The sequence below is a fragment of the Bombina bombina genome, chromosome 3, assembly GCF_027579735.1.
Source record: "Bombina bombina isolate aBomBom1 chromosome 3, aBomBom1.pri, whole genome shotgun sequence".
NCBI classification, from domain to species: Eukaryota; Metazoa; Chordata; class Amphibia; order Anura; family Bombinatoridae; genus Bombina; species Bombina bombina.
Window position 1 is genome coordinate 477,244,110 of NC_069501.1, and position 288,358 is coordinate 477,532,467.

At 40.4% G+C, this 288,358-nt stretch overlaps 2 protein-coding genes across 9 annotated transcripts in view; both read right to left on the bottom strand.

Moving 5' to 3' along the window:
• Nucleotides 1-20,645: 20,645 nt before the first annotated feature.
• SMPD2 (sphingomyelin phosphodiesterase 2) lies at nucleotides 20,646-141,353 on the bottom strand. Its single transcript, XM_053706796.1, has 11 exons — nucleotides 141,282-141,353; nucleotides 84,200-84,272; nucleotides 82,280-82,376; nucleotides 82,121-82,197; nucleotides 81,864-81,957; nucleotides 51,875-51,964; nucleotides 50,746-50,828; nucleotides 48,178-48,310; nucleotides 47,963-48,067; nucleotides 47,628-47,778; nucleotides 20,646-22,275 (listed from the first exon to the last, which is right to left on the bottom strand). The coding sequence occupies exons 2-11, from the start codon at nucleotides 84,247-84,249 to the stop codon at nucleotides 21,959-21,961; spliced, it is 1,197 nt and encodes a 398-aa protein (XP_053562771.1). The 5' UTR covers nucleotides 84,250-84,272; nucleotides 141,282-141,353; the 3' UTR covers nucleotides 20,646-21,958.
• A 105,529-nt stretch (nucleotides 141,354-246,882) lies between these two features.
• Nucleotides 246,883-288,358, bottom strand: part of TEAD3 (TEA domain transcription factor 3) — a 159,401-nt gene continuing 117,925 nt past the window's right edge. For 4 of the 8 annotated variants that reach the window (XM_053706799.1, XM_053706800.1, XM_053706797.1 and 1 more), the window contains 12 exons: nucleotides 284,175-284,239; nucleotides 282,841-282,903; nucleotides 282,230-282,292; nucleotides 276,008-276,019; nucleotides 270,469-270,612; nucleotides 266,573-266,601; nucleotides 265,496-265,557; nucleotides 265,241-265,374; nucleotides 264,932-265,105; nucleotides 262,984-263,124; nucleotides 260,700-260,852; nucleotides 246,883-247,965 (listed from right to left, as the gene is read on the bottom strand). In XM_053706799.1, the coding sequence (XP_053562774.1) occupies nucleotides 247,852-247,965; nucleotides 260,700-260,852; nucleotides 262,984-263,124; nucleotides 264,932-265,105; nucleotides 265,241-265,374; nucleotides 265,496-265,557; nucleotides 266,573-266,601; nucleotides 270,469-270,612; nucleotides 276,008-276,019; nucleotides 282,230-282,292; nucleotides 282,841-282,903; nucleotides 284,175-284,239 (1,154 nt within the window). In that variant the 3' untranslated portion in view covers nucleotides 246,883-247,851. The remainder of the gene's footprint in view (nucleotides 247,966-260,699; nucleotides 260,853-262,983; nucleotides 263,125-264,931; nucleotides 265,106-265,240; nucleotides 265,375-265,495; nucleotides 265,558-266,572; nucleotides 266,602-270,468; nucleotides 270,613-276,007; nucleotides 276,020-282,229; nucleotides 282,293-282,840; nucleotides 282,904-284,174; nucleotides 284,240-288,358) is intronic. The other 4 variants (XM_053706802.1, XM_053706801.1, XM_053706804.1 and 1 more) reach the window with 4 other exon arrangements.

Here is a 288,358-nt window from a genome sequence, read left to right on the forward strand (position 1 = left end):
GGGCATTGCCCTAAGTTAAACAGCTCTTTTGCTACAAAAAAATCAACACCCCCTAACAGTATACAAACCCCCACCCCCCCCCCCAAACTACCAAGGGCCCTTAAAATGGCCTTTTGGGGGGGCTTAAAGGGGCCTTTTGTAGGGCATTGCCCTAAGCTAAACAGCTCTTTTGCTACAAAAAACAACCCCCCTAACAGTATACAACCCCCCTCCCAAACAAACTACCAAGGGCCCTTAAAACACCCCCTGAAAAAAATACATTACACAAAATAACAATCAAATTATCAAAAATAATAAAAATTATTCCTATTCTAATACCCATTAAAAAAAACACCCCAAAATAAAAAAACCTAATCTAGAATAAACTACCAATGGCCCTTAAAAGGGCCTTTTGTAGGGCATTGCTCTAAAGATATCAGCTCTTTTGGTGAAAAAAAAATACAAATACCCACTAACATTACAAATAGAATGAGAGCTGCTAAAATCCTATTGGCTGTTCAAATCAGCCAAGAGGATTTAAGCAGCTCTAATTCTATTGGATGATTCAAATCTTTCAGTCAATAGGAATGCAAGGGACGCCATTTTGAATCGCGTACCTTGCATTAAAGATTTAGTATACGGCGGCGACCGTATGAAGAGGATGCTCCGCGCCGGATGTCTTCAGGATGGATCTGCTCTGCGCAGCCGGGATCAAGATAGAAGATGCCGCCTGGATGAAGATTGAAGAGGCCGTCTGGATGAAGACTTCTCACCGCTTGGATGAGGACTTCTCCACCAGGATGAAGATTGAAGAGGCCGCTTGGATGAAGCCTTCTCCACCGGGATGAAGATCGTTCAAGCGGGACTTCAAAAACTGTAAGTGGATTGTCTTGGGGTTAGTGTTAGTTTTTTTAAGGTTTTTTTTGTGTTGGTTTTATTTTTAGATTAGGGTTTGGGCAGTAAAAAAGCTAAATACCCTTTTAAGGGCAATGCCCATACAAATGCCCTTTTCAGGGCAATGGGTAGCTTAGGTTTTTTAGATTTAGGGTTTTTATTTTGGAGGGATGGTTGGGTGGTGGGTTTTACTGTTGGGGAGTCTTTGTATTTTTTATTACAGGTAAAAGAGCTATTATCTTTGGGGCAATGCCCCACAAAAGGCCCTTTTAAGGACAATTGCTAGTTTATTGTATGCTAGGTTTTTTTTTCATTTTGGGTGGGCTTTTTTATTTTGAAAGGGCTATTAGATTAGGTGTAATTCTTTTTTATTTTTGATAATTTTGTTTGTTATTTTCCGTAATTTAGGGTTTGTTATTTTTTGTAATTTAGTCTTTTTTATTTTGATACTTTGTAACTTGTTCACACAGCCTATTTTCCATGATCACATTTAGCATACGCTATTAATTGTGCAATTTAAAGGTCTTTCATATATATCACATTGACCATAGATCCTCAATATACCAGTTGACACCCATCTTACAAACTATCGTATACACTATTAGTGTTCAAGACATTTTAAAGCGCAACTATAGATGCACTTTTTGCAACCAGTTTGCAACTATATCTCCTCCAATTAAGTAACAGTTACTTTATTCGGCACATAGAACAGAGTAATATCCAAGTTAAAACATATATGGATTTCAGATCATTAACTCTTAGGATTTCATACTTCATATTTTACCTACTCTCCTGCTCTTTTGCACAAATATATTGTTTTATTATTTTATGAATACCTTCTAAGTATCATTAGGTTGGCCAACCTAACAATTAAATAATGTTTCAAAGACACTTAGGAATATATATTTTTCATTGGTTTATTCTGCACTTGCACAATTCTCTTTTAAATTATAAATACTATATTGTTTCTAGTCAAATTAAAGATCTATTTATTTTTACTTATTTTGAATTGTACTAGCTCTTTTTTATGGGGTATTTGCTTTGAGCGCTAGGAAGTCTAATCCTTATCACACATGTATAATCCAGCCTGCAGCGCCTGGAGCCCAGGAAGACACGCCTCCGTCAAAGGCGTACACTCAATCCACAAAAAGCAAAAGCACTCCCGGGCGTCACAGGTATGTTAGCTTAAAGGGACAGTTTACTCAAAAAAATTCTCCCCTTTAATGTGTTCCCAATGATCCACTTTACCTGCTGGAGTGTATTACATTGTTTACAAGTAGCTCCTTTACCCTTATATTGGCATTTGAAATTGTTAATTTAGCATGTGGTATCCCCACCTATTCTGAAAGTTTGTGGCCACGCGTACCAGCTATAGATAAGCTTTGTAAACACAGCCAGCAGAAGAAATTACACTCCCAGAAACTGCCTTCCACGTAAAAGGATTACTCACAAAGCCACCATCAACTTAGGGGTTTAAAATAGCGCTCTTTATTGGGATACAATAAAAATAAAAAGGAGCCTCAGCCCCATATATGCACGGAAGGGGTCACAGCAAAAAGACTGCAGACATGTTTCGCGTGGTACTCCACGCTTGATAACTGCTATCCGAATTGTTGTTACTCTGTTTAAAGGGACAGTATGCTGTAAAATAGTTTTTCCTTTAACCCCTTCACTACCGAGGCTTTCAGAGAAAAATTTTGCCAAAATACTGGAGAATTTTTAGCATTTTTGCTATCACTCAATTTAACCCCTTGAGTGCCAACGACGGCTCTGTGCCATCACAGAGTTTCCCATTGGTGCTAACGACGGCTCAGAGCCATCACTAGCACTCTCCCATCTTGAGGGAGATCTGGGGGCTCCCACCCACTGCTGCCCCGGCGATCGGGCCTGCATAGTGACAGGCATTGCCGGGGCTTCACGTTATGCACAGTGACGTCAGGCGCAATGACGTGATGACGTCACAGTGCAATTTTATTTAACATTCACAATGTTAAGCATAGGAGCAGGGGGCATGCTGCTTAGAAGCCTGTATCTCAGGCATCTAAGCAGCTACAGACCCCCAAGACCCACCGTTGGAAAGGTAATCACCTAACCGTGTGGGATCTGAAAGAAAAAAAAAAAGTTACAATAAAAATATTAAAAAAAAAAATTAAAACAGCTTAGCACCCAGGTGGGAAAGTGCTTAGCACCCAAAGGGTTAAACAAAAATAGAGCCTTGTTTTTTTTTATTTACCTGTCAAAACTATATATATTTTTAAAGTAGACATCCCAAGGTATTGATCTAGGCTCATTTTAGTATATTTCATGCCATAATTTCACCACAAAATGTGATCAAATAAATAAAATCGTTAATGTTTTTCACAAACTTTTTGGGTTTCTCACTGAAGCTTCTCTGGGATCCCCTTTCTTCAGAAATAGCAGCCATACATGGCTTTGCCATTGTTTTTTGGTAATTAGATGGCCTCTAATTGCAGCTGCGCACCCCACTTCACGCAGTGAAGGGGTTAATTAGGTAGCTTGTAAGGTTAATTTTAGCTTTAGTGTAGAGATTACCCTCCCACCTGACACTTTCCAACCCCTGATCCGTCCCAAACAGCTCTCTTCCCTCCCTCATCCCCCACTGGTCACCCCCTTCTTGAGTACTGGCAGACAGTCTGCCAATATAAAAAATTAAGGCTTTTTTTCTGCAGGGTAGGATCCCCCCTAACCCTCCAACCTCCATGATCCCCCCAAAAAGCTTTCTAACCCTCTCCCCTCTAACTATTGCTGTATAGCTGTCTGCCAGTACCTATAAAACGTTTTTTGTTTTTTTCACCATGTAATGCTGCTAAACTTTAAGCCTTTTGTTGTCCCCCTCACAGATGGAACATGCTCCAGACACACCTTCCTTCTTGGTTTTACACTCTTCTCTTGGTCACAATGCTCATCACATCCTGCATCCTCCTAAGTCGTACACTTACACTAACTAATGTAGTCTCGGCATCTGATAGCTAGTGAGACAAACATGGCCGCTACCCTCCCCCAACCTGTTTTTTGCTGCTTTGAACATATCGATCTTGTGTCAATGTGTCTGAAGCAAAGTGCAGGCTACTCCCACTAGCACGCCCAGTGCTTGATCACGTATTCCTCCATAGAAGTCAGTGGAGAAAAAAATTTGTAAAAAACCCTAACACCCCACTCTCGCGCAAACCTGATCACATATTCTTATCTGTGCTAATCCAATGTTCTTCACATACAAGAATACGTTCTATTTATTCATAAATACATATTTCTACATATATCTTTGAGCCTTTATAACTTTTGTTTGCAATATTTTTTTTAAATAATTTTTATTAGTTAGTTTTACTATACTTTTTAGTGTATTTTTGATGTGTTTTGTGCAACTTTTTAGTTTCGTGAAACAGTTCACCAGAAGTTCTCTGAAGTTGCGGTAATCATTCTAGCGTTTACTTTCAACTCGTAATACTAGCGGTAAACCCCTTATTGCTCACATGCAAACATTTGCAATTCACTCGTAATCTGGCCCTAAGTCTAACATATTTGCACTCCCCTGTACCATCTGGTTTGTATTTAGTGCATTCTTATGTTACAATCTAAATAATAATGTAAAAAAGGTAGTAAAAAATTTCCATGAAAGATAAATAAATGAAAAAAAGAAAATGTAAAAAAAAAAGAATAAAAAAAGCTACCAAATTCTTGTTAACCGTATAAGTTGTTAGCTATTTACATATACATGCTTTGGTGCTGGTATACAGGCCACTGTATACCAGCACCAAAGCATTGAAACTCTCTACAAACACACGCACGATTGTTTAGGTCCCAGAGTTTGGCAAATAAATAATTGGGGACATTTTCACCTAATCTCAGTATGCATTTGGTATGTAGTGAATGAGTAACTGTATCACTTATGTAAATAGGACCCTGAAAACATAAATTATGCTTACCTAATAATTTCATTTCCTTCTGTATGAGGAGAGTCCACGGCATCATTCCTGTTGGGAAATACTGAACCTGGCCACAAGGAGGAGGCAACGACACCCCACCCAAAGGCTTAAATACTCCCCCTACTTCCCTCATATCCCAGTCATTCTGCCAAGGGAACAAGGAACAGTAGGAGAAATATCAGAGTATAAATGGTGCCGGAAGAGAAAAACAAAATTTTGGTCCGCCCATTGGAATATACGGGCGAGGGCCGTGGACTCTCCTCATACAGAAGGAAATGAAATTATCAGGTAAGCATAATTTATGTTTTCCTTCTTAATATGAGGAGAGTCCACGTCATCATTCCTTACTGTTGGGAAAACTATTCCCAAGCTCTAGAGGATACTGAATGATAACTGGAGGGGTAAAAGAAAAGGCGGACCCTAATCTGAGGGCACCACAGCCTGCAAAACCTCTCTCTCAAAAGCTGCTTCAGCAGAAGCAAAAACGTCAAATTTGTAGAATTTTGAAAAAGTATGTAAGGAGTACTAGCCGCCTTACAAATCTGATCCATAGATGCCTTGTTCTTAAAGGCCCAAGAGGAAGCCACCGCTCTAGTGGAATGAGCCGTAATCCCCTGAGGAGGTCTAAGTCCCGCTGACTCGTAAGCTAAGCGTATAATACTCCTCAACCAAAAAGATAAGGAAGTCGAAGAGGCCTTCAGACCCTTACGCTTCAAAGAGTAGATAACAAACAAGGAAGACTCGTAAGCTAAGTGTATAATACTCCTCAACCAAACAGATAAGGAAGTCGAAGAGGCCTTCAGACCCTTACGCTTCCCAGAGTAGATAACAAACAAGGAAGAAGGATTAGGACACAAGAAAGGAACCACATCCTCCTGATTGATGCTACGATCAGAGACCACCTTAGGAAGAAAACCCAAGCGGCTACGTAGGACAGCCTTATCAGTGTGGAACACTAGATAGGGAGGCTCACATTGCAAGGCAGCCATTTCAGAAACTTGGCGTGCCGACGCAATAGCCAACAGAGAAAGAACCTTCCAGGACAACAATTTAATGTCAACCGAATGCATAGGCTCACACGGAGCCTGTTGCAAAAAGTTAAGAACAATATTTAAACTCCAAGGTGGAGCGTTAGATCTAAACACAGGTCTGATCCTGATCGGAGCCTTAATGAAGGATTGCACGTCAGGAAGCTCTGCAAGCCTCTTGTGCAGCAAAACAGAAAGGGCCAAAATCTGTCCCCTCAGGGAAATGGCAGAAAGGCCCTTCTCCAAACCCTCCTGGAAAAATTAAAGAATCCTGGCAGCCTTGACCTTATGCCAGGCGAAACCATGCTCTTCACACCAGAACAAGTAAGCTCTCCACACCGATGAGTAACAGGCTTACAAGCCTGAATGAGAGTGTCAATAACCCTCTCAGAGAAACCTCTCTTGGCTAAGACTAAGCCTTCAATCTCCACGCAGTCAGCTTCAGAGAATCTAGATTTTGATGAACAAAAGGACCCTGTTCCAGCAGATCCCTGCGACAAGGTAACCTCCATGGAAGAGATGAGGACATCCCGACCAGGTTCGCGAACCACATCCTTCGCGGCCACAATGGAGCAATCAGTATCACTGATGCTTGCTCCTGCTTGATGCGGCCACTACATAGGGGAGAAGTGGTAACGGTGGAAAAATGTAAATTGGATTGAACCTCCAAGGCACTGCTAATGCATCTATTAGCTCCGTCTGAGGATCCCTGGACCGCGACCCATATCTGGGTAAGCTTGGAATTGAGCCGAGACGCCATGAGATCTATCTCTGGCGTCCCCATCTGTTGCAAATCTCCGCAAACACCTCGGGATGGAGAGACCATTCCACTGGATGAAAGGAGTCTGCTGAGGAAATCCGCTTCCCAGTTGTCCACACCCGGAATGTGGATCCCTGACAGCGAGCAGTTGTGGGCCTCCGCCCATTCCAGAATCTGAGATACTTCCCTTATTGCTATGGAGCTCCTCTTTTCCTCCTGATGGTTAATGTAAGCCACTGAGGTTATGTTGTCTGATTGGAATCTGATAAACTGGGACAAACCCAGAAGAGGACAAGCCTTCAGAGCATTAGAAATCGCGGGAAGTTCCAAAATGTTGATTGGGAGGAGGAATTACTCTTGAGTTCACAGGCCATGTGCCTTCCTAGCACCCCAAACAGCTCCCCACAATCTCCCAGGATGGTCTAAAGAAGGGTGTCCCTTGGGACAGGTAATCTGGACAGAGCTACCAAGAGAGAGATTGTCTCGACCGGTTGTTTAGAGAAATCTGTTGAGACAGATCCGAATGATCGCTGTTCCACTGTCTCAGCATGCACAGCTGAAGTGGTCTGAGATCCAATCTGGCAAAAGGAATGATGTCCATGCTGGACACCATGAGACCAATCCCCTCCATACACTGAGCCACAGAGGGCCTTAAGGGCAAGACAAGCGGAAGTTAGCTTGTAACGTCTCTGGTCTGTAAGGAATATCCTCATATCATATGGAGTCTATTATAGTACCCAGGAATTCCACCTTGGTACTGGGAATAAGAGAACTCTTTTCTAAATGTATCTTCCATCCATGAGCTCGAAGAAGAAATAGAAGATCTTTTGAATGATCTTCTGCCAGATGACAGGATGGTGCTTGAACCAGAATATCGTCCAAGTATGGCGCTACTGCTATACCTCTGGTTCTGGCCACTGCAAGTAGAGCCCCTAGAACCTTCGTAAAAACTCTTGGAGCAGTAGCTAGACCAAATGGAAGTGCAATAAACTGGAAGTGCTGGTCCAGGAACGCAAACCTTAGGAACTTGTTCCTTGTGTATTGGAACGTGAAGGTAAGCATCCTTCAGATCTATCGTGGTCATGAACTGTCCTTCCTGAACTAAGGGAAGGATGGACCTTATAGTCTCCATCTTGAACGAGGGGACAGATAGGAATTTGTTTAAGCACTTTAGGTCTAGAATCGGGCAGAAAGTTCCCTCCTTCTTTGGGACCACAAAAAGGTTTGAGTAGTATCCCAGACCTCTTTCTGCAAGAGGTACCGGTACAATGAATCCCAGGGAGTTAAGGAGATTTTGTCACTTGAAGAATTAACTAAACAAAAACAGAAAATGTATAACTTAACGCGCAATGAAAGGGCTGCAGTAATGTATTTAACATGGAGGTACGTGTTATTGATAGGGTTTTCCACCCAGTTAGAGGGGTGACAGACTCAAATTGTTGTTGAAACAAGAACTGTATTGGATATACAGATTAAAAACACTATCACCCTTAGGTTTGAATCGTGAATCGGGATTTATCTGAACGAAAATTAGGACCTTGTCCCTTAGGTTTGTTCTTCTTATCCTGCGGTAAAAAGGCACCTTTGCCTCCAGTAACCGTGGATATAATTGAGTCCAGGCCTGGACCAAATAAAATCTTTCCCTTAAAGGGACAGTAAACACCAGATTTTTTGTTGTTTAAAAAGGTAGATAATCCCTTTATTACCCATTCCCCAATTTTGCATAACCAACACAGTTATAATAATATACTTTTTACCTCTGTGATTACCTTGTATCTATGCCTCTGCAAACTGCCCCCTTATTTCAGTTCTTTTGACAGACAGACTTGCATTTTTAGCCAATCAGTGCTGACTTCTAGGAGCTTCACGTGCCTTAACTCAATGTTATCTATATGAAACACATGAACTAACGCCCTCTAGTGGTGAAAAACTGTCAAATGCTTTCAGATTAGAGGCAGTCTTCAAGGTCTAAGAAATTAGCACATGAACCTCCTAGATTTAGCTTTCAACTAAGAATACCAAAAGAACAAAGCAAAATTGGTAATAAAAGTAAATTGGAAAGTTGTTTAAAATTACATGCCCTATTTAAATCATGAAAGATTTTGTTTTACTTTACTGTCCCTTTAAATGGGAGGGAAGTCTTGACTTCGAAGTCATGTCCAAAGACAAGGACTTCAGCCAGAGTGCCCTATGGGCTTGAACAAAAAAAGCTTGCAGCCTTAGCATTCAGGCAAATAATTTGCTTATTTGCATCACAAATAAAAGAATTAGCCACCCTTAATTCTTTCCTGGATCACATTGAGGGGACCCTCCACCTCGATCAACTCAGATAAGGAGTCACACCAGTAGGTAGCTGCTCCAGCAACCACAGCAACAGCCGCTGCTGGTTGAAACAAATATCCGTATGTTGAAACATCTTTCTTAACAGAGTTTCTATCTTCTTATCCATGGGCTCTTTAAACAACGAACTATTCTCAAGTGGGATAGTAGTGTGATTAGCAAGCATGGAGAATCAAAGGTTCCTCAGGCAATTTAGGTTCTGGAGCCTCTAAAGTAGCCAAAACTTCCTTTAGCAGAAAGCGTAATGTTCAGTTCTAAATCTAAACTCTGGTTCTCCCCGCAGCTGGAGGCTTAGAGGCAGCAGATTCCGACCCAGAAAGAGCACCCTTTGAAGTATCAGGGGCGTCTTCATCATCGGATAATCTTGTATCAGATAAATCCAATAAGCTAGTAGATGACCCCTGGGAAGGTTAGCAATATTTGACCTTTCGCTTGCGCTTAGCAGGGCGAGGTAAAGCACTAAAGGCCGCAGACACTGCCGTTTGTAACTGCTCAGTAAAGTCTGGCGGTAAAAGGGCCCCTCCAGATGGAGGATTAGGATTGCTACGGGAAGCTGTATGTATATTGGGAGATGACTGTAGGGTGCGCACCTCACGGAACGGAGACTCCTCAGAGGTGGACGGCTCAGTGGTACTAAACATATTAACTTTCTTTGACATGATTAATTTATCAAGGCATGTGGAACATAATTGAGCAGGCGGGTATACCGCGGCCTCCTCACAATATAGGCAGGTATTAGACTAAGGTAAAGAGGGAGTACCCTCTAACGCATCAGAATCCTCCATAACTTGCGCTTATAAAGCAGACTATTGAATAATGAGATAAAACTGCACACTGTGACCCTGTCTTCTTGCGTTATCATATGTGTATAAAAAATTAAACAATCTTACCGGAATCTATGCTGTGGAACAGCATCACTCCTGACATGGACTTGAGTGATGGAAGCATGCAGTGAAACTCGTCAACACTGATTGCTTATGAGCTGTTAATACAAGTCTGGACGGATTCGCAAAAAGACTCTCCCTGCATCTCTAGACTCTAACATTCGTCAATGCTCTCACTGAGAGGCTGACAAGACTACTTAAAACTCCAGTCCTGTTTAGAAGGTTAGATAACCTCTATAAGAAACTACTCTGTATCTTCTGACACTTCTCTGCCAACCTCCTGTGACGAAAGGCAAAAGATGACTGGGATATGAGGGAAGTAGGGGGAGTATTTAAGCCTTTGGCTGGGGTGTCTTTGCCTCCTCCTGGTGTCCAGGTTCAGTATTTCCCAACAGTAAAGAATGATGCCGTGGACTCTCCTCATATTAAGAAGGAAATTCAGTTTTTTATCTTTAATATGGTAAAATGATCACATTCTTATTTTAATGTTTCTCGCTGTCTGCAGACTTCATTTCCCTCTTCACTTTTCATTTATCCTGTTCATCTCACTCAGTTTATCATACTCTCTCTTCTTTACTTTACATTCTTGAACTTTGTCAGATCTTGCGCCTCACTGCCCACCCCTTTCCTGATGCCAAAGAGTTAGGCACAATCTCATATTAAAAACCTCAGCACCATTAACCTTCTATCAGTCCCCTATTTAAAACCTTAAAGGATCCTCTTTTCTCCTGATGACCTTGCAAATCTCCATACATATCTTAATCACCTCAACTACTTCACCAGATTACTTTTCTAACCTTTTAATGCAAAATGTTTGCTTGACTCCTAGATGCCTATTTCCTAGTAGTTTGTAACAAACTTCTCAATAATGGTGTGATCCTGGCTTCCATGTCTACTAACTTGAACCTAAAATCCTAGATAAGATTCCTCTTGCAAATATTATCAACCAATTGTTTTGATAAATACTGAACTCAAGATCTTAACCATGATGCTTAAAAAAAATCCCTTTACATCAAGTGATTTCACTTAAGGAAAATATTAATAGGATTATAGACAATTAATCAAGAGAACAATTAAAATGGCTCTTTTTGCTTTTATGATTGGCTTTGAAGAGGACATTTGGCTTGATTATTTGGAGCTGTGCAGTCTGCAGGATTTATATTTTCCTTTCCTTCATGTAATTTTCCCTCCAACCATTCAATTGCCTGTTCAACAGCTCAAATATTCACCCTATTATAATTGTCAAGGGCGCTTTATTTTTTCACCCACAGCTGGGAGCTGTGAACACGTTAGCATTTTTCACTGACATTACACTTATCATCACCAACTTAGCCTAGTTTCCATTGAGGTGGTAAAGCTTGGGAACTGGAGATAAAACAATTTGTCTCCATTAAAGTCTATGGAGAATTCTTATGTTAGCACCAGCTCCCAAACTAACTGCCACCTCAATGGAAACTAGGACTTGGTTGCTTTACTTCTAACTCTGCTCCTGGTTATTCATTGTAATGTTATTTTCAGCATTAAACTACTCAAAATTCTTAACCCTTAATATTACCAAGTCCAGCTCCTTATTACAGTTTACCTGTAAGAGAACATTCTCTGAGCTTCATATTTACTTCAAACACTTCCAATACTATTGCTGCTTCCTATTTTGGTTGATAATATGCTATTTTATCTTATGTTTCTTTGTCCTATATTGACGAGGCTGCTCCTAATATATATACTGTATATAAATTTAAAAAAAATACAATTTTGTGTATCTTTTTTGTCAGTTAACCAGACAATACTTCCTCACACAGATAGTGAAAGTGCTTGGTTTTACCTTAAAGGGACATGAAACCCAATTGTATTCTTTCATGATTCAGACAAAGCATACATTTTAAAACAATTTTCAAATTTACTTCTGTTGTCTATTATTTTTTTTTTCTTCGTATCTTTTATTGAAATAGCAGAAATGCACTACTGGGAACTAGCTGAACTCATCAGTAAGCCAATGACAAGAGGTTTATATGTGCAGCTACCAATCAGCAGCTAGCAACCATATCCTGAGCCTACCTAGTTATTCTTTTCAACAAAGGATACAAAAAGAACAAAGAAAATTAGATAATAGAAGTAAATTGGATAGTTGTATAAAATTGCATGCTCTATCTTAAGCATGAAAAAAAAAATTTGGTTTCATGTTTCTTTATTTTTTAAAACCCCTCATTGACAGGTTAATAAGTAAACTGGTGGTACTTTTCCCTCAAGGCCTCATATTACATAACATAAGCGCCATACAAGAAACAATTAGACATATTTTATCTAATATATAAACTTACTCTCATATTTTCTATTGATTTTCTTATTACTTTTTCAGTTTGAAAAGCACAGGCTTTCCCTTTGTTTGACATTTACAACATTATTTAACCCCTTAATGACCACAGCACTTTTCCATTTTCTGACCGTTTGGGACCAAGGCTATTTTTACATTTATGCTGTGTTTGTGTTTAGCTGTAATTTTCCTCTTACTCATTTACTGTACCCACACAAATTATATACAGTTTTTCCCGCCATTGAATGGACTTTCTAAAGATACCATTATTTTCATCATATCTTATAATTTACTATAACATTTTTTATAAAATATGATGAAAAAAAGGAAATTTATGCTTACCTGATAAATGTATTTCTTTTACGATATGACGAATCCACAGATTTCATCCTTACTTATGGGATTACGCCTCCTGGTCAGCAGGAGGAGGCAAAGAGCACCACAGCAGAGCTATAGGAAGAGAAAGGAAAAGCCAAAGGGGCAGAGGTGACTGAAGTTTAACAAAAATAAGTAAATACCTGTCTTAGAAATAATAGGGTGGGCTGTGGACTTGTCATATCGTAAAAGAAATACATTTATCAGGTAAGCATAAATTTCCTTTTCTTTTACAAGATATGACTGGTCCACGGATTTCATCCTTACTTATGTGATACAATACCAAAGCTATATGACACGGATGAAAGGGAGGGACAAGACAGGAACCTAAACGGAAGGCACCACTGCTTGAAGAACCTTTCTCCCAAAACCAGCCTCAGATGAAGCAAAAGTATCAAATTTGTAAAATTTGTAAAAAGTGTGAAGAGACGACCAAGTTGCAGCCTTGCATATCTGTTCAACACAAGCATCGTTTTTAAATGCCCATGAAGAAGCCACAGCCCTAGTGGAATGAGCCGTAATTCTTTCAGGAGGCAGCAGTCTCATATGCCAGACGGATGATACTCTTCAGCCAAAAAGAAAGAGAGGTAGCCATAGCTTTCTGGCCCCTACGCTTTCCAGAAAAAACAATAAACAATGAAGATGATTGACGAAATTCTTTAGTCGCCTGCAAGTAAAACTTCAGGGCACGGACCACGTCCAAGTTATGCAACAGACGCTCCTTCTTAGAAGTAGGATTAGGACACAATGAAGGAACAACAATTTCCTGATTAATATTCTTATTAGAAACAACCTTAGGAAGGAAACCAGGTTTGGTACGTAAAACCACCTTATCAGAATGGAAAATAAGATAAGGCGAGTCACAATGTAACGCTGAAAGCTCAGAAACTCTACGAGCAGAAGAAATAGCAACCAAAAATAAAACCTTCCAAGATAACAACTTAATATCTATGGAATGCATGGGTTCAAACGGAACCCCTTGAAGAACATTAAGAACTAAATTCAAACTCCAGGGTGGAGCAATTGGTCTAAACACAGGCTTGATTCTAGTCAGAGCCTGACAAAAAGACTGAACGTCTGGAACATCTGCCAAACGCTTGTGTAGTAAAATCGAGAAAGCAGAGATTTGTCCCTTTAAGAAACTTGCTGACAACCCTTTCTCCAATCCTTCTTGGAGAAAAGATAAAATCCTGGGAACCCTAACTCTACTCCATGAGTAGCCCTTGGATTCGCACCAATAAAGATATTTACACAATATCTAATGGTAGATCTTTCTAGTGACAGGCTTACGTGCCTGAATCAAAGTATCAATGACCGAATCAGAGAACCCCCGCTTAGATAACATCAAGCGTTCAATCTCCAAGCAGTCAGTTGCAGAGAAACTAGATTCGGATGATGGAAGGGTCCCTGAATAAGAAGGTCCTGCCTCAATGGAAGCTTCCACGGGGCAGAGAGGACATGTCCACCAGATCGGCATACCAAGTCCTGCGAGGCCACGCAGGAGCGATTAGAATTACCGAAGCCCTCTCCTGTTTGATCCGTGCAATCACCCGGGGAAGGAGAGCAAACGGTGGAAACACATAAGCTAGGTTGAACGACCAAGGCACTGCCAAGGAATCTATCAGTTTGGCCTGAGGATCCCTGGACCTGGATCCATATCTTGGGAGCTTGGCATTCTGACGAGACGCCATCAGATCCAATTCTGGTCTGCCCCATCTGAGAATCAGGGTGGCAAAGACCTCCGGATGGAGTTCCCACTCCCCCGGATGAAACGTCTGTCTGCTTAAAAAGTCTGCTTCCCAGTTGTCCACTCCTGGTATGTAGATTGCCGACAGATAACAAGAGTGAGTTTCCGCCCACCGAATTATCTTGGATACTTCTGTCATCGCTAAGGAACTCCTTGTTCCTCCCTGATGATTGATGTAAGTCACAGTCGTGATGTTGTCCGACTGAAATCGGATGAATTTGGCCGAAGCCAACTGAGGCCAAGCCTGAAGCGCATGGAATATTGCTCTCAATTCCAGAATATTGATTGGAAGTAGAGACTCCGACCGAGTCCACACCCCCTGAGCCTTCAAGGAATTCCAGACCGCACCCCAGCCTAGTAGACTGGCGTCCGTTGTCACTATTACCCAAGAGGGTCTGCGGAAGCACGTCCCTTGGGACAGATGATACGGCGACAACCACCAAAGAAGAGAGTCTCTGTCTCCTGATCCAGATTTATCTGAGGAGACAAATTTGCATAATCTCCATTCCACTGCCTGAGCATGCACAGTTGTAGTGGTCTGAGATGAAAGCGAGCAAAAGGAATGATGTCCATTGCCGCCACCATGAATCCAATCACCTCCATGCACTGAGCCACTGATGGTCGAGGGTTGGACTGAAGGGCTCGGGATGTATTCAGAATCTTTAACTTTCTGACTTCCGTCAGGAAAATTTTCATGGATATAGAATCTATTAGAGTTCCCAAGAAGGGAACCCTTGTCTGTGGAATTAGTGAACTCTTTTCTAGATTCACCTTCCACCTGTGAGTCCTCAGAAAGGACAGAACCATGTCTGTATGAGATTTTGTCAGTTGGTAAGACGACGCCTGGATCAGAATATCGTCCAGATAAGGCGCCACTGCAATGCCCCGCGGCCTGAGAACCGCCAGAAGAGACCCTAGAACCTTTGTGAAGATCCTGGGTGCTGTGGCCAACCCGAAGGGAAGAGCCACGAATTGAAAATGTTTGTCCAGGAAGGCAAACCTTAGGAACTGGTGATGATCCTTTTGGATAGGAATATGAAGATATGCATCCTTCAAGTCCACGGTAGTCATATATTGACCCTCCTGGATCAATGGCAGAATTGTTCGAATAGTCTCCATCTTGAAGGATGGGACTCTGAGAAACTTGCTTAGACTTTTGAGATCTAAAATGGGTCGAAACGTGCCCTCTTTTTTGGGGACCACGAAAAGATTTGAGTAAAACCCGTGCCCCTGTTCCAGTATTGGAACGGGACAAATTACTCCCATAGTAGAGAGGTCTCTTACACAACGTAAGAACGCCTCTCTTTTTATCTCGCCTACAGACAATCGTTAAAGAAGAAACCTCCCCCTTGGGAGAGAATTTTTTAATTCCAGTTGATACTCTTGGGACACGATCTCCAATGTCCAGGGGTCCTGAACGTCTCTTATCCAAGCCTGGGTGAAGAAAGTAAGTCTGCCCCCTACTAGATCCGGTCCCGGATCGGGGGCCGCCCCTTCATGCTGTCTTGGGAGCAGCAGCGGGCTTCTTGGGTTGTTTACCTTTGTTTCAAGCCTGGTTGGGTCTCCAGACGGACTTGGCTTGAGCAAAATTCCCTTCCTGTTTAGCGGAAGGAGAGGGGACTCCCTTGAAGTTCCGAAAGGAACGAAAATTATTCTGTTTACCCCTCAGTTTAGCTGCTTTATCCTGAGGTAGGAGATGACCCTTACCTCCCGTAATGTCAGAAATTATTTCTTTCAAGTCCGGCCCGAATAGGGTCTTTCCTTTGAAAGGAATAGCCAAAAGCTTTGACTTAGAGGACACATCAGCAGACCAAGATTTTAACCATAACGCCCTACGCGCTAAAATGGCAAATCCCGCATTCATTGCCGCCAATTTGGCAATCTGAAAGGTGGCATCCGTAATAAAAGAATTAGCCAGCTTAAGAGCCTTAATCCTATCTAGAATTTCCTCTAAAGGAGTCTCAGTCTTAAGAGACTCTTCTAAGGCGTCAAGCCAAAAGGCCGCCGCAGTTGTAACTGGTACAATACAGGCCGTCGGTTGTAAAAGAAAACCCTGATAAATAAATAACTTTTTCAGAAGACCCTCCAACTTTTTATCCATAGGATCTTTGAAAGCACAACTGTCTTCAATAGGAATAGTTGTACGCTTAGCCAGGGTAGATACAGCTCCCTCCACCTTAGGGACTGTTTGCCAGGAATTCCGAAAAGTGACAGTTATGGGATACATTTTCTTAAAATTAGGGGAAGGTGAGAACGGGATACCCGGTCTTTCCCATTCCCGCGTAATAATTTCCGAGATTCTCTTAGGAACCGGAAAAACATCAGAGTAAGCAGGAACCTCTAAGTATTTGTCCATCTTACACAATTTCTCTGGTGGCACCATAATAGAGTCACAGTCATCCAGAGTCGCTAAAACCTCCCGAAGTAACAGGCGGAGGTGTTCAAGCTTAAATCGGAAGGACATGATGTCCGAGTCTGTCTGAAGTAACACATTTCCCGAGTCGGAAAGTTCCCCCTCAGACAGAAGTTCCCTACCCCCCAAATCAGATCCCTGAGAGGGTACATTGGAAATAGCCATCAAAGCATCAGAAGTCGCAGGAATCAGAGTGGCTTCTGTCCTGCAAAACTGGCAACTTAGATAAAACCTCTGTAAGGGTAGCTGACATAACTGCAGCCATATCCTGCAGAGTAAATGAAGTGGACGAAGTTGAGGAACACAGCGTCGCTTGGGTGGGCGTTAAAGGTTGTGACGCTTGGGGAGAAAGTAGCGGCATACCCTGATTCTCATCAGTCTGAGAAGCATCCTTAGACATACTTGCATTAAAGAAAATCTGTTCTTTACATTGTAAGGCCCTTTCAGTACACGAGGGACAAAAAGTAAGAGGGGGTTCCACATTGGCATCTAAACACATAGAACAGGTACTTTCCTGCAGTTCAGACATGTTAAACAGACTAGCAATAGCAATAATAGTCGTCCTTTACTTGATATATTTAACCTTGAAAGTCAAATCTTATAGACAAATATTTGAAATAAAATTGCCTACTGCGCCTTTAAAAAATAAAAGCGCAACAATTTTTCTGCTTGCATTATAATAACTTCTGCAGCGATAAACAAAGTGTCCTTATATGCACCAAATAACTTAACAAATACTGTTCCGTTTGTTCAGATATACTATTTACAAATTTTTATCACACTCCAGGCACTGCACCTCACCACAGCACTGCTGTGGCACCTACCTGCCCCCAGACAACACTGATCTGTGGTGAGTAGCGCTCCCAAGTCTCTTTGCACCTCTGTGTGTACAAACTGACTTAGGCCACACCGGAGCCCAGTAATCTGCTGCCGATCCGGATGATAACTGCGCGACTGAGCGCGTGAAACTAGTCCCCGCCCGAGTCGTACTGAGACCCGCATGGGAAGCAAAAACATGTTGGATTTCTAGATCACTAACGAAAACGCCATGTGCCCCTCTACACACTCCCATAGCCAGTTATACTCAATACAAATAACGACAGCCCTTAGGAATAAACCGCATCTCCCAGCGTCAGCCCACACACAGCATAAGTGAACACAATGGTCACTGCACGAACACACTGATAAGCAATAAAATAAAAGGGAATTCTAGGTACACCATTTCCATTTTGCATACCGTTACCTCTCCCCAGTACAGGGAATAATGTCAGTCCGTTCTGATGTATCAAGTCTCCCCAGAATCAAATGACTGAACATACCTCAATGCTGATTGTAGCATGACACGGTTCTCCACACTGAAGATGTTTCTTTACACTACCTTCAACCGCTCTGTGGGAACCAACAGGATCTTAGAGAATGTTTTGCTAAGATCATCAACAATCAGGGCAGAAAAAAAATGTCTCCACTCCTCTTGGGAAGTTATTAACTGACGATTTCTCCCTGAGAAAAATAGTACTCACTGGCACCATTTTAAAACAAAAAAACTTGATTGAAGAATCTAAATTAACACCTCACTTTACCTCTTCCTATCACTAACACAGGCAAAGAGAATGACTGGGGTGGGAGGGAAGGAAGGAGCTATATATACAGCTCTGCTGTGGTGCTCTTTGCCTCCTCCTGCTGACCAGGAGGCGTAATCCCATAAGTAAGGATGAAATCCGTGGACTCGTCATATCTTGTAAAGAAATGGAAAAAAACACACTTTTTCAAACTTTGACCCCCAAAATTTGTTGCACATCTAAAACCACCAAAAAACACCCATGCTAAATAGTTTCTAAATTTTGTCCTGAGTTTAGAAATACCCAATGTTTACATGTTCTTTGCTTTTTTTTGCAAGTTATAGGGCAATAAATACAAGTAGCACTTTGCTATTTCAAAACCACTTTAGCGATAGTTACATTGGAACACTGATATCTGTCAGGAATCCCTGAATATCCCTTGACATGTATATATTTTTTTTAAGAAGACAACCCAAAGTATTGATTTAGGCCCATTTTGGTATATTTCAAGCTACCATTTCACCGTCAAATGCGATCAAATAAAAAAAATTGTTCACTTTTTCACAAACGTTAGGTTTCTAACTGAAATTATTTACAAACAAACAACTTGTGCAATTATGGCACAAATGTTTGTAAATGCTTCTCTAGGATCCCCTTTGTTCAGAAATAGCAGACATTTATGGCTGTAACATTACTTTTTGGTAATTAGAAGGCCGCTAAATGCTGCTGCGCACCACACGTGTATTATGCCCAGCAGTGAAGGGGTTAATTAGGTAGCTTGTAGGGAGCATGTAGGGTTAATTTTAGCTTTAGTGTAGTAGACAACCCAACGTATTGATCTAGGCCCATTTTGATATATTTCATGCCACCATTTCACCGCCAAATTCGATCAAATAAAAAAAATTGTTAACTTTTTCACTAACTTTGGGTTTCTCACTGAAATTATTTACAAACAGCTTGTGCAGATATTGTACAAATAGTTGTAAATGCTTCTCTGGGATCCCCTTTGTTCAGAAATAGCAGACATATATGGCTTTGGCGTTGCTTTTTGGTAATTAGAAGGCCGCTAAATGCCGCTGCGCACCACACTTGTAATATGCCCAGCAGAGACGGGGTTAATTAGGTAGCTTGTAGGGTTAATTTTAGCTTTAGTGTAGAGATCAGCCTCCCATCTGACACATCCCACCCCATGATCCCTCTCAAACAGCTCTCATCCCTCCCCCACCCCACAATTGTCCCTGCCATCTTAAGTAATGGCAGAAAGTCTGCCAGTACTAAAATAAAAGCTATCATTGTTTTTTTTTTTTTTTTTAAAGCATATTTACATATGCTGCTCTGTAGGATCCCCCCTTAGCCCCCAACCTCCCTGATCCCCCCCAAACAGCTCTCTAACCCTCCCCCCACTAACTATTTCCCACCATTTTAGGTACTGGCAGCTGTCTGCCAGTACCCACTTTGCACTTGAATGTGCTTTTTTTTTTTTTTAAATAACCACTTTTTTTCTGTAGTGTAGCTGCCCCCCCCTGCATACCCTCCCCCCTCCCCCTCCTAGATCTATTTTATAGAATTATTTCCCCCACAACTGCCACCCACCACCCTGTCCCACCACTTTGAATTTTTATAGCCCAGATCGCGGGAGCGCATGCGCAATCTTTTCTGACTGCTTGCTGGAATATTGCCAGCGATGGGCCACCCACCCGCCTCGCTGTAGCTGCTCTCACCCACCAACGATCGGCACCATCGTGTGCTAAAAAAGGTATTGCAGTGATGCCTCAATATTGAGGCATCACTGCAATACCTTAGAAGCTGCTGGAAGCGATCAGGATCGCTTCCAGAGCTTCAAATCCCAGAGGACGTGCCAGGCACGTCCTTGGTCGTTAAGTGACCTCCAATGGAGGACGTGCCTGGCACGTCCTTGGTTGTTAAGGGGTTAAAGGGACATGAAACCCAAATTAGTTTTTTCATGATTCAAATAGATTATACATTTTTAGACAACTTTCCAATTTTCTTATGTTGTAAATTTTGCTTCATTCTCTTGGTATATTTTATTAAAGAAGCAGCAATGCAATCCTGGGAACTTGCTGAACACATTTGTAAGCCAATGAAAATGGGCATGCAAGTTCAGCCACCAATCAGCAGCTAGCTTCAAGCTACTGGGCCTATCTAGATATGCTTTTCAGCAAAGGATACCAAGAGAATTACGCAAATTAGATAATAGAAATACATTGGGAAGTTGTTTAAAATTGTATGTTCTATCTGAACCATGAAAGAAAAGTTTTGGGTTTCCTGTCCCTTTATTCTCACTTAGCTTTAGAACTGATCTCCCTCTAGGACTTTTGATGATTTGCTTTATCGGTGCATGAGGTATCTCATATGATCTATGAGGATTTCAAAACGCCACGCAAATATGGTTAACGGTTAGAGTATCAAGTTTTATTTATAAAGTCAACAAATAAGAGTTAATAATTAGAAAATAACCTGATTTTTTTTTAAGATTCTGATTTATTGTAGATGTTTTCTGGCAGTTATGAATTTCCTTTTTATAAAATAATTAATTATTAGCTGGAATTATTATTTATATATCATAATGAGGTAAAATGATGATTTAAATAACAGTAAAATAATTTAAAGTTCATTTCTGGGAAAGGGAAGAAAGGCAGCTCAATAGAAATGGGTAGTAGAGGAGGGTCATAAAATGTTAAAGGGACATTGTAAAACTTGTTTCCCCTTAATGTGTTCCAAATGCCATGTTATACCAGCTGCAGGGTAAATGTATGAGAAATTGCTTCTTGATGATTATTTTTATAAATTAAATAGCTGGATTTGCTCTTTGAAACACAACCCATAAAAATAGACTAAGCTTGAAGAGACATCAGACATCCCTATCTTGTAACTCAAATTATTCCATATCTTATCTCTGTCTCTATACAATACTTAGAAAACAACAACAGAAAATTTAACATTTTATACTTTTTTCTTTCTTACACCGCCCTGGGAGTGTAATATTCTCCTGCTGTCTGTGTTTACATAGCTTGTCAATAGCCTATACTTAAAGGGACAGTATACACCAATTTTCATTTAACTGCATGTAATAGACACTACTATAAATAATATTATGCACAGATACTGATCTAAAAATCCAGTATAAAACTGTTTAAAAACTTACTTAGAAGCTCCTAGTTTAGCTTTGTTGAATAGGTTAGCTGGAAAGCCCACTGCAAGTGGTTCTATAGTAAAAAGAGAAGACCCTCCCCCTTCCTCTGCATATGAAAAGACCCTTACAACCAGGAGCAAGCTGGAGTAGGTATACATCAGTATTCTCCTAAAACTTTGGGGCTTGGTTAGTAGTCTGAAAAACAGCGCAATGTTATTTAAAAATAACCAAAACTATATATTTTTGAAAAAATAAACCTGTATGGGCTATATAAATGGATTATCTACAAAACATTTATGCACGGAAAAATCTAGTGTATAATGTCCCTTTAAGTATAGAAACTCTCAGTATAGTTAGAGATACAACAGGCAAAATCAGCTATTTAGAATGCTGATATAAAGACAAAGGAACTATTTGTAAACAATTTAATACACTCCATCAGGTAAAATGGATCATTGGGAACAAATTAAAGAGGAGGACAATTTAGGGTAAACTGTCCCTTTAAGTGGAGTATAGATACTTAGAAGTGGAATATTCAATGCCCTGCAATCAGTCTTTTGAAGATAATTCTCAATTCTCTTGAAGTCCACTTTCTACTAAGCTCATCTGCTCCATGACACTCTGCAGTTGATGTCGTTCTTCTGAATGAAGCACAAGGGAAGTGAAGGAAATCAGAAGGAAGAGTATGGTTAAAAATGTGGAGGGAAAGAAGCTGAAGGTCGACCCTAAAAGAAAGAGGAGGTTGGAAGAGCACTGCAGAATTAGGAATGCTATGAGGAGTAGAGTAACATAACCAAAAGCTGTGCGCCACCGCTCTGCTGTGTGTAAACCGGCGCGGAGTTCAGTATAACAAGCAGTAAAAAGGGGAGATACCACTGAGGCAGGAGCTGCACAGAAAAACAAAAATGTAATTAGCAGAATATTAAAGAGAAATATATAAATATGAAGTTTGTCTGCAATTACTGAAAACTTACTACTACATTACTTTTTTTCTAATGTCATATACAGTACTGTGCACAAGTCTTAGGCTACCATTAGATTTGTTGTTTTAGCAATAGTATAATGACCATATATAATTATTTCTCAGTCTCTTTATTTGAATACAATTAGAAAAACACACGATATTTGTATGCAGCATAAACCCCCCCCCCCCCCGAAAAAAAACAAAAAAAAATGCTTTTATAGGCTAAAGTGGCAAGTATTTAGTGTGACCTCCCCTTATACTTGACCAGTAGCAGGAACCTGGCTCTCGTAAACCTAAATGGAATGGAACCCTAATTAATGTCATTGCTAACACTGTATTTCTCCTACTATTTCATGTCAAAATCACTGCTGTGAAAAGGTCTATTACACCAGGTTTGTACAAGACATGCTTGAGCATTACATACACATTTGGTATGAGTTTAATACATTGTAAGCTTGCTAATAAGACCAACTTTCAATCACATCATTCCATTCAAAATGCCAAAGATCACAGAATGTGACAGACATAAAGTCATACTTTTGCATCAGCAAGGCCACTCTCAAAGACAAATCTGCAAACAAACTGGATACTCAAGATGTGGTATTCAAGCTATAAATAAATGTCAAGAATCAGGAGAGGTAAAGGACCAAAAAAGGACTGGAAAACTTTCAAAATCTGATGAGAAGTTTGTCAGAGTTTCTTCTTTGAGAGACCAGAAGAAGTCCAGCAAGGACCTGGCTCAGCATCTGGCAGCCTCATAGGGATGCCAAGTTTACCATTCTACAGTCTGAAGAAGCTTGATCAGGAATGGTCTTTGTGGAAGGGTAGCAGCCAAGAAACCACTTTTTTGGAACGGGAACAGGGTGAAAAGACTAAGATATGCTAAAGATCACAAAGATTGGAATCGAGTGAGGAATCCAAGTTTGACATTTTTGGGTCCAATCGTCGACAATATGTTAGAAGAAGAGAGGGAGAGAGATGGAAGAATGAGTGCTTGCAGCCTTCAGTGAAACATGGTGGAGGGTCTTGTCTTGGTTTGGGGCTGCATTTGATGAAGTACAAACAAGGAGAAAAAGACGAGTACCGGAGCCAGGGTGCCAGTGCAATGGTAGGTTTTAGTCAAGCTGTTAACAGTAGGTCTAGGAAGCACCTATAGCTGACGCATTTCGCACATGAACACATGCGCTTCATCAGAGATAGGTACCTGGTACTCCAGGTGTGTAATAATACAGGTAAGCAACCAATCGGTAACTTGATTCCTCCCTCTAGGGGAGTGTACCTCTGGAGAACACAGGTGGGGGTTAATTCTAATAGATGATATAATAGAAAACAATGCTTATGACATTCAACAGTGCATTGGCTATTACAATGGATAGATAAGTAAAAATAAAAATACAAATGAATAAAAATACATAATGGACGTACTTTCAATTGGAAATGTAGAGATGTTACATTAGGTTACATAAATGTTATGTTAAATTCCAATTGGGTGCAAACTGTGTTCAGAAAAATATATATTTACAGGACTATGCATACTCCTTTTAAACATCTGCATTTTCTTTTTTTATAAATGTTTAGGCAAATGTATAAACATCCTGTAAAGTATACTTAATAATATGTACTTTTATTTTAAAAAAAATGTGTGCACAAACAATCCTACAAATATAAATCTAAAACGATCAGTGAATGTTCCCATACTAATGGCTAATGATGGTAGCAGATAGCATAATGTTACTATTGTCCCTATTCCTATGTGTACAGATGGTAGCTACTTCTATAATAAGAATGATTCTATTGTGGGACCAACCTGGGGAAGAGAAGGGACATTTTGGGTGTCAGCTTCCTCCCTTTCTCAAAATAAAAATGTTCTGCAACCAAAAATGCTCATTACTATGTGTACAAGAGTATGGGGAATGCAAAAAGTACAGACAGGTATTAATTCATCATGCCATTCCTTCTAGAAAAAGCCATATTGGGATGGTTTTATTTTTCAGAATGATAACAATCCCAAGCACACTGCTAATGCAGTGAAATCATATTTGAGAGAAAAACAGCTGATAAAACACTGACAGTCATGGAGTGGCCTCCTCAGAGTCCAGACCTGAATATTATAAAGACAGTATGGGATCACTTGGACAAAGAAAGAATTAAAAGACAACCTAAATCTAAAGAAGAACTCTGGGAAGTGCTGAAAGAAGCCTGGTATAATATACCTGAAGATTATTTCAGAAAACGTCAGAACAGTCTCCCCAAAAGAGTTCAAAATGTGCTTAGTGCCAAAGGAGGTCACACTAAATATTGACTTTGCCTGAAGAAGCCATTTTCTTATGAAAAGTGTTTTTTTAAATATATTTTGTATACATATTTCCTGCATTTTCTGTTTGTATCCTAATAAAGAGATCAAAAAAACATAATGTATGCTTACCTGATAAATTTATTTATTTCCGGATATGGTGAGTCCATGGAATCATCAATTACTAGTGGGAATATCACTCCTGGCCAGCAGGAGGAGGCAAAGAGCACTACAGCAAAGCTGCTATATATGTCACTTCCCTTACCCATAACCTCCATTCATTCGGCCGAAGGAAAAATGGAAAAAGAAGATAATACAAAAGTGTAGAGGTGCCTGAGATTTTAGAAAAAATAACTGTCTTAAAGAAAGGGTGGGCCGTGGACTCACTATATCCGGAAATAAATACATTTATCAGGTAAGCATAAAACAAAATTTATGCTTACATGATAAACGTATTTCTTTCTTGACACAGTGAGTCCACGGATCATCAGTAATTACTATTGGGAATATCACTCCTGGCCAGCAGGGGGAGGCAAAGAGCACCACAGCAAAGCTGTTAAAGGGACATGAAACCCAGATTTTTTCTTTCATGGTTTAGAAAGAGCATGCAATTTTTAACAACTTTCTAATTTACTTCTGTTATCTAATTTGCTTCATTCTCTTGATATTCTTTGCTGCAAAACATATCTAGATAGGCTCAGTAGTTGCTGATTGGTGGCTGCACATAGATGCCGCGTGTGATTGGCTCACCCATGTGCATTGCTATTTCTTCATCAAAGGATATCTAGAAAATTAAGCAAATTAGACTATAGAAGTAAATTGGAATGTTGTTTAAAATTGTATTCTCGATCTGAATCATGAAAGAAAAATGTTGGGTTTAGTGTCACTTTAAGTATCACTTCCCTTCCCACAACCCCCAGTCATTCGACCGAAGGAAAAGGAGAGAAAGGAAGCAACACAAGTTACAGAGGTGCCTGAGGATTATATGACAAAAAAAAACCTGTCTGAAAATACAGGGCGGGCCGTGGACTCACCGTGTCAAGAAAGAAAGAAATTTATCAGGTAAGCATAAATTTAGTATTCTTTCTAATGACACGGTGAGTCCACGGATCATCAGTAATTACTATTGGGAATCAATACCCAAGCTAGAGGACACAGATGATAAGGGAGGGACAAGACAGGAATCCTAAACAGAAGGTACCACTGCTTGAAGAACCTTTCTCCCAAAAGAAGCCTCAGCAGAGAAAACGACAAACAAAGCAGAAGACTGGCGAAAATCCTTAGTCGCCTGTAAATAGTATTTCAACGCACGCACCACATCTAGATTGTGCAGGAAATGCTCTTTATGAGAAGAAGGGTTAGGACACAAAGAAGGAACAACGATTTCTTGATTAATGTTCCTATCCGAAACCACTTTAGGAAGGAAACCTAACTTAGTACGCAGAACTACCTTATCCAAATGAAAAATAAGGTAAGGGGATTCATACTGCAACGCCAAGAGTTCAGAGACTCTACGAGCAGAAGAAATTGCAACAAGAAACAAAACTTTCCAAGATAACATCTTAATATCTAAGGCATGCATAGGCTCAAACGGAGCCTGCTGAAGAACTTTAAGAACAAGGTTAAGACTACAGGGAGGAGTAACAGGTTTGAACACAGGCCTGATTCTAACTAAGGCCTGACAGAAGGATTGCGCATCTGGCACATCCGCCAGACATTTATGCAACAAAATAAATAAAGCCGATATTTGACCCTTCAAAGTACTCGCAGACAAACCCTTCTCCAGAACTAACAAAGTAATTGTAAAGGATTTACAAAAATAGAAAACTCAAATCTGTGTATGTTAAATTATAACTGAGCCCAAAATGCAATCATACCAAAAAGAAATTGTTTTATATTAAACATTCATACATTCATTTTTATTGAATTATACCACATACAATAGCATAGGCAGGAAAAATTAAAAACACATCACCCCCGGTGGCATTATCAATCCATTTAGGTAATAAGGATTAATATTTAAGTACTAGTCTAAAAAGCAGCATATATAGTGCAAAGAATATATGGCTAAGCCCTTACAATCTGAGGGCTAGTTAAAATTAGTTGTACAATTATAAATATGCTGCTGGAAATATTAAGTAAATGTAACTTTCGGAGCAACGAGGGTGAGCAGTTAAAATAACGGGAAAGACAAAGCTTATCCCTGAGGACCCCTAGTTATTAGAATTATATAATAACTAAATCCTTTTGATAATGGTGTAATGACATTGACATCCGGCTTATAGTGTACTCAGCCTTCTTTTTCCCTCACTCTCATTATTATCAAACCCTTCTCCAGGCCTTCCTGGAGAAAGGACAAAATTCTAGGAATTCTGACTCTACTCCACGAGAACCCCTTGGATTCACACCAGAACAGATATCTGCGCCATATCTTGTGGTAAATCTTTCTAGTCACAGGCTTACGAGCCTGAATCAAGGTCTCAATGACCGACTCCGAAAACCCGCGCTTAGATAGAATTAAGTGTTCAATCTCCAAGCAGTCAGCTTCAGAGAAACAAAATTTGGATGAAGGAAGGGCCCTTGAAGTAGAAGGTCCTTCCTCAGTGGAAGTCTCCAAGGTGGAAAAGAAGACATCTCCACTAGGTCTACATACCAGATCCTGCGTGGCCACGCTGGTGCAATGAGGATCACTGACGCCTTCTCCTGTTTAATTCGAGCAATGACCCGTGGAAGGAGAGCGAATAGAGGAAATAGGTATGCTAGACTGAAATTCCAAGGGACCGCCAAAGCATCTATCAGTACAGCCTGAGGATCCCTTGACCTCGATCCATACTTCGGGAGCTTGGCATTCTGTCGAGATGCCATGAGATCCAGCTCCGGCTGTCCCCATTTGAGAATCAAGTTGGAAAACATCTCCAGATGGAGTTCCCACTCACCCGGGTGAAAGGTCTGTCTGCTCAAAAAATCTGCTTCCCAGTTGTCCACTCCTGGAATGTGGATTGCAGATAGACAGCAGTTGGGGGTCTCCGCCCAATGAATAATCTTGGTTACCTCTGTCATGGCCAAGGAACTCCGAGTTCCTCCCTGATGATTGATGTAAGCCACTGAAGTTATGTTGTCCGACTGGAACCTGATAAACCGGGCTGAAGCTAACTGAGGCCAGGCCAGAAGAGCATTGAAGATTGCCCTCAGCTCTAGGATGTTTATGGGGAGAACTAACTCCTCCCGAGTCCATATCCCCTGAGCCTTTGGCGAGCCCCAGACTGCTCCCCATTCAAGCAGGCTGGCATCCGTGGTCACAATCACCCAGGTAGGTCTGCGGAAGCAGGTTCCCTGGAAGAGATGTTCCTGAGACAACCACCAAGGAAGAGAATCTCTTGTAGCCTGATCCAGTTCTAATCTTGGAGACAGGTCTGCATAATCCCCGTTCTATTGTTTGAGCATGCATAACTGCAGAGGCCTGAGATGGAACCGAGGAAACGGAATGATGTCCATGGCAGCTACCATCAGACCAATTACCTCCACACATTGGGCCACTGACGGCTGAGCAGAGGACTGAAGGGCAAGGCAAGTGTTGAAGAGCTTTGTTCTTCTGACCTCTGTCAGAAATATTTTCATTGATAAGGAATCTATTATGGTTCCCAAGATCACTACCCTTGTAGCTGGAATCAAGAAACTCTTTCCCAAATTCATCTTCCATCAGTGAGAGAGCAGAAAAGATAACAACTTCTCTGTGTGGGAGTTTGCTTGTTGAAAAGATGGCGCCTGAACAAGAATGTCATCCAGATAAGGCGCCACTGCAATGCCCCGCTACCGGAGCACTGCCAACAGTGCTCCCAGGACCTTTGAGAAAATTCTGGGAGCTGTGGCAAGGCCAAATTGAAGAGTCACAAACTGAAAGTGTCTCTAGAAACGCGAACCTCAGAAACTTGTGATGATCCCTGTGGATGGGAACATGCAGGTACACATCCTTTAAATCTACTGTTGTCATGAATTGACCCTATTGAACCATGGGGAGAATGGAACAAATAGTTTCCCTCTTGAATGACGGTACTCTGAGGAACTTGTTTAGACTCTTGAGGTCTAAAAATCGGTCTGAAAGTTCCCTCTTTTTTGGGAACCATGAACAAATTGGAGTAGAATCCCAGACCCTGTTCCTGCACTGGAACAGGAACTATCACTCTCAGGTTGGAAAGGTCCCAGACATAGTTTAAGAACGCCTCTCTCTTTATCTGGTCAAAAGATAATTTTGAGAGTAGAAACCTGCCTCTGGGAGGAAAGGTCTTGAACTCTAGTTTGTATCCCTGGGACACGATGTCCACCGCCCAGGGATCCCGAACCCAGGTCTGAGCGAAGAAGGAAAGTCTGCCCCCACAAGATCCGCTCCCGGATCGGGGACAGACCCTTCATGCTGACTTTGAGTCATTAACGGGCTTCTTAGATTGCTTCCCCTTGTTCCAAGACTGATTAGACTTCCAGGAAGGCTCGGACTGTTCCTGCATGGAAGAGGGAGAGGAAGGCTTACCTTTAAAGTTTATAAAGGAACGAAAATTACTCTGACGCCCTTTCTGCTTATTCCTCTTATCCTGAGGGAGGAAATAACCCTTTCTTCCCGTAATGTCTGAAATAATTTCAGCCAAGCCCGGCCCAAACAAGGTCTTAGCCTTGTAGGGAATCGCCAACAGCTTAGACTTAGATGACACATCCGCAGACCAGGACTTCAACCATAAAGCTCTGCTGGCCAGTATGGCAAAGCCAGAAATATTTGCTCACAACTAAATAACTAATAGGGAAGCATCCGTAATAAAGGAATTGGCCAATTTAAGAGCCTTGATCCTATCCTGGATCTCTTCAAGGGGAGTATCAGTCTGAATCCAATCAGACAACGCATCAAACCAGTATGCTGCCATGCTGGTGACGGTAGCAGAACACACCGCAGGTTGCCATTGTAAACCCTGGTGTACATATACCCTTTTAAGTAAACCCTCCAACTTCTTATCCATAGGATCTTTAAAAGAACAGCTATCCTCTATGGGGATATTGGTTCTCTTAGCCAACGTAGATATTGCCCCTTCCACCTTGGGGACTGTCTGCCAAGACTCCTTTATAGAGTCAGCTATTAGAAACATCTTCTTAAAAATTGGGGATGGAGAAAAAGGGATACCAGGTCTCTCCCTTTCCCGAGCAATAATCTCTGTAGCCCGGTCTGGTACAGGAAAAACTTCCACCGCGGAAGGTACATTAAAGTATTTGTTTAGCTTATTAGACTTCTTAGGATTGACCATGACAGTCATGTCGGAGTCGTCCAAGGTAGTCAAAACCTCCTTAAAGGGACAGTCTAGTATAAATTAAACTTTCATTATTCAGATAGGACTTGTAATTTTAATCAACTTTCCAATTTACTTTTATCATCAAATTAGCTTTTTTCTCTTGGTATTCTTAGTTTAAACTAAACATAGGTAGGCTTATATGCTAATTTCTAAGCCTTTGAGGGCTGCCTCTTATCACATACTTTTTAAATCTATTTTCAACACAAAGAGACAGAAAGTACACGTGTGCAAAAATAGATAATACTGTGTTCAGACACAGGGGATTATTTAAGATTTAGCACAAAACAATGCTAAATTTAAGACAATAGATAATAAACAGTCACAGTCATGTGATCAGGAGGCTGGAAGAAGGTTCCTAGATACAAGGTAATCACAGAGGTAAAAAGTACATTAATATAACTGTGTTGGTTATGCAAAACTGGGGAATGGGTAATAAACAGATTATCTATCTTTTAAAATGATAACAATTCTATGGCAGACTGTCCCTTTAAGTAACAAACGGAGGTGTTCCAGCTTAAACCTGAAGGATACAACTTCAGCATCAGAAGAAGGAATTACACTGTCTGAGTCTGAGATGTCACCCTAAGATGCTACCGAAGTATCTTCCTCCTCAGACTTCTGGGAGGGAACATTGGGAATAGCCACAACTGTGTCAGAAGCCTTACTCACTGATTCCTTAGATTTCCTCTTGCGCTTTCCTTACAGCATGGGAAAAGCAGACAGCGTATCAGTTACCGCAGAAGATATGTGGGTAGCAATGTCTTGCAAAGTAACTCCAACCGGAGTGTGAGAGGAAGTGCAGGGCACTGCATGTGTGGACGAGGTTTGGGACACTTGAGGAGAAAGCTGCGGCATCTTTCGAACAGGAGACCCCTGAACAGAATCCGTTTTAGTTAATGGTGGCTCAGAATCAAAAAGTCTATCCCTGTAATGTAATGTTCTTTCAATACAAGAGGGACAAAAAGGGATTGGTGGTTCCACATTGGAATCAAAACACAATCTACATGTAACGTTCTGCAGGGCCTCTTGGTCCATCTTACCCAATAACCCAACAAATTAAAGGAAAAACTGCTTTAATTTACTTCAAAATCTTTTCTTAAAAAAATTTACTGTCACTTTAAATTTTAAACGTAATCGTTATTTTTAAATGCAGCAACAGCACAATAAAAAACCTCAGGCAGACTCTTAACCTCAGCACTCTTTGCTGAGGTGCCTACCTGTCCTGCCGGCAACCGGATTAAGGATCTATACACGATCCGGACTTCCTAGAGCCGCAATCACAAACATACAGGCGATCTCAGCGGCGCTGCAATGTTACTCCGATCCGGAACTCCCAAAGAAGAGAAACCGGAAGGCGCGCAAACTAACTTTCAGCCTCAGAAAAGTCCGCCTTCCTAATAGTGGGCGTACCCAGGCAGGAACCCGGCCACCATTACTGTAAAGCCGGGGACAGACTTCTCACACTGGAGAGCTATTGACATATCATGTTCTCCATAATGTAAAACACATGCTTACTTGTATGTTTATAAAACTGTACACACATTTACCCGGAATAAAAAAACATAATTTATGCTTACCTGATAAATTTATTTCTCTTGTGGTGTATCCAGTCCACGGATCATCCATTACTTGTGGGATATTCTCCTTCCCAACAGGAAGTTGCAAGAGGATCACCCACAGCAGAGCTGCTATATAGCTCCTCCCCTAACTGCCATATCCAGTCATTCGACCGAAACAAGCCGAGAAAGGAGAAACCATAGGGTGTAGTGGAGACTGTAGTTTAAATTAAAACTTAGACCTGCCTTAAAAGGACAGGGCGGGCCGTGGACTGGATACACCACAAGAGAAATAAATTTATCAGGTAAGCATAAATTATGTTTTCTCTTGTAAGGTGTATCCAGTCCACGGATCATCCATTACTTGTGGGATACCAATACCAAAGCTAAAGTACACGGATGAAGGGAGGGACAAGGCTGGCTTAAATGGAAAGAACCACTGCCTGTAGAACCTTTCTCCCAAAAATAGCCTCCGAGGAAGCAAAAGTATCAAATTTGTAAAATTTTGAAAAGGTATGAAGCGAAGACCAAGTCGCCGCCTTGCAAATCTGTTCAACAGAAGCCTCATTCTTAAAGGCCCAGGTGGAAGCCACAGATCTAGTAGAATGAGCTGTAATTCTTTCAGGGGGCTGCTGTCCAGCAGTCTCATAGGCTAAGCGTATTACGCTCCGAAGCCAAAAAGAAAGAGAGGTTGCCGAAGCTTTTTGACCTCTCCTCTGTCCAGAGTAAACAACAAACAGTGTAGATGTTTGGCGAAAATCTTTAGTAGCTTGTAAGTAAAACTTCAAAGCACGGACCACGTCCAGATTATGTAAAAGACGTTCCTTCTTTGAAGAAGGATTAGGACACAATGATGGAACAACAATCTCTTGATTGATATTCTTGTTAGAAACTACCTTAGGTAAAAACCCAGGTTTTGTACGCAGAACTACTTTATCTGAATGGAAAATCAGATAAGGAGAATCACATTGTAAGGCAGATAACTCAGAGACTCTCCGAGCCGAGGAAATAGCCATCAAAAACAGAACTTTCCAAGATAAAAGTTTAATATCAATGGAATGAAGGGGTTCAAACGGAACCCCTTGAAGAACTTTAAGAACCAAGTTTAAGCTCCATGGGGGAGCAACAGGTTTAAACACAGGCTTAATTCTAACCAAAGCCTGACAAAAAGCTTGAACGTCTGGAACTTCTGCCAGACGCTTGTGAAAAAGAATAGACAGAGCAGAAATCTGTCCCTTTAAAGAACTAGCTGATAATCCTTTTTCCAAACCCTCTTGGAGAAAGGACAATATCCTAGGAATCCTAAATTTACTACATGAGTAATTCTTGGATTCACACCAATAAAGGTATTTACGCCATATCTTATGGTAGATTTTCCTGGTAACAGGCTTTCGTGCCTGTATAAGGGTATCAATGACTGACTCGGAGAAGCCACGCTTTGATAAAATCAAGCGTTCAATCTCCATGCAGTCAGTCTCAGAGAAATTAGATTCGGATGATTGAAAGGACCTTGTAGTAGAAGGTCTTGTCTCAGAGGCAGGGTCCATGGTGGAAAGGATGACATGTCCACTAGGTCTGCATACCAGGTCCTGCGTGGCCACGCAGGCGCTATCAAGATCACTGATGCTCTCTCCTGTTTGATTTTGGCAATCAGTCGAGGGAGCAGAGGGAACGGTGGAAACACATAAGCCAGGTTGAAGAACCAAGGCGCTGCTAGAGCATCTATCAGTGCCGCTTCTGGGTCCCTGGACCTGGATCCGTAACAAGGAAGCTTGGCGTTCTGGCGAGACGCCATGAGATCCAGTTCTGGTTTGCCCCAACGATGAACCAATTGAGCAAACACCTCCGGATGGAGTTCCCACTCCCCCGGATGAAAAGTCTGACGACTTAGAAAATCCGCCTCCCAGTTCTCTACACCTGGGATATGGATTGCTGATAGGTGGCAAGAGTGAGTCTCTGCCCAGCGAATTATCTTGGAGACTTCTAACATCGCTAGGGAACTCCTGGTTCCCCCTTGATGGTTGATGTAAGCTACAGTCGTGATGTTGTCCGACTGAAATCTGATGAACCTCAGGGTTGCTAACTGAGGCCAAGCTAGAAGAGCATTGAATATTGCTCTTAACTCCAGAATATTTATTGGGAGGAGTTTCTCCTCCTGAGTCCTCGATCCCTGAGCCTTCAGGGAATTCCAGACTGCACCCCAACCTAGAAGGCTGGCATCTGTTGTTACAATTGTCCAATCTGGCCTGCGAAAGGTCATACCTTTGGACAGATGGACCCGAGATAGCCACCAGAGAAGAGAATCTCTGGTCTCTTGATCCAGATTTAGCAGAGGGGACAAATCTGTGTAATCCCCATTCCACTGTCTGAGCATGCATAGTTGCAGCGGTCTGAGATGTAGGCGCGCAAATGGCACTATGTCCATCAAGCCGATTACTTCCATACACTGAGCCACCGAAGGGCGCGGAATAGAATGAAGAACACGGCAAAATTTTAGAAGCTTTGATAACCTGGATTCTGTCAGGTAAATCTTCATTTCTACAGAATCTATCAGAGTCCCTAGGAAGGAGACTCTTGTGAGTGGGGATAGAGAACTCTTTTCCTCGTTCACCTTCCACCCATGTGACCTGAGAAATGCCAGAACTATGTCCGTATGTGACTTGGCAATCTGAAAGCTTGACGCCTGTATCAGGATGTCGTCCAGATAAGGGGCCACTGATATACCTCGCGGTCTTAGGACCGCCAGAAGCGATCCCAGAACCTTTGTAAAGATTCTTGGAGCTGTAGCTAACCCGAAGGGAAAAGCCACAAATTGGTAATGCCTGTCCAGAAAGGCAAACCTTAGGAACCGATGATGATCCTTGTGAATCGGTATGCGAAGGTAAGCATCCTTCAAATCCACTGTGGTCATGTACTGACCCTCCTGGATCATAGGTAGGATGGTCCGAATAGTTTCCATTTTGAATGATGGAACTCTGAGGAATTTGTTTAAGATCTTTAGATCCAAAATGGGTCTGAAGGTTCCCTCTTTTTTGGGAACCACAAACAGATTTGAATAAAAGCCCTGTCCCTGTTCTGTCTGTGGAACTGGACAGATCACTCCCATAACTAGGAGGTCTTGCACACAGCGTAAGAATGCCTCTTTCTTTATCTGGTTTACAGATAATCTCGAAAGGTGAAATCTCCCTTGAGGAGGGGAAGCTTTGAAGTCCAGAATATATCCCTGAGATATGATCTCCAATGCCCAGGGATCCTGAACATCTCTTGCCCACGCCTGGGCGAAGAGAGAAAGTCTGCCCCCTACTAGATCCGTTACCGGTTAGGGGGCCGTTCTTTCATGCTGTCTTAGAGGCAGCAGCAGGCTTTCTGGCCTGCTTGCTTTGTTCCAGGACTGGTTAGGTTTCCAGCCCGGCTTGGATTGAGCAAAAGTTCCCTCTTGTTTTGTAGCAGAGGAAGTTGATGCTGCACCTGCCTTGAAATTTCGAAAGGCACGAAAATTAGACTGTTTGGCCCTTGATTTGGCCCTGTCCTGAGGAAGGGTATGACCCTTACCTCCAGTAATGTCAGCAATAATTTCCTTCAAACCAGGCCCGAATAGGGTCTGCCCCTTGAAGGGAATGTTAAGTAATTTAGACTTTGAAGTCACGTCAGCTGACCAAGATTTAAGCCATAGCGCCCTACGCGCCTGGATGGCGAATCCAGAATTCTTAGCCGTTAGTTTAGTCAAATGAACAATGGCATCAGAAACAAAAGAATTAGCTAGCTTAAGTGTTCTAAGCTTGTCAAGTATTTCAGTCAATGGAGTAGCTGTCTGAAAGGCCTCTTCCAGAGACTCAAACCAGAACGCCGCAGCAGCAGCAGTGACAGGCGCAATGCATGCAAGGGGCTGCAGGATAAAACCTTGTTGAATAAACATTTTCTTAAGGTAACCTTCTAATTTTTTATCCATTGGATCTGAAAAAGCACAACTGTCCTCGACAGGGATAGTGGTACGCTTTGCTAAAGTAGAAACTGCTCCCTCCACCTTAGGAACCGTCTGCCATAAGTCCCGTGTGGTGGCGTCTATTGGAAACATTTTTCTAAAAATAGGAGGGGGGGAAAACGGCACACCGGGTCTATCCCACTCCTTATTAATAATTTCTGTAAACCTTTTAGGAATTGGAAAAACATCAGTACACACCGGCACTGCATAGTATTTATCCAGTCTACACAATTTCTCTGGCACTGCAATTGTGTCACAGTCATTCAGAGCAGCTAATACCTCCCCAAGCAATACACGGAGGTTCTCAAGCTTAAATTTAAAAGTAGAAATATCTGAATCAGGTTTCCCCGAATCAGAAATGTCACCCACAGACTGAAGCTCTCCTTCCTCAGCTTCTGCATATTGTGACGCAGTATCAGACATGGGCCTTAAAGCATCTGCGCGCTCTGTATTACGTCTAACCCCAGAGCTATCGCGCTTTCCTCTGAATTCAGGCAGTCTGGCTAATACCGCTGACAGGGTATTATCCATGATTGCCGCCATGTCCTGCAAAGTAATCGCTATGGGCGTCTTTGATGTACTTGACGCCATTTTAGCGTGAGTCCCTTGAGCGGGAGTCAAAGGGTCCGACACGTGGGGAGAGTTAGTCGGCATAACTTCCCCCTCGTCAGAATCCTCTGGTGATAATTCTTTTAAAGATAACAGCTGATCTTTATTGTTTAAAGTGAAATCAATACATTTAGTACACATTCTCCTATGGGGTTCCACCATGGCTTTTAAACATAATGAACAAGGGGGGCGGAGCCAGCTATTGAGGAGACCAGACGTGTATGCTGAGGGCTCCTGTATCTTATATGCTATAACTAATACCTATCAATACCTAAAGCAAACTTTATTGCATCAAAAGGGGACCCTGTCGAGGGTAGCACTATTGGTGGCGTTGGGAGCTCTTGAATAACTACTTTTGACTATCCAGAAGCTAAGATACAATGGAGGCCTGGGATAACTGGTGGCCAGCTGTGACGCAGCTCCTACAAAATCACTTCGACAATCTGGACCGGGCTCTGCTTAAGTGCTGTGTTCACACAGGAGTGGAGGAGATCAATCCCAAACGGCCAGCTAATCCCCCTGTTGCTCATACTATGAACACTAATATCTCAACTATCTATCAAAGTAGTTGCGCTACAATGTCGACCCCTGAAAGTTGTGGCAGCCATGTTTATCTTCTACAGCAAGAGGTTGCGTATACTTACCGCTGCAGTGACGAACTGATTTGCGGTGTTAGTCAAGGGGATTGCCCAGCTGTAGAGCATGCTTCCAGATCGGCAGTGGATCCGACATGCCTCAAGAGGGTCCTGACCTCGCCACCGAACTCACCTTTGGGCGCAACCTGCGCAGTTTCCGTAAGTGGCAGCCATGTTTGAGATGGTTCTCCCCAGCCTGGTGATGGTGGTGCTGGGCGAACTCTGACAGCTACACTCGCATGGGATAAGTTTGTTCTGCGTTGGGGTTCCAGCGCTCTGATACTAGAGGGCTTTGAAGTAAGGTACCTACAAAGTGAAGATATATTATCTGGTCGCAAGCTCTCTTTGAACTATTTTGAAGCAGGCTAAATAAAAAAGATGATTAACAAATTTCGTCAAGATTGACTGCCCTTTAACTGGTTCTGCTTCAAGCTACCTGACTATAAATATCAGAGTCCGTTATGATGACAATACTTTCTGATGTTTGGTTTACAGGCTATGAGACTGTTATATATCTGTAGCCACTGGTGTGGGGTAACTTTAATGAATATTACTTTGGAACTGTTTATTACTCCTCTTCTCTTCACTATTTTAAGTGCTTATATCTTTATATTTATATACAATATGTTAACCCTTACTTTACAGTATACTCTGAAATCCCCCATATGTTATTTCTAGGGCCACCTTCCCACTGAGGTGTGATAATTATATCTATGCTGATACCATTTCATTTAAAGCTGCTTCTTACATGCTATGCGCCATTCTATTTCTTTGTTTCTAGATATCATATACTATAGTAACATCACCTACCCATAACAGAAGTTAAGCTCATTGTTGTATCAGTCCATTTGTAGGATTCTAATCCAGTACTGTCCATCAAAGTTGAATTATCTCATTGCAAAGCAGCAGCTCACTACAAGTTGAATATATTACTCAGGTGTTGCCTAATGTGCTATAAAGACAGCTGGATTGTGTATGAACAACAGCGAGTTCCACAGTAAAAGCCCCAAGTGTGGAGCTACAATATTCTATGCTTGAATGGGGCTAGCTTATTATCATCCCTCTAAGTACTTATTTTATTACATTACATGTACAGACTCCTCATTGTTTGCATATATGGTGAGATTCCCAGAATTTAAACATTTCATCACATAATTCTTCTAAGTTTACAGATCCCCATGCTTCATGTATGGGCATTGTGCTTGGAGGAAGATTGTGTGCATGTCTTCTCGCTGCCAGCGGCTGGGGCGGTGTGATGATTGTGCCCATCTAATATACGGTTCTATAGATTAGTCTTAGATATATCCTCTCGCCACAATGCCTGTTATTGTACATAAATAATGTTCTAACTGTTTACTCTGTGCTAAAGTTATAGATTTGGTCTCGATTACCTATCTGCATATGTTGTGCAACCATGACATACTCCTGTGCTATCATTACTATTTATATTTGTATATATATACAGGAGAGCTGTATCCGTACTACTAACTAATACCTATCCTATGCTGTGATCTCAGTCTCTTCGGGATGTCCTTTTTTCTGACGATACTTTGGGCATAGCTATCCTGTGAGGCATAATTTTACTTCAAGACCTGTGATACGCTTCTGACGCAGGCTGGCCCTGCATTAACATTACCATTATTTCAGGCCTACTCACTTGTAATATCCTTAATGCAATATTATTCTAGGTTAGAGTTAATTTATCTCTACTTTCCACATAGCCATTTACATGCTTATAAGGCCTTACACAGAGACATAATGGGCCCTCATCTATCTCGGTCAAGCAACCAACTACAGGAGCTGACCCAATTGCAATCTCTTATAGATGTAATTGATTGACATATCTAGAAATTACTCAGATGTTTTATCGGCTTCTCCTGTATATTTTACCACCTCCTACCCCCCACCCCACATAATAAACCTCCTTTTTTAGGAGGGTTTAATACGCGGTTTCTCTAGCACATACCGCACCCTATTTCCCTTCTTTAATAGCAAAATCTTGCAGTTTGTCAAGATATTTAGAATGTTCTGAAACATAACAAAGTTCGAAGACGTAGCTTGAATATTCCTAAATGTTTCAGAAGCTTATATCAGTTGAAAATTTCTATTCTAATTTGCCATAGGTTCATGAGAGACAATCTTTATCACTCTATTTCCTCTATACATCACTTTAGATGACAGGAGTCCAAAAGTGACTTTTTTTATTAGGAGAGGAAAATACTATAAAGTAGAAAATGAGGTTTCAGTTTTGCCTGTTACAGATGAATATAGAGATGGTGCTTTCGGTTTTCTCATGACAAATGTGATTATAGCATAGTTTTGCACTCCTAAGTAATGTCATAGTTTGAAAGAATGTTTCTGAACACCTATGTAACTTGTTTATTTGCTGATGTTGTGTCAATAACCTCAATAAAAAAACATGTTTAAATAAAATAAACATAATGAACAAGGAGTTTCCTCTATGTCAGACATGTTTATACAGACTAGCAATGAGACTAGCAAGCTTGGAAAACACTTTAAATCAAGTTAACAAGCAATATAAAAAACAAAACAAAAAAACAAAACGTTACTGTGCCTTTAAGAGAAACAAATTTTGCCAAAATTTGAAATAACAGTGAAAAAAGGCAGTTAAACTAACGAAATTTTTACAGTGTATGTAACAAGTTAGCAGAGCATTGCACCCACTTGCAAATGGATGATTAACCCCTTTATACAAAAAACAGATTAACAAAACGAAAAATACGTTTTTTTAAACAGTCATAACAACTGCCACAGCTCCACTGTGGCTTTACCTTCCTCAATACACGACTTTTGAAGCCTTTTGAGCCCTTCAGAGATGTCCTATAGCATGCAGGGGACTGCTGAGGGAAGCTGAATGTCTCTGTCTGTAATTTTAACTGTGCAAAAAAGCGCTAAAATAGGCCCCTCCCACTCATATTACAACAGTGGAAAGCCTCAGGAAACTGTTTCTAGGCAAAAATCAAGCCAGCCATGTGGAAAAAACTAGGCCCCAATAAGTTTTATCACCAAAGCATGTATAAAAACGATTAAACATGCCAGCAAACGTTTTATATTGCACATTAATCAGAGTATATACCTCTGATAGCAAGCGTGATACTAGTCGCTATTAAATCACTGTATTTAGGCTTAACTTACATTAATCCGGTATCAGCAGCATTTTCTAGCAATTCCATCCCTAGAAAAACTTAAAACTGCACATACCTTATTGCAGGATACCCTGCACGCTAATCTCCCTCTGAAGTTACCTCACTCCTCATACATATGTGAGAACAGCAGTGGATCTTAGTTACTTCTGCTAAGATCATAGAAAACGCAGGCAGATTCTTCTTCTAAATGCTGCCTGAGATAAAATAGTACAACTCCGGTACCATTTAAAAACAATAAACTCTTGATTGAAGAAAAAACTAACTATATTACACCACTTTCCTCTTACTACCTCCAGCTATGTTGAGAGTTGCAAGAGAATGACTGGATATGGCAGTTAGGGGAGGAGCTATATAGCAGCTTTGCTGTGGGTGATCCTCTTGCAACTTCCTGTTGGGAAGGAGAATATCCCACAAGTAATGGATGATCCGTGGACTGGATACACCTTACAAGAGAAATGAGCCACAATAAAAGAAATTAGTCCCCAGTGCCTGCATCCACTGCCTACCTCAATCATATTAACCCTAAATAGGATTACTAGTATTCCTTGTCCCACTTAACTGTTAAAGTGCCATGTATTCCTGAGTCCCCAGAAATTAAAATACCTGAATTTACATCTGCCCGGCAGCAGGGCAGCTCACCTGGTTTGAGAGGGCCTCTTCCCTCACATGGACCTGTAGAAAAAAGGAAGACTGAATAATCCTAATCAGGCTTCCAAGATAGGGCAGCAACAACAGTTTGGGAGGCGCAGTGAGGATTATACCCCACAAGTTCCCAGATGCTTAAAAGCCACCACTGCTCTACTGAAGAGACTGACGTGGACTGCGGCTAAAAACTCCCAGGAAGACAGAGCAAACCTGCTCTGCTTCAAAATAATAAAAACAGAAAATAAAACACAAGCGCTTCCCTATGCAATACACAAGGTATCGTGATAAATAAAAATGTAAAATGACCTCAATAATTCAGCCTGGTAGAATGAAAAAAGTATACCCAGTCCACATAAGGTATAAAAGATATACACAAAAAATTGAGTCACAGATCTTGTAGCCCGCGTCCGAAAGGCCGGCTAAGTCTCAAGGTATGAAAGTGTAATCACCGACCTTTAAAAGCAATATATATTGCAGATTGTAACCACAAATGGTTGGAGCGTAGGACGAGGGCTGTGTAATTTCCACCAATCTGAATGATCCTGTCGCCAATGCCGTAATGTATACAGACGTGTAAGGTTGCAGCTCTCTGTAGATGAAGGGTCTCTGTTGACTCCTTCCTTCAAGAGGAAAAAGTCTGGTGGATACCAGAAGAAACGCGTTGAGGTTAAAACGTGTTTCTCCTCACTTGCAAACCCACAATCAGCTGTTTGGCGGGCGGTGAAATCTGGAAGCAGTTACAGCTTCTTGGAACCTGCAAAGACTGATATCGTGTTTGTTTGGGGAGAAACTCACGGTGATATAATCACACACTGTTTATTTGATTTTAAATTGTGTACGTGTATTTTTATATTTGCGCTGAAACATTTGCTCAGTAAATACTTTTACTCTTAGAGAGGCTCCTTTGCGCTCTTGTCTTCTTTTATCTTTCAAAATAATAAACTCTTGATTGAAGAAACTTCTTTCAGACACCTCAACTTTACCACCTCCTTGCAACGCAGGCAAAGAGAATGACTGGGGGTTGTGGGAAGAGAAGTGATACACAGCTTTGCTGTGGTGCACTTTGCCTCCTCCTGCTGGCCAGGAGTGATATTCTTAATAGTAATTACTGATGATCTGTGGACTCACTGTGTCATTAGAAAGAAATTATAATGGTGAGTCCACGAAATCATCAATTACTAGTGGGAATCAATACCCAAGCTAGAGGACACAGATGATAAGGGAGGGACAAGACAGGTAGACCTAAACAGAAGGCACCACCGCTTGAAGAACCCTTCTCCCAAAAGAAGCCTCAGCTGAGGCAAAAGTGTAAAATGTATAAAACTTCACCTCCTCCTTGCACCGAAGGCAAAGAGAATGACTGGAGGTTATGGGTAAGGGAAATTACATATATAGCAGCTTTGCTGTAGTGCTCTTTGCCTCCTCCTGCTGGCCAAGAGTGATATTCCCACTAGTAATTGATGATTCCGTGGACTCACCATATCTTAAGAAAGAAAGAAATATGGATGATCACTAAAACTTTGCTAAAACAACAAATCTAATAATGGTATTGTTGCATCCCGTGACAGAAGCAGTGTTTTTTCATGTCAGCGATGTTGCCAGACTTTTGATAGCCTCACCTTGCACACATTTTAGCAGTGAATTTACAGTTTACAAGTTACATAACACATAAATATATATATATATAAAAATATATTATATATACATATATATATATATATATATATATATATATATATATATATATATATATGCATCCAGAAAGAATCTGGTTTCCCCCATCACCCTTATGGAGACTTCTCCAGGGTTATAATTCAAATGCATACAGAAAGAGAAACGCTCTGCTAAGAACAAACAACAGCTCAGTAGCTTGTTCCATGGCGATTCCAACAGCAGATTACTGTTCAGCACTCTGTTTTTGAGGTTATTTATCCGTGCAAACTGCAAGGGTCCATACCAAAAAACCCAAAAATAAGTAGAAAGTTCAAGCTGCAGCAGCACTGAATAAAAAGATTTTTATTTATGCCAATAAAAAGTTACAACGTTTCGGACCAACTGTCCTTAATCATGTATAAAATCACACTGACACATACAGGCTTAAAATACCCTTAACCCCTCCCATTCAATTATAATACACACCTGTGATAATCTATCTACATCAGTTAACTCCACCTAGTGTTCACACACCTCTTTTCTTAAAGATTCTCATATAACTTCACAGTTGTTTTATCATTGTGTGTACACAACATAGACATTCTAAATCAGATACCTATATTTTTTGTTAACCCTCAGAATTTTTTAGACCTTTTTTAAGCCTTTACCTCTTATAAAAAGGGACAGTAATCAGAAAATACTCCAATCCATTTCTCTATTCATACCTCCTGGCCACATAGTACCTAATGTATAGATCCAAAACAATTCTTTTTGCTGAAGTTTTTTCTCTCTGTTGTCCCCCCTCCTGGGTTTCTCTACATGATCTATAATCTGAAATCTAATTTGACTCAGACTATGCCCAGCTGTCAAAAAATGGTGAGCCACAGGTGCATCTACATCCCCTGTTCTTATGCTACTCTTGTGCTGGTTCAACCTCTCGCGCACCTTACGGGTGGTCTCTCCTACATAACCCCACCCACATGGGCATTTGATTAGATACACAGAATATTCTGTGTTACAGGTGAAATAACCTCTAATCAAAAATTTCTTGCCAGTACGTGGGTGGCAAAATGTGGAGCCCCGCACCATATTGTTACAGTTAGTACAATTTAGGCAGGGAAAGCAACCATTGTTTTTTTTGTCAATATATCTCTGCATTTTCGTTTTACCGGGTCCTATATCTGCCCTAACAAGGGTATCCTTAAGATTTTTACCCCTCCTGTATGCAGGCATTGGCGGTACTTGAAATTCCTTCACTTTAGGGTTACATTCACTTAGTACACTCCAGTGCTTTCTTATAATCCCTTGTATTTTATCACTAAGGGGAGAAAAATTACTCACAAATACCATTCTATCTGTTTGGTCTTTTTCTTTATTATTTTGTTGTTCTAACAACTTAGCTCTCGGAATGTCTAGAGCACTATTTATGCCCTCCTGTATCATTTTAGATGGATAGCCTCTCTTTGTGAATGCACTCCCTATCTCACTAAGTCTCTCCAGTGCCAGACTCTCGTCCGATACTATGCGTCTTACACGCAGAAACTGGCTCTTTGGTAGAGATCTAGTGAGAGTGGGATGATGTGCACTACTGTAGTGTAATAGATTGTTACAATCTGTTTCCTTTCTATACAGATCTACTGACAATAAAGTCCCAGACTTTTAAACTTTGGTATCTAGAAAGTTAATGCTTTCTTCACTATGGACAAGTTTAAATTTAATATTAAGGGTAGCGCTATTCAAATCCTTAAAGAACTGTTCCAGGGTCCCAATGTCGCCCAACCACACACCGAACACATCATCTATATAGCGCCACCATGTGGCGCCATATAGAATAAATAAAGGGTGGCTATACACCACATGCTCTTCAAACACATTCATGAAAATGTTCGCGTATGTGGGAGCGACATTGGAACCCATGGCTGTGCCCTGAAGTTGCAGAAAATAGTCATCTTGGAAAAGGAAGTAATTACACTGCAGTACAATGCCTAGCAGTTCAACAATAAAATTTCTCTGCATCTCACTTAGAGATGCAGAGAAATTTTATTGTTGAACTGCTAGGCATTGTACTGTGGTGTAATTACTTCCTTTTCCAAGATGACTATTTTCTGCAACTTCAGGGCACAGCCATGGGTTCCAATGTCGCTCCCACATACGCGAACATTTTCATGAATGTGTTTGAAGAGCATGTGGTGTATAGCCACCCTTTATTTATTCTATATGGCGCCACATGGTGGCGCTATATAGATGATGTGTTCGGTGTGTGGTTGGGCGACATTGGGACCCTGGAACAGTTCTTTAAGGATTTGAATAGCGCTACCCTTAATATTAAATTTAAACTTGTCCATAGTGAAGAAAGCATTAACTTTCTAGATACCAAAGTTTACAAGTCTGGGACTTTATTGTCAGTAGATCTGTATAGAAAGGAAACAGATTGTAACAATCTATTACACTACAGTAGTGCACATCCTCCCACTCTCACTAGATCTCTACCAAAGAGCCAGTTTCTGCGTGTAAGACGCATAGTATCGGACGAGAGTCTGGCACTGGAGAGACTTAGTGAGATAGGGAGTGCATTCACAAAGAGAGGATATCCATCTAAAATGATACAGGAGGGCATAAATAGTGCTCTAGACATTCCGAGAGCTAAGTTGTTAGAACAACAAAATAATAAAGAAAAAGACCAAACAGATAGAATGGTATTTGTGAGTAATTTTTCTCCCCTTAGTGATAAAATACAAGGGATTATAAGAAAGCACTGGAGTGTACTAAGTGAATGTAACCCTAAAGTGAAGGAATTTCAAGTACCGCCAATGCCTGCATACAGGAGGGGTAAAAATCTTAAGGATACCCTTGTTAGGGCAGATATAGGACCCGGTAAAACGAAAATGCAGAGATATATTGACAAAAAAAACAATGGTTGCTTTCCCTGCCTAAATTGTACTAACTGTAACAATATGGTGCGGGGCTCCACATTTTGCCACCCACGTACTGGCAAGAAATTTTTGATTAGAGGTTATTTCACCTGTAACACAGAATATGCTGTGTATCTAATCAAATGCCTATGTGGGTGGGGTTATGTAGGAGAGACCACCCGTAAGGTGCGCGAGAGGTTGAACCAGCACAAGAGTAGCATAAGAACAGGGGATGTAGATGCACCTGTGGCTCACCATTTTTTGACAGCTGGGCATAGTCTGAGTCAAATTAGATTTCAGATTATAGATCATGTAGAGAAACCCAGGAGGGGGGGGGCAACAGAGAGAAAAAACTTCAGCAAAAAGAATTGTTTTGGATCTATACATTAGGTACTATGTGGCCAGGAGGTATGAATAGAGAAATGGATTGGAGTATTTTCTGATTACTGTCCCTTTTTATAAGAGGTAAAGGCTTAAAAAAGGTCTAAAAAATTCTGAGGGTTAACAAAAAATATAGGTATCTGATTTAGAATGTCTATGTTGTGTACACACAATGATAAAACAACGGTGAAGTTATATGAGAATCTTTAAGAAAAGAGGTGTGTGAACACTAGGTGGAGTTAACTGATGTAGATAGATTATCACAGGTGTGTATTATAATTGAATGGGAGGGGTTAAGGGTATTTTAAGCCTGTATGTGTCAGTGTGATTTTATACATGATTAAGGACAGTTGGTCCGAAACGTTGTAACTTTTTATTGGCATAAATAAAAATCTTTTTATTCAGTGCTGCTGCAGCTTGAACTTTCTACTTGTTCCATGGCAAGCTACCACCTAGGAGCACCCTCTTTTACCCCAATTGTGCTTTTCACAGATAATAACTTACCATATTCCCAATACAATACAATACCATATTCCCCTAAGCACATTGGGCAAGGAGTCAAAGAGGCTGCTCCTATGTGGTAACTCACCATAGAACAAGCTACTGAGCTGTTGTTCGTTCCTGGTACAGCAACTCTCTTTATGTATGCTAATTATATATATACTATATATATATATATATATATATATATATATATATATATATATAAAAAAAACCCTCAGAAATAATATAGAGCAAGTAAGCAATTCTTTATTGTGCAAGCTGAACTGAAGTGAACAACATGGCTAGCCAAGAACACAACAATATCGCTGATCTGTGAATGAGCACTGCTTCTGTCATGGGGTGCAAGAATTTTTAAAACCAAAATGGCAGTGCCCAGTTTAAAGATGCAGAGATTTACTAACCAGCAGTTATAAAGGATTAAAATAAAATAATGTCATTGAAGAGAGATCCAGGTACAAGAGGAATAATAATAGCTTGGTGAGTAGTAGCTATGCTGCTGTAGTTGTACCTAGCAGTTTAATGCCTCTTTAAACTGAATAAATGGATTCAGATACATGCTGGAGGGGCCACAATGAAAGAGAGTTCCATATATAAAGAAGCTGCCCACATGATGACATTATGTGACAGAAATAAAGTATATCTTTTTGCTTATATCAGTGTTTCACAACTCCAGTCTTCAGGATTCTCAACAGACCAGATATTCATTACATCTTAACTAGTGAACAGGTGAAATAGTCAGCTGATGAGTGAGCTGATTATTTCATCTGTGCTCTAGTTAATATACATAAATGCTTTCAGCTTCTACTTTATTAAGTCCCTTCATATATTTGAAGGATTCTATCATGTCACCTCTTTTCCTTATATCCTCTAAACTATACATATTTAGATCATAGAGTCTTTCTTTGTACGTTTTATATTTTAGTAGCCCTCTTTAGGACAGCTTCTAGTTTATTTATATCTTTCTGACAATATGGTCTCCAGAATACTGTGTACAGTTCTGGAGACCAGATCTTCAGAAAGATATAAATAAACTAGAAGCTGTCCTAAAGAGGGCTACTAAAATGGTACATGGTCTAAAATATAAAACGTACAAAGAAAGACTCTATGATCAAAATATGTATAGTTTAGAGGATAGAAGGAAGAGAGGTGACAAATCCACCCGATCTTGTACGATCGGGCTGATTGACACCCCCTGCTAGCGGTCGATTGGCCGCAAATCTGCAGGGGGCGGTATTGCACCAGCAGTTCACAAGAACTGCTGGTGCAATGATAAATGCCGACAGCGTATGCTGTCGGCATTTATCGATGTGCGGCGGACATGGTTCGCTATAGCGGATAATGTCTGTCCGCACATATATAAATAGACCCCAAAGACTGTAAATTAATTCAAAAATGCCTGGGACATGCATAAGGCTATCCTAAGAAAAAAGTAACATGTAATATGGGTAGACTTGATGGGCCTTTTTGGTTCTTATCTACCGTCAAATTCTATGTTTCTATAATGAATATCTGGCTTGTTAAGAGTCCTGAGGGCTAGGTTTCGGAAACACTGCCTTATATTGTCAACTGTAGACTAACTAGACAAAATTGAAGCACTTAGGTACTCACGATTTTCTCTACACTGATTTTTGACACCTGATAGCCTCTGAAGACACAAGGTAGCAGTAACAATCTCATGGTCGGAGTAGTGCATATCTGCTAAAGGAATCCCAGAGCCTGTGTTGACTCGACGACAAGTCACAGAAACATTTGGATTCGACTGGAGGAGAAAGCACATGATTTCAACTGTCAACTATGCATATAACATAAATGTATTAGACAATGTTAGATACCAAATTAGAGTATGTATTTTCTTTATCAGGGTGATTATCTTTACACATAACATTATATGTACTGTGCTTGCTATATAACTATATCTGCAAATCACTGGTCTAGGGTGTCACCTGGTACATAATGTAATCAATTCTGATGCCTTGAGGAAAATTTTTCAGCTCCTGTTGGTTTGTGTATGGGTTACTTGGAAGCAATGTACAGCCATTTGGTGGACCCTAAAAATAAATTTTCACAGTTTAACAATTGACAAAAGAGTAATAAAGTTAAATAATAAAGGTGGAAAGAGATAACCTAGGAGGTGTGCTGAATATATTTGTATGCTTACTTCATAATCAGAACATTCTGTGTATGCATCTTTAAGCTCCGTCCATTCACGAATAAGGCGGAGCCCAAGGTCCCCTGGATGCATGTTTAGGTCTCCAGCTAATATCACAACCTCTGATCCCCTAGAGGTGTGCCTAAGATCAGAGGTAAACCAGTTATTTCCGCATTGCTCTTTCATTAGACTTGTCCTAACTTCATTAGACTTGTCCTAACATTCATATTTTTTTTCATTTACTTCATCCATTACACTCCTCCTTACACATAACCTTATACACCTCACTTCATCCATTGCACTCCTCCTTACACATAACCCTTACACACCTCACTTCATCCATTACACTCCTCCTTACACATAACCTTACACACCTCACTTCATCCATTACACTCCTCCTTACACATAACCCTTACACACCTCACTTCATCCATTACACTCCTCCTTACACATAACATTACACACCTCACTTCATCCATTACACTCCTCCTTACACATAACCCTTACACACCTCACTTCATCCATTACACTCCTCCTTACACATAACCTTACACATCTCACTTCATCCATTACAATCCTCCTCACACATAACCCTTACTCGAAGGGTTCCAATCAGCCAATAGAATGTAAGCTCAATCCTATTGGCTAAGTGGATCAGCCAATAGGATGAAAGATCAATCCTATTGGCTGATTGCAACAGCCAATAGGATTTTCCCCCCTTAATTCCTATTGGCTGATAGAATTCTATCAGCCAATCGGAATGTAAGGGACGCCATCTTGGATGACGTCATTTAAAGGGAAACTTCATTCTTCAACAGCCATCGGAAGAAGAGGATTCTCCGCGCCGGATGTCTTGAAGATGGACCCGCGCCGGATGGATGAAGATAGAAGATGCCGTCTGGATGAAAACTTCTGCCCGCTTGGATGAAGACTTCTGCCGGCTTCGAGGAGGACTTCTGCCCGCTTGGATGAAGACTTCTGCCGCCTGGATGAGGATGGATGTCCAGTCTTCCAAAATTGTAAGTGGATCGTCGGGGGTTAGTGTTTGGTTTTTTTAAGGGTTTATTGGGTGGGTTTAATTTTTAACTTAGGGTTTTGGGCAATGGGGAGCATAGGTTTATTTAGATAGGATTTTATTTGGGGGGTTTGGTTGTGTGGGTGGTTGTTTGCATTTTTTTTTTTACAGGTAAAAAAGCTGATTTCTTTTGGGCAATGCCTTTTAAGGGCCATTGGCAGTTTAGTGTAGGCTAGGGTTTTTTTTTATTTTTGGGAGAAGGGGGTTATTTTGATAGGGCTATTAGATTAGGAGTAATTCGCTTTTATTTTTGATAACTTCTTTTTTTATTTTGTGTAATTTAGTGTTTATTTTTTTTGTAATTTAGATAAATGTATTTTGTTAATTTAATTTATTTAATTTTATTGTAATGTTAGGTGTTAGTGTAACTCAGGTTAGGTTTTATTTTACAGGTAACTTTGTATTTATTTTAACTAGGTAGCTAGTAAATAGTTAATAACTATTTACTAACTAGTCTACCTAGTTAAAATAAATACAAACTTAGCTGTGAAATAAAAATAAAACCTAAGATAGATACAATGTAACTATTAGTTATATTGTAGCTAGCTTAGAGTTTATTTTACAGGTAAGCAATTATTTACTTTTAAATAGGAATTAGTTAGTTATTAATAGTAGGTTTTATTTAGATTTATTTTAATTATATTTAAGTTAGGGGGTGTTAGGGTTACGTTAGGGTTAGGTTTAGGGGTTAATAGGTTTATTATAGCGGCGGAGTGAGCGGACGGCAGATTAGGGGTTAATAATATTTAAATAGTGTTTGCGATGTGGGAGGGCAGCGGTTTAGGGGCTAGTCATTTAATTATAGTGGCGACGATGTCGGGGAGCAGCGGAATAGGGGTTAATACATTTTTTAAGTGGCGGCGATGTCCGGAGCGTCACATTAGGGGTTAATAATTTTATTTTAATATTTGCGATGCGGGAGGGCCTCGGTTTAGGGGTTAATAGGTAGTTTATGGGTGTTAGTGTACTTTTTAACACTTTAGTTATGAGTTTTATGGTACAGCTTTGTAACGTAAATTTCATAACTACTGACTTTAGATGGCGGTACGAACCTGGTCAATATAGGGTGTACCGCTCACTTTTTGGCCTCCCAGGCAAAAGTCGTAATTCGGGCGCTATGAAAGTCCCATTGAAAAAGGACTTTTTTAAAAGTGCGGTACTAACGTTGCGTGATGGCCAAAAACGTGTGCGGTACACCTATACCTACAAGACTCGTAATAGCAGCGTTAGGGAAAAAGATTACGCAAAACTCGTAATCTGGCTGAAATTTATTTAAGTCAGGAAAATGCATTATTCTCAGAACAAGAACTATATTTTAAAATGTTCTTTTTATACAAAACAAACAAAAAAGACAACAAACTCCCTTTATATTATTCCTTTTATTCATAAAATACTCTCTTCCTCACGGCAAACTATATTACACTACACCCTACCGCTTGGATTCTTTCACACCTTTCCACACGCTCTTACTCTGCTCTTCCATATATCCTCCCACCGCTCACCGTATAAACTGTGCCAATTCCCAACTCTGAAGGATGCGATGGGATTGATAACAGTCTTTCTCTCGACAATACTCTGCATGAAGCTACAAAACATAGAACAAACGCTAAATGCATGGACTGTCAAGTCTTTAAAAAAGGGACATAATATTCATATGCTAAATCACTTGAAAGTGATGCAGCATAGCTGTAAAAAGCTGACAAGAAAATATGACCTAAACATCTCTATGTAAAAAGTGAAGTTATTACTCACAAAAGTAAGAGCTCTGTGAACATTTATACTTCAGCTACTATCCAGCTGCAAGTTGGGAAAAAAGTCAATCAGCATCAAAGTGCTGAGGTCATGCTTTGCTTTGTTGTGATCTCATGAGATTTCATAGTAAACATCCTTAAACTCAATAAGAAAATAACATGACTGTGCCTGTACATGCCAGATGCAAACTCCCTTGAAAGTCCAGGGACTAGCATCCTGATTGGCTGCTTAAAGGGACAATCAAGTCAAAATTAAACTTTTATGATTCAGATAGGGCATGCAGTTTTAAATAACTTTCCAATGTACTTTTATCATCAAATTTGCTTTATTCTGTTAGTATTCTTTGTTAAAAGCTAAATCTAAGTTAGCTCATATACTAATTTTTTAAGTGTTGGAGGCCGTCTCTTATCTTAGTGCATTTTGACAGTTTTTAACAGTTAGGCAGTGCTAGTTCATGTGTGTCACATAGATTACATTGTGCTCACTCCAATGGAGTTACTTATAAGTCAGCACTGATTGGTTAAAATGCAAGTTTGTCAAAAGAACTGAGGTAAGGGGGTAGTCTGCAGAGGCTTAGATACAAGGTAATCACAGAGGAAAAAGGTATATTAATATGACTGTGTTGGTTATGTAAAACTGGGGAATGGATAATAAAATGATTACCTATCTTTTTAAACAATAAAAAATGTGGTGTAGACTGTCCCGTTAAAGTCTCTTTACAGTGGGGTGTAAATACTTAGGAACTTTGAGGTACAATTTCTTCCTTTTTTTACATAGAGATGTTCAGGTGATATTTTCTAGTCAGCTTTTTCAAGTGCTTCAACATTTGGGTAAATAGTGATGTTTTTAGAGTCTTGAAACAAGTTATTAGTTACTCACATGGGTGATGTAGACGTGGCACAGGAATCCGTGCACTCTGATTTTGACCAGCCCTACTGCTTTCCCACAAAACCAGTCACCGTGATTAATCTTCCATGTACATAGAGAAAAAATATCACACATAGATTTAGAAAAGGATATTTGTGGGAGAAGACCCAGATAAAAATTGTGAAAAGCATAAAGCAAACATGAAAAAAAAACATTTAAAGGGACTTGTAATATAAAATGTTCAATTATGCTTTGTAAAAAAACCTTTACATTATAATTCCATTATTTATTTTGCCTCCTTTTTCTGTATTTTAAATATGAATATTATGGAGCTTCCAATTCTGAGAATTGGAAGTGAACACTGCAGACTTCCCAAGCCTAACCCTGCTGCATATCTGTTCCTAATGGTCTCAGTAGAGGTGATAAGATACTGTAAAACAATGCATGTTTTGCTAACAAAATGTGAGTGGCTAGCATTGTGTACTCCAATAACAAGTTTAAAGCGGCTCCTCCAAATAAGGCAAGTGGTGGTAGATTTTGGCCACTGAAAAACAATTGCAGCAAACAAAATGTTAATGTATTAAGAAAGGTTTCACACTTAACTGGTATGTTTACTTGATTGCTAGACTACATAAATGTTATGCAATTACAAGGTGGTTTAAGTCTTTTTAAGGACATTCAAAGTACATATTATACGCCTGCAGAATCTTGGGAGTTGAGAAACCTGTTACAAAAATCAACTGATTGAAGAAAATCAACTGTTCCAAATAAATCAATTGTAGTTGAAGAGAATGCACAAATGTTTGTGAAACTAGAACACGGCAGAAATTAAACAAATAACTTATTTTTGTAAAAAAATATTTTAAATAACAGTAAATTTAAAACTCTCTGAGTATTAAAAGAAAAAAAAAATGGTATTTCATTTTTTTAATCAAGATTAAAGAGACAGTAAAGACATATTTAGACATTCATGATTTAGACAGAGCATACAGTTTTAAACAACTTTTCAATTTACTTCTATTACTTAATTTGCTTCCATCTCTTGTTATCCTTTGCTGAAAGGTTTATCTAGGTAACCTCAGTAGCAGCAAAAAACCTAGGTTCTAGCTGCTGATTGGTGGCTGCATATAGTATATACCGATTGTCATTGGCTCACCCATCTGTTCAGTTAGAAACCAGTAGTGCATTTCTGCTCCTTCAACAAATGATACCAAAATGAAGCAAATTTGATAATAGAAGTAAACTGGAAAGTTGTTTAAAATGACATGCTCTACCTAAATCATGAAATAAAAATGTTGGGTTTCATGTCCCTTTAAGGGCCGAAATGTCATCCTGTTTCAGACCCCAATGGGCAAGTTCTGTTTTATATGAATATTTGTGGCTGGATTGGCTTATGTATATATAGTTTATTTTTATATTTGTATCCTTGTTTTACTTGAACTCTGTAACACTTATTGCTCCTAACATCTCTTCAGTTAAAAGTCTGATTTCATTAAGAAATTGCAATTCTGTTTTTCATATATTTAAAGGGACATTAAACTGCTAGGTATAACTACAGAAGCATAGTTACTACTCACTATGCTATTGTTTTTTACCTGGTTCCTGCAGCTTTATTTTCGTATTTTAACCCTTTACAAGTGCTGGTTAGTGAGGCTCTAAATCTTCACACTGGGCGCCACCATCTTGGATTTTAAGTAGACTCACACACTGTGACAGAAGTGGTGGGCACTCACAAATCAGTTATATTGTTATCTTCTTGACAAGCCTTATTATCTTCAGTTAAAAGTGCACAATACTGAGCGAGAGCTGTACATTTTCGCAGTGAGCACATTGCTCTTTATTATTCCTGAGGCCTTTTTATATATTTGATATGTAACGTTTAAAAAGAGTAAAAAAAACCTACAAATATGTAAAGCTTCTGTTTCCTGTTGTGTAAGCTAAGCTAAAGTGCAGCTACAGCTGTCCAAAGGCAGTAGCATCACTGATCTGTGAAAGTGCACTTCCTCTATAACAGGATGCAATAATACATGTGTTACAAGATGGCGGCGCCCAGTGTAGCTTTACCAACAGGCTTCTGTAATGGGTTAAAATAAAAGAATGGCTTTAAAGAGGGAGGAAAAACAATGGCATGGTGAGTAGTAACCATCCTAATAGCTGTTACTGTCCCTTTAATAAATTGAATATGTATTACTTGAGATTGGTCTATTTAAATCTTTATTTCTATCGAATGATGACACAGGCAAACTTACTGGTTATCCAATATTTCTTGACTTTTATTTACTTGACCCTGATCAAAGGAGACCTCCTTATAAAGAACATCTGTCTTTCAAGTTTATGAAACAAAATATAAATTAGTTAGTATAAGATCTCTTTTCTTAAATTCATGGTTCTACGTTTAGGACACAGCCATCTTCTATAGTTCCTCTAATCTACAAGTCAATTAAACTATTTGAAACCCTTTAATTCAGTTTACAAATATGGCAGCATTCTGGAGCCAACTTGAGCGTGGCCTGGAAATTAACCAGCCGCACCGGGCTAAATTTAGCTGTGGCTGGTAACAGCTAATAGTGGTCGGTGGGGCAACTGGGAGGACACTTTGGGGGATCAAAATCTGGGCACCAGGGGTTAATTTCAAGGTGCCAGTGGTGCCTAGGCGCCTGGATTTGTCGGGCCTTGTGTTACTGTCATAATCAACAACAAAAAAGATACAGGACAAAGGTAAGACAAATGTAGAACTCTGTCTACATAAATAAGACTCAACACAGACAATCATTTTTAAGACATCTTTGACCTGATTCTTTAAAGGGACATAATATCCATATCCCAAATCACTTGAAAATGATGCAGCAAAACTAAAAAGCTAACAAGAAAATATCACCTGATCATATCTATGTAAAAATGGAAGATATTTTACCTAAAAAATTATTCAACTCTCAATAGTAAGTGCTGTGTGAACAATTATTCTTCAGCTGCTGTCCAGCTGTAAGTTGGAGAAAAACTAAACAATAGCCAATTAACATCAGCAGTGTTGATGTTACACTTTGATTTACTGTAATCTCCTGAGATTTCACTAAAATCTTGAAAAATGTCATAGTAAACTTCCTTAAAGGGACAGTATAGACCCAATACTTTATAACTTATTGTTACATACCAGACAAGCATCTTGCAACCGGTTCCACACCTATAAGCTTGTAATAATCGTTTCTTAGCAACCGAAAATGGCCACAAAGTTCTGCCCATAGCTTTCGTCTTGTTCAGTTAGCTGTTTTCTCCAATGAAAGTTTAGCAATGCACGTTTAATATTTTTCAGTTAGCTATTTCAAATTGCCCGTGCACAAATCAGCATGTGTGAATAGGAAAACTTATTTAAGAGCTGATCGTGATTGGAGAAACGTAACATACTAAAATATACATACAATAGGTAAGCAGAGCTTGGCGGACATTTTCAACTCCTGACAAACTATGAATATTTAAATGTTTTTATGTTCTTATTAAAAACTCATAGATGTGTGTCCAGTTGCAGGATGCTTCTCTAGTATTTAACAATAAGTAATCAAAATTATGTATTGGGTCTAGACTGTCCCTTTAAACTGAGGAGGGAAATAACATGACTGTGCCTGCACATGCCAGATGCACACTTCCTTTCAGGTCCCAGGACTAGCATCCTGATTGGCTGATTAAAGTCCCTTTACAAATAGTATTTGGCTACTGAGGACATTTTTACGTCAAATATCTTCTTTTTTTTACAGAGATGTTTGTTCAGGTGAAACTTTCTTGTCAGCTTTTTACAATTATGCTGTATCAATTTCAAGTGGTTATCATATCCCTTTAAGGCCAGTGGTTTTAGAATTCCCTTTTATAGCGTGTTAATCACATAACTCAAAATAGAACAAAATTATAGCTTGTAAATTCCCACCAGAATAGGGTAATTAATTCCTCCTATATTTGCTTGATAAATTGTGTTGTGTCTCTTAAAAATATTGTATCGTTGTACTTTTATCTTTCGTACTCATGGACAGCGTTGCGGAACTTGTTGGCGCTTTATAAATAAAGAATAATATTATAAACGTGTATACTTAGCTCATATTCTCAAATAATAATGTGCAAATGTAAAAAATCTTAAAAGAAAACAAAACAACAAAAGTGAATGAAATAAATTCTCAATAGCACTACAAATGTAACAAGAATACAGATGGTAAAAATGAATAAATGCTTTTATGTTTCTCTACAAATCGAACAAGTGAAAAAAGAGAACATTTTGATATCTCTAGAAATATATTCCAATACATTAGAAAAATATTGGAAGAGTTTTAGTGTGTTTCAAGTTTATGAAACAATATATAAATTATAAGATCTCTTTTTTTTTTTTTTTTTTTTTTTTTTTAATTTTTATTGAGGTTCAGTTGGTGGCACAATAACAGCAATATATTTCAGTACAGTTTACATGGAAGAAAACCGATCAAACAACAGTTAAACATGTTTTGTACAACATAAATAGAAAACAGAGATTAAAACTAAATAGTAAGTATCTTGCGTGCCAAATGGACTGTAGGTCTTCTAACTAAAATAAGAGGCCACTTTTGGACCTCATAATGTTATAAGATACACAAAGCTATAGAAGACTATCCTACATGTTAGGGGACCACTCATGGATCCCTGTAGTGAGCCTCATTTTTCTTATTAGAATTTTATTGGCAAGCTATGGGAGCCTCCTGTAAGATGTTAGGCCACTTTTTGGGCCTTAAACTTATTAAGCTAATGCATGGAGGGTTATAATAAGAGGCTGGATACAGACTCATGCCAATTGCTAAAGAATTGTGCTACAATTAAGCAATATATTTCTAGAAGCGCTGAATATATGTGGGATAAGTACATACATGGAGCCTGCGGAGACAATAGAAATCTAAAGTAGCTGCAAATGGGAAATATGTTCCAAAGCCAATGCTCCAAAAGGTCTTAGGGAGACTTTATATAATATTTATAAAACTTTTTTTAACAGGAAGCCTTATATACCAATATGTGAGTGGATGGCAAATGAACTTTGTAGCTATGAGTTTGCATGAATTTTCAGGAATCCTTGAAAGGGGGGTAGTTTTAGATGAGACATGTCTAAGTCGAAACAAAGAAAATTAAAGGAAACAAGCATAAAGGGACCAAGCTAGACAAGTGCAATATGATCAAGGGTCTCACACACACAACTCAATGAAAAGGGAACCTATTGTGAGTACCGACTAACATATTATACTAAGGTAGGTGATGTTGCCGAAGCAATTAGAGAACTAAATATAAGTCCTACTGTCCCGGCCGCAGACAGCAGGATCAAGGTTTAATTATAGAGTGGCACTACCCAGAATGAAGTTAAGAAACTCGAAGTCCCTATCTAGTTATGTAATGTCAGCATAGCTAAGTGGTGTGGTTACTTGGCTACTGTGTTGGCATATTACAAATAATAAAGGAACTGCCCCATTTACAAATCACCTCTTTCCTAAAGGAATACAGCAAACAGCTATAAATTTGCAGTCTTTCATGTCTAGAAGGAGTATGCTGACAGATATACACAGTTAAAACATCCACAAGACATTGGTATAACAGTAGATAAAATGGAAAGTAATATTAAACAACTTATACATTTAAAATTAGGCAACAGTAATCAAAGCTTACTGGCAAAGAGAGTTCAGACTAGTTTGTCGTCATGCAAGATGAGAAATCTTTAACTAAAGTAAATAGACATTTTGAGAAATGTCGGTGTAGTGGCCAGTGCTTAGAAAATAGTGGGCCATTAAACTTGCTGTCTTACCCTATACCCAGTCTGTTCACAAAGTTGACCCAACTGCTCCAGTCTCCAAAAAAGCCACACCAAATGGGCGTCAGGGAACCAAGACTTAGCTCTGTGCTACTACTCCAGAAGGATTGAGCTGAAAATTTCAGCGAGTCTGAAGGAGTAATGGTAGGAGTCTTCGCCATTTCAAAGTCTGTGAGGGCATGTCGGCTGCGACGCCGAACAGCTACTTCTACTTGCGAACGGTGCTCCAGGAGAAGGCCCCGAAGGTGCGGCAAGCAAGAGGGTAAGATAAGAGACTGACATCGTGAGGTGCCTGTTGAATTCAGTAGCGTTGCTTCTGCGTTAATGTACTCCCCCGGCATATTAAAGGCTGTCACATAGGGGTCCACAAGGGGAGTTGTTAGGCTTACAGGCGCTCCGATGTGGCTATCCAAGGACTCCGGTAACAAACTTTGCTTAATCTGGGTGTTGGTGTCATTGTCATAGGCAGCTTCCTCCTTGTCAGCAGGGGTTAACGATGGCCTCAAGTTCTCAGTCCTATGCTCTCCATATTGTGCATCCTGTAGCGTGGGGCAGCAGTTTTGCGACAGGATCTTAGTGAATGCAGCATGATGCGAGATCAGTAAATTGTTAATCTCCCTTAATATCTTATGTACCATCTCCGCAGGCAATTTGAGCGCATCGGGCATTGTACAATAAAGCACACTCAGTGCCTCTTGGTGATAGCAATCAGTACTTTTATTACAGTGACTTGCGAGGTAGCACTGAAATAAACGACAGGTCTACAGAGAGAACCCGCCGGGGGGGTCTAAAAGATGGTAAAAGTCCTCGGCATAGCTTGGTAATCCGGGTAGAATTATAAAAATCCTCAGCCACGAGGGTGGAAAGATGGCCGCCACTGATAGAGATTCAAAAGAGAGCTCTGATCCTAATTTTAAAAAAAAAGGATTTAAAAAAAAATAACATCCAAGTTTAGATTACGCCAACTGTTAGATAAGAGTCCAGGATGTGTTGGGCAAATTTTCCCAAGATCAAACTCTATTAAAAAAGGTAAATATAGGTATATATTGTATAATGAGGATCAGAGCAGCAAGGATATGCGACTGCTCTCATGGGCTCCGGACTCCGCCCCCCAGATCTCTTTTTTTTAAATTCATGGTTCTACGTTTAGGACACAGCCATCTTCTATAGTTCCTCTAATCTACAAGTCAATGAATCTATTAAAAATCCCTTTAATTCAGTTTACAAATATGGTAGCATTCTGGGGCCTGTAGTCAACTTGAGCGTGGCCTGGAAATTAACCAGCCGCACCGGGCTAAATTTAGCTGTGGCTGGTAACGGCTAATAGTGGTTGGTGGGGCAACTGGGAGGACACTTTGGGGGATCAAAATCTGGGCACCAGGGGTTAATTTAAAGGTGCCAGTGGTGTCTAGGCGCCTAGATTTGTCGGGCCTTGTGTTACTGTCATAATCAACAACAAAAACGATACAGGACAAAGGTAAGACAAATGTAGAACTCCGCCTACATAAATAAGACTCAACACAGACAATCATTTTTAAGACATCTTTGACCTGATTCTTTAAAGGGACATAATATCCATATCCTAAATCACTTGAAAATGATGCAGCAAAACTAAAAAGCTGACAAGAAAATATCACCTGATCATCTCTATGTAAAAATGGAAGACATTTTACCTCAAAAATTATTCAGCTCTCAATAGTAAGTGCTGTGTAAACAATTATTCTTCAGCTGCTGTCCAGCTGTAAATTGGAGAAAAACTAAACAATAGCCAATTAACATCAGCAGTGTTGATGTTACACTTTGCTTTACTGTAATCTACTGAGATTTCACTAAAATCTTGAAAAATGTCATAGTAAACTTCCTTAAAGGGACAGTATAGACCCAATTATTGTTACATACCAGACAAGCATCTTGCAACCGGTTCCACATCTATAAGCTTGTAATAATCGTTTCTTAGCAGCCGAAAATGGCCACCAAGCTCTGCCCACAGCTTTCTTCTTGTTCAGTTAGCTGTTTTCTCCAATGAAAGTTTAGCAGTGCACGTTTAATATTTTTCAGTTAGCTATTTCAAATTGCCCGTGCACAAATCAGCATGTGTGAATAGGAAAACTTATTTAAGAGCTGATCGTGATTGGAGAAACGTAACATACAAAATATACATACAATAGGTAAGCAGAGCTTGGCGGACATTTTCACCTTCTAACAAACTATGAATATTTAAATAAATGTTTTTATGTACTTATTACAAGCTTATAGATGTGTGTCCAGTTGCAGGATGCTTCTCTAGTATGTAACAATAAGTAATCAAAATTATGTATTGGGTCTAGACTGTCCCTTTAAACTGAGGAGGGAAATAACATGACTGTGCCTGCACATGCCAGATGCACGCTTCCTTTCAGGTCCCAGGACTAGCATCCTGATTGGCTCCTTAAAGTCCCTCTACAATAGTATTTGGCTACTGAGGAGATTTTTACGTCAAATATCTTCTTTTTTTTTTTTTACAGAGATGTTTGTTCAGGAGAAAATTTCTTGTCAGCTTTTTACAATTATGCTGCATCAATTTAAAGTGGTTATCATGTCCCTTTAAGGCCAGTGGTTTTAGAATTCCCTTTAATAGCGTGTTAATCACATAACCCAAAATAGAACAAAATTATAGCTTGAGCTAGAGAAAATTTTGATATCGGTTGAAATATATTCCAATCCATTAGAAAAATATTGGAAGAGTTTTAGTGTGTTTTTCAAATTCAATGCATTATTATTGGTGGGTTTGATAACATAGCCTCAAATTAATAAAAAAAAAAATCTAAAATATGTTTTTTCATTCATCTTGAGTACATGCAATTCATCAAAAACAGAATTTATGCTTACCTGATAAATTACTTTCTCTTGCGGTGTATCCAGTCCACGGATTCATCCTTTACTTGTGGGATATTCTCATTCCCTACAGGAAGTGGCAAAGAGAGCACACAGCAAAGCTGTCCATATAGCTCCCCCCTTAGCTCCACCCCCCAGTAATTCGACCAAAGGTTAGGAAGAAAAAGGAGAAACCATAGGGTGCAGTGGTGACTGTAGTTTAAACAAAAAAAATTTACCTGACGTAAATGCCAGGGCGGGCCGTGGACTGGATACACCACAAGAGAAAGTAATTTATCAGGTAAGCATAAATTCTGTTTTCTCTTGCAAGGTGTATCCAGTCCACGGATTCATCCTTTACTTGTGGGATACCAATACCAAAGCTTTAGGACACGGATGAAGGGAGGGAACAAGACAGGTACCTTAAACGGAAGGCACCACTGCTTGCAAAACCTTTCTCCCAAAAATAGCCTCCGAAGAAGCAAAAGTATCAAATATGTAAAATTTGGCAAAAGTATGCAGTGAAGACTAAGTCGCTGCCTTACAAATCTGTTCAACAGAAGCCTCATTTTTGAAAGCCCATGTGGAAGCCACTGCTCTGGTAGAATGAGCAGTAATACGTTCAGGAGGCTGCTGGCCCGCAGTCTCATAGGCCAAACGGATGATGCTTTTCAGCCAAAAAGAAAGAGAGGTAGCAGTCGCTTTCTGACCTCTCCTCTTACCAGAATAGATAACAAACAAGGAAGGTGTTTGTCTGAAATCCTTAGTTGCTTGTAAATAGAACTTTAAAGCACGAACAACATCAAGATTGTGTAGTAGACGTTCCTTCTTTGAAGATGGATTAGGACACAGAGAAGGAACAACTATTTCCTGGTTAATATTCTTGTTAGAAACAACTTTAGGAAGAAAACCAGGCTTGGTACGCAAAACTATCTTATCTGCGTGGAACACCAGGTAAGGTGAATCACACTGTAAGGCAGATAATTCTGAAACTCTTCGAGCAGAAGAGATAGCTACTAAAAACAAAACTTTCCAAGATAACAACTTAATATCTATGGAATGTAAGGGTTCAAACGGAACCCCTTGAAGAACTGAAAGAACTAGATTTAGACTCCATGGCGGAGCCACAGGTTTATAGACAGGCTTGATTCTGACTAAAGCCTGAGCAAACGCTTGAACGTCTGGTACCTCTGCCAGACGCTTGTGTAACAGGATAGACAAAGCAGATATTTGTCCTTTTAAGGAACTAGCTGACAAACCTTTCTCCAATCCTTCTTGGAGAAAAGCCAATATCCTGGGAATCATAATCTTACTCCATGAGTAACCCTTGGATTCACACCAACAGAGATATTTCCGCCATATCTTATGGTAGATTTTCCTGGTGACAGGCTTTCTAGCCTGAATCAGAGTATCTATAACTGACTCAGAGAAACCACACTTTGATAGAATTAAGTGTTCAATCTCCAAGCAGTCAGACGTAGAGAAACTAGATTTGGATGCTTGAACGGACCCTGTATTAGAAGATCCTGCCTCAATGGCAGTGTCCATGGTGGGACAGATGACATGTCCACTAGGTCTGCATACCAAGTCCTGCGTGGCCACGCAGGCGCTATCAGAATCACTGAAGCCTTCTCCTGCTTGATTCTGGCGACCAGACGAGGAAGGAGAGGAAACGGTGGAAAAACATAAGCCAGATTGAAGGACCAAGGCGCTGCTAGAGCATCTATCAATACCGCCTTGGGGTCCCGGGACCTGGACCCGTAGAGAGAAAGTTTGGCGTTCTGACGGGACTCCATCAGATCCAACTCTGGAGTGCCCCATAGCTGAGTCAGCTGGGCAAATACCTCCGGGTGGAGATCCCACTCCCCCGGGTGAAAAGTCTGATGACTTAGAAAATCCGCCTCCCAGTTGTCTACTCCTGGGATGTGAATTGTTGAGAGATGGCAGGAGTGATCCTCCGCCCACCTGATTATTTTGGTTACCTCCATCATCGCTAGAGAACTCTGTGTTCCTCCTTGATGATTGATATAGGCTATAGTCGTGATGTTGTCCGACTGAAATCTGATGAATTTGGCCGCAGCTAGCTGAGGCCACGCCTGAAGCGCATTGAATATCGCTCTCAGCTCTAGAATGTTTATCGGGAGGAGAGATTCCTCCCGAGACCATAAGCCCTGTGCTTTCAGGGATTTCCAGACTGCACCCCAGCCTAGGGAACTCTTTTTCCCCCCCTGATGATTGACGTAAGCTACAGTCGTGATGTTGTCCGATTGAAATCTGATAAATTTGTCCGCCTCTAGTTGAGGCCATGCCTGAAGAGCGTTGAATATCGCCCTCAGTTCCAGAATGTTTATCGGGAGAAGAGTTTCTTCCCGAGACCATAAGCCCTGAGCTTTCCGGAAGTCCCAGACCGCTCCCCAGCCTAACAGACTGGCATCGGTCGTTACAATGATCCACTCTGGTCTGCGGAAACATATTCCCTGAGACAGGTGGTCCTGAGGCAACCACCAGAGAAGAATTGGAACTGGGTGGATCACTCGCATTGTAAGTAGATCTTCTACACAGCGTAAAAACGCCTTTTTCTTTGTCTGGTCTGTAGACAGATGAGAAATGTGGAACCTTCCCCTTGGAGGAGAGTCCTTGAAATCTAGAAGATATCCCTGGGTAACAATCTCTAATACCCAGGGATCGTGAACATCTCTTGCCCAGGCCTGAGCGAAGAGAGAGAGTCTGCCCCCTACTAGATCCGGTCCCGGATCGGGGGCTACCCCTTCATGCTGTCTTGGTAGCAGCTGCAGGCTTTTTGGCCTGTTTACCCTTGTTCCAGCCCTGGTAAGGCTTCCAGGTTGCCTTGGGCTGTGAAGCGTTACCCTCTTGCTTTGCCGCTGTAGAGGCTGAAGCGGGACCGCCCCTGAAGTTACGAAAGGAACGAAAGTTAGCTTTGTTTCTAGCCTTAAAGGGCTTGTCCTGGGGGAGAGCATGGCCCTTTCCCCCTGTGATATCTGAAATAATCTCTTTCAATTCTGGGCCGAAAAGGGTCTTTCCCTTGAAAGGGATATTTAATAATTTGGATTTTGACGACACATCGGCCGACCATGACTTGAGCCAAAGTGCTCTGCGCGCCATAATGGCGAAACCTGAATTTTTTGCCGCTAACTTAGCTAACTGGAAAGCGCCATCTGTGATAAAAGAATTAGCCAGCTTTAGAGCCTTAATTCTATCCATAATCTCGTCATATGAGGTCTCCGTCTGGAGCGATTCCTCCAGCGCCTCAAACCAGAAAGCCGCTGCAGTAGTTACCGGAATAATGCAGGCAATAGGTTGGAGAAGGAAACCTTGTTGAACAAAAATTTTCTTAAGTAAACCTTCTAACTTTTTATCCATAGGATCTTTAAAAGCACAACTGTCTTAAATTGGTATAGTTGTGCGCTTAGCAAGTGAAGAAACAGCCCCCTCTACCTTAGGGACCGTCTGCCATGAGTCCCGCCTGGGGTCAGTTATGGGGAACATTTTCTTAAAAATAGGGGGGGGGGAACAAAAGGGACACCTGGTCTATCCCCCTCCCTAGTAACAATATTCGCAACCCTTTTGGGGATCGGAAACGCATCAGTGTATACAGGGACCTCTAAGTACTTGTCCATTTTACACAATTTCTCTGGGACCACCATAGGGTCACAATCATCCAGAGTGGCTAATACCTCCCTGAGTAATACGCGGAGGTGTTCCAGTTTAAATTTAAATGCTAATGAATCTGACTCTGCCTGGCGAGCAATCTTTCCTGAGTCGGAAATTTCGCCCTCAGACATCAAATCCTTCACCCCCACATTGGAGTGTTGTGAGGGTACATCAGATAAGGCTACCAAAGCTTCAGAAAGCTCATCATCTGTTCTTAACACAGAGCTGTCGCGCTTTGTAGGGAAAACTGGCAGTTTGGATAGAAAGGCCGCAAGGGAATTATTCATGACTGTCGCTAGTTGTTGCAAAGTAATAGGGGCAGACGCACTAGAGGTACTAGGCATCGCATGAGCGGGCGTAACTGGTTGTGACACATGGGGAGAGGTAGACGGACTATCCTCATTCTCCTCAGTCAGAGAATCATCTAGGGCCACACTTTTAAGTGCAACAATATGATCTTTAAAGTGTATAGAGTATTAGTGCAATTGGGACACATTCTGAGAGGGGGTTCCACCATGGCTTCTAAACACATTGAACAAGGATTTTCCTTAGTGTCAGACATGTTTAACAGATTAGTAGTATACACAAGCAAGCTTGGAAAACACTTTAATCAAATAAAAAACACAATTTGAAAAAACGTTACTGTGCCTTTAAGGAATAAAAAGAGCACACAATTTTACAAAACAGTGAAAAATGCACCAATCTTTTTGAAATTTTTACAGTATGTACCCAAGGCTTAAATATGATCGCACCCCAAGTTTCAGAACGATTAACCCCTTAATGCCCAAACCGGAGCAGCCTAAAGCCAACAACCGGTTAATGAACTACAGCACCTTGCCGTAGCTTACAGCCGTGGCCCTACCTGCCCTTAGGGATCAGATTTGGGGGAATAAAACTTCTTTTAGGCCCTCAATCAGCAGCTGGACCCTCCATGTGAAGCAGCATGAACAGACTTTCAATTCTAAATGCGCATCTGAGGTGCGAAATTAGGCCCCTCCCACTCCACTCCGGAGTTATGAGGCCTACAAAAATCACTTCTAAGTGACTAAATTTATGCCATGTGGATAATACCCCAGTAAAAACACCAAAGTGCTTAAGAAAAGTGTCACCAATGAATATTTCTTAAATAAATAATTGATTGCCCTGTATTAGTGTCAACAAGCCTATTTAGCCCTGTTATGTAAGCATGCAATTCTATACTAAGTCTCAGAACATAGCTTACCCTCCCCACATGGGGATCCTGTCAGTCTTCTAGCATTATCTCAGTCTTGTCTAGAAAAAATTGACAGAACATACCTCATTGCAGTCAAGCCTGCAAACTGTTCCCCCCAACTGAAGTTTTCTGGTACTCCTCAGTCCTGTGTGGGAACAGCAGTGGATTTTAGTTACAACATGCTAAAATCATTTTCCTCTCGGCAGAATTCTTCATCACTTTTCTGCTAGAGAGTAAATAGTACGAACCGGTACCATTTAAAAACAACAAACTCTTGATTGAAGATATAAAACTACAATTCTAACACCACATTCACTTTACCCTCCCGTAGAGAGACCCTAGTACTTAGAGACGGCAAAGAGAATGACTGGGGGGTGGAGCTAAGGGGGGAGCTATATGGACAGCTTTGCTGTGTGCTCTCTTTGCCACTTCCTGTAGGGAATGAGAATATCCCACAAGTAAAGGATGAATCCGTGGACTGGATACACCTTGCAAGAGAAATGATCCACCTTGATACTTCCCTAGTAAGGGAGACCGCATACTACCTCCCCTAATAGCACTTCTAAACCAGTTCCAATCTCAAGCACTAAATATTTTATCCATTCAGTTTAATATGCATGATAAACATAGCTACAGGACTGATCACCAAAAAAAAGTAACTCATATTTCATCACATACAATTCCTCTAAGGTCACTGATACGGGTTTGGATGAGACATCCATAATATGCTAATGTCAAGATAAACAAAAAAAATGGTACAGGACAAAGGTAAAAACTAATTTAGAACTCCATCTACTTAAATAATACTCAACACAAACAAACCTTTTTTGGACATCCTTGATCTCTTTTTTTTATGGTCAGTTATGTTAGAATTGTGGGACAGAAACTCACCCCTCCAAAAAAAAAACAGCAAAAAAAGATATATTGAGGAGGGAGCAAAAGTGTATAAAGTGATTTATCTTAATACAATTGCATTGTATAAAAAAAGGTAAATGTGACTTAATTAGACATTGATGATTTAGACAGAACATCAAATTTTAAACAACTTTCTAATTTACGTCTATTATTTAATTTGCTTCCTTCTCTTATCCTTTTCTGAAAGGTTTATCTAGGCAAGCTCAGAAGCAGCAAAGGTTCTAGCTGCTGATTGGTGGCTGCATATATATACACCGATTGTCAATGGCTCATTGACTCACCCAAGTGTTCAGTTAGAAACCAGTAGTGCATTGCTGCTCCTTCAACAAATGATACAAACAGAATGAAGGAAATTAAATAATAGAAGTAAATTGGAAAGTTGTTTAAAATTGTATGTTCTACCTAAATCAAAATCAAAAAATGTTTGGGTTTCATGTGTCTTTAAAGTGATATTTTTTATCTTACTCGAATAATATGATGAGCAAATGTGAAAAACAAATTATGCTTACCTGATAATTTCATTTCCATCTGTACGAGGAGAGTCCACGGCTTCATTCATTAATTGTGGGAATACAGAACCTGGCCACCTGGAGGAGGCAAAGACACCCCAGCCAAAGGCTTAAATACCTCCCCCACTCCCCTCATCCCCCAGTCATTCTGCCGAGGGAACAAGGAACAGTAGGAGACATATCAGGCTATAAATGGTGCCAGAAGAAAACCAAAGAAATTTAGGTCCGTCTAACAGAGAACCGGGCAGGAGCCATGGACTCTCCTCGTACAGATGGAAATGAAATTATCAGGTAAGCATAATTTATGTTTTCCATCTTAATATGAGGAGAGTCCACAGCTTCATTCATTACTTGTGGGAAACAAATACCCAAGCTCTAGAGGACACTGAATGAAAACGGGAGGGTAAAAAAAAAAGAGGCGGACCCTAATCTGAGGGCACCGCAGCCTGTAAAACCTTTCTCCCAAAAGCTGCTTCAGCCGAAGCAAAAACGTCAAATTTGTAAAACTTTGAAAAAGTATGTAAGGAGGACCAGGTAACCGCCTTACAAATCTGCTCCATAGAGGCCTCATTTTTGAAGGCCCAAGAAGAAGCCACAGCTCTAGTTGAATGAGCCGTAATCCTCTGAGGAGGCTTATGTCCACTGTCTCATAAGCTAAGTAAATCATGCTCCTCAACCAGAAAGATAGGGAAGTGGAAGAAGCCTTCTGCCCTTTGCGCTTCCCTGAATAGACAACAAACAATGCTGAAGTCTGTCTGAAATCCTCTGTAGTCTGAAGAAAAAATTTCAAACCTCAAACCACATCCAAGTTATGAAGTAACCGTTCCTTTGAAGAAGAAGGGTTAGGACACAAGGAAGGAACTACAATCTCGTGATTAATGTTGCGATCAGATGCAACCTTGGGGAGAAATCCCAACCCAGTTCGAAGGACAGGCTTATCGGCATTAAAAACCAGGTAAGGAGGCTCACATTGCAAGGCTGCGATTTCAGAGACTCTGCGTGCCGAAGCAATAGCCAGTAGAAAAAGAACCTTCCAAGACAGAATCTTAATGTCAATAGAATGCATAGGGGCATATGTATCAAGCTCCGAATGGAGCTTGATGCCCCGTGTTTCTGGCGAGCCTGCAGGCTCGCCAGAAACAGCAGTTATGAAGCAGCGGTCACAAAGACCGCTGCTCCATAACCTGTCCGCCTGCTCTGAGCAGGCGGACAGACATCGCCGGAAATCAACCCGATCGAGTACGACCGGGTTGATTGGCACCCCCCTGCTGGCGGCCGATTGGCCGCGAGTCTGCAGGGGGCGGCGTTGCACCAGCAGCTCCTGTGAGCTGCTGATGCAATGTTGAATACGGCGAGCGTATTGGTCGCCGTATTCAGCGAGGTCTGTCGGACCTGATCCGCACTGTCGGATCAGTCCGACAGACCTTGATAACTAGAGGCCATAGGCTCAAACGGAGCCTTCTGCAAAACCTTAAGAACCAAATTCAGACTACAAGGAGGATTAGAATGTCTAAATACAGGCCTGATCCTGGATAGGGCCTGAACAAACGACTGTATATCAGGAAGCTCAGGGAGCTTCTTGTGTAACAACACAGATAGAGCCAAAATCTGTCCCCTTAAGGAACTGTCGGCAAGTCCCTTCTCCAAACCGTCCTGGAGGAAGGAAAGTATCCTGGATACTCTGACCTTATACCAGGAGTATCCACGAGACTCACACCAGAGTAAGTAGGTCCTCCACACCTTATGCTAGATGCGTCGGGTGTCCGGCTTCCTGGCTTGAATGAAAGTATCAATCACACTCTCAGAAAACCCTCTCCTGGCTAAGAAGCGTTCAATCTCCACACAATCAGCCTCAGAGAATCTAGATTTTGATGCACAAAGGGGCCCTGAACCACAGGGTAACCGCCATGGAGGAGACTATGACATCCCCACCAGATCCACAAACCACATCCTCCGCGACCATGACGGAGCAATCAGAATAGTTGATGCTTGCTCCTGCTTGATGCGGGCCACTACTCGAGGTAGAAGTGGTAACGGTGGAAATATGTAGACTAGGCTGAATCCTCAAGGCACTGCTAAGGCATCTATCAGCTCTGCCTGGGGATCCCTGGACCGCGACCTGTATCTGGGTAGATTGAAGATCCCCCGGATGAAACGATTGTCTGCTGAGAAAATCCGCTTCCCAGTTTTCTACATCCTGGATGTGGATCGCTGACAGCGAGCAGTTGTGGGTCTCTGCCCATTCCAGAATCCGAGATACTTCCCTCATGGCTAGGGAGCTTCTCGTTGCCCCCTGGTGGTGGAATCTGATTAACTGAGACGGACCCAGAAGGGTTCAAGCCATCAGAGCGCTGACGATCGTTCGAAGTTCCAGGATGTTGATCGGAAGAAGCGACTCCTCCCAACTCCACCTGCCCTTTGCCTTCCTGGTACCCCAAACAGCTCCCCATCCTGAGAGGCTCGTGTCCATAGTCACAATCTCCCAGGATGGTCTCAGGAAGGATGTCCCTTGGGACAACTGATACGGACGAAGCCACCAAGAAAGGGAGTCCCTTGCCCGGTTGTCCAGAGAGATCTGTTGGGATAGATCCGAGTGATTGCAGTTCCATTGCCTCAGCATGCACAACTGAAGAGGTCGGAGATGGAACCTGGCGAATGGAATGACATCTATGCTGGATACCATGAGCCCAATCACCTTGATACACCGGGCCATAATGGCCTTGAGGTGGTTTGAAGGGCCAGACAGCTGGAGGCAATTTTGCAATGTCTCTGGTCTGTCAGGAATATCTTCATGGATATGGCCCAGTAACTCCACTCTGGTACTAGGAACCAGAGAACACTTTCCTGAGTTTATCTTCCATCCATGAGATCGCAGAAGAAGAAGAGCTCTCGAATGGTCCTCTGCCAGCCGGCAGGATGGGGCCTAGACCAGGATATCGCCCAGATAAGGTGCTACTGTGATACCTCTGGATCTCTCCACCGAGAGCAGAGCTCCCAGAACCTTGGTAAAGACTCTTGGAGCAGTAGCCAGACGGAAGGGAAGAGCTACAAACTGGAAGTTCTGATCCAGAAAAGCGAATCTTAGGAACTTGAAGTGATCCTTGTGTATTGGCACATGAAGGGAAGCATCCTTCAAGTCTATAGTAGTCATGAACTGACCCTCTTGAACTAAGGACAGAATAGACCTTATCGTCTCCATCTTGAACGATGGGACCGACAGAAACTTGTTTAAGCACTTTAGGTCTATAATCAGGCGAAACGTGCCCTCCTTCTTTGGGACCATGAAGAGGTTTGAATAGTACCCTAGACCTCTTTCTGCTAGAGGTACGGGTACAATTACTCCTAGAGAGAAGAGATCCCTCACGCACTCCAGAAAGGCATCTCGTTTCTCTGGTTTTAACGATAGATTTGACTAGGAATCTGCCCCTGGGAGGGTGAGTTTTGAAACCTATTCTGTAACCCTGGGCAATAACCTCCAGAACACAAGGATCCTGCACGTCTCTCATCCAAGCCTCCATGAAAAGAGATAGTCTGCCCCCTACGAGATCCAGAGAGGGATCGGGGGCCACCCCTTCATGCCAATTTTGTCTCGGCGGGCTTCTTGCTCTGCTTGGTCTTATTCCAAAACTGAGATGGTTTCCAAGACCCCTTGGACTGCTCAGGCTTTGCGGCAGGCTGCTGTCGTTGGGACTTGTCCGAACAACAGGGACGAAAATTAGGACCCTTAGGTTTATTCTTTTTATCCTGAGGAAGAAAGGCACCCTTGCCCCCTGTGACCGTGGATATGATAGAGTCCAAGCCTCCTGGACCAAAAAGAACCATTCCCTTAAACGGAAGGGAAAGTAATCTAGATTTGGACGTCATGTCAGCAGACCACAACTTCAACCATAGGGCCCTCCGGGCCAGAACAGAAAAGCCTGATGTCTTGGCATTCAAGCGAATAATCTGCATATTTGCATCACAGATAAACGAATTAGCTACCCTCAAGGCCTTAATTCTTTCCTGTATCTCATCGAGGGTAGTCTCCACCTCGATCATCTCTGACAGTGAGTCACACCAATAGGTGGCAGCTCCCGCCACTGCAGCAACCACCGCTGCAGGCTGAAATACGAACCCCGTGTGCTGAAACTTCTTTCTTAACAGGGTCTCTAATTTCTTATCCATGGGTTCCTTAAACGACGAGCTATCCTCGAGTGGGATAGTGGTGCGCTTAGCGAGCGTGGAGATAGCTCCATCCACCTTAGGGACAGATCCCCACAACTCTAGCTGAGAATCAGGAACCGGGAACAATTTCTTAAATGAAGAAGGGGAGTAAGAGGAACCCAGTCTCTCCCATTTATTCTTTATAATATTTGCCATCTTTACAGGAACCGGGAAAGTCTGGGGCACCACCCTGTCCTCATAAACTTTATCAAGCTTAGGAATAGAAGGTTTATTCGGTAACTTCGGTTCCGGAACCTCTAGAGTAGCCAACACCTCTTTTAATAAAAAGCATAAGTGCTCCATCCTAAACCTAAAGTCTGGTTCCTCCGCAGTCGAGGCTTGGAGGCCGCAGATTCCAACCCAGAGAAAAAGTCCTCCGAAGTATCGGAGTCCTCTGCATCAACGGATAATCTAGTCTCAGATACCTCCAGCAGAGTAGATGACCCCTGGGAAAGATAGCGATGTTTAACCTTTCGCTTGCGCTTAGCAGGGCGAGGTAAAGCACTGAAGGCTGCAGACACCGCCGTTTGCAACTGATCAGCAAAATCTGGCGGCCACTGGGCCCCTCCCACAGGAGGATTAGTAGTGCACTGGGGAGCTGTATGTGTAAACGGAGATGATTGTAGGGAACGCACCTCGCGGGACGGAGACCCCTCAGGGGTGGTCGGCTCAGTGGTACTAAACATCTTGTTCTTTTTAGATATCACTATTTTATCAAGGCATGTGGAACATAGTTGAGCAGGCGGATATACCGAAGCCTCCTCATAATAAATCTAGGCAAAGAGTGAGTACCCACTAACGCATCAGAGTCCTCCATAGCTTGCCCTTTTAATATGGACTATAGAAAAATATAAATGGCACCTTTATATTCCCAATGGCCGGGGCACTCACCACCTCCTATGACCCAGGCCCACAGAGAAAACGTTTCTTCTCCTGCAACTGACGGTCAGGAAAGGAAGAGAATGAGACCACACCCAGTCACATGGAGTGCCATGCAGGACCGCCCCCGCAGCTGAGAAAAAGCGCGCCAGACTAAACAGGGTGCGCAGTAATCAAAATATAGGAAGAACCTGACTGTTCACACATTGCCCGGGCCACATCTCACACATGTTGCAACAAAAAAAACACAATAAAGCAATCATGTATACATCCCCCCCTGTTCAATAATCACCTTCCGGAGTCCCTTGATTCTATACAGATAAAAGGAGTCACACTGTGATCCTGTCTTCTTGCATTATCATTACAGGTATAAAAAAATTAAACGATCTTACCAGAATCTACGCTGTGGAACAGGAACACGGCCTCTCAAGTTTGACAGTGCTGTAGCATCACTCCTGACATGGACTTGAGTAATAGAAAGCAGGCAGTGAAACACTGATTGCTTAAGAAGCTGCTAATACAAGTCTGGATGGTTTCGCAGAAAGACTCTCCCTGCATCTGCAGACCCTAACATTTGTCAATGCTCTCACTGAGAGGCTGACAAGACTACTTAAAACTCCAGTCCCATTCTGAAGAGTACTACCCTCCATAAGAGACTACTCCGAAAAACTTCCGACACTTCTCTGCCATCCTCCTGTGACGAAAGGCAAAAAATGACTGGGGGATGAGGGGAGTGGGGGAGATAATTAAGCATTTGGCTGGGGTGTCTTTGCCTCCTCCTGGTGGCCAGGTTCTGTATTCCCACAAGTAATAAATGAAGCCGTGGACTCTCCTCGTATTAAGATGGAAAAAGGGAAGGTGTATTGAAGTGTATTTGTATATTGCTAGAAATATAGGAGTTGATTCCAGTCCATTAAAAAAGACATACAAACTGTCTTGCAATTGTGATGTTTTCCAATTTAAGCTCATTCCAAGTTATAAAAAGAATAGACAACCTAGGTCCCGATTCTCTAAAGCTTTCTGGTCTGGCAAGATTCTAAAAGATGCTTTGTCAGTGGTATGAGCCCCTCAGGGATTGTTTAAAGGCATCTACCATGGGAACTGTGTAGCTACCATGCTTTATGTGAAGGAGAGAAACTTACAATATAATGCTCAGTAAAATAGGCTGGTGATTTCCCTCCATGCTGGCAAGTTTTTATAAAAAGGGGTACTTAAAGGGACTCTCAATTCAAAATAGTTTATGATTCAGATAGAGCATGCAGTTTTAAGAAACCTTCCAATTAACTTCCATTATCAAATTTTGCACAGTCTTTTTATATTCACACTTTTCTAGCAGCTTTTCACATGAATTTTAGACTTCCCTAATTCAACAAGTGTGATCTCTTGAAAATTCATATAGGCCTTTTCCAAACTGTTCCCACTTTTTTAAGAATGTTATAGTTCTTTTGCATGCTTAGTTCATATATTAACAAACCCAATTATGTTCTTGTATAATAAAAAAACATAATTTATGCTTACCTGATAAATTTATTTCTCTTGTGGTGTATCCAGTCCACGGATCATCCATTACTTGTGGGATATTCTCCTTCCCAACAGGAAGTTGCAAGAGGACACCCACAGCAGAGCTGTCTATATAGCTCCTCCCCTAACTGCCATATCCAGTCATTCGACTGAAGACAAGCAAGAGAAAGGAGAAACCATAGGGTGCAGTGGTGACTGTAGTTTAAAGTTAAAAAATACCTGCCTTAAAATGACAGGGCGGGCCGCGGACTGGATACACCACAAGAGAAATAAATTTATCAGGTAAGCATAAATTATGTTTTCTCTTGTAAGATGTATCCAGTCCACGGATCATCCATTACTTGTGGGATACCAATACCAAAGCTAAAGTACACGGATGAAGGGAGGGACAAGGCAGGTACTTAAACGGAAGGTACCACTGCCTGTAAAACCTTTCTCCCAAAAATAGCCTCTGAAGAAGCAAACGTATCAAATTTATTTTTGAAGGCCCATGTGGAAGCCACAGCTCTATTAGAATGAGCTGTAATCCTTTCAGGAGGCTGCCGGCCAGCAGTCTCATAAGCTAAGCGTATTATACTCCTTAAGCCAAAAAGAAAGAGAAGTTGCCGAAGCCTTTTGGCCTCTCCTCTGTCCAGAGTAGACAACAAACAAAGCAGATGTTTGACGAAAATCTTTAGTAGCTTGTAAATAATACTTTAAAGCACGAACCACATCAAGATTGTGTAATAGACGTTCCTTCTTTGAAGAAGGATTAGGACACAATGACGGAACAACAATCTCCTGATTGATATTCTTATTAGATACCACCTTAGGTAAAAACCCAGGTTTGGTACGCAAAACTACCTTATCTGCATGGAAGATCAGATAAGGGGAATCACATTGTAAGGCAGATAACTCGGAAACTCTACGAGCCGAGGAAATAGCTACCAAAAATAGAACTTTCCGAGATAAAAGTTTGATATCTATGGAATGAAGAGGTTCAAACGGAACCCCTTGAAGAACTTTAAGGACCAAATTTAAACTCCATGGCGGAGCAACAGGTTTAAACACAGGCTTGATTCGAACTAAAGCCTGACAAAATGCCTGAACGTCTGGAATATCCGCCAGACGCTTGTGCAAAAGAATAAACAGAGCCGAAATCTGTCCCTTTAAGGAACTAGCTGACAAACCTTTTCCAATCCTTCTTGGAGAAAAGATAATATCCTGGGAATCCTGACTTTACTCCATGAGTAACCCTTGGATTCACACCAATAAAGATATGTACGCCATATCTTATGATAGATTTTCCTGGTGACAGGCTTTCGTGCCTGAATTAAGGTATCAATGACTGACTCGGAGAAGCCACGCTTTGATAAAATCAAGCGTTCAATCTCCAGGCACTCAGTCTCAGAGAAATTAGATTTGGATGGTTGAAAGGACCATGAAGTAGAAGGTCCTGTCTCAGCGGCAGAGTCCATGGTGGAAAGGATGACATGTCCACCAGATCTGCATACCAAGTCCTGCGTGGCCACGCAGGCGCTATCAAGATCACCGATGCTCTCTCCTGCTTGATTTTGGCAATCAGATGAGGGAGCAGAGGAAACGGTGGAAACACATAAGCCAGGTTGAAGGACCAAGGTGCTGCTAGAGCATCTATCAGCGTCGCCTTGGGATCCCTGGACCTGGATCCGTAACAAGGAAGTTTGGCGTTCTGGCGAGACGCCATGAGATCCAGTTCTGGTTTGCCCCAACGATGAATCAATTGTGCAAACACCACCGGATGGAGTTCCCACTCCCCCGGATGAAAAGTCTGACGACGTAGAAAATCCGCCTCCCAGTTCTCCACACCTGGGATATGGATAGCTGATAGGTGGCAAGAGTGAATCTCTGCCCAGTGAATTATCTTTGAAACTTCTAACATCGCTAGGGAACTCCTTGTTCCCCCTTGATGGTTGATGTAAGCCACAGTCGTGATGTTGTCCAACTGAAATCTGATGAACCTCATTGTCGCTAGCTGAGGCCAAGCCTGAAGAGCATTGAATATCGCTCTTAGTTCCAGAATGTTTATTGGAAGGAGTGTCTCCTCCTGAGTCCAAGATCCCTGAGCCTTCAGGGAGTTCCAGACTGCCCCCCCAGCCTAGAAGGCTGGCATCTGTCGTTACAATTGTCCAATCTGGCCTGCGAAAGGTCATACCTTTGGACAGATGGACCCGAGATAGCCACCAGAGGAGAGAATCCCTGGTCTCTTGATCCAAATTTAGTAGAGGGGACAAATCTGTGTAATCCCTATTCCACTGACTGAGCATGCAGAGTTGCAGCGGTCTGAGATGTAGGCGTGCAAACGGCACTATGTCCATTGCCGCTACCATTAAGCCGATTACTTCCATACACTGAGCCACCGAAGGGCGAGAAGTGGGAAAAAAGAACACGGCAGGAATTTAGAAGTTTTGATAACCTGGACTCTGTCAGGTAAATCCTCATTTCTACAGAATCTATTAGAGTTCCCAGAAAGGAGACTCTTGTGAGAGGGGATAGAGAACTTTTTTCTTCGTTCACCTTCCACCCATGCGACCTCAGAAATGCCAGGACTATATCCGTATGAGACTTGGCAATTTGGAAATTTGACGCCTGTATCAGAATGTCGTCTAAATAAGGGGCCACTGATATGCCCCGCGGCCTTAGGACCGCCAGAAGTGACCCCAGAACCTTCGTAAAGATTCTTGGGGCTGTAGCTAACCCAAAGGGAAGAGCTACAAACTGGTAATGCCTGTTCAGGAAGGCAAACCTGAGAAACCGATGATGATCTTTGTGTATTGGAATGTGAAGATAAGCATCCTTTAAATCCACTGTAGTCATGTATTGACCCTCCTGGATCATAGGTAGGATGGTACGAATAGTCTCCATCTTGAATGATGGGACTCTGAGGAATTTGTTTAAGATCTTGAGATCTAAAATTGGTCTGAAGGTTCCCTCTTTTTTGGGAACCACAAACAGATTTGAGTAAAATCCCTGTCCCCGTTCCTCCTTTGGAACTGGATGGATCACTCCCATAACTAGAAGGTCTTGAACACAGTGTAAGAATGCCTCTCTCTTCATCTGGTTTGCAGATAATTGTGAAAGGTGAAATCTCCCTTTTGGAGGAGAAGCTCTGAAGTCCAGAAGATATCCCTGGGATACAATTTCCAACGCCCAGGGATCCTGGACATCTCTTGCCCAAGCCTGGGCGAAGAACGAAAGTCTGCCCCCTACTAGATCCATTACCGGATAGGGGGCCGATCATTCATGCTGTCTTAGAGGCAGCAGCAGGCTTTTTGGCCTGCTTACCTTTGTTCCAGGTCTGGTTAGGTCTCCAGACCGACTTGGACTGGGCAAAAGTTCCCTCTTGTTTTGCATTAGAGGAAGTTGATGCCGCACTAGCCTTGAAGTTTTCGAAAGGCACGAAAATTAGTCTGTTTGGCCCTTGATTTGGACCTATCCTGAGGAAGGGCATGACCTTTTCCTCCAGTAATATCAGAAATGATCTCCTTCAAACCAGGCCCGAATAGGGTTTGCCCCTTGAAGGGAATGTTAAGCAGCTTAAACTTTGAAGTAACGTCAGCTGACCATGATGGAGTCTCTACCTGTAAAGCCTCTTCCAGAGACTCAACCCAGAAAGCCGCAGCAGCAGTGACTGGGGCAATGCATGCACGGGGCTGTAGAATAAAACCTTGTTGAATAAACATTTTCTTAAGGTAATCCTCTAACTTTTTATCCATTGGATCTGAGAAAGCACAACTGTCCTCGACAGGGATAGTAGTTCGCTTAGCTAGGGTAGAAACAGCTCCCTCCACCTTAGGGACTGTCTGCCATAAGTCCCGTATGGTGGCATCTATCGGAAACATTTTCTTAAAAATAGGGGAGGGGGAGAGAACGGCACACCTGGTCTATCCCATTCCTTATTAATAATTTCTGTAAACCTTTTAGGTATTGGAAAAACATCAGTGCACACCGGCACTGCATAGTATTTGTCCAATCTACACAATTTTTTTGGCACTGCAATTGTATCACAGTCATTCAGAGCAGCTAAAACCTCCCTGAGCAATACGCGGATTTGTTCAAGCTTAAATTTAAATGTTGACATATCAGAATCAGGTTGAATCCTCTTCCCTGAGTCAGAAACATCACCCACAGAAAGAAGCTCTCCTTCCTCAGCTTCTGCATATTGTGAGGGAGTATCAGACATAGCTACAAAAGCGTCAGTATGCTCTGTATTTCTTCTAACACCAGAGCTATCTCGCTTTCCTCGAAACCCAGGTAGTCTGGATAATACCGCTGACAGTGTATTATCCATGACTGCCGCCATGTAAATTTTTTAAAGACAGAATATGATCTTTATTACTTAAAGTGAAATCAGTACATTTGGTACACATTCTAAGAGGGGGTTTACCATGGCTTCTAAACATAATGAACAAGGAGTTTCCTCTATGTCAGACATGTTTAAACAGACTAGCAATGAGACCAGCAAGCTTGGAAAACACTTTAAATCAAGTTAACAAGCAAAAAATAAAAACGGTACTGTGCCTTTAAGAGAAACAATTTTTGTCAGAAATTGAAAAACAGTGAAAAAAAGCAGTAAATCAAACAAAATGTTTTACAGTGTGTATAATAGGCTAACAGAGCATTGCACCCACTTGCAAATGGATGATTAACCCCTTAGATCAAAAAACGGATCAAAAAAACGATATAGACGTTTTTTAACAGTCACAACAAACTGCCACAGCACTTCTGTGGCCCTACCTTCCCAAACAAACGACTTTGGAAAGCCTAAGAGCCCTTTAGAGATGTCCTATAGCATTCAGGGTACTCCTGGAGGAAAGCTGGATGTCTCAGTCTGCAAAAGTTACTGCGCAATAAAGCGCTAAATTAGGCCCCTCCCACTCATGTCTAAACAGTCAAAAGCATAAGGAAACTGTTTCTGGGCAAATTTAAGCCAGCCATGTGGAAAAAAACTAGGCCCCAATAAAGTTTTATCACCAAAGCATATATAAAAACATTTAAACATTTCCAGCCAACGTTTTATATTGAAAATCTATAAGAGTATTACCTCTGAAAGTAAGCATGATACCAGTCACTATTAAATCACTGTATTCAGGCTTACCTTACATAAATCTGGTAACAGCAGCATTTTCTAGCATTTACATCTCTAGAATTTTTTTTTAACTGCACATACCTCATAGCAGGATAACCTGCATGCCATTCCCCAGCTGAAGTTACCTCTCTCTTCAGTTATGTGTGAGAACAGCAATGGATCTTAGTTACAACCTGCTAAGATCATAGAGATCACAGGCAGATTCTTCTTCTATTTTCTGCCTGGGACAAAAATAGTACAACTCCGGTACCATTTAAAAATAACAAACTTTTGATTGAAGAAAAAAACAACTTTGTTTCACCACTTCTCTCTTACTACTTCCATGCTTGTCGAGAGTTGCAAGAGAATGACTGGGTATGGCAGTTAGGGGAGGAGCTATATAGACAGCTCTGCTGTGGGTGTCCTCTTGCAACTTCCTGTTGGGAAGGAGAATATCCCACAAGTAATGGATGATCCGTGGACTGGATACACCTTACAAGAGAAACCTAAATATAGCTAAAATGACACTTCTAAACCATGAAATTTATAGAAAACTAAAAGATGAAGATGATCATCAGATTGCTGATTAATGATTGCATTTAAATATTTAAATGTGTATGGTGGACATTAAAAAAAATATGAATGATAAAAATTAATTATAAAATTACTAAAATGATAGTCGTCATTAGGTCAAAAACATCGCTGAATCAATTAGTTGATTTCTGGGCAGGGGTATTGGTGGTGCACATAAAGAAAGGACAGAACTCACAAACTTGGAAATAATCTTTTTAAGACAATCTTTTTTAGTTTTTCTGGAAGATATTATTTTAATGTTTTATAGCGATTCATGTTAAAAAAAACAGCCACAGGCTATAAAGTCCACCAAGCACAAGTTTCAGAACTGTAGCAAAGAAAAAAATGCTACTCAATGGGGTTGATTTATCAACCCATCAAGCTGCTAATTCCGTGCGAGCCTTCAGGCTCGCCAGAATTAGGAGTTAAGAAGCAGCTAGCTGTGCAGGGGGAGTACTGCACAAGCATTTCACGAGAAATACTTGTGAAATGTTAAATGCCGACAGCGTATGCTGTCAGCGTTTATCGATGTCCGCCTGCACAATGATAAATCAGCCCCATATGAGCTTTCAAGAGGAATCTTGAAGAAACTTAGCTTCAAACTCAATGGAGACTTTGGCTAAAAAGAAGATACTAGACAATAAATGTGTCTTAAAAGAATAACTATTTGAAAGAGGGAGAGCTGCCACCACTTAAGGGTAGAGTTAGCGGATGTGAAAGGAGATATCTCCACACCCATCAGACACGTTTTCACTAAATAGGAAATATTTATTACCACGTTACTATACCACTTTAATGCCAAATAATTATGCCATTTTCCTCTTCAGAATTTATCTTAGAAGAGATGCTTTGTGGAAAATGGGCAGCCTTACAGAGGCAGGAGACCATTGAGAGGGAGGTATAGAGTTCTAAGCTTCTTACAAGCAATTAGGCCTGACACACCTTACTCGCTCAGCTTGCTTTTGGGGAAGACATGACACAATAGTTTTGGATATTTTGTAAGTTGTTAATGTTATTTTGTGTATCGCATGTTACTTTAGTTAAAAGTGAAACCCTGAAGCTGTTGGACTTACATATTGTCATTGCATCTAGAACCTTCTTGATGGACAATGTTTCTTTATTTTAACTTGCTTACCATTACTGCATTGCTTTGATATCAAGTACTGTAAATGTACAACTCATATTTATATGTAACAGTCCTATGCTTCTTATCTAAATAAAGTTATAAAAAAAAACAAGAATAAATATTGTTATCCTTATATAAATTCCAATTTTTCAATGGATCCTCTTCTCCATTCTTCAGCTCAGAAAATCTCAACTATGGCTGAAATATTTTCCAAACTTGCAACAAAGACGTGTGCCCCACACTTCAGCCCAGGATCTCGCTTCTAAGTTGACTTTACTTTACCAGGGACTTTTCAGCAATTTTTTCAAAATACAAGCCTGGCTTCCTTTCATCTCAAATAGAATGTTGTGCGTCTGGAGACCATTGGCACTCAGTTACCATTCACTTTTCTCTCTCCAGCTCTCAGTTCAGATCTCTATAGTCAATGAGTCAACTTCTGCTTGAGGTAAGGAGATGAGAAAGCAAAGTAGGGTAGCTTAAACCTAGAGCTATTCATTGTTAATGTGGCAAGTTGGAATTTGCATGGGTTTCGGTAATCAAAAGAGCTTTGAGTTTAATGCTCAGCTCAGTGCAGCTGTGTTGCCCTTTGTGGACACTGAGGCTGCATACATAACCCTAGAGTGACATTAGTTGCCCTTCACTGATTTACAGAAAATCCATTAATATGTGAAACAACAGCTTTAGCAGACTGGTCAGAGGCTGCTCAGTTAATGATTTCTTCCCATGGAGATAAGCAAACAAATTAGTTTCCAGACCAATGATCTGTATAAATGATCAGTTAAATCTAACACATTACTGAGTTAATTAGTTTAAGTACTGAGCTGTCAGGAGTTCACACTAGAGTATTATTGTTATTATGATGACTCAATTTTTAATACAGTTACTCGCAGTCCCTTTACAACTTATACACTGACTGCATGTGGCCTAATTTTGTTTATTTCACATGAAGAGACGGGTTCTTTTTTATCCATTTCTAATTTATACAAAACACCCAGGCACTATATCAGGACACCTGTATAAGTCAACTTGTTTTAGATGTTTACATCACATAAAAATAAATATAACACAGACAAACACTATATATATATATATATATATATATATATATATATATATATATATATATATATATGTGTGTGTGTAAGTATTATATTTATTATATTTAATACATATTTACAACTTGATCCTGTAGTTTAAAGAATTCATTTGCAAAGACATAAAGATACTTCTAGAATCAAGACAACTAGTCTTTTAAAGCATACCATGATGTTAATACAAAATTCTGTAAGAAAAAAAAAACAGTCTAACAAACTATCTAGGAATTTTGCCCTGATTGCAAAGTTGCGGCTGTTAAAATAATTGCCACAGTATAACCATGGACAGAATGCAGCAATAGTAGTGGAGTAGGAAGGTCACTGCACTCTTTTGCAACCATGGGGTTACCTCTAATATCAACCCTTCCCCTTGCACATAAGCTTTACCTGCACATCAGTCAAGATTGTCTAGTACAACACTGTGGCAGTAGGACATCACAGGTGGATTTTGCCAAGCATAAGATCAATGCCAAAGAGATTCTAGCCGCATCATTGTGATTGGAGATCTCATGGCTGTTGCATAGCAACCAGATTCTATTGAAGTGCTTTCTTACCATGTATGGGAATCCGTTGAGAGAGAACTGATGCTGAAGACAGTCCATGATTGGAAACCGAGAAAAGACACAAAGGCCACTTCCAATAACTCCACTAAAAAAAAATATAATAAGATAAAGAGTTAAGAGGAAAACAAAAGAAAGTGTAAACATATAAATAAATTATATGTAAAAAGAGGGAAAGAGAAAAAGATGGAGAATTTCCTCAAGCTAGAAAATGATTTGGGCTCTATTAGTCTTATGGGCTACTCACACACCTCTTGAAGTGGTGAGTATATGGGAATTCCACAGAAAGGCGTTGTTTTAGCTCTGAATAGTCAATGTCACTCCAGATCTACAAAGAAAAGAAAAGTATAAGACTGCAGAGTTAAAAAAACAAAAACAAATTTGAAGTCCAATCGTATTTGTTCACTCACCTCTTGAAGTAGAACCAGGTCATATTGCCCCTCTATGACTAGATAACCAATCTTAGCAAGGCGCTCCTTGCGCTTCTTACTAAGGATGCGAAGGGCCCTGAAAAGGGGAGAAAATAAATACATATATATAGTAACACAATGGAAGCACTCTCTGGTCCTTTTTTAATCCTGTGATATTTATTAATGTGACGTTTTGGGGACAAACTCACCTTCCTTAGACAAGCCAACACAGCAAACAAATGTGTTTAAATACCATAAGCCCCACTCCCAGTGAGTAAAAATTTTGCCATAATAGTTGCCATGGTGATCCTTATAGTGTATATACAAAGTATCCCTTTATAGTATAAGTGGCATATAGTTGCTATTATTCAAATACATTGGTTAAAAAAAAAAATCAATATTTAGAGAGTACTCATATATTAATGTGTGTTTGAAAAAAAAAATACATACTGTGTATTGAATCGTTAGTGTATTACCAGTGTCTTTATCAGATAACCAGCATATTATGTACCAAACATGACCGGACAATGTAGATAGGATAACGCCAAGATTTATGTACACTCGAGATCATTAGGACAGTAGATGATTACCCCAAGAGTGGGTAACAAACATAGACGTCGCACCGGTAACTATAGCAACCGCCTGTCAACACAAACAGAGTGTCTGTGGATGATGACGTAGGAGATGCACCAGGAGTTGGCCTTACACGCTCCTGCCATAGATCATCGTGCTGGTTCCGAAAATAAATTTAATGGACTGTTTTGTGTAAGACCTGTGAGTGCCTTTCTCCTATATTGATCATATATATATATATATATATATATATAGACACACTCTAGTGTTAAAGCCTGTGTATACCTATATATACCTATCCCTCTATCTCTATTTCTATCCCTATCCATCTATCCCTCTATTTCTATCCCTTTATCCCTCTATCCCTCCATCTATCTATACCTATCCTTATATCTCTATCCGTCTATCTCTAACCCTATATCCCTATCCCTCTATCTCTATCCATATCCCTCTATCTCTATCCATATCCCTCTATCTCTATCCATATCCCTCTATCTCTATCCCTATATACCTATCCCTCTATCTCTATCCATATCCCTCTATCTCTATCCATATCCCTCTATCTCTATCCCTATATACCTATCCCTCTATCTCTATCCATATCCCTCTATCCCTATCCCTCTATCTCTATCCCTATTTCTCTTTATTTTTCTCCAGTGTAGGATCCCCCTAACCATCCAATCTCCTTGATCCCCCCTCAAACAGCTCTCTAACCCTCCCCCCTATTGCCACCATCTTAAGTACTGGCTGCTGTCTGCCAGTACCTATAAAATCTTTTTTTTATTATTATTAATTTTAAAAAAAATTCTGTAGTGTACTGGTCCCACCACCTCCCCCCTCCCTCGATCGCCATTAAGTACCGCACCCCAAACCCTTTTCTGTAGTGTAGCTGCCCCATCCCTCCCAGTTCCTTTAAGAAAATAATTTCTGTAGCATAAGGCCCTACCACTACCTTTCCTTTTCTCCCCCCTCCGCTGCTGAGCCCCCCACCTGCCACCCGCCTCCAGCCCACACCTCCCGCCGTCACCATCCGGCCCACAGTGTCACCAATAGCGCTCTGGCTCCATATGCGGCAGATGCCTGGAGCTTCAGGAGCTCCAGCTCTCGGCTGTAACTTAACAGCTGAGGGTGCTAGAGCTTCCTGAAGTTATCTTGCGCCTGCGGTTAAGGCCAGGTTTGTTTGTCCTTGTGCAGTCTCTACTGCTCATGACTGCATCGGACAAACATACTTGGCCTTTTATAATATAGGATGTATGGAAAGTAGGTCAGGAGTGCATGAATATTCAAGTGAAAATTGAAAGCGAAAAAATTAAAATCATCTAAAGATAATATCCTTTTAAAACTCACCAGCAATTCAGGTCAAAAATTTTGAGCTCTACAGAGTTCTGTGGCTGCATCCTGAGACTGGCTCTTAGACTTTCTATAAAGAAAACAGAGAATGGTAAGCTATAAATATGATTTCAAATTTCTGTATAAAAAGAGTCATAATTTAGTACCTTGTACGTAGTCTTTTATCACGTTATTAATCTATCTGAAGAAATTTTGAATACTTAAAGGTACATTGAACTGTACATTTGGTTTCCTCTAAATATGTTTCCAATTACTTGTTATACCAGCTGCAGGGTATAAAAATATGGGATATTGCTCCTTTAGGTTTAGAGCTTGTAATTTTTGCACTACAAAGTCCCTTTAAAGGGGCAGTAAACACCTTGAAAATATTTTAAATAAAATAATTATGCATAATGAGATAACTTTACATTATGATTATTTATTTATCCCCTTATGTCATTTAGCTCTGAAAAACAGAATTTATGCTTACCTGATAAATTTCTTTCTCTTGTGATGTATCGAGTTCACGGATTCATCCATACTTGTGGGATATTCTCCTTCCCAACAGGAAGTGGCAGAGAGAGCACCCACAGCAGAGCTGTCTATATAGCTCCTCCCTTAGCTCCGACCCCCAGTCATTCGACCGAAGGCTAGGAAGAAAAAGGAGAAACTATAAGGTGCAGTGGTGACTGAAGTTTTTAAAATAAAAATATACTACCTGTCTTAAACAGACAGGGTGGGCCGTGGACTCGATACATCACAAGAGAAAGAAATTTATCAGGTAAGCATGAATTCTGTTTTCTCTTGTGAGATGGATCGAGTCCACGGATTCCTCCATACTTGTGGAATACCAATACCAAAGCTTTAAGACACGGATGAAGGGAGGGACAAGACAGGTACCTTAAACGGAAGGCACCACTGCTTGTAGAACCTTTTTTCCAAAAATAGCCTCCGAAGAAGCAAAAGTATCGAATTTGTAAAATTTGGAAAAAGTATGAAGCGAAGACCAAGTCGCCGCCTTACAAATCTGTTCCACATAAGCCTCATTTTTAAAAGCACATGTGGAAGCCACTGCTCTAGTAGAATGAGCAGTAATTCTTTCAGGAGGCTGCTGGCCAGCAGTCTCATAAGCCATACGGATGATGCTTTTCAGCCAAAAAGAAAGAGAGGTAGCCGTAGCCTTTTGACCTCTCCGCTTACCAGAATAGACAACAAACAATGAAGATGTTTGACGGAAATCTTTGGTTGCTTGTAAGTAGAACTTTAAAGCACGAACCACATCAAGATTGTGCAACAGACGTTCCTTCTTTGAAGAAGGATTAGGACACAGCGAAGGAACAACAATTTCCTGATTGATATTCCTATTAGAAACAACCTTAGGAAGGAACCCAGGTTTGGTACGTAAAACCACCTTATCTGCATGGAAAACAAGATAAGGGGAATCACACTGTAAAGCAGATAACTCAGAAACTCTTCGAGCCGAAGAGATAGCTACTAAAACAAAACTTTCCAAGATAGAAGCTTAATATCTATGGAATGCATAGGTTCAAACAAAAACCCTTGAAGAACATTAAGAACCAAGTTTAGGCTCCATGGCGGAGCAACAGGTTTAAATACAGGCTTGATCCTGACCAATGCCTGACTAGATGATTGAATGTCTGGAACATCTGCCAGACGTTTGTGTAAAAGAATAGACAAAGCAGATATTTGTCCCTTTAAGGAACTAGCTGATAATCCCTTCTCCAATCCTTCTTGGAGAAAGGACAAAATTCTAGGAATCCTAATCTTACTCCATGAGTAACCCTTGGATTCACACCAATAAAAATATTTGCACCAAATCTTATGATAGATTTTCCTGGTGACAGGCTTTCTAGCCTGAATCAGGGTATCAATGACCGACTCAGAGAAATCACGCTTTGATAGAATCAGGCGTTCAATCTCCAAGCAGTCAGACGCAGAGAAATTAGATTTGGATGCTTGAACGGACCTTGGATTAGAAGGTCCTGCCTCATTGGCAGAGTCCACGGTGGAACAGATGACATGTCCACCAGGTCTTCATACCAAGTCCTGCGTGGTCACGCAGGTGCTATCAGAATCACCAAAGCTCTCTCCTGCTTGATTCTGGCCACCAGACGTGGGAGGAGAGGAAACGGTGGAAATACATAAGCCAGATTGAAGGACCAGGGCACTGCTAGAGCATCTATCAGTACCGCCTGGGGATCCCGGGACCTGGACCTGTAACGAGGAAGTTTGACGTTCTGTCGGGACGCCATCAGATCCTATTCTGGTGTGCCTCATAGCTGAGTCAGCTGGGCAAATACCTCCGGATGGAGCTCCCACTCCCCCGGATGAAAAGTCTGACGACTTAGGAAATCCGCCTCCCAGTTCTCTACCCCTGGGATATGGATTGCTGAGAGATGGCAAGAGTGATCCTCCGCCCATCGTATTATTTTGGTTACCTCCATCATCGCTAGAGAACTCTGTGTTCCTCCTTGATGATTGATATAGGCTATAGTCGTGATGTTGTCCGACTGAAATCTGATGAATTTGGCCGCAGCTAGCTGAGGCCACGCCTGAAGCGCATTGAATATCGCTCTCAGCTCTAGAATGTTTATCGGGAGGAGAGATTCCTCCCGAGACCATAAGCCCTGTGCTTTCAGGGATTTCCAGACTGCACCCCAGCCTAGCAGGCTGGCATCTGTCGTTACTATGAGCCACTCTGGCCTGCGGAAACACATTCCCTCAGACAGGTGGTCCTGAGACAACCACCAGAGAAGAGAATCTCTGGTCTCTGGGTCCAGATGCAGTTGAGGAGATAAATCTGCATAATCCCCATTCCACTGTTTGAGCATGCATAGTTGCAGTAGTCTGAGGTGTAGGCGGGCATAAGGAACTATGTCCATTGCCGCTACCATGAGTCCGATTACCTCCATACACTGAGCCACTGATGGCCGAGGAATGGAATGAAGAGCTCGGCAAGTGATTAAAAGTTTTGATTTTCTGACCTCCGTCAGAAATATTTTCATTTCTACCGAGTCTATCAGAGTCCCTAGGAAGGAAACTCTTGTGAGAGGGACGAGAGAACTCTTTTTTATGTTCACCTTCCACCCGTGAGATCTCAGAAAAGCCAACACGATGTCCGTGTGAGACTTGGCTAGCTGGAAAGTCGACGCATGAATTAAGATGTCGTCTAGATAAGGCGCCACTGCTATACCCTGCGGTCTTAGAACCACCAAAAGAGACCCTAGCACCTTTGTGAAAATTCTGGGAGCCGTGGCCAACCCGAAAGGAAGGGCCACAAACTGGTAATGCCTGTCCAGAAAGGGGAATATGAGAAATTGATGATGATCTCTGTGAATAGGGATGTGTAGATACGCATCCTTTAAATCCACGGTAGTCATATATTGACCCTCCTGGATCAGAGGAAGAATAGTCCGAATAGTCTCCATCTTGAAAGATGGTACTCTGAGGAATTTGTTTAGAATTTTGAGATCCAAGATCGGTCTGAAAGTTCCCTCTTTTTTGGGAATCACAAACAGGTTGGAGTAAAAACCTAGCCCTTGTTCCGCTCTTGGAACTGGGCGGATTACTCCAATGGTATGTAGGTCTTCTACACAGCGTAAGAACGCCTCTCTCTTTGTCTGGTTTGCAGACAATTGAGAAATGTGAAATCTCCCCCTTAGGGGGGGGGGGGGAGTCTTTGAAGTCCAGAAGATATCCTTGGGACACAATTTCTAAAGCCCAGGAATCGTGAACATCTCTTGCCCAAGCCTGAATGAAGAGAGAGAGAGTCTGCCCCCTACTAGATCCGGTCCCGGATCGGGGGCTACCCCTTCATGCTGTCTTAGAGGCAGCAGCAGGCTTCTTGGCCTGTTTACCTTTGTTCCAAGCCTGGTTAGGTCTCCAGACTGACTTGGATTGGACAGAATTCCCCTCTTGCTATGCTGCAGGGGAAGCTGAAGCGGGACCACCCTTGAAGTTCCAAAAGGAACGAAAATTATTTTGTTTGGTCCTCATCTTATTTTTTTTATCCTGAGGGAGGGCATGGCCTTTCCCTCCAGTAATGAAATAATTTCTTTCAGTGCAGGCCCGAATAGGGTCTTTCCTTTGAAAGGGATGTTCAACAATTTAGATTTTGATGACACATCAGCAGACCAGGACTTAAGCCATAACGCCCTGCATGCTAAAATGGCAAAACCTGAATTCTTTGCCGCTAATTTAGCCATTTGGAAAGCGGCATCTGTAATGAAAGAATTAGCCAACTTAAGGGCCTTAATTCTATCCATAATATCCTCTAATGGAGTCTCCACTTGGAGAGCCTCTTCCAGAGCCTCAAACCAGAAAGCAGCTACAGTAGTTACAGGAACAATGCATGCAATAGGTTGGAGAAGAAAACCTTGATGAACAAAAATTTTCTTTAGGAGACCCTCTAATTTTTTATCCATAGGATCTTTGAAAGCACAACTGTCTTCAATAGGTATAGTTGTACGCTTAGCAAGAGTAGAAATTGCTCCCTCCACCTTAGGAACAGTCTGCCACGAGTCCTGTATGGTGTCAGATATGTTAAACATTTTCTTAAAAACAGGAGGGGGAGCGAACGGAATACCTGGTCTATCCCACTCCTTAGTAACAATAGTCACAATCCTCTTAGGGACTGGAAAAACATCAGTGTAAACAGGAACCTCTAAGTATCTGTCCATTTTACACAATTGCTCTGGGACCACTATAGGGTCACAATCGTCTAGAGTAGCTAATACCTCCTTGAGCAATAAGCGGAGGTGTTCAAGCTTAAATTTAAAGGCCGTCATATCAGAATCTGTCTGAGGGAGCATCTTTCCTGAATCAGAAATCTCTCCCTCAGATAACAAATCCCTTACCCCTACTTCAGAACATTGTGAGGGTATATCGGATATGGCTACTAAAGCGTCAGACGGCTCAGCATTGGTTCTTAACCCAGAGCTGTCACACTTTCCTTGTAAACCAGGCAGTTTAGAGAAAACCTCTGTGAGGGTTTTATTCATAACTGTGGCCATGTCTTGTAAAGTAAATGAATTAGACGCACTAGAGGTACTTGGCGTCACTTGTGCGGGCGTTACTGGTTGTGACACTTGGGGAGAGCTAGATGCTAAACCCTCATTTCCTTCTAACTGAGAATCATCTATTGCAGTATTTTTAAGTGCTAAAATATGCTCTTTATAATATATATACATATTAGTGCAAGTGGGACACATTCTAAGTGGGGGTTCCACAATGGCTTCTAAACACATAGAACAAGGATTTTCCTTGGTGTCAGACATGTTAAACAGGCTAGTAATGTAACAAGCAAGCTTGGAAAACACTTTAATCAAAGTAAATAACACTTTAAACAAAAACGGTACCTTTAAGAGAAAAAAAGCTGCACAAACTCTGCAAAACAGTGTAAAAAAGCAGTAAACAAAACGAAATTTTTACAGTAGCATCATAAAGCCTTAGTAACTTTGCACCACTAAGCAAATAAACAACCCCTTAATGTAAAAACCGGATTGAAAAAACTTCAAAACCGGTAAAATAACGTTCAGCACCTTGCCACAGCTCTGCTGTGGCGCCTACCTGCCCTTTAGGAACGATTTGTGGGGGAAAAAACCTCTTTACAGCCCTCAAATACAGCAGGAACCTCTGGAGAAGTAGCTGGATGCTTCTGAGGTAAAGTTAACTAGGCCCCTCCCACCTCACTCGATGTTATGGGGCCTAAAAGAAACTCCACAGTGTGTTTCTTAAACTAGCCATGTGGGTAAATAACCCTTAAACAAGCCACAAAGACCCCTTAAAGTCCCTCAAAAAAGGTTATATTTGTAATTAAACCAAAACGTTTTTTCATATCAGTGTCACCAGTAACTATGAGCCCTTTATGCAAGCTTGGATTCCTCTTTTACTGAATACAGCTTACCTTTCCCTCATGGGGATATTTCCAGCCTTTTCTAGAAATAACACAGTCTGTCTAGAAAAAAATAGACTGAACATACCTTAATGCAGTTTAGCCTGCAAACTGTTCCCCCAACTGAAGTTTTCCTGTACTCTTCAGCCCTTGTGAGAACAGCAGTGGATTTTAGTTACAAAATGCTAAGATCATCATCCATTTTCTGCCAGAGAGTAAATAGTACACACCGGTACCATTTAAAGTAACAAACTTTTGCTTGAGAAAATAAAAACTAACATTTTTGTCACCACACTCACTTTGCCCTTCCCAGCAGTTAAGCAGGCCGAGAGAATGACTGGGGGGGGCGGAGCTAAGGGAGGAGCTATATAGACAGCTCTGCTGTGGGTGCTCTCTCTGCCACTTCCTGTTGCGAAGGAGAATATCCCACAAGTACGGATGAATCTGTGGACTCGATACATCTTACAAGAGAAATTGAGGATTTTTTAATGCTCAGAATTTAAATTGCACCCGTCAGATTAATCAAAGGATAACACTGCTACATATATGTCCCTAATAGGCTTTAGCTGATAACAACTGCAAAACAATGCACTTTATACTAATATTATGACCACGGCTGGCTAACCGTGTTGTCTGCAAACTAAAGCCCAAATTAGCTACTTCAAATAAGGCAATTGGTGGGTGGGGCTTGGCTATTGAAAGACATATAAAGCAAACAAGATGTTAATCTACCCTTCAAAGAAACATACAGGTGTAAAAACAAAAACAAAATTTATACATACCTGATAAATTTCTTTCTTTCCAGACATGGAGAGTCCACAACATTATTCCAATTACTAGTGGGATATTCAACTCCTGGCCAGCAGGAGGAGGCAAAGAGCACTCCAGCAAAGCTGTTAAGTGTAACTTCCATTACCCATAAACCCCAGTCATTGAGCCAAAGGAAAATGGAAAAAGAAGAAACACAAGGGTGAAAAGGTGCCTGAGGTTTACTCAAAAAAACTGCTGAATTATAATTAAAAAGAGGGCGGGGTCGTGGACTCTCCATGTCTGAAAAGAAAGAAATTTATCAGGTAAGCATACATTTTGTTTTCTTTCCTATGACATGGAGAGTCCACAACGTCATTCCAATTACTAGAGGGAACCAATACTCAAGCTAGAGGACATGGAATGAACAGGGAGGTTGAAAAAGCCAGGACCTAAACAGAAGGCACCACCGCTTGAAGAACCTGTCTCCCAAAGGAAGCCTCGAAGGTAGCCTTGTAGAATTTGGAAAAAGTATGCAGAGAGGACCATGTTTCCGCCTTGCAAATCTGTTCCACAAAAGCTTCATTTTTGAAAGCCCAAGAAGAGGAGACAGCCCTAGTGGAATGAGCCGTAATTCTCTCAGGAGGCTGCTGTCCAGCAGTCTCATAAGTCAAACAAATTAAACTTCTCAACCAGAGAGACAGAGTAGTAGAAGTGGCCTTCTGACCCTTACGCTTTCCAGAGAAAACAAGAAACAGGGCAGAAGATAGACGAAAATCTTTAGTAGCTTGTAAGTAAAAGTTTAGAGTCTACACAACATTTAAGTTATGCAAAAGAAATTCCTTATGAGAAGAATGATCAGGACAAAAGGAAGGAACAACAATTTCCTGATTAATGTTTTGATCCGACACCACCTTAGGGAGAAACTCCAATTTAGTCAGAAGGACCGCCTTATCAGCATGAAAAACAAGGTACGGGGAATCAAACTGCAGCGCTGAAAGCTCAGACACTCTGCGAGCTGAAAAAATAGCAACAAGAAACAAAACCTTCCAAGATAACAATTTTATATCAACAACATGCATGAGCTCAAACGGGTTGCTGCAAAACTTTAAGAACTAAATTAAGGCTCCACAGGGGAGCAACAGGTTTAAACAAAAGCCTGATTCTAACCAGGGCCTGAACAAAGGCTTGAACATCTGGTAAGTCTGCCAGACGTTTGTGCAAAAGGATAGATAATGCAGAAATCTGACCCTTTAGAGTACTGACCGATAAACCCTTCTCCAGGCCTTCCTGAAGAAAAGACAAAATCCGGGGAATTCTCACTCTGCTCCAGGAGAGCCCTTTAGATTCGCACCAATAAAGATATTTACGCCATATCTTATGGTAAATCTTGCGAAAAACAGAAAAAAAACATGTCTAGACAGAACTAGGTGTTCAATCTCAGAGCAGTCAGCTTCAGAGAATCTAGGTTTGGATGGAGGAAAGGATCCTGAATTAGAAGGTCCTTCCTTTGAGGTAACCTCCAAGGAGGTAGAGATGACATCCTTACCAGATCCGTGAACCAGATCCTGTGAAGCCATGCAGAAGCTATTAGGATCACTGATGCTCTCTCCTGTTTGATACGAGCAATGACTCGTGGAAGGAGAGCAAACGGAGCAAAAAGATATGCCAGAGAGAACATCCAAGGAACTGCCAGAGCATCTATCAGAATGGCCTGAGTATCTCTTGACCTTGAACCGTACTTTGGAACGTTGGCGTTTTGGCTGGACGCCATCAGGTCCAACTCTGGAACCCCCCACCTGACGGTTATTTGAGAGAACCCTTCCGAATGGAGAGCCCACTCCCCGGGATGAAAGGTCTGTCTGCTCAGAAAATCTGCCTCCCAGTTGTCCACTCCTGGAATGTGGATGGCAGATAGGAAACAATTGTGAGCTTCCGCCCAGTGCAGAATGCGAGTCACCTCCTTCATGGCTAAGAAACTCCGAATCCCTCCCTGGTGGTTGATCTGATGAAAAAGACAGTTGAGGCCATGCTGATAGAGCATTGAAGATGGCTCTCAACTCCAAAATGTTTATGGGAAGAGAGGACTCTTCCTGAGACCACAGGCCCTGAGCCTTCAGAGAACCCCAAACAGCTCCCCAGCCTGACAGGCTGGCATCCGTAGTCACAATTTCCCAGGAAGGTCTCAGAAAACAAGTGCTCCAAAACAGATGCTCCTGTGACACCCACCATGAGAGAATCTCTTGATAGGGAGTCCAGATTTCTCCTTTGTGATAAATCCGAATGGTCTCCATTCCATTGACGGAGCATGCAAAGCTGCAGCGGTTGCAAATGGAACCGAGCAAAAGGGATGATGTCCATGAATGCCACCATCAAACCAATCACCTACATACATTGAGCCACTGATGGACAAAATGCAGACTGGAGAGAAACACAGGAAGCAAGAAGTTTGTTATTTCTGACATCCGTCAGGAAAATCTTCATAGACAGGGAATCTATTATAGTCTCTAGGAAACACACTTTGGTAGATGGAACTAGAGAACTTTTTTCCAAATTCACTTTCCACCCGTGGGAACGTAGAAAAGACAACAGCATCTCTGTAGGAGATTGGGCTAGTTGAAAAGATGATGCCTGCACCAAGATGTCATCTAGATAAGGTTCCACAGCAATTCCCTGGGATCTGATCACTGCCAATAGTGCCCCCAAAACCTTTGTGAATATTCTGGGAGCCGTGGCCAGATCAAACGGAAGTGCAACAAATTGGAAGTGCTTGTCCAGAAAGGCAAACCTCAGATACTGGTGGTGTTCCCTGTGAATGGGAACATAAAGGTATGCGTCCTTCAGGTCTATGGTCGTCATAAACTGACCTTCCTGAACCAAAGGAAGAATGGAACGAATAGTTTCTCTTTTGAAGGACGGAACCCTGAGGAATTTGTTGAGACACGAGGTCTAGAATGGGCCAAAAAATTCCTTCCTTTTTGGGAACCACAAAGAGATTTAAATAAAATCCGAGACCCTGTTCTCTTAGAGGAACTGGAACAATAACTCCCAGGGAGGATAGGTCCTTTACACAGTTTATTTGGTTTGAGGATAGTCTTGACAGGAGAAATCTGCCCCTTAGAGGGCAAGACTTGAATCCCATTCTGTAAAGCTGGGATAATATGTCCACTGCCCAAGGATCTGGGACATCGCGTATCCAGGCTTGACGAAAAAGAGAAAGCCTGCCCCCCACGTGATCCACACTGGAATCGGGGGCCGGCACCTTCATACTGATTTAGAGTCAGCAGAAGGCTTCTTGTTCTGTTTTCCCTTGTTCCAGGGCTGGTTGGATTTCCAAGTGGATCTGGATTGGTCAGGTTTGGAAGAGGAGGACTTTTGTCCCTTAAAGTTACGAAAGGAACAAAAATTAGAAGTCTGACGACCTCTAGGTCTTTTTTTCTTGTCCTGAGGTAGAAAAGATCCCTTTCCGCCCGTAATCTCTGAAATGATCTCCGCCAGACCAGGTCCAAACAGAGTCTTTCTCTTATAAGGTAAAGCCAAAAGCTTGGCCATAGAAGAAACGTCGGTCGATCAAGATTTTAACCACAGAGCCCTGCAGGCTAGTACTGTGGAGCTAGACATTTTAGCTCCCAGACAAATTATCTGCATGTTGGCATCACAGATAACGGTATTGGCCAATTTGAGAGCTTTGATCCTATCTTTGATCTCCTCTACTGTAGTTTCATCTGCAATAAGATCAGACAATGAATCGCACCAATAAGATGCTGTTCCCGCAACCGTAGCAATACTCGCTGCAGGTTGCCACTGTAATCCTTGAAGGATGTACATCTTTTTTAAGTAAGCCTCTAGCTTCTTATCCATTGGATCCTTTTAAAGAGCAACTGTCCTCTATAGGAATGGTAGTTCTCTTGGCAAGAGTAGAAATAGCTCCTTCTACTTTAGGAACAGTGCGCCATGAGTCATGAATAGAGTCAGCAACAGGAAACATCTTCTTAAAAACAGGGGAAGGGGAAAAAGGAACCTCTGGCTTATCCCATTCCTGAGCAATAATTTCAGACATCTTCCTAGGGACAGGAAAAACCTCCTCAGAAGATGGGGAATCATAAACTCTATCCAATTTAGAAGACTTTGTGGGGTTGACAGCAACCGAAGGTTCAGAGTCGTCTAAAGTAGCTAGAACCTCTTTCAGTAGTAACCGGAGGTGTTCAAGCTTAAATCTAAAATTAACCTCTTCAGTTTCTGAAGATGTTTCCGCTAAAGTGTCAGAGTCGGAGATCTCACCTTCAAAAGCTACTGAAGTATTCTCCTCATCAGACACCTGAGAAAAATTGGCTAACACAGACCTAGAGTCAGAAGCCTTTACCATCAGGCAGATGTTTAGATTTCCTCTTACGCTTACCCGAGAAAGGGAAAGCTGACAAAGAAGAAATCTGAGCGGCAAAATCCCCAGGTAAATAAACACCCCCAGGTGGATGTCACGCACAGCATTATCCTGAGAGACAGTAGGCTCAGAAGGGAGTAATTTGTCTTTAAATTTTAAAGTCTTAGACAAGAGGAGCAAAATTGAATTGGCAATTTGGGCCTCTAAACATAGTAAACATTTATCCATAGAAATTGACTGATCCTGTTCTGAGTCCATGGCTGTAATGTAACAGGTTCCACAAGTAAACGTATAAGCAAATAAGCCCTAATAGTCCCTATAATCCTCAATTGCCTTAGAAATAATTATAAAGACCCAGGTTACATAATAAAGGATATCCTTTACTGTTAACCTCTTACATCCCTTAGCCAAATGTCAGATCTAATACTATGTGCCAAATATATTGCCCCCATATAAATCCTTTAAATGATAAGGATTATTATGTCCCAGAAAAAAGGATCTGAAAAACAGAATTTATGTTTACCTGATAAATTTCTCTCTCCTACGGTGTATCCGGTCCACGGCTTCATCCTTACTTGTGGGATATTCTCAATCCCTACAGGAAGTGGCAAAGAGAGCACACAGCAGAGCTGTCCATATAGCTCCCCTCAGGCTCCGCCCCCCCCAGTCATTCGACCGACGGTTAAGAGAAAAAGGAGAACCATAGGGTGCAGTGGTGACTGTAGTTTACAAAAAATAAATTTAAACCTGACCAAAATGCCAGGGCAGGCCGTGGACCGGATACACCGTAGGAGAAAGAAATTTATCAGGTAAACAAAAATTCTGTTTTCTCCTACATTGGTGTATCCGGTCCACGGCTTCATCCTTACTTGTGGGAACCAATACCAAAGCTTTAGGACACGGATGAAGGGAGGGAACAAGTCAGGTAACCTAAACGGAAGGCACCACTGCTTGCAAAACCTTTCTCCCAAAAATAGCCTCCGAAGAAGCAAAAGTATTGAATTTGTAAAATTTGGCAAACGTATGCAGTGAAGACCAAGTCGCTGCCTTACAAATCTGTTCAACAGAAGCCTCATTCTTGAAAGCCCATGTGGAAGCCACAGCTCTAGTAGAGTGAGCTGTAATTCGTTCAGGAGGCTGCCTTCCAGCAGTCTCATAAGCCAACCGGATGATGCTTTTCAGCCAGAAAGACAGAGAGGTCGCAGTCGCCTTTTGACCTCTCCTCTTGCCAGAATAGACGACAAACAAGGACGATGTTTGTCTGAAGTCTTTAGTTGCTTTTAGATAAAATTTTAAATAACGAACCACATCAAGATTGTGTAACAGATGTTCCTTGTTAGAAACTGGATTAGGACACAGAGAAGGAACAACTATTTCCTGGTTGATATTCTTATTGGAAACCACTTTTGGAAGAAAACCAGGTTTGGTACGTAAAACGACCTTATCTGTATGAAACACCAGATAGGGTGAATTACACTGCAAAGCAGACAATTCAGAAACTCTTCTAGCAGAAGAAATAGCTACTAAAAACAAAACTTTCCAAGATAGTAACTTAATATCTATGGAATGTAGAGGTTCAAACGGAACCCCTTGAAGAACTGAAAGAACTAAATTTAGACTCCATGGAGGAGCCACAGGTCTGTAGACAGGCTTGATTCTGACTAAAGCCTGTACAAACGCCTGAATATCTGGCATGGCTGCCAGACGCTTGTGTAACAAAACAGACAGAGCAGATATCTGTCCCTTTAAAGAACTGGCTGACAGACCTTTCTCCAATCCTTCTTGGAGAAAAGATAGTATCCTTGGAATCCTAATCTTACTCCATGAGTAACCCTTGGATTCGCACCAGCAAAGATATTTCCGCCATATCTTATGGTAAATTTTCCTGGTGACAGGCTTTCTAGCCTGGATCAGAGTATCTATAACTGATTCCGAAAACCCACGCTTAGCTAGAATCAAGCGTTCAATCTCCAAGCAGTCAGTTGCAGAGAAACTAGGTTTGGATGTTCGAATGGACCTTGAATTAGAAGGTCCTGCCTCAAAGGCAGCTTCCATGGTGGAACCGATGACATATTCAACAGGTCTGCATACCAAGTCCTGCGTGGCCACGAAGGAGCTATCAGAATTACCAAAGCCTTCTCCTGTTTGATCGTGGCTACTAGCCGGGGGAGAAGGGGAAACGGTGGAAAGACATAAGCTAGATTGAACGACCAAGGCGCTACTAAGGCATCTACCAATGTCGCCTTGGGATCCCTGGACCTGGACCCGTAACGTGGAAAGTCTGACGACTCAGATAATCCGCTTCCCAGTTGTCCACTCCTGGGATGTGAATTGCTGATAGATGGCAGGAGTGATCCTCTGCCCATTTGATGATCTTGGATACCTCTCTCATCGCCAGGGAACTCTTTGTTCCCATCTGATGATTGATGTACGCTACAGTCGTCATGTTGTCCGACTGAAATCTGATGAATTTGGCCTCCGCTAGTTGAGGCCATGCCTGGAGCGCATTGAATATCACTCTCAATTCCAAAATGTTTATCGGGAGAAGAGATTCTTCCTGAGACCATAGACCCTGAGCCTTCAGGGACTCCCAGACCGCGCCCCAGCCTAAGAGGCTGGCGTCGGTCGTGACAATGATCCACTCCGGTCTTCGGAAACTCATTCCCTGAGACAGGTGATCCTGAGACAACCACCAGAGGAGTGAGTCTCTGGTTTGCTGGTCCATCTGAATCTGAGGAGACAAATCTGCATAATCCCCATTCCATTGTTTGAGCATGCACAGTTGCAATGGTCTTAAATGAATTCGAGCAAAGGGAACCACGTCCATTGCCGCAACTATTAGTCCTATTACCTCCATGCACTGAGCTATGGAGGGTTGAGGAATGGATTGAAGAACTCGACAAGTGTTCAAACGTTTTAATTTCCTGACCTCTGTCAGAAAGATTTTCATTTCTACCGAGTCTATTATTGTTCCCAGGAAGGGAACCCTTGTGAACGGGGACAGAGAACTTTTTTCTATGTTCACCTTCCACCCGTGAGACCTTAGAAAGGCTAGAACAATGTCCGTATGAGCCCTTGCTTTGTGAAAGGACGACGCCTGTATTAAAATGTCGTCTAGGTAAGGTGCTACAGCAATGCCCCTTGGCCTTAGCACCGCTAGAAGGGACCCTAGCACCTTTGTGAAAATTCTGGGAGCAGTGGCCAATCCGAAGGGAAGAGCCACGAACTGGTAATGCTTATCCAGAAAGGCGAACCTCAGAAACTGATGGTGATCTTTGTGGATAGGAATATGCAGGTACGCATCCTTTAAGTCCACGGTAGTCATATATTGACCCTCCTGGATCATTGGTAAAATTGCCCGAATGGTTTCCATTCTGAATGATGGAACTCTGAGGAATTTGTTTAGGATCTTTAAGTCCAGGATTGGCCTGAAAGTTCCTTACTTTTTGGGAACTACAAACAGGTTTGAGTAAAATCCCAGTCCTTGTTCTGCTGTTGGAACTGGGTGTATCACTCCCATTTTTAAAAGGTCTTCTACGCAATGTAAGAATTCCTGTCTCTTTATCTGGTCTAAAGATAAGCGAGACATGTGGAACCTTCCCCTTGGAGGAAGGACCTTGAATTCTAGAAAATACCCCTGAGAGACAATTTCTAGTGCCCAGGGGTCCGGAACATCTCTTGCCCAGGCCTGAGCAAAGAGAGAAAGTCTGCCCCCTACTAGATCCGGTCCCGGATCGGGGGCTACCCCTTCATGCTGTCTTGGTAGCAGGCTTTTTGGCCTGTTTACCCTTGTTCCAGCCTTGCAATGGTTTCCATGCTGGTTTGGGCTGGGGTGTGTTATCCTCTTGCCTAGTGGCTGAAGAGGTAGAAGCCGGTCCGTTCCTGAAATTGCGAAAGAAACGAAAATTAGACTTACTTTTAGCTTTGAACGACACATCCGCCGACCACGATTTTAGCCAAAGCGCTCTACGCGCCACTATTGCGAAACCAGAATTTTTCGCCGCTAATTTAGCTAACTGAAAAGCGGCATCTGTAATGAAAGAATTAGCCAACTTCAGGGCGTGAATTCTATCCATGACTTCATCATAAGAAGTCTCCTTCTGGAGCGAGTTTTCTAATTCCTCAAACCAAAAAGCAGCTGCAGTGGTTACAGGAATAATGCAAGAAATTGGTTGAAGAAGAAAACCTTGTTGAAAAAAATTTTTCTTAAGTAAACCTTCTAATTTTTTATCCATAGGATCTTTGAAAGCGCAACTGTCTTCTATTGGTATAGTTGTGCGCTTAGCTAGCGTTGAAACTGCCCCCTCTACCTTAGGGACTGTCTGCCACACGTCCCTTCTGGGGTCAACAATGGGGAACATTTTCTTAAATATAGGAGGGGGAACAAAAGGTACACCTGGCTTCTCCCACTCCTTATTCACTATATCCGCCACCCTCTTAGGTATCGGAAACGCATCAGTGTGTACTGGGACCTCTAAGAATTTATCCATTTTACACAATTTTTCTGGGACCACCAAAGGGTCACAATCATCAAGAGTAGCTAGGACCTCCTTAAGTAGAGCGTGGAGGTGTTCTAGCTTAAATTTAAATGCTATGGTATCAGGCTCTGCCTGCTGAGAAACTTTTCCTGTGTCAGAAATTTCTCCCTCAGACAGGCCCTCCCTCACCGCCAAGTCAGATTGATGTGAGGGCACTACATTGAAATTATCCTCTGCGTCTGCTTGCTCATTTTCTGTATTTAAAACTGAGCAATCACGCTTCCTAGGAAAAGCTGGCAGTTTGGATAGAAATGCTGCGAGAGAATTATCCATTACTGCTGCTAACTGTTGCATAGTAATAGCAATTGGCGCGCTAGATGTACTGGGCATCGCTTGCGCGGGCATAGCTGGTGTTGACACAGAAGGAGAGGATAGTGAGCAATCCTCACTACCTTCAGCTAAAGAATCATCTTGGGCTATATCTTTAAGTGTGATTGTACGGTCCTTAAGCTGTTTGGACGCTATGGCACACTTCACACATAAATTTAATGGGGGAACCACCTTGGCCTTTGAACATACAGAACATAGGTTATCTGAAGGGTCAGACATGTTTGACAGACTTAAACAGATCTTCAATGCAATAAAAATTATTTTTGACAAAAACGTTACTGTGTCTTTAAATAATAAAAGTGCACACTTTATTACTAAAACATCAAAAAAACATCAAATAAACATCCGATTTTAATGAAATTTTCACCACAGTGTCTTAATGCTTTGAAAGGATTGCTCACAAATTTTCAGACCAATTAACCCCTTAATGCCCAAACCGGAGCTAATAACAGCAATTAACCGGTTAAAAACACTACAGTACTATGCCACAGCTTCCACTGTGACCCTTACCTTCCATAGGCCTAGATTTGGAGTTCGGCGGTAGCCGTCAAAACCAGCGTTAGAGGCTCCTAACGCTGGTTTTGGCCGCCCGCTGGTATTTGGAGTCAGTGATTAAAGGGTCTAACGCTCACTTTACAGCCGCGACTTTTCCATACCGCAGATCCCCCTACGCCATTTGCGTAGCCTATCTTTTCAATGGGATCTTTCTAACGCTGGTATTTAGAGTCGTTTCTGCAGTGAGCGTTAGAGCTCTAACGACAAAATTCCAGCCGCCTGAAAATAGCAGGAGTTAAGAGCTTTCTGGCTAACGCCGGTTTATAAAGCTCTTAACTACTGTACCCTAAAGTACACTAACACCCATAAACTACCTATGTACCCCTAAACCGAGCTCCCCCCACATCGCCGCCACTCGATTAAAATTTTTAACCCCTAATCTGCCGACCGCCACCTACGTTATCCCTATGTACCCCTAATCTGCTACCCCTAACCCCGCCGACCCCTATATTATATTTATTAACCCCTAATCTGCCCCCCACAACATCGCCGCCAGCTACTTAAAATAATTAACCCCTAATCTTCCGACCGCAAAGCGCCGCCACCTACGTTATCCCTATGTACCCCTAATCTGCTACCCCTAACACCGCCGACCCCTATATTATATTTATTAACCCCTAATCTGCCCCCCTCAACGTCGCCGACACCTGCCTACACTTATTAACCCCTAATCTGCCGAGCGGACCTGAGCGCTACTATAATAAAGTTATTAACCCCTAATCCGCCTCACTAACCCTATCATAAATAGTATTAACCCCTAATCTGCCCTCCCTAACATCGCCGACACCTACCTTCAATTATTAACCCCTAAACTTCCGATCGGAGCTCACCGCTATTCTAATAAATGTATTAACCCCTAAAGCTAAGTCTAACCCTAACACTAACACCCCCCTAACTTAAATATAATTTACATCTAACGAAATAAATTAACTCTTATTAAATAAATTATTCCTATTTAAAGCTAAATACTTACCTGTAAAATAAATCCTAATATAGCTACAATATAAATTATAATTACATTGTAGCTATTTTAGGATTTATATTTATTTTACAGGCAACTTTGTATTTATTTTAACCAGGTACAATAGCTATTAAATAGTTAAGAACTATTTAATAGCTACCTAGTTAAAATAATAACAAATTTACCTGTAAAATAAATCCTAACCTAAGTTACAAATAAACCTAACACTACCCTATCAATAAAATAATTAAATAAACTACCTACAATTACCTACAATTAACCTAACACTACACTATCAATAAATTAATTAAACACAATTGCTACAAATAAATACAATTAAATAAACTATCTAAAGTACAAAAAATAAAAAAGAAATAAGTTACAAAAAATAAAAAAATATTTACAAACATAAGAAAAATATTACAACAATTTTAAACTAATTACACCTACTCTAAGCCCCCTAATAAAATAACAAAGCCCCCCAAAATAAAAAATTCCCTACCCTATTCTAAATTAAAAAAGTTACAAGCTCTTTTACCTTACCAGCCCTGAACAGGGCCCTTTGCGGGGCATGCCCCAAGAAGTTCAGCTCTTTTGCCTGTAAAAAAAAACATACAATACCCCCCCCCAACATTACAACCCACCACCCACATACCCCTAATCTAACCCAAACCCCCCTTAAATAAACCTAACACTAAGCCCCTGAAGATCTTCCTACCTTGTCTTCACCATCCAGGTATCACCGATCCGTCCTGGCTCCAAGATCTTCATCCAACCCAAGCGGGGGTTGGCGATCCATAATCCGGTGCTGAAGAGGTCCAGAAGAGGCTCCAAAGTCTTCCTCCTATCCGGCAAGAAGAGGACATCCGGACCGGCAAACATCTTCTCCAAGCGGCATCTTCGATCTTCTTCCATCCGGTGCGGAGCGGGTCCATCATGAAGCAGGCGACGCGGATCCATCCTCTTCTTCCGATGTCTCCCGACTAATGACGGTTCCTTTAAGGGACGTCATCCAAGATGGCGTCCCTCGAATTCCGATTGGCTGATAGGATTCTATCAGCCAATCGGAATTAAGGTAGGAATTTTCTGATTGGCTGATGGAATCAGCCAATCAGAATCTAGTTCAATCCGATTGGCCGATCCAATCAGCCAATCAGATTGAGCTCGCATTCTATTGGCTGTTCCGATCAGCCAATAGAATGCGAGCTCAATCTGATTGGCTGATTGGATCAGCCAATCGGATTGAACTTGATTCTGATTGGCTGATTCCATCAGCCAATCAGAAAATTCCTACCTTAATTCCTATTGGCTGATAGAATCCTATCAGCCAATCGGAATTCGAGGGACGCCATCTTGGATGACGTCCCTTAAAGGAACCGTCATTAGTCGGGAGACATCGGAAGAAGAGGATGGATCCGCGTCGCCTGCTTCAAGATGGACCCGCTCCGCACCGGATGGAAGATGATCGAAGATGCCGCTTGGAGAAGATGTTTGCCGGTCCGGATGTCCTCTTCTTGCCGGATAGGAGGAAGACTTTGGAGCCTCTTCTGGACCTCTTCAGCACCGGATTATGGATCGCCAACCCCCGCTTGGGTTGGATGAAGATCTTGGAGCCAGGATGGATCGGTGATACCTGGATGGTGAAGACAAGGTAGGAAGATCTTCAGGGGCTTAGTGTTAGGTTTATTTAAGGGGGGTTTGGGTTAGATTAGGGGTATGTGGGTGGTGGGTTGTAATGTTGGGGGGGGTATTGTATGTTTCTTTTTACAGGCAAAAGAGCTGAACTTCTTGGGGCATGCCCCGCAAAGGGCCCTGTTCAGGGCTGGTAAGGTAAAAGAGCTTGTAACTTTTTTAATTTAGAATAGGGTAGGGAATTTTTTATTTTGGGGGGCTTTGTTATTTTATTAGGGGGCTTAGAGTAGGTGTAATTAGTTTAAAATTGTTGTAATATTTTTCTTATGTTTGTAAATATTTTTTTATTTTTTGTAACTTAGTTCTTTTTTATTTTTTGTACTTTAGATAGTTTATTTAATTGTATTTATTTGTAGCAATTGTGTTTAATTAATTTATTGATAGTGTAGTGTTAGGTTAATTGTAGGTAATTGTAGGTAGTTTATTTAATTATTTTATTGATAGGGTAGTGTTAGGTTTATTTGTAACTTAGGTTAGGATTTATTCTACAGGTAAATTTGTTATTATTTTAACTAGGTAGCTATTAAATAGTTCTTAACTATTTAATAGCTATTGTACCTGGTTAAAATAAATACAAAGTTGCCTGTAAAATAAATATAAATCCTAAAATAGCTATAATATAATTATAATTTATATTGTAGCTATATTAGGGTTTATTTTACAGGTAAGTATTTAGCTTTAAATAGGAATAATTTATTTAATAAGAGTTAATTTATTTCGTTAGATGTAAATTATATTTAAGTTAGGGGGGTGTTAGTGTTAGGGTTAGACTTAGCTTTAGGGGTTAATACATTTATTAGAATAGCGGTGAGCTCCGATCGGAAGTTTAGGGGTTAATAATTGAAGGTAGGTGTCGGCGATGTTAGAGAGGGCAGATTAGGGGTTAATACTATTTATGATAGGGTTAGTGAGGCGGATTAGGGGTTAATAACTTTATTATAGTAGCGCTCAGGTCCGCTCGGCAGATTAGGGGTTAATAAGTGTAGGCAGGTGGAGGCGACGTTGTGGGGGGCAGATTAGGGGTTAATAAATATAACATAGGGGTCGGCGATGTTAGGGCAGCAGATTAGGGGTACATAGGGATAACGTAGGTTGCGGCGGTTTACGGAGCGGCAGATTAGGGGTTAAAAGTGTAATGCAGGGGTCAGCGATAGCGGGGGCGGCAGATTAGGGGTTAATAAGTGTAAGGGTAGGGGTGTTTAGACTCGGGGTACATGTTAGGGTGTTAGGTGCAGACGTAGGAAGTGTTTCCCCATAGGAAACAATGGGGCTGCGTTAGGAGCTGAACGCGGCTTTTTTGCAGGTGTTAGGTTTTTTTTCAGCTCAAACAGCCCCATTGTTTCCTATGGGAGAATCGTGCACGAGCACGTTTTTGAGGCCGGCCGCGTCCGTAAGCAACTCTGGTATCGAGAGTTGCATTTGCGGTAAATATGCTCTACGCTCCTTTTTTGGAGCCTAACGCAGCATTTGTTTTAACTCTCGATACCAGAGTTAAATTTATGGTGCGGCCAGAAAAAAGCCTGCGGAGCGTTAACAGCCCTTTTACCGCCAAACTCCAAATCTAGGCCTTAGGGATTATTTTAGTAGGAAATAAGCCTCTCTGGAGTCTTTTCTGATGCCTCTGGACTCCCCAAGTGAAGCTGCATGAACTGCCTAAGCAAAACAACTGCGCAATTGAGGCTTGAAAATGAGGCCTCCTCCCTCTTCATTCCAGAGTGGAGGGGCCTTTCTGACTAGAATAGGTGTCCAAATAGGTGCCAGGCACAAAATAAAACCCCAAAAGTGTTTTAAAGTCTGAAAAAACACCTTATTTATAGTGAAAACATGCTAAAAAGCAATCGATTTAGCCCACAATAGTGTCAACCAGCATAGAGCCCTTAATATAAGCCATAATTTTATACAGAGTCTAAGAAAAATGGCTTACCTATCCCAGAGGGGATTGCTGACAGTCTTCTAGCATTACTAGGTCTTGTTAGAAAAATGACTGATCATACCTGAAGCAGTTAAGCCTGCAAACTGTTCCCCCCAACTGAAGTTCTCTGGTTTCAACAGTCCTGCGTGGGAACAGCAATGGATTTTATTTACTGGTGCTAAAATCATATTCCTCTCGGCAGAAATCTTCATCACTTTCTGCTGCAGAGTAAATAGTACAAGCCAGCACTATTTTAAAATAACAAACTCTTGATAGAAGAATAAAAAACTACAACTAAACACCACATACTCTTTACCACCCCCGTGGAGATGCTACTAGTTAGAGCGGCAAAGAGAATGACTGGGGGGGCGGAGCCTGAGGGGAGCTATATGGACAGCTCTGCTGTGTACTCTCTTTGCCACTTCCTGTAGGGATTGAGAATATCCCACAAGTAAGGATGAAGCCGTGGACCGGATACACCAATGTAGGAGAAAAGAGGGTTAACCTCTTAAGTGCTGCTGTCCTTCTGTACCTAGAAGGCAAAGGCACTTACCTTAGATCCAATTGCATGATAGATGCTAATCCTTAGGTGTGGCAGGCGCTTCACTACCCGTCATGGACCTGTAGGAAAAGAAAGAACAGAGTAACTAACTCTGGCTTTCTACAAACGGGTAGCAAAGTGTTAAAAGTAAAGCAAAGACTTCATCGGCACCTTTTAACCGCTAAAAGCCACCACTACTCTTACTCAAGAGATTGACATGGACATAGCTAGACCCCAATCCTTGCTTGCAAGGAAAAGTACCCATAAAAGGATTAAAATCTTCAGGCACCAACATCGCACCAACCTCCATTGACAGAGGCAAAGAGAATGACTGTGGTTTATGGGTAAGGGAAGTTACACTTAACAGGGTGCTCTTTGCCTCCTCCTGCTACCAGGAGTTGAATATCCCACTAGTAATTGGAATGACGTTGTGGACTCTCCATGTCATAGGAAAGAAAACATAATTTATGCTTATCTGATAAATTTATTTCTCTTGTAGTGTATCCAGTCCACGGATCATCCATTACTTGTGGGATATTCTCCTTCCCAACAGGAAGTTGCAAGAGGATCACCCAAAGCAGAGCTGCTATATAGCTCCTCCCCTCACTGCCATATCCAGTCATTCGACCGAAACAAGACGAGAAAGGAGAAACCATAGGGTGCAGTGGTGACTGTAGTTTAATTAAAATTTAGACCTGCCTTAAAAGGACAGGGCGGGCCGTGGACTGGATACACTACAAGAGAAATAAATTTATCAGGTAAGCATAAATTATGTTTTCTCTTGTTAAGTGTATCCAGTCCACGGATCATCCATTACTTGGGGGATACCAATACCAAAGCTAAAGTACACGGATGATGGGAGGGACAAGGCAGGAACTTAAACGGAAGGAACCACTGCCTGTAGAACCTTTCTCCCAAAAACAGCCTCCGAAGAAGCAAAAGTGTCAAATTTGTAAAATTTTGAAAAGGTGTGAAGCGAAGACCAAGTCGCAGCCTTGCAAATCTGTTCAACAGAGGCCTCATTTTTAAAGGCCCAGGTGGAAGCCACAGCTCTAGTAGAATGAGCTGTAATCCTTTCAGGGGGCTGCTGTCCAGCAGTCTCATAGGCTAAGCTTATTATGCTCCGAAGCAAAAGGAGAGAGAGGTTGCCAAAGCTTTTTGACCTCTCCTCTGTCCAGAGTAAACGACAAACAGGGCAGATGTTTGACGAAAATCTTTAGTAGCCTGTAAGTAAAACTTCAAGGCACGGACTACGTCCAGATTATGCAAAAGACGTTCCTTCTTTGAAGAAGGATTAGGACACAATGATGGAACAACAATCTCTTGATTGATATTCCTGTTAGAAACCACCTTAGGTAAAAACCCAGGTTTGGTACGCAGAACTACCTTGTCTGAATGAAAAATCAGATAAGGAGAATCACAATGTAAGGCAGATAACTCAGAGACTCTTCGAGCCGAGGAAATAGCCATCAAAAACAGAACTTTCCAAGATAAAAGTTTAATATCAATGGAATGAAGGAGTTCAAACGGAACTCCCTGAAGAACTTTAAGAACCAAGTTTAAGCTCCACGGGGGAGCAACAGTTTTAAACACAGGCTTAATCCTAACCAAAGCCTGACAAAATGCCTGGACGTCTGGAACTTCTGCCAGACGCTTGTGCAAAAGAATAGACAGAGCAGAGATCTGTCCTTTTAAAGAACTAGCTGATAAGCCTTTGTCCAACCCTTTTGGAGAAAGGAGAATATCTGAGGAATCCTAACCTTACTCCATGAGTAACTCTTGGATTCACACCAATAAAGATATTTACGCCATATCTTATGGTAGATTTTCCTGGTAACAGGCTTCCGAGCCTGTATTAAGGTATCAATGACTGACTCGGAGAAGCCACGCCTTCATAGAATCAAGCGTTCAATCTCCATGCAGTCTCAGAGAAAGTAGATTTGGATGATTGAAAGGACCTTGTATTAGAAGGTCCTGCCTCAGAGGCAGAGTCCATGGTGGAAGAGATGACATGTCCACTAGGTCTGCATACCAGGTCCTGCGTGGCCACGCAGGCGCTATCAGAATCACTGATGCTCTCTCCTGTTTGATTTTGGCAATCAGTCGAGGGAGCAGAGGAAACGGTGGAAACACATAGGCCAGGTTGAAGAACCAAGGAGCTGCTAGAACATCTATCAGCGTTGCTCCCGGGTCCCTGGATCCGTAACAAGGAAGCTTGGCGTTCTGGCGAGACGCAATGAGATCCAGTTCTGGTTGGCCCCAACGATGGACCAGTTGAACAAACACCTCCGGATGGAGTTCCCACTCCCCCGGATGAAAAGTCTGACGACTTAGAAAATCCGCCTCCCAGTTCTCTACGCCTGGGATGTGGATCGCTGACAGGTGGCAAGAGTGAGACTCTGCCCAGCGAATTATCTTTGAGACTTCTAACATCGCTAGGGAACTCCTGGTTCCCCCTTGATGGTTGATGTAAGCCACAGTCGTGATGTTGTCCGACTGAAATCTGATGAACCTCAGTGTTGCTAACTGAGGCCAAGCTAGAAGAGCATTGAATATTGCTCTTAACTCCAGAATATTTATTGGGAGGAGTTTCTCCACCTGAGTCCACGATCCCTGAGCCTTCAGGGAGTTCCAGACTGCGCCCCAACCTAGAAGGCTGGCATCTGTTGTTACAATCGTCCAATCTGGCCTGCGAAAGGTCATACCCTTGGACAGATGGACCCGAGAAAGCCACCAGAGAAGAGAATCTCTGGTCTCTTGATCCAGATTTAGTAGAGGGGACAAATCTGAGTAATCCCCATTCCACTGACTTAGCATGCATAATTGCAGCGGTCTGAGATGCAGGCGCGCAAATGGCACTATGTCCATTTTCCGCTACCATTAAGCCGATTACTTCCATGCACTGAGCCACTGACGGGCGTGGAATGGAATGAAGGACACGGCAAGCATTTAGAAGTTTTGATAACCTGGACTCCGTCAGGTAAATTTTCATCTCTACAGAATCTATAAGAGTCCCTAGGAAGGAGACTCTTGTGAGTGGTGATAGAGAACTCTTTTCCACGTTCACTTTCCACCCATGCGACCTCAGAAATGCCAGAACTATCTCTGTATGAGACTTGGCAATTTGAAAGCTTGACGCCTGTATCAGGATGTCGTCTAGATACAGAGCCACCGCTATGCCTCGCGGTCTTAGAACCGCCAGAAGTGAGCCCAGAACCTTTGTAAAAATTCTCGGGGCAGTGGCCAACCCGAAGGGAAGAGCTACAAATTGGTAATGCCTGTCTAGAAAGGCAAACCTTAGGAACCGATGATGATCTTTGTGAATCGGTATGTGAAGGTAGGCATCCTTTAAGTTGAATGTTTGGTAGGTTTAGACTGTCTAGCTGGTGGGGAATCTAGCACACCTGAAGTAAACTTTATCCCAAAGTTTAAAGAGTTATAGTTAGTTGTAGTAGGTGGCGCAAAACAAGTTGCTATTCCCAATGTGTCTTACTGTAAATATTTGTGATAATATGTGGGCTCAATATATGTTAATGTTTTGATGAGTCCTAATTTTATATTCTCTTTTGGAAAAAAATGGATGTCGAAACTATTTAAGAAATAAATATGATCCTTTATTTGATTATGGTAAATTTACCCAATAGTAGTGATGCTAAAAGTACAGTTAAACAAAAATTATTACAATTCCTTCAAAGTTTAAAAAATGACACCGGTGTCTCTATGTATAAAAATGTACATAATATATAAAAAATAAATTAAATTAAAATAATAACGTTGAAATCTTATAATTTATACAGTTTTGGGTTTATCACAAGTTGTAATTTCTAACAGAATGTTTGTAGATACAATTTTATAGTGGATAAAACAATAGTTGCTGTATAGTTCATATAGGATACTTTGTTTCAAGTTCATCTATGCAATTGTGATCTTATCTTAGGCAACTATATATCAAATGTAGAGGTATGTTGGTGCGATTTTTATCACACTATAATATAAATATACAAATTAGTACCTTGAAGTGTATCTGTTTGATATCACTTTTGTGAGATAATTGCGGTTAAATAAACGCCGCTATGCCAGTGTTTTGATTAAGTTTCAAGATCAAGCTGGTGGCAGTTCTATATGAGCTGCTGGCGGTTAAATAAATGCCGCTTTGGTTTCCTCTTATTAGGTGGGCTTATCTGTTTGCTGCGAGAAAATTCACTTTTATATAAGTGTTTGGGTAGTTGTCGTGGCCGCTCAGTTACCTTATCCTTTGTCGGTCAGTGACCGATCGCGCTCTTAAGGGTTTCTTGGTGGCATCTTCGTTGCGGTTAAGTGCTAACCATTTGCTGATGTTTTTTAAGTATCTCCGGTTTTTCTATTCTGTGGCTTGTCTGTCGGTCAGTGACCGATCACGATGGTATGGTTGTTGGATAACCTCCTGATGTGGAATTTTTGCGTGCCTTTCCGGTCTGTTGTTCCCAGGTTTCTTAGATGTCGGTCAGTGACCGATCTGGGTGCTGAAATGTGGTTGTTGGGATAAGTAGAAAGTTTGTAGGATAAGTAGAAAAAGGATTTCTAGTTATCAATGTGATCTTTGCGGTTAAATTTATGCCGCTCAGTGGGAACTTGAATATTTCAACTGGGTATAGCTAGTATTCACTTTGTCTTCTCAAATCCTGTGCAGGTGTGCTCTGGTATCAACATGTTTCGGCTGGACAGCCTTTTTCAAGATACCAGATGTGGGGATTCAAAGGCTATTAAAATGCAAATCATGCAAATCATGCAAATTTAGCACCAAAACCAAAAAGGTAAAATCTAATGTAACCCAGAAAGAACTGAAGATTAATGACACCATAAGATGCACTGACACCAACATAATCTATTTAATTCAGTGCTCATGTAAACTACAGTACCTAGGTCAAACGGGAAGGAAACTGAAAGAAAGAATAAGAGAACACATCAGATGCATAGAAAAAGAAAAAGATGCCCACTTTAAAGAATTCCACAAAGGTAACCCAAATGACATGAAATTTTGGGGCATTAAGAAAATAAAGACAGATGGTAGAGGCGGAAATATGGAAAAAAAAACAATATACCATGAAGCAGAATTGATTTTCAAAATGAAAACTCTACACCCAAAAGGCCTCAATAGCGAACTAGACCTCAATGCAATTCTATAAGATAAATATCACGAAAACACGCAAACACACCATTAAAACATATTTACTAAACATAATAAAACTACTCAAGAAAATATATATATATATATATATATATATATATCATAAAAAATAAAAAAAAAATAAAAAATATATATATATAGTTTTACAGTCTAAGGACACACCACTTGAAATTTAAACTAACACATAGGCCATTTTTATAAAGATTAAGATCATAAAAACCAAGCCATCACACTAACAAACCAAGTTGATTAAATACAATAGAATTCTAAAATAAAATATATATATATTTGACAAAATTACCACTTAGTTTTACAGTCTAAGGACAAACAACTTGAAATTTTAAAATTCCTACAATAATTATAAAAATTCATACAAGAAGGCTAATCTCTCATCCGATAATACTAATATCCACAAAAACTAGAAAAGTATTGGTACAACACACTCATTGGATCATACAGCTCTTTACTATATTTTTACAATACCCACTATCTGGTTATTGTAGCCCACAGATAACAAATAGAAACATTCAAACTAGAGTCAAAAGATTTACTTAAATTTATATTCTCTTTTGGCCCATCTAACTTTTATTTCACTAAATTCTAATTTCACCATTGGCCCCGTTTTAACTATATTTTATGGTTAAAATATCCATACATACAAGTAAAGACAAATTATTTCACTCTAATATTACGCTCTAATTACAGAAACCTTTTAAAAATATCCATGGTTTCATAAAGTGACTAAAATATACACTCTAAAAGTAATTGACATTAAGATATATAATATCTTTCTCTATTTTAAAAGTAATCATATAAAATGTTTATCGCTACATAAAAACACCCAACTATATTATAATTAAGACCCAAGGATACCTATGTTATATAATAAAACAGCATTTTATATTTGTTCCTGATTTTTTTGATTTTATGTATATCATCAATTAGTGATTTATTGCTAAATTAGAGAGGCTTTAAATAGCCTTTGAATCCCCACATCTGGTATCTTGAAAAAGGCTGTCCAGCCGAAACATGTTGATACCAGAGCACACCTGCACAGGATTTGAGAAGACAAAGTGAATACCAGCTATACCCAGTTGAAATATTCAAGTTCCCACTGAGCGGCATATATTTAACCGCAAAGATCACATTGATAACTAGAAATCCTTTTTCTACTTATCCTACAAACTTTCTACTTATCCCAACAACCACATTTCAGCACCCAGATCGGTCACTGACCGACATCTAAGAAACCTGGGAACAACAGACCGGAAAGGCACGCAAAAATTCCACATCAGGAGGTTATCCAACAACCATACCATCGTGATCGGTCACTGACCGACAGACAAGCCACAGAATAGAAAAACCGGAGATACTTAAAAAACATCAGCAAACGGTTAGCACTTAACCGCAACGAAGATCCCACCAAGAAACCCTTAAGAGCGCGATCGGTCACTGACCGACAAAGGATAAGGTAACTGAGCTGCCACGACAACTACCCAAACACTTATATAAAAGTGAATTTTCTCGCAGCAAACAGATAAGCCCACCTAATAAGAGGAAACCAAAGCGGCATTTATTTAACCGCCAGCAGCTCATATAGAACTGCCACCAGCTTGATCTTGAAACTTAATCAAAACACTGGCATAGCGGCGTTTATTTAACCGCAATTATCTCACAAAAGTGATATCAAACAGATACACTTCAAGGTATTAATTTGTATACTTATATTATAGTGTGATAAAAATCGCACCAACATACCTCTACATTTGATATATAGTTGCCTAAGATAAGATCACAATTGCATAGATGAACTTGAAACAAAGTATCCTATATGAACTATACAGCAACTATTGTTTTATCCACTATAAAATTGTATCTACAAACATTCTGTTAGAAATTACAACTTGTGATAAACCCAAAACTGTATAAATTATAAGATTTCAACGTTATTATTTTAATTTAATTTATTTTTTATATATTATGTACATTTTTATACATAGACACACCGGTGTCATTTTTTAAACTTTGAAGGAATTGTAATAATTTTTGTTTAACTGTACTTTTAGCATCACTACTATTGGGTAAATTTACCATAATCAAATAAAGGATCATATTTATTTCTTAAATAGTTTCGACATCCATTTTTTTCCAAAAGAGAATATAAAATTAGGACTCATCAAAACATTAACATATATTGAGCCCACATATTATCACAAATATTTACAGTAGGCATCCTTTAAGTCCACTGTGGTCATGTACTGACCCTCTTGGATCATGGGTAGGATGGTCCGAATAGTTTCCATTTTGAATGATGGAACTCTGAGGAATTTGTTTAAGATCTTTAGATCCAAGATTGGTCTGAAGGTTCCCTCTTTCTTGGGAACCACAGATTTGAATAAAATCCCTGTCCTTGTTCCGTCCGCGGAACTGGATGGATCACTCCCATTACTAGGAGGTCTTGCACACAGCTTAGGAATGCCTCTTTCTTTATCTGGTTTGATGATAACCTTGAAAGATGAAATATCCCTTGTGGAGGAGAAGCTTTGAAGTCCAGAAGATATCCCTGAGATATGATCTCCAACGCCCAGGGATCCTGAACATCTCTTGCCCACGCCTGGGCGAAGAGAGAAAGTCTGCCCCCCACTAGATCCGTTTCCGGATAGGGGGCCGTTCCTTCATGCTGTCTTGGGGGCAGCAGCAGGCTTCCTGGCCTGCTTGCCCTTGTTCCAGGACTGGTTAGGTTTCCAGGCCTGTCTGGAATGAGCAACAGTTCCCTCTTGTTTTGAAGCGGAGGAAGTTGATGCTGCTCCTGCCTTGAAATTTCGAAAGGCACGAAAATTAGACTGTTTGGCCCTGATTGATTTGATTTGATTTGGCCCTGTCCTGAGGAAGGGTATGACCCTTGCCTCCAGTAATGTCAGCAATAATTTCCTTCAAGCCAGACCCGAATAAGGTCTGCCCCTTGAAAGGAATGTTGAGTAATTTAGACTTTGAAGTCACATCAGCTGACCAGGATTTAAGCCATAGCGCCCTACGCGCCTGGATGGCGAATCCGGAATTCTTAGCCGTTAGTTTAGTCAAATGAACAATGGCATCAGAAACAAATGAGTTAGCTAGCTTAAGCGTTCTAAGCTTGTCAATAATCTCATTCAATGGAGCTGTCTGGATGGCCTCTTCCAGGGCCTCAAACCAGAATGCCGCCGCAGCAGTGACATGCGCAATGCATGCAAGGGGCTGTAAAATAAAATCTTGTTGAATAAACATTTTCTTATGGTAACCCTCCAATTTTTTATCCATTGGATCTGAAAAAGCACAACTGTCCTCAACCGGGATAGTGGTACGCTTTGCTAAAGTAGAAACTGCTCCCTCCACCTTAGGGACCGTCTGCCATAAGTCCCGTGTAGTGGCGTCTATTGGAAACATTTTTCTAAATATAGGAGGTGGGGAAAAGGGCACACCGGGTCTATCCCACTCCTTGCTAATAATTTCTGTAAGCCTTTTAGGTATAGGAAAAACCTCAGTACACACCGGCACCGCATAGTATCTATCCAGCCTACACAATTTCTCTGGAATTGCAACTGTGTTACAGTCATTCAGAGCAGCTAATACCTCCCCAAGCAATACACGGAGGTTCTCAAGCTTAAATTTAAAATTAGAAATCTCTGAATCAGGTTTCCCCGAGTCAGAGATGCCACCCACAGACTGAAGCTCTCCGTCCTCATGTTCTGCATACTGTGACGCAGTATCAGACATGGCTCTAACAGCATTTGCGCGCTCTGTATCTCTCCTAACCCCAGAGCTATCGCGCTTGCCTCTTAATTCAGGCAATCTAGATAATACCTCTGACAGGGTATTATTCATTATTGCAGCCATGTCCTGCAAGGTAATCGCTATGGGCGTCCCTGATGTAATTGGCGCCATATTAGCGTGCGTCCCCTGAGCGGGAGGCGAAGGGTCTGACATGTGGGGAGAGTTAGTCGGCATAACTTCCCCCTCGACAGAACCCTCTGGTGATAATTTTTTTATAGATAAAGACTGATCTTTACTGTTTAAGGTGAAATCAATACATTAAGTACACATTCTCCTATGGGGCTCCACCATGGCTTTCAAACATAATGAACAAGTAGGTTCCTCTGTGTCAGACATGTTTAAACAGACAGCAATGAGACTAGCAAGCTTGGAAAACACTTTAAAACAAGTTTACAAGCAATATAAAAAACGTTACTGCGCCTTTAACAAACACAAATTTTGAAATAACAGTGAAAAAATGCAGTTACACTAACAAAATGTTTACAGTGTATGTAATAAGTTAGCAGAGCATTGCACCCACTTGCAAATGGATGATTAACCCCTTAATACCAAAAACGGAATAACAAATGACAAAAACGTTTTTTAAACAGTCACAACAACTGCCACAGCTCTACTGTGGCTTTTTACCTCCCTCAATACGAATTTTGAAGCCTTTTGAGCCCTCCAGAGAAGTCCTGGATCATGCAGGAAGAAGCTGGATGTCTGTGTCTGTAATTTTTGCTGTGCAAACAAAACGCAAAAATAGGCCCCTCCCACTCATATTACAACAGTGGGAAGCCTCAGGGAACTGTTTCTAGGCAAAATTCAAGCCAGCCATGTGGAAAAAACTAGGCCCCAATAAGTTTTATCACCAAACATATGTAAAAAATGATTAAACATGCCAGCAAACGTTTTAAAATACACTTTTATAAGAGTATGTATCTCTATTAATAAGCCTGATACCAGTCGCTATCACTGCATTTAAGGCTTTACTTACATTACTTCGGTATCAGCAGCATTTTCTAGCAAATTCCATCCCTAGAAAAATATTTTAACTGCACATACCTTATTGCAGGAAAACCTGCACGCTATTCCCCCTCTGAAGTTACCTCACTCCTCAGAATATGTGAGAACAGCAAAGGATCTTAGTTACTTCTGCTAAGATCATAGAAAACGCAGGCAGATTCTTCTTCTAAATACTGCCTGAGATAAACAGTACACTCCGGTACCATTTAAAAATAACAAACTTTTGATTGAAGAAATAAACTAAGTATAAAACACCACAGTCCTCTTACGACCTCCATCTTAGTTGAGAGTTGAAAGAGAATGACTGGATATGGCAGTGAGGGGAGGAGCTATATAGCAGCTCTGCTGTGGGTGATCCTCTTGCAACTTCCTGTTGGGAAGGAGAATATCCCACAAGTAATGGATGATCCATGGACTGTATACACTTAACAAGAGAAATACTCTACATTAATCTTTCATGATTCAGTTAGAGCACAGAATTGTAAACAGCCTTCCATTTCACTTCCATTATCAAAATGTGCAGTTTTTTTATATTCACACTTTCTGAGGGACCAGCTTCTACTGAGCATGTGCAAGAATTCACAGAATATACATATATGCATTTTGTGATTGGCTGATGGCTGTCACATGATGCAGGTGAAGGAAGATTAAAATAACTTTGAGTTTTGTAAGAAAAAAAATCTACTACTCATTTGAAATTCAGACTAAGACCCCGATATTCAAAACATCAATATTTTTTAAAAAAAAGGGACATGGCCAAGCAGTGCCGGCGAGCAGCGTTGTCCATCCCAAAGAAGTCAATGGAAGCGTGACATCCCCACCTGCATCACCAATATCTCTGCTCATCTGCCACGGAGGGCCCTATTTGAAGTGAGCCTACACGGCACAGACAGTGCTCTTACTGAAACTAAAAATGGTCACGCACAGCATTATCCTGAGAGACAGTAGGCTCAGAAGGGAGTAATTTGTCTTTAAATTTTAAAGTCTTAGTTAGACAAGAGGAGAAAAATTGCATAGGCAATTTGAGCCTCTAAACTAATAAACATTTAGCCATAGAAATTGACTGATCCTGTTCTGACTCCATGGCTGTAATGTAATAGGTCCCACTCCAAATATTGCCTGCGTGACCTAAGTTTTACTACACCTACTTTAACTACCTCAGGCGATGTAGTCTCGCCAGCTGATAGCTGATGAGACAAACATCGCTACTACCCTCCTCGCAACCTGCACTTCGTTGATTCCAATCAAAGTGCAGCCTACTACCACTAGCACGCCCCACTAACTCCCCTGAACGCCTATAGCTACGTCAAGCCCAACCTACACTCCTCCTGCTCCGCCTAGCTACCTCCCACAGACCACCTACACCTACGTCAAAGCTAACTTACACTCCCCCTGCACAGCCTAGCTTACTCCACCTGAGCACCTACACCTACGTCACGCCTAACCTACACTCCCCTGGAATGCCCCAGCTAACTCCCACTATCAGAAAAATACAGCACTATAATGAACTATACCAAATAGGAAACCTCTCCATTATAACTATGAAGCTATGTTGCTAAAATTATAATCAATGTTTAAATAATGTGTCACAGAGATGCGCTAAAATGCCGGCGGCCGACCACTACCTTCTGGGAGGAATGGAGGACCTAAATTGAAGTGTTATAAAAGACAGTTACATTATACTTATAGTATTACATAACTGCAAGCCCTGTTATGTAATAATACAATTGTAATACTAATGCCTTTTGTAACATAAATATACATTTTAAAATATATATTTATGTTTACAGTAAAAAAAAAAAAAAAAAAAAAAAAAGAAATACATATTAATTAGTATACAATAGTTAAAAGAATATGCATCATACATAAGAATGCATAATATTTTAAACATTGTAGATAAATGCACTAAATTAACCCATAAGCTGCCCTAACCTAATACAGGTATGGGGGGGGTGAAGATTAAGGTCTAGGAAATGCTAAATATTATTATTATAATCATCATTTATTTGTAGAGCGCCAAAAGATTCTGCAGCGCTATAAACATAGTTGTTATACAATGTAACATTTATAGAGGTCAAATGGGTAGAGGGCCCTGCCGAGAGTTGCACTTTTGTAGTCAGCTCTTATGAAAGTGATCTGCAAACAGCTGGGCTCATAGGCTTACATGCTAAGGGGGTTCAAAGGTATAACAAATAAGGAGAGAAACTAGGGTTAAGAAAGGTTAGTGTAGGTTGTATGCATCTCTGAACTGTAGAGTCTTTAGGGAGCGCTTGAAAGTTTCAAAACTAAGGGAGAGTCTTGTGGAGCGAGGCAGAAAGTTACACAAGATAGGGGCCAGTCTGGAGAAGTCCTGTAGACGGGAATGTGAGGAGGTAACAAGAGAGGAGGAGGTTGTGAGCAGAGTATAGGGGATGGGAGGGAGAGTTTCTGGAGACAAGGTCTTAAATATAGGAGGAATAGTGCAGCTGAGGGCTTAGTATGTCAGAGTCCGGATTTTATTGTTTAATCCTGGAGGCAAAAGGAAGGGAAGCCAGTGAAGGGATTGGCAGAGAGGTGCAGCAGATGAAGAGCGACGTGTAAGGAAGATGAGCCTGGCAGAGGCATTCATTATGGATTGTAAAGGAGCTAGGCGGCAGCTAGGGAGACCAGAGAGGATGGAGTTGCAGTAGTCAAGGCGGGAAAGTATGAGAGAGTGGATTAAAATCTTAGTTGTATCTTGTGTAAGGAAATGTTGAATTTTAGAGATGATTTTAAGGTGGAATTGACCAAAGACTGAATGTGAGGAGTGAAAGAAAAATATGAGCTACGCGCGACACCAAGACATCGGATGTGTGAGGTAAGGGTAATGAGGGGGTTATCGACCGTTATAGAAAAATGGGGGGTGGAAATTTTGGACGAAGAGGGGAAAATAAGGAGCTCAGTTTTGGAGAGATTTAGCTTAAGGTGAGAGGACATCCATGAGGAGATATGAGAAAGACAGTTAGTGATACACGTTAGCATGGAAGGAGATAGGTCTGGTGCAAAGAGTTAGATTTGGGTGTCATCTGCACACAAAATGATATTGAAAACCGTGGGACTTTATTAAGGAACCTAATGATGATGTGTAGATTGAGAAGAGATGGGGACCAAGGACAGAGCCTTGCGGTACCCCAACAGAAAGTGGTTAAGGGGAAGAGGATGCACTAGAGAAGGCTACACTAAAGGTACGGTTAGACAGGTAGGTAGAGAACCATGAAAGGGCTGTGTCACAAATGCAAAATGAGTGGAGGGTTTGGAGCAAAAGAGGGTGGTCAACAGTATTAAAGGCTGCAGACAGGAGGATTAGCAAAGAGAAGTGGCCTTTTGATTTTGCTGTAAGTAGGTCATTGGTAACCTTAACGATTGCTGTCTCTGTGGAGTGTTGGGGCGAAATCCAGATTGCAGTGGGTCAAGAAGGGTGTTTGATGAAAGGAAAAGAGATAAAGGGACATATACTAACTTTTTCAAGAAACTTTGAGACAAGGGGGAGTAGGGAAATATGGCGGTAGTTAAATGGGGAGGTTGAATTGAGAGAGGGTTTTTTGAGGATAGGTGTGACCAGTGCATGTTTTAGAGATGAGGGAAATATATCAGTGCTGAGTGAGAGGTTGAAAATGTGTGTGAGTATAGGGGTAAGGGTAGAAGAGAGGCAGGGGTGTAACTAGAAACCATAGGGCCCAGGTGCAAGAATCCAAGCAGGGTTTTCTGGTTTTTGGATCAGAGATTGGTGAGAGTTAATAACCTGTGTTTGTGCACAGTCAGTCATATTTACACAGCAGATGGTAAGCTGTAAACCAGTTCCTTCTGCAGTACTTTCACAAACATGCAGTCTGCACCAAGACAAAGGGGCCTATTTACTATGGTACGAGTGTACATAATCCGATATAGCGGATCATGTCCACTGCACATTGATAAATGCCGGCAGCATACACTGTCTGCATTTATCATTGCATCAGCAGTTCTTGTGAACTGCTGGTGCAATGCCGCCCCTTGCAGTTTGGCGGCCCGCTATCAGGGGGTGTCAATCAACTCGCTGTTGCATAACTTCTGTTTCCGGTGAGCCTGAAGGCTCGCCGGAAACATTGGGCATCAAGCTCTGTACGGAGATTGATAAGTATGCCCCAAAGTACTCTGTTCTGGAAAATGGTACCGCCGCTGCAACGCATTGCAATGTACGCTGTGGGAGGGAAGAAGTGGTGCTGTTGCGCAAACAAGTCTGCACACCGTGGGAGAGGGGAGATGTAAGATGGCTTAATATAAACTATGTGGCTGATCAAATGTTCATGAGTCACTAATTAATAGTGGTGGTGAATAAAAATAAATATTAAAAAAAAATGTAAAAAATGTGGTTGATATTATATATAACAGGGTAAAGTTTAAATGGTTTTTTAATATAATTAATCAGATTTAAAATTCATATAAAATACACAAATGTTGCATTCTAAATAAAAAACATACTTCACAAAAAACAAATCATATATGACATATTAAAAACACTTAACATAAGAAAACTTCATATAAAGGACTTCATAAAAAGCACTTGAAGTAAAGCAATATAAATAGAACACAATACACATGCAGAGTAGGTCTCCTAATGGAGATATCCCTTTGGATGTGCTTAAGTAAAGTGCAGTAAACCAAAATATTAATTCAAAAATACAGATGCACAGTCTATGCACATTATTTCAACAGAAAGTCTTTTTTGAATATTGAGTCTTTTGTTTAAAACTTAAGTCTTGCACAGCAAGAGAAGATACTTCCTGTTGAAGAGAGAAAGAGACAAAAAATCCTTGTCCCAATCCTTGTCTCTTTAGTTATATTTAGCGCCACAGATTGTAGTCTGCACAAGTTTTCTTTGAAGTGTTGCTATAAGGTGTTTTTGGAGAAATCACCTGTATCTGTTGGCATTATAAACTAGATTATTTGCTACGCAGATCTTTCTTTGTTTTTAGATGTAAGATGCAGCAGTGCCGTACAGGCTCAGAGAACAACAACTAATCGATAACCAACTAATTGATAATGAAAATTGTTGACAACAATTTTCATTATCGATAGTTATCGATTAGTTGTTTCAGCCCTAGATAAATCAATGCTGATGCCTATCAATATAGATAAAGATGATATCCAATACCTTTCCTTCCATGCAAACATAATTCACCATAGTCAATTCAATCAGATACCTGGGAACCCATATACCTGAAAACCCACTAGATATTTACAATAGGAATTTCGCACAACTGTATTTGAAACACGACAACTCTTAGGAACGTGGCACAAACAAGGTCACCTCTCCTGGCTAGGTCGCATAAACGCAGTGAAAATGATGATCATACCTAAATACCTATATCTCTTTCAAACCCTACCCATATATATCCCTAACCACTTCTTTATCACACAACAAAAATTACTAGAGTCCTTTATCTGGTCCCACAATAGACCTAGGATAGCTAAAAAAAACTTTATACCTCAAAAAAAGGATGGTGGACTTGGCATTCCTATTCTTAAGAACTACTACTACGCAGCCAACTTGGCCCGGGATAGTGTCATGGAACCATAATTGTCCCTCTAAACCATGGGTACAACAGGTGTCTGAAATCCCAAATTTACCTCACCTCCGCTGGCTACCAAAGAAATATAGACCACCCCAAACTAACAATAATAAACTTGCCACAAGTTCTCTTGATGCATGGGATAGAGTACTTAAGGAGCATAAAGAGCTCTCTACTGCTATATCTCTACTCACTCCATTATTCAACAACCCACTCTACTTTGCTCAAGAATCCTGTGGCCTTCCTAACTTCGCCGATATACACACAAATATCCTGATTTACTTACTGTTACACAATGGTCTCTTTAAAAAGGTGGATTTACAAAGTGAAATTGGACCCCCTTTTGGTCACTGGTTCTTCTATTTCTAGTCTTGACATGTTGTTTTAAATAGCAAGCACAAATCTGACCTCCTCAGGTCCCTTACACCCTTTGAGAGACTTTGCACAACACCAAGCATCTCCAAATTTCACATCTCACACATTCATAAAATACTGAGTAACAAATTTCCCAAGGACAAACCATCTTACATACAGCAATGGGAAAGAGCTTCATTGCGAGCCTACACACTCACAATGGAAACAAACATTTATCACAACTAAAAAGTCATCCATCTCCCCAAACCTACTAGAACTACAAGATCCTCTCCAGGTGGTACCTCACTCCCCATAGGCTTCATAAGATCTATCCCAGGGCCTCTCCCCTATGCTGGAGAAACTGTGGTGAAACAGGCACTATGACGCACATCTGGTGGTCGTGCCCCAAACTAAGACCACTATGGGATCAGATCTCCATGTATATTAATAGCAAATTAGGATCCAGTTTTAATCTAAACCCCTCTACCATCCTTTTAAATCAACCCCCTAAAATCAACTGAGCATACAGGAAAAATCTATTTATAAGTATGATAACTTGCTCTAAAACAGGGGTCGCCAACCTTTCGGACCTCAGGGACCAGTAAACTCACAATTTTGAATCCCGCGGACCACTAACATGATTTGTTTTTTAAAAGGTAATGTGTGTGTGTGTGTGTGTATATGTGTGTGTGTGTGTGTATGTATGTATGTATATTATACACACACACACACATACTGTACATAACTAGTATAACCATAGCTACGTTTACATTATGTATATATTTTCACATTTTTAAGAATTATTTTTTGGAATTAACTAACTGAATGACAGAACTGAGAGAATACTTCCAAATGACAGAAGAAGGGTGAGTGACAACTTTTGATCTGGAAACAGAGAGGCAGAAAGTGGGGAAAAAAATAATTGTTATTATGTTTTAAAAGGACCACAAGACTTCCCAGATACCTCCCCATTTACGGATTATTCAAAACTACTTATGATCATGGACAGACATTGGAGTCATAAATTAAGTTTATAACAGATTGGCACACTAATTATAAGGACAAAATATGGGTTAAGATAGAACACCAAATAGGCTGCCATCATCATTTATGCTCTTTGTGTTGGACGGAGCAATCTGAAAGAAGGACAAAGATAATGGACAACTATATAATTGTAGAAACTTTTAAAATGTGGGATAGACTGATGATTGTGTACCCATTACTTTCTTCCAAGCCTTCACCTCTAACACCGCTTCTAGGGAATCCAGAATTCCTTCCAGGTCTAGAAATGAATAAACTAAACCCTTTAGATAGGCTAAGTAATTTACCTTTTTATACTCTTACTGAGGCTGGGTCATTGCAACCTAGATCGAAGCTCATAGAAAATAACCTACATGTTTTTCGTAACTGGTACTTCTACTTGCAAGCTCACTCATTTCTCTAATGTCATAAAGGGAAAAATAATTTGATACGTTCCCCAACAAACTTTGAAAAATTATGCATCTCAAAATCCCCTACTAGACACACCCTATCCATAATTTACAACATACTGCAACAGGTCCCGATAGGCACAGAATATCACTATATGAAACGTTGGGAAAAAGAACTTAAAATCAATATACCCCCTAGAGATTCATGTAAAATATTTAAAAGAACTATGAAAGCCTCTACATCGGCCAAGATATTAGAAATCAATTTTAAGATTCTGCACCGCTGGTATTACACCCCTGCACGCTTAAAGACCTTATACCCACAAAGATCTGACTTATGCTGGCGATGCAAAAAAGAGGTCGGGAACATGGGACATATTTGGTGGAGTTGCAGCAAAATCACCCTCTTTTGGAGAGATGTAGTAACCCATACAGAAAAGACACTGGGACCAAACATCCCATTAGACCCTTTACTGTGGCTTTTAAATAAACCTCCCAAACAATTACCTGCATCACGCCTAGCTTTATTTCAAATAATTTCTAACAGTGCCAAAGTACTAATTGCACAACATTGGAAGCAAGAGCAAATCCCCTCTATAGCTCTATGGGTAGACACTATACATAAAACTCTACAGCTGGAGGAGTACCATTATATGAAAATAATGAAACAAGACTTCTTTCATAAGATGCTTTTTATTTGGGAAGAGTACATATATAGCAAGTACAATAAATGATGTACAACATGGGAAACATATCTTGGATGTAAACGTGAACGAGCTATTTAAAACAGGTTCTGCGCTTTAGCGAATAGCCATAAACCTTTTCTTTCTATATTTCTTTTCTTTTTCTTTCTGTATTCAAAAAAAAAAAAAAAAAAAAAAAAAGAGGAGGTTAAAGTAACCATTTTTAGTCATGTCATCATTAACTGTTATAATATGTAATATTGTCTATAAACAAGCTATGATGTAACGTGTCCACACAATGTAACTGCATCAATGTTTAATGTTACCTCAATAAAAAAAATTAAAAAAAAAAAAAAAAAATTAATTAAGTTTATAACAGAAAGCTCTCAATATGGATGTGAGCTGACCACGACTATTGTTACTGTCAATTACCATAATACTGGTTGGATATGGCTTATCTGCTGGCTGTCAATTACTTGAATTCAGGTGGAATGGCTTTGTGTGCGGGAAACTTATTAGAATTAGGCACTGTAGGGAGTTGCAGCGCGACGGGGGTGACACCATCAGAGATTAATTCCTGCTTGATGGTGTCAAGGACCACCAACATCTTCTCATGGACCACCAGTGGTCCACGGACCACTGGTTGGCGACCGCTGCTCTAAAAGACATCCCTAGATTTTGAAAAAAGCAGGAAGTGCCCACCTACTCTCTATGGCTATCGGAAGTTGACTTGGTCCTTAAAATTCACTATAGTTTCATGGGAAAACAAAACTTCATACTAGATGTCAATTTTATTTGGGAACAAAATACAAAGAATATAATAACTTAAAGTCCCCTTATTGCCTACTTTCAATTTACTAACCAAAAGAAACATCACCTATTCTTCTCAAATATACGAAACCCCACACAATATAATACAGAAGTTTATTAGTCCCGTAAACGCTATACAAGGTAAATTATCTATATCAACATTTGTTAAAAAACGTTACTAAATGCAGAACCTAAAATCTACAGCGATTATTCACTTATGTTGTCAATACACATTGTATAACTACCCGCAAATTGTATAATCTGTTGACATGATATCATCAATTGGTGATGTTGTTGTAATACTTCTACTTTCTTGTACTACAAAAATTATTTAATAATAATAATATATATATATATATATATATATATAATACCTCTGAACTATAATAAATCCGTATATAACAGTATTCTTGTCTGTTTGTTTGTTTACTGCACAACAAGTTCCACCTCACATAAGGTTTAAGTTACTTAAAAGCACATTTGTTGGAGTTGATATCTATCTGCTAATATGCCCCTATACCCGGCTGACCGGTATGAGACGCAACCCCATTAAATCTCTATAGGGTTCCTACTACTGTTACTTTATATTAAACCCCCTATGAATACGCATTGATCTCTGTTATGCAATGTTATTCTATGTTTAGGTTTACCTTTTGCACCAGCTAAAACATGTCATGCTGTATTACCTAAATGATTCTACATTTATGTAAAGTGTACTATGCAGCCCTCTACTTGTTAGCCTGTTATATACACAGTGACGATTTACCTCAAAGGGTCTTATATTGAAACTTAATAGCATTTACTGTAAATACAATCTTAAAGTTATAACACCTTAGAATCAGTTGAAATAAGTTTTAAAGTCTCACACAGTTCCGATAAGGAAAAGGATAATGGTTACCTCCAAATCACTTGATCCTCTTATATGCAGTCTCTGCACGTTTGCTCATACCTGGGCTCCTGTGCCACTTATAGATTATGAAGGTAAGTTTGTCAGCTTGGTTAGATTTTTCACAACCGTGAAGTTCACCCCACGTGACCAATGGCGTCTGATGTCACGGGTGACACTTGCACATTTTTTTATTGCTTCTGAATTCGGTAGCCTTATTGGATGGTTAACTTTAAGTAGAAAGTTCTGGTAACACACCTTATTTATTGTAATGATAGAAGCCTCTCCTGCACTTAGTGCTCTGCACACAGGACATATAAGTAAAAATTGCTGTTCTGATGTTAAAAAGACAATTAACCCAGGTTAAAAAGTTCATCAAATGAATAAAAACAATATTGTGGTGACACACAATAACATTAGCCACTGCTTTCGACGCGTTTCACCCTTTCCAGGGTTTTATCAAACGTGAAACGCGTTTCCTTTGTTTTTATCCCTTTGATGAACTTTTTAACCTGGGTTAATTGACTTTTTAACATCAGAAACATTTTTTACTTAAAACCCTCTAATCCATATATACTCAAGCTTCCTCTACAATCAAATTATAAACATGACATCTCCCTCATGCTTATTAACACATTTTATTTAAGTATTCCACCTTGGTACCTCCGAAGGGTGTATAAGAAGGGAGAGAGGAGGGGAGAGAAAAGAAAGGAAGAAAAAAAAAAAAGGGGGGGGGAAATCCTACCTAATTCTCTGTGCCCACTGTGCTGGAAATCTGCCTCTTTTGATATTATAATACATAGTTTCAGAAGGGTAATACCAGTTGTATTTGTATCTCTTGTGTATATAACAGAATCACATACTGCCATTTATCACAAAATCTCTCAATTTGCTTTTCAATATAATGTTTAACAGCAAATTGTTCTAACACTATCTGTTGCTGCATCAATGTTGTAAAAACACTAAAAATTAGGGATGCACCGAAATTTCGGCCGCAGAAACGTTTCGGACGAAAATGGCATTTTTGGCTTTTTGGGTATTCGGTTTTTTTGCCTGTTATTTTCAGTAAAATTATTGTGTAGCATATTTCAAATTTGATGCTAGCCTAATTAATTTATACTCAAAGGGAAATGGTGGGAAGGATGCGAATGAATTGTTAATAATAACGGAATATTTTACTCTACCCCAATATAGGGGACATTGGGCCTTCTCCAGATAGAGTTTTTCCTTAAATAATATATGTAATCTCATCTGACTCCATAGTGTTATCCCTTTGCACCCACTGAGGGACAAGCCACATTGTAATTTGTAAATTGTTACCATTTGATAGTGTTGAACCTATACATTGTAGCAAGTCTTTCACAACGGAGTTGTGTTTTTAATTATTTTTCTGGCAAGCCACAGTAGTTTAATCTTACTCAATTATTGTAGCTGTCATTTTATTTGTATTATCAGTAAAAGTTATATTTTAAACTCCTACCACTATTTAGTGCCAAAAGAGCATTCTTTTGTTCCCTATTTCTTCAATAGGGTTCCTTTTTCTAATGTATTAGTTGATATATGCTCACAGCACACTCCAGACTATACCTCTGAAAATAATAATACATAACAAGGTTGTTTTGGAGCATACCTCTCTTTGTTTTCTGAGACCTTCTTTTTGTTTAAACACTAGCGGCTAGATTTAGAGTTTTGTTGGTAACGACCCACGTAGCTAACGCTGGCTTTTTTCTGGCCGCACCTTTAAAATAACTCTGGTATTGAGAGTCCACAGAAAGGCTGCGTTAGGCTCCAAAAAAGGAGCGTAGAGCATATTTAACGCAACTGCAACTCTCGATACCAGAGTTGCTTACGGACACGGCCAGCCTCAAAAACGTGCTCGTGCACAATTCCCCCATAGGAAACAATGGGGCTGTTTGAGCTGAAAAAAAACCCTAACACCTGCAAAAAAGCCGCGTTCAGCTCCTAACGCAGCCCCATTGTTTGCTATGGGGAAACACTTCCTACATCTGCACCTAACACTCTAACATGTACCCCGAGTCTAAACACCCCTAACCTTACACTTATTAACCCCTAATCTGCCGCCCCCGCTATCGCTGACCCCTGCATATTATTATTAACCCCTAATCTGCCGCTCCGTAAACCGCCGCTACTTACATTATCCCTATGTACCCCTAATCTGCTGCCCCTAACACCGCCGACCCCTATATTATATTTATTAACCCCTAATCTGCCCCCCACAACGTCGCCTCCACCTGCCTACACTTATTAACCCCTAATCTGCCGAGCGGACCGCACCGCTATTATTATAAAGTTATTAACCCCTAATCCGCCTCACTAACCCTATAATAAATAGTATTAACCCCTAATCTGCCCTCCCTAACATCGCCGACACCTAACTTCAATTATTAACCCCTAATCTGCCGACCGGAGCTCACCGCTATTCTAATAAATGTATTAACCCCTAAAGCTAAGTCTAACCCTAACACCCCCCTAAGTTAAATATAATTTTAATCTAACGAAATTAATTAACTCTTCTTAAATAAATTATTCCTATTTAAAGCTAAATACTTAGATTATATATATATATATATATATATACACACACCCAATTTAAGGGTATATGTAATACAATATTATATAAGATAGGGGCGCTATCTAAATATGCCAAGTAACTAGATATACAAGGATGATGATAAACACAGTTCTTAGTATATTAATTATAATCAGAAGGTAGTATCACATTTGTATAGGCATACAAGCATATAAAGCAAATAAAAGGTTACAGAAAAACATAATTTATGCTTACCTGATAAATTCCTTTCTCCTGTAGTGTAGTCAGTCCACGGGTCATCATTACTTATGGGATATTAACTCCTCCCCAACAGGAAGTGCAAGAGGATTCCATCAGCTAATCAGAATATTCCTACCTTAATTCCGATTGGCTGATAGAATCCTATCAGCCAATCGGAATTCGAGGGACGCCATCTTGGATGACGTCATTTAAAGGACCCGTCATTCGGCTAGTAGACGCCGGGAGAAGAGGATGTTCCGCGTCGGATGGAAGATGATGGCTCCCGAAGAAAGAAGATTGAAGATGCCGTTGATAGAAGACTTCATCCGGATCATGGACCTCTTCAGCTCCCGCTTGGATGAAGACTTCAGCCGGATCATGGACCTCTTCAGCTCCCGCTTGGATGATTACTTCAGCCGGATCATGGACCTCTTCAGCCCCCCGCTTGGGCTTGGATCAGGACATCGGAGGAGCTCTTCTGGATCGATCGGTGAACCTGGTATGGTGAAGATAAGGTAGGAAGATCTTCAGGGGCTTAGTGTTAGGTTTATTTAAGGGGGGTTTGGGTTAGATTAGGGGTATGTGGGTGGTGGGTTGTAATGTTGGGGGGGGTATTGTATGTTTTTTTTAGAGGCAAAAGAGCTGAACTTCTTGGGGCATGCCCCGCAAAGGGCCCTGTTCAGGGCTGGTAAGGTAAAAGAGCTTTGAACTTTAGTAATTTAGAATAGGGTAGGGCATTTTTTTATTTTGGGGGGCTTTGTTATTTTATTAGGGGGCTTAGAGTAGGTGTAATTAGTTTAAAATTGTTGTAATATTTTTCTTATGTTTGTAAAAAAAAAATTATTTTTTGTAACTTAGTTCTTTTTTATTTTTTGTACTTTAGTTAGTTTATTTCATTGTAGTTATTTGTAGGTATTGTATTTAATTAATGTATTTATAGTGTAGTGTTAGGTTTAATTGTAGGTAATTGTAGGTATTTTATTTAATTTATTTATTGATAGTGTAGTGTTAGGTTTAATTGTAACTTAGGTTAGGATTTATTTTACAGGTAAATTTTGTAATTATTTTAACTAGGTAGCTATTAAATAGTTCTTAACTATTTAATATCTATTGTACCTGGTACAAAGTTACCTGTAAAATAAATATAAATCCTAAAATAGCTATAATATAATTATAATTTATATTGTAGCTATATTAGGATTTATTTTACAGGTAAGTATTTAGCTTTAAATAGAAATAATTTATTTAATAAGAGTTAATTCATTTCGTTAGATTTAAATTATATTTAACTTAGGGGGGTGTTAGTGTTAGGGTTAGACTTAGCTTTAGGGGTTAATACATTTATTAGAATAGCGGTGAGCTCCGGTCGGCAGATTAGGGGTTAATGTTTGAAGTTAGGTGTCGGCGATGTTAGGGAGGGCAGATTAGGGGTTAATACTATTTATTATAGGGTTAGTGAGGCGGATTAGGGGTTAATAACTTTATTATAATAGCGGTGCGGTCCGGTCGGCAGATTAGGGGTTAATAAGTGTAGGCAGATGGAGGCGACGTTGAGGGCGGCAGATTAGGGGTTAATAAATATAATATAGGGGTCGGCGGTGTTAGGGGCAGCAGATTAGGGGTACATAGCTATAATGTAGGTGGCGGCGCTTTGCGGTCGGCAGATTAGGGGTTAATTACTGTAGGTAGCTGGCGGCGACGTTGTGGGGGGCAGGTTAGGGGTTAATAAATATAATACAGGGGTCGGCGGTGTTAGGGGCAGCAGATTAGGGGTACATAAGTATAACGTAGGTGGTGGTCGGCAGATTAGGGGTTAAAAAATTTAATCGAGTGGCGGCGATGTGGGGGGACCTCGGTTTAGGGGTACATAGGTAGTTTATGGGTGTTAGTGTACTTTAGAGCACAGTAGTTAAGAGCTTTATGAACCGGCGTTAGCCCAGAAAGCTCTTAACTACTGACTTTTTTCTGCGGCTGGAGTTTTGTCGTTAGATTTCTAACGCTCACTTCAGACACGACTCTAAATACCGGAGTTAGAAAGATCCCATTGAAAAGATAGGATACGCAAATGACGTAAGGGGATCTGCGGTATGGAAAATTTGCGGCTGAAAAGTGAGCGTTAGACCCTTTTTTGAGTGACTCCAAATACCGGCGGTAGCCTAAAACCAGCGTTAGGAGCCTCTAACGCTGGTTTTCACGGCTACCGCCAAACTCCAAATCTAGGCCTAGGTTTCTCTCTCCTAATTGTATCCCTTCTAGCTTGTCACCGTAACAAGATTGCCAAAGGTTCAAGGGACAGTCAACCCAAATAGCGTTTTCATTTATACATATAAACTTGCCCTGGATCATCATTTCTCAATGTAGCCCATTTTTCAAATATATAGAGTTTGTCAGTAAAATCACTTACTTTTCGCGCTGCAGCCGTTTCAAAATGTCCGTTAAGCCCCTCCCCTTTTACGTCATCAGTGACATCAGCAGGTTCTTGTAACTTGTGTACGTGTTCTATCTTGCTCGTAACCTGATTTTTGCGCATGCGCAGTGCGCCTCTGGTATTGGTATTGAAGGGGAACGTTTGAACACAGGCTCATTATCTGTGCGGTTTACAGTGGAAGCGTACCAGTGTCCTGTTTCTTCAACCCTCCGGCCGGCAGAAGTTATCAGCATTTAGCAGCTTGTATTCTTCTTAGTAGCATTGCAACTTATATGGTATGTCACTGGTGTTTTGGCGTATACATTTAATGCTGGTATTTAGCAAAAATGACTTTCATTTCAGGTCCTTTTTTTCCAGGTATTACAGTGTGTGTGAGCTTACACATGTATGTGTTATGTATACTATATATGCTGTTTAACATCTATGTCTGGAATGTCTGTATATCAGGGGACTGGCTATTATAAAAGAGCTACAAAATAGATTCCAAATAGAAAGATACCAAAAAAGTAAACAAAGCGATATTAGTATAGACCAGTGTTTCCCAACTGCTGTCCTCAAGTACCCCCAACAGTCCTGGTTTTCATTATAGCTGAACTAGAGCACAGGTGAAATAATCAGCTGATCGATGAGAGCAGGTTGGTTACTGATCAGCTCATTACTTCACCTGTACACTGGTTCAGCTATAATGAAAACCAGACCTGTTGGGGGTACTTGAGGACCGCTGTTGGGAAACACTGGTCTATACTAATATCGCTTTGTTTACTTTTTTGGTATCTTTCTGTTTAGGCAGCATTGTGGGTGAATGTGACTTAGCGTGAGTTATAAATCTTTCCATGTGCCACTTAAAAGTGTACTTGTTACTTCAAACGTGTGAGAAAAAATAAAACAAACTAACAAACAAACCAGAAAGCAAAAAATAAAGAAATATATAAATTAGTGTATTCCGTATAACCTTACATAAACAGTTAACTAGTTAATACCACTAGTGAGATTGACTCGTGTATAGTGCAATTAAATTAAACCCACCGTCTCTTATTTTCTACAAATAAGCACTACGACTTATTTAGATTTTTTGTAGATATATTATCCGGTTACAAGCATCAGTAAGCCATCCAATCCCCACATTTTATATTTAGATGTGTATTATACAAACTGTAATATTCTCTAATCACCTTACTAAATATATTTTGGCTTACAATACTCTTTATGTAGCTTCTTTAATTTGCCCCAGAATACATAGATATCCAGAACTGGTATTGTGTTCCACATTAACAAATTCTCTTTTGCTTAAAAAATCTGCTGATGAGAAACAAACAAGCAATCATTACACTTTAAGTCTTATTTAGCAACTTTTAAATACCAAGCCTAGATCAGTAAGTTAAAGAAGGATATATCTATATTTGCAGTGAAAATCTCAGCTTCTATCGAGAAACATAAACCTGTATTATTGAACCCCTCATAATGCTGATTATTTGCTCTCAGCTAGATCTTCTCAGCGTATATGGTTCAATTAATCAGGGAAAATATGCAGTTCTCCAGTTAACCTACTGTTATTAGCCTCATATAATATATGATTTGGCTTTCAGGTTTTCCAGGTTTCTTCACTGGAGTCACATAAAGTAAAGTCAGGTAAATAGTACTACCCTTTTGCTACAGGTATATCAGGCAATACCCAGAAATCCTGTTCTAGGCTCTTTGTACTTATTCCAAGTTCTGCAGTTGTTTTACTCTGATAAAGTCAGGTAAATTGTACCACCCTTTTGCTACAAATATATCAAGCACCCTTGTACTTATTCCAAGTTCTGCAGCTCTTTTACTCCAAATTTAGGAACATATTATGGACCATTCTTCAGCTCTTTTAACAGATGTGTCCCATTATATATACAATAGTTAAAAGTTAACCTGAGCTGATAGCCCTCTTTGAGGGACTGCAAGGGATATCCCAAACATTATATCAAATATTCAAAGACAAAGACCCAAAGACAGGTCACAGTCTTTCCAATAAGCTCCCAATATACAATACAATAATTTTTATACTTGCGATTAGCAGATACTTTTCTCTTTGGTCTCTCATATACTATTCTCCATAGCCTTGCTTAGAAGTGACCAGAAAAACATTAGGGTATTCTCCATACAGCCTTGACTCTCAGCCGGGCTCAGAGATACCCATTGGTAGGCTCTGTTCTCACAAGTCACACCATTACTGTGCTTCCAAGCGGTTTCTCCTGCTTTGTATCCGCGCCATTAATATCAGGATGATGCTTCTTCCACAACCACGCCAACTTGAGCCCACAACTTGCAGTAGGTCGACAGTCGTCCTCTCTATGTGTTCCTTCGTGACAGGATGGAAGTGGCTCTGCTTACTGAGCTGCTTGGCTTTGACGGCCTTTCAAGTGCTCAGACCTGTTCAGGTCCAGCGTCCAGGCGCGTGATAACGTCACCGCTTACGGACTCGAGCTACAGGTGTGAGAAGTTAGCGCCCTTCTTGATCAAGACGCATCGCCAGCACACACACGCTGACTCCACCCTTACCGGAAGCCGTCGGAATTGACTCATTCACTAACAAGTCAGCCAATAAATTCAGAGAATTTATTTACTAGTTTCAGCTCTTTGACGTGTGGCCAACCCTTTCACCCTATGTCAAGTGATTTCTCTTACTTTTCTCTAACGCACCAATCATACTCACCTATACTCAGACTATTTTTTGTAGACTCCTGGACCTTGAATGAGGTAATGGCAGCAAAGATCTCTCCCTGCGCCTGGTCAGATCACGATGCAGTTTCTGTGACCATCCCAGGATACATGGCATGCTCAACTAAACCAACCTGGAAATTCCTCCATTATCTCTGATCAGATGTATTGTTCTCTAGCTCTTTTAAGGAAATATTAGACTATTTTCAAAATAATCCTGAGGGTTCGACTTCCCAACAAGTAAGATGGGCAGCCCTCAAAGCATGTGTCCGTGGTTTCTGTATCGGGAAGGTAGCGAAATTACGAAAAGAGGGGCACCCCTTGGTAAACTAGCTTGCGACTTAAGACTGGCAGATAGGATCAACAAAGATAACCCTATTCCATCGGCCGGGATAGCCCGGATAAAGGACACGTGAACTGTAGAGAATACAGGAAGCAACATTGAGATTCAAACAATTAATGTACTCCAAGAGCAACAAAGCTGACACTATTCTAGCAAGTTAAGTCAAGAAGGCAGGAATAGCTAGAATCTGATCCCTCACCTACAGTGGGCACACAGCTTACGCGCCTGTTGATATAGGCGAATTATTCGCCTCATTCTATGCAAGACTTTATGATATAGCTAATAGTGAACAGCCAATAGAAGCCCCACAATTGGAGATTTCCAATTTTCTTCGGCAGCTTAAGCTACCGAATCTGAAGAACAAAAGGATAGTTTAATCCAACCCTTTATCCCAGAAGAAATAGCTTTAGTTTTGAAACAGCGAAACAGCGAAACAACGAAAACCAAAATAGCCTAAAATGCCATTTTCTGCAAAAACGTTTCTGCGGCCGAAATTTCGGTGCATCCCTACACTAAAGCTCCAGGGCCTGATGGCTTTACCGGCACTTTCTATAAAAAAATTAACACAATATTCATTTCACACCTGTTCTACGAAACCTTTACAATTAAATTTTGGAGGGAGGTAACATTCTTCCATAATACCAATTCCTAAACCAGGTAAACATAATTCTGAATGCGGAAATTACAGACAAATCTCTCTTATTAATTTTGATATAAAACTTTACTCTAACCTCATAGCCAACCGGATCGTCCATCTTTTACCCTCTTTAATCCACTACGATCAAGAAAGTTTCACAGAAGTGCAGACAAGGACCGGAAAACATCAGGATATTGATAACAGTTCTAACAGAGAAAAGGCATTTGACAGAGTCAGATGGGATTACCTTTGGGAAGTTCTACGCTACGTTCTACGCTCCTTTGGCTTTCCGGACCCTTTCATTTAAACTAGCAAGGCACTATACTCTAATCCCTTCCCAAGAGTCCGTGGCCTCGGTATGCTCTTCAGAATTCCCAATACGCAACAGAACGAGACAGGGCTGTCCTCTGTCGCTGCTAATCTTTGAGCTGGTGATTGAACCCTTTGCCCAAGCTCTCCGCTACTCCCCATCAATCACTGGAGTTCAGATCAGACTCAAACTGAGAAAATTGTACTATTTGCCGATGATGTTACCCTACTTCTCACCAATCCATTATCTTCTATGCCTGCTATATTCCATCTGATAGAATATTTTGGTACAATCAGTTACTATGAAATAAGTCATAAAAAAACAGAAGCATACACCATTACTACAGCAGAACCTCTACTAGAGGAACTTCAATCTCTTTAACCTTTCACATGGTCTCCATATCATCTTAAACATTTAGGGATCTTTTTAAGCACAGACCCAGAATACATTATTCAATACAATTTTGATCTCCTTCTCACTGAATTCAAATCATTGCTCCAGAAATGGGACTTTAAAGAAATTTCTTGGCTGGGAAGAGTAGCATTGGTTAAGATCTCCTTGCTACCTAAAGCACTATACCTATTTCGAAGCATTCCGCTCATTATTCCACACTCTAACTTACACCAAATCTACAAACTTTTCAATAATTATATTTGGCAAAACAAAAAACCAAGAGTGGCACACAGCACACTTCAAAGAGGGTATTCCAGAGGAGACATTGCACTCCCTAATATCTTCATCCATTATAAGGCAGCTATACTATCTCATATATCGTAATGGAGCCTTAAAGGAAATAAATCGGGCTGGTATCACTTAGAAGCAGCAGTTATACCCAAGAACTTGAAGCTGGCTGATATTATATAGATCCCTAAATTCAAGAAGCTGTTCCTCATCGTTCCCAATATCATCATAAAACACAACTTTATAATCTGGCACAACTTAAGGTCTCGCTCCCTAATTGCTCCACAACCATAACCGGTACATAACTTGCAAGGATTGTTCTGGGACCTCACTAATATTCATACAAGTGACTGGAAAGATAGAGACCTCCTGCTCATAGCCCACCTATACGACCAAACCTCAATGGTCACCACTAACACCCTTACCATGAGATATGAGTCGGTTCCCTCTTGGTTCAAATTTGAAAGTCTCAGTGTCCTTAGCTTTATAAAGGCTTAGAGGTTTCCCAAAAGCTCTCTCAGACAACCTACAGCATGGGAAAACAAATAGAAAAAGGCCCCAAACTTTACAAGCCCCTCACAATTCATTACAACTTCTTGCTACCAGATCTCACTCCTGGACTCCTTTGGCAGCTCCGAGCATGGAGCAAAGAAATAGGTAAAACACTCACTGACCAAGACTTCAATAAGGACATTTCACTAACTAGGAAAGCGTTACATTGTGTCACGACTCTAGAAGTCTACATTAAGCTATTATTAAAATGGCATAGAACTCCTGCGAGGCTGGCTAAAATGTTTTCGGCAACCTCACCTTTATGTTGGCAACCCTGCGATGCCACAGGAACTGATCTGCATATATGGTGGGACGGCCCAAAAATAGCCCCTTTATAGCAAGATATAAAATCACTGATAGACTCCATACATTGTTCTATCCCCCTCTAGCGCTCTGCTAAATGTTCTAGAAGATGGGATACCAAGCACATCAAAATAAAGGTATCTATTCATCAGTTTTCTTTAAACCGATGAATGAAGGTCCCCTTTATTTTTAGTGATGGTAAATCCTAGCTTTTTTTAAACTATAGAATTTACCATCATTTTAAAGGGACACTAAACCTACATTTCTTCTTTCATGATTCAGATAGAGCATGCAATTTTAAGCAACTTTCTAATTTACTCCTATTATCATTTTTCTTCATTCTCTCGCTATCTTTTTTTGAAAAGCAAGAATGTAAGTTTAGGAGCTGGCACATTTTTGGTTCATAACCTGGGTTGTTCTTGTTGAATGGTGGTTAATATTTCAGCCACCAATAAACAAGTGCTGTCCAGGGTTCTAAACCAAAAATGGGCTGGCTCCTTAGCTTAGATACCTTCTTTTTCAAATAAAGATAGCAAGAGAACGAAGAAAAATTGATAATAGGAGTAAATTTGAAAGTTGCTTTAAATTTCATGCTCTATCTGAATCATGAAAGAAAAAATGTGGGTTTAGTATCCCTTTAAGCAAATTCAGGATTTAGTCTGCAGACAACAAGGCAGTTCTATATCCCTTTAAGGAGGGCAGCACATTTTTAGAGGCAGTTCCATGACATCCACTCCCAATGCTATGCTCTCCACATTTATGTATTCATTTTATTACAAATCAATAATCCCTGCTTGTCTAGTGGGGTGGTTAACCTGCTTATGCATCCCTGGCCTCTGGATGTACAAGATATATGAGGCAAATATTAGAGATAATTGTTGGGGTTTGTTTGGGGGGGAGCAGAAAATGCCCCACAGTTCCTAAGATTAAAGGGATGTTAAACTCTGTTTCATTGTAATAACAAAAAGCACTAAGCAGTTGCGTATACTGAATAGAAATCATTGCAGTATGTTATTATTCAAAAAGATAGTGAACCACAATACAAGACAAGACAAAATATTGTGTGAGAGGTGCGCTATAGAAATCACCCCCAATGAGGCGAAAATTAAAACAAATAAATAAAACAAATCAAATAAATTTGACAAAGAATACAAACTATAAACACTGCACATATATTAACTAATGTTCATATGAGCAAAAAATAAATAAATGTGTCGGTGAGAAAGTCCACAAGTCGTCCTTCGACAGCGGAACAATATGTGACAGGCGGGCAGCTCTCTCGACAAGGGTGGATCAAAAAATATATCGAGTCCTATAAGACAAAAATGGAAGAGGCGCCCTTGGTGCAATAACTCAAAAATAAAGTGATGTAATTAACGTGTGGTAGCAGTAGATACAGTACTTACAAACGGAGATGCACATCCAGTGCAATACAACACGGACCGAGGCTTTAGAGCCGCTCAGCTGACTCAAACAATCCGATAGAGCAGCTGGGCCGGGAAGGGGCTCGTCTCCAGTGATGTCACAGCTTCCGGCACCAGCTGTGCAACATTTTTATTATATTTTAATAAATCTACTTCCTATTTGAACCTTGCTCTTCTTTTATTATTGGATATACACTTGGGAGCCCGCATTACCTAGACTTATCGTAAGTGCTACTATACCACTGGCCGTGTTCCTTTTGCTGGTACCGGAAGCTCTGACATCACTGGAGACGAGCCCCTTCACGACCCAGCTGCACTATCGGATTGTTTGAGTCAGCCAAGCGGCTCTGAAGCCTCGGTCCGTGTTGTATTGCACTGGATGTGCATCTCCGTTTGTGAGTACTTTATCTACTGCTTCCACACGTTATTACATTACTATATTTTTGAGTTATTGCACCAAGGGCACCTCTTCCATTTTTGTCTTATAGGACTCGATATATATGTTATTATTCATCTGTTTAAAGTGAAGGTCCATTTTGATGAATTAGTGCCCGGTTTTTAATAAACCTATTAAAAACAAGGGCACTTTAATTCATCAAAATTGACATTTCACTGTTTTCTTCAAAAACTTACCTTTTAATCCTGAATGCCGCTCCAGCAATTCCCACGGCCGTCGGAAGCCTCTGCAGACGTCAGAAATGACGAATCAGGCTTCCTCCAATCACAGCTTCCCCCCACCCCCGGGGGAATCTTGGCCTGATGCAACGCTGTGATTGGAGGAAGCCGGATTCGTTATTTTGGACCAGCGAAGACGGCTTGCGACAGGCGGAGGAAGTGCTGGAGCGGCTGCCAGGATTAAAAGGTAAGTTTTTGAAAAAAACTGTGAAATGTCAATTTTGATGAATTGAAGCGCCCTTGTTTTTAATAGGTTTATTAAAAACCAGGCACTAATTAATCAAAATGGACCTTCACTTTAACTCCTTGCCGGGACTTATTTGTCTACATCAGAACAAAGTTCTGATGTAAACAAATAAGAAAAAATTTAAATCACGATCGTGTGATGCAATCACGTGACGCTAGGCACGCCCCCCAGCCCGCGGTCCTATTTAGCAAGCAGCTATGGCTTCAGGACAGCCAAACAGCGCAGACGTTTCATGCCGTCCTAACAGCGTTAAAGGCCAGTGTAGTTAGGACAGCATAGAACGTCCTATCGGTGGGAAGGGGTTAAATGGGTTTTACCTTTTATTTATTGTTTTACACTACATTTGTGCTTCCTGTCACAGCCCTACATGATGGAGGAGGAGGACTTTGCAGGAAGTTTTATCTTAGCCTGATGTCATATAACTTCTAGGCTAGTGAATAGACTAGATAACAGGGAGTCAGATTTCCTCATGCCTAGAACTGACAGAATAAAAATTTATGTTTTGAAAATCCTCTGCTCGTATCACACTGGGGTAACACTGAGAATTTCTAAGTGCTGATTTTGCAAGAAAACAAGTAAGTTCATTTTACACAATCTCTTTTTATATTCACTTTGATTTAACATATTTGTTTTTACCAAATGAGCACTATTTAATATCCCTTAATATACACCACAACATATACATCACTGAAGGCAAGATCACATGATGTCTGTTGTAAAAGAGTTTCTCCTGGCATGTGATATAGTGCTGAGTCTTTATGCAGGTTCACCAGAATTCTATTGTGCAATGACAGGGACATTGACTGCTCAGCACTTCACAGACTATTCTGCATGTTTTTTCAGTCCCAAATGTAACTCATAACTTCAGGCAACCTATAGCTTTAGAAAATGTATCATATTCAAAACAGCTTTACCATTCCCCACCAACTCTACCATCTTCCAGGTGAGGTATTAAAGGGACACTAAACCCAGAAAAAAAGTCATCTTAAATTGAAATATCGATATATTTTCTATATTTTTGTAATTTGCATTGCGTTTATAATATTTACCCTTTCTTAGCAATCCGATTGCGAAAATACAAGGTTTTCCAAACCCACCGACGGCGATTCATTACCATCATCCAATTCTGAACGATAACCCAGGTTATGAAAATGGCGTCGGTTTGATGATATGCGCATGCGCGATATACCGTCCACGTCATTCTTGACGTAACTCACAGCAAACCAGCAGACCTGCTGTGTTGATATCAGACAGAGCTGCTGAATAGAGCAGGTAAGTGTGGATCGCTGCAAGAATCTCCCTAGTAATAACGAGCATTAATTCTATATGTATAGAAAAACGGACAAAATTATCAATGAAACCCATATTAATTTTATTTAACTGTATGCTCAATACACTGAATAGAGCAGGTAAGTGAGGATTGCTGCGAGAATCTCCCTAACAATAACGAGCATTAATTCTATATGTGTATAAAAACGGACAAACTTATGAATAAAACACATTAATTTTATTTCACTTTATGCTGAATTTGATGAATAGAGTTTGTAAGAGCACAGCATATGCTTATTTACAATACCACTGTATGGCTAAGTGTGGTATCATGGATCAGATATGCACATGCGCGGGTCAACGGATCGTAATGCGCATGCGCCGGGTGACGACATTGTCACTTAATGATATGCAGAAAATTGCAATACGATTGGAAATTGAAGTTTGGTGTGCACGGCCCATATTAGAGGGTTGGCTGTAATGATGTCATCTTAGGAAAATACATTTTAATTTTATAGTGTTCAGAAAGATCGTTGTACTGTAAAAGTAGGTAAGTGATGAAATATACACGTTAGTGATTTGAAATTGATGGTCAGGTTATGGACAAAAAACTTAAGTTTTGGAATCCTTTAAATATGACGATTTAAGGGTGTCTAACAATGCACCATAAACTATATTATCTCTCCTAATCATTCTCTGTCAATCTCATTGACCTTATCTAGGCAGTCGGTGTTTTAATAGTCTGTTACATAATTAGAAAGCTACTGGTCATTATAGGACATACCCGTGCACTGTACACACAGGATAAATAACGTTACATATATAGCTATTTACACAGTGTTTGCTACTGAGCGAATGTACAGCAATACCTGCTCAGTGACCAGCAGTAGCCCTTGGCTTGCAGCCTGATGCTCATTATGTGACCGCAAAGCCAGGTGTGCCAGGAGAATACCCTTCCCTAGTCACTGGCACTTCTGGGGTTAAAGTGTCACCCGGGGTGGACTGTTAGTGTCTTGCTACCATGGCAACTGCATGTCCCATAGTGATTTGTACCTCACATGCTGCCGACCCTCACACTGGCCACACATCTATGACTGACGTCACCCACTTCTGCGTTATTCAGCTTCACAGTGCCACTGACTGTAAACAAAGTTTGTCAGGCAGTCAGTAAGGCACATGGACAGAATGGACCCAAAAATGTCTGTTTTTATAAAAGACAGCAAACAGAAATACCGGACTGTCCGGTCAAATACCAGACACAAGGCAAACTGGGACAGATAAAATATTGAGTGGGAACCTTGAAACTTCAATCTATCACTGAGTAAACTAAATGACTTGATAATGGATAGAGTAAATGTATTTCTGCTCTATAATAACTGCTTGCTATACCGATACTGTACGCTAAGTAAGTTACACAAGCGAACTAAATAAGCAGCGTTCATTCAAATAATAGACATCCTACTTACTTTAATAGGTAAATTGTTCCCCAGCGATCCGCTGAATTCAACCAAAGAGAAGTCCCTACCAGTACCTTCCGCATTTTTTTAGCGCAAAGCATTTTGGGTATTGTAGTTTTTCCTTCGACATACTGTTTACATTAAATGGTGTACCAGTATGTATCAATACTACATATCCCAAAATGCATTGTGCTGAAGAAAGCCTGTCAATTTGTCAAATGTACCTTTTCCGTGTATTCAAATTTGTGTCTGTCCAGTGCATGAGCCTGTAGTATTTTTCGAGGTGTGTGTTATAAAAAAAAAAAAGGAAAAAAAGTATTTCGATTAGGACATAAAACGTAATGTTCCTGGTTCTTACATAAAGTAAAGATTTAATAGGAGTGAATGGTATAAGATTCACACAGAGCGATATATGTATAGGTTACCTCACAACATTAGAAAGTGCCACCGTGCACGAAGAATACCTTTTCCCTCCGCTAACAGAGCAACACACACACACACACATATATATATATATATATATATATATATATATATATATATATATATATATATATATATATATATATATATATATTGTGTACATATTTCATGTATTTTCTGTTTATCTTAAAGGGACAGTACATTGTAAAATTGTTTTTCCATAAATGTATTTTAAATGACTTGTTATACCAACTGCAGAGTATAAAATATTTGAGAAATTGCATTTTCGGGTTTATTTGTGTATCTGAAGTAGCTGGTTTTGTGCTTTGAAACCACAGCCTATTACAATGGGTTGAGCTTCAGGTAATATCAGATCTCATTATGTTATCACTTTTATGTACACAGACTTGCTTCCTTATCTTATATTTGTCTGGAACACCAAAGCTCAATACATAGAGAGAACAATGGAAAATTATCATTTTATTACTTAACTATCATGCCCCCCACTGAGGGTGTAATCTATTCTGCTGGCTGTGTTTACTTAGGCTTGTCAATAGCGTATACGCCAGTATCAAAACTTTCGGTATAGGTTGGGAAACCACAAGCTAAATCAGCTATTTCAAATGCTGAAATATAAGTAAAGGAGCTACTTGCAACCAATTTAATACACTCTAGCAGGTAAAAAGGATCATTGGGAATAATTTAAAGGGGAGAAAGTTTTTGGGTGAACTGTCCCTTTAATAAAGAGACCAAGAAAAATAAATATGGATGCTCATTTTATATATCTTTTTTATTTAAAGATATTATTAAGATAAACAGAAAATACATGAAATATGTACACAAAATATAACAAAAATAAACAAAATGGCTTCTTCAGGCAAAAGTCAATATTTAGTGTGACCTTTATATATATTGAAAGCATAAAATATCTTAGCATCTGTATTTTTTTAAGAATATTTGTGGACCTAAAAAGAAATGATTAATAACACTTGTTTTTATTTCAGATGGACCATATACGAGATTCATGCATGCAAAATTTGTTGGAGATGTAGAACATGTTGTATTTGAGTGAATACATATATAACAGATATATAAATACCATTAATTTCAGAATAATTAACAGTATTAATTTGCTTTAATATAATATAATGTTAGACACATGATGTTTCATATTAAAATGATCAGAGAGGTGATGTGATACTACCCCATCTGTGATTGATATTGTGAGTGATTTATGCAGGAAGTTATGGTCTAATGAATAACCATTTCATAGAAATAATCATTGTATGGGATAACTGTTAGAAATTAGTAAATGTATTGCTGTGTTGTGTGTCACGCTGCCCCCGGTGTTATGATGCGAGAATTGCAGCCAAGAGATGATTGGTTGTTGCAAGGATGCATCTCCTTGACAACATACATTCACAAGGTGAACCAATCAGAAGGGAAAAGCGTAAGGGCCAATAACAGAGCAGGTTTTCAAAAAAGGGCCTCCCATATCCTCACCCACGATGGAAACTTATATAAGCTAATGCAAGATAGGAAAAGGACAGATTCTGCTGAGCTGACTTGTAACTGGTTTGGGCGTGAAGTACCATTACTCTAGCAAAGCTGGTCTACCTTTTCTCATTGATTGCAAAATATACTTATTGGTATTTCTGAGGTGAGATTAAAACCTGCTGAGAGATATTGGATATCGATTGGTGTTCATCCTGGTAAAGTATTAAAAGATTGTGGATGGATTGAAGAGAGCAATTTGTGTTTTAAACTGTATTTCATAGTCTTGAATAGCTCTTAGTTTGCCTTTTGTATACAAAACATTTAAAGCAAAACATTCATTGTTGATGTATGTAGCAGATTTAAAGAAATAAATTGTATTTTAAAACTGGTATCCATAGCCCTATATAGTGTCAAATTTGTATGTTGTCGGCTAAGTAATTTATCTGTGCAATTTTTGAAGTTTTAAATTAGAATTGTGTTAGAATAAAGCGTGGGTAAATAGCTGAGTATTTTACTTAGAATCTCATTGTGTTAATTGAAGAAAGGCTATTGTAAATAGGCTAGTTTTAAAGGTAAACTTTTATGAGCTTTGTAAGAAGTATAGCATATATTAATAGTCTTTAAACTTGTTTATTTTTAAAGGATAATTATTAAATATATTGTGTTATAACCCTGCCATAGATTAACATATTATTTGGAGAGCACTACTGAGATTCTTATAAATATACTGACAACATCTTGAGTATCCAGTTTATTTACTAATTTCCCTTTGAGAGTGGCCTTGCTGATGCAAAAGTATGACTTTATGTCTGTCGAATTCTGTGATCTTTGGCATTTTTAATGGAATGATGTGATTGAAAGTTGGTGTTATTAGCAAGCTTCCAATGAATTAAACTCATACCAAATGTTTATGTAATGCTCAAGCATGTCTTGCACAAACCTGATGTAATAGACCTTTTTCACAGCAGTCATATTGACAGGAAATAGTAGGAAAAATACAGGTGTTTGCAATGACATTAATTAGGGTTCCATTCCATTTAGGTTTACGAGAGCCAAGTTCCTGCTATTGCTAAAGTGTAAGGGGAGGTCATACTAAATACTTGCCACTTTAGCCTATAGAAGCAGTTTTTCTGATTTTCTTTTCTGTTTTTTTTATACTGCATACACAACCTGTATTTTCTTGTTGTATTCTAATAAAGAGACTGAGAAATAATTATATATGGTCATTACACCATTGTTAAAACAACAAATCGAATGGTGGCCTTAGACATTTGCACAGTACTGTATATTTCCTGGTTGTTTATGAGTAATACAGTGTTTGAGAGTTTATTCCTGTTCGTAGAGCCTTGCCCTTGGTCATGCATGTTTTTGTTGGGGGGGGTTTCAAAGCCCCTCTCAGCCTAGCTAATGTGGGTGTGATAAACTGGAGGTACTGTGTGCTGCCAGAGATGAGGCCGCATTAAGAGGTATCAGGTTAACGCGCTGTACTCACCAGCACGCTAACCTGATGCCTCCAAGTTGGCCTGGGATCTGGCAGCATACAGTACCTCCAGCTTAGCTTAAGAGATTCATCAGAGCTGGTTGAGCGTAAATGATGCAGTGAAGATCATCATGCAGAATTCTCACAGCCTCTAAAGACATAGACTAAAGGATATTCAGGGATTTAGCTTAGCTCACTCACATTGGGAGGATAGAAGAATACAGACAGAAAAAAGGAGGGCAGGGAATAAGTCCAGATCAGCTGCCGCCTCTGTAGCTGCTAGGAAGTGTGTAATAACGCACATCTCCAGAGTCCCTGCCATTAGAGAGGCTAGAGTCCCAACGCTGAAAGACCCGCCCGCCTCTGATTAGTATTAAGGAACTCACTGTCTGGGGTTCTAAGTCTACTAGTGTGTGCTGTCCCTCCACGTTTTATTGCGCTGTCTACTCCACCTTCTACTCCTACAGTAACTGTGCTGGCACTAAGCCCATAAAAATAAAAATATTTTTTTTTTAAAAATGTGCTGTGCACAACCACTTGTGTGTTAGTGGTGGGGCGCAATGCAGGACTGAAGGCTGTTTCAACCACTAAATTTGAGATTGCCCTGCACAAACCAGGACAGTTGGAAGGTATGGTTACACTTGCATTTGGTGAACAAAACAATTTTTTTTTTTTTTTTTTTTTTGTTTTTAATTATTGTTAACGTCAATCTTCATTGCTTATCAATCATACTTGCAATTTTAAGCAACTTTCTAATTTTCTCCTATTATCAAATTTTCTTCATTTTCTTGCTATCTTTATATGAAAAAGCAGGAATGTAAGCTTAAGAGCCGGCCAATTTTTGGTTTAGCACCCTGGGTAGGGCTTGCTGATTGGTGGCAACATTTAGCCACCAATCAAAATTTGGGTTTAGTATTCCTTTCAACTTTCTTAATTCAGATAGGGCACGCAATTTTAAACAAATTTCCAATTTACCTTTATCATCCAATTTGCTTTGTTCTCTTGGTATTCTTTGTTGAAAGCTAAACCTAGGTAGGCTCAAATGCTAATTTCTAAGACCTTGAAGGCAGCTCTTGCATTTTTACAGTTTTTTACAGATAGACAGCGCAAGTTCATGTGTGCCATATAGATAAGATTGTGCTGGCTCCCATGGAGTTACCTAGGAGTCAGCATTGATTGGCTAAAATGCAAGTCTGTCAAAAGAACTGAGATAAGGGTCAGTCTGCAGAGGCTTAGATACAAGGTAAAAAAAGTGTATCAATATACCAGTGTTGGTTATGTAAAACTGGGGAATGGGCTATAAAGGGATTATTTATCTTTTTAAACAATAACAATTCAGGAGTAGACTGTCCCTTTAAGGACTGCGGATATTGCAATAATATATATATGTGTTCTTTTCATTTTTAAATATACATATATACAGTATATTAAATGAAAAGAACATTGTTTAATCTATATATAGAATATAGGAATTTAAAGTAGTTAAAGAATTTCTATTCAAAACACATTAAAATTGAATACAAATATTGCATGTTTCATGGTATTTGAAAGGGAAGGGCTCAAATGCGTATATACAGTATATATATTTCTACTGTATATATGTGTATGCATGTGTATATATGTGTTTATATGCATATGTGCACATACATATTTACACAATAAACACATAAATACACATGTAAGTGTGTGTAAGTATATATATATATATATATGTGTACATATATATATATATATACATATACACACATACACATATTTAGACATATATACATATATATTTTTATTTTTATATATATATATATATATATCAGGGCTCAAAATTTCCACTCTTTACTAGCCATTGGCTAGTGGAAATTTAATAGTGGCGAGTGAAAGTTAGTGAGTGAATGTTGAGCGATAAGGGAGAGGGTAAAAAGAGATTGAAGAGAGGAGGGATGGGAGAAAGATAGTAAAGAGAGAGAAGGGAGAGACGATAATTATTAAAGGAAAATCTCCAGGACTACAAAGACCTTCCATGAATGCCAGTACTCTCTTTCCCAACTCTCTCACTTCAACAACTTCCTATTTCTATCCAGCTATTGTCTTACCCAGAACCACCAAGCTGATGTTGCTAACTGCTATGCACTTTTTTTTGTTGTTAATCTATTACTGTATGTAGTATTATTTAATTTCTTCAGGTATAAAATAAAGAATATTAAAAATGTCTGTACAATAATGTATTTCACCTTGGCTAAACATATACAAAAGAGGGCATGCAGTAGTGGGTTTGATGTGAGCAGGTAGTGGGTTGGATCAGAAGTGGCGAGTAACATTTTGGCCTGGCTAGAAGTTAATAACCTGAAATTTTGAGCCCTGTATATATATATATACAGTCATGGCCAATACATTTGGCACCCCTGCATTTCTGTCATATAATGTACCACTTCACCCAGAAAATTGTTGCAATTACAAATGTTTAGGCATTATCATGTTTATTTCTTTTGTTTGTATTAGTATGACACAAAAAAGTGGAGAAAAAAAAGCCAAATCTGACACATTCCACGCAAAACTCCAAAAATAGACTGGACAAAATTATTGGCACCCTCAATTTAATATTTGGTAGCACAGCCTGTGGAAAAAATAACTGAAATCAATCGCTTCCTGTAACATTCAATGAGTGTCTTACACCTCTCTACTGGATTTTTGGACCACTCTTCTTTTGCCAACTGCTCCAGGTCTCTCAGATTGGAAGGGTTCCTTTTGCCAACTGCTGTCTCTCCACAGGTGCTCTATGGGATTGATATCTGGACTCATTGCTGGCCATTTCATTACTCTCCAGCGCTTTGTCTTAAACCATTTCTGGGAGCTTTTTGACATGTGCTTTGGGTCATTGTCCTGCTGTAAGACCCATGACCTCTGATGGAGACCCAACTTTCTGACACTGGGCCCTACATTGCACCACAAAATTCTTTGGTAGTCTTTAGATTTCATAATGCCATGCACAGAGTCAAGATATCCAGTGTCTGAAGCAGCAAAGCAACCCCAAAACTTTAGTGAACCTCCACCACGATTGACTGTAGGGACTGTATTCCTTTCTTTAAAAACCTAATTTATTTTTCTGAAAACAGTAGAATTATGGGCCTTACCAAAAAGCTGTAATTTTGTTTTGTCTGTCCACAACACATTCTCCCAAAAGGAAATATCCTTCCTCAGATAAGTTTTGGCAAACTCCAATCTGGCTTTCTATGTTTCTGTGCCAGCAGTGGGGTCCTCCTGGGTCTCCTACCATAGCGTCCCTTTTCATTCAGATGGTGACGTATAGTGCAAGCTGACACATTTGTACCCTGTGCCTGAAGGTCAGCTTCAATTTGTCTGAAAGTTGATTCAGGTTCTTTATCCAACATTCGAACAATCCTTCGTTGCAATCTGATCAAGTTTTCTTTTTTGTCCACGTCCAGGGAGATTAGCTACAGTGCCATGGGCTGTAAACTTCTTGGCAATGTTGCGCACAGTGGACACAGGAACATTAAGATCTCTGGAGATGGACTTGCAACCTTGAGATTGTCCATGCTTTTCCACAATTTTTATTTTCAAATCCTCAGACAATTCTTTGCTGTTCTTTTTTTTCTCCATGCTCAGTGTGGCACACAGAGACACACAACAGAAAGGTTGAGTCAATTTTTCACCATTTTAACTGGTTGCCATTGTGATTTCTATATTGTCAGCACCTGTTAATTGATACAGGTGAGTTTAATTACAAATAACAGGAGCATCACAAAGTTGGAATGCAATTATTTCTTAAAATTTTGAGACGGTGCCAATAATTTTGTGCGGTCCGAGTTTTGCGTGGAATATGTCAGATTTTTTTCTCCACTTTTTTGTGTCATACCAATACAAAAAAAAACAAACATGAGAATGCCTTAACATTTGTAATTGCAACAATTTTCTGGGCAAAGTGGTGCATTATCTAACAGGAATGCAGGGTTGCCAATATTTTTTACCATGACTGTGTGTATATATATATATATATATATATATATTCACATATATACATTCAGCCCTATCCAGTCAAACACCTTGTCATGTACCATATGCCTTTTCACCATTTTAAAACCTTTTTAAGATTTTTTTTATTTAAAAAGTGTATATGTGAGTGTAAGAGTTTAAGTTAAATATGTTTTTTGGTGTGTTTTGTGAACTTTTTTTTTACTCTTACACTTTACTTCAGGTCTCAAGTCATGCCAAATATTCTAGCGCAGTTTCAGCTTTCGCTCGAGCGCAAACTATAACTTTCAACTTCACAATAATTAGTGCTGTCATGATAACCATTGAAAGTATAGGTTGCGCTAGAGCGATGTGACTCGTTAGTGTTACAAGGTCTCAGGTGTGAATGGGGAGCAGGTGTGTTAAATTTGGTGTTATCGCTCTCACACTCTCTCATACTGGTGTAATGCTTGTGGGATATTCCACTATCAGACAAACTTGGCCAGTAATCTTCTTATCCCGGCATCAAGTGAAATGATAGGAAATATCCCAGAGCAGAGAGAGTTTGTAAAATGAGGTAAGCAGTACTCACAGTAGGCAGGGTAGTCCTTGGCGGCTACAGGAAGACAATCCAGCAGTATAGCAGTTCAGGGGTAAACCAATAGAAGGACCAGGAACAGGCAGGAGTCAGCAACAAAAGGAAATCCAGCAGTATAAAAGTTCAGGGGTAAACCAATAGAAGGACCAGACAGGCAGAGTTCAGTAACAGTATAGCAATCCAACAGTTCAGAGGGTTAAGCAGGCAGAGTGGTCAGGCAGGCAGAGTTCAGCAACAGTATAGCAATTCAGGGGTTAAGCAGGCAAAGCTCTTCTATCTGGAGACAGCTGAATGTAACTGAGAGCGAATACGTTGCCAATGAGTAGTGAGGTTAGTAATGTGTCGGTCTGCAGCAGGAACCCCTGTGGACTGAGCAGAAAGAGGAAAGACACGAGGTTGGTAACCTGCTGCGACTTGAAAAGGAGAACATCATAGAGAAGAGTGCCAATGAGTGTTCTTTGCCAGCTCAGCTAAGGGTAACAATTAAGACCAGTTGGTATGGAGAGTATTAACAAAAGTTCTGTGATAGGCTTCGAGATCTTGATTCACTCTCTCAGTTAGCCCATTAGTCTGAAAATGGTAGCCAGAAGACAAGGAATCAGTGGTTCCAATCAATTTGCAAAAGGCTTTCCAAAAATTAGAGATGAATTGTGGACCTCTGTCGGAAACAATATTCACGGGAATGCCATGTAATCATACCACATGTAACATAAAAAGAGATGATAATTCTTGGGCAGATGGCAGTTTCTTTAGGGGTACAAAATGAGCCAATCTGGAAAATCGATCCACCACAACCCAGCTAATCGTATGATGGTCAGAAGGAGGGAGGTCCACAATTAAATACATCGTTATGTGCGTCCAAGGTTGTTTGGGAATGGACAACGTTTGGAGTAAGCCAGGAGGCAAGGATCAGGGAGTCTTATTGGCAGCACAAGTCGTGCAGGCTTTCACATAATCCTGAGTGTCATACTTCATGGTAGGCCACCATACATGTTGGGAAAGAAGCTTAAAAGTTCTTGTCAAACCAGGATGCCCTAAAAGTTTACTATCATGAGCCAAGGATAACACAGGGGTGCGTAGGTTCAGAGGTGCAAAAAAGAAATCTGGAGCCGCAGGGGCTTAAGGAGGCTTTCTAGACTGGGCACATTGCAGTCTTTGAAGAAGAGAGGTGTTAAGTTGAGCAACCACACAGGAGGGGGGTATGATGTGTTCAATAGGAGCTTCAGAGGAATCACTAGACTAAGGAAACTGATGGGAAAGGGTGTCAGCCTTTTTATTTTTGGTCCCAGGGAGATAAGAGACCACAAAGTTAAAACGGGAAAAGAACAAGGCCCACCTGGCCTGTCAAGGATTGAGTCGAAGAGCAGTCTCTAGGTACGTCAGTTTCTTGTGGTCAGTGAGAATTTTAATGGGGTTGGCAGTATCCTCTAGCCAATGACACCATTCAGTCAAGCCATCTTTTTTTTATTTATTTTTTTATTTAATTTTTTTTTATGAATCTTTAAATAACAAACAGAAAAAATACATATAATCAATGTGTCAGATATTAACTTTACATCTGATGAACCAAATAAAATCAGTTGAGTCCCTATTCATAGGGAACAAACTGTGGAAAAACATATATGTAAATTGTTTGGAGACACAGCTCCTCTCAGGTTATAAACATGCGATTGTACTAGGTTTAAATTTGAACAGAATAACAGAGCTATATTCATATAATGCATTCCAAACCAGATAAAACCTACTACAAGATATATTTCCTCAGCAGTCTATCCATATCATACATTCCAAACCAAATAATACCTGCTGTAAGGTATCTTACCTCTCACAAAATGGTGTCGGGAGTAAATCATTGCTCTATTTATATATATCCAACAGATAAAGGAAGGGGGAATTTTCTTTTCTTATGTGTCTTTATACATATATACACATATATACCAGGGGTCATATCCCCCTTGGATCTCTGCTGTCGCCTGTTCTTCTAAGAACCATATTTCAGGTAATGCCCCTACCTCTATCTGCTGTCTCACCCACAAAGAAGTTTTAAAATATGACACTACCTGTTGTTGTAGTCGTAATGGGAGTGAGTCAACAAACGGCTTCCACTTACTAAAATAGTCTTGATAAAGGTCTAGCATAGACCGAAACGCGTCGACTGGTGAGTTCTTTTTTAATTGTTATATGATTAGGAAAACTATCTGCACTATTGTGTTTTTATGATTTTAGGTACCGTTGAAGCCTGAGAAGACCAGGACTTTCGTTTCTTAATCCCACTCCTGCTTCGGCTGCAGGATCATTGCAGGAACGCTATCATTTTCAAAGGGTTTTAGGATTACACTTTCGCTTGGTGGATTGACTGTTCACTTATGACTCTCTTTTTTCACAGTGGCCACTGATTTCTAATTTTTTATTCTAATTGTTTGTTTCTAATTTTTTTTAATCTGATTTTTGAATCCGGTTTTAAGTATTGAGTATTGTGATGTTTTATCACCGTTGAATAATTCACACTGTAAATTTGGATGATTTGTATTTTTGTTTTTGTTATTTCACGTCACTTGATTTATCACATCTTATTTTTGATTGGCTATTATTATTTGAGGTCTAAGTTCATTTCTTGGTCACGCACTGGATTTGACATTAACGGACCACCACCCAGTTAACACATTAATGGACATCACCTACCCACTTATTGTACAACACTATTTTTGTGCTTAATCTACACACACAGCTAGATCCAACTGTACTGTGAGGTCGTTTATCTCTAACGACACACATTGTAGCTCACAGACGCAGCTGTAACTAGCAGATCCCATTCACTCTCACCCAATTCATTTTGGGTAATTTCTTCAATCTTATTAACCATTTAAGTATTTGCACACACAGGCTGAACAATCTTTCAGATATATCTTAGGACATCGAAGTGTCCCACCTTGACTACACCATAGATCAAGTGTTTACCTTATTCCAAAATTGTTTTGAATATTGTGTACTGGGAAACCAGGTATTTTTAGTGTTCTCTTACTAGCCATTGATCAAGGCTAGTATTTCTGAATTGTACTCGTAACGCAGTTTTATAAGTTTTATATATTTTAATCGTTTGTCAGTTGTTTATCATCTGTAACCTAAGTATATTTTACGAATAAAATTTATTTTTAATGCTGAATTGTGATTTTAGCAATTACTAGCTCAGACCCAGCCTTTTCTGGCGCTTTGGCACCCCTCTCATATATACACATATATACCAGGGGTCATATCCCCCTTGGATCTCTGCTGTCGCCTGTTCTTCTAAGAACCATATTTCAGGTAATGCCCCTACCTCTATCTGCTGTCTCACCCACAAAGAAGTTTTAAAATATGACACTACCTGTTGTTGTAGTCGTAATGGGAGTGAGTCAACAAACGGCTTCCACTTACTAAAATACCGGCCAATTTGCTTGTTATTGGGATTGTTTAGGTTAAACTGTCCATAAGTCATCTGATACTGGACATTATTAAGAAACTCTGTTATTTTGGGTCCTTTTTGTCCTTTACATTTCTTCAAAATCAAATTCCTTCCTATCAGAATAATTGTGTTGATAAATCTAACATTGGGTACGTTAACTGAATTGTTACGTAGGAAGAATATCTGCATAGGATCCAATTTAAAACACGTACCCAATATCTTCATGCACCAAAAATTACTTTTTGCCAGAATTGGAAATTTTTTGGGCATGCCCAAAAGCAATGAACTAGATTCGCATTATCCAATCCATACCTGTAACACTTTCCTTGGTCCTGCGCCCATTTAGCCATTCTAGATGGCGTAAGATAAGCCATATTTAATATCTTCATATGCGCTTCTCTCCAGCTGAAGCTGCTGCCTTAATTACCGTTGTACTGTGCATAATTTTTTCCCTATCTACGTGAATCCTAACCTTACCCCATTTGACTAGCAGATTTGTAATATGTCCTTCCCCATGTGATTTCAGCATTAAATTATAGGTTTGAGAAATGGTGGGTGTTCGCCCCCTCATAGCAATCCCTTATTACTACTCCTAGTTTCCCTAGATCTAGCTCTAGGCCTGTTTCTTGTCTCAGGTTTCCAATCCAGTGTCTTGCCTGAAAATAGGCATAAAAGTCGGTTCTCAGCAAGCCGAAACATTGTCTAAATTCCTCAAAGGATTTCACTGTCAATATCTTATTTTCACATAATTGGCCTACACTTTTAAGACCCCTATCAGCCCACCTCCAGAAGACAAAGGAATCCAGTCCAGGAGGGAACACAGCATTACCTAACAGTCGCCTAGATTACGAGTTTTGAGCGCTATAGGGAAATTAACGAATGCAACAAAAGTGGCGTTATTTAATCCCCTATACCGCTGCCATTACAAGTTTTAAAAAAACAGGCTTGTGTGGGCGATATGGGGTTTATACCGCACCAAAAACAAGCGCTGATCTGACACACTCATGCACGCTTTCCCCAATAAGGAGAGCGGGTCAGAAAAAAGTCTAACACCTGCGATTGCGGAAAGAAAAGCTCCATAACACAGCCCCATTGATGTCTATGGGGAAAATAAAAATAACGTTTAAACCTAACACCCTAACATAAACCCCACGTCTAAACACCCCTAATCTGCTACCCCCGACATCGCCGACGCCTGCCTACAGTTATTAACCCCTAATCTGCCGCTCCTGATATCGCAGCCACCTAAATAAAGGTATTAACCCCTAATCTGCCGTTCCCGATATCGCCGCCACTATACTAAAGTTATTAACCCCTATTGCCCTGCACCTCAACGTCGCCCACACTATAATAAATCTATTAACCCCTATTCCGCCGCTCCCCGACATCGCCGTAACTAAATAAAGCTATTAACCCCTAAACCTCTGGCCTCCCACATCACTACCACTAAATAAACCAATTAACCCCTAAACCGCCAGTCCCCCACATCGCAACAACCTAAATTAAACTATTAACCCCTACACCTACTCCTACACCTAACCCTAACGTAACCCTAACCCTAACACCCCCTAACTTTAACATAATTAAAACAGATCTAAATTAAATTTACAATTATTAACTAAATAATACCTATTTAAAACTAAGTACATACTTACCTGTGAAATAAAACCTAAGCTAGCTATAATATACCTTATAGTTAACCCCTAAACCTCTGGCCTTCCACATCACTACCACTAAATAAACCTATTAACCCCTAAACCGTCAGTCCCCCACATCGCAACAACCTAAATTAAACTATTAACCCCTACACCTAACGTAACCCTAACACCCCCTAACTTTAACATAATTAAAACAGATCTAAATTGGAGGCAGAGCTTGGCCAGGAGGCGGATGGCCGCACAGCTCCGTTACAGCAGTGGGACCTTTAAGCACTAAAACAGTGTTATCCGCCCGCAAATTGTCACATAACATGGGTGAATGTTAGGAGACTCAGAAGTGAGCACTTTCCTCTCTAAACGAGCTCCGCTACACTGTGGGATACAAGAGGTGAGAAGCGCACCGCCGCCATATTGGATCTAAAATGTGCGTAGGAGAGATATCCCGGAGGCAACTGAACTATCATAACGCAGCACTTTAAAAGTTCATTGATCGGATTTACAGCGCTGCTGAATAAGGTATGCACCTCAGAAAACGGTTGTCGCATTAAACCGCATATATCTACAACTGCCGATTGAAGGAAATGTGTTTTACAGATATACAATTACGCTCTCTCCACGCGGCCTATCAATCCTATATAAGTGGGGTGTAGACTACATGACGAAGCATAGCTGGAAAAGCTTATCCAAAAACATATTGACTTAGACTTGGCACATAACTTGTATGAGGAAACCTGGACTGGGTCATATACACATTAACACTCAAACGCCCTGATTACTGTGTCTGCTTTATTCTAGCAAAAGCATGGCTTCTAAAAATAAAACCAAAGGGGAAAAAAGCACCAAAAACCAACCCAATAATAACTCTTTGGTCAGCTCCTTTTTTCAGACAGCCACCACAGACTCTCAAGAACTCTCCACACCAGAACAACAAATAACCCCTGACACAATATTGCCTACTGAATACATTATGCAGCTTAAGCAGGACATTGCAAAGCTCCCATCCAAGGATGACTTTGAATCACTTAAATCTTTAATTACCAAAGAACTTTCCTCACTGCGCAAAGATATATCAGAATTAGGGGAGAGAATAGTGGAAATGGAAGAAATACAAGACACCACTACTGAAGCAGTTGGATCACTTTACAATCAAGTTTCCACGCATGATTCAAAACTAGAAGCATTAGAGGAAAAAATTGAAGATCTAGAGAACAGGGGGAGAAGGAGCAATTTACGTATAAGAGGAATTCCGGAATCAATCAAACCAGCCGACATGTCGGCCTATCTACAAGGCCTCTTCCAACATTTAATTGGTGATCAGCAAGCTCCGCCACTGGAAATCGAAAGAGCACATAGGTCTCTCCGGCTTCCTCCACCCCCAAATGCTCCCCCCAGAGACACTAACCTTAAATTTCTCAGATTCACTGACAGAGAAACCATCTGGCAGAAGGTCCTCACATGTTATTTCTTACCTGGACCATGACCTACAAATTTACCCAGACTTATGCCAAAGCACCATCCAGAAACGCAGAGAAGCTCGCTTCATCACATCCATCTTGCAAGATAAACACATCAAGTATCGGTGGGGATTCCCTTTCAGTTTAATTGTCCCCCATGATGGACAAACTCTTATCTACAAAGGAATCCAAGATCTGGACAAACTTTCTAAAGGTTTGGGAATACCACTGAAGCCACCAGGCCCTCCATCTTCCTCTCAAGACAGCTCTCAAGCCACAAGTCTTCAAACTCATCTGACCAGTCTACAGAAAACAGCCTGGAGCAAAGTACAACCATACAAAAAAAGAAAGGACAGAACCACTACCTCTCCTTCTTCATCTAGAGACTGATATGGACTAAGGACTATACATACCCTGCATAATTGGTGAGACCCAACCATCACAGTATAATGTTTAATAAGTTTTTTTACATGTAATGCATGCTGTGTTTTCCTTCTAGGTTTTCTACAGCTATTTGTTAATAGTTTAACTAGAACTCTGTTTGTTGTAAGACTTTGTCATGTAGCTTATGCAAAATTTTTGTTTGCACTATCTCCTTGAATAGGTTCACCTAATCTACCTTAAAGAACTGTAATTATAAATGTTTATATGCACTGTTCACGCTGTTATTATATATGATATCACTCATGTCCTAACTGTTGTAGTTGGTTTTCCACCATTCCCTAAATCCCATTATTCTCTTTTTTGGTTACTTTATGATTGTTATGATCCATATTATTCAGTTAACACAGTTGTTGTTTGCAGACGCATATCTCACATGCATTGTGCCTCAATATTATGCCACGACTTTTTCACTCCACATGGGTTTAAAACATATTCGGATACAGATACCACTACCCTTTTTCCTATTAACACACTCCCTCTTAGACATTAGACACCATGAGCAACACCACTCATATTAATAGGAGACTATCCCTCCTATCCATAAATGCTAAGGGCTTAAATAACCCACATAAGAGAAATATAGCAATTAGAGACATTAAGAGTAAAAACGGAGAATTAATCTTCATACAGGAATCTCATTTCTTAAAGGGACAAGAACCTAAAACTTTCTTTTACAAATTCGGCCCTTCATACTACTCTTCTAACAAAACAAAAACCAATGGAGTTGGGATCTTAATTAAAAGGGGAATACCTTTTCAATTGTTTGATTCCCATAGAGATACTGAGGGTAGATATATAATCCTAGTAGGGAAATTATACAATACAGTTACTACCCTGGTCTGTGCTTATGCCCCAAACACGGGTCAAGATAGCTTCATATCCTCTCTATCTAGGAAAATATTAGAAGTTGTTAAAGGGATGCTAATCATAGGAGGTGATCTGAATATAACGTTAGACCCCTACAGAGACAACTCAAACCACACTTCATCCACACCACACAAGACTATTTCACTAGTAAAACAACGCCTCAGAGACTTAGCTGTTCCTGACGTATGGAGAGTCCATCACCCTGACACAGACGACTTCACGTTTTTCTCTCACCCACACGCCCGCTTTTCCCGTATAGATTACTTTCTCACAGATGTCAACACATTATCAAAAATCACACACTCAGGTATTATCCCCTCGTCATGGTCAGACCACTCTGTGGTATCATGCACCATATCGTGGTCTTCGGCATTATCAGCAGCCTATCTCTGGAAACTGAATGATGAGCTCTTAGATTTACCACAATATAGCGAAAAGATACAAAATACCATGAAAGATTACTTTGAAACGAACATAGGTTCGGTCTCACTGTTTCAAAATACATGGGAAGCACATAAGGCAACAATACGGGGAAAACTCATTAATATTTCATCCCATTGCAGGAAACAACAGAGACAATTACTTCAAGACTCCTTATATAAACTAAGTGATATAGAAACCCAACTCAAAAAGAAACCTACGGACACACAGTTAATTGCAGAACTGCAGACTATAAAGCAGGCTACAGCCCACCTAATAGATAAGGAATGCAAAGGCCTAGCTTTTAAACTTAAACAATCCTACTATGAAGGAGACAATTAATGCAGCAAGCTCTTTGCCCGTAGACTAAAACGCAATTCTAATCGCAGGTATATTCTCTCGATAAAATCCAGAAATAAAACATATTATGATACGACAGCAATTGCTGAATCATTCCGCACTTACTACGAGCGGTTGTACAATCTATCCACAACATCCGAGGCCCCCCATTCAAATAACGCACACGATCCCTCAAATTATATAACACAGTTTCTTGATGACATACATTTCCCAGTAATAATAGAAGACCAACAAACCTTTCTCAAGAGCCCCATTTCTCTCCTCGAAATCAGGAAAACTATAAAAGACCTTCCTATTGGAAAAGCACCAGGCCCAGACGGCTACACAACCTATTACTATAAAAAATACATTGACATACTGGCCCCACATTTACTTACCCTCTTTAACTCCATAACGCCTAATAGCCCATTCTCCACACAAACACTGGAGGCATACATATCCCTCATACCTAAACCTGGCAAAAACCCTGAATTTGTAGAAAACTATAGACCAATCTCTCTTTTAAACACTGACCTTAAGATTTACGCCAAGATACTCGCAACCCGGTTAAACACTGTTCTACCACAGTTGATTGGAAATTATCAGGTTGGATTTGTACCCACCAGGGAAGCAAAGGACAACACGGTCAGGATCACTCAGCTAATAGAATACGCCACTCATAAAAATATCCCGTTCCTGGTTCTGTCAACTGACGCGGAAAAAGCTTTTGACCGCGTTGGTTGGCAGTTTCTGAAAGTAGTACTTCAGAAAATGGGCATAGAACAGGAATTCTCAGACCGTGTATTCGCCATGTATACTACTCCCACTGCTAGAGTCCAAGTAAATGGGTCCCTTTCAGCCCCTTTTAGCATTACCAATGGTACCAGGCAGGGCTGCCCCCTTTCCCCACTCTTATTTGCATGTGCAATAGAAGCCCTTGCGCAAAAGATCCGCAACCACCCACTCATAACAGGTATACAAGTACAAAACACACATCACAAAATTATGCTGTACGCTGACGATATCCTATTTTGCATAACAAACCCTGTGACTACTATTCCCCACATTATCAGCCAATTAGACGATTTCGGCAAAGCCTCTAACTTTCTAGTTAATAAAAGTAAATCGGAAATCATGAATATTAATGCCCCACAATCTGATATACACTTAGTCCAGCAGATTTGTCCGTTTCGCTGGCAACAAACCTCACGTAAATATTTGGGAGTCCATCTTACTCCCTTACCAGAACAGCTCTTTCTACTAAATCACAAACCTTTACTCAAGCAGATAATTTCCGATCTCTCCTCTTGGAAGAGAAAAAATACTTCATGGTTAGGAAGGATCAATATCATCAAAATGAATATTCTCCCGAGAATCCTTTATCTTTTTCAAACACTGCCCATTCCCCTTCCCAAAAGTTTCATGGAATCACTACAATCGAATATTTTGGACTTTATATGGTTTAATACCAGAGCGAGAATTAGCAAAAAAATTATGCTTCTCCCTGTAGAGATGGGAGGCCTGGGAGTTCCGGACTTCCATCGGTATAGACAAGCTACTTTCTTACAGCGTATCATAGATTGGCACTCAAACCATCATAACAAAGCCTGGGTCCAATTGGAACACGATCTTACTCGTAATAGACATTTAGGACAGTTATGTTGGACCCCAAAAGACAGGGTCAGGTATTTACAATTTTCCTCCCAGCCAACACTAGAAACGTTTAAAATTTGGGACAAGATCCTTACAGAATACCCTAATATTTCATCGAAATATTCGCCCTTAACACCATTAACTCATAACCATGAATTCCAACCCGGCCTGCTGATAACCCCTAAGCTATCAGGTATACCTACCCGATCCTTGCAAATCCATCATCTTGGAAATGAGCTCCACTCAACAAGTACAGACGAACTGATCTCTGCTGGTTTTCTTGTCTTTAAGGACTGGCTTTTTTATAGACAATGCCACTCATACATTACTTCCCATCCACAATCTAACAACATGACAAGAACTATGACACCATTTGAATCTCTTTGTGACAAACCCACTCCGACTAGACACGCACTCTCAATCATTCATGCACTCTTGTCACAACAGCCACAAGGATCCCTCCCCTATTACATCGATAGATGGAATTTAGAATTAGGGACAGACATCCCTCACGCAGAAGCTCTACAGATTTTTGATAACATTAAAAAAACTTCAGCCTCAAGCAGATTTGTAGAACTTAACTTAAAAATTATACAAAGATGGTACCTGACCCCAGAGAGATGCAAAAAGATATATAAACTTAAATCGGCACATTGCTGGAGATGCGGGTCCCTGGAATGTCACATGTCCCACATCTGGTGGCAATGTAACAAGCTAGCTCCCATTTGGTCCGACGTAGCCAGGGAATCCGGTAAAATATTGGGAATAGAATTGCCTCTCGATCCTTGCTTATGGCTTTTTAACAACATCCCAAATAAACTCCCCACCCCGTCTAAAAAATTGCTCCATATACTGAGCAATAGCTTTAAAATTCTGATTGCTAGGAAGTGGAAATCTGAGGAAGTACCGTCCCTTAGCCAATGGCACTTTGAGTGCCACCGTACAATATCTTTAGAAGAATACACCTACATGAAAAATAAAAATCTGGACCTATACGCACAAATGACCGTCATGTGGGAGTCATACATTCAAAATCACTCTTCATAAGCCCCAAACGTTGCTGACATAATGCTGGATTCATGTTGGAATGTAATGCATGCTAAAAGTTATTCTTTCTCTTGTTAAGTGTATTCAGTCCACGGGTCATCCATTACTTATGGGATTATATCTCCTTCCCAACAGGAAGTTGCAAGAGGATCACCCAAGCAGAGCTGCTATATAGCTCCTCCCCTCACATGTCATATCCAGTCATTCTCTTGCAACTCAACTAGATAGGTCGTTGTGAGAGGTCTGTGGTGTTTTTTATACTTAGTTTATTTCTTCAATCAAAAGTTTGTTATTTTAAATGGCACCGGAGTGTGCTGTTTGTTCTCAGGCAGTATTGGAAGAAGAATCTGCCTGCGTTTTCTATGATCTTAGCAGAAGTAACTAAGATCCACTGGCTGTTCTCGCACATTCTGAGGAGTGGGGTAACTTCAGAAAAGGGAATAGCATGCGGGGCCCCCCTGCAAACGAGGTATGTGCAGTAAATTATTTTTCTAAGGAATGGAATTGACTAAGAAAATACTGCTGATACCGATGTAATGTAAGTACAGCCTTAAATGCAGTAGTAGCGACTGGTATCAGGCTGATGAGTGTATGTGCACTGAAGTAATTTTCTAGGGAATGGAATTTGACTAAGAAAATACTGTTAATACTGAAGTAATGTATGAGCCTTAACTGCAGTAGAAGCGACTGGTAGCAGGCTTATTAATAACACTTCATAACCTTTAAAATGTATGTTCAAAACGTTTACTGGCATGTTAATCGTTTTTTGTGAGGTACTTGGTGATAAAACTTATTGGGGCATGATTTTTTCCACATGGCTAACGTTTATTTCTGCATAGAAACAGTTAACTGAGGTTTCCCACTGTTGTAATATGAGTGGGAGGGGCCTATTTTAGCGCTTTTTTGCGCAGTAAAAATTCAGTTACAGTCTTCCTACTTCTTCCTCCATGATCCAGGACGTCTCTAGAGAGCGCAGGGGTCTTCAAAATTCGTTTTGAGGGAGGTAATCAGTCACAGCAGACAGTGTGTTTGACTGTGATAAAAACGTTAATTGTTAAATTGATTATCCGTTTTTGGGTATTAAGGGGTTAATCATCCGTTTGCTGGTGGGTGCAATCCTTTGCTAACTTAATACATTTACTGTGAAAATTTGGTTGCTATAACTGATTTGGTTCATTGTTATTTCAACTGTGACAGCTTTTTGTGCTTCTTAAAGGCGCAGTAGCGTTTTTTATATTGCTTGTAAATTTATTTGAAAGTATTTTCCAAGCTTGCTAGTCTCATTGCTAGTCTGTTTAAACATGTCTGACACAGATGAATCTGTTTGTTCACTATGTTTGAAGGCCAATGTGGAGCCCCATAGAAATATGTGTACTAAATGCATTGATGTCACTTTAAATAAAAGTCAGTCTTTACATGTAAAGAAATTATCACTAGACAACGAGGGGGAAGTTATGCCGACTAACTCTCCTCACGTGTCAGTACCTTCGCCTTCCGCTCAGGAGGCGCGTGATATTGTGGCGCCAAGTACATCAGAGAGGCCCATACAAATCACTTTGCAAGACATGGCTACTGTTATGACAGAAGTATTATCTAAATTGCCAGAATTAAGAGGCAAGCGCGATAGCTCTGGGTTAAGGACAGAGCGCGCTGATGATGTGAGAGCCATGTCCGATACTGCGTCACAATTTGCAGAACATGAGGACGGAGAGCTTCATTCTGTGGGTGACGGATCTGATCCAGGGAGACTGGATTCAGAGATTTCTAATTTTAAATTTAAGCTTGAGAACCTCCGCGTATTGCTAGGGGAGGTATTAGCGGCTCTGAATGATTGTATAACGATTGCAATTCCAGAGAAATTATGTAGGCTTGATAGATACTATGCGGTACCGGTGTGTACTGACGTTTTTCCTATACCTAAAAGGCTTACAGAGATTATTAGCAAGGAGTGGGATAGACCCGGTGTGCCCTTTTCCCCTCCTCCTATATTTAGGAAAATGTTTCCAATAGACGCCACCACACGAGACTTATGGCAGACGGTCCCTAAGGTGTAGGGAGCAGTTTCTACTTTGGCTAAGCGTACCACTATCCCGGTGGAGGATAGTTGTGCTTTTTCGGATCCAATGGATAAAAAATTAGAAGGTTACCTTAAGAAAATGTTTGTTCAACAAGGTTTTATCTTACAACCCCTTGCGTGCATTGCGCCTGTCACTGCTGCTGCGGCATTCTGGTTTGAGTCTCTGGAAGAGGCCATTCGCACAGCTCCATTGGATGAGATTATGAACAAGCTTAAAGCACTTAAGCTAGCTAACGCATTTGTTTCTGATGCCGTTGTACATTTAACCAAACTAACGGCTAAGAACTCCGGATTCGCCATCCAAGCGCGCAGAGCGCTATGGCTTAAATCCTGGTCAGCTGATGTGACTTCTAAATCTAAATTGCTTAATATTCCTTTCAAGGGGCAGACCTTATTCGGGCCCGGCTTGAAAGAAATTATTGCTGACATTACTGGAGGTAAGGGTCATACTCTTCCTCAGGACAAGGCCAAATCAAAGGCCAAACAGTCTAATTTTCGTGCCTTTCGTAACTTCAAGGCAGGAGCAGCATCAACTTCCTCCGCTCCAAAACAGGAAGGAACTGTTGCTCGTTACAGACAGGGCTGGAAAGCTAACCAGTCCTGGAACAAGGGCAAGCAGGCCAGAAAACCTGCTTCTGCCCCTAAGACAGCATGAAGAGAGGGCCCCCTATCCGGAAACGGATCTAGTGGGGGGCAGACTATCTCTCTTCGCCTAGGCTTGGGCAAGAGATGTCCAGGATCCCTGGGCGTTGGAGATCATATCTCAGGGATATCTTCTGGACTTCAAAGCTTCTCCTCCACAAGGGAGATTTCATCTTTCAAGGTTATCAGCAAACCAAATAAAGAAAGAGGCGTTTCTACGCTGTGTACAAGACCTCTTATTAATGGGGGTGATCCACCCAGTTCCACGGACGGAACAAGGGCAAGGATTTTACTCAAATCTGTTTGTGGTCCCCAAGAAAGAGGGAACCTTCAGACCAATCTTGGACCTAAAAATCTTAAACAAATTCCTAAGAGTTCCATCATTCAAAATGGAAACTATTCGAACCATCCTACCCATGATCCAAGAGGGTCAATACATGACCACAGTGGACTTAAAGGATGCCTACCTTCACATACCGATTCACAAGGATCATTATCGGTACCTAAGATTTGCCTTTCTAGACAGGCATTACCAGTTTGTAGCTCTTCCCTTCGGGTTAGCTACGGCCCCGAGAATTTTTACAAAGGTTCTGGGCTCTCTTCTGGCGGTACTAAGACCGCGAGGCATAGCGGTGGCTCCGTACCTAGACGACATTCTGATACAAGCGTCAAGTTTTCAAATTGCCAAGTCTCATACAGAGATAGTTCTGGCATTTCTGAGGTCGCATGGGTGGAAGGTGAACGTGGAAAAGAGTTCTCTATTACCACTCACAAGGGTTCCCTTCCTAGGGACTCTTATAGATTCTATAGAGATGAAAATTTACCTGACGGAGTCCAGGTTATTAAAGCTTCAAAATGCTTGCCGTGTCCTTCATTCCATTCCACACCCGTCAGTAGCTCAGTGCATGGAAGTAATCGGCTTAATGGTAGCGGCAATGGACATAGTACCATTTGCGCGCCTGCATCTCAGACCGCTGCAATTGTGCATGCTAAGTCAGTGGAATGGGGATTACTCAGATTTGTCCCCTCTACTAAATCTGGATCAAGAGACCAGAGATTCTCTTCTATGGTGGCTTTCTCGGCTCCATCTGTCCAAGGGGATGACCTTTCGCAGGCCAGATTGGACGATTGTAACAACAGACGCCAGCCTTCTAGGTTGGGGCGCAGTCTGGAATTCCCTGAAGGCTCAGGGATCGTGGCCTCAGGAGGAGAAACTCCTCCCAATAAATATTCTGGAGTTAAGAGCAATATTCAATGCTCTTCTAGCTTGGCCTCAGTTAGCAACTCTGAGGTTCATCAGATTTCAGTCGGACAACATCACGACTGTGGCTTACATCAACCATCAAGGGGGAACCAGGAGTTCCCTAGCGATGTTGGAAGTCTCAAAGATAATTCGCTGGGCAGAGTCTCACTCTTGCCACCTGTCAGCGATCTATATCCCAGGCGTGGAGAACTGGGAGGCGGACTTTCTAAGTCGCCAGACTTTTCATCCGGGGGAGTGGGAACTTCATCCGGAGGTCTTCGCTCAACTGATTCATCGTTGGGGCAAACCAGATCTGGATCTCATGGCGTCTCACCAGAACGCCAAAATTCCTTGTTACGGATCCAGGTCCAGGGACCCGGGAGCGGCGCTGATAGATGCTCTAGCAGCCCCTTGGGTTTTCAACATGGCCTATGTGTTTCCACCATTTCCGCTACTTCCTCGTCTGATTGCCAAGATCAAACAGGAGAGAGCATCGGTGATTCTGATAGCGCCTGCGTGGCCACGCAGGACCTGGTATGCAGACCTAGTGGACATGTCGTCCTGTCCACCATGGTCTCTACCTCTGAGGCAGGACCTTCTAATTCAAGGTCCTTTCAACCATCAAAATCTAATTTCTCTGAGGCTGACTGCATGGATATTGAACGCTTGATTCTATCAAAGCGTGGCTTCTCGGAGTCGGTTATTGATACCTTAATACAGGCTAGGAAACCTGTTACCAGAAAAATTTACCATAAGATATGGCGTAAATATTTATATTGGTGCGAATCCAAGAGTTACTCATGGAGTAAGGTTAGGATTCCTAGGATATTGTCTTTTCTACAAGAGGGTTTAGAAAAGGGCTTATCTGCTAGTTCGTTAAAGGGACAGATTTCTGCTCTGTCTATTCTTTTACACAAACGTCTGGCAGACGTTCCAGACGTTCAGGCTTTTTGTCAGGCTTTGGCTAGGATTAAGCCTGTGTTTAAGACTGTTGCTCCGCCGTGGAGCTTAAACTTAGTTCTTAAAGTTCTTCAAGGTGTTCCGTTTGAACCCCTTCTTTCCATTGATATTAAGCTGTTATCTTGGAAAGTTCTGTTTTTGATGGCTATTTCCTCGGCTCGAAGAGTCTCTGAGTTATCTGCCTTACATTGTGATTCTCCTTATCTGATTTTCCATTCAGACAAGGTAGTTCTGCGTACTAAACCTGGGTTCTTACCTAAGGTAGTTTCTAACAGGAATATCAATCAAGAGATTGTTGTTCCATCATTGTGTCCTAATCCTTCTTCAAAGAAGGAAAGACTTTTGCATAATCTGGACGTAGTCCGTGCCCTGAAGTTCTATTTGCAGGCAACTAAAGATTTTCGTCAAACTTCTTCCCTGTTTGTTGTTTACTCTGGACAGAGGAGAGGTCAAAAAGCTTTGGCTGCCTCTCTCTCCTTTTGGCTTCGTAGCATAATACGTTTAGCCTATGAGACTGCTGGACAGCAGCCTCCTGAAAGAATTACAGCTCATTCCACTAGAGCTGTGGCTTCCACCTGGGCCTTTAAGAATGAGGCCTCTGTTGAACAGATTTGCAAGGCTGCAACTTGGTCTTCACTTCACACTTTTTCAAAATTTTACAAATTTAACACTTTTGCTTCTTCGGAGGCTGTTTTTGGGAGAAAGGTTCTACAGGCAGTGGTTCCTTCCGTTTAAAGTTCCTGCCTTGTCCCTCCCATCATCCGTGTACTTTAGCTTTGGTATTGGTATCCCATAAGTAATGGATGACCCGTGGACTGAATACACTTAACAAGAGAAACATAATTTATGCTTACCTGATAAATTTATTTCTCTTGTAGTGTATTCAGTCCACGGCCCGCCCTGTCTTTTAAGGCAGATCTAAATTTTAATTGAAACTCCAGTCACCACTGCACCCTATGGTTTCTCCTTTCTTGTCTTGTTTCGGTCGAATGACTGGATATGACATGTGAGGGGAGGAGCTATATAGCAGCTCTGCTTGGGTGATCCTCTTGCAACTTCCTGTTGGGAAGGAGATATAATCCCATAAGTAATGGATGACCCGTGGACTGAATACACTACAAGAGAAATAAATTTATCAGGTAAGCATAAATTATGTTTTTTCTGTATTTGACATTTAAATATCGTAACCATACTTGATTTTCTTTTTTGTGTCCCCCTCCCCCTTGTTTAATTTGTGCACAAATCTAAAATGTAATGCAGCATAATGCAATTTCATTAATGCACTTTATTTTCAATGTAATTATTTTGACTTCAATAAACTTTTGAAACTTTAAAAAAAAACCCAAAAAAACAAACAAACAGATCTAAATTAAATTTACAATTATTAACTAAATACCTATTTAAAACTAAATACATACTTACCTGTGAAATAAAACCTAAGCTAGCTACAATATACCTAATAGTTATATTGTAGCTAGCTTAGGTTTTATTTTTATTTCACAGGTAAGTTTGTATTTATTTTAACTAGGTAGACTAGTTAGTAAATAGTTATTAACTATTTAATAACTACTTAGTTAAAATAAATACACAATTACCTGTGAAATTAAACCTAAGCTACCTTACACTAAAACCTACCATTACAAAAAATAAAAAAAACTACCAACACAAAAAAACGAAATTATCCAAAAATATAAAAATTATTCCTATTCGAATACCCTTTAAAAACACCCCAAAATAAAAACCTAATCTAGAATAAACTACCAATGGGCCTTAAAAGTGCCTTTTGTAGGGCATTGCCCTAAAGATATCAGCTCTTTTTGTGACAAAAAAAATACAAATACCTACTAACATTACAAACCCCCACCCCCCCAAACCCACAAAATAAAACAACTATCTAAAAAACCTAAGCTACCCATTGCCCTGAAAAGGGCATTTGTATGGGCATTTAGCTCTTTTGCTGCCCAAACCCTAATCTAAAAATAAAACCCACCTAAAAACCCCATAAAAAAAACCTAACACTAACCCCCGACAATCCACTTACAGTTTTATCTGTTTTTTTGTGCCCCTAAATATTTTATAATCAACTTCCTTTTAATAGGAGATGATATCCCTCCTATATTCCATGATATTAGCTTTAGCTTATTCATTGGCCTTTAGAACCGGGAACCCCGAATACCTGAAAAGAAAAAAAAGGAAAAAAAAGGGGGGCAAAACCTATATAGAACCCATTCCTTATTAAGAAGATACCTATAGAGCAATAACAGCACTCATTTACTTGCATAGGTATATATGGTTATCTGAGAACCATCATCATTCTTCAACCAACATAAAATATCATTATTCAACCAGCATAAAATTAACACACACATTGTAGCAGAAGAAAGGCAAGCCACCTTTTCGACATGTAATTTATATCTGGACACCTTAACTTCTAAATATTTACTCCACACCATTCTTCTGACAGAAGGCCCGAACTTCCTCCACCTTGTAGTCAAGGCCATTTTAATGGCTAAGAGTTCAAGATTACCCACATCGTAATTCCTCTATGCTGGAGTAAAGCGTTTGGATAAAAAGGCTACAGGGTGCAACTTGGAGGTTGAAGGATCCCTTTGGGTTAAGACTGCTCCAGCTCCAATCTCGGAGGCGTCAACCTCTAAAGTGAACTGCAGGTCAGGATCAGGATGGCTGCCTTTTTCAGATGAGAGAAGGCATCCATAGTTTCAGGAGGCCAATTTTTGCAGTCCTTGTTCCGTTTAGTCAACTCAGTGAGTGGAGCAACTATCTGGGAAAAGTTCTTTATAAACTTGCGGTAATAATTGGAGAACCCTAAGAATCTCTGTAGTTCCTTTAATGAAGTGGGTTGAGACCATTCCAGAACTGCAGTGAGCTTAGAAGGATCCATGGCAAAATCTTCCTTTGAGATGACATAGCCAAGGAACTGGATCTAAACTTAATCAAACTCACATTTCTCCAGTTTGGCTACCAGAGAATTGTTTCTGAGGCTAAGAAGTACCTGTCTCACGTGTTCATGATACTCCTCAAGGGTGGAGGAGAAAATAAGGATATTATCCAGGTAGACGATGACAGTGCGATTGAGGAAGTCATGGAAGACATCGTTGAGAAATGTTTGAAAGACTGCAGGGGCATTACACAGCCCAAAAGGCATTACAAGTTATTCGCAATGCCCTGATCTCGTGTTGAAGGCAGTCTTCCATTCATGCCCTGGGAATATACGAATAAGATTGTACTCCCCATGTAGATCCAACTTAGTGAAGTAGCCAGCTTTTTGTAGCGAATCATAAAGTTGAGTGATTAAAGGAATAGGATAGTGATTCTTGATAGTGATGTTGTTTAGGGCTCTGTAGTCGATACAGGGTCTGAGCCCACCATCCTTCTTACTGACGAAAAAGAAGCCAGCCCCGGCAGGAGAAGAGGAAAGGCAAATAAAACCTTTAGCTAAGTTCTCTTTAATATATTCCTCCATGGCCTTGGTTTCAGCTTTGGAGAGTGGATAAGTCCTCCCTTTAGGAAGTGGTGCTCCAGGAAGGAGGTCAATTTTGCAGTCGAAAGGACGGTGGGGTGGCAGCACCTCAGCTGCTTTCTTTTCAAACACATTTGTAAAATCTGCGTATACTGAGGGAAGACTTGAAGGGGTCAGTAGACTGGCTATGGGGATGTGGTGCAGAGAAGTAACCTTAGCCAGGCAGGAGTGGAAGCAGGGAGTACCCCAGGAGGCCAACTGTCCCTCAGTCCAGTCGAATTGTGGGTTGTGTATACAAAGCCAAGGAAGACCAAGGATGACAGACTGTGCTGGGGAATGAATGACATCGAACTGCAACTGTTCGGTATGAAGGACTCCCACAGTCAGGGTTAGGGCTGCAGATTCGAAATGGGTTAATCCTGATCCAAGTGAAGTGCCATCCAGAGTAGTTATTTTGAGACATTGTTTTTTTCTGCAGAAGAGGCAACCCTGCCTGAATCATAAAACGGTGATCAAGAAAATTTCCAGCTGCCCCTGAATCAATAAAGGCTTGAGCGTGGACAAAATTCTGAAGGAAGGTAAGGGTAACAGGTACCAGGATCCGAGAGAAGTGAGGGGATTTAGTAGAGACCACGCTTAGAGGTACCCCAGTGTTATCCTCTAAGCATTGGCTTTTCCCGGCAAAATATCACAATTCTTTTGTTGGTGTGAGTTAGAACCAGAGTAGAAATACAGTCTCAATCTCCTTCTCTGTCCTTCAGATTCTGTGGGCTTGAGGGTGGAGAGATCCATGGGTTCCTCTACAGAGGTAACTGGAGGTGCTGAAGGAGAAGAGGATAGTCTAGAGACCGGAGGAGTAGGAGAAATTCTGTCTCTCTCAGCTTGTCTCTCCTAAAAGCGAGAATCTAGACTGATACAAAGTGTTATGAATTCATCCAGGCAAGAAGGAACGTCACGATAAGTAAGCTCGTCCTTGATGCGCTCATGCAAACCTCCTAAAGGCCGCCTTGAGAGCACTGCCATCCCAACTGTTCTCAAGTGCCAAGGTGTGAAACTCGATGGCGTATTGTGCCACAGATGTATTGCTTTGGCGGAGATCCAAGAGAGAGTACTCTGCAGCAGAAGCGCGGCCGGAGGTCCCAAATAAAGAAGATAAAGCAGAAATGAAAGCATCAGCATCGTTCAGAAGTTGAGCGCCTTGTCTTTCAATAAAGAAATTATAAAAGTTACCTTTGACTGATGAGACTGGAAAGTGCGAGGATCATTGCGAAAGTGCAGCCTGCACTGGTTGAAAAAAAACCTACAGTCGGTAGTACCATCATACTTGTCATGTAATGGTATCCGGGGTATACTTCCAGATGCAGGGGAAGAAGCTGCAGCACTAGCAGCAGGGACCGGCTGTGTAATAACAGGAGCAGCGTTCTTCTCTGCAACCAGTGAGGAGAGCATAGTGGTTATAGCCTCTAGTTTAGAATCCAAATTCTGCAAGTGCATGGTATGGGTTCCCAGCATCTATCCCTGAAGAGAGACTGCTCTTGCTACCTCATTTGGGTCCATGGCCCAAGTATAATGTAATGCTTGTGGGATATTCCTCTATCAGACCAAACTTGGCCAGTAGTCTTCTTATCCCGGCGTCAAGTGGAATGATAGGAAATATCCCAAAGCAGAGAGAGTTTGTAAAATCAGGTAAGCAGTACTCACAGTAGGCAGGGTAGTCCTTGGCGGCAACAGGAAGACAATCCAGCAGTATAGCAGTTAAGGGGTAAACTAATAGAAGGACAAGGAACAGGCAGGAGTCAGCAACAAAAGGAAATCCAGCAGTATAACAGTTCAGGGGTAAACCAATAGAAGGACCAGACAGGCAGAGTTCAGTAACAGTATAGCAATCCAGCAGTTCAGGGGTTAAGCAGGCAGAGTGGTCAAACAAGCAGAGTTCAGCAACAGTATAGCAATCCAGCAGTTCAGGGGTTAAGTAGGCAGAGTGGTCAGACAAGCAGAGTTCAGCAACAATTTAACAGTCCAGCATAAAGTAATACAACACCCAGGCGCACACAAAGCAACACCTATACTTGGGCAGTGAAGATAGTAAGTGAAAGACTTACATAGGCTCATGATTCGCGCCACAGGAGATCCAGACCGGCTTCAGAGGGGGAGAGAAGTGCGGCAATTATGTCATCCCCGCACGCTCACAGGAACCGCCACATCCCTGGCAACAGCCAGAGCAACAACCGCCGCGTCCCTGGCAACAGCCAGAGCGGTGCCGGGTGATAACTGGTCACTGGAAGTTCAACATGGCACCTCATGGCAAAGAACTCTCTGAGGATCTAAAAAAAAATAATTTTTGCTCTACATAAAGATAGCCTAGGCTATAAGAAGATTGCCAAGACCCTGAAACTAAGCTGCAGCATGGTGGGCAAGACCATGCAGTGGTTTCACAGGACAGGTTTCACTCAGAACAGGCCTCGTCATGGTCAACCAAAGAAGTTGAGTGCAAGTGCTCAGCGTCATATCCAGAGGTTGTCTTTGGGAAATAGACGTATGAGTGCTGCCAGCATTGCTGCAGAGGTTGAAGGGGTGGGGGATCAGCCTGTCAGTGCTCAGACCAAACGCCACACACTGGATCAAATTGGTCTGCATGTCTGTCGTCCCAGAAGGAAGCCTCTTCTAAAGATGATGCACAAGAAAGCCTGCAAACAGTTTGCTGAAGACAAGCAGACTGAGGACATGGATTACTGGAACCATGTCCTGTGGTCCGATGAGACCAAGATAAACTTATTTGGTTCAGATGGTGTCAAGTGTGTGTGGCGGCAACCAGGTGAGGAGTACAAAGACAAATGTGCCTACAGTAAAGCATGGTGGTTGGAGTGTCATGATCTGGGCTTGCATGAGTGCTACCGGCACTGGGGAGCTACAGTTCATTGAGGGAACCATGAATGCTAACATGTACTGTGACATACTGAAGCAGAACATAATCCCCTCCCTTTGGAGACTGGGCCACAGGGCAGCATTCTAACATGATATCGACCCCAAACACACCTCCAAGACGACCACTGCCTTGCTAAAGAAGCTGAGGGTAAAGGTGATGGACTGGCCAAGCATGTCTCCAGACCTAAACCCTATTGAGCATCTGTGGGGCATCCTCAAACGGAAGGTGGGGAAGTGCAAGGTTTCTAACATCCACCAGCTCCGTGATGTCATCATGGAGGAGTGGAAGAGGACTCCAGTGGCAACCTGTGACGCTCTGGTGAACTCCATGCCCAAGAGGGTTAAGGCAGTGCTGGAAAATAATGGTGGCCACACAAAATTGACACTTTGGCCCAATTTGGACATTTCCACTTGGGGTGTTCTTACTTTTGTTGCCAACGGTTTAGACATTAATGGCTGTGTGTTGAGTTATTTTGAGGGGACAGCAAGTTTACACTGTTATACAGGCTGTAGACTCACTATTTTACATTGTAGCAAAGTGTCATTTCTTCAGTGTTGTCACATGAAAAAATATAATAAAATATTTACAAAATTTTGAGGGGTGTACTTTTGTGAGATACTGTATCCCTATGGAACCTAGTATATAGTTGGTCGCATGCACCAAGTATGGCATATCTGCCGCATTACATTTGTAGTTCCTGGCAATTGTGCACAGTAATGTGTGGGCACAAGTTGAGGTGTGAACTTAAAAGAAAAGTTAATGGTTCAGTTGCCACCTAGACAATGGCGTAAATTTAAAGGGACACTGAACCCAATTTTTTTTCTTTTGTGATTCAGATAGAGCATGCAATTTTAAGCAACTTTCTAATTTACTCCTATTATAAACATTTTTTTGTTCTCTTGCTATCTTTATTTGAAAAAGAAACTCCAGAACCCTGGACAGAACTTGTTTATTTGTGGATGAATGTATCCACCAATCAGCAAGAGCAACCCAGGTTGTTCACCAAAAATGGGCCGGCATCTAAACTAACATTCTTGCTTTTAAAAGAAAGATACCAAGAGAATGAAGAACATTTGCTAATAGGAGTAAATTAGAAAGCTGCTTAAAATTGCATGCTCTATCTGAATCACAAAAGAAAACATTTGGGTTCAGTGTCCCTTTAAGAGATTATGAAATGAATACCTTGCTGAAAAAACTTGCCTCAACTTCATAGCATCCAATGGCTTCACCTTCTATAAAATAATCCACTCTAAGATATGTACAAAAGAAAACTTTATAGAAATAAAAGAAAAAGAAGAACCAAAGCAACCTTGTCAGCTTTGAAATAAGTAGACACGACCACAAGACAATATAATTCACAATCGCGTTGATTTAAATTCAGCATGCTGAGTGGAGGATTAGTTGAAAAATCCGGTCCACCCTTCAAACCCACCCACCAGGACATCTCAGAATGCCCTCCGTCAGCTCCATCTTCATGTCTGTGAAATGGCTAAAGCAGATTTTGTTCTATCCGGCAAGACCACTTTTCCGTAACAAAACAGATGTGCAAATATTTTGCTATTACACCCATTTTTAATACCCATTTTACAAACATTTCCTAAGTGTTAAGGTTGTAATTATTGTGTTTGCGGGTTAAAAGTGGTTCTAATTTGCCAAACATTCTTGAAAAACTGCTGCCATATAGTGCTCTAGACAGGTGCATTTTCCGGAGCTTTCGTCACTGCTTTTCAACAAAAGATACCAAAAGAAGGAAGAACATTTGATATTAGAAGTAAATTAGAAAGTTGTTTAAAGTTGCATGTTCTATCTGAATTGTGAAATAAAGATTTGTGGTTTCATGTCTCTTTAAGAAAGTTTGATACTTTTGTTGACACGTATACGTTTACCATAAAGGGCAGTGCTCTGCGACGTGCGTTTAAACTGTCAGCTGCAGACAAACTGGCTCTACAGCTGCCTTATCTATTTCACTTTTGTTTTTATCTAATTACCAGTAAAAGTTGCATTTGTTACTTTACTTTCTTTTTAGTGTTGGGTGCATTGTTTTCTTGTTCTTTTGTGATTCAGAGAATATGTTTTTTTTAAAGTTTCCAATTTACTTTTATTATCAAATTTGCTTCTTTCCCATGATATTCTTTGTTACTACATGGCAGGAAATTGTGCTGCCATCTAGCGCCCTTGCAAATGGATAATATTCTTGCAAAATTGCTGCCATATAGTGGTCCAGATGCCTACCTAGGTATCTCTTCAACACAGAATATCATGGAAATGAAGCACATTTTATAAAAGAAGTAAATTGGAAACTTTTTAAAAATGGCCTGGCTCCCAAGCATTACGTCCCTGCTTTTAAACAAAAGAACGAAAACAAAACTGATAATAAAAGTAAACTAGAAAGTTGTTTAAAATTGCATCCTCTATCAGAATCATGAAAGAAAAATGTGGGGTTTCATTTACCTTTAAAGTGATTGTAAAGATTACAGGGGCACTTTCATTGATTACATTTTGTTAAATATTTACCATTTAGTGATGTAAACATTGTGCTTTTCCTTCGGCCGCATCTCATACTTTATTTAGCCGAGTGATGACGATTCCGGCTTCATCCAAAATGTGGGGTTTCATATACCTTTAAAGTGATTGTAAAGATTATTCATTTGCTGGCCAGTATATAAAATTATTATTAAAGTGAATGTAAATTTTGATGCTAAAGTGCCCGGTTTTTAAAAAATTCAATTAAAAACAGGGGCACTTTAATTCATCAAAATTTACATTTCACTCGTGTTGTGAAAAAAAACTTACCTTTTAATCTTGACAGCCGCTCCAGCTTCATCCGCCCGTCGCAAAGCCTCTTCCTGGGTCTTAAATGAGGAATCCGGCTTCCTCCAATCACAGCATTGAATCAGACACTGATTCCCCGGGGGGGGGAAGCCGTGATTGGAGGATGACCAATCCATCATTTTTGACATCAGAAATGGCTTGCGACGACCAGGGGAAGCTGGAGTGGCTGTCAAGTTTAAAAGGTAAGTATTTTTCACAACACCAGTGAAATGTAAATTTTGATGAATTAAAGTGCCCCTGTTTTTAATCAAATTTTTAAAAACTGGGCACTTTAGCATCAAAATTTACATTCACTTTAAAAACAGGAGAAGTCATTAATTACGTTTTGGCCCACAAGCTTCTGAGAGTAGTAGTGGAGGCTGGCTTGTGAGAATGTTGCTGACTATTTAAAGCCTTGTACAGCCACATTTTCAAAGACGAAAGCTAGAGCACATGCAGTAGGGTTGGTGTTTTAGTCAATTATATGTTCAATATTTACTATTTAGTGATAGTTAACATTGTGCTGTTTCTCCGGCAGCATCGCATACTTTATTCAGCTAAGCGATGACGAATCCGGCTTCATCCAATCGTTGTCTGCCCCACTTGGCATTCAGCTTGTGGATTTTTCAACCACCGAAACATATAGCTGTTCAGGAAAAATGCCATAAAGGTCAATATTGAGCTCAATGGTTAAAATAAATAAAGGAAAACCAAACACCTTGGTATTTTTTAGCAGTTACTGAATGATATACTAATGAATGTTAGCCCTTCTTATGGGGTGTTATTAATTATATATAGCCATGCAGTAGAAAACACTGTAGCTGACTATTGTATTATCCATCTGTATTACTAGCAGGAGGCAGCATTAGGTAGAATCATTTTAGTTTTTAATTTTATGTGTGGATCCAATTCCAGATTCTATGGGGGTTTGCTGGATAAAAAAAATAAATGTATATGTTTGATATAGTGCAACCACAATATTAGAAGTAATCCCATTCAAAAAGGTGTGAACGATTGTAGCAGCTGAATAACTACAATGATAAAAAGTTGTCTTCTTTTAAAAATGCGATTTACATAGTGCAATGTTTGTTTTTTTCTAAAATGCAGTATTGTAAAGTAAAAAACTTGCAGCTACTGGGGTTGATTTATCAAGCCCCGTATGCATCTTAATGCATCTGTTTCCGCGCGAGCCTTTAGGCTTGCCGGAAACAGGAGTTAAGAAGCAGTCCTAAGACCACTGCTCCTTAACTCGTCCGCCACCTCTGAGACAGCAGACAGCAATCAGCCCAATTGGATACGATCGGGTTGATTGACACCCCCTGCTAGCAGCCGTTCGGCCGCAAATCTACAGGGGTGGCATTGCACAAGCATTTCACAAGGAATGCTTGTGCAATGATAAATGCCGAGATGTGTGGCGGACATTGTTAAATCGTCCCCACTGTCTTCAATGGGAAGACTTCATTTGTGTCATACAAGCCACTGCTGTGGTGTTTGAATGCTGGTGCACGGGGCAGTCAAAGCATATGTGCATATGGGGCTGAAAAACAGTAATAACTTTAACTAAAAGCAATTTGGCTAATAGAAGTATACGGCACAAATGATTTCATTTAAAATGTAAATGCACCCATGAAGATTTCACTTTTTACTTTTCCATCCCTTTAAAAATGTCTTCAGAGTGCAGTATATGTTTAAAAAAATACAAACCCCCAAGCTAATTTTACTAAAAATAAAAAATGTAAAATTACATAAAAAAATAAACAGTTATCCAAAATATTTTTTTTAACCAAAACTAATACCCCAAAAAAATAAAAAATCCCCCCCAAAATAAAAACACCCCTAATTTAATACTAAACTACCAATAGCCCTTAAAAGAGCCTTTTGTTGGGAATTGCCCTAAGTTAAACAGCTCTTTTACTTTACAAAATTACCAATTACCCCTTAACAGTAAAACCCCCCACCCAACCAACCCCGCCAAAATAAAAAAACCTTACACTAAAAAAACCTAAACTACCCATTGCCCCTTAAAAGGTCAATCAGCTCTTTTACAGCCCATTAAATCCCTAATCTTAAAAAAAATAATCCTAAAACTAAGCCCTAAATAGGTAGTCAGCGTTCCTGAAGTCCGGTGGTGAAGGTCTTCTTCCAGGCGGCTCCATCATCTATCTTTATCATGTGCGAAGGCGGGCGTTGAGCGGAGGTGCAGAACGGTCTTCCCTGATGTGTGGATCCGGAGCCGCGGTCCTCAGCCGCGGTTCTCAGCGGTGGTCCTCAGTGGCAGTCTTCAGCGGCAACGAGGCCCCTCTTCATCCAAAAGTTTTGAATTCAGCCAATAGGATTAGAGCTACTGAAATCCTAATGGCTGTTCAAATCAGCCAATAAGATTTCAGTAGCTCTCATCCTATTGGCTGATTTAAAAATTTCAGCCAATAGGAATGCAAGGTACCCCAATAAATATGGGTACCTTGTATTCAATCTTCAGTGTGCGATGGACGATTGCATAAAGAGTAGCCTCCACACTGCTGAGGACCGCCGCTGAGGGTCCATGCATCAGGAAAGCCAGCTCCGCACCTCCGCTCCGCGCCGCCTTCACTCCGGATGAAGATAGAAGACGATGGAGCTGCCTGGAAGTAGACCTTCTCCACCGGACTTCAGAAACGGTGAGTACCTATTTGGGGCTTAGGACTTTTATTTTTTATTTTTTTATTTTATGATTAGGGATTTTATTTGGCTGTAAAAGAGCTGAAAGCCCTTTTAAGGGCAATGCACATACAAATGTAATGGGTAGTTAAGGTTTTTTTAGTTTTAGGTTTTTTATTTTAGTGGGTTTGGTGGGTTAGGGTTTTACTGTTAAGGGGGACTTAGTATTTATTTAATGTAAAAGAGCTGTTTAACTTAGGGCAATCCAACATAAATAATGCAAACCGGGAAGTCAGTTTCATTAAAATCCAATACGTTTATTTCCTTAGCATTTAAAATCTCTAAACAGTGTTTCCATACTCCACACTGATCGCAATAACATCCGGATTGTGCCGGCAGCATCACAGGCCAACTGACGCGTTTCGGCCAATGGCCTTAGTCGTAGCTGTATGACCTACCTATCTGGATTAAAATTTAAATGACATGAATGTCTCTGTGATAGGTTAAAAAATTAAATGATGCTGTCGGCCCAGCCCCTTTTAATGTCATCATTATTCATAGAGTTATCAACTTAATGCCATACAAAAGGCCCTTTTAAGGGCTATTGGTAGTTTAGTTTAGATTAGGGGGTGTTTTTATTTTGGGGGGGCTTTTTTATTTTTATAGCAATTAGGTTTAATTTTTTTTATTTTTGATAATTTTGTTTATTTTTTTCTGTAATGTTAGACTTTTTTATTTTTTCTAATGTTAGATTCATTTTTTTATAATTTAATGTTTTTTTTATTTTAAGTGTAATTTAGTAGTAATTTGGGGTTAATTTAGGGGGTGTTAGGTTAGGGGGCTTAGTAATTAAATTAGTTTTTTGCTTTGTGGGGGTTGGCGGTTTAGGAGTTAATAGGTTAATTAGGTTTATTGCGATGTGGGGGTTTGTCGGTTCAGGGGTTAATATTATAATGACTTATTTGGCGTTGTAGGGTATGGCGGTTTGGGGGTTAATATTGTAATTTATTTAGTTGGCATTGTGGGGTTTGGCGGTTTAAAGGTTAGGTAGTTTCTGTTGTGGGAGTTTAGCTATTTAAAGGGTTAGTTTTTTTTGTTAATACTTAGTACGGGCAGTTATGTTTATTTTTTTTTTAATACTTTGTGTGGGAGGTTAGTTTTTATTTTAATACTTCGTGCGGGGGGAGGTTTAGAGAGCTGTTTGGGGGGATAAGAGAGGTTGGGGGGATCCTACACTGCAGAAAATAAACAATAAATTAAAAAAAGCCTTATTTTCATACTGGCAGACTTTCTGCCAGTGCTTAAGATGGGGGTGACCATTGGGGGGTGGGGGAGGGAAGAGAGCTGTTAGAGAGGGGTCAGGGAGGGATCAGGTTGTGGGGGAAGTGTCAGGTGGGAGGGTAATTTATACACTAAAGATAAAATTAACCTTACATGCTACCTAATTAACCGCTTCACTGCTGGAAATAATAAAAATGTGGCGCACAGCTGCAATTAGCAGCCTTCTAATTACCAAAAAGCAATGCCAAAGCCATATATGTCTGCTATTTTTGAACAAAGGGGATCCCAGATAAGCATTTACAACCATTTGTGCCATGATTGCACAAGCTGTTTGTAAATAATTTCAGTGAGAAACCTAAGGGCCTAGATTTAGAGTTTGGCGGTAGCCGTCAAAACCAGCATTAGAGGCTCCTAACGCTGGTTTTAGGCTACCGCCGGTATTTGGAGTCAGTCAGGAAAGGGTCTAACGCTCACTTTTCAGCCGCGACTTTTCCATACCGCAGATCCCCTTACGTCAATTGCGTATCCTATCTTTTCAATGGGATCTTTCTAACTCCGGTATTTAGAGTCATGGCTGAAGTGAGCGTTAGAAATCTAACGACAAAACTCCAGCCGCAGAAAAAAGTCAGTAGTTAAGAGCTTTCTGGGCTAACGCCGATAAAGCTCTTAACTACTGTGCTCTAAAGTACACTAACACCCATAAACTACCTATGCACCCCTAAACCGAGGTCCCCCCACATCGCCACCACTCTATTACATTTTTTAACCCCTAATCTGCCGACCGCCACCTACGTTATACTTATGTACCCCTAATCTGCTGCCCCTAACACAGCCGACCCCTATATTATATTTATTAACCCCTAACCTGCCCCCCACAACGTCGCCGCCAGCTACCTACAATAATTAACCCCTAATCTGCCGACCACAAAGCGCCGCCAGCTACATTATAGCTATGTACCCCTAATCTGCTGCCCCTAACACCGCCGACCCCTATATTATATTTATTAACCCCTAATCTGCCCCCCTCAACGTCGCCTCCACCTGCCTACACTTATTAACCCCTAATCCGCCTCACTCCCGTGAGTAAGAGAGAAGAAACCTGTGCCCTCCTGGTAGGGCGTGACGGGTCACCGATTCCGGAAGTAGAGAGGTGGCTGACCGTGGAGCGAGTCCTGGTCGCGGAGGGATCCGTGATTTCTACTCTGTCCATGCTTGTCGGCTGCTGGAGCTGAACCGAATACACAATAATAGCATCTGTCGATTACAGCCTGCTCCAGAACTCTTAAAGATATAGAGGCTCAAGACAAGGGACTTTGAAAGCCTGAGTTGCAAACCGGAATAGGGTCGAGGTATCGTATAACAACTTTTGCTTTGTATGTGTTACAGGCGATCCCCAACTACACTGGTATGTGTCCTTTTTATATGCTGGGACTGTTCTTTTTTTTTTTTTTTGGATGTAACTGAGAGACACTATCCTGGTTCTCTTGTACAATTTGTCCAAAGTCTGTCTCCCTACTAAGGAGAAGGGAAAAAAAAAAAAGAAGAAAAAATTTGTGAAAAGCAAGAAAGATAGGACAAGGAAGGGTCTGTGTGTCTAACGTCGATAACAACTCTGCATAAGGGACCTTCTCTGTCTCTCTTAATTCAAAGACAGGTGGAATATAGATATATGTTATTATTTTCTTGTTTTTTTTTCTTTTTTTTCCCTAAATACTAAGAAAATCTGGAACTGGACTACAGCTTGGCTGGATAGCTGGTCTAAGGACAGTATTGTTCTATTGTTGTAGTTATAAGATCCCACCAGAAAAGGAGCAGAGGGAAAGGGAGTGAGGTGGGGAAGAGAAAAAAGGGAGGGGGAAAAAGAAAAAAAAAAAAAAAAAAAGAGTTGGGATAAAACAGTTGTTTGACATGCTAAATGTATTTTCATCCAATGTTATGTTTATGGGTTGTATATTAATATCAGTAACTATCTAACCTTGTGTTCACTGCTATAATTCAGATTTACCCCAGGATCATTATTTATTGAGCAGGCTCCTCTTGCACTGTTAAAGCCTGATACAGGCTGTACACTAATTTATTTTTTTTTGTATATATATAAATCTCCCAAAAATATTCACGGGGAGACATATTCCAAACATAACTTTAAATAGTTAAAGGGTCTTTCATTGTTTTTCCTTTTTCGAAACACCTAAACTATGTAAGCACAATAGTTATAGGATTTTCTTATACCCTGTAACAAATACTTGAGTACTTTTCACAATTGATAGATGTGATCCACACGCCCACAATATATATTGTTATTAGATAAGAATTTTTTTTTTTCTTTTTTTTTTTTTTCTTTTTGTTTTTTCACCACTTTTTCTTGTTTGTTTATTTTGGCACATTTACTGATTTTGCATGTCTTTAGATAGATATTTTTCACAACAACTTTCTAAAATGCCTGCCAAAGCTAAAGAAAAAAAAAGTAATAAGGGGGCTGATATAAGTGCGGATTCCAGTGAAATATTGACTATATCAAATGATAATCAGTCATTATTAGTACAAATTAATACTCTTTTTTCAACACAATTTGATATAATTAAAAAAGAGTTAAGTGGAATCTCTAGTGAACTCAACACTCTTAATCAGGAAGTTAAACAATTCGCCACTAGGATGGCGGAAGCAGAGGATAGAATAGCTTCTTTAGAAGATATGGTTAACCAACAAGAAAATACCCTCTCTAAGCAACAGTCCATAATCCAAAGCATGGAAGCTCGCCTGGAGGATCAAGAAGATCGCTCCAGACGTAATAACATAAGAATTGTAGGTATCCCCGAATCAGCTGAATATGATAACTTGATTGAATTTACCTCCCAAACATTACCCCAGGCTTTAGGGTTTCCCCCGCAAGCCCTACCCTTGTCCGTGGAAAGAGCACATAGGTTAGGACCAAAAAGAACTGTTGCTAATGGCCTAGCTAGAAACAGGACATGTATATTTAAATTACTTAAGTATCAGGATAAAGTTGAAATATTGAGGCTTTACAGGAAATTTGATACTTTTACCATAAATGATAAAAAAATCATGTTATTTCAAGATTTTTCTAACGAAACAGTCCAAAAAAGGAAAGCTATGTCCCCTATCTGCACGGTTATGATAAATAAGGGTATAAAAGCTCGTTTAATCTACCCCGCTAAAATTATAGTAGATGACAATGGTAACAAGATTACGTTTAGTGAACCTTCTAAAGCAAGAGAATACAGTGATTCTAAATGATAATCAAGGGAGATAGGTACTCTCACATTAGAGTATTTATTTTTCAGGAATGTGTGTGAGTGTTGTGAATGTGAAGATCCGGATTTTAATTTTTTATTATTGGGTTTTTTTTTTGTTTTTTTGTTGTTGTTTTGTTTTGTTTTGTTTTGTTTTTACTCCTCTCTCAGGGCTTTGTCTTTTTGGAGAATATTTGCAAGGTGGACTGAAATATTCACTGAAGGTGATTGTGTATATGGATCTCTTTATTATATTGGTATTTGTAAGGGTCCATGTATAGATTAGGGATCATTGTACTATGTTTTTGGGTAAGAGCTGGATTGTTAGAAATTGGATCTGGTAATAGGAAACACTAGGAAAGACAGAGATAGGTGGGATCGTAATCATTTTATAATCTGGTATATTAGTGTATCATGATAGAAGAATTAGGGAATCTTACGATTCTGTCTTGGAATGTGGGGGGTATCACTAATCCAATAAAACGTAAGATGATAATTAAAAAACTAGGTGCGTTGGAACCAAGTGTAGCATTTATACAGGAAACTTATTTAAAAGATATAGAAATTCCCAAACTGAGGTGCAATTGGATAGGTGAGGTTCTTGCCACTCCATGTAGTGGCAGGAAATTAGGGGTTGCAATACTGTTTAATAAAAACCTATCATATCAGATTACACAGATGGAAATAGATCAGGGGGCTAGGTATATCCTGCTACAAGTGCGGATAGAGGGGAGAAGATTTGTCTTTTGCAACATTTATGCGCCGAATAATTTTTCTAAGGATTTTTGGGAAAAGTTAAAGAGTAAGCTACTGCCTTTCATATCAGATAACCTCGTGATAGGTGGTGATTTTAATCTCTCGTTTTGCCCTGAATTAGATAGATTTAAAAAAAAAAACATAGCAGTATATAACAGTCAAGCTAAATACATGGGAAAATTTTGCCACCAGTTGAAATTAACCGATGTATGGAGACTCCAAAATCCAGATCTGCGTGTATTTACTTGCGAATCTAAAAAGTACAGAACATTTTCAAGAATAGATTATTTATTAGTTACGGAAACCCTCTCTTTACAGAAGGTCAAGGCCACAATAGGCGATATAGCGATATCCGACCATGCGATTGTGTCACTATCATTTCAATCTTTTGAGAATCAGGCGAAAAGAAATCTAACCATTATATTCCCACGATATATGCATAAGAATATTAGATTTAATCTCTGGTTAAAACAGAAATGGAAAGATTATTGCACATTCAATATAGCATATTTTCAGAAAATTGAGACGTTTTGGGAAGCCTCTAAGGCGTATCTAAGGGGAGAAATTAAGGCTTATATGTGTAAAAGAAACCGCAAAGACAAAAGGAGAGAAATCCAACTCGCTAAACAGGTCAAGAATAGTTATCAGAAATATATTAGAGAGCCAAATTCTGTGTTGTGGGAAAAGTATTCTAGTGCTAGACAGGAACGGGATGTTTTCTTTAGACAAAAATCCTTAGAAGAGGAGAAAAAATTAAATCTTCGATTCAAGGGACATTTTGGTTATTCAGCTAAATTTTTAGCTAAATTAGTCAAAGGGAGAAAGAAAAAAAACTATATTTTAGCAATTAGGGATCAGGACAACAGACATACAGAAATATCTGATATCAATAAAACGTTGTTTGTGTATTATCAAAAACTATACACGCAGAGTACTAATCATATGCAGAACCAGGATAAATTTTGGTCTCAAATAAAAATCCCGAGAGTCTCACAAGATCTATTGGAAAGGCTTAATGCCCCCATTTCAGAAAACGAGATAGCAGAAGCAATTGATAAGGCCAAATTGAATAAAGCTGCAGGGCCGGACTGCCTGCCTGCAGAGTTTTATAAAATACTCGCAGAAGAAATTAAACCCACCCTAGGAAAACTGTTTAATAATTACTATAGAAATGGGAAGATACCTTCAGAATATTTTGCGGCCGCTAACATTTCCCTGATTCTTAAAAAAGGAAAAGACCCCGAGGATCCAGGGTCTTACAGACCAATCTCCGTACTTAATGCGGACTATAAGATTTTATCCTCTATTTTAGCAGCCAGATTAATGCTATGTCTCAATGAAGTGATACATCCAGATCAATCAGGGTTTATGGCCTCTAGAAATGTTTCTAAAAATATACGGAAACTGACAACCCTAATAGATTATATATGGAATACTCGCCAAAACTCAGATAGACATTTCTTATACGATTGCGCACTTTTAACCCTCGACGCGGTAAAAGCGTTTGATTCTATAGAATGGGAATATCTATTTCAGACTCTCGAAAAATTTGGGTTTAAAAATGAGTTTGTTCGGTTTACCCGTAATATCTGTCAGTGTCCAATATCTTATCTCCTAATCAATAATAATCTCACCTCAGGGATAAAACTGAAAAAAGGTACTAGACAAGGGTGTCCCTTGTCTCCTCTCCTGTTTAACCTTGCATTAGAACCTCTCGCCATAAGGCTACGGAATATATTAGAAGGTATTTCTATTGGGCAGACTGTTCTTAAAACTTTACTATATGCGGATGATTTACTAATCTTCCTCCATAACACACCTAGGGCTATCCCGACGGTGATAGATTGCCTTAATCTTTTTAGTTCATTCTCCGGGTATAAAGTGAATTATAGTAAAAGTGAAATAATGTGGTTATATAAAACAAGTAATGCTCTAGATAATCTGGAATTCAAAGAGGTGGATGCTCTTAAATATCTGGGAATATATCTTCATAGAAATCCTGCAAGGTGGTATGGTCTTAATTTCGTTCCGTTATTTCAAAAAATCTATGCGGACTTGAAACTTTGGGCTGCACTTCCTCTATCTCTGACTGCGAGAGTGAACCTTATTAAGACTATAATCTTTCCCCGGCTTCTATTTCTTCTACAAAATCTGCCTTTGATACTATATAAAGCAGATATACGTAAGTTAAATTCGAGTTTCTCACAATTTATATGGTATAATAAGAAAAAAGCACGAATCGCATTGGAAAAACTGATGCAACCTCGTAAAGAAGTCGGGCTAGCTTTACCTAATATAGCGCTCTATAATCTTGCAGCCTTGGGCAAAATTGCGCTTGATTGGCTCATAGAAACAAGCTGGTTTGCAACATTAGAATTGGAAAATACTTTAGTCTTCCCTTTTTCTCTCAAAGCTCTACTACATATTCATCCAAAAGAAACACCGCATAAGGTCAAAAGTCTAATATCAATAAATAACGTAGTTCTAGCCTGGCAAAAAATATGCTCCCTTATAGGTCTTGATTACACCTTTTCGGACTACTTACCTTTAATAGGCAACCCCGAATTCCCTCCAGGAAACAACCAGCAGGTATTTAGAGATTGGTTCAATAAAGATCTTAAGTTAGTTTCGCAATTTTTTACGGAAGATCGACAAATAATCCCTTTTGATATTTTGAAAGCTCGATTTGACCTATCAAGTAATAATTTTTACCCCTATTTGCAAGTGCACAATTTTATATCTTCTAGGAGATGGAATCGTGGTGAGGCAATCGCATGGACGGAGTTTAAAGCAATTATGATCGTTGCTCATATTAAGCCCCCCTCTATTTCATTATTATATAGTATCATGCTTGCCAAACAAAGTGATTCTCTAATGGAGAAATTATGTATAAAATGGATATCTAAGATTCCAAACATAAATCATGCTACATTGAAAGAGAGTTGTGAATCACTAAGCAAATGCCGTATTCCAACTAGCTGGAGAGAAGGCCATGTGAAATTACTTAATAATTATTACTGCACACCTTGGAAAATGGCTAAAATGTTTACGGGCCAAGACTTCTTTTGCCCGCGATGTGTCCTTATGAATGCGGATATTTTACATATGTTCTGGCACTGCCCTAGAGTTCAACAATTTTGGAAGAAAGTGATTTTTTGGATTAATAGAACGTACTCAACAAACATACAATTCAAAGTTGAGGATATATTTTTGCTAATTCGATCTAGTCAAAAGACAGTCCCATCAAGTAAAATTATAAATACAATCATTATACTTGTGAGACAACTTATATTAAGTAACTGGAAAGCCAAAAAGATGCCAGGGTTCTCATTTTTTATCAAAGAAATCCAGTTGCAAATTATCTTTGAATCTTTCCATCTTTGGGACGCAAGCGAAAAAGAATGTAAAAGATTTTTACTGGGATGGTTACCTATAATTAAAATGTATCCAGAAGACGTGCAAAAGTCAATTCTATCTCCTTTCTTAAGTAGTGATTGTTTTTCTGATCTGGTATTATTGGGAGATTTCCCGGCAGAGTGGGTTGTGAATTATAGGTAGAATAAGTGAAAGGGTTGGAGAGGCCAGGGTAGGAACCAGAGTCGGTAGACAGTTGACACGTCAGGAGATCTACAGTGGAAGGAAGAGGGGCAGACTAAAATCATAATTTGAGAGGGATATGAGTTTTTTTTTTTTTTTGTTTGTTTTTTTTGTGTGGATGTTGTATGATTGTGTTGTTTGTTTTCAAGTCTATGATAAAATGAACCGCCAGAGATAGAAGAATCGATTGTTTTTGCATGATACATATACGCAAAAGAAACAAAAGAGTTTTATTTTTGATTATGTTATTCTGACATCTCCATATATTGTGAATGATGTAATTCAATCATATTTTTCTTTTTATGCTTATCTGCACCCTGCGTGGTGCAGTTTCATGTTCAAATGTATTGGATTTTGCTTATTCCTTCGCTCACTGGCACAAATAAAAAAGAATGTTGAAAAAAAAAAAAAATACTTAGTACGGGCAGTTATGTTTATTTTTTTTTTAATACTTTGTGTGGGAGGTTAGTTTTTATTTTAATACTTCGTGTGGGGGGAGGTTTAGAGAGCTGTTTGGGGGGATAAGAGAGGTTGGGGGGATCCTACACTGCAGAAAATAAACAATAAATTAAAAAAAGCCTTATTTTCATACTGGCATACTAAAGATAAAATTAACCTTACATGCTACCTAATTAACCGCTTCACTGCTGGAAATAATAAAAATGTGGCGCACAGCTGCAATTAGCAGCCTTCTAATTACCAAAAAGCAATGCCAAAGCCATATATGTCTGCTATTTTTGAACAAAGGGGATCCCAGATAAGCATTTACAACCATTTGTGCCATGATTGCACAAGCTGTTTGTAAATAATTTCAGTGAGAAACCTAAGGGCCTAGATTTAGAGTTTGGCGGTAGCCGTCAAAACCAGCATTAGAGGCTCCTAACGCTGGTTTTAGGCTACCGCCGGTATTTGGAGTCAGTCAGGAAAGGGTCTAACGCTCACTTTTCAGCCGCGACTTTTCCATACCGCAGATCCCCTTACGTCAATTGCGTATCCTATCTTTTCAATGGGATCTTTCTAACTCCGGTATTTAGAGTCATGGCTGAAGTGAGCGTTAGAAATCTAACGACAAAACTCCAGCCGCAGAAAAAAGTCAGTAGTTAAGAGCTTTCTGGGCTAACGCCGATAAAGCTCTTAACTACTGTGCTCTAAAGTACACTAACACCCATAAACTACCTATGCACCCCTAAACCGAGGTCCCCCCACATCGCCGCCACTCTATTAAATTTTTTTAACCCCTAATCTGCCGACCGCCACCTACGTTATACTTATGTACCCCTAATCTGCTGCCCCTAACACAGCCGACCCCTATATTATATTTATTAACCCCTAACCTGCCCCCCACAATGTCGCCGCCAGCTACCTACAATAATTAACCCCTAATCTGCCGACCACAAAGCGCCGCCAGCTACATTATAGCTATGTACCCCTAATCTGCTGCCCCTAACACCGCCGACCCCTATATTATATTTATTAACCCCTAATCTGCCCCCCTCAACGTCGCCTCCACCTGCCTACACTTATTAACCCCTAATCCGCCTCACTCCCGCCTCAATAACCCTATAATAAATAGTATTAACCCCTAATCTGCCCTCCCTAACATCGCCGACACCTAACTTCAAGTATTAACCCCTAATCTGCCGATCGGAGCTCACCGCTACTCTAATACATTTTTTAACCCCTAAAGCTAATTTTAACCCAAACCCTAACACCCCCCTAAGTTAAATATAATTTTATTCTAACGAAATAAATGAACTCTTATTAAATAAATTATTCCTATTTAAATCTAAATACTTACCTGTAAAATAAATCCTAATATAGCTACAATATAAATTATAATTATATTATAGCTATTTTATTATTAATATTTATTTTACAGGCAACTTTGTATTTATTTTAACCAGGTACAATAGCTATTAAATAGTTAAGAACTATTTAATAGCTAAAATAGTTAAAATAATTACAAAATTACCTTTAAAATAAATCCTAACCTAAGTTACAATTAAACCTAACACTACACTATCAATAAATTAATTAAATACAATATCTACAATTATCTACAATTAAACCTAACACTACACTATCAATAAATAAATTAAATAAAATACCTACAATTACCTACAATTAAACCTAACACTACACTATCAATAAATGAATTAAATACAATACCTACAAAAAACCTACAATTAAATAAACTAGCTAAAGTACAAAAAATAAAAAAGAACTAAGTTACAAAAAATAAAAAAATATTTACAAACATTAGAAAAATATTACAACAATTTTAAACTAATTACACCTACTCTAAGCCCCCTAATAAAATAACAAAGCCCCCCAAAATAAAAAAATGCCCTACCCTATTCTAAATTAAAAAAGGTCAAAGCTCTTTTACCTTACCAGCCCTGAACAGGGCCCTTTGCGGGGCATGCCCCAAAGAATTCAGCTCTTTTGCCTGTAAAAAAAACACATACAATACCCCCCCAACATTACAACCCACCACCCACATACCCCTAATCTAACCCAAACCCCCCTTAAATAAACCTAACACTAAGCCCCTGAAGATCTCCCTACCTTGTCTTCACCTCACCGGGTCCCGATCTGTCCAGAAGAGCCTCCGATGTCTTGATCCAAACCCAAGCGGGGGGCTGAAGAGTGACGTCCATCCTCGGGCTGAAGTCTGGATCCAAGTGGCGGCTGAAGAAATCCATCATTGGCTGAAGTCGGAAGTCCATCATCGGGATGAAGTCTTCTATCAAGCCGCATCTTCAATCTTCTTTCTTCTGGAGCGGAGCGGAGCCATCTTCTTTCCAACCGACGCGGAACATCCTCTTCAACCGACGCCTACTCGCCGAATGACGGTTCCTTTAAATGACATCATCCAAGATGGTGTCCCTCGAATTCCGATTGGCTGATAGGATTCTATCAGCCAATCGGAATTAAGGTAGGAATATTCTGATTGGCTGACGGAATCAGCCAATCAGAATCAAGTTCAATCTGATTGGCTGATCCGATCAGCCAATCAGATTGAGCTTGCATTCTATTGGCTGTTCCAATCAGCCAATGGGATTGAACTTGATTCCATCAGCCAATCAGAATATTCCTACCTTAATTCCGATTGGCTGATAGAATCCTATCAGCCAATCGGAATTCGAGGGACGCCATCTTGGATGACGTCATTTAAAGGAACCGTCATTCGGCGAGTAGGCGTCGGTTGAAGAGGATGTTCCGCGTCGGTTGGAAAGAAGATGGCTTCTCTCCGCTCCAGAAGAAAGAAGATTGAAGATGCGGCTTGATAGAAGACTTCATCCCGATGATGGACTTCCGACTTCAGCCGATGATGGATTTCTTCAGCCGCCGCTTGGATCCAGACTTCAGCCCGAGGATGGACGTCACTCTTCAGCCCCCCGCTTGGGCTTGGATCAAGACATCGGAGGCTCTTCTGGACAGATCGGGACCCGGTGAGGTGAAGACAAGGTAGGGAGATCTTCAGGGGCTTAGTGTTAGGTTTATTTAAGGGGGGTTTGGGTTAGATTAGGGGTATGTGGGTGGTGGGTTGTAATGTTGGGGGGGGGTATTGTATGTGTTTTTTTTACAGGCAAAAGAGCTGAATTCTTTGGGGCATGCCCCGCAAAGGGCCCTGTTCAGGGCTGGTAAGGTAAAAGAGCTTTGAACTTTTTAAATTTAGAATAGGGTAGGGCATTTTTTATTTTGGGGGGCTTTGTTATTTTATTAGGGGGCTTAGAGTAGGTGTAATTAGTTTAAAATTGTTGTAATATTTTTCTGATGTTTGTAAATATTTTTTTATTTTTTGTAACTTAGTTCTTTTTTATTTTTTGTACTTTAGTTAGTTTATTTCATTGTATTTATTTGTAGTTATTGTATTTAATTAATTTATTGATAGTGTAGTGTTAGGTTTAATTGTAGGTAATTGTAGGTATTTTATTTAATTAATTTATTGATAGTGTAGTGTTAGTTTTAATTGTAGTTATTTGTAGGTATTGTATTTAATTAATTTATTGATAGTGTAGTGTTAGGTTTAATTGTAACTTAGGTTGGGATTTATTTTACAGGTAATTTTGTAATTATTTTAACTATTTTAGCTATTAAATAGTTCTTAACTATTTAATAGCTATTGTACCTGGTTAAAATAAATACAAAGTTGCCTGTAAAATAAATATAAATCCTAAAATAGCTATAATATAATTATAATTTATATTGTAGCTATATTAGGATTTATTTTACAGGTAAGTATTTAGCTTTAAATAGGAATAATTTATTTAATAAGAGTTAATTAATTTCGTTAGATTTAAATTATATTTAACTTAGGGGGGTGTTAGTGTTAGGGTTAGACTTAGCTTTAGGGGTTAATACATTTATTAGAATAGCGGTGAGCTCCAGTCGGCAGATTAGGGGTTAATGTTTGAAGTTAGGTGTCGGCGATGTTAGGGAGGGCAGATTAGGGGTTAATACTATTTATTATAGGGTTAGTGAGGCGGATTAGGGGTTAATAACTTTATTATAATAGCGGTGCGGTCCGCTCGGCAGATTAGGGGTTAATAAGTGTAGGCAGGTGGAGGCGACGTTGTGGGGGGCAGATTAGGGGTTAATAAATATAATATAGGGGTCGGCGGTGTTAGGGGCAGCAGATTAGGGGTACATAGGGATAATGTAAGTAGTGGCGGTTTACGGAGCGGCAGATTAGGGGTTAATAAAAATATGCAGGGGTCATCGATAGTGGGGGCGGCAGAATAGGGGTTAATAAGTGTAAGGTTAGGGGTGTTTAGACTCGGGGTACATGTTAGGGTGTTAGGTGCAGACGTAGGAAGTGTTTCCCCATAGCAAACAATGGGGCTGCGTTAGGAGCTGAACGCGGCTTTTTTGCAGGTGTTAGGTTTTTTTTCAGCTCAAACAGCCCCATTGTTTCCTATGGGGGAATCGTGCACGAGCGCTTTTTTGAAGCTGGCCGCGTCCGTAAGCAACGCTGGTATCGAGAGTTGAAGTTGCGTTAAATATGCTCTACGCTCCTTTTTTGGAGCCTAACGCAGCCATTCTGTGAACTCTCAATACCAGCGGTATTTAAAAGGTGCGGCCAGAAAAAAGCCAGCGTTAGCTACGCACCCCTTTGGCCGCAGAACTCTAAATCTAGGCGTATGTTTGTGAAAAAGTTAAAAAACATTTTTTATTTGATCGCATTTGGCGGTGAAATGGTGGCATGAAATATACCAAAATTGGCCTAAATCAATACTTTAAGTTCTCTACTAAAAAAAATATATCGTTTTGATAGGTAATTATAAAAAAAGGCTCTATTTCTGTTTAAATTGAGTGAGAGTAAAAATGCTAAAAATACTCTGGTCTTTTGGGAAAGTTTTAGTCTGAAATGCACGGTCAGTAAATGGGGTAAACATCGGGTATTTCTAAACTCAGGACAAAATTTAGAAACTATTTAGCATGGATGTTGATGTGTAACATATTTTGGGAGTCAAAGTAAGAAAATATGTTTTCTTCAATTTTTTCATCATATTTCATATATTTTTTTATAGTAAATATTATGAGAATAATGGTATCTTTAGAAAGTCCATTTAATGGCGAGAAAAAACGGTATATAATATGTGTGGGTACAGTAAATGAGTAAGAGGAAAATTACAGCGAAATACAAACACTGCAGAAATGTAAAAACAGCCCTAATCCTTAACGGTAAGAAAATTGAAAAACGGTCTGGTCACTAAGGGGTTAATGAGTGTATGCAATGCAGTATAAAGTGAAAAAAGTAGTTCTAATATCAGAAAATGTTGCAACTGTTGTAAAAGCCAGAGCCAAAAAAGATCAGCCATATTATCTCAGGTTCAGTAATAGACTTACAGTAGGTTCCTAAGCTGTCAGCTGCTACAGAGAGACTCAGACGCTTACCATCTGTTTTATTGTGCTGTAGTTCATGTAGCACAGAGAAATTAGTCACTGGAACACCCAGGTCAAAAGCAATCAATAAAAGTGAAATATTAATGTTGTGATAAAAACGATTCATAACCCAGATTTGATGTTTATTGTATAGATTTTGCAATGAGGCGTTTGCCTTTATAGTGGGTAATCAAAATAGAATAAGAGGTAAACAATGGAATCCTAATAAACCAAACTAGTGTGCGGACCGGAAAGAACTGAAGCTCTGCTGAACAGAACTTGAATTTTAAAAAAAAAAATTTATTAAAGAAAGTCTAACCATTGCATACAATGTAAAATAGAGGTAGGTACATATACAACAGCATTTCGCTGGTCAGGAGACATAAATAACAACAATGTGTTCTTTGCATAGGTGATATATAACAGATTGCTAACTAGGTTGTGTTATAATTACATAGATCATTGCATGTGCTATTTTAAATTACTTAAGATATTATCAGTGCCAGGTAAATAAAAAGTAAGTTCAGTCTACGAAAGGTAATGGTTCCTGCAGAGAAAAAACATGTACATTATGGGTTATGGGGTATCATTTCAAATTTGTTGGTAAAGAGCACTAGATGTCTGTGGGTTTGAGGGGAGAGTAAGGGTGCCAACTGTGGGTGCGGGTGTTGTCTGATCGAGATAGTCTTCTTATATGACGTAGACTGAGTGGTAATCGTCTATTTGTTTGTTACGGGTGTAGTGGTATTTTTCTAGTTGTAGGGATTGAGTGGTTGTCTCCTTCCAAACTTGGATAGAAGGGAGGTTGGTACTTTTCCAATTTTTTGGGGATCAGTCTCTTAGCTGAGTTTGTCATAATGGTCAACAGAGCTAGACGTAACTTACATTTTATTTGGGTGAATTTGTTAAAGAGGAAGAACCAAATATTAAGTTCAAGGCTTATGGATAAGATCTTCTCAAACTCGATCTTAATAGCCTCCCAAAATTTCTGGGCGGTTGGGCATGTCCACCAAATATGTGTGGGGGTACCAATTGCTGTACAGCCTCTCCAACATTCCGGTGTGAGAGTGGGGAGGATGATGTGTAGGCGGTGTGGGGTGTAGTACCACCTATATAATAGTTTAACATTCATTTCCATTACATATATGGATGATGAGGATTTTGTCTTGGTGGAGAAAAAATGTTGCCACTCTTTTTGGGTTTGAATGTCACCTATTTCCCCCTCCCATTTCTGAGTGTATGAAGGTAGGGGCGTATTGTATGGTTGCATGAGTAATTGATGTGAGAGAGATAGAAAACCCCTGTTGAGAATATCATGAATACAACTACTCTCAAAACTGGTTAGGGAGCGCACAAGTTGTGCTTTTTGAGGGTGTTTGGAGAAAAAGTCAGCGAGTTGCTGGTGTCTAAACCAGTTTATGTGTGTATCTCCTAGAATGGAGGTGAGTTTGGGTAGGGGTTTGAGTTCCCCATTCTGAGTGATTGCGAGACAGTGGAGGGAGTTAGTGATATTGGTGTTTGTGTTGTTGGGCTAAGTGGTTGAACTGGGGAATCTGGATTTTCGCATAGGGGTGTCAGCGGTGAAGATATTGTGGAGATGTGTTTGTTTTGTTTGATAGATGTGTCCCATAGTTTAAAAGTTTCTTTAGTGATTGTTGGGAGACATGCAGACACATTTCTTTTGTTAGGAGGTAACCAGCATTTGCTGCCGAGGTGAGAAGTGTGGGATAATGAGTGTTCCAGAAGGATCCATTCCTTGTGGGTCGAGTGTTGACACCAATGAATAATTCTGGTGTAGAAGGAAGCGAGTCTGTATTGTATGAGGTTCGGAATCCCAAGGCCACCTAATTCGTTGGGGCGGTATAGTGTGGCGGTAGCTATCCTTGGTCTCTTATGTTGCCATATGTAAGAAATGAGGGTTTTTTGGAGACTATGGATTAGTGGGTTAGGGATTGGGATCGGCAGGATCTGAAAAATATATAACAATTTAAGGAAAAGAATCATTTTAACCGAGTTGATCCAACCTATCCACGAGAGTGGCTTACTGCTCCAGGATCTCAGCAGAACTTGTATCTCATCTCTTATGGCTTTGTGGTTGGCATCAAGTGTTACTTGTGTGTGTGGGGATATGTGTACCCCGAGGTACTTGATTGAGTGGGTTTGTATGTGAAAATGTGCGAGTGTTTTAATCATCTTGAGCTCTTCTGCATGTAGTTTAACTGGGAATAGTTCTGATTTGGTGATATTTATCTTACAATTGGAGAAGGTGACATAGGTGTGTAGCGTCTGTATAAGGGGGGTATTGATTTGTGAGGTTGTGTAAGCATGAGGAAAAGGTCATCTGCATATAGAGTGGCTTTGTATTCCCGGTGGTCGATTGTGAACCCTTGTATATTTGCGTTGTGTCTAATATATGAGGCTAATACTTCCATAGCGAGTATAAATAGTATGGAAGAGAGAGGGCATCCCTGTCTCGTACCATTTGTAATGTCAAATGGGCAGTTATTATAAAGGTAATTTTTTTTCCTGATGAATGTTTTGTCAAAAACGAATTGTATAAGTGTTGCTTGTAGAAACCGCCAGTTTAGCCTGTCAAAGGCTTTCTCCGCATCCATTGAGATGAATGCGGAGGGGATGTTGTTGTTAATGCGTGTTTCATCAACAGTAAGATTTTAGTGGTGTTGTCTTTGGCTTCTCTGAGTGGAGTGAAGCCTGCCTGATTGATATGTATAATTGAAGGGAGGATTGAGAGAAATTGGGCGAAAATTTGCAGGCGTATTGGGGGGTTTACCCGGTTTCAGGATCACTACCACCTGTGCCTCTAGCATTGATTGAGGGAATGGGTAAGTGTCTGTGACCTCGTTAAAGAGCTGGGTGAGATGGGGTGAAAGTAGGGAGGAGAAGGTGTGATAATATTTTCCGGTAAAACCGTCTGGTCCTGGGCTTTTCCCGTCATTGAGCGATTTGATGGCTGCTAGGAGCTCAGGTTGGGAGATAGGATTATTGAGAGTTTTGAGTTGGTCAGATGTTATACTGGGTAAATGCGCATGGGAGATATAGGAAATCAAGTCTGGGGAAAGCCTTTGTGTTGGGATATCTTTTTGAATATTGTAGAGAATGGAATAATAATCATGAAAAGATTGTAGAATGTCCTTTGTTGTTTTAAGGGTGCCGGGAGGGTTGGATATGTGTATTTCATTGATATATGATTTTAGCCTCTTTTTTTTCAAAGCTCTTGCTAAGAGCTTGCCAAATCTATTACTTTCATAGAAAAACATACTATTAGTTTTTGCACGGAGTGTCTGGTATTCAATTTGTAGGAAGCCATCTAGTGCTTGCCTGGCATGTTGTAAATCTTTCGCTATAATGGGGTCAGTGGGGGATAATTTGTGAGCCAAGTCTAGGCAGGCGAATACATCTGACAGTTCTTTGTATTTCTGTCAGTATAATTTTTGGTGTTGAGCCTTTAATTTAATCAGCTCACCTCTGATCACGCATTTATGCACTTCCCAAATTGCATATTTATTGGTTGTCGAGTCTGCGTTTAGTAGGAAATATTCCTTGATACTGACATTAAGTTTTGTGACTGTATCTGGGTTGTTGAGTAGAGTGTTGTCTAATTTCCATGTATAGGGTGTTAATGGTGTGTTCGTCCAAGATATTTTTAGTTTTACCGCTGAGTGATCTGACCACGATGTGGGGGAAATATTGCATCTATTGACTAGAGCTAGGGTTGTTTGATTGGAGAAGATGTAGTCTATGCGACTGTGTGTTTTATTTGGGTGTGAAAAGAAAATGAAGTCTTGTGTATCCTGATGGGTGAAGCGCCAGGTATCGTGCAGGTTGAGACTCCTCAGACCTGTCCACAGTACCTTTGTGACTTTTTTGAAATTGCTATAGTGGGATTGGAGCTATCTTTGACTGGTTGCAGGGGGACATTAAAATCTCACGCTACAAAGGTGGGTCCTTTTGTAATGTCGACAATACGATTAAACATGTGTTTAAAAAAGGGGGTTTGGTTAGTGTTTGGGGCATAGATATTTACTAGGGTGATAGGCCTGCCATATAGCAGGCCTACCAAGGCCAGAAATCTTCCATCCAAATCTTTTGTTGTTTGGATGTGGGTAAATGGGAGCGATTTGTGCAGGAGGATGCTGAGTCCTCTTCTCTTGGAGGTGTTAGAACTGTGATAATGGGTGGTAAACATTTTCCCAAAATATTTGGGTTCCCTGTTTCTTTTAAAATGAGTCTCCTGTAGGAACAGGATATCAACCTGTCTTTTTGATAGTTCTAGAAGGGCCTTGGATAGTTTGTGGGGCGACTTCAGTCCCTTGGCGTTCTGTGTAAGAAGAGTTAGTTTACGATTCCCATCATCCATAGTCGTGGGGATCACTGTGTTTTTTCCGTGGTACCCTGCCTAATTGTGGTAGTGTAGGGACATCAAACCTGGTGTGCATGTGCAGTTGTGGTATGAGTGGGTGAATCTCTGCCGGAGGAGGACATGTGTATAACCGGTAATAGAGTAAGTGGTGATGGCATCTATGTAGCTGTAGCATTTGTGTATGTGGGTAGATCTCTGCAGGAAAAAAACAATTGTATAACAGGTAACACAACAAATAGTGTGTCATGACTCATGACTAACATTGTAAGATCATTAACAATAATAAACAGGAACATAACAAAAACAAAAAAAAAAGTATCTCTTCCTATTATAGGGCATAAATGAGAGTGGTTTGGGGGTATTACCACAATTTGCACAATAGGTGGTATTTTTTTGGTAATTTTAAGAGGTTGGGTATCCTGGTCTGACCTATGAAAGGAGAAAAAAAGGGGATGGGAAATGGGGAGGGAGAGGGAAAGGAGGGGAGGGAGAGGGGCGACGGGTTTGGGGAAATGAGAGATAGGGGAGAGGTATGGGACAGTAAAGGGAATTAGGGTATATCAGTCTCCTTATTCTAGGGATAACAGGAAATAGTGGGGTACTAAGTAACAAGGCTGATGCTCAGATTACTTGCCTGTCCTAAGGAGAAGACATTGTCCAGAAATCAAGTCTGTTTATTACAGCACTGCAAGTAAAGGATACAGAGTTCACGATGGTGAGTTATCAGAAGAAGCAGAGCTAGTGGTGGTGTGCCTTCTGTTGGCGGCGTCCTTTGGCTTTATTTTCTTAGGCAGGGCTGTATGTCAGGATTCACCTGGATTACTCAGTCTTTTGGGGATTTGTGAGCTTTGTGGCTCAGGAGGGGGTGCGTCTGAAGGGGGATCAAGTCCAAGTGCTGTACAGAAAGTCTGGATGTCTTCTGGAGTCTTACAGACTATACGGGTGCTGTTGCTGATAGTCCAGAGTCTGGATGTCAGACCACACAACAAGTGCCACTGCACTGACTCACTGCCAGTCTGCCCAGGACGGCTGGAGGACGCCTCAGGCCGGTAAGTGAACTGTCTGTCACAGTGTCTGTACTGGAGCTCTTTACCAAGCTCAGTTATATGGTCCATTGGCTAATACTGTGTTTTTAACTAGATTCTTATACTAAGAAATAGTTTTATTGGGGTTGTCATGTTCCTTGTTCAGAGGAGAATTGCCTGGTATTTCGGGGCTGGACTGACCTTACTTGGCGGGATCAGACTGATATACTTCAGGAAAGTTTTCTTCTGTGAAAAGCACACTGGTCTAAAAGAGGCTGCTTCCGGGTGGTAAATCGCCATAGAACAAGCCACTGAGCTGTTGTTCGTTCCTGGTAGAGCGCTTCTCTCTTCGTATGCAAATTATTATGAACCTGGGGAAGTCTCCCTATGGGTGATGGGGGAAACCAGACGTGGACTCCTTGCCCAGTGTGCTTAGAGGAATGTGGCTGCACCTCACTGACGAGGCCCATAGAAGGCCGAAACGATCGTCTGGGGTTGTCATGTTCCTTGTTCAGAGGAGAATTGCCTGGTATTTCGGGGCTGGACTGACCTTACTTGGCGGGATCAGACTGATATACTTCAGGAAAGTTTTCTTCTGTGAAAAGCACACTGGTCTAAAAGAGGCTGCTTCCGGGTGGTAAATCGCCATAGAACAAGCCACTGAGCTGTTGTTCGTTCCTGGTAGAGCGCTTCTCTCTTCGTATGCAAATTATTATGACCCTGGGGAAGTCTCCCTATGGGTGATGGGGGAAACCAGACGTGGACTCCTTGCCCAGTGTGCTTAGAGGAATGTGGCTGCACCTCACTGACGAGGCCCATAGAAGGCCGAAACGATCGTCTGGGGTTGTCATGTTCCTTGTTCAGAGGAGAATTGCCTGGTATTTCGGGGCTGGACTGACCTTACTTGGCGGGATCAGACTGATATACTTCAGGAAAGTTTTCTTCTGTGAAAAGCACACTGGTCTAAAAGAGGCTGCTTCCGGGTGGTAAATCGCCATAGAACAAGCCACTGAGCTGTTGTTCGTTCCTGGTAGAGCGCTTCTCTCTTCGTATGCAAATAGTTTTATTGTTTTTTTTATAATGCAGTACATATTTCTTAATGTTATCACTTTTAGAATATTTTGGGAACTATCTGGTATGAGTTTGTCACACTCCAAACCAAGATTCACCGCACACCAATGCTGAGAATCCCTGGTATTTAGCTTGCATTTTTCTGTTCAACGGCACTTGATGGCTTCTCACTGTGCTGTTAGCCCCTCCTACCTTGCAGGTAGCCGGGCAGAATGGAAGAGCTACAAATTTATGTGAGTCTATTTCAAGGATTATTCCTCTGCGGTGCAGCTCTGATTGCCATAAGCACTTGTAGGGATGCAGTCTGTAGTGTACCCACTGTGAGCCCTCTGGAGCAGCGGTCGCCAACCGGTGGTCCACGAGAAGATGTTGGTGGTCCTTGACACCATCAAGCAGGAATTAGTCTCCTCTGATGGTGTCACCCTGTCGTGCCGCAACTCCCTACAGTGCCTGGCTGGGCATCAGTGAAAATGGAGGAGGAGTTAAATTACAATCTCCCTACTCATTAGGAAGTATTCTCTCAGTTTTGTCATTCAGTTAGTTAATTCCAAAAAATAATTCTTAAACATGTAAATATATACATAATGTAAACTTAGCTATGGTTATACTAGTTATGTACAGTATGTGTGTGTTTGTGTGTGTGTGTATATATATATATATATATATATATATATATAAAACTATTATTATTATGTTAGTGGTCCACGGGATTCAAAATTGATAGTTTAGTGGTCCCTGAGGTCCGAAAGGTTGGTGACCCCTGCTCTGGAGACACTAATACAGTATTCTCTGCAGTTGCTGTAGTACTGTACCTTACAGCACTTACTGCCAGTGCCAGCCACTTTAAATTGCTTATAAAATCTGAATTATGTTAAGAAGTGTACTACACATGTATTTTTACAAATTTAAGTTTGACTACATTCCTTATTTTGCAATCACAATTTTCATGTTTAAGATTTTTGTTTGTAGAAAATGTTTTATATATATATATATATATATATATATATATATATATATATATACAGGGAGTGCAGAATTATTAGGCAAATGAGTATTTTGACCACATCATCCTCTTTATGCATGTTGTCTTACTCCAAGCTGTATAGGCTCGAAAGCCTACTACCAATTAAGCATATTAGGTGATGTGCATCGCTGTAATGAGAAGGGGTGTGGTCTAATGACATCAACACCCTATATCAGGTGTGCATAATTATTAGGCAACTTCCTTTCCTTTGGCAAAATGGGTCAAAAGAAGGACTTGACAGGCTCAGAAAAGTCAAAAATAGTGAGATATCTTGCAGAGGGATGCAGCACTCTTAAAATTGCAAAGCTTCTGAAGCGTGATCATCGAACAATCAAGCGTTTCATTCAAAATAGTCAACAGGGTCGCAAGAAGCGTGTGGAAAAACCAAGGCGCAAAATAACTGCCCATGAACTGAGAAAAGTCAAGCGTGCAGCTGCCAAGATGCCACTTGCCACCAGTTTGGCCATATTTCAGAGCTGGAACATCACTGGAGTACCCAAAAGCACAAGGTGTGCAATACTCAGAGACATGGCCAAGGTAAGAAAGGCTGAAAGACGACCACCACTGAACAAGACACACAAGCTGAAACGTCAAGACTGGGCCAAGAAATATCTCAAGACTGATTTTTCTAAGGTTTTATGGACTGATGAAATGAGAGTGAGTCTTGATGGGCCAGATAGATGGGCCCGTGGCTGGATTGGTAAAGGGCAGAGAGCTCCAGTCCGACTCAGACGCCAGCAAGGTGGAGGTGGAGTACTGGTTTGGGCTGGTATCATCAAAGATGAGCTTGTGGGGCCTTTTCGGGTTGAGGATGGAGTCAAGCTCAACTCCCAGTCCTACTGCCAGTTTCTGGAAGACACCTTCTTCAAGCAGTGGTACAGGAAGAAGTCTGCATCCTTCAAGAAAAACATGATTTTCATGCAGGACAATGCTCCATCACACGCGTCCAAGTACTCCACAGTGTGGCTGTCAAGAAAGGGTATAAAAGAAGAAAATCTAATGACATGGCCTCCTTGTTCACCTGATCTGAACCCCATTGAGAACCTGTGGTCCATCATCAAATGTGAGATTTACAAGGAGGGAAAACAGTACACCTCTCTGAACAGTGTCTGGGAGGCTGTGGTTGCTGCTGCACGCAATGTTGATGGTGAACAGATCAAAACACTGACAGAATCCATGGATGGCAGGCTTTTGAGTGTCCGTGCAAAGAAAGGTGGCTATATTGGTCACTGATTTGTTTTTGTTTTGTTTTTGAATGTCAGAAATGTATATTTGTGAATGTTGAGATGTTATATTGGTTTCACTGGTAAAAATAAATAATTGAAATGGGTATATATTTGTTTTTTGTTAAGTTGCCTAATAATTATGCACAGTAATAGTCACCTGCACACACAGATATCCCACTAAAATAGCTATAACTAAAAACAAACTAAAAACTACTTCCAAAACTATTCAGCTTTGATATTAATGAGTTTTTTGGGTTCATTGAGAACATGGTTGTTGTTCAATAATAAAATAATTCTGCACTCCCTGTATATAGTAAGTGATAAAAGTATACGATGGTGCACAAATTTATTTCTCAAATTCCAATACTCTCTAAACTGTGCTAGCTGTCCCGAATAATTTACAATACCAAGTAGAAAGATAGGATTGAACAATAATTTTAGTCAATCAAAGAGGGACACAGGCTGCACATAGTTTATCAGAGGTTTTATTACTATGTAACTCCAAACAAACGAATCAAAACGTCTACCCTCCACCCTTTTCCTTAAATGCAGTTATAAACCCAGTAAGATACACAGGTATTCGAACAGGCTGGCCGGCTCACAAAATCATTATCATTCCTTTATCATTCTCACATTCAACATATACAATATATCAACAGTTGTGTTAGCAAATCACATATAACTGAGGGACAATAATGTCAGTCCGTAAAACTATCACGGGGCCCCAGAGTTGCAGCTGTTACCATCGTTAAATAGATGTCCAATTTCCAGGCTCATAAGTGTAAAAACATGCTCTGGTTCTGAACTAAACCTTCCATATGTTAGTGCGGTGTTACAGCTTGTTACAGTTTGATTACAGAGTTCATACTTGTTTGCTCCATAAGGTGATTTAAACCCGTGAGTGATTCAGATTCTGTCTCTTGAGAGAGAACGCACAATGTACCCTGGCAGGACAGACCAGGCTGTCAGCCGCAAGACTTTAAAGCCTGAACAAAAGACTATTTCATAGGTACCTGCTTCACAATTGAATCAATGTGAGAGTCCTTTTTGCTGCAACTGGCTTCTTCACTTGCTTACCACCATGTACGCTTCAGCGTTCTCATTAACTCCGAATGCCGCTGGCTCTGTTCTCAGCTTATATATATATATATATATGTGTGTGTGTGCGTGTGTGTGTGTGCGTGTGTGCGTGTATATAAACACAAACACACATTCTGCGGAGACAAACTGTTTTTTTTTTTTACAGCCAAAGCCTTGTCTTATTTGTTATTGTGTTGTAGTTGGACAAACCTGCATAGGCAATCAAAGCAGTATTGATAAAGTATAGTACAGATGCACTTACTTGTTTTGTAGAAAAAAAAATTTCTACAATTTCAATTACTGTCTACTATTGTGCATCTCTATCAAGCTTTTTTTTTTAATTTTTGAGTGTGTGTTTGAGTGAAACTGTGTGTGTTTGACTGGGTCTGTGAGTGTGTATATTTGTGTGTCTGTGTATGTATGTATCTATCTACAAATCTGTGTTTGAGTGAGTCTGTCAGTGTGTGTTTTGTATGTTTCTGTATATGTGAGTCTGTATGTGTTTGAGTTAGTCTGTCTGTAAGTATGTGTCTGTGTGAGTGTGTTTGAGTGAGTCTGTGTGTGTTTGAGTTAGTCTGTGTGTGTCTGTGTATGCGAGTGACTGTGTCTGTCTGTGTATGTGAGTCTGTGTGTGCTTGAATTAGTCTGTGAGTGAGTGTGTGTCTGTATGTATTTAAGTTAGTCTGTGTGAGTGTGTTTAAGTTAGTCTGTGTGAGTCTGAGTGTGTATGCCTGTGTGTGTTTGAGTAAGTCTGTATGTGTGTCTTTATATGTGTGTTTGAGTGAGTATGTTTGTGTGTGTGAGTATGTATGTCTGTGTGTTTTTGAGTAAGTCTGTATGTGTGTCTTTGTATGTGTGTTTGAGTGAGTGTGTTTGTGTGTCTGTGTATTTGTAGCGCCAACAGATTCCACAGCTATATACATTTCATTTCAATTTTAAAAAGAAGCATCTTTGTAATATATTCACATTAGCACATTTGCTACTGCAGCCTATTGCTAAAAGGGTGCTTTTTAGGATTGAAATGCACTCATGTATTTAAATTTAGACTATTAAATCCCTTTAAATGTTTTTTTAAAAATGCTTTGCAAATGAGCAACAGCTTAAAGCTTTTTTTTCTTGTCATTATTATTGTAATTATTTGGTATCTGTTTGTAAAATTTATTGTTAAAGGGTAAAATTTTGACTGCAGATGTTGGGTTAGAACATGAGTTTAATTAGATTTGTACTTATAAGCTTCTGCTGGCAGGAGACTTCTGCTCGTCACTGGCTAATTAAGCTACCTCTATTGGGTTCATTTATGTGCTTTTTGGGCGTATCATAGCCTCACCAGCCTCAGACCTCACAGTACCTCACTGATATATATATATATATATATATATATATATATATATATGATTTTTGCACAAATATATATTTATTTAAAATACATGGCACATATTCTGCTATGTGCAGAACATTGGAATGTGAAATATTTACATTAAAGGGACATAATACTCATATGCTAAATCACTTGAAACTGATGCAGTTTAACTGTAAAAAGCTGACAGGAAAATATCACCTGAGCATCTCTATGTAAAAAAGGAAGATATTTTACCTCACAATTTCCTCAGCTCAGCAGAGTAAGTTCTGTGTAAAAAGTTATACTCAGCTGCTCCCAGCTGCAGGTAAAAAAATAATAAAAAAATGAAGAAATGAACTGCAGCCAATCAGCATCAACAGTGCTGAGGTCATGACCTCTTTTAGTGTGATCTCATGAGATTTCCCTTAACTCTCATGAGATTTCATTGTAAACTTCCTATAAACTGAATAGGGAAATAACATGAGAGTGCATGAGGCTCAACCCCTTAGCTGTCCCGGGAGAGACATACTGATATGCTGCTTAGAAGTCCTTTACAATGGGATGTGCCTGCTGAGGAACTTTTGAGGTAAAATATCTTTCTTTTTTACATAGAGATGTTCAGGTGATATTTTCTAGTCAGCTTTTTACAGCTATGCTGCAGCACTTTTAAGCACTTTTAAGTACCACTTTTTAAGTGGGTATTATGGCCCTTTAAATACACAGTATAACACTTTATTAAATATGAATACTGCATATGTTTTTCCATGTTTTCATCGACTTGACTGCAAAGGGCTCCAATGCACTGACTTATATACAGTGTATATAATATATATATATATGTACATTTGTATTTATGTGTTTAAATGTATATATATGTCTGTAAATACAAATATAAATAGATAAATATATCTGTACACACATATATACATATAAATATAGTACTGTGCAAAAGTCTTAGGCCAACATTAGATTTGTTGTTTTAGCAATGGTATAATGACCATATCTAATTATTTATCAGTCTATTTATTAGAATACAACCAGAAAATACAGGATATCTCTATGCAGTATTTTAAAAAACAAAACAAAAAAAAAACAGATTCTATCGGCTAAAGTGGCAAGTATTTAGTGTAACCTCCCTTTACACTTGAGAAGTAGCAGGATCCTGGGTCTTGTAAACCTAAATGGAAAGGAACGCTAATTAATGTCATTGCTAACACCTGTAATTGTCCTACTATTTCATGTCAAAATGACTGCTGTGAAAAAGGTCTATTACACCAGGTTTATGCAAGACATGCTTAAAGGGACACTGTACCCAAAAAATTTCTTTCGGGATTCAGATTGAGCATGAAATTTTAAGCAACTTTCTAATTTACTCCTATTATCAAATTTTCATTCTCTTGGTATCTTTATTTGAAATGCAAGAATGTAAGTTTAGATGCCGGCCCATTTTTGGTGAACAACCTGGGTTGTCCTTGCTGATTGGTGGATAAATTCATCCACCAATAAAAAAGTGCTGTCCAGAGTACTGAAACCAAAAAAAAGCTTAGATGCCTTCTTTTTCAAATAATGATAGCAAGAGAATGAAGAAAAATTGATAATAGGAGTAAATTAGAAAGTTGCTTAAAATTGCATGCTCTTTCTGAATCATAAAAGAAAAAAATTGGGTTCAGTGTCCCTTTAAGCATTACATACACATGTGGTACGAATTTAATTCATTGGAAGCTTGCTAATAATACCAACTTTCAATCACATCATTCCATTCAAAATGCCACAGAATGATCACAGAATTTGACAGACATAAAATCCTACTTTTGCATCAGCAAGGTCACTCTCAAAGAGAAATCAGCAAACACACTGGATACTCAAGATGTGGTATTCAAGCTGTTATAAAGAAATGTGAAGAGTCAGGAGGGGTCAAGGACAAAAAAAAAGGACTGGACTTTCAAAATCTGATAAGTAGTTTCTCAGAGTTTATTCTTTGAGAGACTGGAAGAAGTCAGAAGAGTTGGAGAGAGATGAAAAAATGAGTGTTTGCAGCCTTCAGTGAAACATGGTGGAGGGTCTGAAAAGTACAGACAGGTTTTCATTCATCATGTCATTCCTTCTGGAAAGTGCCTGATTGGGAATGCTTTTATTTTTCAGCATGATAATGATGCCAAGCGTACTGCTAATGCAGTGAAATCATATTCCGAGAGAAAAACAGCTCATAAAACACTGACAGTCATGGACTTACCTCCGCAGAGTTCATAGCTGAATATTATAGAGACAGTATGGGATCACCTGGACAGAGAAAGAAGGAATAAAAGACAACCTAAATCTAAAGGAGAACTCTGGGAAGTGCTGAAAGAAGCTTGGTATAATATACCAGAAGATTATTTCAGAAAACTTCAGGACTGACATTACCCCAGCGACTGTGAGTAAAGCCCGATGTAAGATCATACATCAGGCTTTACCTGGGTAATCCTAGGATTACCCAAACGCTTGTGGAAACAGCTACCTGCATGCTTAAAGTGAATGTAAATTTTGATGCTAAAGTGCCTGGTTTTTAAAAATTCGATTAAAAACAGGGGCACTTTAATTCATCAAAATTTACATTTCACTCGTGTTGTGAAAATACTTACTTTTTAAACTTGACAGCCACTCCAGCTTCCCCCGGTTGTTGCAAGCCATTTCTGACGTCAGAAATGATGGATCGGTCATCCTCCAATCATGGCTTCCCCCCCGGGGAATTAGTGTCTGATTCAACGCCGTGATTGGAGGAAGCCGGAACCCTGATTTTAGACCCAGAAAGAGGCTTTGCGATGGGCGGAGGAAGCTGGAGCTGCTGTCCAGATTAAAATGTAAGTATTTTTTCACAACACGAGTGAAATGTAAATTTTGATGAATTAAAGTGCCCCTGTTCTTAATTGAATTTTTAAAAAAACGGGCACTCCAGCATCAAAATTTACATTCACTTTAAAGTTAATCACAGCACTCAGCTGATCACAGAGCTCATAACAGCTACAGAACCTAATCTCTAACCACACATACATACAGTGCATTGTAATTCTCCGTCTTCAATATATTTTTTTGCCTCTGTCTGGGGGGTTCAAGGGAGGCACCCCCTGCCGATCCTCTGGCATCCACCCTAAGTTAACCTTAGGGAATGAGGTTTACAAGGGGGACTTCACCTCACCTTGAACCCCCCAGGCAGAGGCAAAAATTATAGTGAAGATGGGGAATTACAGTGCAAGCATTAGCTTTATCCAGAAGCGTTTGGGTAATCCTACTATTACCCTAGGATTAGTCAGGTAAAGCCTGATGTATGATCTTACATCTGACTTTACACATAGTCGCTGGGTAATGTCAGTTTTACTTGGGTAATTGTAGGAATAATGAAAGAAAAAAATTGGGGTTAGTATCCATTTAACTTCAGTTGTGCTCAATCTTTTGCATTTACTTTCAACTTGTAATATGAGCGAAAAACCGGACGTGCGCAAACACCCGCAATAAACCCCTTTTTCGCTCGCAAGTAACTGTTAGCACTCCACTCGTAATCTGGCCTATTATCATTTCAGTTCTTTTGATATAGAGCGCATTACTGTAATAAAATACATGTATTGAGGTTACTCATCCTAGTGCAGTTAAAAAAGAAAAGTACAATGTAAAGAATAAGGGGTATATTTAACATAGTGCAGGTGGACATGATACGCAGTAGCGTATCATGTCCGCTGCACATCGATAAATGCCGACAGTATACGCTGTTGGCATTTATCATTGCACCTGCAGTTCTTGTGAACTGCTGGTGCAATGCCGCCCCCTGCAGATTTGCGGCCAATCGGACGCTAGCAGTGAGTGTCAATCAACCCGATCATATTCGGGTATATTTTTGTCCGCGGATTCAGAGCAGGCGGGCAAGTTATGGAGCAGCGGTCTTTAGACCACCGCTTCATAACTTCTGTTTCCGGCTAACTTGAAGGCTACAGAGCTTGATAAATCAGCCCCTAAGTATTTATTGAAAGAAAACAATAACAAACATGAACCAAGGTATTATTCAATTAACACACAAGTATACTGGATTAACCTACTGGATTTTCTACAGCTCCACAAATTTGCTCCAGAATGTCTCCAAATTAGTGCCAAACAGAACCAGGTTGCATTGTAGAAGCCACAAAACACTCCAGAATGCTGGTTGTGTCTATTTAACAATGTACAAATTTATTTAAAGGGACAGTAAACACCATGAGATTTTTATATAGAATGTTTAGTTGTGCATAATGAAACCATTTTGCAGTATATTATTATTCAGTAATCCTTCAATTAGTTACAGTATTATTCTGTGTTTGGCTTCTTTTCCTGGTCATGACTCACTAAGAGAGACAGAAAACAAGACACTGGTTTTAAATTGATAAACTCTTTATTTTGATGCCAAGTGAGTGCATAATAAAGATTTTATTATCAGTTTACACTATCAGGTTTTTCTTCTTTCATTGACGGTTTTGCGCTTCCTGTGTACTCATCAAATACTTTCTAATATGCCAGATGCTGGAGTAACATAAAAGTTGACTTTGAAGTACACACAGGGCTGGACTGGGAATAAAAAGCAGCCCTGGAAAAATTTGAAGACCAGTTCTATTTTCCGTTAAGTCCGTAAAATGCACATGCCACATTTTTCTCAAGGGGATTACTGGGATACTCTTTTCCCTGATATTTCTTTCAGAATTAAATTATATGAGTTTGTAATTAAATAAAATGGCAGATTGTTGTTATATGAGCACCCTATAATCCAATTTCATCCCTGACTTCCTTTTCACAGTGTGAAAATGATTATCCGTAATGTGATCTGGAGAAAACAGTGTGACTTGACTAGGCACTAGACCCCATTCAAAGGAGGGCTGCAAAATGGTACATGGTCTAGGAAATTAAACTAACAAGGAAATAATGTGTAACCTTTATACATATAGCTCAGTGGAGAAAAAGAGAGGTGATATACAGCTGCATTGTCTAAGCGGCAGTACCACCCCCTTAAATTGTAGCAGGCCAATCCCAGCTGCTACAGCCCACCGGGAAATCTACTGGTGTTCTGGTAGGCCAATCCGGTCATGAGTACACAGTAACAAAGTTTTAAAAAAAAGATCTGGCAGTAATTTGTTTCCTAGTGCTGGAGTTTCTAAACCCCAGACCTCAAAGTTCCCTAACAAGAAAAATTGTAAGTATATTTGTTCTTTAGCTGAATCATTATTACTGTGTCATGTTTAAATCCTTCAAAGGGACATTCTAATGTAAAAACAAAATGTTCTGTATCACAAATTTCTTTATATTTATCAAGCTGTGTAGAGAGTTTAGAAGACGTTGCAAGCTGATGCTTCCTTCTATTTTTAAATGTGCTTTGTTCTCTTAGTATCCCTTGTTGAAAAAGAATACGCACTTATCCTACACTAGTGGGAGCTAGCTGCTGATTGGTGCCTGCACACATTTGTCTCTTGTGATTGGCTGACTAGATGTGTTCAGCTAGCTGTCAGTGTTCCTTCAACAAAGGATAACAAGAGAATGAAGCAAATTTGATAATAAAAGTAAATTGGAAAGCTGATTTAAATTGTGTGTTCTATCTGAATCACGAAAGAAAATTTGGGGGTTTCTTGTTCCTTTAACTAGAGTACAGGTGAAAATCATCTGATGGATGAGAGGAAGTTAGTATCCATGGTTACTGATCAGCTGATACTTTCACCTGTGCTGTAGTTAAGATATCATAAACATCTGTCCAGTTAGGGGTACTTAAGAATTGGAGTTGAGAAACACTGAAATAAGAGTGTACAATTAAAAAAAGTTCCCATTTACTTCTATTACCAAATTTAATTTGCTCCCTTAGTATCCTTTGCTGAAAAACAGGTAAGTAGGCTGCATGTATCTGGAGCACTATTTGGCAGAAGTTACTAAGAATGCTGTAATGATTGTATACATTGTGCAAACACTGCTACTATACCATGCAATAAAAAAAAAAAAGTTTCCATTTTACTTCTATTATTAAATTTACATTCTCATGGTATTCTTTGTTGAACAGCATACACTTTTGAACACTAGGTGGCAGGAGTGTTTGCACGATGCATAATATTGTTAAAAGCATTCTTGCAGAACTACTGCCATATGCTCCAGACATGTGCACGCTTCTGACCCCACCTTCATGCTTTTTAACAAAGGATACCACGAGAATTATCTAAATATGATAATAAAAGTAAATTAGAAAGTTGTTTAAGAACATAAATTATGCTTACCTGATCATTTCATTTCCATCGAGGGGAGGAGAGTCCACGGCTTCATTTATTACTATTGGGAATTAAGAACCTGGCCACCAGGAGGAGGCAAAGACACCCCAGCCAAAGGCTTAAATACCTCCCCCCACTTCACTCATCCCCCAGTCTTTCTGCCGAGGGAACCAGGAACAGTAGGAGAAATATCAGGGTATAAAAAGGTGCCAGAAGATGATTAAATTTAGGTCCACCCCATGGAGATACGGGCGGGGGTCATGGACTCTCCTCCCCTCGATGGAAATTAAATTTTTAGGTAAGCATAATATATGTTTTCCATCTAAAGGGGAGGAGAGTCCACGGCTTCATTGATTACTATTGGGAACATATACCCAAGCTCTAGAGAACACTGAATGAAACCGGGAGGGTAAAAGGTAGACCCTAATCTGAGGGCACCACAGCCTGCAAAACCTCTCTCTCAAAAACAACTTCAGCAGAAGCAAAAATGTCAAATTTGTAAAACTTTGTAAAAGTGTGTAAGGAGGACCAGGTAGTTGCCTTACAAATTTGCTCCATAGAGGCCTCATTCCTGAAGGCCCAAGACAAAGCCACAGCTCTAGTTGAATGAGCCGTGATCCTCTGAGGAGGCTTATGTCCCGCTGTCTCATAAGCCAAGCGAATCTAGCTCCTCAACCAAAAGACAAAGAAGTAGCAGAGGCCCTTTGCCCCTTGCACTTCCCAGAATACACCACAAAAAGAGATGTAGACTGTCTGAAATCCTTTGTAGCCTGAAGATAGAACATCAAGGCACGAACCACATCCAGGTTATAAAGTAACCTCTCCTTTGAAGAAGAAGAGTTAGGACACAAAGAAGGAACAACTATTTCCTCATTGATGTTACGGTTAGACACCACCTTGGGGAGAAACCCCAACCCAGTGCAAAGTACAGCCTTATCCGCATGAAACACCAGATATGGAGGATCACATTGCAAGGCAGCTAGTTCAGATACTCTGTGTGCCGATGCAATAGCCAACAGGAAGAGAACCTTCCAGGACATAATCTTAAAGGGACACTGAACTCAATTTTTTTCTTTTGTGATTCAGATAGAGCATGCAATTTTAAGCAACTTTGTAATTTCTTCGTTATCTTGCTATCTTTATATAAAAAGAAGGCATCTAAGCTTCTTTTTGTTTCCTATGCAACAAAACTGATAATGCCGAAATCTGTCCCTTTAAGGAACTAGCGGCAAGACCCTTCTCTAAACCATCTTGGAGAAAGGCCAGAATCCTGGATACCTTCACCTTATGCCAAGGATATCCATGCTTCTAACACCAAGTCCTGCACACCTTATGTTAGATGCGACGAGTGACTGGCTTCCATGCCTGAATTAGAGTATCAATTTCTGCTGAGAAAGTCTGCTTCCCAGTTGTCCACACCTGGAATGTGAATGGCTGAGAGCGAGCAGTTGTGGGACTCCGCCCACTCCAGAATCCAAGACACCTCCCTCATTGAGAGGAAGCTTCTCGTACCCCCCCTGATGGTTGATGTAAGCCACCGAGGTAATGTTGTCAGTCTGGAATCGGATGAAACTAACCGACTTCAGAGAAGGCTAAGCCTTCAGAGCATTGTAAATCGCTCGTAGTTCTAGGATGTTGATCGGAAGGAGAGACTCCACTCTTGACCACTTTCCTTGTGCCATCCTGGCACCCCACACAGCTCCCCATCCTGTCAGACTGGCATCCGTGGTCACAATCTCCCAGGACAGTCTTAAGAAGGATGTCCCTATAGACAGTTGCTCTGGACGGATCCATCAAGAGAGGAAGTTCCGAGTCCGAGCATCCATGGATATCAGCTGTGATAGATCTGAATGATCGCTGTTCCACTGTCTCAACATGCACAACTGAAGAGGTCTGAGATGGAACCTGGCAAAAGGGATGACATCTATGCTTGACACCATGAGACCTATCACCTCCATACATTGAGCCACCGACGGGCTTGTGGAGGACTTAAGTGCCAGACAGGAGGACACAAGTTTCCTGCACCACTGGTCTGTGAGAAATATCTTCATGGACATAGAGTTTATTATCGTGCCCAGGAACTCCACCCTGTTGCTGGGAACCAGGGAACTCTTTCCTGAGTTGATCTTCCAACCTTGAGATTGAATCAGAAGAAGAAAAGCCCTCGAATGATCCTCTGCGAGGCTGAGCGACGGTGCCTGAACTAGGATGTGCAAGCAGCACCACCAGAACCTTTGTGAAGACTCTCGGGGCCATTGCCAGACCAAAAGGAAGGGCCAGAAACTGGAATTGTTGGTCCAGAAACACAAATCTTAGGAACTCGAAGTGGTTCCTGTGAATTGGCACATGAAGGTAAGCATCTTTCAAGTCTATAGTCGTCATGAACTGTCCCTCTTGTACTAGGGGCAGATTAGATCTGATTGTTTCCATTTTGAACGATGGAACATTCAGAAACTTGTTTAAACACTTTAGGTTTAGAATCGGGCATAATGTGCCCTCCTTCTTTGGAACCACAAAAAGTTTGGAATAGTACCCTAGTCCCCGTTCTGCTACTGGTACGATAATCCAGAGAGAGGCGTGATCTCTCACACACTCTAGAAAGGCCTCTCTCTTCTCTGGTCTTGAAGACAGGTTTGACAGGAGGAATCTGCCCTCGGGCGGATGGGATATGAATAAACCCTATCCTGTAACCCTGGGAGACAACCTCTAGAACCCAAGGGTCCTGAACGTCCTGTTATCATGCGTCTGAGAATTGAGATAATCTGCTCCCTACGTGATCCAGAGACTGGTCAGGGGCCGCCCCTTAATGCCGATTTAGTCTCGGCGGGCTTCTTGTTCTGCTTAGACTTGTTCCAAGATTGAGCCGGCTTCCAAGAATCCCCTGGACTGATCTGCTTTCGCGGTGGGCTGCTGGCGCTGGACTTTGTCCTCAAGAAAGGGACAAAAAGTTTGTCCCTTGGGCTTAGCCTTCTTATCCTGCGGTAGGAAAGCTCCCTTGCCTCCCGTAACCGTAGATATGATCGAATCCAACCCTGGACCAAACAGGATCTTTCCTTGAAAAGGCAGAGACAACAGCCTTGACTTGGAGGTCATGTCCACAGGCCAAGATTTTAGCCACAGAGCCCTGCGTGCTAAAACAGAGAAACCTGACACCTTAGCATTCAGGCGAATAATTTGCATATTGGCATCACAGATGAAAGAATCGGCGACCTTCAGTGCCTTAATCTTCTCCTGTATCTCGTCGATGGATGTCTCCCCTTCTGCCATTTCACACAGGGATTCACACAAATATGTCGCAGCTCCAGCGACCGCCACAACGGCTGCTGCTGGTGAAAAACAAACCCTGTGTACTAAAACATCTTTCTCAACATGTTTTCCAGCTTTTTATCCATAGGCTCTTTAAACTACGAACTATCCTTGAGGGGAATAGTTGTCCGCTTCGCGAGCGTAGAGATAGCCCTATCCAACTTGGGAATGGTCCCCCACAGCTCAAACAGATTCCGGAACGGGGAAAAGTTTTTTAAAAGAAGAAGAAGGGGAAAAGGAAGAACCCAATTGCTCCCATTCATTCTTAATAATATTTGCCATCTTAATGGGAACCGGGAAAGTCTGAGGCACTACCCTGTCCTCGCATACCTTGTCAAGCTTAAGAATCGCAGGTTCCTCTGGGATCTTAGGTTCCAGAACCTCCAGAGTAGCAAGCACCTGCCGCAGCAGAAAACACAAATTTTCCATTCTAAACCTATAACCAGACTCCTCCACAGCCGGAGGTTTAGATGACACGGACTCCAACCCAGAAGGGGCCTCCTCCGAAGAGTCGGAGTGGGCCTCGTCATCGTATAGATCCTCTGGATCTACAATCGGCGAAGACAAACCCTGGGCCGGGTCGCAATGATACACCCTACGCTTGCGCTTAACAGAATGTGGTAAGGCATGGATCACTTTCGAAACTGCCGATTCCAGTTGGTCTGCAAAGTCTGACGTCCAACGAATCTCTCCCAAAGGAGTAAAGGTTGGACCCCGGAGAAGAATGTAGAGAACACACCTCACAGGACGAAGAACCCTCAGAGGTGGATGGCTCAGTAGTACTAGACATCAGTTTACATTTAGATGTTATGACTTTATCATGGCATGTAGAACATAGTTGAGCAGGCTGATCTACCAGAACCTCCTCACAAACACAGGAATGAGACTTAGTTAAAGAGGGAGAGCCCTCTAACGCATCAGAGTCCTCCATAGCTTGCGCTGTTGATAGACTAACTTAATTTACAAAAAGGGCACCATTATACCGCCAATGGCCGGGGCACTCACCACCTCCTAGGACCCGGACTACAGAAACCGTTCCGTCTCCTTGCGTCACAGATCAACAGAGAAGGAGAAATAGCCACACCCAGTCACATGGCGTGCCTTGCAGGACCTCCCCAGCACTAGGGAAAACGCGCCAAAAAATGGCCGCAGAAGATTTAGTAACCTGAAAGTTCCACACATTGCCAGAGCCTCATCTCGCACATAACGCAGCAATGACACAATAAACAATATCATGTATAACCCCCCTTGTTCAATAATCCCCTTACAAGGAATATTAACCCTTCATTCTGTAAAGATAAAAATGCGCCACACTGTGACCCTGTCTTCTATGTTATCATATTAATCAAAAATGAAACGATCTTACCAGAATATACGCCGTGGAACAGGAACACGGCCCTTCAAGTGTGACAGGTTACTAGCCTCACTCCTGACATGGACTTAAGAGTAGAAAGCAGGCAGCGAAACTTGTCAACGCTGATTGCTTGTAGAGCTGTTAATATGAGTCGGGATGGTTTCGCAGAAAGACTCTCCCTGCATCTCCGGACTCTAACTTTCACCCAGGCTCTCACTGAGAGGCTGACAGGACTACTTAAAACTCCAGTCCCAATGTGAAGAGTACTACCCTCCATAAGAGACTACTCCAAAACTCTGGCACTTCTCTGCCATTCTCCTGTGATGAAAGGAAAAGAATGACTGGGGGATGAGGGAAGTGGGGGAGGTATTTAAGCCTTTGGCTGGGGTGTCTTTGCCTCCTCCTGGTGGCCAGGTTCTTAATTCCCAATAGTAATGAATGAAGCCGTGGACTCTCCTCCCCTTTGGATGGAAATTGTACACTCTATGGGGCATATCTATTAAGCAGAGTATGCTGCTTAATAAATGTAAGTTAAGAAGCCTTAACCCATCCGCCACCTCTGAGGTGGTGGACAGCAATCATGCCGATCCGTTCGGGATGATTTACACCCCCTGCTAGCGGCCAATTGGCCGCAAATGTGCAGGGTGCGGCATTGCACAAGCATTTCACTAGAAATGCTTGCTTGTGCAATGGTAAATGCATTTAGCGATGTCGGGCGGACATGTTCGCCACAGCGAATCATGTCCGTCCAACAATTGTTAAATCTGCCCCTATGTTAATCATGAAAGAGTTTTTATGTCTCATTCTTCTAGGATGATTGACAAGCCCTTGAATTGGTTGCACAAGAGCATGAGACAGGTTTGTACAAGTGCTTGCTTGTCTAGTCTGGAATTTAGACTGCAAATGCTGCATCACTGGCCCAATGCAGACAGACAGGTTCTTCTGTACCTTATCCACTCACATTTTAATCAATGGGGGCCATAATTAGTTTCACCTATTGCAAGCTTTTGTGCCTCTTTGATGAGGACACATTTGGAGAGCAAATGAAAAGCAGGCATATGTGTATATGCTCTAATCACTATTTGTGTGTTCTATGAGTAGAATTTTGACTAACAGGTTTACCTGTTTTGAAGGAGATAATGTAGCAATTTATTTTGTTTAACTCTAACAACACAGAGGATTTTTTCATTTTTTCACTTTATATGTAGCATGAAGTATTCACTTCCTGTTAGTTTCATTTTAAGCATGAACATTTTCTTAATCACTTCCATGTGTGTGATGAAAATGGGTCGTCATGCATATTGCTGTTGGTAAGCGCATGACAACAAATTCTCGTAATTAAAGGGAATCGCAGATTACAGTATCGGATTGGTGATTCCCCCCGCACTGCAGGCCCGATAGTTTGTAGTGTACTCAGCAGCACTCCCAGAGCTACATGGGAGTGCTGGTGATTACACACCTCACGGGACGAAGAACCTTCAGAGGTGGATGGCTCAGTAGCACTAGACATCCGTTTACATTTAGATGTTGTGACTTTATCATGGCATGTGGTATTCGTGATGGATTGTGATTTGTGCAAATTATTATTGAACCATTGACCAATAGTGAAAAAGAAAGGTGTGACTACAAGAGGTTAAATAACAAATTATTTAATTGTTGCACTAAAATAATACATAAAAAATACTATTAATAAAATACAAGTTACGGTAAAGAGCTCTATTACCTTGGATCAGACAAAAATAAAAACAAATTTAGTTAAACTAACAATATGGTTTTCATACAAAAGAGTATATTAATAAATGCAAAAATATCTATCAGCCATAGATAGTAATGTTCATCTTATGATTTGCGTTTATCTCTTGATGTAACTTTTGATAGAACTAAAATTGCAGATAAGGGCACAATAGATTGTGTTCAAAGTTAGTACTCACAGTTGATATGATCGTGTTCCAATGTGTCTGATTGGTTGGAACGGCCCAGCCTTTATGTAAAGGATTTTGGAATTCCGCTGGGTTTGGTTTTAAAACTATTAAAGACCTGTTAGTTTCTATTTGTAAAAAACAGGCTTAAAGGTTAGAAATCTTATCCGTGGGGTGGATAAAAGCTGTATACCTTCTAACAGCTTAGAAAAGTTCCAAGTGATCTGATGATGTTTTGTAGGGTTGCTGGAACTGTGTACTTTGGATTACTGGCAAGGGATTTGCTATCTGAGGGTGAGATTTCAGATTCAGGGAAGACGTTACTTCAGTCCGATTCTGAAATGACAGCCTTTAAATTTAAGCTTGAACACCTCCGCTTATTGCTCAGGGAGGTTTTAGCGACTCTGGATGACTGTGATCCCATTGTAGTTCCAGAGAAATTGTGTAAAATGGACAAATACTTTGCAGTGCCTGTTTACACTGATGTTTTTCCAGTCCCTAAGAGGTTTTCGGAAATTATTACTAAGGAATGGGATAGACCAGGTGTGCCGTTCTCTCCCCCTCCTGCTTTTAAAAGGATGTTTCCCATAGATGCTGCCATACGGGACTCGTGGCAGACGGTCCCTAAGGTGGAGGGAGCAGTCTCAACCCTAGCTAAGCGCACAACTATCCCCGTCGAGGACAGTTGTGCTTTCTTAGATCCTATAGATAAAAAATTGGAGGGTCTCCTTAAGAAAATTTTTATCCATCAAGGTTTTATTCTCCAGCCTCTTGCATGCATTGCCCCAGTTACTGCTGCAGTGGCTTTTTGGTTCGAGTCTCTTGAGGAGGCTCTACAGGTGGAGACCCCGTTAGATGATATTTTAGACAGGATTAAAGCTCTCAAGTTAACTAATTCCTTTATTTCTGATGCCGTTTTTCATCTAACCAAACTAACGGCTAAGAATTAAGGTTTTGCCATTCTGGCGTGCAGGGTGCTATGGCTTAAGTCCTGGTCAGCAGACGTTACTTCAAAGTTTAAGCTTCTTAACATCCCCTTCAAAGGACAGACCCTATTCGGGCCGGGCCTGAAGGAGATCATTTCTGATATTACTGGAGGAAAAGGTCATGCCCTTCCTCAGGATAGGTCCAATAAATTAAGGACCAAACAGAATAATTTCGTTCATTTCGAAACTTCAAGAGTGGCGCAGTTTCAGCTTCCTCTAATGCAAATCAAGAGGGAAATTTCGGTCAGTCCAAACCAGTCTGAAGACCGAACCAGGCTTGGAACAAGGGGAAGCAGGCCAAAAAACCTGCTGCCACCTCTAAGACAGCATGAAGGAGTAGCCCCCGATCCGGGACCGGATCTAGTAGGGGGCAGACTTTCTCTCTTCGCCCAGGCTTGTGCAAGAGAATCCAGGATCCCTGGGCATTAGAGATTGTTTCCCAGGGATATCTTCTGGACTTCAAAGCTTCATCTCCAAATGGGAGATTTCATCTCTCACAATTATCTGTAAACCAGATAAAGAGAGAGGCATTCTTACGTTGTGTTCAAGACCTACTGGTTATGGGAGTGATCCACCCAGTTCCAAGGGAGGAACAGGGACAGGGCTTCTATTCAAATCTATTTATAGTTCCCAAAAAAGAGGGAACTTTCAGACCAATCTTGGATCTCAAGATCCTAAACAAATTTCTCAGAGTCCCATCCTTCAAGATGGAGACTATCTGAACCATCCTCCCTATGATCCGGGAGGGTCAATTTATGACTACCGTGGACTTAAAGGATGCTTATCTCCACATTCCAATTCACAGAGATCATCATCAGTTCCTCAGGTTTGCCTTCCTAGACAGGCATTACCAGTTTGTGGCTCTTCCCTTCGGGCTAGCCACGGCACCAAGAATCTTTACGAAGGTTCTAGAGTCCCTACTGGCGGTTCTAAGGCCACGAGGCATAGCGGTGGCTCCTTACCTAGATGCCATTCTGATACAGGCGTCGACTTTTCAAATCGCCAAGTCCCATACGGACATTGTTCTGGCCTTTCTGAGGTCTCACGGGTGGAAGGTGAACGAAGAAAAGAGTTCTCTCTCCCCTCTCACAAGAGTTTCCTTCCTAGGAACACTGATAGATTCAGTAGAAATGAAAATTTTTCTGACAGAGGTCAGGTTATCAAAGCTTCTAACTTCCTGTCGTGCTCTTCATTCTACTTCTCGGCCATCAGTGGCTCAGTGTATGGAATTAATTGGCCTAATGGTATCGGCAATGGACATAGTTCCGTTTGCCCGCCTACATCTCAGACCACTGCAACTTTGCATGCTCAATCAGTGGAATGGGGACTACACAGATTTGTCCCCTCTGCTAAATCTGGATCAAGAGACCAGGGATTCTCTTCTCTGGTGGTTATCTCGGGTCCATCTGTCCAGGGGAATGAGTTTCCGCAGGCCAGAGGGGACTATAGTGACGACAGATGCCAGCCTTCTGGACTGGGGCGTAGTCTGGAACTCCCTGAAGGCTCAGGGTTCGTGGACTCGGGAGGAAGCCGTCCTTCTGATAAACATTCTGGAACTGAGAGCAATATTCAATGCTCTTCAGGCTTGGCCTCAACTAGCTGCGGTCAGGTTCATCAGATTTCAGTCGGACAATATCACGACTGTAGCCTATATCAACCATCAGGGGGGAACAGAAGCCCCCTGGCAATGTTGGAGGTTTCAAAGATAATTCTATGGGCAGAGGTTCACTCTTGCCATCTCTCAGCTATCTATATCCCAGGAGTAGAGAACTGGGAGGCAGATTTTCTAAGTCGGCAGACTTTTCATCCGGGGGAGTGGGAGCTCCATCCGGAGGTATTTGCCCAGCTGATCCAACTATGGGGCAAACCAGAACTGGATCTGATGGCATCTCGTCAGAACGCCAAGCTTCCTTGTTACGGTCCAGGTCAAGCGATCCCCAAGCAGCGCTGATAGATGCTCTAGCAGTGCCCTGGTCCTTCAGCCTGGCTTATGTGTTTCCACCATTTCCTCTCCTCCCTTGTCTGATTGCCAAGATCAAGCAGGAGAGAGCTTCAGTGATTTTGATAGCACCTGCGTGGCCACGCAGGACTTGGTATGCAGATCTGGTGGACATGTCATCCTTTCCACCATGGACTCTGCCGCTGAGGCAGGACCTTCTACTCCAAGGCCCATTCAAACATCCAAATCTAGTTTCTCTGCCGCTGACTGCTTGGAGATTGAACGCTTGATTTTATCAAAACGTGGTTTCTCCGAGTCGGTCATTGATACCTTGATTCAGGCTCGAAAGCCTGTCACCAGGAAAATCTATCATAAGATATGGTGTAAATATCTTCATTGGTGTGAATCAAAGGGTTACTCATGGAGTAAGGTCAGGATTCCTAGGATATTATCCTTTCTCCAAGAAGGATTGGAGAAGGGATTGTCAGCTAGTTCCTTAAAGGGACAGATTTCTGCTCTGTCTATTCTTCTGCACAAGTGTCTGGCAGATGTTCCAGACGTTCAGGCGTTTTGTCAGGCTTTAGTTAGAATCAAGCCTGTGTTTAAACCTGTTGCTCCGCCATGGAGTTTAAATTTAGTTCTTAAAGTTCTTCAAGGGGTTCCATTTGAACCTCTGCATTCCATAGATATCAAGCTTTTATCTTGGAAAGTTCTGTTTTTGGTAGCTATCTCTTCGGCTCGAAGAGTTTCAGAGTTATCTGCCTTACAGTGTGATTCCCCTTATCTGATCTTCCATGCAGATAAGGTAGTTTTGCGTACCAAAGCTGGGTTTCTTCCTATGGTGGTATCTAATAAGAATATTAATCAGGAGATTGTTGTTCCATCACTGTGTCCTAATCCTTCTTCAAAGAAGGAACGTCTATTACACAATCTTGATGTGGTTCGTGCTTTAAAGTTTTATTTACAAGCTACTAAGGATTTTCGTCAAACATCTGCATTGTTTGTTGTCTACTCTGGACAGAGGAGAGGCCAAAAGGCTTCGGCATCTTCTCTTTCTTTTTGGCTGAGAAGCATAATCCGTTTAGCTTATGAGACTGCTGGCCAGCAGCCTCCTGAAAGAATTACAGCTCATTCCACTAGAACGGTAGCTTCCACATGGGGTTTTAAAAATGAGGCCTCTGTTGAACAGATTTGTAAGGCGGCGACTTGGTCTTCGCTTCATACTTTTTCTAAATTCTACAAATTTGATACTTTTGCTTCCTCGGAGGCTATTTTTGGGAGAAAGGTCTGGCAGGCAGTGGTGCCTTCCGTTTAAGTTCCTGCCTTGTCCCTCCCTTCATCCGTGTCCTAAAGCTTTGGTATTGGTATCCCACAAGTAATGGATGAACCCGTGGACTGGATACACCTTACAAGAGAAAACAAAATGTATGCTTACCTGATAAATTTCTTTCTCTTGTGGTGTATCCAGTCCACGGCCCGCCCTGTCACTTTAAGGCAGGTGTTTTTTATTTTTAAACTACAGTCACCACCGCACCCTATAGTTTCTCCTTTTTTCTTGCTTGTCTTCGGTCGAATGACTGGGGGTGGCAGTTAGGGAAGGAGCTATATAGACAGCTCTGCTGTGGATGTCCTCTTGCAGCTTCCTGTTGGGAAGGAGAATATCCCACAAGTAATGGATGAACCCGTGGAATGGATACACCACAAGAGAAAGAAATTTATCAGGTAAGCATAAATTTTGTTTTTTGGTGCGAATCCAAAGGCTTCTCATGGAGTAAGATCAGGATTCCTACGATTTTGTTTTTTCTTCAAGAAGGATTGGAGAGAGGAGTGTCAGCTAGTTCCTTAAAAGGACAGATATCTGCTTTGTCTATTCTATTGCACAAGCGTCTGGCAGATGTCCCAGATGGTCGGGCTTTTTGTCAGGCTTTAGTTAGAATCAAGTCTGTGTTTAAACCTGTTGCTCCGCCTTAGAGTCTAAATTTAGTTCTTAAAGTTCTTCAGGGGGTTCCGTTTGAACCCATGCATTCCATAGATATTAAGCTTCTATCTTGGAAAGTTCTGTTTCTAGTTGCTATCTCTTCAGCTCGAAGAGTTTCTGAACTATCTGCATTACAATATGACTTGCCTTATCTTGTTTTCCATGCTGATAAGGTGGTTTTGCGTACCAAACCTGGGTTCCTCCCTAAGGTTGTTACTAACAGGAATATCAATCAGGAGATTGGTTTTCCTTCTCTGTGTCCTAATCCTTCTTCTAAGAAGGAACGTTTATTGCACAACTTGGACGTGGTTTGTGCTTTGAAGTTCTATTTGCAGGCAACCAAAGATTTTCATCAAACATCTTCTTTGTTTGTTGTCTTTTCTGGAAAACGTAGGGGTCAAAAGGCTACGGCTACCTCTCTTTCCTTTTGGCTGAAAAGCATCATCCGTTTGGCTTACGAGACTGCTGGACAGCAGCCTCCTTAAAGAATTACTGCGCACTCTACTAGAGCGGTGGCTTCCACATGGGCTTTTAAAAATGATGCTTCTGTTGAACAGATTTGTAAGGCTGCAACTTGGTCTTCGCTTCATACCTTTTCCAAATTTTACAAATTTGATACTTTTGCTTCTTCGGAAGATATTTTTGGGAGAAAGGTTTTGCAAGCAGTGGTGCCTTCCGTTTAGGCTCCTGTCTTGTCCCTCCCTTCATCCGTGTCCTAAAGCTTTGGTATTGGTATCCCACAAGTAAGGATGAAACCGTGGACATGGTACATCTTGCAAAAGAAAACAAAATTTATGCTTACCTGATAAATTTCTTTCTTTTGCGATGTACCGAGTCCACGGCCCACCCTGTCTATTCAAGACAGATAGTATTTTTTATTGAAAACTTCAGTCACCTCTGCACCTTATAGTTTCTCCTTTTTCTTCCTTGGCCTTCGGTCGAATTACTGGGGGGTGGAGTTAAGGGGGGAGCTATATAGACAGCTCTGCTGTGGTGCTCTCTTTGCCACTTCCTGTTAGGAAGGATAATATCCCACAAGTAAGGATGAAACTGTGGACTCGGTACATCGCAAAAGAAAGAAATTTATCAGGTAAGCATAAATTTTGTTTTTTTCAAATATTATTTTATCTGGTTAGTCAGTGTTTGTATATAGCAATGATGCCAAACTAGAGTGAGAGCACATACTAACCTATCAGTACCAAATTTATGTTTTAACAGTTAGGGCTTGATTTATCAAAGCCCTACGGCTGCAAGTTCTCACAAGAACTTGCTGGCTGTAATTTAACAAGCAGCGGTCACCAGACCGCCGCTTCCCTAAACTCTTTGCCACCTCTAAGGTGGCAAAATTCAATCTCCGCGGCCTAATCTGACCAAGGAGATTGACAGCTCCTGCCCGCGCATGATTGGCTGTGCGCAGGCAGGGGACAGGATTGCACGCAAGCGCAAAATTGCGCTTGTGTGCAATGGTGATTACCTGCGGGTAATTTCACCTGTGGCAGGTGAGCTGAGGCGTACAGGGGCGCGTATATGCTTTGATAAATCGAGCCCTTAGTGTTGTGGGGGCAAACTGATTGATGAGGGACAGAATAACCTGTAAAAGAAGGTTAATTTTAAATGTATATAATATTTAACCTCTTGGTTGCTCTGCAATACATGTTATCCCTCAAAGGGTTAACATTTAACTTCCTGCATTTTATATAGAAGGTATTTAAAAGAAATGCTATGCTTATCATATTTCTAATAAAAACATAATTTATGCTTACCTGATAAATTTATTTCTCTTGTAGTGTATCCAGTCCACGGATCATCCATTACTTATGGGATATTCTCCTTCCCAACAGGAAGTTGCAAGAGGATCACCCAAAGCAGAGCTGCTATATAGCTCCTCCCCTAACTGCCATATCCAGTCATTCGACCGAAACAAACAGAGAAAGGAGAAACCATAGGGTGCAGTGGTGACTGTAGTTTAATAAAATTTTAGACCTGCCTTAAAATGACAGGGCGGGCCGTGGACTGGATACACTACAAGAGAAATACATTTATCAGGTAAGCATAAATTAGGTTTTCTCTTGTGAAGTGTATCCAGTCCACGGATCATCCATTACTTATGGGATACCAATACCAAAGCTAAAGTACACGGATGATGGGAGGGACAAGGCAGGGATTAAGCGGAAGGAACCACTGCCTGAAGAACCTTTCTCCCAAAAACAGCCTCCGAAGAAGCAAAAGTATCAAATTTGTAAAATTTTGAAAAAGTGTGAAGCGAAGACCAAGTCGCGGCCTTGCAAATCTGTTCAACAGAGGCCTCATTTTTAAAGGCCCAGGAGGAAGCCACAGCTCTAGTAGAATGAGCTGTAATTCTTTCAAGGGGCTGCTGTCCAGCAGTCTCATAGGCTAGGCGTATAATACTCCGAAGCCAAAAGGAAAGAGAGGTTGCCGAAGCTCTTTGACCTCTCCTCTGTCCAGAATAAATGACAAACAGGGAAGATGTTTGACGAAAATCTTTAGTAGCTTGTAAGTAAAACTTCAAGGCACGGACTACGTCCAGATTATGTATTCTTTGAAGAAGGATTAGGACACAATGATGGAACAACAATCTCTTGATTGATATTCTTGTTAGAAACCACCTTAGGTAAAAACCCAGGTTTGGTACGCAGAACTACCTTATCTGCATGAAAAAACAGATAAGGAGAATCACATTGTAAGGCAGATAGCTCAGAGACTCTCCGAGCCGAGGAAATAGCCATCAAAAACAGAACTTTCCAAGAGAAAAGCTTAATATCAATGGAATGAAGGGGTTCAAACGGAACTCCTTGAAGAACTTTAAGAACCAAGTTTAAGCTCTATGGGGAGCAACAGATTTAAACACAGGCTTAATTCTAACCAAAGCCTGACAAAATGCCTGGACGTCTGGAACTTCTGCCAGACGCTTGTGCAAAAGAATAGACAGAGCAGAAATCTGTCCCTTTAAGGAACTAGCTGATAATCCTTTGTCCAACCCTCTTGGAGAAAGGACAATATCCTGGGAATCCTAACCTTACTCCATGAGTAATTCTTGGATTCACACCAGTAAAGATATGTACGCCATATCCTGTGATAGATTTTCCTGGTAACAGGCTTTCGTGCCTGTATTAAGGTATCAATGACTGACTCGGAGAAGCCACGCTTTGATAGAATCAAGCGTTCAATCCCCATGCAGTCAGTCTCAGAGAAATTAGATTTGGATGATTGAAAGGACCTTGTATTAGAAGGTCCTGTCTTAGAGGCAGAGTCCATGGTGGAAAGGATGACATGTCCACTAGGTCTGCATACCAGGTTCTGCGTGGCCACGCAGGCGCTATTAGAATCACCGATGCTGTCTCCTGTTTGATTTTGGCAATCAGTCGAGAGAACAGAGGAAACGGTGGAAACACATAAGCCAGGTTGAAGAACCAAGGCGCTGCTAGAGCATCTATCAGCGTCGCTTCTGGGTCCCTGGACCTGGATCCGTAACAAGGAAGCTTGGCGTTCTGGCGAGACGCCATGAGATCCAACTCTGGTTTGCCCCAACGATGAATCAACTGAGCAAACACCTCCGGATGGAGTTCCCACTCCCCTGGGTGAAAAGTCTGACGACTTAGGAAATCCGCCTCCCAGTTCTCCACGCCTGGGATATGGATTGCTGACAGATGGCAAGAGTGAGTCTCTGCCCAGCGAATTATTTTCGAGACTTCTAACATCGCTAGGGAACTCCTGGTTCCCCCTTGATGGTTGATGTAAGCCACAGTCGTGATATTGTCCGACTGAAATCTGATGAACCTCAGTGTTGCTAACTGAGGCCAAGCCAGAAGAGCATTGAATATTGCTCTTAACTCCAGAATATTTATCGGAAGGAGTTTCTCCTCCTGAGTCCACGATCCCTGTGCCTTCAAGGAGTTCCAGACTGCACCCCAACCTAGAAGGCTGGCATCTTCCAATCTGACCTGCGAAAGGTCGTACCCTTGGACAGGTGGACCCGAGACAACCACCAGAGAAGAGAATCTCTGGTCTCTTGATCCAGATTTAGCAGAGGGGACAAATCTGTCTAATCCCCATTCCACTGACTTAGCATGCATAATTGCAGCGGTCTGAGATGTAGGCGCGCAAATGGCACTATGTCCATTGCCGCTACCATTAAGCCGATCACCTCCATACACTGAGCTACCGAAGGGCGCGGAATGGAATGAAGAATACGGCAAGCATTTAGAATCTTTGATAACCTGGACTCCGTCAGGTAAATTTTCATCTCTACAGAATCTATAAGAGTCCCTAAGAAGGAGACTCTTGTGAGTGGGGATAGAGAACTCTTTTCCTCGTTCACTTTCCACCCGTGCGATCTCAGAAATGCCAGAACTATCTCTGTATGAGACTTGGCAATTTGAAAGCTTGACGCCTGTATCAGGATGTCGTCTAGATACGGAGCCACCGCTATGCCTCGCGGTCTTAGAACCGCCAGAAGTGAGCCCAGAACCTTCGTAAAGATTCTCGGGCCTATAGCCAACCAGAAGGGAAGAGCTACAAATTGGTAATGCCTGTCTAGAAAGGCAAACCTTAGGAACCGATGATGATCTAGGTGAATCGGTATGTGAAGGTAGGCATCCTTTAAGTCCACTGTGGTCATGTACTGACCCTCTTGGATCATGGGTAGGATGGTCCGAATAGTTTCCATTTTGAAAGATGGAACTCTGAGGAATTTGTTTAAGATCTTTAGATCCAAAATTGGTCTGAAGGTTCCCTCTTTTTTGGGAACCACAAACAGATTTGAATAAAAACCCTGTCCTTGTTCCGTCTGCGGAACTGGATGGATCACTCCCAATACTAGGAGGTCTTGCACACAGCGTAGGAATGCCTCTTTCTGTATCTGATTTGCAGATAACCTTGAAAGATGAAATCTCCCTTGTGGAGGGGAAGCTTTGAAGTCCAGAAGATATCCCTGAGATATGATCTCCAACGCCCAGGGATCCTGAACATCTCTTGCCCACGCCTGGGCGAAGAGAAAAAGTCTGCCCCCTACTAAATCCGTCGCCTGATAGGGGGCCGTTCCTTCATGCTGTCTTAGAGGCAGCAGCAGGCTTTCTGGCCTGCTTGCCTTTGTTCCAGGACTGGTTAGGTTTCCAGGCCTGCTTAGATTGAGCAAAAGTTCCTCTTGTCTTGAAGCGGAGGAAGTTGATGCTGCATCTGCCTTGGAATTTCGAAAGGCATGAAAATTAGACTGTTTGGCCTTTGATTTGGCCCTGTCCTGAGGAAGGGTATGACCCTTACCTCCAGTAATGTCAGCAATAATTTCTTTCAAACCAGGCCCGAATAAGGTCTGCCCCTTGAAAGGAATGTTGAGTAATTAAGACTTTGAAGTCACATCAGCTGACCAGGATTTGAGCCATAGCGCCCTACGCGCCTGGATGGCGAATCCGGAATTCTTAGCCGTTAGTTTAGTCAAATGAACAATGGCATTAGAAACAAATGAGTTAGCTAGCTTAAGAGTTCTAAGCTTGTCAACAATTTCAGTCAATAGAGCTGTATGGATGGCCTCTTCCAGGGCCTCAAACCAGAATGCCGCCGCAGCAGTGACAGGCGCAATGCATGCAAGGGGCTGTAAAATAAAACCTTGTTGAATAAACATTTTCTTAAGATAACCCTCCAATTTTTTATCCATTGGATCTGAAAAAGCACAACTGTCCTCAACCGGGATAGTGGTACGCTTTGCTAAAGTAGAAACTGCTCCCTCCACCTTAGGGACAGTCTGCCATAAGTCCCGTGTAGTGGCATCTATTGGAAACAAATTTCTAAATATAGGAGGTGGGGAAAAGGGCACACCGGGCCTATCCCACTCCTTCCTAATAATTTCTGTAAGCCTTTTAGGTATTGGAAAAACATCAGTACTCACCGGCACTGCATAGTATTTATCCAGCCTACACAATTTCTCTGGCACTGCAATTGTGTCACAGTCATTCAGAGCAGCTAATACCTCCCCAAGCAATACACGGAGGTTCTCAAGCTTAAATTTAAAATTAGAAATCTCTGAATCAGGTCTCCCCGAATCAGAGACGTCACCCACAGACTGAAGCTCTCCGTCCTCAGGTTCTGCATATTGTGACGCAGTATCAGACATGGCTCTTACAGCATCTACGCGCTTTGTATCTCGTCTAACCCCAGAGCTATCGCGCTTGCCTCTCAATTCAGGCAATCTGGATAATACCTCTGAAAGGGTATTATTCATGATTGCAACCATGTCCTGCAAAGTAATCTCTATGGGCATCCCTGATGTACTTGCCGCCATCTTAGCGTGCGTCCCTTGAGCGGGAGGCGAAGGGTCCGACACGTGGGGAGAGTTAGTTGGCATAACTTCCCCCTCGACAGACCCCTCTGGTGACAATTCTTTTATAGATAAAGACTGATCTTTACTGTTTAAGGTGAAATCAATACTCCTATGGGGCTCCACCATGGCTTTTAAACATAATGAACAAGTATCCTCTGTTTCAGACATGTTTGTACAGACTAGCAATGAGACTAGCAAGCTTGGAAAACACTTTAAAGCAAGTTAACAAGCAATATAAAAAATGTTACTGTGCCTTTAAGAGGAACAAATTTCGACAAAATTTTAAATAACATTGAAAAAAGGCAGTTTCACTAACAAAATTTTTACAGTGTATGTAACAAGTCAGCAGAGTATTGCACCCACTTGCAAATGGATGATTAACCCCTTAATGCAATAAACAGATAAAAAAAACGACATAGACTTTTTTAACAGACATAACAAAACTGCCACAGCTGAGCTGTGGATTACCTTCCCTATAAACGATTTTGGAAGTCTTTTTAGCCCTTTAGAGATGTCCTGTAGTATTCATGGGACTGCTGAGGGAATCTGGATGATTCATTTTGTAATTTTAACTGCGCAAAAAAGCGCTAAATTAGGCCCCTCCCACTCATATTACAACAGTGGGAAGCCTCAGTTAACTGTTTCTATGCAGAATTTAAGCCAGCCATGTGGAAAAATTAGGCCCCAATAAGTTTTATCACCAAACATATGTCAAAAAACGATTAAACATGCCAGCAAACGTTTTAAAACACATTTTTATAAGAGTATATATCTCTATTAATAAGCCTAATACCAGTCGCTTTCACTGCATTTAAGGCTTTACTTACATTACATCGGTATTAGCAGCATTTTCTTAGTCAAATTCCATTCCTTAGAAAATTATTTTACTGCACATACATTAATAAGCCTGATACCAGTCGCTTTTACTGCATTTAAGGCTTTACTTACATTACTTCGGTATCAGCAGCATTTTCTTAGTCAATTCCATTCCTTAGAAAAATATTTTACTGCACATACCTTAGTTGCAGGAGAAACCGCACGCCATTCCCTTTCTGAAGTTACCCCACTCCTCAGAATGTGTGAGAACAGCCAGTGGATCTTAGTTACTTCTGCTAAGATCATAGAAAACGCAGGCAGATTCTTCTTCCAAATACTGCCTGAGAAAAAACAGCACACTCCGGTGCCATTTAAAAATAACTAACTTTTGATTGAAGAAATAAATTAAGTATAAAACACCACAGTCCTCTCACGACCTCCATCTATGTTGAGGGTTGCAAGAGAATGACTGGGTATGGCAGTTAGGGGAGGAGCTATATAGCAGCTCTGCTTTGGGTGATCCTCTTGCAACTTCCTGTTGGGAAGGAGAATATCCCATAAGTAATGGATGATCCGTGGACTGGATACACTTAACAAGAGAAAATGCAGCGCTACCACTATTAGATTTGTTATGTTGCGCTACCACTTTTTGATTTGTTTTGCTGCGCTACCACTGTTTGATTTGCATTTAGCCACCATTCAGCAAGCGCTACCCAGGATTCTGAACCAAAAATGGGCCCTCTCCTAAGCTGACATTCCTGCCTTTCAAAAATAGATACCAAGAGAACGAAGAAAAATTGATAATAGGTGTCCATTAGAAAGTTGCTTAAAATTTCATGTTCTACCTGACTCATGAAAGAAAAAACCATAAATTATGCTTACCTTTCCTTCTGTATGAGGAGAGTCAACGGCTTCATTCCTTACTTGTGGGAAATACTGAACCTGACTACCAGGAGGAGGCAAATACCTCCCCCACTTCCCTCATCCCCTAGTCATTCTGCTGAGGGAACAAGGAACATTAGGAGAAATATCAGGGTATAAATGGTGCCAAAAGAAAACAAAAATGTAGGCCCGCCCAACGGAGAATACGGACGGGAGCCATGGACTCTGCTCATACTAAAGGAAAGGAAATTATCTAGTAAGCATAATTTATGTTTTCCTTCTTAATATGAGGATATTCCACGGCTTCATTCCTTACTTGTGGGAAACATATACCCAAGCTCTAGAGGACACTGAATGAAACGGGAGGGTAAAAAGAAAGGTAGACCCTATTCTGAGGGCCCCACAGCCTGCAAAACCTTTCTCCCAAAATATGCTTCAGCCGAAGAAAAAACGTCAAACTTATAAAACTTTGAAAAGGTATGTAAGGAAGACCAGGTAGCCGCCCTACAAATCTGATCCATAGAGGCCTCATTCTTGAAGGCCCAAGAGGAAGCCACAGCTCTAGTTGAATGAGCCTTAATTCTCTGAGGAGGCTTATGTCCCGCTGACTCATAAGCTAAGCAAATAATGCTCCTCAACCAAAAGGACAAAGAAGTGGACGAGGCTTTCTTCCCCCTACGCTTCCCAGAATAGACAACAAACAAGGAAGAAGTTTGTCTAAACTCCTTCATAGCCTGAAGATAGAACTTCAACCCCCGAACCACATCCAAATTATGTAGTAACCGCTCCTTTGAAGAAGGATTAGGACACAGGGAAGGAACCACAATCTCCTAGTTGATGTTGCGATCTGAAGCAACCTTAGGAAGAAAACCCAACCCAGTATGAAGAACAGCCTTATCAGCATGGAATACTAGGTAAGGTGGCTCACATTGCAAGGCAGCCATCTCAGATACTCCGTGCGCCGAGGCAATAGCCGGTAGCAATAGGAACCTTCCAAGACAGTAATTTAACCCCTTAATGACCGAGGACGTGCAGGGTACGTCCTTCAAAAAAAGGCAGTTAACGCCTGAGGACGTACCCTGCACGTCCTCGGTGTGGAAAGCAGCTGGAAGCGATCCTGCTCACTTCCAGCTGCTTTCCGGTTATTGCAGTGATGCCTCGATATAGAGGCATCCTGCAATAACCTTACATGGCCATCCGATGCAGAGAGAGCCACTATGTGGCCCTCTCTGCACCGGACATCGATGGCCGGTATCGTTGGCGGGTGGGAGCCAACTTGGGAGGCGGGTGGGCGGCCATCGGTGTGCCGTGTGACGTATCGGGGGCGGGACCGTCGGGGGGCGCGCACGGACGCGCGTGTGCACGGAGGGTGGCGGGCGGGCACGTGCACGGGGCGGGAGCGGGTGGGAACCGCTACACTACGGAAAATGATTAAAAAGGTAAAAGTGGCCTAAGCACAAAAAAAACCACAAAAAGATTGTGGAGGGGTGGGGGGTTGGTTTTGTGTGGGGGGAAGCTACACTACAGAAAAGTTTAAAACATGTAAATCAAAAACATTTTTTCTTCTAAACTGGGTACTGGCAGACAGCTGCCAGTACCCAAGATGGCGCCCATTAAGTTAGAGTGGGAGGGTTATAGAGCTGTTTGGTGGGGATCAGTGAGGTTGGGGGCTAAGGGGGGGATCGTACACAGCAGCATATGTAAATATGCTTTAAAAAAAACCACCAAAAAAAACAAATATAGCTTTTATTTTAGTACTGGCAGACTTTCTGCCAGTACTTAACATGGCGGGGACAATTGTGGGGTGCGGGAGGGAAGAGAGCTGTTTGGGAGGGATCAGGGGGTCTGATGTTTCAGGTGGGAGGCTGAGCTCTACACTAAATCTAATATTAACCCTGCAAGCTCCCTACAAGCTACCTAATTAACCCCTTCACTGCTAGCCATAATACACGTGTGGTGCGCAGTGGCATTTAGTGGCATTCTAATTACCAAAAAGCAACACCAAAGCCATATATGTCTGCTATTTCTGAACAAAGGGGATCCCAGAGAAGCATTTACAACCATTTGTGCCATAATTGCACAAGCTGTTTGTAAATAATTTCAGTGAGAAACCTAAAGTTTGTGAAAAAATTTCTGAAAAAGTGAACGATTTTTTTTATTTGATCGCATTTGGCGGTGAAATGGTGGCATGAAATATACCAAAATGGGCCTAGATCAATACTTTGGGTTGTCTACTAAAAAAAAATATATACATGTCAATGGATATTCAGAGATTCCTGAAAGATATCAGTGTTCTAATGTAACTAGCGCTAATTTTGAAAAAAAAAAATGGTTTGGACATAGCAAAGTGCTACTTGTATTTATGGCCCTATAACTTGCAAAAAAAGCAAAGAACATGTAAACATTGGGTATTTCTAAACTCAGGACAAAATTTAGAAACTATTTAGCATAGGTGTTTTTTGGTGGTTGTAGATATGTAACAGATTTTGGGGGTCAAAGTTAGAAAAAGTGTTTGTTTTTTTCAATTTTTCCTCATTTTATAAAATTTTTTATAGTAAATTATAAGATATGATGAAAATAATGGTATCTTTAGAAAGTCCATTTAATGGCGAGAAAAACGGTATATAATATGTGTGGGTACAGTAAATGAGTAAGAGGAAAATTACAGCTAAACACAAACACCGCAAAAATGTAAAAATAGCCTTGGTCCTAAACAGACAGAAAATGGAAAAGTGCTGTGGTCATTAAGGGGTTAATGTCAACTCCATGCATAGGCTCAAACGGAGCCTTCTGCAAAACTTTAAGAACAAGATTTAAACTACAAGGAGGAGCACTAGATCTAAACACAGGCCTGATTCTAGTCAGAGCCTGAACAAAAGACTGGACATCTGGAAGCTCAGCGAGCCTCTTGTGCAGTAAAACAGATAGGGACGAAATCTATGGGGAGCTAGCAGAAAGGCCCTTCTCCAGACCATCCTGGAGAAAAGAAAGAATCCTGGAAACCCTGATCTTATGCCAGGGTAATCCAGCAGATCCCTGTGACAAGGTAACCTCCATGGAGGAGATGAGGACATCCCCACCAGGTCCGCGAACCACATCCTCCGTGGCCACGATTGAGAATCACTGTTGCTTGCTCCTGCTTGATGCAGGCCACTACACGAGGGAGAAGTGGTAATGGTGCAAAAATGTAGATCAGACTGAACTTCTAAGGCACTGCTAATGCATCTATTGGCTCCGCCTGAGGATCCCTGGACTGCGACCCATATCTGGGTAGCTTGGAATTGAGCCGGGATGCCATGAGATCTATCTCCGGCATCCCCATCTGTTGCAAATCTCTGCAAACACCTCAGGATGGAGAGACCATTCCCCCGGGTGAAAGGATTGTCTGCTGAGGAAATCCGCTTCCCAGTTGTCCACACCCGGAATGTGAATCGCTAACAGCGAGCAGTTGTGGGCCTCCGCCCATTCCATAATCCAAGATACTTCCCTCTTTGCTAGGGAGCTCCTCGTTCCACCCTGATGGTTGATGTAAGCCACTGGGGTTAAGTTGTCCGATTGGAATCTGATAAACTGGGCCGAACCCAGAAGAGGCCAAGCCTTCAGAGCATTGAAGATCGCTCAAAGTTCCAACATGTTGATCGGGAGAAGGGTCTTGAGTCTACAGGCCCTGTGCCTTCCTGGCACCCCTAACAGCTCCCCATCCTGTGAGACTCGTCCGTAGTCCCAAGATGGTCTCAAGAAGGACATCCCTTGGGACAAGTGATCTGGACAGAGCCACAAGGAGAGCAATTCTCTCGACTGGCTGTCCAGAGAAATCTGTTGAGACAGATCTCAATGATTGCCTTTCCACTGTCTCAGCATGCACAGCTGAAGAGGTCTGAGATGGAATCTGGCACACCATGAGCCCAATTATCTCCATACACCGAGCCACAGATGACCTGAAGGAGGTCTGGAGGGCAAGACAATTAGTAGTTAGCTTGTAACATCTCTGGTCTGTAAGAAATATCCTCATGGAAATGGAGTCTATTATAGTACCCAGGAATTCCACCCTGGTACTTGGAATAAGAGAACTCTTTTCTAAGTTTATCTCCCATCCATGAGATCGAAGAAGAGAAAGAAGGGCTTTCGAAATGGTCCTCTGCAGACAACAGGACGGTGCTTGAACCAAAATATCATCTAAGTATGGCGCCACTGCAATCCCTCTGGTTATGGCCACTGCAAGCAGAGCCCCTAGAACCTTCGTAAAAACTCTTGGAGCAGTAGCTAGACCAAAGGGAAGTGCAATAAACTGGAAGAGCTGGTCCAGGAACGCAAATCTTAGAAACTTGAAGTGTTCCTTGTGTATAGGGACATGAAGGTAGGCATCCTTCAGGTCTATCGTGGTCATAAATTGTCCTTCCTGGACTAAAGTAAGAATGGACCTTATTGTCTCCATCTTGAACGAGGGGACAGGCAGGAATTTGTTTAAACACTTTAATTCCAGAATTGGACGAAAAGCACCCTCCTTCTTTGGGACCACAAACAGGCTTGAGTAGTATCCCAGACCACTCTCTGCTGAAGGTACCGGTACAATGACCCCCAGGGCAGAGAGATTCCTCACACACCCTAGAAAAGCCTCTCTCTTTTCTGGCCTTGAAGACAAGTTAGATAAGAGGAATTTGCCCCTGGGAGGATGAGACTTGAAATCTATCCTGTATCCCTGAGCGATGATCTCCAGTACCCACGGGTCTTGCATGTCCCCAAACCAAGCATCTGAAAAAAGTGACAGTCGGCTCCCTACCAGATCAAAAGCTGGTTCGGGAGCCACCCCTTCATGCTGACTTTGACTCGGTGGGCTTCTTATTCTGCTTGGATTTATTCCAGGACTGAGGAGGTTTCCAAGTTCCCTTGAACTGCTTCGGCTTTGCAGAGGGCTGCTGACGTTGGGATTTGTCCGAACAGAAGGAACGAAAATTAGGACCTTGTCCCCTAGGTTTGTTCTTCTTATCCTGTGGTAAAAAGGCACCTTTGCCTCCAGTAACCGTGGATATGATAGAGTCCAGGCCTGGACCAAAAATAATCTTTTCCTTAAATGGGAGGGAAAGAAGTCTAGCCTTCTAAGTCTTGTCCGCAGACCAAGACTTCAGCCAAAGTGCCCTACGGGCTAGCACAGAAAAACCTGAAGCCTTGGTGTTTAGGCGAATAATCTGCATATTTGCATCACAAATAAAATAATTAGCTACCCTTAAGGCCTTAATTCTTTCCTGGATCATGTCAATGGAACCCTCCACCTCGATCAACTCAGATAAGGAGTCGCACCAGTAGGTAGCAACAGCCGCTGCCTGTTGAAACAAATATCCTGTATGCTGAAACATTTTTCTTAATAGAGTTTCCAGCTTCTTATCTATGGGCTCTTTAAATGACAAACTATCCTCAAGAGGGAAAGTAGTGCGTTTAGCAAGTGTGGAGATAGCACCGTCTACTTTAGGGACGGAACCCCACAACTCCAACTGAGAATCTTGAACTGGGAACAATTTCTTAAAGGAAGAAGAAGGGGAAAAGGAAGAACCAAGTCTTTCACATTCATTCTTAATAATGTTCGCCATCTTTACGGGAACCAGGAAAGTCTGTGGTACAACCCTGTCCTCGTATATCTTATCTAATTTAGGAATACAAGGTTCCTCAGTTCATTTAGTTTATGGAACCTCTAAAGTAGCCAAAACTTCCTTTAGCAGAAAGCGTAAGTGTTTAATACTAAATCTAAAGTCTGGTTCCTCAGCAGCTGGAGGCTTAGAGGCAGCAGATACCGACCCAGAAAACAGAATTTATGTTTACCTGATAAATTACTTTCTCCAACGGTGTGTCCGGTCCACGGCGTCATCCTTACTTGTGGGATATTCTCTTCCCCAACAGGAAATGGCAAAGAGCCCAGCAAAGCTGGTCACATGATCCCTCCTAGGCTCCGCCTACCCCAGTCATTCGACCGACGTTAAGGAGGAATATTTGCATAGGAGAAACCATATGATACCGTGGTGACTGTAGTTAAAGAAAATAAATTATCAGACCTGATTAAAAAACCAGGGCGGGCCGTGGACCGGACACACCGTTGGAGAAAGTAATTTATCAGGTAAACATAAATTCTGTTTTCTCCAACATAGGTGTGTCCGGTCCACGGCGTCATCCTTACTTGTGGGAACCAATACCAAAGCTTTAGGACACGGATGAAGGGAGGGAGCAAATCAGGTCACCTAAATGGAAGGCACCACGGCTTGCAAAACCTTTCTCCCAAAAAATAGCCTCAGAAGAAGCAAAAGTATCAAACTTGTAAAATTTGGTAAAAGTGTGCAGTGAAGACCAAGTCGCTGCCCTACATATCTGATCAACAGAAGCCTCGTTCTTGAAGGCCCATGTGGAAGCCACAGCCCTAGTGGAATGAGCTGTGATTCTTTCAGGAGGCTGCCGTCCGGCAGTCTCGTAAGCCAATCTGATGATGCTTTTAATCCAAAAAGAGAGAGAGGTAGAAGTTGCTTTTTGACCTCTCCTGTTACCAGAATAAACAACAAACAAGGAAGATGTTTGTCTAAAATCCTTTGTAGCATCTAAATAGAATTTTAGAGCGCGAACAACATCCAAATTGTGCAACAAACGTTCCTTCTTCGAAACTGGTTTCGGACACAAAGAAGGCACGACTATCTCCTGGTTAATGTTTTTGTTAGAAACAACTTTTGGAAGAAAACCAGGTTTAGTACGTAAAACCACCTTATCTGCATGGAACACCAGATAAGGAGGAGAACACTGCAGAGCAGATAATTCTGAAACTCTTCTAGCGGAAGAAATTGCAGCCAAAAACAAAACTTTCCAAGATAATAACTTAATATCAACGGAATGTAAGGGTTCAAACGGAACCCCCTGAAGAACTGAAAGAACTAAGTTGAGACTCCAAGGAGGAGTCAAAGGTTTGTAAACAGGCTTGATTCTAACCAGAGCCTGAACAAAGGCTTGAACATCTGGCACAGCTGCCAGCTCTTTGTGAAGTAACACAGACAAGGCAGAAATCTGTCCCTTCAAGGAACTTGCAGATAATCCTTTCTCCAATCCTTCTTGAAGAAAGGATAGAATCCTAGGAATCTTTACCTTGTCCCAAGGGAATCCTTTAGATTCACACCAACAGATATATTTTTTCCATATTTTGTGGTAAATTTTTCTAGTTACAGGCTTTCTGGCCTGAACAAGAGTATCAATAACAGAATCTGAGAACCCTCGCTTTGATAAGATCAAGCGTTCAATCTCCAAGCAGTCAGCTGGAGTAGGACCAGATTCGGATGTTCGAACGGACCTTGAACAAGAAGGTCTCGTCTCAAAGGTAGCTTCCATGGTGAAGCCGATGACATATTCACCAGATCTGCCTACCAAGTCCTGCGTGGTTACGCAGGAGCTATCAAGATCACCTACGCCCTCTCCTGATTGATCCTGGCTACCAGCCTGGGGATGAGAGGAAACGGCGGGAATACATAAGCTAGGTTGAAGGTCCAAGGTGCTACTAGTGCATCTACTAGAGTCGCCTTGGGATCCCTGGATCTGGACCCGTAGCAAGGAACCTTGAAGTTCTGACGAGAGGCCATCAGATCCATGTCTGGAATGCCCCACAGTTGAGTGATTTGGGCAAAGATTTCCGGATCGAGTTCCCACACCCCCGGATGCAATGTCTGACGAATCAGAAAATCCGCTTCCCAAGTTTCCACTCCTGGGATGTGGATTGCAGACAGGTGGCAGGAGCGAGTCTCCGCCCATTGAATGATTTTGGTCACTTCTTCCATCGCCAGGGAACTCCTTGTTCCCCCCTGATGGTTGATGTACGCAACAGTCGTCATGTTGTCTGATTGAAACCGTATGAACTTGGCCCTCGCTAGCTGAGGCCAAGCCTTGAGAGCATTGAATATCGCTCTCAGTTCCAGAATATTTATCGGTAGAAGAGATTCTTCCCGAGACCAAAGACCCTGAGCTTTCAGGGATCCCCAGACCGCGCCCCAGCCCATCAGACTGGCGTCGGTCGTGACAATGACCCACTCTGGTCTGCGGGAGGTCACCCCTTGCGACAGGTTGTCCAGGGACAGCCACCAACGGAGTGAGTCTCTGGTCCTCTGATTTACTTGTATCTTCGGAGACAAGTCTGTATAGTCCCCATTCCACTGACTGAGCATACACAATTGAAATGGTCTTAGATGAATGCGCGCAAAAGGAACTATGTCCATTGCCGCTACCATCAAACCTATCACTTCCATGCACTGTGCTATGGAAGGAAGAGGAACGGAAGGAAGTATCCGACAAGAGTTTAGAAGTTTTGTTTTTCTGGTCTCTGTCAGAAAAATCCTCATTTCTAAGGAGTCTATTATTGTTCCCAAGAAGGGAACTCTTGTCGACGGAGATAGAGAACTCTTTTCCACGTTCACTTACCATCCGTGAGATCTGAGAAAGGCCAGGACTATGTCCGTGTGAGCCTTTGCTTGAGGAAGGGACGACGCTTGAATCAGAATGTCGTCCAAGTAAGGTACTACAGCAATGCCCCTTGGTCTTAGCACCGCCAGAAGGGACCCTAGTACCTTTGTGAAAATCCTTGGAACAGTGGCTAATCCGAAAGGAAGCGCCACGAACTGGTAATGCTTGTCCAGGAATGCGAACCTTAGGAACCGATGATGTTCCTTGTGGACAGGAATATGTAGATACGCATCCTTTAAATCCACCGTGGTCAAGAATTGACCTTCCTGGATGGAAGGATTGTTCGAATGGTTTCCATTTTGGACGATGGAACCTTGAGAAACTTGTTTAGGATCTTGAGATCTAAGATTGGTCTGAACGTTCCCTCTTTTTTGGGAACTACGAACAGATTGGAGTAGAACCCCATCCCTCGTTCTTTTAATGGAACAGGATGAATCACTTCCAGAAGATAACCTTGGAAGACTATTTCTAGCGCCCAAGGATCCAGAACATCTCTTGCCCAAGCCTGAGTGAAGAGAGAGAGTCTGCCCCCCACCAAATCCGGTCCCGGATCGGGGGCCCGCATCTCATGCTGTCTTGGGAGCAGTGGCAGGTTTCTTGGCCTGCTTTCCTTTGTTCCAGCCTTGCCTTGGTCTCCAGGCTGGATTGGCTTGAGAAGTATTACCCTCCTGCTTAGAGGACGTAGCACTTGGGGCTGGTCCGTTTCTGCGAAAGGGACGAAAATTAGGTTTATTTTTGGCCTTGAAAGACCTATTCTGAGGAAGGGCGTGGCCCTTGCCCCCAGTGATATCAGAGATAAACTCTTTCAAGTCAGGGCCAAACAGTGTTTCCCCTTGAAAGGAATGTCAAACAATTTGTTCTTGGAAGACGCATCCGCTGACCAAGATTTTAACCAAAGCGCTCTGCGCGCCACAATAGCAAACCCAGAATTTTTCGCCGCTAACCTAGCCAATTGCAAGGTGGCGTCTAGGGTGAAAGAATTAGCCAATTTAAGAACACGAATTCTGTCCATAATCTCCTCATAAGAAGAAGAATTACTAATAATCGCCTTTTCTAGCTCATCGCACCAGAAACACGCGGCTGTAGTGACAGGGACAATGCATGCAATTGGTTGTAGAAGGTAACCTTGCTGAACAAACATCTTTTTTAGCAAACCTTCTAATTTTTTATCCATAGGATCTTGGAAAGCACAACTATCTTCTATGGGTATAGTGGTGCGCTTGTTTAGAGTAGAAACCGCCCCCTCGACCTTGGGGACTGTCTGCCATAAGTCCTTTCTGGGGTCGACTATAGGAAACAATTTTTTAAATATGGGGGGAGGTACGAAAGGTACACCGGGCCTGTCCCATTCTTTATTAACAATGTACGCCACCCGCTTGAGTATAGGAAAAGCTTCGGGGGGCCCCGGGGCCTCTAGGAACTTGTCCATTTTACATAGTGTTTCTGGAATGACCAGATAATCACAATCATCCAAATTGGATAACACCTCCTTAAGCAGAGCGCGGAGATGTTCCAACTTAAATTTAAAAGTAATCACATCAGGTTCAGCTTGTTGAGAAATTTTTCCTGAATCTGAAATTTCTCCCTCAGACAAAACCTCCCTGGCCCCCTCAGACTGGTGTAGGGGCCCTTCAGAAACAATATCATCAGCGGCCTCATGCTCTTCAGTATTTTCTAAAACAGAGCAGTCGCGCTTTCGCTGATAAGTGGGCATATTGGCTAAAATGTTTTTGATAGAATTATCCATTACAGCCGTTAATTGTTGCATAGTAAGGAGTATTGGCGCGCTAGATGTACTAGGGGCCTCCTGTATGGGCAAAACTGGTGTAGACGAAGGAGGGGATGATGCAGTACCATGCTTACTCCCCTCACTTGAGGAATCATCTTGGGCATCATTTTTACTAAATTTATTATGACATAAATTACATCTATTTAAATGAGAAGGAACCTTGGCTTCCCCACAGTCAGAACACAATCTATCTGGTAGTTCAGACATGTTAAACAGGCATAAACTTGATAACAAAGCACAAAAAACGTTTTAAAATAAAACCGTTACTGTCACTTTAAATTTTAAACTGAACACACTTTATTACTGCAATTGCGAAAAAGTATGAAGGAATTGTTCAAAATTCACCAAAATTTCACCACAGTGTCTTAAAGCCTTAAAAGTATTGCACACCAAATTTGGAAGCTTTAACCCTTAAAATAACGGAACCGGAGCCGTTTTTATATTTAACCCCTTTACAGTCCCTGGAATCTGCTTTGCTGAGACCCAACCAAGCCCAAAGGGGAATACGATACCAAATAATGCCTTCAGAAAGACTTTTCTATGTATCAGAGCTCCACACACATGCAGCTGCATGTCATGCTGTTCTCAAAAACAAGTGCGCCATACCGGCGCGAAAATGAGGCTCTGACTATGATTAGGGAAAGCCCCAATAGAATAAAGTGTCTAAAACAGTGCCTGCCGATATTATTTTACAAAAAATACCCAGATTAAATGATTCCTCAAGGCTAAATATGTGTAAATATGATCGATTTAGCCCAGAAAATGTCTACAGTCTTAATAAGCCCTTGTGAAGCCCTTATTTACTGTGTGAATAAAAATGGCTTACCGGATCCCATAGGGAAAATGACAGCTTCCAGCATTACATCGTCTTGTTAGAATGTGTCATACCTCAAGCAGCAAAAGACTGCTCACTGTTCCCCCAACTGAAGTTAATTCCTCTCAACAGTCCTGTGTGGAACAGCCATGGATTTTAGTAACGGTTGCTAAAATCATTTTCCTCATACAAACAGAAATCTTCATCTCTTTTCTGTTTCAGAGTAAATAGTACATACCAGCACTATTTTAAAATAACAAACTCTTGATTGAATAATAAAAACTACAGTTAAACACTAAAAAACTCTAAGCCATCTCCGTGGAGATGTTGCCTGTACAACGGCAAAGAGAATGACTGGGGTAGGCGGAGCCTAGGAGGGATCATGTGACCAGCTTTGCTGGGCTCTTTGCCATTTCCTGTTGGGGAAGAGAATATCCCACAAGTAAGGATGACGCCGTGGACCGGACACACCTATGTTGGAGAAAGAGCATCCTCTGAATTATCAGAGGCATCTTCATCATCGGATAATCTTGTATCAGATAATTCCAATAAGCTAGTAGATGACCCCTGAGAAAGATAGCAATATTTAACCTTGCGCTTAGCAGGGCGAGGTAAAGCACTAAAGGCCGCAGACGCTGCCATCTGTAACTGTTCAGTAAAGTCTGCCGGTAAAAGGGCCCCTCCTGATGGAGGAATAGGAGTGCTACGGGAAGCTGCATGTGTATTAGGAAATTACTGTAGGGTGCGCACCTCACGGGATGGAGACTCCTCAGAGGTAGAACGCTCAGTAGTACTAAACATATTAGCTTTCTTTAATAAGATTACTTTATCAAGGCATGTGGAACATAATTGAGCAGGCGGGTATATTGTGGCCTCCTCACTATATAGACAGGCATTAGATTTATGTACCCTCCATAACTTGCGCTTATTAATAGGACTATAGACAAACATAAATGGCACCTTTATACCCCAAATGGCTGGGGCACTCAGCACCTCCTATGACCCAGGCCCAAGAGAGAAAACGCTTAGTCTTCAGACAACCGCACGGTCAGGAAAAAGAGAATCAATGTGACCACACCCGGTCACGTGGTATGCCATGCAGGACCACCCCTGCACCACTAAAAACGCGCCAAGCCTAACAGGCTGCGCAGCGCTCCAAAATGAAAGCAAAACCTGTACGTTCTAACATCTACCTGAGCCTCATCTCACACATGTCACAGCATAAACACAATATAAAAAATATGTGAGTAATCCCTCCTGTTCAATAATCCCCTTCCGGAGACATTAACCCTCGATTCCATTCAGATAAAAGGAGTCACACTGTGACCCTGTCTTCTTATGTTATCAAATGTGTATAAAAAATGAAACAATCTTACTGGAATCTATTCAGTTGAACAGAAACACAGTCTCTCAAGTTTAACAGTCTTGTAGCATCGCTCCTGACATGGACTTGAGTGATAGAAGCAGGCAGTAAAACTCGTCAACACTGATTGCTTAGGAGCTGTTAATACGAGTCTGGATGGGTTCACTCTCCCTGCATCTCCAGACTCTAACATTCACCAATACTCTCACTAAGAGGCTGACAAGACTACTTAAAACTCCAGTCCCATTCTGAGGGGTACTACCCTCCATAAGGAACTACTCTGTATATTCTGACACTTCTCTGTCAACCTCCTGTGAAGAAAGGCAAAGAATGACTAGGGAATGAGGGAAGTGGGGGAGGTATTTAAGCTTTTGGCTGGTGTGTCTTTGCCTCCTCCTGGTGGCCAGGTTCAGTATTTCCCACAAGTAAGGAATGAAGCCATGGACTCTCCTCATATTAAGAATTTGGATTTCATATCCCTTTAAGCAATGGGATGTTATGTAATCGGGGGGGCTTTTATTTTTGTACTGCAAAACGGGGCTTCTCTAGTTTATATTATAACCCCCAAAAGCTCATATGGGCCCCTATTTCACATGTAGGTACCCTTAAAGACAATTTAGTAAAGTGATCACAGTAACAGCAGCGGTCACTTGGCCATTTTCAGTATCATTTACTAAAGTCTTAACAAAAATATTCCATTTTTATTTTTACATTTTTCTACTGCAGCTATCTTACACGGCTTGAAATATAAATATATTAATGGTATATTTTCAATCTGCTGGGCCTGCTAAAAAAAACCCCCAACAATATATAATTTGTGTGGATCACTCGAGAAAATTTGACTAACAATAGTGTTTAAATGTAAGTAGGAGAAAAAGCTCAAAACTGGCTTAGCAGCGAAAGGGTTAAAGGGATAGAAATCAAAATAAATGCTATATATAATGATGAAACTAAGCATGTTTGAAATATGCAGAATTATTTAATATATATATATATTAGCAGTTAAATAAAAAAGATAAATATATATATATATATATATATATGTGTGTGTGTGTAACCAGATTTCCCACCTACCCCTGACTCAGAAATCTCTCCAATGTCTATCCTGAACCTCCCTTCCTAGTCTCAATTACCTATCTGTCTCATAGGGGTTAATTTATTAAAGGGACATTAAACACTAAATACATGCTAGATAGAATGATGCATTCAAAGAAAAGATTAGTCCATGAGTAACATGTAGATGTATTTTTTAAAGTTTCATTAGTTATTTAAAAAGTGACAAAATAAGTGTAAGGTTTTAGTGTCTATAAAACACTGGGTGCTGCCATGTTGTAACTTGTGTTACCTTCTCTGCTGTGGCCAATTAGAGACCGTTATAAATAGGTCACTAGAGTGTGCAGCCAATGGTTGTGCTGGATTTAACAGTGTTCTGCACTTCCATTTCTAACAGGAACTGAAAAGCTCACAATTTCAGAATGGAATTACAGGCAAAGAGGACAAAATAAATAATGAAAGTATATTGCAGAGTTGTTTTTATTATATACAATTTATCATTTTATATTACCATCTCAAAGTGTTTTATGTCCCTTTAATGTGCAAGCGGACATGATACGATGTAGCGTATCATGTCTGCCGCACATCGATAAATGCTGACAGCATACGCTGTCGGAATTTGTCATTGCACCAGCAGTTCTTGTGAACTACTGGTGCAATGCCGCCCCAGGCAGATTCGCGGCTAGCAGGAGGTGTCAATCAACCCGATCGTATTCGATCGTTTTGATTTCTGTCCGCCGCCTCAGAGCAGGCGGACAGGTTATGAAGCAGCGGTCTCCATACGGAGCTAGATAAATTGACCCCGTAGCCTTAAATTTTCATTCAAAGAACAAGGGGCCCAATGGCACTACTGTAAAGTAACAGGGAATATAGTTACTAAAAATTGTTAGGAGGGAGTTATCTCTTATACTCCTCCTAAACTCATATCTATGATATAGATACTTGGTGCTGTGTACTAATCATCAATTAGAAACAAAAGGAGATGTGAGTCTCCAGGGGTTGTACACATAGATAGCACTCAAATTCCCTGATTTGTGTAATAATAGACTGAGTTACAAGTGACGGCTACACTAGATAAATTAAAATATAACTTAGGACTTTAAACATAATGCAGTACCACAGTCTCAGTAATAGCTGATACTTATTGCCTAAATCTAATATACATATTCAGTATTAATATATAGTGGGCAATATTAAGTACTGAGTAACAAACACATATAAAAGTACCGTGACATTACCTGGTGTATTACTATTAGCACCAAACCAAGTTGTTACACATTCTGGGTAATGCTGTGTTATTAACTTAAACTATCCATCATGGTAAACCTATGGCACTGTATAAGCATATACCATCACAGTAATACCTGATTCTTATGTCTACTAGTGGGAATTGAACCCTTAGTTGACCATTGAATATTATATCTGCTATTTATTTGAGTAGTGGAGGAATTAGATCCAGAATACAATTTACAATACTAATACTATAAGCCAAGAGGAATAATTCCATTCATTACTAATAGATTTATTAAAAACCTCTCTCAGATAAATACGCTTATGCAAATGTGCAAATCAATTTCACGCATGACACTGCATATCTGATAATATGTATATGGTATATCACAATATACCATAATCATCTATAAAAGTGTTTACAAACAAAATAACTGACCACTTTGCCAGACTTATATTCACCAAGAAAATTATCTGTGTCCCATCAGATAAATGTATAGTGATTAGTCTAAAGACTATGGATTAACAGTACACCCTAGGTCTATATTAATAATTTTCATTCACCCTACTATCTGCGGATCCTTCCCTCCATCCTTTTCCTGATGTTCTTTTCTCCCACACCCCCTCCCACTGTTCTCCCTTCCCTCTCCACACTCCCTCTCTATGGCTTCCTTTCATCATAGCCTAAATTTTGGATCCTCATTACATAATGTGAAAATATATAGAAACCTGCATCTGTAGTTTCAACAGAGGAAATAATATCAGACTCATATATAACTAGGTTTCCTCAAATGTCTATAGTAAGCTTGTATGCTTACCGCTATCCAGCAGTCAACGCAGAAGGAACTTGTTAGTTGTTAGATTGAACCATGTCACCTGTAGACTGTTAGCTCTCCGGAGCAGCCTCTTCCGCATGTACTAGATTTGTTCCGTTTTGTTATGTTTTGTATTTTATCACAAATCCTTGTCATTGTTTTCCCCTATCATTGTACCCAGCACTACGGATTTTTGGTGCTATACAAATAAATGATAATAATAATAAGGTATCTTTATTGAGTCATTACCACCAACTTTAATAATGAAAGACTATATAACCATCCTACTTTACCCTATGCACCCAATTAAGTTATTTACAACTACAAATATTTTTTTACTTTGTACAAATTTCCATATTTGTTAGTTTGGCTATGTACAACTTGCATTCTGTATAATGTTTAAAAACAATAAAAACTATTAAAATATATATATTATATATATATATATAAAATGTATAGGTTTTGTTTCTGTATGGTAATTTAGTTTCTATAAAGTAATGGGTGTGCCATGTTGGAACCTAGGTTTTCCCCTTATCTATCTCTTCTGCTGAGAACAATTAGAGACAGATATAAAACAGGAAATAAAAGAAAGTGCACAAAAAAGGTATGTTGTGAAGAAGGTATATAGCCAACAGAGGGACAGCAAGGCTAGGGATCTGATGTGAAGTAAGTATATAGGTAACAAGAAGGGCTGGAAGTCTGATGTGAAGTAGATATATATGGAAGGTTAGGGGTCTGATGTGAAGAAGGTATATAGCTAACAGAAGGGCTGCAGGGCTAGGGATCGGATGTGAAGTAGGTATATAGCTAACAGATGAGCTAGTGGGCTAGGGTTCTGATATGAAGTTAGTATATAGCCAACAAGGGCTGGAGGTCTGATGTGAAGTAGGTATATATGGAGGGTTAGGGGTCTGATATGAAGACGGTATATAGCTAACAGAGGGACACAGCACAGCTAGGGGTCAGATCTGAAGTAGGCATATAGCTAGCAGTGGCTGCATGTCTAGGGATCAGATCTGAAGTAGGCATATAGCTAGCAGTGGCTGCATGTCTAGGGGTCAGATCTCAAGTAGGTATATAGCTAGCAGTGGCTGCATGTCTAGGGGTCAGATCTCAAGTAGGTATATAGCTAGCAGTGGCTGCATGTCTAGGGGTCAGATCTCAAGTAGGTATATAGCTAACATAGGAGCTGCATGTCTAGGGGTCAGATCTGAAGTAGGTATATAGCTAACATAGGAGCTGCATGTCTAGGGGTCAGATCTGAAGTAGGCATATAGCTAGCAGTGGCTGCATGTCTAGGGGTCAGATCTGAAATAGGTATATAGCTAACATAGGAGCTGCATGTCTAGGGGTCAGATCTGAAGTAGGCATATAGCTATGAAGGCCGAAACGATCGTCTGGGGTTGCTGTGTTCCTTGTACAGAGAGGAATTGCCTGGTATTTCGGTGCTGGACTGACCGTAATAGGCGGGATCAGACTGATATACTACAGGAAAGTTCTACTCTGTGAAAAGCATTACTGGGCTAAAAGAAGCTGCACCCAGGTGGTAAATCGCCATAGAACAGGCTAACAATTGTATTGAGCCAGTTGTTTGTTTCTGTGAGTGCACTTCTCTCTGTATGTATATAGCTAGCAGTGGCTGCATGTCTAGGGGTCAGACCTGAAGTAGGTATATAGATAACATAGGAGCTGCATGTCTAGGGGGTCATATCTGAAGTACGTATATAGCTAACATAGGAGCTGCAGGGCTAGGGGTCAGATCTGAAGTAGGTATATAGCTAACATAGGAGCTGCATGTCTAGGGGGTCAGATCTGAAGTAGGTATATAGCTAACATAGGAGCTGCAGGGCTAGGGGGTCAGATCTGAAGTAGGTATATAGTTAACATAGGAGCTGCAGGGCTAGGGGTCAGATCTGAAGTAGGTATGTTGTTGATAGAGGGGCTGCAGGTCTAGGGGTTAGAACTGGAGTAGATATGTTGCTGATATTGGGATTGCTCTTATGTGAATATGTGGCTAACAGAGGTGCGGTAGGACCAAGAGTTTGTATGTGTTCAACAGAGGGGCTGCAGGGCTAGAACTTGATCTGTAGCTGGCAGAGACAGTGATATTAGTGCATTGTTTATTATTAGTAATAACATTATTTCTTTATATAATTATCAAACCTGATTAAAAAATGAGACTGGCACGTCAGGGACTCTTCATATCATGACTTCAGCACGGTCTTTATTAAAAGTTGCTGACCCTGCTCTAGCCTGTGCCAGTCTGCCTCTGCGTTTATTGGACTTGTGAGATGTCTGGTGTCTATATGCAATGACACAAGTAAGTCAGGTCGGCGTAAAATAAGTTTAATGTCTCCAGCGTCCCCTCTCCCCACTGGAAATTTGACACGTAAACACATACACATGTATGATCCAGGGTGGGTTACAAGGAACACACATATCATACATTATATGGTAGACAGGATATAAAAGAAGAATTGTGAGAAGGGAGAGAAAGAGAAGGGAGGATTTCTTTCACCACCTTCACCACCACTTCCAAAAGAAAAATAAAAGTACATGGTAAAATTTTAAAACACAAAAAAACAAAAATATAAACATTTCAAGTGAACCCCCAGTTGAACAGGGCAGGGAGAGTTTTAGGAAAAGCAAAAATATCTTCAGGGTGTGTTGGTAGCTCACTTAGTTGTTGTTGCTTAGAACTGTTCCCAATAACTTACTTTTACCTCCTATTATTGCCCTCGTTATCCCCGACCATATACAATAATAGCCAATCAACCAGTGTAATCCATGGTTGAGAACTATCTTTGATCCATCAGATGCTTTCGTGCCTACGTTTCCTGTCCTTTTGCCACATCACTTCCTGTCTGTACCTCTTACCCTCTTTGTGCCCCTTTCTGGCAGTTTTAAAGTGCTTTTTTTTTCCACTGTCACATTCTGAATGTCTAAAAATCTCCAATTTGCTGTCTCTCCTAGACGTACCACTTGCGTATGCTTCTCTCTTTGTATATGTTACTTTAGCTTTAACCTTATGTTTTTGTAGTAAAACTATAAGTGCCACTCAAGTATCGTGTTTGCCTCCCTGCAAGCCACAATTGTCTATACCACCCCCCAGCCTCTCCCTCCGAACTGGCATAATGCCAGCAGCACAGAACTGTTTGTGTACGACAGTATTTTTGTCACTCTTATTGCCAGTCCCTGCCCTTGCTCCACATTTGCCCCGACACATGTCCATTGCACAGTGCGGTAAGAATGCCTTCTGGGTTTGTAATCAATCCCGTATCCCCGTAAAAATGACATTCTCAGTCCTTCACTAGTTTGTAGACGTGGTGCTGGGCTCCGTGCTCACTCGTGGACACCTCAAAAACAAAGGCAATGCATAGCAATGTATCCTGAGTGTCTCTGTTGGTGACAACCTGGGTGGAAAAAAAGGACATATTTAGTTGAGAGTATCCAAGAGAAAAAGCAGAGTAGGATAAACAAGGGACGAAAGAAAGAAAGAGATGTATTGCTGTGTAATCTAATTCTTCCAAAACGTATTTAAAGGACCACTAAAGGCAGTAGAAATGCATAATTAACGAGTACATAATAAAAAGACAATGCAATAACAAACCATAAATGAGTAGATTTTTTTTTTCTGGCAAATTTATTTTCTCTCCACTTTCAGAGCCCTCTGTACCATGTGACAGACATCAGCCAATCAAAGACTAGTATATGTATAATCTGTGAGCTTGTGCACATGCTCAGTAGGAGCTTGTTCCCCAGAAAGTGTGCATATAAAAAAACTGTGCAAAATTTAATAATGGAAGTAAATGTCTTAAAACTGCATGCTCTTTCTGAATCCTAAAAGTTTATTTTGACTTGATTGTCCCTTTAATAACTTGAATGTCACCAGGTATAGAATGAAGGATAAAAGGGACATGAAACCCAAATTTTTTCTTTCATTAATTAGAAAGAGTGTGCAATTTTAAACAACTTTCTAATTTACTTCTATTATCTAATTTGTTTCATTCTCTTGATATTCTTTGCTGAAAAGCATATCTAGATAGGCTCAGTAGCTGCTGATTGGTGGCTGCGCATAAATGCCTTGTGCGATTGGCTCACCCATATGCATTGCTATTTCTTTAACAAAGGATATCTAAAAATGAAAAAAAATAGATAATAGAAGTAAATTGGAATGTTGTTTAAGATTGTATTCTCTATCTGTATCATGAAAGAACAGTTTTGGGTTTAGTGTCCCTTTAAGCTTGTGATTATGGCTCATACCTTTCTTTCTTATCTAGCCCTTCAGTCCACTTATCGACCCCTCTAATGTCTTATCCATAGAGACTTTGAAAGCACAACTATCCTCTAAGGGATAGTAGCTCCCTTGGCTAAGGTGGAAAAGACCCCTTCCACTTTAGGAACTGTTTGCCAAGCCTCCTTAAATGAGTCACTTATGAGAAAACATTTTCTTAAAAATAGGAGAGGGAGAAAATGGAATGCCTGGTCTCTCCCATTCCTTAATAACGATCTCTGAAGCTTGCTTTGGCACAGGAATTACGTCTGAGTAAGAAAGGACTTAGAAATATTTGTTCAATCAACTAGACTTCGCAGGGGAAACCACTACTGTGGAGTCACAGTCGTATAAAATAATCAAAACCTCCCTGAGCAACAGGCGGAGTTGTTCTAGCTTGAACCTAAAAGTTACAACCTCCGTGTCAGTCAGAGGCAATGAACTTTCTGAATCTGAAATTTGGCCTTCAGATGGAACCTCAATACCCTCCTCTCCTCAGGTCCTAGGGAGGGTACTATTGAGATTGCCACCATTGCATCAGAAACCTCACTTGTTACAGGCTGTTAGGCTTTCCCCTTACGCTTGCCTTGCAGCATTGGGAAAGCAGACAACGCATCAGAAATTGTAGAAGACATGAGCTCAGCTATGTCTTTTAAGGTAACTCCAGCAGCGCTAGAGTAGAAGTACAGGGCACTGCTTGAGCAGACATTAAAGTTTGGGACGTCTGGGAGAAAACTGCAGCATACCCTGAATTTCAACAGTATTATTCATCTGAGCCAGAGAATACTCTCTCAGATAACCCGAAGTATCTTCCTCTTTCAGGTAACAGGGAAGAACAGTCAGAATAGCAACCACTGATCAATCACCTTAGATGATTGAAAACATAATTTATGCTTACCTGATAAATTTATTTCTCTTGTAGTGTAGTCAGTCCACGGGTCATCCATTACTTATGGGATTATATCTCTTCCCCAACAGGAAGTTGCAAGAGGATCACCCAAGCAGAGCTGCTATATAGCTCCTCCCCTCACATGTCATATCCAGTCATTCGACCGAAACAAGACGAGAAAGGAGAAACCATAGGGTGCAGTGGTGACTGGAGTTTAATTAAAATTTTGATCTGCCTTAAAAGACAGGGCGGGCCGTGGACTGACTACACTACAAGAGAAATAAATTTATCAGGTAAGCATAAATTATGTTTTCTCTTGTTAAGTGTAGTCAGTCCACGGGTCATCCATTACTTATGGGATACCAATACCAAAGCTAAAGTACACGGATGAAGGGAGGGACAAGGCAGGAACTTTTAAACGGAGGGAACCACTGCCTGAAGTACCTTTCTCCCAAAAATAGCCTCCGAAGAAGCAAAAGTGTCAAATTTGTAAAATTTTGAAAAAGTGTGAAGTGAAGACCAAGTCTCAGCCTTGCAAATCTGTTCAACAGAAGCCTCATTTTTAAAGGCCCAGGTGGAAGCCACAGCTCTAGTAGAATGAGCTGTAATTCTTTCAGGAGGCTGCTGTCCAGCAGTCTCATAGGCTAAACGTATTATGCTACGAAGCCAAAAGGAGAGAGAGGTAGCCAAAGCCTTTTGACCTCTCCTCTGTCCAGAGTAAACGACAAACAGGGAAGAAGTTTGACGAAAATCTTTAGTTGCCTGCAAATAGAACTTCAGGGCACGGACTACGTCCAGATTATGCAAAAGTCGTTCCTTCTTTGAAGAAGGGTTAGGACACAATGATGGAACAACAATCTCTTGATTGATATTCCTGTTAGAAACTACCTTAGGTAAGAACCCAGGTTTAGTACGCAGAACTACCTTGTCTGAACGAAAAATCAGATAAGGAGAATCACAATGTAAGGCAGATAACTCAGAGACTCTTCGAGCCGAGGAAATAGCCATCAAAAACAGAACTTTCCAAGATAACAGCTTGATATCAATGGAATGAAGGGGTTCAAATGGAACGCCTTGCAGAACGTTAAGAACTAAGTTTAAGCTCCACGGTGGAGCAACAGTCTTAAACACAGGCTTAATCCTAGCCAAAGCCTGACAAAAAGCCTGAACGTCTGGAATTTCTGCCAGACGCTTGTGTAGAAGAATAGACAGAGCAGAAATCTGTCCCTTTAATGAACTAGCGGATAAGCCCTTTTCTAAACCCTCTTGTAGAAAAGACAATATCCTAGGAATCCTAACCTTACTCCATGAGTAACTCTTGGATTCGCACCAATATAAATATTTACGCCATATCTTATGGTAAATTCTTCTGGTAACAGGTTTCCTAGCCTGTATTAAGGTATCAATAACCGACTCCGAGAAGCCACGCTTTGATAGAATCAAGCGTTCAATCTCCATGCAGTCAGCCTCAGAGAAATTAGATTTGGATGGTTGAAAGGACCCTGAATTAGAAGGTCCTGCCTCAGAGGCAAAGACCATGGTGGACAGGACGACATGTCCACTAGGTCTGCATACCAGGTCCTGCGTGGCCACGCAGGCGCTATCAGAATCACCGATGCTCTCTCCTGTTTGATCTTGGCAATCAGCCGAGGAAGCATCGGAAATGGTGGAAACACATAAGCCATGTTGAAGACCCAAGGGGCTGTCAGAGCATCTATCAGCACCGCTCCCGGGTCCCTGGACCTGGATCCGTAACAAGGAAGCTTGGCGTTCTGGCGAGACGCCATGAGATCCAGATCTGGTTTGCCCCAACGATGAATCAGTTGAGCGAAGACCTCCAGATGAAGTTCCCACTCCCCCGGATGAAAAGTCTGGCGACTTAGAAAATCCGCCTCCCAGTTCTCCACGCCTGGGATGTAGATCGCTGACAGGTGGCAAGAGTGAGACTCTGCCCAGCGAATTATCTTTGAGACTTCCAACATCGCTAGGGAACTCCTGGTTCCCCCTTGATGATTGATGTAAGCCACAGTCGTGATGTTGTCCGACTGAAATCTGATGAACCTCAGAGTTGCTAACTGAGGCCAAGCTATAAGAGCATTGAATATTGCTCTTAACTCCAGAATATTTATTGGGAGGAGTTTCTCCTCCTGAGTCCATGATCCCTGAGCCTTCAGGGAATTCCAGACTGCGCCCCAACCTAGAAGGCTGGCGTCTGTTGTTACAATCGTCCAATTTGGCCTGCGAAAGGTCATCCCCTTGGACAGGTGGGGCCGAGAAAGCCACCATAGAAGAGAATCTCTGGTCTCTTGATCCAGATTTAGTAGAGGGGACAAATCTGAGTAATCCCCATTCCACTGACTTAGCATGCACAATTGCAGCAGTCTGAGATGCAGGCACGCAAATGGTACTATGTCCATTGCCGCTACCATTAAGCCGATTACTTCCATGCACTGAGCTACTGACGGGTGTGGAATGGAATGAAGGGCACGGCAAGCATTTAGAAGTTTTGATAACCTGGCCTCCATCAGGTAAATTTTCATCTCTACAGAATCTATAAGAGTCCCTAGGAAGGGAACCCTTGTGAGTGGTAATAGAGAACTCTTTTCCACGTTCACCTTCCACCCATGCGACCTCAGAAATGCCAGAACTATCTCTGCATGAGACTTGGCAGTTTGAAAACTTGACGCTTGTATCAGAATGTCGTCTAGGTATGGAGCCACCGCTATGCCTCACGGTCTCAGTACCGCCAGAAGTGAGCCCAGAACCTTTGTAAAGATTCTTGGAGCCGTAGCTAACCCGAAGGGAAGAGCTACAAACTGGTAATGCCTGTCTAAGAAGGCAAATCTTAGGTACCGATAATGATCCTTGTGAATCGGTATGTGAAGGTAGGCATCCTTTAAGTCCACAGTGGTCATGTACTGACCCTCTTGGATCATGGGTAGGATGGTTCGAATAGTTTCCATTTTGAATGATGGAACTCTTAGGAATTTGTTTAGGATTTTTAAGTCCAAGATTGGTCTGAAGGTTCCCTCTTTCTTGGGAACCACAAACAGATTTGAATAGAATCCTTGCCCGTGTTCCGTCCGCGGAACTGGGTGGATCACCCCCATTAGTAAGAGGTCTTGTACACAGCGTAGAAACGCCTCTTTCTTTATTTGGTTTGCTGATAACCTTGAAAGATGAAATCTCCCTTGTGGAGGAGAAGCTTTGAAATCCAGAAGATATCCCTGAGATATGATCTCCAACGCCCAGGGATCCTGGACATCTCTTGCCCAAGCCTGGGCGAAGAGAGAAAGTCTGCCCCCCACTAGATCCGTTTCCAGATAGGGGGCCCTCTCTTCATGCTGTCTTAGGGGCAGCAGCAGGTTTTCTGGCCTGCTTGCCCTTGTTCCAGGACTGGTTAGTTTTCCAGCCCTGTCTGTAACGAGCAACAGCTCCTTCCTGTTTTGGAGCGGAGGAAGTTGATGCTGCTCCTGCCTTGAGGTTACGAAATGCACGAAAATTAGACTGTTTGGCCTTTGATTTGGCCCTGTCCTGAGGCAGAGCATGGCCCTTACCTCCCGTAATGTCAGCGATAATTTCTTTCAAGCCGGGCCCGAATAAGGTCTGCCCTTTGAAAGGAATATTAAGCAATTTAGATTTAGAAGTCATGTCAGCTGACCAGGATTTAAGCCATAGCGCTCTGCGAGCTTGGATGGCGAATCCGGAGTTCTTAGCCGTAAGTTTGGTTAAATGTACGACGGCATCAGAAACAAATGCGTTAGCTAGCTTAAGTGCTGTAAGCTTGTTCATAATTTCATCCAATGGAGCTGTGCGAATGGCCTCTTCCAGAGACTCAAACCAGAATGCCGCCGCAGCAGTGACAGGCGTAATGCATACAAGGGGCTGTAAGATAAAACCTTGTTGAACAAACATTTTCTTAAGGTAACCTTCTAATTTTTTATCCATTGGATCTGAAAAGGCACAACTATCCTCCACCGGGATAGTGGTACGCTTAGCTAAAGTAGAAACTGCTCCCTCCACCTTAGGGACCGTCTGCCATAAGTCTCGTGTGGTGGCGTCTATAGGAAACATTTTCCTAAATATGGGAGGAGGGGAAAAAGGCACACCGGGTCTATCCCACTCCTTGCTAATAATTTCTGTAAGCCTTTTAGGTATAGGAAATACGTCAGTACACACCGGTACCGCATAGTATCTATCCAACCTACATAATTTTTCTGGAATTGCAACCGTGTTACAATCATTCAGAGCCGCTAATACCTCCCCTAGCAATATGCGGAGGTTCTCAAGCTTAAATTTAAAATTAGAAATCTCTGAATCCAGTCTCCCTGGATCAGATCCGTCACCCACAGAATGAAGCTCTCCGTCTTCATGTTCTGCAAATTGTGACGCAGTATCGGACATGGCTCTCACATCATCAGCGCGCTCTGTCCTTAACCCAGAGCTATCACGCTTGCCTCTTAATTCTGGCAATTTAGATAATACTTCTGTCATAACAGTAGCCATGTCTTGCAAAGTGATTTGTAAGGGCCTCCCTGATGTACTTGGCGCCACAAAATCACGCACCTCCTGAGCGGGAGGCGAAGGTACTGACACGTGAGGAGAGTTAGTCGGCATAACTTCCCCCTCGTTGTCTGGTGATAATTTCTTTACATGTAAAGACTGACTTTTATTTAAAGTTACATCAATGCATTGAGTACACAACTTTCTATGGGGCTCCACATTGGCCTTCATACATAGTGAACAAACAGATTCATCTGTGTCAGACATGTTTAAACAGACTAGCAATGAGACTAGCACGCTTGGAAAATACTTGTCAAATAAATTTACAAGCAATACAAAAAACGCTACTGTGCCTTTAAGAAGCACAAAAAGCTGTCACAGTTGAAATAACAATGAACCAAATTAGTTATAGCAACCAAAATTTCACAGTAAATGTATTAAGTTAGCAAAGGATTGCACCCACCAGCAAATGGATGATTAACCCCTTAATACCCAAAAACGGATAACAATTTAATAATTAACGTTTTTATCACAGTCAAACACACTGTCACAGGTCTGCTGTGACTGATTACCTCCCTCAAAATGAATTTTGAAGACCCCTGAGCTCTCTAGAGACGTCCTGGATCATGGAGGATGAAGTAGGAAGATTGTGACTGAATTTTTACTGCGCAAAAAAGCGCTAAAATAGGCCCCTCCCACTCATATTACAACAGTGGGGAAGCTCAGTTAACTGTTTCTATGCAGAAACAAAAGTTAGCCATGTGGTAAAAATCATGCCCCAATAAGTTTTATCACCAAGTACCTCACAAAAAACGATTAACATGCCAGTAAACGTTTTGAACATACATTTTAAAAGTTATGAAGTGTTATTAATAAGCCTGCTACCAGTCGCTTTTACTGCAGTTAAGGCTCATACATTACTTCAGTATTAATAGTATTTTCTGAGTCAAATTCCATTCCCTAGAAAAATACTTCAGTGTACACACACTCATCAGCCTAATACCAGTCGCTACCACTGCATTTAAGGCTGAACTTACATTACATTGGTATCAGCAGTAATTTCTCAGTCAATTCCATTGCTTAGAAAAATAATTTACTGCACATACCTCGTTTGCAGGGGGGCCCTGCATGCTATTCCCCTTTTCTGAAGTTACCTCACTCCTCAGAATGTGCGAGAACAGCCAGTGGATCTTAGTTACGTCTGCTAAGATCATAGAAAACGCAGGCAGATTCTTCTTCTAATGCTGCCTGAGAAACAAACAGCACACTCCGGTGCCATTTAAAATAACAAACTTTTGATTGAAGAAATAAACTAAGTTTAAAAACACCACAGACCTCTCACAACGACCTATCTTTAGTTAGGTTGCAAGAGAATGACTGGGTATGACATGTGAGGGGAGGAGCTATATAGCAGCTCTGCTTGGGTGATCCTCTTGCAACTTCCTGTTGGGGAAGAGATATAATCCCATAAGTAATGGATGACCCGTGGACTGACTACACTTAACAAGAGAAAATAATTCCTCAAGTAATGTTCTCTACCACGTGGGGAAAAAAACACATAATGCAGAGCAAGTCCGGGAGGAGTGTGAGAGGAATCGCAGAATACTGCATGTGGAATATAAAAATGTTGTGGCCTATAGGAGAAAAAGTTAATATGCTCCTAAATAGCAAACTCCCTAAATGGAGTAGGTTCAGAAAAAAAATGAAAATTTAGTAATAAAAATTAACACACAAAAAAGTAACCTATTTCTGTGTGCAGAGGCAAGGTAAACAAGCAGCCAACATTACTGTTCCTAGACCTTGCCACAACATTTCTAGTGCAGCAAGTCCAGATGGAATTATAATGGAACCGCAGGGCACTGCATGTGTGATAGGAAAAATAATGCATACGTCTTTAAGTAATCTGCTTCACATATGGCAGAGTAAATAAATAAAGACATAACCAGTTGCTAGTAAAAACTAACATATAGCATGTGATATTCTCCTGTAATGTTAAAGAGTAACTCATCTTTATTATTACAAGGGCAGACATAGCTAAACATGTATGACAAACATCATCAGTACTGTTAAACTCTGTCCATACATCAGCTTGACCCCGCTGAAGTGTTAGACAGCCTTCCTGAACTTATCATAGTGCAGTTTGAAGCACAAGCATTTAAACAATCATTCCTGCGTAACTCCCGAAGTGTTAGAAATGTTTCCTGTACTTAGGCTCTAATGTAAACGTGTCTGATAAAATACACGATATTGCAACTCTACGCTTCAGTAAACCTAACTGAGGTCTCAGCCAACCCATCTGCTCCGCAAACAATCCGGATTTGTAGTACTGTCTGGTATTAAAGTTACTGTTCCTTCCGATAACGGAAGATTAGGCAGAGTGGTGCGCAACACATTTCGCGCAACACACGAAAAACTCCGCCCATCGTGGGCGTTACCAAACACCATCTCCCGGTCGCCATTATTATCTTACAAACGAAAGCGCCGGGAGACCAACAACAGACCGCTCTAGTCACAAACCACACGACTGTCACGCTGAGCCTGCAATACTAGCCTGAATCAACGTGCAATGCACATTATGCTAACATTCTTAGTCACAACTACACTGTTGGACTCCATGTATTGGGAAGCTGTCAGTCCTAGACCACTCTCATATTGAGCCCGTCATCTTATTAGCAATTACCCGGTCGGCTATTAATAAACCGGAGGAGAGCCAATGAATCACATACAGCCCCATGTGTTCAACTGTCCAAGGTGTCCCCTAAAACTTCTAGGAGAATTAACACCCAATTTAATGAGGAATTTTTAAAATTGAAGTTAAAGTGTCTAACCTTTTTCTGAGATTACTGTCACCCCCCAGAAAGAAAGTCAACACTTACCTCATTTTTTGTCTGACAGCTAGGCAGATCACAGGTTTAAGAGGTCCTCTCCCTCCTATTGACCCGTTGATAAAAAAAAGGCATGCTGAGTAATCCATCACCTCAGACTAAGGCATACAGGGCAGCAAATATATGGGAGGCGCAGTGAGAATTATGTCCCACAAGTTCCCATTGCTCTAAAGCCACCAAAAGCTCTACTGTAGAGATTGATATGGACTACGGCTACACCCTAGAACAAAGTAGCACTCTCTGCCACTACTTTAAAAATAATAAACTCTTGATAGAAGAATCTAATCTAACACCTCACTTTACCTCTTCCTATCACTAACGTAGGCAAAGAGAATGACTGGACTGGGACTGAAGGGAGGAGCTATATATAGCAGCTCTGATGTGGTGCTATTTGCCTCCACCTGCTGACCAGGAGTTGACTATCCCACAAGTAAGGATGAAATCCGTGGACTCATTGTGTCTTAAAAAAGAAAGGTATTTTATTTATATACAATTTGTAACAATTTCTAACCCTTTAAAGAAAACTGTTGGGTTTCATGTCCTTTTAACTCTGTTCATTTTTTTTGGGTGGAATATGTTAAAGGAACATGAAACCCAAATTTTTTCTTTCATGATTCAGATAGAGAATAACATTTTAAACAACTTTCTAATTTATTTCTTTTATCTAATTTCTTTAATTCTCTTTGTATAATTTGTTGAAGGAGCAGCAATGCACTAATGATTTCTAACTGAACAAATTGGTGAGCCAATCACAATCGATACCTGTGTATATATATATATATATATATATATATATATATATATATATAAATATATATGCAGCCACCAATCAACAGCTAGAACCTAGGTTCTCTGCTGCTACTGAGCTTGCCTAGATAAACCTTTCAGCAAATAATAACAAGAGAAGAAAGAAAATTAAATGATAGAAGTAAATTGGAAAGTTGTTTAAAATTGTATGCTCTATCTGAATCATGAATGAAAACATTTGGGTTTCATGTCCCTTTAAGTTAAAGTGAATGTCAATTTTGATGCTAAAGTGCCGGTTTTTAAAAATTCGATTAAAAACAGGGGCACTTTAATTCATCAAAATTTACATTTCACTCCTGCTGTGAAAAAAAAAACTTACCTTTTAATCTTCACAGCAGCTCCAGCTTCCTCCAGCCGTCGCAAAGCCTCTTCCTGGGTCTAAAATGAGGAATCCGGCTTCATCCAATAACAGTGTTGAATCAGACACTGATTCCCCCGGGGGGAAGCTGTGATTGGAGGATGACCTATCCATCATTTCTGACATCAGAAATGGCTTGTGACGACCGGAGGAAGCTGGAGCTGCTGTCAAGTTTAAAAGGTAAGTTTTTTTTTTCACAACAGGAGTGAAATGTAAATTTTGATGAATTAAAGTGCCCCTGTTTTTAATCAAATTTTTTAAAAACGGGCACTTTAGCATCAAAATTTACATTCACTTTAAGGTAGGAAATTATTTCCAAGGACAGATTACTCTATTAGTAGACAAGGACACACCTCCACAATGTATTTTAATAGGGACATGAAACACCAGAAAATTTTCTTTCATGATTCAGATAGAGTAATACTCTATTAAAAAAAGTTTCCAATTTACTTCTATTATCAAATTAGCTTCGTTCTTCTTTGTTATTCTTTGTTGAAGAAATATCTAGATAGGTAACGTGCACATGTCTGAAGAACAACATGACAGGAAATAGCGCTGCTATCTAGTGCTCTTGCTAATGGATAACATTGTAGAAAAACTGCTGTCATATAGTCCTGCAGACACGTGCACGCTCCTGAACTTACCTTCATGCTTTTCAAAAAAGTATAATAAGAAAACAAAACAAAAATGATAATAGAAGTAAATTGGAAAGTTGTTTAAAATTGTATGTTTTATCTGAATCATGAAAGAAAACTTTTTGGGTTTTATACCCCTTTAAGTTAAAGCTGTTTAAATTGATTTTGAATAAGTTTGTAACAATGGAAATCTCGACAGTACTTTGTTGCAATTCTCTAAAGTCAATTTTTATTTTGAGAACAGTGTCGCGCCAAAGGTGACTTCCCTACATTTAAGAATGTAAAGGCGATGCATGAATAACAATAGAAATCGTAATTTAAAAATGGTATAAAACCAATAAATTAAGTATTGAAATAAAAATATACAGTAAAAAATTGTATTAAAATTTTCTGCAATATATTGTATTTTTATGAAAAAAATAAAATCCCTATTTAAATTGCGCAGGAAAAAAACAATTTAATTTGCATAGTAGAAACATGCAAAAAAGGGTGAAATTTGTATTTAAAAATACAAAATGCAAAGCTTATTATTTTCCTTATTGTAAGATTAGTTTCTCTGCCTCTGCTAGTGGGCTGAACAGGGGCGTTCCATGGGCGGAGCTGAAATTTTTCCCATCAGGTCTGGCACATTCACTAAACATTTTCACCCTGCAGGACTCACTGTTTTTTCTCACAAACGAGATTGTGCGAGATTATGTAAAAATATGCAAAGTATAATAGAAAAAAACATTCAGGCGTAATTGTTAGAGAATATGCGCTGAAAAAAAAAAAGTAATCTAATTTGTATTGTCTACAGGCTTTAATTATTTTAAGGTCCCCCCCCCCCCCCACTGGTACCTTCACTTTAAAATGCACCCCCCCTTGGTGCAACTCTCAGGTGCAACCCCATTATTAAAGAGAATTCAGAGAGAGAAGCCCCTGCGAGTGTTTTTTCTCGTCTGGCCTGGCGAAATTGTGATAATCAGCCTATTGTTATATATCATTGAGCACCAGAGGGCAGCACTGTTTGTTTATTATACTCAAAATACTTGCACTGAGAATGCCTATAGTATATTCTTCAACAAAGCAAACCAAAAGAACAAGGTCAATTTGATAATAGAAGCAAATGGAAAAGTTGTTTAAAATTACATGCTCTATCTGAATCATTAAGGTTTCACTTAGCTTCTCATATCCCTTTTAAAGGGACACTGAACCCAATTTTTTTCTTTCATGACTCAGAGCATGCAATTTTAAGCAACTTTCTAATTTACTCCTATTATCAATTTTCTTCATTCTCTTGGAATCTTTATTTGAAAAGCAAGAATGTAAGTTTAGATGCCGGCCCATTTTTGGTGAACAACCTGAGTTGTTCTTGCTGATTGGTGGATAAATTCACCCACCAATAAACAAGTGCTGTCCAGGGTCTGAACCAAAAATCGGCTGGCTCCTTTGCTTAGATGCCTTCTTTTTCAAATAAAGATAGCAAGAGACCGAAGAAAAATTGATAATAGGAGTAAATTAGAAAGTTGCTTAAAATTGCATTCTCTATCTGAGTCACAAAAGAAAAAAATTTGGGTTCAGTGTCCCTTTATTGTATACAGCTTCATAGAAAATGCTGACCTGTAGATATATATATATATACACACACACACACACACAGTATATATATATATATATATATATATATATATATATATACTGTGAAGTTGTATATCAGTTCCTGTAGATGTGTGTAATTGTGTGCAGGTGTGTCATAATATATAAATAGGCAGGTAAGTAGCTCTGTCATTGTCTATGAGCTTTAATAAAGTTACACACCTGCAATATGGTGAAATTTTCCAACACGCTGTTCATCATATATTTCTCCGGGAGGTGTTTCAATTTGTGGATGAAGTTGATCATATATTCACACATTGGAGACCTGTGAATTCGATACACAAAACGTCCATTCTCAAGACGAGCATATTCTGTCTGTAAATGATAAAGAGTAGTATATACTGTTATCCAGGGATGTATTAAGGTTTCATCTGAAGTTTTGCCTCTCCCTACAATGATACATTTATTATTTTTCTTTAATTAATAGTAGTTTAAAACTTTTCTGCCTCACATAATGAGATATTGAAGCAAAGTCTGGTGTTGAACATTAAGTAACCTCAAGTTGCCAATGGAAATGTTGTCCTCTTAGTCACATGCCTAGTTGGCATATGCATAAAGAATCCACTGCAGTAGAAAAGAGGAGACGGCGCAAATCCGATTCAAGGTAGTATTTTAATAAGTAGAAATATCCACGCGCTAAAATGTACAACTTACAAGAGACAAAGATGAAATCTTCCCCAAACGTATAGAATAATCATCCAAACGTTCACGGCAAACAGCTGCCGGTAAGTTCCTAGACCAAACAGAGTTTCAAAAGTTCCCGGCTTGTAACCACCTGTATACGTCACAGGGTGAATTCCTCCTTCAACTACGGATCCTCAAGTCGACCAAGAATAACTCTACGCGTTTCGCCGGTGACACCCCAGCTTTCTCAAGAGACTCTGTTTGGTCTAGGAACTTACCGGTAGCTGTTTGCCGTGACCGTTTGGATGATTATTATACGTTTGTGGCTGATTTCATCTTTGTCTCTTGTAAGTTGTATATTTTAGCGTGTGGATATTTCTACTTATTAAAATACTACCTTGAATCAGATTTGCGCTGTCTCCTCTTTTCTACTGCAGCACTTAGTTTTTTCATCCGTGGAGAGGAAACCCACAGATTGGTGAACAGCAGCATCTCCTTGGGTCTATAACGGGCCTTATGTTCGGTTTATCCCAGCTGCTCTGTGAAAATATCACATAAGTTTTTACCCTACTCCAGGTAACACGTTGTTCGCTATATTAGCGCAGCCTTATGTTGTTTGTTTTTATAAAGAATGCTAATTCCCATTCATGGGGTAGATTATATTCCAGTTGGGAACTGGTAGCAACATAAAATTAGAAAGATGTCAGTGGGTGGATTGGTCAAAATGAAATGTGCCTGGGTGCATTTAAATGTGAAATGGAAGCATTAGCAACAATTATTCTAGAAAAAGTTATTACTGTTTTTCTGCAACATACGCACGTATCCTGTGAGGGCCTATGCACCAGTATTCAAAGACCACACCTTCTCAGAGAGTCAGCGGTGGCTTGCATGACACAAACTATGTCTTCACAGAAGAAATACACACCACTTCCAGCTCTTTCAGCAGGCATGGTGTTTGAATACTGGTGCACGCGCCCTTAAATGATATGCGTGTATGCCGCTGAAAAACTAATAACTTACTAGAAGCATTTTTGCTAATGAAAGTATATTGCAAAACTGTTTCTATTTCAATTTGAAATCCACCCATATACATTTAAATTTTGACTTTTCTATTCCTTTAATTATGAGCATGTTTGTGAGAGTGTTTGATCAGTAACCTATGATTTATATTGAAAATATATTATTTGACATAAATGACTGAGTTTAGACACTGACGAAGAGTATTACATTTGAGCAATTATTAATATGAGAGTTGTGAGCGTCACTTGGAGAGTGTGTTTTTGACTGTATGGGAACTTGACAAGAAATCAGTGAATTGGGCTTGTCCACGACTAGGTACGCCAGTGAACTGAATCACTGAGGAATATCCCAATAAAATTCTATTTGTGATTCATACCCTCCCCTATTTTATGAATTTAGTAACCATCACATTAACAATTGTTTTCGCTCACAACCCATTTTATTTTTTAATTTTTTTAAGAGACCTATGTGACTTAGATCTATGTTCGTTACCGTCTTTGCTTTCTATTTTTATCTTTAAATACTGTTGTCAATAGTTTGTTTTAAAGTGCATTCAAAATACACATTTTTGCAATTTTTTTTTCCCCTTCATATAACTATTCCCTACAGTTCCTTGTATAATTCCATGTAACCACTCTCTATAATGCCCCTAATATCTGCTCCTTGTAATGTCTTATACTTGTTCCAAACAACTCTTCCTCAAGCTCTATACGTGTGCTCCATATGAGTCTTATTATTGCAGTGTATAATTCTTATCTAAATAGATGATTATAATTCCTGTGATTTTTACATAATGCCTCACCTCCACTTTCTCCACTACTTGCTTTCCAAATGAGCAGACCTTGGTGGACACTGAAATGGTCAGACTGTCCGAACTACTGTACTGGGAGCTCACCCCATAGAAGGTTCCAGGTCCATCTTGTATGGGGCTGTTTAGATCCGCCTAGAAGATGTAAGAAGTTTAACAACAAGGTTCAGTAACTAACTCCATTTTCGCAACATACAAAATGAAAAATAGAAACCGCATAAAGACAAGGTTATGAATATAATCTGATTACTTTGCTAAACCGAGAGAAAAACATAAATGCAAAATCCACTTTGAAAAATACAGGTAGCATAGATGACTCTTATTTCATGTAATGATGCAAAAGTTAGGGAGATATGGATGGTTTTGGGCTTCAAAGTAAACCATATTAAAACAGGAATTATTTGCCTAAACTAGAGGTCAGAGCCTTCTGCTTAATTACAGCTTTAGATATGGGGCCTGATGATAAAAGATTCTCCAGCTTGGAGTGAAATTATAGTGCAGACTTCACAGGGGCTGAACTCACTGAACGCTATAAGGAAAGGTGGAACCTGGAAGTCCCAGAGAGATGCTTTCCTCAGCTCAGATGAGATGATCTTAAATTATCCTCCAGTGCTGCAAGATCTCTCAAAAGATTCTAGATAAAGTTTGCTGTACTTGAATGTTCTCTGCCCTGTGCAATATAGCACTGCATGACATGAGAGTTTTGTTACACATACTTTGTTCTTTTTATTTTATATTACTTCAGATTGGGTCCTTTCAGTTTTATTACATTTAAGATTTGCACTCTCTCTTTTATATTTTAATACATTTAGCTTTAGATCCAGCAGTGATTTTATAAATTCTGATTATATTTTAGAAGTTTCTGTGTTACTTTAACTTTAGGGTCATACATTGCATATTTCTGTGTATCTTTTACAAATTACATTGGACTTTGTATTTACTCAGTTGTAAAATTCTGTATCCCAGAGAGCCTCATTACTTTTTATGGAAGGCATCTCCCATCTCCCTGGATCTTCCAGGTTCCTCGCCTTTTTTTAAAAAAAATATTACTTTATTTCAGAAAATATATTTTTTGTATATATTATTATTAGTGCCCCTTTTCTTATATAATTCAGTGAGTTCAGTCCCTGTGAAGGCTACACTATAATTTCTCTTCAAACTAGAGAATCTTTGATTATCAAGCCCATAGAAAATAATAAAGCTGTCTGGGAAACTGAAGCTGTCAGTTTTATTTTTTTTAAAAAAAGTACAATGTAATTTGTAAAAGATACACATAAATATACAAAGTATGATCACAATGTGTTTAAGTTACACAGAAACTATCAAACCATAATAAGAATATGTAAAGTCTCTGCTTTACATACAGAAATGCAAGGAACGCCCCTTGGAGAAGTATAACACAATCTGCCTTTTTAGAATCTGATGAGGGGTCTTTAAGTGATGGGGATCATTTTATCATCTCACCTGAACAGAGAGCTTTATATCATCAAGCCTAGCTCTTGTATTATTATTAATACTATTGTAGCAGTGTATGATCAATTAAATTCAATCAAACAATGGTACTTAAAGGGACAATAAATTGAAAATGTACATTTCCTGGCTGGCGAGCATCTTCTAGAATAATTAATACTCTGATTTCTTAATTGGTATAGACGCTCATATTTAAAAAAAAAACACCCACATGTATAATAGGCATTTGTGTGCAAACAAGAGCAATAAGGAGGCCAGTTGGTTCTGCAGACTCAGCCCATTTGAATGGGTATGTTATCAAGAACAATGTGTTGTGTTTTTAATTAGCAAAAACAGCTATATGAAAACATATAAAAATAAACTAAAGGCACTTTAATTAAACTGTCCCTTTAAGTTTTACTTGTGCTACTTTATTTTTAGATCTCCAATTCATCCACCATCAAAGTTATTTGTTCTTATAGTATTTCCTTACCCAGAATTTCACTAAGAAAAATGCGCACTGTGGACCTCTCTCATATAGTTCTTTGAGCCCTCCTTTCCTCTCCGGAAACTTATCATAGATCTGTCGGATATCGACTGCTTCAAGAAGAGGGTCTGACGGAGACGGATGAGTCTGCCCAATGTGCACGAAGAGGTGTTTACTGTACTGTGGGTGCAATGAAGGATATTGAAGAAAAATTAAAGGAAGGGACAAAAACAGGAAGAAAGTGCAAGAAACACAATGTAAATGTATTAAATGAGAATAGGTTGAAGACTGGTAAACAAGCTACAATGGTCTTACTGTGTCAGGATCCCTCTGCACCTCCATAAATGCAGAGTATTCAAGGAGCCGCAGACGAGGGGAAGCTATGGTACGGTCCTGCCAGACAGGAACTGCAGAGGCAGAAGGGGGGAGCGGGGAAAGCGGCTCATAATCTGGAGAAAAAAGAATTAGGATAAGCAGGGAAATAAGAGATAAAGAATAACCAATTATGTATTCCATTCATGAAGTTATGTCAGTGATAATTATGAAGTGTTGTGACAGTAAAGTACTTACTTGCCAGCGCAGACTGGATTGGCGACTGCATCGGGTATGCCGACTGTGCAAATGGTTTGATACTAAAACATAGAGAAGATAATGGGGTTACTTTAATGTCTACCAGACCCTGATCCATACCTTTTAAATACCCCCCCTTAAATACAATACCTGACTATACCTGAATTTATTAAAGGGACATGATACCAAAATGTTGAAGTGATGCAGCATAGCTGTAAAAAGCTGACTAGAAAATATCACCTGAACATCTCTTTGTAAAAAAGGAAGATATTTTACCTCAAATTTCCTAAGTATTCACCCCCCCTGTAAAGGACTTTAAGCAGCCAGTCAGGATGCTTATCCCAGGACTTGCAAGGGAGTGTTCCTCTGGCATGTGCAGGCACAGTCATGTTATTTTCCAATTCATTTTAAGTAAGTTCTGTGAAATCTCATGAGATCACAGCAAAGGCAAAGCATTACCTCAGCACTGCTGATGCTGATTGACTATTGTTTTTTGTTTCAAACTGCATCTGGATAGCAGCTGAAGTATAACTCATGCACAAAGCTAGATTAAACTATCAGCCACTAAAACCCACTGTATCTTCAGCCCCTACTGTAGAGGATGCTCCACCAATAAGAAAGTAAAATATGTAAGATGCCTTCTATTTGGCATAGTTTGCTCTCATTGTTTTAATAACTGTTTGTTTTAAAGACACTAATAAAGTTTTTTCTTTACTGAACTGGCTATGTTGGAGGCAAACTTGGCGCTACATATGGAAGATTAATTGTCTTCAATTTACATATATTTTCCACAGAGAAAATATTTGTTACTCATATTTTCAATGTAGGTGGGGCTATAACAGGCAAAAGTAGCTATTTCACATAAGAAATAAAGGTAAAGTAGATTTTGAAAACAATGAAATACACTCCAGCAGGTAAAATGGACAATTGGGAACACATCAAAGGAGAGCGTTTAATGTCCCTTTAATAACTGCTTTGTCTGGAAACATTTTTTAGTCCACTAAATATGGCAACTAAACACTGTGGGCACATATATTGCAGATACTTCAAGTGAGAATGTGTCCATTACATACTTACTCCTGAGATGGCCCGGCTTGCCCCCAGTACTGTAAAGAAAAAAAAAGGAAGAAAGGGTCAGGTATGCCTGTTTTTGAGATAAGATCATTTGAAATGCGGGAAAAGGAATAACACAACAACAAAAAACAAAAGACAGAACAGATGCCTCATGGTGTGATAACAACCAAAGACAGTAAATCTAAAGTTTGAAGATACCTACTGTATTCCAGTGTTTGGTTTTTATTACACTATATTGTACCTTCTCTTTCTCTAGTTTTAAATGATCAACTCCTGCAGAAAACCCAGCAAAGAGCTCGTTTTCATTGAGGTGGTAAAGTTTGGAAACTGGTGATAAAAACATTTATCTCCATTAAAGTCTGTGGAGAATTTTTAAGTTACCACCAGTTTCCAAACTTTACCAACTCAATGGAAACAAGGCCTGATTTGGGAAAGAGCTGTCTTCATTTGGTTTGAGGTTTGAAGTATTGAGAGACTTCTAAATTACTAATTTGTGCCATTTTTTATTGTTTGTATATAGCGCCCCCTTGTGTAAATACATTTCCTGGATGTTTTTAGTTATATGAAGAAAATTTAGCTTAAATTCAACAAGTAAAAAACAAGGGCAAAATATTTTTTTACAAATGTATGCCAGAAACAGTCTGTAAACTGTTTATGCAAATTAAGTGATAAAAAAAATAGCTATTTAGTGCGTTAACCATAATATTTAAATAATTATCTGAAACATTCTGAAATGATAATAAAATGGCTGCTTCTAATTCTTATCTAATTTATTATGTCAACACTGAGCAATACAGGGAGTGCAGAATTATTAGGCAAATGAGTATTTTGACCACATCATCCTCTTTATGCATGTTGTCTTACTCCAAGCTGTATAGGCTCGAAAGCCTACTACCAATTAAGCATATTAGGTGATGTGCATCTCTGTAATGAGAAGGGGTGTGGTCTATTGACATCAACACCCTATATCAGGTGTGCATAATTATTAGGCAACTTCCTTTCCTTTGGCAAAATGGGTCAAAAGAAGGACTTGACAGGCTCAGAAAAGTCAAAAATAGTGAGATATCTTGCAGCGGGATGCAGCACTCTTAAAATTGCAAAGCTTCTGAAGCGTGATCATCGAACAATCAAGCGTTTCATTCAAAATAGTCAACAGGGTCGCAAGAAGCGTGTAGAAAAACCAAGGCACAAAATAAATGCCGATGAACTGAGAAAAGTCAAGCGTGCAGCTGCCAAGATGCCACTTGCCACCAGTTTGGCCATATTTCAGAGCTGCAACATCACTGGAGTGCCCAAAAGCACAAGGTGTGCAATACTCAGAGACATGGCCAAGGTAAGAAAGGCTGAAAGACGACCACCACTGAACAAGACACACAAGCTGAAACGTCAAGACTGGGCCAAGAAATATCTCAAGACTGATTTTTCTAAGGTTTTATGGACTGATGAAATGAGAGTGAGTCTTGATGGGCCAGATGGATGGGCCTGTGGCTGGATTGGTAAAGGGCAGAGAGCTCCAGTCCGACTCAGACGCCAGCAAGGTGGAGGTGGAGTACTGGTTTGGGCTGGTATCATCAAAGATGAGCTTGTGGGGCCTTTTCGGGTTGAGGATGGAGTCAAGCTCAACTCCCAGTCCTACTGCCAGTTTCTGGAAGACACCTTCTTCAAGCAGTGGTACAGGAAGAAGTCTGCATCCTTCAGGAAAAACATGATTTTCATGCAGGACAATGCTCCATCACACGCGTCCAAGTACTCCACAGCGTGGCTGGCAAGAAAGGGTATAAAAGAAGAAAATCTAATGACATGGCCTCCTTGTTCACCTGATCTGAACCCCATTGAGAACCTGTGGTCCATCATCAAATGTGAGATTTACAAGGAGGGAAAACAGTACACCTCTCTGAACAGTGTCTGGGAGGCTGTGGTTGCTGCTGCACGCAATGTTGATGGTGAACAGATCAAAACACTGACAGAATCCATGGATGGCAGGCTTTTGAGTGTCCTTGCAAAGAAAGGTGGCTATATTGGTCACTGATTTGTTTTTGTTTTGTTTTTGAATGTCAGAAATGTATATTTGTGAATGTTGAGATGTTATATTGGTTTCACTGGTAAAAATAAATAATTGAAATGGGTATATATTTGTTTTTTGTTAAGTTGCCTAATAATTATGCACAGTAATAGTCACCTGCACACACAGATATCCCCCTAAAATAGCTATAACTAAAAACAAACTAAAAACTACTTCCAAAACTATTCAGCTTTGATATTAATGAGTTTTTTGGGTTCATTGAGAACATGGTTGTTGTTCAATAATAAAATTAATCCTCAAAAATACAACTTGCCTAATAATTCTGCACTCCCTGTACACGTTGATAACAAAAAAACAATGCAGCAGAAATACTTTAGAGTTTATTCCAGTAGGTCAGACTTTCTCACCTCTGGCTCCCGTATTGTTAAACACCAAGAAATGTAACAAATATATATCTCTATATTCAGGAGAGATCAAAACTGATATATTGCATTCAAATGGAAATCTGAATAAAGTGTAAAATTTGGAAGCATACGATATGTACACTTAAAAAAGTCTGTCTCTCTCTGTCAAAACCAACCAAGACATGTAAAGCGTGCCGCCACTGGACTCTGCAGTAGTGGATACGTGTTCTCTGGAGTCATGAATAATGCTTCACTATCTCGCAGTCTGATGGAAGAATCTGGTTGTTGCGGTTGCCAGGAGAACACCATCTACCTGAATGCATGGCGCATACTGTAAAAGTTTTGAGGGATAATGGTGTGGGGCTGTTTTTCAGGGTTTGTGCTAAGCCCCTTAGTTACAGTGATGGGGCGTCTTAATGCTACAGGATACAAAGATATTTTAGACAGTTCAGTGCTTCCAACTGTGGCAACAGTTTGTGGAAAGCCCCTTCCTGTTCTAGCATGACGGTGCCCCCTGTGCACAAAGCGAGGTCCATGAAGACATGGTTAGACCAGTTTGGCATGGAGGAACTCGAGTCCTAGGGGCATATTTATGATTGTGCGAGCGGATATGATCCGATATAGCGGATCATGTCCGCTGCACATTGATAAATGCCGACAGCATACGCTCTCAGCATTTATCATTGCACCAGCAGTTATTGTGAACTGCTGGTGGAATGCCGCCCCCTGCAGATTTGCGACCAATCGGCCACTAGCAGGGGGTGTCAATCAACCCGATCGTATTCGATCGGGTTGATTTCTGGCGATGTCTTTCCGCTGCCTCAGAGCAGGACGACAGGTTATGGAGCAGCGGTCTTTAGACCGCTGCTTCATAACTTCTGTTTTTGGCGAGCCTGAAAGCTCGCCGGAAACACGGGGCATCAAGCTCTGTACAGAGCTTTATAAATATGCCCCCTAGTCTCAACCCCATTGAACACCTTTGGGATGAACTGTAACACAGTGGTACTCAGAGCTGAAGCAAAGCAAATGTGTTATCTGCCACTTTGGGTACATGTGCCATAGGTTTGCCACCCTGATCTATAAACTTAATGTAAAGTAATGTAATCCCACAAATCCCACCAATACAAAATACTTTTAGTGCACTTGAAATTGTGAAATCCACACATTTTAGTATTAGGAAGTACTGAGTCTTTGGCAAAAACAGAATGTGAACTTTATTTCTAAAAAATAACTGAAAACATAGAGCTCAATTTATCAATCCATGGCGGACAGGGCCGTACATATTCTGATGACCGCTGCTTGATATATCATGACTGCAGGTTTGCTTCTGCGAACCTGCAGTCAAAAAGGGCAAGAGGGCTTGATAAATCTAGCCCATAGTAAATGGGCTACCAGTGAGATTGCACATTTATTATATCCCTTTAAGCACACAGTTTAATGAGCTGGTTGATACATAATCATAAGCAGCTTACCCGTGATGAAGGGGGGAATACCGATTGAGGAATAGGGGGTGGGGGCGCATTGCTGAGCTTGTTCTGTAGGACACTAGCGGAGACAATCTGTGCGGAGGACATTGAAGACATACTCTGCAGAGCTTTATCCTTAGAGAGCTGATCCTAAAAGAAGAGAAAAAAAAAATAGGTAAAAAAAAAAAAAAGGATAGAGTAATAGAGGAAGGAAAGTAATTTATGCAAACACAAGAAAGAGAGAGACAAAGGGAAACAGAAATAAGAAATAGGGAAATACAATAAAGGAAAATGGGTAAAGGGAGGCAGCAAACAGATTTTAGTGAAACAAGCTGAGAGAGTGAGTTTACAGACAGATAACTGTGAAAGGATAGAGTGAGAAGAGAGAAGGTGAGAAGGAAACCAGGAACTAACTAATGTATGTGTTTTTGGAATAGAATTTCCTATTTAGTGATCTTATAGTTGAAACAAAATGGCTTTAAGCTACAACTGTGTACACATTTCTCCTTGAGTCTTGCCATAAACAAATGGAACATTATGTATCTTGGTATTCCAGTCCAAACTCACAGATATCCTATCATTTATTTGATTTTAAGAAGATACTTTTAAGACCTTCCTTAAAGGGACATGAAACCCACATTTTTTTTCCTTTGGTGATTTAGAAAGAGCATGCAATTTTAAGCAACTTTCCAATGTACTTCTATTATCTAATTTATTTCATTCTCTTAATATCCGTTGTTTAAAAGCATATCTAAATAGGCTCAGTAGCTGCTGATTGGTGTCTGCACATAGATGCCTTGTGTGATTCGCTCACCCATGTGCACTGCTATTTCTTCAACAAAGGATATCTATAGAATGAAGCAAAATAGATAATAGAAGTAAACGGGAATGCGGTTTAAAACTGTATTCTCTATCTGAATCATAAAAGAAAAAATGTGGGTTTCATGTCCCTTTAATGGCATGCCCCAAACAGACCACCCTATTTACTTACAGCCTAAGGCTTATGGTTAATGATATTTAAAACAGGACATGATCACCAAAAACAGGATAACTTTTGAGATTCCGTTTTTTTTAAATATCCATACAATTTAGGAGGGGGCACACATGCTAGTCATAAAGAATCAGCACACATGTACTAATTTATAGCTGCACATCTAGTTTTGCTATTGAAATGCCAACAGCAAGATGTGGGCATGACAGACAACAACAAAATGTGACCACTGGAAATTGTACTATTTTGGCAGAAGCAAACGTCGTAGTGAAGAGGTTAAGTTATACATGATAGATACCAGTGGGTCCTGGCAATGCTATTGCAAAAGCAAGTATGGTAACAGGGAAGCATGGAACAGCGCCGATATACTACACTTACTGCTACATCAGAGCAGCTCCCTGCTTCCTTGTGCATCACTGCCAAAAAGATGATGACTGAAATAGCAATGTATTATTGTTTATCATGGAGACATCTTGTTCTTTACATTTCAGTTCAACACCACAAATATGTGTTTAGAGTCCACATTAAAATAGGCCCACACTGAAGCAATCTATTAATGTTTTGCTCCTATCCAGTAAAACCTTAAACATACATATATTGGACTGACAGTTTGTTCTTATACATATATGGTGTTAGAACAGGTGTTCATAAATCTCAGGAGCCAGGGACTTGTGGTTCCTAGAATTTTTACCTGATTTCATACTTTCTGGATTATCTAAAGCTTTTGAGATATCTCAGCTGGTTAAGCATGTGATTATACTAATTGTGATACCTGTCCAAACCTCTAAGTATAAATCAAGCCAATTGTGACTCTCTTTTCACCTCTCTTAAAGTGATGGTAAATCCAAGCGTTAAACTAATGCTAGGATTTACCATTACAAAAATCAAGGGGAGTTTCATTTATTAACCTTGTAAAAAAGGGTGCTAAACTCACCCTTTCTGTGCCGTTGCACAAAGCTAAATTCAGTGGCCCACGGCACAATGATCTTCTATCAACCAATAGCGGTGCGTGAATACAAAAACCTGTCAGTTGACATGCACTGCTATTGGTTCAGAGGTGCAAACGTCACCTCATTGAAGGATTGTTGTGCCGCAGGCGGTCGGAGGCACTGAATTTAGAAATGTGCAAAGGCACAGGAAGGGTGAGTTTAGAACCCTTTTTTACAAGGTTGATGAATGAAACTTCCCTTTATTTTTAGTGATGGTAAATCCTAGAGTTTGTTAAACGCTTGGATTTACCATCACTTTAAGTAGATAAATTGAGTTCTGTAAAGTTGGATGATAATAATAGCTGATAATTATCAGCTGTAGATTATTGGTTAAATGATGAGTCCTGAGATTAGTAGGATTATCCAAAAACACTGGCAATGTGTTAATGTCAGATGAGGGATTTAAACCCCTTTTGCCGAGATTCCCGAGTTCTACATACAAAAGAGTCTCAAATTTAAAAAATGTATTAGCCTCTAGCCATTTCGATAGAAACGCTAAAAAAACAACCATTATATAAGGGCTCAATTCCTTGTGGAGGATGCAGTGTATGCTCACATATGGAAAAACATACAGAAATAACAAATAGATTTGGAAAAAGGTGGAAAATCAATCAGTTTATTAAAGGGATTGTCTAGTCAAAATTAAACTGTCATGATTCAGATAGAGCATGCAATTTTAAGCAACTTTCTAATTTACTTCTGTTATCAATTTTTCTTTGTTCTCTTGGTATCTTTATTTGAATGTAAGCTTAGGAGCTGGCCCATTTTTGGTTCAGCACCTGAGTGGCGCTTTCTGATTGGTGGCTACATTTGGACACCAATAAGCAAGCGCTACCCAGGTGCTGAACCAAAAATGGTCCGGCTTCTAAGCTTATATTACTGCTTTTTCAAATAAAGATACCAAGAGAACAAAGAAAAATTGATAATCAAAGTTGCTTAAATTTGCATGCTCTATCTGAATCATGAAAGTTTAATTTTGACTAAACTATTCCTTTAATTGCAAAAGCAAGAATATCATCTACTGAATAAGTTGCACGTCCAATATATTTTACATCGGAATGATGACTAAAACGCTTGGGTACTAGAATTACTGAACATCTGTCTAATATACGTAAAATGCCAGCAAAGACCTGGAAAAAGGTAGAAAGATAACCTCAGTTGCCAATCAATTCTTAGAGAAACATAATGGAAATGTAAGAGCAGTTAAATGCTGGGGGTTGGAACATGTTAAGTGTGAAATTAGGGGTGGTAATGTGGAGAGGATTTTGTTACAGAAATAAACAAAATGGGTATTCTTACTCTATATAGTGTTTCCTCATGGAATGAATGAGTACAACAATTATGGGGTTTATATATAATAGGCATCTAGTAAGTGACTCACCCAGTTGCTGCCCTAGTTCACTGGCTAATAAATCATACCAATACAATAATTTCAAATATCCATAAAAATGTAAAATAGTCACATATTGGGAAGTGTTGGGTAATTGAAGAATATAAGTATCCCTAAACATAAATAGATACAAGGTTACGTGATAATCCATGAGTCTACCTTTAATAGGATAGCTCTGAGAATTATTCATAGATAAAATAACTAACATAAACATTGTATGCTTTTTCAATATAGATCTGTCTAATAAGTGACTGCCTTAACTTAATGTCACATGGACCATAGCGAATAGTAACTAGCATAAAAGAGATCACGGCACATTGTTATTACGTGATCATGATTATAATGCAGCTTGTGTTTACTATTTGGGTGATGTCACAACCTATTGTAGACATACCCCCTTGCAGCTAATTGGAAGACAGCATTTGCTGTAGACTACTCTCCCCAACAGTCCAGGTTTTCTGTATTCCCTTGGATGAGAGCAGGTAAAATAGCCTTCTTTACTAATCAGCTGATTGTTTCACCTGTGCTCTAGTTCAGATATCCACAAAATGTGGCCTGTTAGTGAGGCCTAAGGACAGGTTTGAAAACCAGTGCTGTAGACCAATCATTACGGATGTTACGAGAATACTATTGGTCATATCCGTGATGTTAGTTGAAGGGAGTATCGCCAATTTAGTTAAATACCGGGATGAGCGTAGGTCACTCAGGCATTGCCTTTTGTACTGCACACATTGATAAAGGCCCGTTTACGGGCCGGAATGCTTTTGCGTGTATTTGTTTTGGCTTGGATCCATCTCATACACATCCCCCAGACCGATACTGAGGTTCCAGTATATCGGCCAGGAATACTTGGGGGATGCGTCTCTGTGACGAACCAAGCATTTTGAATGAGTGAATGAATCCTTTGCTGTGGCCACCTAGTATATGTCTTGGGAGACATCATTTTCCATAGTGTAGCCACCGTTTTTGGATTTATCTTAGCGATTAATTTACCCTAACTATTGGCCTTAGATAAATCTGGTTTTAGTGATATTATAATCAGAATAATTTTTTAACTTTGTATTTAATAAAGTATTATTTTTTTTTAACAATTAGTAGAAGATGGTGCACCTAATCCACCATTCATTTTCTTTTTTTTTCTGTTCTTCTTGTTTTTTCTTTTCTGTTTGAGTAATTTGACATAGAGGGAAGGCGGCATCGAATAGGGGTAACATACGATTGTCTCCCCTAATTTGTATTCTTCTTAATATATGTACACAGTGCCAGTTATTTTCCTTAATTTTGTATTTTTTTTTAAATTATTAGGCACCATACGTGGATATAGAATGTATTTGACAGATATTTAGGTAGAATAGATGGATATAAATAAATATATATATATATATATATATATATATAGATATATATATATATATAGATAGATAGATAGATAGAGAGAGAGAGAGAGAGAGAGAGAGAGAGAGAGAGAGAGAGAGAGAGAGAGAGAGAGATACAAAACATGGAAGGGAACTGCACTCCAAGACCGGACCAGGTACACATCATGTGACTCAGCAACATCCAGCCCTGGGTGCTAAATAGCACTCCAAAAAAGCTGTGATGTCACCAGAGCCACAGGCAGTTAACCCCAGTCCGGAATGGGTGCAAGAAACAAGGGGGATTACAAACAAAAAGTAATACAACACATAGAAACACCCAGCACTCACCAGCTAGCTCACAGCTAAGATTAAATCACAACTGGAAAGGTTAGTTACCGCATCTGGCCAAATGGGAAAGTTCAGACACCACGTCAAGGTCCTTTCCTGACGTGGTGCCTGAGCTTTCCCATTTGGCCAGATGCGGTAACTAACCTTTCCAGTTGTGATTTTATCTTAGCTGTGAGCTAGCTGGTGAGTGCTGGGTGTTTCTATGTGTTATATATATAGATAGATAGATAGATAGATGATTCATAGATAATATGATTACTATTATATATTGCACGTTTCACCATTTTCAATAGTGTATGTTATACCCTAAGAGTAGTCCCTGAGGTGTTTAAACCTAGTAGAAATCACTAGGGGAAAGATAGAAGGAAGACTTTAAGAGCAAGATGAAAAAAGAGAACATATAAAAAGCACAATAAAGACAAATATAGAGAGGAATGGATAGGGAAGAGATTTTGTCTGAAGCCTCACTTACCAGGTTCATTGCCTGTGAAAGAAAAGATAAGATACATTTTGGTTACTATCTCTCTGCCCTCTCCAGACCAATATAAACATGCAAAAAAAAGACACATGCAAGAAATGTGTTATAGAGAAATAACAGAAAAGAGCAGTGCTGAGTAGACACACTGACATAGAGTGGATACACACATTGAAGAGACACACACATACTCACAGAGTAGGCACACACACAGAAATGATAGCTTTTTCTCTTCAGCTATTAATTTTTTTTGTCATTTAAAAAGAAATCATCTCTAAGAAACACTCATGTTTGAATTAGCTAGGCTACCCAGTGATATATATATATTATAGAGTCATTGGGGCCGAATTATCAAGCTCTGAATGGAAACAGCAGTTATAAAGCCGCGGTCTAAAGACCGCTGCTCCATAACTTGTCCGTCTGCTCTGAGGCCGTGGACATCAATCCACCCGATCCTAAACGATTGGGTTGATTGACACCTCCTGCTAGCGGCCGATTGGCCGCAAATCTGCAGAGGGCGGCATTGTACAAGCAGTTCACCAGAACTGCTTGTGCAATGATAAATGCCGACAGCGTATGCTGTCTGCATTTATCGATATGCAGTGGACATTATCCGCTATATCGGATCATGTCTGCTCGCACCTTAATAAATAGGCCCCATTGTATTGTAACATTGACTTAATTTCTTTATTTTCATAATTAACTATTTTACACACTGGAGTGTATTAAACTGGTTGCAAATAGCTCCTTTAGCTTTACTTTGCCATTTGAAATAGCTAGAGAGATTAAATAAGGAGGTTTGCTCTTCTGGAAGACTCTTGAGAACAATGGGCTCTTTCAATGAAACTCCCCCGCAGCTATTTCAAACACAACATTAAACCTAAAGGAGTAATTGATATGCATTTAGTTCTCTACAGTTCATATAACAAGTAATCGGAAAAACATTAAAAGGGAACATTTATAGCAGTATCCCTTTAACATTTTTAGTACAGTGTCCCTTTAAAAGTTCCTACATTGGACTTTGTTGAACACCTCAAATCTTTCTTTAACCTACACAGAAGTAAGAAAAAAATGCCTTGCTTAAAAGGGACATGAAACTCAAAATTTTTCTTTCATGATTCAGAGAATACAATTTTAAACAACTTTCTAGTTTACTTCTATAATCTAATTTTCTTTATCCTCTTGGTATCCTTTGTTGAACGAGCAGTAATGCACTACTGGAAACTAGCTGAAAGTCAGTGGCAAGAGGCATATATGTGCAGTCAGCAGCGTCTGACCCTACCTAGGTATACTTTTCAACAAAGGATACTAAGAGAAGGAAACAGATTATAGATCTAAATTGGAAAGTTGATTAAAATTGTAAGCACTGTCTAAATCATAAAAGAAAAAAAAAATGTGTTTAATGTCCTGTTAAAGCTCATTTCATGACACTCATTTAAAGGGATAATAAAGTCAAAATGAAACCAATTATGAACAAACCTTCTGTTGTTAATATTCTGGAGGTTTTTTTTATTTAACATTATTCATAATTTAAAAGTATTATCTTTAAATGAAACAAGGAATAGATTGTGTTTGTTAAAATGTAAATTGAGTATGCCTGAAGTTAGAAAATGGTTTACTTTGCCAAGTTACAGGACTATGAATTATAGTAGATTTTTATAATCACAGTCTGAATTTCAAATGAGTAGTAGATTATCTTCAGAAATTTCAAAGTTGCTTCCATTTTCCCTACACATTGTATCATACTACAGCCATCAGCCAATCGCAAAATAAATATATGTATATATTGGGAACTCAGTAGGGGCGGGTGCCTCAGAACGTGTGCATATAAAACAACTTCACATTTTGATAATGGTAGTGAATTATCAAAATGTACACAATCTTTTTATATGCACACTTTCTGGAGGCACCAGCCCCTACTGAACATTCACAAGAGTGCAAAGTTTATACGTACATGTGTTTTGTGATTGGCTGATGGCTGTCACTATACAGGAAAAATGGGATAAACTTTGAAATTTGCCAAAAGAAAAATCTATTACTCATTTCAAATTCAAATTAAGCACAAGTGCATGGTCTTTTATTGTGCATTTTGTCAATTATGCAATTATACTGTATTTAATCGTCCTTTAACACTAGAATCTGTTATGTGTCATTTGAAGCTGGTTATGGGATTAAAAAAATAATTTCTGGCCAATGCTACTATCTCATTCCAGGTGAAAGTTCTAAGGTGGGCAAGGGGTGCAAAAGCATCCTCAGTCTTCTATTTTGTACCCCACTGGGCTGAGCTGGTGGCTACAAAAGGTAAACATTGCCCATATCTTTTTAGGCAAAACACGCTCGCACCTCCTATACACACTGCTGATCATCACCATCATAACACCCATGACTTCACCTCCCCCCACACTAATAACGCCAAACACCCAGTACTCTCCCTACAACAGACTGTCTGGAACAGCCACTGCTCATACCCATTAAACTACAAGTACCTCCATTTCTATCTAAATTTTGTTTAGAGACTGTAATTATAATATAGCTCCACAAGATGGCAGTATATTTATTGTTTATAGTAGAAAGTGTTTTCTTGCTATACGCATCATGTGCAAAATCTTGAATGTTATTTTTTTATTTAAATACAATTTTTTTTAATTTTTGCATATTTAATGACCTCCTGTACACTGACTGAAGCACTATTGCATATGCATCCAATTGAAAATAATGGCTTAGGTGCTATAGCTTCTGATTGCTTGTATCATCGTTGCCTCCTTTGCCCGATCAAGATCAGAAAATTAGATATCAAACTGGTAACTTTAAAAATTAAAAATAATTAGACCATTTAATCACTAAAACAGCCATGTCGGCTAAATGGCTGATAACCTTACTTTAAACACTGACTTCAAAAATGCTATTTGAATAATGAATATATATTATTTATTATTGGTTACATGGATAAATAAATTATCCTACGTTTTTGTGTAACGTAACCTATATAAATGTATATATCTTTACTTATATAAACATTTAAAGTTATAAAGAAAACACACAAACACCTATGCTACATAAGCTTGCCAGTCTCCTTGTATGTTTTGAAAATTTCTGCTTTAATGTATGACCAAAACAAATGACAACTGCATTGGGTGTGATTTTGAACTGTGATCTTCAACATAGCAATCTGTATCTCTCAAATCTTTTGGACTGTTGATATATCCTTTAACAACTAGGCTGATGTTAAGGACTGAGCGATCAACAAGCCAGCCTTTCCTGGTCCTACAACTATAAGCCAGATCTCAAAATTAAAATGCCGTAACTCCATATACTATATTCAAGATAATAATTAAAAAAAAACAGGTTCCAAATTAAAAAAGTCCAGCTCAAATATCCACAAGAAAAAAAAATTACATTTGGTATACAAAGTTATAATAATCCAATACTGACAAAACCATATGCACATGCATGCGCTGAGTAATTTTTGTGCATAGGCATTTAAATAATGCAGCTTTAAAACTTTATGTATCTTAACTAATAGGCACATATACAGCCTTCTGTAAATTTTAATATGGCACGGCTGTTTGGGCTGTAGCCTTGTCTAAACATTTTCATTTGTAGCTTTGTCAACATATTTTGCTCTCTCTCAGTTAAAAAAAACCAACAGTTTTTTCCCCCACACAAATAAGTTATCAAACACTGAACTAATTTACTTCAGAGTAATTTAGATAATAAACAAACCTCCCAAATCTCAGCCAAAGGGGCCGTTTTATCACGGCCCGAATGGGGCCGTATACACCCGTTTCCGCGCAAGACTTTAGGCTCGCCAGAAACAGGAGTTAAGAAGCAACGGTCTTAAAAACTGCTGCTCCTTAACTCATATGCCTCCTCTGAGGCCGCGGACAGCAATCCGCCCGATCGCATACGATCAGGTTGATTGACACCCCCTGCTAGCGGTGGCATTGAACAAGCAGTTCACCAGAACTGCTTGTGCAATGATAAATGCCGGCAGCGTATGCTGTCAGCATTTATCGATGTCTGGCGGACGTGATCGCTACGGTGGATAATGTCCGCCAGATACTTGATAAATCGGCCCCAAAATGTTAATCTATTTAGAAGTTATAAGAATTTGAAAATCAGCCTTTAACCATGAATTTTCATTTCAACTTAAAATATAGTTGTATTACAGATTGTGCTGAGATTTAGAATTGCATTAAATTACCTAACTCCAGCATACTCTCTGTAATAATTTATAACCAAGCAATACTTAATATATCTATGATATACCAGCTAACTTCTATTATCAGAATCCCCACTGAACCAAATAAATACATATGTGTATGTTTCAAGATTGGTTGTAAATCCCTATTCATACTTTTTTTATTTGTATGTTACATAAAAATTCAATGAACATATATATTCAGAGAATTGAAATGATATACTATTAAGTTGTACTGAACCTAGCTAGTAAATATTTGACCATAATTGAAAAAAATAATACTGCATTACCCTATCAAGACATGTGTATGAATGCAACTGTATTAGGAGAGTATTGGCTGTTTAAACGGACAGTAAACACCTTTTAATTACAACATTTCTCTGCAGTCTTCCAATAGATTAACATATCAGCAGAGTATGAACATTCAGAAAGAGAGGCACTCTTCCAGGAATGAACAACAGATCAGTAGATTGTTCTATGGCGAGTTACCACCTAGGAGCACCCTTTTTTAGCCCATTTGTTATTTTCACATAGAAGAACTTTCCTGAATAATAGCAATCTGATCCGGCCTAGTAAAGTCAGTCCAGCCCCGAAATACCAGGCAATCCTCCTTTGAACAAGGAACATGGCAACCCCAGATGATTGTTTCTTTCTTCTGAGGGCCTTACTAGGCCGGATCAGACTGATATACTTCAGGAAAGTTCTCCTCTGTGAAAAGCACAACTGGGCTACAAGAGGCTGCTCTTAGGTGGTAACTCGCCATAGAACAAGCTACTGAGGTGTTGTCTGTTCCTGAGAAAGTGCTTCTCTTTCTGTACGTATTGGAATATTATTAGAAAAATTAACACCTTGTTTGCAGCAATTTTTTTTAAAATAAACTCCACCCACCGTTTTCCTTACTTGGAGAAGCCAATCTGGGTCTGGAGACGACAGGGCTTGCCAATGTCATTGCGTTTACAAAATCTCCATTGCTTGGCTTTATAAAAAAAAAAGAGAAATAACAAACTGCCAATTAGGGAGATCTATATGGCAAGGTTGGGCTTGTAAAGCCTGTCGTATGCTTTTTCAGTTTTCAAAAATGTATAATTTTCAGACTTAAGGCAAATGGGGCAAAATAATTAATGAAAGTATATTGCAAGTAATAAGTTGTTTTCCTATCCATAAATAAGCATTTTATATTGCAATATCAAAGTGTTTACTGTTCCTTTAATGATATCACGTATTTCTTAAAGTTACCGTAACATTGGTGTCAATCTTTCTATTAACATAAAAATGACATAATTATTTTGTTTCTATGTGAAATTGTGCATTTCCCCTGTTTTATTCTCCAGCACTTCTCTAATAGATGATTGTGAGACATTCAAGACACCTGTGAGCAATAATCTAGCACCCTTGTTATTCATGCTAACCATCCATGCATTCTGAAACACATGATCTTTATGCATTTGCTGCATTCTTAAAGGGGCAGTCTACCTGAAAATTATTATTGTTTAGAAAGATATATAATTCCTTTATTAACGATTCCCCAGTTTTGCATAACCAACACTGTCATATTAATATACTTTTTACCTCTGTGATTACTTTGTATCTAAACCTCTGCAGACTGGCCCATTATCTTAGTGCTTTTTACAAACTTGCAATTTAGCCAATTAGTGCTGGTTTTTGCATAACTCAATGGGAGTGAGCACAATGTTATCTATATTGCACACATGAACTAGCACTGCCTGGCTGCGAAAAGCTAATAAAATGTACTAAGATAAAAGGCGGCCTGCAGTGGCTTAGAAACAGGTAGAGATTTAGAGGTTATAAAGTATATTAATATAAAAATGTTGGTTGTGCAAATCTGGGTAATGAGTAGTAAAGGCGTTATCTATCTTTTTAAACAATAAAAAAAGCAGACTGTCCCTTTAACCAGTATCTCTTCCTCGCACAAACACACAGTAGGCTCAGCAATGGCTGTTAGAAAAAGAACACAGCACACCATAAGCATCAGGTCTGAGCAGCAGATTGCCCCATACCTTCAGCTTGGACTGAATTTCACGAGACCTACGTCTAGCAAGAACCTGCAGGTGGCTAGAGACCTACAGAGAGAAAGTGAGAAAGACAGCCAGGGAATAACAGACAGCCAGAGTGTAAAACCACAAAGCGAATGAAAGAGTTTAAGATGCATAGCTCGGGAGGACAAAGACTTCTGGGTAATGCAAGATACTGAAGACACAAGAGTGATATACGAAGAGGTACTTGATAAAAAGAGTTCTGTAATACATCTGGAAAACACAGGGTAGGGAGAGAGAGAAGTCAATAGTTAAGAAAGCAAACGGAGAACATTATAGCTTGTGCTGTCCACTTTCTTAAGACCTTAAAGAGAATAAAAGATTAGAGTTCTAGTCAGCATGCTGAGGTATTCAGGACCTGCAGAGAGACACGGATTTGTAAAAGTGAAAGAAAAAAATAATTCTGTGAAAGAAAGAAGACAGTCCAATCTTGTGCCAACCGGTGAGAAGGTAGGAAAGGCTACCAAGAGACAAAGGCTGTCTGAGAAGAGTGTGTGAGGAAAAAAAAATAGTCATATAGTTCTGAGGTATAGAGGCAGAGAAACTATTATTTTGCAAGTTGATAGACCTCGTACCTTAATGCCAACCTGGTACTCTCGAACCTTCTTCCTAGCCAAGACCTGGATGTGACTCGAGACCTGTATCAATTAAGGAAAGACACAGACTAACAATGACACTGGTAAACTTTTACATACAGAAAGAGAAGCAGTCTGCCAGGAATGAACAACAGCCCAGTGGTTTGTTCTATGGCCCGGTTAGCACCTGGGAGTAGCTTCTTTTAGCCCATTTGTGCTTTTCACAGAGGAGAACTTTCCTGAAGTATATCAGTCTGATCCCACCTAACAAGGTTAGTCCAGCCCTGAAATACTAGGTAATTCTCCTCTGAACAAGGGAAATGGCAAACTCGGACAATCCTTTGGGCCTTGTCAGTGAGGTGCAGCAATATCCCTCTAAGCACATTGGGTAAGGAGTCCACTTTGGTTTCTCCCAACACCCTTAGGGAGACTTTCCCAAGGGTTATAATACAAATTCATAAAGAAAGAGAAGCAGTCTGCCAGGAACGAACAACAGCTCAGTGCGTTGTTTTATGGCCCATTTACCACCAAGAAGTAGCTTCTTTTATTTTTTCACATAGGAGAACTTTCCTAAATTATACATTTTTTGAAACAAGGGAAATGGCAACCCCAGACAATTGTTTCAGCCTCTTTTGGACCTTGTCAGTAAGGTGCAGCCATATCCCTCTAAGCAGATTGGGCAAGGTTCCTAGTTCAGAGAAGGATTGCATGGACTGACCTTGTTAGGCAGGATCAGACTGATATACTTCAGGAAAGTGCTCTTCTGTTAAAAGCACAATTGAGCTAAAAAAAAGTCTGCTCCTGAGTGGTAACTCGCTATAGAACAAGCTACTGAGCCGTGTATTTCTGATAAAGCGCTTCTCTTTCTGTAAATATTTACATCCTCCCTAAGGATGATGGGGGAAACCAGATGTGGATTCCTTACCCAATGTGCTTAGAGGGATATTGCTGCACCTCACTGATGAAGCCCACAGAAAGCAGAAACGATTGTCTGGGGTTGCCATGTTCCTTGTTTAGAGGAAAATTGCCTGTTATTTTGGGGCTGGACTGACCTTACTCAGCGGGATCAGACTGATATACTTCAGGAAAGTTCTTCTCTGTGAAAAGCACAATTGGGCTAAAAGAGGCCACTAAGCTGTTGTTTGTTCTTGGCAGAGCGCTTCTCTTTCTGTATATATTGGTATACTTTTGCAATGACATTGAATCTCTAATAAGCAAATCACAATACACACTGTGACAGTAAAGGACGTCATGGATTACAAAGACAAAGATATAAAGGCACTAATGACAGGTAAATAAAACATAATAAGTGGACTTTTGATTTATTGTATTACCTGTTTTCTGGTCCTGGTCTTCCCAGTGCGCAGTTTGATATATCTTGCAATCAGCTCATTGCGTCCTGAGAGTGAAAAACAGACACATTACTTATTGTAGCCTTCCATAAAACATATAAAGACATAACACAGCATCTTGTAAATTACCAGACTGATTTTTATTACTAGAATGTGATCGATTCTTCAAGCTACTTGTCTGCTATATATCTGATCCTCTTTTTGTCATAACACTCATATACCCAAGAAAAGCAATACTAAGGCAGCACTCCCCATCATATACAGGGCATGCACACAAAAAAAGCATTTTTTTTTTTTTTTTACCAATTTAGAAGCCAAATACCAGGGGTCATACTTTTCTAATATTGCATGTATGTCTCTTTAATGAAAAAATACACTTTAGTGAGAACTTAAAGGGATATTCCGGTCAGAATTTAAATGCAGATAGATAAATTACATCTTTGGATAAAAGCATATTTACAATATACAGTACATGTATTAACAAAAATGCTTCTAGTAAAAGTTATCACTGTTTTAGTGTTAACATTTTTTTCTGCACATGCATAGCTAGATATTCTCAGTGCACTAATATTTCAAATACTGCAGCTACTCAGAGCTCAAGTGGGGCTTGTATCATGTCAGAAATTAACAAACTGAGTCATTAACAGATGGTGCAAGCAACTTAGCCTCTCTGAGCAAGTGCTGTGTTTAAAATGCTGGTGCACAGAGCATACTTAAATACACTTTTGAAACAGCTATAACTTTTATTAGAAGTATTTTTGCTAATACATGTACATTACAAAAATGCTTCTGTTCAATACCGAAATGCACCAATGTAGATTCCAATTGTGGCTGGAATGTCCCTTTAAAGGAACCTTAGATACAAATTGGAAGCTGCATAAGACTGCAGCTTCATAGCTGATTATCATTTTGTAATGAATTATGAAGATTTATGTTGTCAAATAATATTTGATAATAGTAGGAAATCAGAAAATTGTTTAAAACTGCATGCTCTATCTGAATCATGAAAGAAACATTTTGGGTTTAATGTCCCTTTAAACACAATTTTCAACAAACACACCCACTTTTATTTCTCCACACTGTAACGAAATGTATATATTTTTATATACACACATTGACATGCTTATACTTATATGACACATTCATATACTTAGAGGCTCAAAGTCTCTAGGTGCTGAAAGGCATCCTACTAACTTTAAAGGGACAGTCTAGTCAAAATGAAACTTTCATGATTCAGATAGGGCATGTAATTTTAAATAACTTCCCAATTTACTTTTATCATCAAATTTGCTTTGTTCTCTTGGTATTCTTTATTAAACGCTAAACCTAGGTAGGCTCATATGCTAATTTCTAAGCCATTGAAGGCTGCCTCTTATCTCAGTACAGTTTAACAGTTTTTCACAGCTAGACAGTGCTCACTCCTGTGTAGTTATTTATGAGTCAGCACTGATTGGCTAAAATGCAAGTTTGTTAAAAGAACTGAGATAAGGGGCCGTCTGCAGAGGCTTAGATACAAGGTAATCACAGAGGTAAAAGGTATATTAATATAACAGTGTTGGTTATGCAAAACTGGGGAATGGGTAATAAAGGGATTATCTATCTTTTTAAACAATAAAAATTCTGGAGTAGACTGTCCCTATTGTATATTGCAGATTTCTACCCTAGAATATATCTACACCTAAACTTCTAGTATTCTCAGTGCTACTACAAACAATGATTTTGCTTGCCATGAGTAGCAATACAGATAATGCAATTTAAGGTTATCCATGGCAGAGGAGACTGTGTGGGAAATACTAATGCATGAGACAAAGTACATAATCATTTGAACTCCAGCCACTCTGGGTGAAACTGGTACAACATATATGATTTCAGAGATATTTTACAGCAAAGCAACAATATAGAGAATGTATATTACAACTATGTTATAGTTTTATTAATTAAACATTTTGGGCTATTTATTTCCCGCTCACATGTTAAATTTGCTAGCAGTGAGCGCAAAAAAACAGAATTTCGAATATCGTGACCGAGTGAAAAATGGGGGGAAAAATAACCCTGTGCGCAAACCCGATCATGTTTTTCTCAAGTGTGCTAACCTGACATGAAATATTAATATGATGTGGTTTTTTTTGGTAAAATATATTTCTATACTGAGAAAGAAAAGACATATTTTTATATATATATATATATATATATATATATATATATATATATATATATATATATATATATATATATATAAAAAAACGCTCCCCTATGTAAAGGACATTGGAATGTGAAATATTTAAAGTAAATACCAAGTGTAACACTTTTTTAAATATGAATATTGCATAAACATGATTTTACATGTTTTCAGCTACTTGACTGTAAAGGGTTTCAATGCACTTTATATATATATATAGTCTGTTTATGTATTTATGTATTTATATGTGTATATATTTCTCAATACATATATACACATATAAATACATATGTACACACATTAAATTAAATTCCGTTCAAGCAAACACATTTACTTTCATCTTGCAACAAGCACGCTATTTCCGACGCGCACACTATAGCCCTTATCGCTAGTGTGCAACATTTAGAGCGCCACTCCTAATATCCCTTTATGGGAGTTACATTTTCATTGTCACTTTATCTAAACAAATCACAGAAGCCAGTGAACTGCGGCTCCTAGAATTGTACCTCACGTTCCTAATTGTACACACCTTAATTAAAATAAAATGCTAACCATCATTTGAGCCTTCAGTGAGTCATAATCTTTTTGCTGGTGTTGTGTGTATATATATATATATATATATATATATATATATATATATATATATATATATATATATATATATATGTGTGTGTGTGTGTTTTTATGTGTATATATGTGTTTATATGTTGGAAAAATGGCTCCAATAGACTTGCTCAATGCAGGGTTGCCACAAACCTTCAAATCTGTAAAGAAAAAAAAAAAGCAACTTCTGCGAAGCACAATAAAACGAGTTATACCTGTATATACAACCACCCTTGTCTAGCTCCTCAATGTTCTTCCCGTCTTCTAAGTGTATCATTCATTTATAAACCCTTAATCAAGTTCCTTCTTTTCTTAGAAACAAAAATACCTGCAGTGCCAATTAGCATAATTTTACATGAGTAATTATACTGCATCACTCAGAAACTAAAGCTGCTAGGAAGATTGTTTAATAGGCATTTGTTTAAAATTAAATTCCAACACACTATGAGCTAAATTACAAGTGGCGCGCTGTTAGCGCAGGTCACAATAAGCAATATAGTTTAATTATAAATTTCATTTTAGATTAAAGTGTTTATTTTAATAGGACATAGTAGCAAGGATTTAGGAAATACATACATGACCTCTAGATTACAGATGCAGTCTAAACCAGAAAAAAAAAAAAAATCAATGCTTTGTAGCAGATTTACCTTTACTATTACTTAATGGCATGAAAGGGGGGCAATAAAAATAATAACATTATATTGCAAGTTTTTTTTTACTAAACATAATTAAATACTTAAATAACTTATATTACAAAGCTAAAGTGTTCAGTACAATGTTTTAAAGTAATCCCTAATCGTAAAAAGGTTGTTTGAAGATCTTCACGTTCCTAATAATCTGTTTTTTTGTTATTTCATAGTTTTCCATTTGGTGGTGCTGTTAATCCAGAGTAGCATCCCATTAGCAGTGTGTAGATACACATTATTTTTTATCTTTAGTTTAGAATGTTCATTATCAGTGGATATATATTCAGAATATTTACACGGTGCAGCATGTTCATTATTAGTGTATAAGTACTCGCTATTAATATATAGAATTCCGTTCCCAGTACATAGATAATCTGATTTTCATAAAGTGCAGCATTTTTATATTATTATGATATGTGTACATAGTAATACGTTATGCAGTGCTGTGTATTCATTATCAGCAGATGTCTGATAATGTTCATCATTATATAGTGTTACTACATAATTATTAGCATTATACAGATACTCTGTATTTTCATACAGCACAGCACATATCACTGTCATTATATTGTGTAACATACTTTTTTTTATCACTTTAAATGTATCTAACACAACTCTTTAGTGCATAGAATTCCTCATTACTGAATTAATATACAATGATATAATATACTTAATAGCTGTACATAAGTATATAAAGC

Bases quoted from the DNA above. Each gene is read 5' to 3' on its own strand.
- SMPD2 (XM_053706796.1), bottom strand. From the start codon at position 84,249: ATGCAGCCACAGAACTCTGTAGAGCTCAAAATTTTTGACCTGAATTGC. The intron at 51,965-81,863 runs GTAAGAAAGCAC...TGTACATGGAAG, and splicing joins TCAACGGATTCCCATACATG to ATTAATCACGGTGACTGGTT. The intron at 48,311-50,745 runs GTGAGCGGTGGG...CTCTGATCTTAG, and splicing joins GAATTGGCACAGTTTATACG to GCACACCTCTAGGGGATCAG.